The sequence below is a fragment of the Chiloscyllium plagiosum genome, unplaced genomic scaffold (assembly GCF_037043375.1).
Source record: "Chiloscyllium plagiosum isolate Xiang-an unplaced genomic scaffold, Cpla_swu_hap1 HiC_scaffold_7, whole genome shotgun sequence".
NCBI classification, from domain to species: domain Eukaryota; kingdom Metazoa; phylum Chordata; class Chondrichthyes; order Orectolobiformes; family Hemiscylliidae; genus Chiloscyllium; species Chiloscyllium plagiosum.
In genome coordinates this window covers 47,510,193-47,798,550 of record NW_028270145.1, presented here as the reverse complement: position 1 = coordinate 47,798,550, position 288,358 = coordinate 47,510,193, and the positions used below count along the sequence as shown (strand labels likewise).

The window sequence follows — 288,358 nt, the reverse complement described above, 5'->3', positions numbered from 1 at the left end:
GCTATTTTTTTTAGTTCACACATGGGATGTGGGCCTCACTGGCTGTGGAAGCATTTATTACCAATCACTAGTTGAGAAGGTAATGATGAGCTGCCTTATTGAATTGTTGCAGTTCATGTGTTTAGGTAGAACCACAATGCTGTTGGGTATGAAATTCCAGGATTTTCACCCAACAAGATTGAAGGAACAGTGACATATTTCCAAGTCAGGATAGTGAGTGTCTTGAAGGGGAACTTGCAAGCTCCCATGTTTCTGCTACCCTTGTCCTTCCAAATGGAAGTGGTTGTGAGGTTGCAACTTGCTGTTTAAGGAGCCTTAGCGAATTTCTGCAGTTCATCTAGTATATGGCTCTTACTACTGCTCCTGAGGATCAGTAGTAAAGGGAATGAATGTTTTTAGAAGCAGTGCCAATCAAGCAGGCTGCTTTGATCTGGATAGTGTCCAGCTATTTGATTGTTCTTGCAGCTGCACGCATCCAGACAATTGGGGAATATTCCATCGAATGCCTGACCTGTACACTAGATAGTGGACATGCTCTGGAGAGTCAGAAAGTGAATTAAGCATTGCAGGATTCCTAGCCTCCAACCTGCTTTTGTAAATGCTGTATTTATATGGCTGATCTTGTTCAGTTTCTGATCATTGGCAACCTCCAGAATGATGATAATCGGGGTTTCAGTGATGGTAACAATATTGACCAGCTCTTATTGGAGATGGTCATTGATTGGCATTTTAGAGGTATGAATGTCATTGGATCTTGTCCAGGTTTTGCTGCATTTGGACATGGACTGTGTCAGTACCTGCGGATTCATGAATGATGCAGAACATGGTGCAATCATTGGCGAGCTTCCTCAATTCTGACCTTACGGTGAAGGAAAGATCATTGATGAAGCACTTGAAGATGGTTGGGTCTAGGACACTAGCCTGATGAACTCCTGCAGGGATGTCTTTGAGTTGAAATGACTGACCTCCAACAACCACAACTATCTTCCTACATGCCAAGCATGACTCCAGCCAAAGGAGAGTATTCCCCAATTTCCATTGATTCCAGTTTTGCTAGGGCTCCTTGAAACCACACATGGTCAATTGCAGCCTTTATGTTAAGTACTGTCACCCTCTAGAATTCAGCTCTTTTATCCATTTTTTGAACCAAGACTGTAATGAGGTCAGGAGCTGAGTGGCCCTGGCGAAACCCAAACTGGGTGTCACTGAGCAGGTTATTGCTGGGCAGGTGGTGCTTGATAGCACTGTTGGTAACACCATCCATCACTTTACTGATGATCGAGAGTAGACTGATGGGGTGGTTATTGATCGGGTTGTCCTGCTTTTTGTGGACAGGACATAATTTGAGTAAATTCTCCACATTGTCAGATAGAAGCCAATGCTGTCTGGCAGGGTCTGCAATGAGAGATTTGTCCTTCGTTTAAAAAATTGAGGATATGGTGGGTATAGAAATATTACAGATGATTCCATTGAGATTCATAGAGATTTGACAGAACAGATGCAAATAAGTTGTTTTCCTTGGTTACAAAGTTTAAGACCAGAGCCACGCTTCCATAAAATGGGATTGAAGATGTAAGAGCTGAAAATGTGTTGCTGGAAAAGCACAGCAGATCAGGCAGCATCCAGAGAGCAGGAGAATCGACGTTTTGGGCATGAGCCCTTCCTGAAGAAGGGCTCATGCCCGAAACGTCAATTCTCCTGCTCCTTGGATGCTGCCTGAACTGCTGCACTTTTCCAGCAACACATTTTCAGCTCTGATCGCCAGCATCTGCAGTCCTCACTTTCTCCTGAAGATGTAAGACTAAAATTTGGAGAAATTTATTCACTAAGTGGGTTGTAAACCTTTAAAATTCTCCACAGCAGGTAACCCTACCTGTTTAAGTCTTAAGTATAACTGAGAATGACAGATTTTTGGTAATGAAGGTAATCAAGGGACAAGGCTTTAGGCTTGGAAAATGGAGTTGGAGTAGAAGATCAGCCACAAGCTTATTGCATGATGAAGAAGGTTCAAAGGGGTACATGTTCTGCTTTTATTTCTGATGTTCTTACTTTCTCAAAGTCAAAAAGATTCAATAATCAGGATCAGATTTTAAATGTTCTAAAGTAATACTAGGAACAAATGGACCTTGAAACCCTTACAGAATGTCTCAGGATACATGGTCTCCATCGCTGGTACATAGCACCTTCTGGTGCTATTTTAGTATAATTTTCCTTTTTCTGTCATATTGAGTCTCTCAATATATCCTGGAATTGTCATTGTTGAAAAGTGATTACAGAATGGAATGATCCAGTGTTATTTTTGTCTCCATAAATGAATCTTGTCATTTGCATAAAGTAAAATACTGTAGATAAGTGTCTGTACAAAGCAAATCTGTACAGTTTCGAAGACAGTTAGTTACATGACTTGTTTCCTTGATGCACATTAGATATAGGATCATATAGTATCCAAAACCCTATGCTAAATGATTGCATTGATATCATGCAATTGATTGAAGCTTGGCATATGTGGGTTAACATTGTTTCTCTTACTGAGCCACGATTGTATCATCTGCCCCACCAAATGCCTAAATGGCATTGTGGGCATACTCACCAAATACCACTTCAGTCTGTCTTTTCATTTACCTGATACATTCTCCTTTTCTGAATACCTTATTCTGCCTCAAAACAAATTTCTCTACAACACTCCCTTCCTAAAGCTTTGCCAAGCCCCACACAAGTTTCTCATGTGAATTCTCAATTCTTCTCTGCTTTAACCTCAGCACTGTAACTTGTCATCCTTGTTGATTTTAACTTGTGCCTACTTACCTTACCCCCTGTCCTCTGAGTTCACTCCCTTCTTGATCTGCTTCTCGAACTCTCCACTCACCAATATTCACACCATCTTTTTGATGCTGTCATCTCACACAATTTGCAATCTCCGTTATCTACATTTCATACAAACAGCCATCACTCATCAACTCTTTGTATTCCTTAGCATCCATATGTTCCTACCCATTTCTGCATTCAGTCTTGAAAAACTGTCCTCCAAGTCACACTAGCACATTCGAACTCCCAGCTATCCTTGACCCATTATTTACCTTAATAATTCTGCAGCTGTCAATCACTACCTTATCTCCATTTCTGTTACAATTTCTCCCAGTAAGTCCTCTACTTTCTTTCTCACTCTGACCATTTGCCTGGTAATGTCCTCAGCTGGGCTCAGTTTATTCATAGGATGTAGACTTAAATGTAAATTGTGCATATAATTTAGTCTATCACCAGTAGATCTGGTTGGACTAATTCAAGCATTTTGGAATCCTGCTCTACTTTGCCAAAACTGGTGAGGATCATTTGGGAATGCAAAGACAATGCACAGCTCCTTTTTTGAATATGCAACATCCCCCTATTAAACCATCTTTCCTGTACTTAACAGCTTGATTTTCAATGACAAGTTTGATAAGATTATGGACTTCCTGATCATTGTCTGTTCCAATGCCTATATTACATTCCTATGTTCTTATCACTGAGAAAACGATCACTCATGGTAAATGTAGTATGTGGCCAGCTAAGGAAAGCTAATTGCTGCTTAAATACATTATTCATCTGTTCTAATTATGATATTCTGAGACATTCTACTCGAATGGTTGGTGGAAGGTTTTTAACTGCATTCACTTTTCAACTAATTTACTCATAATTTTGGGCAGAATTAGAACTGCATAATTATTTTATTTTTGTGTTCCACTAACTGTGAAGCTTCTCATTTATTTCTCAAACTTCCTTGAATTATCTCTCTCAACTGATTACTGAGAAAATGTATTATGTCTAAAGTTAGACTATAATAACACAGTAATATTTGACCCATGGTAACAGCCCAGGCTAAATATATCTTAATATTATATGAAATATTTTCAGACAGAAGAAATTTGACTTGTAAATATATATATCTATATATATTATTGCTGTTCGTTATATGTTACCCACCACATCAAAGTTGGTTCTGGGAATCCTGTAACTTCTATTTCCAAGGTCACAGGAGAACCTTCTACCACATTGACATTAGACAAGAGCTTGGAGAAGTTGGGTGTGTTGCCAGACAAGTGGCACATGGCTCTGGTTCTTGATGTATGTCTGATTTCCTCATGGATGACAGTATCTATTGGATGCCCTGGATCATGCACTAACTGATCTATTCTGAGGGGTACTGTTAGTGGTTCAGGTGAAGCATGTGAATTGTTTTTACAAGAACTCAATTCTTTTCTAAGACAGCTCCTATTATGGTCATGCAGCAACTCCTGCCCCTCAGTCACACTTTCATGCAAATTATAAGTCTGTAGCTGAGTCTCATGCACTTCACAGAAGGAATCAGAGGCTGATGAATTAGTTACCATTTGGGATTTTAAGATATGTGAAAGGGTGCTCGAAACAATACCAGGTGCAGGAATTGTCAGTGGACTGTGGATACAAGAGAAAGACTCGGATCGGTATTTTGTGCAGGGCTCAGTGCTGTGGTTGGGATGAGATGCAAAACTGCCTTCTAATCCACTATAAACTTGTGGTCTTGAGTGATTTACTCCACTAGCAGTGCCAACAGGTGCGAGTGTATCAGGATTGTCAATCATTCTACTATAGCTTGCTTGCATTTGTGGCTGGCCGCTCAAAGATCCAGCATATAGGCTGCGGGAACTTAATCTGGACATTTTATCCACTTCTGTTTCAGAATGGAGCATGTTCGATTCAGGCGTCTCAGGAAGTGGAGGCAAGGAAACGTCATCAGGAGACATGCACTCGTATTCTTCTACAGACAGGTTTTCATCGACTAAAAGTTCATTTTGCAGATCTCCATCTGTCACTGTGCTGCCTTCAGCGGAAGGATGGATTAGCTCAGTAGCTTCTTGTGAATATGGATCTTCTGGAACTGAATCAGAGATTCGAGTTTTCAGTAATTCACTCGCGTTGGTATTTAAACGTTCCTTAAAAAAAACAAAAACAAATTGTATTAAAATTTGTTATGCCACACTTTCCTGTAATGCTACCATTTCTGCTGTGCCACTAGGCAGCACCTTGATAACTTCTCCAATACTATATTGTTTCATTATTCTGCCTGCAGATTTTACCATTGAATTTTTGAATAATTAAAGGCAGGAGTTCACAAAACTCTCATGTGAGAACCAAATAGCAGGGGAAATATGGTCATTTTATGCTTACTGTTAATTTCAGTGGCCTAAGGATAAATAAAAACAAGAAATTGGCTAACAGGTTATTATACTAACTTCAGAATGCATCCAGTTACAAGCAAATATCTTTTTTAAGACACCAGCTTGAGGACATTAAATTACAAAACCTTCAATGTTATACTAAAGCCCATGAGATTAAAGGAGCAGTGGTGGCATAAATGTTAAGTTGGCTATCGGATCAAATCCGATAATAGTGGTGCATATTTGTTTTTCAGACTAGATGGTAGCATTTAATGATCTAGCTTCGTATTCAGAGAATGACTTCAAAGTTTACACACAACATAAAATTCAATAAAGAAGTGAACATTGATAAGGATAGTATTTTGACTTCAGGAGGGCATAGAATAACTCCTCAACTAGGCAGGCACATGCCAGATTAAATTTAGCGCAGTGAAGTCATGTTGGTAGTGAGAATGAGAAGAGGCTAAATATAGTAAATGATACACTGTTAAGGACAGTACAAGAATACAGATACTTAGGTGAGATGAGGAGAATTGTGTTATTGTCTAGAAAGCAGTGTTTAAATGGATGCAAACAGACAAGAGTACACTTCAAAACAAATCTGAACGAATACTTGAAATGAAAAATTGTAGAATCTAAGTGAAAGAGAAGATGAGTGAGATTTTCAAAGAGTGGGAGATGTATGATGGGCTGAATGGCCTTCTGCAATATTAAGATTCCTCAAGTTTAATGTAATATTTCCCTGACAATGAGCTGAGAAGTAGGGGAGGGGGTTTAATGGAGCAGGGAGCAGTGAAGCAGAGATCCTATTGGTCTTCTCACTGCCTCCAAATAAAGCTGGGGTAGGACGTTTGCAGGAAGCCTTGCTGACTGGAAGCTGACTGACTCTCTTTAATGACTGTTTAAGTGTGCCATTCCACTTTTTTCAGCAGCGGGTAGGGGCCACAACATGTGGCAAATCCTGGCCGGTATACCTTTGGCAGTATCCTATAACCAAAAGAGGGACTGGGAAAAAAAAGTCCCCTGCTCTCTATACAACAAACCACTTCTTCCTCCTTAGAAGGCCTCCTCTAAATGACCCCAGCAATTCTGTCCCACACTTCAATCTCTGGCTGCAGTGATGATTCACATTCTCCGAGAGAAGTTTTATTTTTGATAGCAGTCTCCGAATGGCTATGGTTAGAACTCTTCACTGTTCAGTCATAAAGTCATACAATTGTACACCTTTGGTCCAACTTGTCTACACTGACCAGATATCCCAATGTGACCTAGTCCCATTTGCCAGCATTTGACCCATGTCCCTCCAAACCCTTCCTATTCATATACCCATCCAGATGCGTTTTAAATGTTGCAATTGTACCAGCCTTCACCACTTCCTCTAGCAGTTCATTCTATGCATGCTCCATCTCTGCATAAAAAAGTTACCCCTTCTTTGAGGAGGTGACCAAGCATGTGGATGCGGGTAGAGCAGTGGATGTAGTATACATGGATTTTAGTAAGGCATTTGATAAGGTTCCCCATGGTAGGCTTATGCAAGGACTGCACAAAACACTATATAGGACAAACAGGAAGACAGCTAACTATCCGCATCCACGAACATCAACTAGCCACGAAACGACACGACCAGCTATCCCTAGTAGCCACACACGCAGACGACAAACAACATGAATTTGACTGGGACAACACTACCATTATAGGGCAAGTGAAACAAAGAACAGCCAGGGAATTCCTAGAAGCATGGCACTCATCCACAAACTCCATCAACAAACACATCGACCTGGACCCAATATACTGGCCACTACAGCGGACAGCTGAAACTGACAACCGGAAGCGGCAGGGACAGGCCACTATAAATGCTGGAGGAAACACCACAGAAGCACTTCACAGGAGGCTCCCAAGCACTGAGGATGTCACCTAGACAGGGGACGAAATGTTTGCAACAAAAACTTCCAGCTCGGCGAACAGAACCACAGCAACGAGCACCCAAGCTACAAATCTTCTCACAAACTTTATGCGGAGAGTCAGGAGGCATGGGATAGTGGGAAATTTGGCCAGTTGGATAGAAAACTGGCTAACCGGTCGAAGTCAGAGAGTGGTGGTAGATGGTAAATATTCAGCCTGGAGCCCAGTTACAAGTGGAGTTCCGCAGGGATCAGTTCTGGGTCTTCTGCTGTTTGTAATTTTTATTACTGACTTGGAAGAGGGAGTCGAAGGGTGGGTCAGTAAATTTGCAGATGATACGAAGATTGGTGGAGTTGTGGATAGTGAGGAGGGCTGTTTTCGGCTGCAAAGGGACTTAGATATGATGCAGAGCTGGGCTGAGGAGTGGCAGATGGAGTTCAACCCTGCCAAGTGTGAGGTTGTCCATTTTGGAAGGTCAAATAAGAATGCGGAATACAGGGTTAACGGTAGGGTTCTTAGTAAGGTGGAGGAGCAGAGGGATCTTGGGGTCTATGTTCATAGATCTTTGAAAGTTGCCACTCAGGTGGATAGAGCTTGTAAGAAGGCCCATGGTGTATTAGGGTTCATTAGCAGAGGGATTGAATTCAAGAGTCGTGAAGTGATGTTACAGCTGTACAGGACTTTGGTTAGGCCACATTTGGAGTACTGTGTGCAGTTCTGGTCGCCTCACTTTAGGAAAGATGTGGAAGCTTTGGAGAGGGTGCAGAGAAGATTTACCAGGATGTTGCCTGGAATGGAGAATAGGTCGTACGAGGATAGGTTGAGCGTGCTAGGCCTTTTCTCATTGGAACGGAGAAGGATGAGGGGTGACTTGATAGAGGTGTATAAGATGATCAGGGGAATAGATAGAGTAGACAATCAGAAACTTTTTCCCCGGGTACAACAGAGTGTTACCAGGGGACATAAATTTAAGGTGAAGGGTGGAAGGTATAGGGGAGATGTCAGGGGTAGGTTCTTTACCCAGAGAGTGGTGGGGGCATGGAATGCGCTGCCTGTGGGAGTGGCAGAGTCAGAATCATTGGCGAACTTTAAGTGGCAATTGGATAGGTACATGGATGGGTGCTTAGGCTAGGACAAATGTTCGGCACAACATCGTGGGCCGAAGGGCCTGTTCTGTGCTGTATTGTTGTATGTTCTATGTTCTTAGGTCTTTTTTAATCTTTTCCTTCTCACCATAAGCCTATGCTTTCTAGCTTTGACTTCTCTGCCCTGGATATTCAACCTATCTATGCCCCTCAAGATTTTATAAAACTCTATAAAGTCATCCCTCAGCCTCTGATCCTCCAGGGAAAAATGCCCAGACTATTCAGCCTCTCCTTTGAGCTCAAATCCTCCAATTCCCGACAACATCCTTGTAAATCGTTTCTGAACCTTTTCAAGTTTAACAACATTTCTCCTGTAGCAGGGACACCAGAACTGAACGCAATATTCTAAGAGTAACCTTACCAATGTACAGTAAGATACTGTCCATCTGCAACATGATGTCCCAACTTGCATACTCAATGCACTGATCAATGAAGGCAAGTGTGTCAAATGTGTTCTTCACCATCCTGTCTACCTGTGACTCCACTCTCAAGGATCTATGCACGCATCAGCACCCCTCCATCTCTTTGTTCGGTAACACTCCCAGGGCCCGACCAGTAAGTGTAAAAGTCCTGACCTAGTTTACCTTTCCAAAATGCAACACTTCATATTTATCTAAATTAAACTCCATTTGTCGTTCCTCAGCCCATTGGCCCATCTGATCAAGGTCCTGTGGTAATCTGAGATAACCTTCTTCACTGTCCACTACACCACCAATTTTGGGACACCATTGGTCACAAACCTCCAGTCTGAAAAATAACCTTTCACCTCCACCCTCTGTTTCCTACCTTCACCTGATTCTAGGGGCCCGAGTTCGAATCCTGTCATGGTAGTTTGTGAAATTTGAATGTAATAAAAATCTGGAATTAAAAGCCGAATGATGACCATGAATCCATTGTTGTTGTTGGGAAAAGCCCATCTGATTCTCAAACTGCTGTCCTTACCTAGTCTGGCTCCATGTGACTCCAGACCCACAGCATTGTGCTTGATTCTTAACTGCCCACTGGCCAAATAGGGATGGGATACCAATGCTGGCCTAGCCAGTGATGCCCTCATTCCATGAATCAATTTTAAAAAAAAAGATTAAAACTTTCCCAACTGTCAATCTCATGAAGTAACTCTTCCCATCATACTGGTGAAGTACACACAGCATAGAAAGTGAGAGCTTTTGAGAAAGAAGAGGGAGTTTGTGCTTAAAAAGACTCTGAACTGTGCTTTAAATTACTTCAATTGCTTTCCTGTTGATCTACAGGGATTCCCAAGTCTTGGCACCTGCTTCAGGAAAAGCTGGAAAGCAGCATGACCTCAGGATCCCAATGTCATTTTCTGAGACATGCACATCTTGGAAACTGCCTGCACTTAGCTGCGAAATATCTGCCCCACCTCTCTTAATCCATTTGTTCCCCAAACCCTCATCTGTGTTGTCACTATCTCTTGACTTTCCAACATTCTTCTGGCTGGCCTAGCCATTTTCCACTCTTCTGCCTGTATTTAATTTCATGCTAAGACCCTTTTGCGCAGTTCCCTGAACTACATTGGTTCTATATCTGATGATTCCCTGATTTTAAAATTATCAACATTACTTTCAAATCTCTACATGTCCTTGCTCCACTCTATCTCTGTAATCCCCCCACTAGCCATGGCATTCCTTTGAGATCTTTGCACTTCTCCACGTTTGGCATGTTACATGCCCTCCAATTTAATTGTTGCACCGCGGAGGGAAATGCCATCAGCTTCCAAGATCCTCAGCTCTGGATTTCACTCTTTAAATCTCTGTACCTTGGACCCTTTGAGACTCTATCCAAAACCTACATCTTTTACCACCATTTTTTAAATTGCCACTATCAAATAACTCCTTACGTAGCTGAAGGTTAATCTTTTGATTAAGAATAAGCTTTGAAACATGTTGACATGTTTTATATTAAAGGTATTTTACATTTTTCAACATAAGAATATACAACTGTCAGAAGCCTGAACAATTCAAAGGTTCCAAGGAACTGTCTGTATGACAATGAAATAAAAGAGGAGTGGTTCACTCAGCATTCTGGATGGCTAGCAGATGGTTCAGATACAGTTCAGTCTGGGTTTGTTTTCTATTGCAGTTGAGACAGACTTTAGACCTGACTCCTTGACCTGCCCTAGAGAATGAAGACAAAAATAACATTTCCAAAGATACAGCTCAGGATAAGGCATCAGCAGACAATAAGCTGAGAACCTTTATTCAGGCAGAGCCCATATGAACCTACAAAATAAACAGAGTAAATACATTTTGAACTAATTAATCATTTATTTGCCCGCTTGAATTTTTAAATGAAATGTATTCAATTTGTTTAGGTGATCCAGTATTTATCTATGCAGTAACATTATGAATTCAAGAATATACCTACATGATTGTATGACAATGGGTAATTTTGCGGTTCTGTCTGACTATCCGATGTTCCCCTGTTTTCCGTTTCATCCATTTGTTCATCTGCAGAAGAAATTGGAATTGATATTTCTGAATCGTCCCCAAGAGCAGTCGGGAGAAGTCTTGCCTCTTTCGATGTGTTTTGTATGAGGTGAAGGGCAAAAACTCTTCTCTCAGAATCAGTGGAATATGTTGATGGAAATATCGAATTTGATTGTGACAGCTTGGTTCTAAATGGCTGGGACAAGGTGGTGGTATAACACTGAATGTATCTCTCTCTTTCACTGCAGCTCTTCACATTATCTTTTGTTGCTTGGGTGTCTTCTGCGGGTAATCCTACAACTTGATTATGATTTGAGACACTTATAGAGGATTGATTTAGCTTTTTGGTTTCTTTTGAAACTTCAGGTGAGTCCACAGTAGGTTTCAATGATGCCATAGTGACTTTTCCTTGCTCTTGGTTTTCCATCGTTTGCATGTTTGCATCTACAGGTGATGATTGAAAATCATTGGTTTCCACCTAGCAGTGGTTGAAAAAACATTACAGTGAAGATCTTTTAACTTCAACGTGTATAGAGTTTCATTAAAATAAGTTAATTGCACATGTTTTATTTATTGATATTGTACATTTTGAAACATAAACACATTATTTGCCCCTCAGGTTTTAAAATTGCTTCTAACTGATAGCTTTAAAGAAGTAATAGGCAGAGATATAGGTGGAAAAAGTGAATAAGGCCCAAAAACAGGTATGTGGATCACAATGTGAGAATAACCCAAATCCTTTAATTTCAATACAGGCAACATATTACCTGCATGCTGTCAGCTAATTTACAAGATGATTCACGCTGGACACTACCATTTAAAACCAGCAACTGCTACTCAAATTTGCACCACCTCATAGGAAAACGTATTCTGGCTGCAGCAGGTGTTGGAAATGGTTTGGGAAACTGCCTCAAGGATGAATGTGTTTCAATATTGGAAAGGGAAAACTCCAATATTCTCTGGCATTGCATTGGAGACCTTGGTGTAGGAGATAGTCAGGAGGGAGACCCTCCATCCATGAAGGGTCAAAAGAATTTCCAGGCAAATAGGAAGAGATAGTCACTGTTGTCAATATATGTCCACAAACTTGGATACAATGATGCAAGAAATTCAAAGAATGGTCAAGGTGAATTGGTCAAGGTGGTCAAGGTGATTGAATGGTCAAGGTGATTGAATGCAAATCAGAAGGTCACATCATTACAAATGAACCAATGACTTCACACTCTGTTCAATTCCCCTCCCCTCTCTACACTGCCCGACTGACATTTTTCATCAATCATACTTCACTTTCATTGTTACAAGTATCACTCATAATACACATGTTAGAAGCCTTTCATTAGTTTTGTTTCATTCTGTTATCAATTTTGAGTCATGAGCTAGAAATGACTGATGAACAGGATGGTTTGTGTTAAAAGAAATAAACAGACCACTCAAGTCTTGTCTGTTTGTGAGGCCAAGCCTGGAGGTTAATTGCAGACTGAGCTTTGATTATAAGGTTCTAATAGACATAGTAAGCCCCTCCATGCAGAATCTGCATGAGGTCAACCACTGACTGTGAGTGGCCTGCAATTAGGGGAGAAAGAAAACTTCACACAGGTGCAACATCTCCGGAGGGTGAGGTTACACAAGTCCTTATGAGAACTCAAAACGCAGCACCTCGCATTTATCTGAATTAAACTCCATCTGCCACTTCTCAGCCCATTGGCCCATCTGGTCAAGATCCTGTTATAATCTGAGGTAACCCTCTTCGCTGACCACTACACCTCCAATTTTGGTGTCATCTGCAAACTTACTAACTGTACCTCTTATGCTCACATCCAAATCATTTATGTAAATGACAAAAAGTGGAGGGCCCAGCACCGATCCTTGTGGCACTCCACTGGTCACAGGCCTCCACTCTAACAAACAACCCTCCACCACCACCCTCTGTCATCTACCTTTGAGCCAGTTCTGTATCCAAATGGCTAATTCTCCCTGTATTCCGTGAGATCTAACCTTGCTAATCAATCTCCCATGGGGAACCTTGTCGAACGCCTTATTGAAGTCCATATAGATCACATTTACCGCTCCACCCTCATCAATCCTCTTTGTTACTTCGTCAAAAAACTCAATCAAGTTTGTGAGACATGATTTCCCATGCACAAAGCCATGTTGATTATCCCTAATCAGTCCTTGCCTTTCCAAATACATGTACATCCTGTACCTCAGGATTCCCTCCAACAACTTGCCCACCACCGACATCAGGCTCACTGGTCTATAGTTCCCTGGTTTGTCCTTACCACCCTTCTTAAACAGTGGCACCACATTAGCCAACCTCCAGTCTTCCACCGTCTCACCTGTTACTATCGATGATACAAATATGTCAGCAAGAGGCCCTTCTCTAGCTTCCCACAGAGTTCTCGGGTACACCTGATCCTTAATGTATTTGTAAAAACTCTATGGATTCTCCTTAATTCTATTTGCCAAAGCTATCTCATGTCCTCGTTTTGTCCTCCTGATTTCCCTCTCTAGTATACTCCTACTGCCTTTATACTCTTCTAAGGATTCACTCAATCTGTCCTGTCTATACCTTACATATGCTTCCTTCTTTTTCTTAACCAAACCCTCAATTTCTTTAATCATCCAGTATTCCCTATGCCTACCAGCCTTTCCTTTCACCCTGACAGGAATATACTTTTTCTGGATTCTCGTTATCTCATTTCTGAAGGCTTCCCATTTTCCAGCCGTCCCTTTACCTGCGAACATCTGCCCCCAATCAGCTTTCAAAATTTCGAAATTAAAATAGCTTTCTGCCAAAGCATGGAATGCGTAGTGTCAGCTGGCCAGAAGCAATGTTTTCTTAGTGGCTGATGAAATATATGAAAGCCACTCATCTTTTGATTGAATTTGCTCCTTCCCAGCAAGTTTCACTGCTGGATTGAAAGTGGGAGGCAATCCTGCTATGGTGGGTAGCAGGACATCAGGCAGCAGATCAGAACATCAGGATGGTAGCTGCTCCCAAGAACTGCTCCCTCAGTCAGACAGACAGCATCAATGCAGCTGCAGCATCACCACTTCTAACAGTAGCCATTGCTGAGCTCAAAGGAGGTGATACCTCAAAGGATATGTGCCAGGGCCCAGGAGAGAGGGCTGCAGATGATGCTGATCATCAGAGCCTGTGCCTGCAGATGGTCTGGCCCCACTGGCTGAGTGGCCTGTCAATTGCAAAGGTCATTCAGTCTGTAGATCATATTGATTGACAAACTAATCGGCAAATGGTTGTCGTGAACAACAGCAATCATTGATTGAGTTGGATGTGCCAGATTTCCCAATCCCTTTTTTCTCTTTCGTCTCCAGTGATTATAAGTGAACCATTTTGTTAATCCCATTGGAGGCTGCAGAAAGTGAGGTAAAATAAAATCCATACCCAAGAACATCGACTTTCTATCTCAGTAGCATGTGCTTGTCTGACCTGGGTGAGCCAATCTGTCCCACAATCCCTTCAACTTCCTCCCACCCCAAAAGTAGTACTTTCATGCAAGAAGTTGAAAAGTTTTGCACCTGAGTATTTGGCTTGAAGGAAGCAAGGATAGATAGCCGTTGAAGAGAAAACAGTCAAAGATTGTGGTGAATTACTCCACATTGTACCACAAGTTGGTTCAGTCAGGTTAACAAATAGTAAATGGTTGTGACTGTTGGAGTTATGTGCCTGCAGAAGGAGCATTATAACCTTCTCAGATGTGTGAAGAGGTGGTACAGCATGGCAATCCAGAAACAAAGCTCTCAAAAGTGAAGTCGAGGGTGCATGATCACACCATACTCATGCCGAAAGAACAACTTTCTCTGAAGGCCCAATGCAATGATAGGATATCGAATATGAAATCACAGATGACCGGAGAAAGTTGAAAGCTTGGACTACTAGCCCTCAACATCCTAAACAAGATTTGCGATGTGTCTTAGCATATGCGCGATATTAACCATGAGACAGACCCCAGGAGTGTACAATGGTGTGTTTACAGAGTTAGGAGGTCTTCCTGGAGGATATCACCATGAATTAGATGAAAGTGAAAGCTTAATTCAGCATCTGCTGAGGAAAGTTAGAGCTGCCCTTATAACTCGCCTAAAAAGCAAGATACAAGAACTACAAAGAAAAGTGAGTAATAGAGAAAGTGACAACTCTTACAGAATGGATTAGAAGCAGGGTAGCAATGAAACAATCTGGAAAGCTGATAGTATGCATTGACGGAAATGATCTAAACAAAGCTTTAAAGAGAGCTTACTACACTAAGCCCACCACTGAAGAGCTGTGTCACAACTTGAAATGTTAAATATTTTCATGAGCTGAGATGTGAAGAATTGTTATTGGCAAGTGAAGCTGGATGAAAGCAGTAGTTTTCTCATTGCATTCTTGATGCCATTTAGGAAATACAGATGGTTGCAAAGGCCAGTGCCATTTCCACACCTCCACAGGAGTGTCAACATAGAAAGCATGAAATAGTGATCTTTCTGGAAGGGAAGCTCTCATGGATGATCTACGAGATTGACTCAGCAGATGAACTCAAAAAAATTGCAATTAAAGATACCCAAAATCAGGTTCATCACACAGATTCTGCAAAGGTAGATGTGACAGCAATGCAATGACCAATAGATGTAAAAGCAGTGCAATGATTTGGCAACTAGATAGTAAATAGAACATAGAACATAGAACATAGAAGAATACAGCGCAGTACAGGCCCTTCGGCCCTCGATGTTGCGCCGATCCAAGCCCACCTAACCTACATTAGCCCACTATCCTCCATATGCCTATCCAATGCCCGCTTAAATGCCCATAATGTGGGAGAGTCCACCACTGCTACTGGCAGGGCATTCCATGAACTCACGACTCGCTGAGTAAAGAACCTACCCCTAACATCTGTCCTATACCTACCCCCCCTTAATTTAAAGCTATGCTCCCTTGTAATAGCTGACTCCATACGTGGAAAAAATTCTCACTGTCGACCCTATCTAAACCCCTAATCATCTTGTACACCTCTATCAAGTCACCCCTAAACCTTCTTTTCTCCAATGAAAACAACCCCAAGTGCCTCAGCCTTTCCTCATACGATCTTTCTACCACACCAGGCATCATCCTGGTAAACCTCCTCTGCACCCGTTCCAGTGCCTCCACATCCTTCCTATAGTATGGCGACCAAAACTGCACACAATACTCCAGATGCGGCCGCACCAGAGTCTTATACAACTGCAACATGACCTCAGTACTCCGGAACTCAATTCCTCTACCAATAAAAGCCAGTACGCCATATGCCTTCTTCACCGCACTATTTACCTGGGTGGCAACTTTCAAAGATCTGTGTACAGATACTTGCCCAGTTTGTGGACAATTATGCTAATTCACTGCCAAGGACATTGCAGTGGTATTGAGGCACAAGACAAGAAGCAGCATTCACTAGAATCAAGCAATAGCGACTGGCAATGGCAGTACTGAACAATGATGTAACCATTGAAGTTACCCTGCAGTGTAATGCAAGTGAGACACACTAGGAGCAACCCAATACAGCAAGGATAACTGGTTCCATTTCTGTTCACAGCATTAATATAAATTGAACAGCCACTGTGTTCAGATTGAAAACAAGTTTCTGCCCATGGTAGCTGTTTGTGAATATTTTAATTAATACCCACTTGAAAGATACAAAATAACAGTAAAGTCTGACCACAAGCTATTTCAAAGCATTTTCCTTAAGCTGCTGCTGTCTACTCTAAAGTATCTGTAGCAAATGTTTGACATTTTCCTGCAACCTTGCAGATGTGTTGCCCTCCAGGTTCCCAAATGATTCACCCAAGTGGCCTAATAGGAGCTGCTTCTCAATTCTGCAGGAAATTTGACATTTCAGTTGCCACATGTGAAGAACGTGCAGTGAAACCTGGAGGCCTCCCAGCTGATTCTGTGGGGTGGGGGATCCCTCATTTGTGGACATGTTTTGGCCTGTGAGGCAATGTGCTACTTGTGCCACACCATTTCTTGTACAGAAAAGGCATTTTTTCTCACATTGTGACACAATAAGTGACCATTTTCCTCGATAGTCAATTTATGATTTTCTTTCTGGTAAGTTTATAAATATTTACCTGTTTTTCCTGCTGAGAATTTCTTGCTTCACCTGATTTACTTGCATTTTCTGCTGGATTTTCTGAAGCTTCAGCCTGTTTAACATCAACATGCAGTATGTCAGCTCTGTGCAAGTTATGTTAAAAATGTTTGTGAAAGGAACTCAGTTATCATTTGCAGGATATTTCCTTTGAATTGGTTCAGTTCTGGTAAAGACAGTGTTTTTGCTATTCAGTGTGTCAACATCCTAATGTCAAACAGATGTAGGGATTTATTTTGAAATGGAGTGAATTACTTTAAGAATTTAACAGTTTTTGGAGGGCATGTGAAAGGCATTATTATAACAGCAACATAGAGACATGCTTAATAGTGAACTTGTTTTAGTCTGTAATAATCTTTTAAAAATCCAGCATTTCCTTTGATGGACTTTACTTATATCCTTGAGTTTGAGTGTTTGAATGTGGTTTTATATTTTGTTTTCCGAATTACGCTGAATCAGAAATTGTGCCACCTTCATAAAATTGGTATCACAGTGTGGTATATAAAAATTAACCAAAAGTGTTGCGAAATAGAGTTAATTTCTGCTGGGATGAAAATGTGCGCAAAAATAATCTGCACAAATACATGTATAAAAGAAATTATACCTCATAAATATCAGTAATGCTATCCAACCTGATTTCCTTATTGTATTGATATAAGCACAACTTTTAGCTAAACCAATGTCAATATTAACTGCAAAAGTAAGACAGTTTTTGTGCTTACCTTTTCGTGAAGTTTTGATTCAAGCTCTCTTAACCCATTGCAAAGTTCCTTTATTGATTCAAGAATCTCATTGTACTTTGTTACCATTTTCTTCACAAATTTATTTGCTTCTTCAGGACCTTTAGTTATGAACATAGACATGAAACTAGGGTGGCCTTTCAGATTAAAGTAAGAGATATCTAACTCAATGTTCAATACACATCCCCCAATTGCAGGCGGTTCTGATTTTCAATGTCTTTTACATCAGACAGGGTATTTGTTTAATGTTTGAATTGCAGATGGTAAATTACCAATATTTTCCCATATAAAACAAACTGTAAGTCAGAAAAAATACATTTTAAAAAGATGTTTTTGAAGCACAAAGTAAATGAAGACAGGAGTCTAAAGTGTTTCTGAAAGATGGACAGATCAACGTTCATAGAAAACTACAAGTTTCATATTGTCTGCACAACTCTTGAAATCTCTGTTTGGCAAAGAACATCATTGGAAAAATAGTAACCATCTGTGTAATCATTGTTGGCAAAGTGCTTATTTGTGAAATATATTTTATCCTTAAAATGCTAGTTGGTTACCAAGGCTAATTGTACAAAATTCTAAATGTTGAAAAGTCCAAAAATGTGCAAGTCAGGTGAATTGTCCATGTTAAAATCCCCATAGTGTTAGGTGCATTAGTCAGAGGGAAATGGGTCTGGGTGGGTTATTCTTCGGAGGGTCGGTGTGGACCTGTTGGGCCGAAGAGCCTGTTTCCACACTGCAGGGAATTTAATCGCTCAAAGCTTTGCATGCATATTTTTGAAGAAGCAATAAATACACATGTGGATATGCAATAAATCTCTACATTTAAAAATTATAAACATCAAAGAGTTATAACGTTATCATCTTGTTAATGTTTCTTTAAGGTCACCTTTTATTCTTTGAAATTCTAAACAATATAGGCCCACCTACTCATCACTCCTTATAAGACAGTCCCTCTATAACTGGTATCAACCGAGTGAACCTTCTTTAGATTAGATTACTTACAGTGTGGAAACAGGCCCATCGGCCCAACAAGTCCACACCGACCCTCCAAAGAGCAACCCACCCAGACCCATTCCCCTACATTTACTCCTTCACCTAACACCATGGGCAATTTAGCATGGCCAATTCACCTAACCTGCACATCTTTGGACTGTGGGAGGAAACTCACATAGACAATGTGCAAACTCCACACAGACAATTGCCTGAGGTGGGAATTGAACCCAGGTCTCTGGCGCTGTGAGGCAGCAGTGCTAACCACTGTGCCACCGTGCCGCTCTTTGGACTGTCTCTGATGCCAGTATATTTTTCCTTAGATAAGGGGCCCAAAACTGTTCACAGTACTTCAGCTGTGCCCTCACTAGTGTCTTGTATAGCTTTACTAAAACCTCCCTATTTTTATATTCCATTCCCTTTGCAATAAAGGCCAACAATCCATTTGCCTTCCCCTATTATTTGAATTTACATGCTAGCTCTTTGTGATTAATGGATGAGGACTCCCAAATTCCTCTGTGCTACAGCTTTCTACAGTTTTTTTGCCATTTAAACAATGTTCAGCTCCTCTACTCTTCCTGCCAAAGTGCATAATCTCACATTTCCTAAATTATATTCCATGTGCCAAGTGTTTGTCCACTTCTTTAACCCGTCTTTATCCCTCTGCAGACTCCTTGTTTCAAACTCACCACTGGCTTTCCCATCTATTTTTGTGCTATCTGCAAACTTTACTGTTATACATTCACTTCCGTCATCCAAGTAATTAATGTATATATTGTAAATAATTATGGCCCCAACATGAATCCCTGTGGAATTTCACTAGTTACAAACTGCCATCCCGAAATTGTCCCCTTTCTTCCAATTCTCTGTCTTATATTGGTTAGCATAGGGTCAGAGAGTGTGGAAACAGACTCTTTGGTCTAACTAGTGCACGCCTACAATGTTTGCAAACAAAACCAATCCCACCTGCCTGCATTTGGCCCAAATGCCTCCAAACCTTTCCTATTCATGTACTAATCCAAATGACTTTTAAATGTTGTAAATGTACCTGCATGCACCACTTCCTCTGGCAGTTCATCTCACATACTAACCATTCTCTGTGTAAAGCCATTGCCCCTCATTCCTTTATGCAAGTTAATATACTACTTCCAACACCATGGGCTTTTATCTTATTAAGTAGCCTAATGTATGCACCTTATCAAACGTCTTCTGAAAATCCAAACTGCTTTCCATTTAAAATCTGAACCTTTTTACAATTATTTTCCCACATCCATTACATTTAATGATGTTTCTGCTTTATATCAATGACAATGTTGAAAAGCTTACAGTGGTTTCAATCTGCCACTCACTTTTATCAGCAATCGATAGGGAGAAAATAAGTCCTACTAACATGTTTAAGTGGGAAAATATGATAATGCATTTAGCATTGCTGAAATTTTCTTTGACTTTTGGCGCTTACCTCTTGCAAACAATATCATAGAAAGGATAGATAAAATAATCATTCATCAGACAACTAAAAAAAAGCAGGCAGAACTGAGAATAATAGTTACATTACAACCTTTGATATAAGCCGATTAATTTTTTAAATTAACACTGACAATATTTAATTGCATACAGCTTAAACATGCTGTCTTTGTTAGTAATTAATAGATGATTGAATTTACTTGTAAAATATAATTGGTTTTCAATGAGATTTACTCATTCATTATATCTTAAAAATAAAAAAATGTTTCCCACAGCTGTGGCTGGGTGTAATGAAGCATCAGGGTACGGCGACGAATGGAAGGAAGTCAGCATTCATCACAGAGTTCACCCAATTTTATATCCTTATCATTCACATGTAAAGGCACCTCAGGATCACCACCCACCTCTTCTTACACATCAGAACTCAATTTCCTTCTATGGATAAAAACTGGGAAACCTCCTCAATTCATTTAAAATATCTCTTCATTCTCCAGCACTTTTTTCCAATCAGAAAAGTACTCACCACACTCATTTTATAATCCCCACTAAAACCATTATTTTCTCTCAAATTGGCTGCTCCTCTGCTCAATTAAAGTTTAGCAGACTTGAAAGAATCTGGTGCGAAACAAGATTCACCATTTACTGTCAGATGTGGCTGGACCTCAAAAAGCGTGACTGAATCCTCTGTCATCTATAAACAATACTCCATATTCCAGATCAATCGGAATGCAAAGAAAGCCCCACATTTCTTTCTCTACCACAAACTCTACCTCCACCCTCACCTCGAACAATAAGAGCGAGATGCTCACGGACTCTTCTGTTACTGACATTGAGAAGATCCAATCAGCTGCTTCTGTCAGTCCCTTCCAACAGTCCAAACTTCGTCTAAGATTCCCAGGCTTAATTCTCATGGTGCAGTGGTAGTGTCCCTACTTCAGAGCTAGGAGGCACAGGTTCAAGTCCCACCTGCTCCAGGGGTGTGTAATAGCATCTCTGAACAGGTTAATGAGAAAATATTCCCCTAAGGACCAAATAATACTCATTTTTCTATGTGACTATTATTTCTAGGTTCGTGTATAGATTTGTAGCACGGGTGTTGGATGCCGTGGTTGTGGGTATGTTTGCCGAACCGGTAAGTTGATTTGCAGATGTTTCGTCCCCCGTATAGGAGACTTCTTCAGTGCTTTGGAGCCTTCTGTGAAGTGCTGCTGTACTGTGTCTTCTGGAATTTAAATTTGATTCCGGTACTGCAGCTTCTCATTGTTTTTAGAAGTTTCCCCATCACCAAAGTTAAACTGACCGGTCTGTTACAGCTGAGCTGATCTTTACAACACTGTTTCAAAAGATGACATAACTTCTGCAATGCTGCAATCCTCCTGAATCCAGAGAAGATTTAAAGATAATGCCAGTGCCTCTGCAATCTCCACTTTCCCTTCCTTTGTATCCTTAAATGCATCACATCTGGTTCCACTGCTTCTTCAACTTTAAGTATCGGCAGCTTATCCAGTGTCAAATCCCTATTAATTTTAAGTCCTTCTAATAACTGACTACCCCAACTCAAACCTTCCATTCCTCTCAAAATGTCCCTGGAAGTGTTATCACCTCCCAAAGCCATGCAAATTCTTCCCAGAATTTCCTGTTTGAATCCCTCTGAAGACGGAGTCTCCCCGCCAAGGTACTGAAATAGCTTTCTGGTACCACAAATGACATCCAATGTAACATGACAAAGGTAAACATTCTCTTTTCATCTTTCTTGATCTGTCTGCAGCCATAGGCACAGTTGACCATTCTGTTAGAGAAGTCATGATAATTCCTTTTGGAACACTGGGACTAACAGAGTTCAGATGATTTCCTATACTAGCATATGTTGAACCTCCTGATGTCCACAGAAAAACATTCTCCTCAAAGCATACCACCAACTGACAGCTAACAACGTACTTTCATTGACACAGGACCTCAAAAATGTCCCATTTACTTGTCTGATCTCCCAGCTGACTGGCACTTTCCAAACTGAAGATAGTCACACTTCTCGATGGCACAAATCCTGATTGACTGCAAACTTCACCAATTGATGAGTGGCTGGAGTACTGAAGTCCCAGTCTCGTCCACCAACATTGTCTCTGGCAGCCCCAAAGGATCTATTCTTGGCCCCTTCCCATCTTTTAATACAACAACGTCATTGGAAAGTAATCTGACATTCTGCATGAATAGAGTAATACTTTCCCACACCTTTCTCAACTCTCTTACTGTGGAAAAATGATCTGACTGTTTATCCTGCATCCAGTACTGGATGAGCAGATGGTTCATCCAATTAAATATCAGGATGTTTGAAGCCATTGTTTTCTATCTCCACTCCAACCTTCGTCCTCCAGCTAGTGACTCCATTCCTCTCGCTGGCAGCAGGCTGAGATTAAGCCAGAAACATAGTGTCATATTTACTCCTGAAATAAGTTTCTGACCTCACATTCACGTCATCACTAAGATCACTTATTTCCACTCTATAACATTGCACATTTTGCCTGAGCTTGTCAGCCACTGAGCCCCTCATTACTGCCTTTACTGTTTCTGGACTTGACTATTCCAATGCACTCCTGACTGGTCTGCTACATTCTACTATCTGCACACCTACAATCATTCAGGTTTCTGCCCCTCCCTACCTATGACTTAACTTACAGCATGTCCCATACTTCTGTATTCCCTGACCTATATTGATACCTGTCCAAGCAAAGCCATTGTCTTAAAATTCTCATCCTTACTTTTGAATCTCTACATGACCTGCCACCTCCTCATCTTTGTAATCTCCCTTTGTCAAATAGTCTTCTGAGATATCTGCACACATCTAATTTTGCCTCTTGTGCATTGCCAATTTTAGTTTTTGCAATGTTGCTGGCTGTGCCTAGAGTTTTTGGCCTACAAGGTCTGGACTTTCAATCCTACAATTTGCTGCTTTTTTTTGTTCTTGCTTTCTTCCCTGAACCTAGCTCTGTGACCAAGCTTTTGATTACCCGATTTAAGACCTGATATGGTTCTGCATCATATTTTGCTTTATAATGCCCCTGTGAGGTATCTTGGAATGTTCTGTTACGTTAATGGTGCTTGTTGCTGTATTCATTGGTACTGAAGTTATTACAAGAATTCCATGAATAATAAAAGTGGCAATGCCTGGATTAGTTAGTTGTCATGGAAAAATATTCAACAAATAGTCTGAAAGCCTGAACGTTTGTTTGGTCTATTTTAAGGACCATTTTTGACATGAACTTAGGCTATTCCCTCCAGTTCATTCTTTATATGTGACCAGAGCTCATGACCTTTCTCTTAATTTCCATTGGTTAACAAAGAGGCCAACAGCTGCTTTATCTATTTGCATTCTGTAAATATACACAAAGAAGTAATTGGGTGATTTCTGTCAGTAGCTGGAGTCAAGGCATACTGTTGGGGTATAGTAGAAAAAGAATAGGCTCAGGAACACTGTTAACATCAGGTAAAGGGAGACTTCCTCTATGTCTAATGATTCTCGATGAGACTCAATTGTCTTCAGAGTGTGCAAAATGGTGTTACCCTACATTAACATTGCTTAGCTTGCTGAATGCAAGTAATGTTTTAAAATAGAATAATATTTATTCTAACCGTATAGTTGCATTGCCAATTCTGTGATTTGCTGGATTCTCTTCTCTTGTTCTGGTACGGTAGGCCACATAAACTTTTCAAACTGCTTGTAAAGAATTCCCACTGCTTCCTTTGTCTTGCACTCAGCAGAATACTTCCCAACTCGAACAACTGTACCACTTGCATCCTCACACCAAAATTGACTCTGAAATGCGAGCAAACAATTCAATATATTTCATAATACACGCATATAAACACATTTCTAAAAATGCCACATCACTTGTCAACAATTTTAAGTGCAGAAAACATGTTCAATCTCACAAAGCTGGAGCACAAAAAGACCATTCAATAAATCCTTTCCTTCCCCAGACTTTGAATAATTTTCAATCGGAAATTCTTTCTCACTTCTCTATTTTGTCTCTGGAGGAATCTTAAATGCTGTACTTTTTTAGATGCCATATATATATAGTATATAGTGAGAGGCTATGGTACTTTAACAAAATTTTTCATATATAATTTGAGTATACTGGAAATTATTTTAAAAATTAAATAGAGTTAAGATGCACTCGATGAATAGTCAACAATCACATGGGGGATTCCAGCACTTCGGTGCAAGGACAAGACTGAAGCATTTTGCTTGGATTTTAGCCTGAAATGCTGGGTGGATGATTCATCTTTACCTTCTCTGGAGGTATCCACATCATAAACATCAGACTTCAGCCAATTTGATTCACTTCACAGATATTAAGGAACTGCTGAAGACATTGGGTGTTATACAGGCTGTGGGCCCTGACAACATTCCTGCAAAAGTACTTAAGAATTGTGTTCCACATCCAGACACAGCCACAGCCACGTTATTTCAGTATGACTACAGCAATGGCATTGACCTGGCAATGTGGAAAATTGCCCAGGTATGTCCTGTACACAAAAATCCAGGACAAATCCGGTTTCCAGCTGATCAGTCTACTCTTGATCATCAGCAAAGCAGCAGAAACCATAATCTGTAGAGTTATCAACAGCACCTTATCAGAAATAACCTGCTCACTGACAGTCAGTTAGGTTCTGCATTGATCACTGAGCTTCTGATCTCATTATACCCTTGGTCCAAGCATGGACAAAAGAGCTCAATGACAGAGGTAAGATGAGAGTGACTGTTGTTGCTATCAGGGCAACAGTTGACCTAGTATGGTACCTAGGAGTCAAAGAAAAACTGAAATAAATGGGAAAAAACAAATAATTGTGGATGCTGTAAATCAGAAACAAAAACAGAAGGTGCTGGAAAAGCTCAGCAGGCTGGCAGGATCTGTGGAGAGATATCAGATTTAACGTTTCAGGTCAAGTGACTCCTCAGAACTGAGATGCTGCCAGACCTGCTGAGCTTTTCCAGAAATTTCTGTTTTTGTTTCTAAAATAAATGGGAATTGGGAGGAAAACTCTTAGCTGGCTGGTGCAAGCCCCAGAATAAAGGGAGATGACTGCAGTTGTTGGAGCTCAATCATCTTAGATCTCAGGAATTTCTAATAGAGTTGCTTTGGGTACATATTCTTTAATCAACCCTTTAAGATATGTAGTATTACACCTCAAGAGCAGGTGGATCTTGATACTAGGCCTTCTGGTCAAGAGATAGGGATATTATCACTGCACCAAAGGAGCCCTTAGTACTTTTGGGTAGTAACACATTTCCACCACTTTTGGGTAGTATCCCATGTCTAATCATCTATGGTTGCTTTGTCAATAATTATCAGATTAAAATATGATCCAGAAGTAGGGATGTTCAATGATGATTACACAGTGTTCTGCAGAATGCACAACTCCTCAGATACTGAAGCAGTTCATCTTTACATACATCAAATATTAGACAACATCCAGGCATGAGCTCTCAGTAGGAAGTAACATTTACACTCCACAACTGCCAGGCAGCAATCATATCAAACAAGAGGGAATCTAAGCATTGTCCCTTAATCTCCAATTGCATATCCTAATTGAATACTCCACTATTAACAACCTGAGCATTACCATTGACTGTACTGGCCCAGCCATATAAATACTGTAGCAAAAGACTAGGTGTTATAACATGGCTGTGAACCTTTCTGCTAATTAAACCAAACACCCAGAAAGAGCTCACCTCACCTTGTAATTTGTTAAAGTATGAGTGATAGAGAACTCACAAATCCCAATATTTAAAGAAAAATAATTCCAATTTATTCCTTAACTCTAAAGTGAACATTAAACAACAACTATTCACAACTCTAAGACTCCTTTCTCTTAAATGCTTGTTATCTACCTCCAACTCTATAACAATATACTGTTCCAATAAAAAAATCCTGTATTAAAATTACATCAGCTTAATTGTAAAACCACACAGTGGCTGTCATCTCCGGTGTTGGCCTTCTTTTGGTTGCAGATCTCCCTGGGTCACCTTCTGTCTTTTACTGCAAAGATGTTTCAAATGAAAAACATACCTTTGATCGAGAGTGTTCTGAAGACAGTCTCTCTCGATGGCAGTTTACTCTGTGTCTGACTTTCAAACTGCCTGCCTCTTTTATCGCCCCAACATTGGATCATCTCATTGGTCCGATGTTGGCAAAACAATAAATTCAAAATTGATTGGGTTTTGGTATCCTGGGGCATAATTTTAACTGGTTGGTTAAATTTGAATTGTCAAACTAGCAACCAACTCAGCAATCTGTTTCACAGCCAAATGTTACATATTTTCAAATTTCTATTACACTCAGAGACTGCTAGTTAGTCGTATGACAGGTGCTTGTAAGCTCTCAGTACAAAACAACATTCACTCTCTCTTAAAGGTACAGTACACACCCTCAACTTCATAACACTATGTTAAAAGTTAGGAATTCTGCAGTGAGTGATTCACTTCCCGACTCCTCACTACCTGCCCACCAAGTCAGGCTCTGCACCTGCCTGAATGGCTGCAGCTCCAACTGCAGTCAAGAACCTTGACACCATCTTGGACAAAGCAACCTGCTTGATTGATGTCCTATCACCTTTCATACTCATCCCTTCCCTACCAATGTGTAGCTATAGCAGTTTGTTACACATATGGGATGTACTGCATTAACTCACCGAGGCTCCTCAAACAGTACTTTCCAAACCTGTCACCTGTACCAACAAGGACAACACCCACAGATGCATGGGATCACAATCACCTGCAAGTTTCTGTCCAAAACACACATCCACTTGTCTTTGATCAACATTGCTATTTATTCACTGTAACTGGGTCAAATTCCTGCAACTCAATTCCTAACATCATTGTGGGTGTTCTCACAGCAAATGGACTGCAGCAGATCAAGAAAGCAGTGCATCACTACCTTGGCAAAGGCAATTATGGATCAGCAATAAGTATTGGCTTAGCCAGCAACACTCACTTACCAAAAGGCTTCAGGCAAGAGTGTTCACTTTTACTATTAAAAACAGATATTTGTCAGATATTTGAAATGATTGATAAGATCAATGGGAAAAGGGAAAAGTCTGAAAAGCAGAAAGCAAGTGTGGAGTAAGCAACAGGATATTCAAACTTGAACATTATCATTTCTATGCAGTTGCTCCTAAGACAAAAATGTTAAATTAGGTCTAACTCCACAGAAGTACTATAATATCTACCTCTTCCATAGCCTGTTGTAATTGCATCGTCATGTCCAAGCTTTGTTTGTATTCCTCCACTGTCCTGTCAAGCTCATTCACTTGTTTCTGTACTTCATTCAAGGATTCTTCAAGTACATTTATTTCCATTCTTGGGATATGCTTTTCCAGTGCAGCAGTGCCTTTTGTCACATACTGAATCATTTTCTTTTTGAATATCTTTTAATACAGAAAACACAACGTAGATCAGATACCTGTAGCAAAGAGTAAGGTACACTAAATGTCTTCAGGTCGGTGATTAAAATCTAACAAAAATCATTTCAAGCATTACCTCAAATCTTTCAGTATATATTTCAACTTGCTGGATTTGATTTCTGACAGCTTTCAGATTGCGGAATTTTTCATTTTTCTTTAGATAATTAAATTTCAAGTTATTAAACTTCTTCTTGAGTTCTTTGTAGGATTCCTTTAACTAAAAATATATATTTTGCAGGATTATTATACATTCATCATCAACTTTAAACTGAACTTCATAGCAATGATTAAACCTTATTAATATGTGATCATAAAGGAACTGGTTTTCATTTCTCATAATATTACTAGAGGGATTATATTATTTCATTAAATGTACAAGACAGTGCACTTGTCATTACATACGTGAATCATTATAGAATAGAAATAATAAATATTGGAACATTAATTTTCAATTATAATGCAAATATACACTTATTTTAATTGCATCTGGGAGGGAAGGAATTTTACAGCTTTTAGATGTCAAATCCTGAAGTAAATCAACAGAGTTATGGGCAAACTAAAAGAAATTACAGCTTGTTTTCTACCTAGAAGACAAATGTAGTTGCCTAGTCATAGCCAAAGAAATTTGTCACACTATATGAATGATGGCAATGTCAGCTGTTGGGGATAGTCACACCAACCATAACAGCATTGTGCTTGGAGGATTAATGACAACACCCTACAGAAAATCACCAAGAAATTAAGAGGTAAAGAAAGTTGTGTATTATAATATTACACCAGTAGCTCAATTAAAACTTTGTCACAGACATATAGGTAGAGATTATTATTTATTGCATATATTTTTGGGAATACAACTGGTGCACATAGCATATCAATTTTTCAGTAAGTCAGCCTGTGCAAGGCTTTGGGCTCAATGTAAATGTGTAAGGGCAATTTTCTAGACAGTCTTGAGGAGCTTTAGCCAATGATCCCTCTACTTCAGTAGCATCTGTGGAAGTAAACTCTAGGTACATTTGTAAAGATTTTCTCTGTGGATTGAGGGAGAATGGGATTACTTCCGGACTCTGCAGTTCTGATGATGGCCCAACAGTCACTTTGTCAATTCTGACATTTTTCCCTCACTTTTGGAAGGCACAGAGTCTGAAAATTATTTTTATTGCAGGGTGAACTGCCTGTGGGAGGCAACTGCTCCAAAACCTCATTCTGAATGTGCAATACAATCCCCAGTCCACTATCTTGGACAGCGTCGGTCTCTCTGTTCAGATACGTGTTGTTGCACAGCACAGAGTCGAATTAGCCCAGTTTAATTTTTACTTGAATATTGAAAGTCTATGACCTTAAAATTATGTTATGGGACTACAGGATATGAACAATTAGAATATTTTTATAAAATTGTTGTGTCCATTACTTTAGAAAAGGGAACAGTAATCTGTTTAAATATAATGGACAAAGTTACAACATTTTGCCAAGGCCCATAATATTGATGTTATATCTGTCATTGTTATTCACACACTTTGGACAAGTAAAACAATGCTTGGTAATCATTGCAAAGCTGGTAACTATCAAACTGTAAGGTTACAATTCTGGCATTTTCTTACTTTTAAATTACTTATTCACTCAATGTTTTAGTCCCATCAGTTAGTCTGCCCGTTGGTATCTCTAGATGATACATTCCCTTAAGAGGTTAGTAGGCAACTCGTTCTCAACACCATTCTAATAATGGCATAAGAACGAAATGTAGGAATTCCTGAATTGCATGCTCATTCTTTCTAAGAGGATGCATGGAATGTGGTTTCGAACACCACTCCCAATCACCACCCACACCCCTTCCTCAATCATTATTACAATGAATTTGACACCAAGAACTTGAAGGAGTGAGGGCTGCAGTCATCTGACCTTGCTGGATTACTTTGTATCAAATCTATTTTTATACTTCTTCCATATGAATACATTTAGAATGACAGCAGATGCAGAGTTGTGTATCAAACATTGAGATTTCGCATCATAATTTATTTTAAATCAGTTTTAAAAAAATCAGTTTTCAATGACTTTCACATTTGAACGAAAACAAAACCACCATTTACAAATTTGAAAAGATTTTTTAAATTGCTATTTGTAAAGCATTGAGGTTAGGGTAAGAAGGAGTAATTATTTACTTTATATATCACTATATCTCTTGGTTAAGACCAGAAAATAAGTGACAGTATTGGAATACAATTTATAGAAATACGCAGTTATTGGTATGGGAATAATACCAGTATAATTCAAACGCATGTCAAAGAGAAACAACTGTTCTTTCCTCCGTATCTTTTTATAGGTCTACAGTCACTTGCTACTTTTACACTTCACAGCATCTCTCCTAATGCAGCTGCTAAGCTTACTAATTTATTTTACAAGATATTTTACAAGATCTCATTTGGATAAACATGTAGGGTGCAATTTACACGACCTCAGTGGAGTGTTTGAAGGAGGACGGCATACAAAATCAAGTGGATGGAGAACCCTTACATTCCCATCCACCTGACCTACCTTTTATTTTACTGACCCACCTCTTATATTACCTCCCTTCGGCTATTGAGGCTGTTCCATGACTAATTCATTCCACTTCCACTCTGTTGTGTGTGGCTGGGGAAAGCAGAAGCAAAACAGCCAGCCAGGTACATTTCATAGCATAGAGATAGCCCTAAGGAAGTAGAGTATCTCTTTTGGGGGATCTGCTGGGCCCAGTGGGGCACTTTTTTTGCTCCCCTATCCCCAAATGATACATCCCTCTCCCTACAACCACTCCCACCGCACCCCCCTCCCAGTCTCTAAAACCCAAGCCCATACACACTTGTTTGGATCTCTGATCCCTCCTCAGTCAAAATGTCCGAATGTACCTTAAAGATTGGTAGCCATGCTTTTCCTACAATGTGTAGTACAAGCAGCAGCAACTAGTGGCTTCTTGGACTATAGAGTTGTCGCAGTTCTCAAGGATGGCAATTCCTGCTCTTAAGGCAATCATGCAGAGCAGCCAAATTTAAATTTGGTGCCACGTTAGCCATTTTTGTGACTGTGGGATTTGAGAGGATCTATTCGCTTGAGAGCTGCTGATATAATGTGTGTTACCCTTTCTGATTCAGATATATTTGCATGGTCACAGGTTTAATGAGTTGCATTTGCTGATTCAGTTTCAATGACATTCTGAGTTTGATAGTTTGTTAATATAGCTTTCATAAACAAAACTGTGGTATGAACAGGGCTCCTGCTACTACCTGCTGAAATTTACAACACTGAAAGCATCTTCAAAATCTACTTTTGTTTGTACCACATCACGATCGTTATATTGATGGATTTTCCAAGGAGAGGCAATTGATGCAGAAAGCAATTTTGCACCTTCTTTACACAAGAAGGGCTCCACATTTTTACAAGAAGCTTCTGAATCAGGGTTTCTTCAGAAATGCAGAACTGCACTTCCATTCTGACAGATCCCTGGTAGTACAGAACAGACAGGGGAAGGCGAACCACACCCCGTTTTCACAGTAGGCAGCTGTTGCATCCATCCATAAATGGGATAGGTCGGTGTGTCAACTCCTTAGACTGAAAATGCAAAGATATGCATCGCAGTCCAATGAAATGCAAGTTTTACAATGATTAAAAGATAAACTAACATTAAAGTAATGATTGTCACAATGACACTTGTTCTGTGAATCTAATAATTTAATTGTTGTTACTGCGATTATAGACTTTTGGTATTGAAATCAACATTTTAGTATTTCTTTTAGTATGCATCTTCACTAAGGACTGAGGGTCCGGTCTCACTGTGATTTGGTGCTATGTTTCTACATATTCCACAACACAATTTCCTAGCCCCATTAAACTTCATGCACTTCTAAATTACACTATAATTTAAAACTGCAAATTCCCATTTCTTTGTCTAAAGCACATATAAGTACTCAAGTTGAATGCTGGCAAATCTTTAAATGCACAACTAAAGACTTCTAAGTTTTTGTAAAAGATCATCTAACTTGATCATATTTTGTCATTTATTCATACTGAACCTGAATCTAAAATATAATATTTTTGTGGTAACAATTGATAGTATGTGAATGAAAATTCAAAATATACTGGAATGACAATATTCAGAGAACTAGACAACAAAATACGAATGGCTGAACAATATCTCATGCTTGTACTAAATTAAATATTAATTTGTTTGGCCTGGATCAGATCTCTATATGAGAAAGTTCATTCAACACATGTTGCTTGTTCATTCTTAAGAACATTACAAACAAGAGATGGATGCCTGGAAGGGCTTGATCTGATATGTTTCAAGAAGATCACTCCTCATTCGTCTAACCGCCAATGGATATAAGCCTAAGGTGCTCATTTGTTTCATAGATACACCTGATTCTACCCTATAGTTACATTAGGTGAAGAGTAATCTATCTTGTTTATTTGTTCATGTCCATGCACTCATGTGAGTGTTCCACAGAGAGTTTTATGTGATGTGCAACTCTGTGGTGTCACTGCAAGGTTGTTTCAAGGTCTTGAAGCTCTTACACAAAATGCCAGTTACAGGTTATGAACCTAACACTGACTGATTATCACAACAGTCCAAAGATGTGCAGGTTAGGTTATTGGTCACGCTAAATTGCCCCATAGTAGCCAGAGATGTGCAGGCCAGGTGGATTAGGCATGGGAAATGCTGGGTTACGGGATGGAGTTGGGGGCTAGGTCTGGGTGGGATGCTCTTCAGAGGGTCGATGCAGACTCAATAGGCCGAATGGCCTCTTTTTGCACTGTAGGGATTTCCACGACTCTACGACTCTCCATTTCCTACGTCAAGAAAAATCCTACAGTTTCCTCACTCCTAGCATCTTAATACTTTTCAAATTATTTCTCCCTTTCACATGGAAGTCAAAACTAACAATAAAAATAAGAATTTAAATTCATTTGGCTCTTTTAATGTAAAGAAACATCCCAAGGTCCTTCAAATAAGAATTATAAAACAAGATTCAGCCACATAAAAGGTAAGTCAGTTTGTGTGGATCTTTTAGAGCATATAAACAGTGAAACACACAGTCACTGAGTTGGTACTGAGTTTCTTTGACATTGAACTAATTTTTCCAAGTTTATTCTGCTTTTATTGCAACACTTGCTGGGAAATGTGAACTTCTACTCCCAACAAATTAATTTTAGCTTGAAAACACAGATAACTAAAATTTCCTACATGTTGCTTTAGTTCTTCCAGATATTTAAGGAAATTCTTGTCTTGTTGGGGTTTGCTGATTATGGAAATGGGACGATGAAGAAAACGGGATGTCACTGAGTTAAAGTTCCAGTCAGAAGATGGACCTGATACTGCTCAGTCTTCTGCTCCATAGCATTATCATGTACAATGCGACAGTAAATACTTCCAATATTTACTAAGAGGTCAGGCCTCACCTTATATCAATACATGAAGATCCCCTACAGGAGAGTGATCAAACATGGTGACAGCAATGAACACACTAGTCTCAGGAAGTGTTTGTTCAGAAAAACCTAACGAATCATGAGGCAATGTTGAATTACAAAGCAAGAAGATTCTCAGAAGATTTCACAAAAAGAACAAATTGGTGACTTTTTTGAAGTGAGATGAAGCATTTGAACACTTATCCAAAGTGCAATGAAGTAGTTAAAGACTTAGCAAGGTGAGATGCAGCAAAATATACGCTGAAAGTGCAGCACAATCAGCCCAGCCAAACAGTCCCCATCTCTTCTACAGCCCTCAGATGCTTTCAAAGGCATACATATGGGAGTTGAAGACACACTTTGCAGGTAGGGTCTCCACCTGCTGCTGACAGTAAGGTACCCATAAAGTCTCAAAAACAGAAAGTACTAGAAAAGCTCAACAGGTCTGGCAGCATCTGTGAAGAGGAATCAAAGTTAATATTTTGGGTCCATTGACCCTTCCTCAGAACTCTGAGCTTTTCCAGCAACTTCTGTTTTTGTTTCTGATAGACAGTAGTTCTTTTGGTTTTTATTTATCCAATTTGTCTCAGTAGGTTTTCAGTCTTAGTGGTGTTTAATCCTTATTTGAGCCCAAAGAGGAACTTGACTATTGAATATGTCCAATCCAATCAGAGGTGTCATCAGCCAGGGAAATTGACAGATTCCTTTATTAATGCTTTATACAGATATGCCATTGGACATTGTTCTATATTGCATAAACTCATTTGTCAATGTAAAGGCAAAAATATAGATTTGTTCTAATAAAATCTCAATGTTAGAGCAAACCACCCAGCATACTATGCAGGCTAAGTGAAAAGCACATCATGTGGATTCACACTAATACAATTTCAAGGCTTAATCTGAGCCAATGGGTTGGCCAGGCTGAAAGATGTCCACATCGTCCAATGGAAATCCCACCAACAATTGAAGGAGAGGCCGGAAACCAGATTTTGACGGTGGTATGATGGTGGAAACAAGCTTTAGAAGTGACAGGACTGTTCAATGGGAGAGTCAAATGTTCGCTGTGTGACAGATTTAATAACTATCAGCAACTTTGAAAAGTAAGGTTGTCTTTTCAGAATAATTTGAGAGATCACCCCCACAATGTGGGAACTTGCAGCAGGTTGAACAGTAAGAAGTACTTTCTAGATCACATTGAGGTTCATGACCAAATCAAGGTTCTTGGCCAGTTGCTTTAAATGTTAATATTTTTAATACCAAATTATTCCTTGATTCAGGTTTAATCATAACTGTACTGTCTCCCAGCATAAAGTAGCTTTACACGAGATCTTCGATGAGATCGAGACTCTTGGAGGTGTTAGCCTCCAGCTCTAAGCTGGACCGAAGTGACACTTACTTAAATCGGTTAAAATCACACAACACCAGGTGAGAGTCCAACAGGTTTAATTGGAAGCACACTAGCTTTCGGAGCGACGCTCCTTCATCAGGTGGAAGTCCACTACCACCTGATGAAGGAGCGTCGCTCCAAAAGCTAGTGTGCTTCCAATTAAACCTGTTGGACTATAACCTGGTGTTGTGTGATTTTTAACTTTGGACACCCCAGTCCAACACCAGCATCTCCAAATCTTAAATCGGTAAAGTAGTTTGAGAGCTTTAAGAGGTTTTCAGGAACCAAACCAAACGCTTGCTAAGTCATTAGGTTTTTATGTAATTGGATCTTTTGTTTCTCAATTATTTAATAATTTACAGGGATAGAAAATACGTTAGATGATACTAAAATAAGCAGAATATAGGTTGCAATGAAGAAACAAGAAATTTATAATTTTTTTATGGATAACTTAGATGAATGGGCCAAAATTTGGTAGATTAATTTTCATGCAGATAAGTCTGAGGTTATCCATTTTGGTCAGAGCAATAGAAAGGCAATGTATTATCTAAATGGATAGAACATTTAAAGTGCTTTGGCGCATGGGAACCCTGGTGTCCTTGTGCATGAATCACAAAACAAAACAGGACGCAAATAAAACAGGTAATAAGGAAGGTAAATTGAATTTTTACATTCATTTCTAAAGGAATAGAATATAAAAGCAGGGAAGTATTGCTGCAACTGTACAAGATATTAGTGAGACCACACCTGGAGTACTGCATAGAATGTTGGTCTCCTTGCTGGAGGAGGGTTTGTAGTTGCATTGGAGGCAGTTTAGAGGAGGCTCAATTAATTGACTCCAAAGATGAAGAGTTTATCTTATGAAGAGAGATTGAGCAGTTTAGGCCCATACTTTGAGTTTAGAAGAATGAATGGATATCTAACTGAGGTATATAAGATGCTAATGGGGATAGACAAAGCAGACATAAAAAAGATATTTCATCAAATTAGGCAATCTAGAATGAGAGGATATTGTTTTAGGATAAACACCAGCAGATTTAAAACAGAGATGAGGAAAAATTACTTTTCTCATAGGGTTGAGAATCTGCAGAATTCACTACCCCAGAATGTGTCGAGACTGTGATTCTGAAAAAGCACAGCAGGTCAGGCAGCATCCGAGGAGCAGGAGAATCGATGTTTCGGACATAAGCGCTTCATTAGGAATGAGGCTTGTGGGGCTGAGAGATAAATGGGAGGCGGGTGGGGGGTGGGAGGGAGAGGGGGGGAAGGAAGCTGAGAAAGCGATAGGTAGATGAAGATGAGGGAGAAGGTGATATGTCGAAGAGGAGGGTGGACCGGATAGGTGGGAAAGGTGATGGATGGGTCTAGAGGGCAATGCCGAGTTGAGGCTTGGGACTGGGATAATGTGGGTGGGAGGGAAATGAGGAAACTGTTGAAATCCACATTGATCCCGTGTGGTTGCAGGGTCCAAGGTGGAATATGAGGCGTTCTTCCTCCAGACATCAGATGGTAAGGGTTTGGTGATGGAGGAGGCCCAGGACCTGCATGTTCTTGATGGAGTGGGAGGCAGAATGAAGTGTTTAGCTATGGGGTAGTGGGATTGATTGGTGTGGGTGTCTCAGAGATGTTCTCTGAAAAGATCCGCAAGCAGGCCTCCTATCTCCCCGATGTAGAGGAGACTACATCGGGTGCAATGGATACAGTTGATAACATTGGTGGAGGTACAGGTAAATTTCTGTCAGATGTGGAAGGACCCTTTGGGGCTTGGATGGAGGTGAGGGGAAGTGGTGTGGGCGCAGGTTTTGCACTTCCTACAGTGGCAGGGGAAGGTGCAGGGGTGGGCTGTGAGTTGGTGAGGGGTGGGGCATGGACCTGACAAGGGAGTTGTGGAGGGAATGATCTCTTCGGAATGCTGATAGGGGTGAGTCGGAAATATGTCTCTGGTGGTGGGGTCCGTTTGTAGGTGGCGGAAGTGGCAGAGGATGATGCGATGTATGCGTAAGCTGGTGGGATGGAAGGTGAGAAACGTCGATTCTCCTGCTCCGAGCTTGGATGCTGCCTGAGCTGTTGTGCTTTCCAGCACCACACTCAACTCTGATCTCCAGTATCTGCATTCCTCACTTTCTCCTATCCCAGAATGTGTGGATGTTGAGACTTGTAGTAAATTTAAGGAGGAGGTAGACAGAGTTTTAACTAGTAATGGGTTGAAGAAATATAGAGCATGGATAGGAAAGTGGAGTTGACACCAAGATCAGATTAGCCACGGTCGTACCAAATGGTGGAACACGCTTGAGGGGCTGAATTGCCTCCTCTTGCTATTAGTTCTTATACGAGTGTCACTGATAAGGCCAACATTTATTGTCCATCCTTCATTGGCCTTATACTAAATGGCTTGTTAAGCCTTTTCACTGAGCAGTGCAGAGTCAACTCATTGCAGTATATTGTGATGTCAAATGTATGCTGATCTTGGGAAGGATGGTAAATTTTCTTCCCTAAAGAATATTAGTGAACCAGACGGTTCATGTTTATCATTACTGAGGCTAGCTTTTAAATTCCAGATTTTATGACTTGGTGTCACGTTTTTAGAACCCATGTTCTCAGAAAATTAGCTTGGACCTCTGGAGTTATGGTGCTGTGATATTATCACTGCACGCCGTCTCTCTCTATTTGGTGTAGTGCTCTCCATATCAGCAAGATGCTTTTGGGTGTTTGATGATTTCAGCCAATAACCTATAATCCATTCAGTTATGAACTGCCATGCTCAGGTGGTTGTTACATTCAATTATGAGGCTATTTTTTAGCCTGTTCAGAAAGATGTGTCTTTTACCCGTGGGCGGCATGGTGTCACAGGGGTTAGCACTGCTGCCTCACAGCGCCTGAGACCCGGGTTCAATTCCCGCCTCAGGCGACTGACTGTGTGGAGTTTGCACGTTCTCCCCGTGTCTGCGTGGGTTTCCTCCGGGTGCTCCGGTTTCCTCCCACAGTCCAAAGATGTGCAGGGTCAGGTGAATTGGCCATGCTAAATTGCCCGTAGTGTTAGGTAAGGGGTAAATGTAGGGGTATGGGTGGGTTTCGCTTCGGCGGGTCAGTGTGGACTTGTTGGGCCGAAGGGCCTGTTTCCACACTGTAATGTAATCTAATCTAAAGACTGGATGGTATTTTGGAAGATGTCCCACTGAAGCGCTATTGAAGTTCTATGTCAAGATGACTGGATGATCTTTGGAGGAATTTTCTCAGCTTTTCCAAGAATTTGGTCAGTAGTGCAAACTCTCACGAATTGGGTTAGTTAAGTCATTTCCAGAAGGAGAGTCTGCAGTAACCTCTTATCACCCCACTACCTCTCCCCTATCCCACCACCAGCACAGCAGACTTCGATGGCCTGAAAGGCCCACTTCTTCTTAGAGATCTATGTCATATTTTCCTAACCCTAACCATGATGCAGTGTGTCAAGATTCCTCTGACACTTTTCTTGATTAGAGAAAGCTGAATCCTTTAACTAATGAAGTGAGGCTAGTTTGAATGATTAGCAATGCTAATGAGAAAGCACTACATCATGAAGTAGTGATGGAAGTTCAAGTACTTTCAGCTTTATGAGGTATCACACTGAGTTTGTATAAGAGTACCAGGTACAGAAAGCTCTACATGAGCAAAGATGTTTTTCAGCATGAGAATAATACTCTAGTCTCATATGAGAGCTGAGAAAACTCTGCCTAGAGACACTCTCAGATGTGACAAGAGGCAATTCATACATTCGTTAGGTCATTATTTTGCTGAGCACACTTTGTGACAGTTCCAGTTGCAATCCCAACAGCACTGACTGCGAATCTTTCAGTCAAAAGCAGCAATGTCTGAAGAATTTTCATTGATTCTTCACACTCCTTGAGCGCATTCTTTGAAGAAATGAAATCCATTGCCTTCCTAGTCGCTCACTCATCTCTTTGTCAAAGAATTGAAAATATGGGGCAGGAATCTCAAGATATTGCTTTCCTGCTATTGTAATTGAACAATGGTAATCTTCAGCTCTTCTTCAAAGCTGTAATTTTGTCATTCAGTGGTCTTTTACCGTCAGATCTTCTTTTCACAATAGGTATTGTGAAAGTGATAAAAGTGTCTGTTGGAATTTGGGGTCCCCTTCAAAACTGAATTGTTTTAGTATTCCATACTGTTTCCTATTTCCTCATTTAATTGTGTTTCTGTAGTATTCTATGAACACAAAGTAAATCTCTCGTATATGAAAACAAGGAGAAAGTGAGGACTGCAGATGCTGGAGATCAGAGCTGAAAATGTGTTGCTGGAAAAGCGCAGCAGGTCAGGCAGCATCCAAGGATAGGAGAATCGACGTTTCGGGCATTATGCGTCAATTCTCCTGCTCCTTGGATGCTGCCTGACCTGCTGCGCTTTTCCAGCAACACATTTTCAGTATATGAAAACAAGGAAAGGTCACAAGAATACTCAGTCATAAAGTTCAACTGAATTGATGTCCAAAATCCATCGAGTGCCACACTGCTCCCTCATTAATGCGGTCTTTGGGAGAATGGCACGGTTATTATTATCACAAGAATAAAGATGGCTACCATAAAATCTGTGAACTAAAGCCTGCAAAATATCAGGAACGAGTACCCCACCATTTCAAATCATAAGGGACAATTCTCCAGGACAGTTTCTGGATTAGTACAACATTCTCATTCATCATTGGTCATTTATTTCTTTGTCAAAATAAATAATGTGTCATTTTTAAACTGCTGCTTCTTAACAAACTCAATAAATCAAGTGAATATTGCTTACAAATGGTCAACTGGTGATATTAGTTAACTGTAATCATGAGCCCCTACAAAATTAATGTTGGTGTCCTGTCAAGCAGAAATTGTACCCTCTTGATGTGTATCCCTCTGTCTTCAGCTTGACACACATTCTGGCTGACATCAGTGTTCTCAGTGCTATGTTCATTGGAATATTGTTATGATTCCTATTCTCTTCAGTTCAGCACCTGACAGCATGATTCCAGGCCAACTTTCCTTCAATTGTTCTCCTGTATCAGTCTGAATGAACAATTCAAGGAGAAATTGTGAGATCTCCTCAATATTTATATCTGGAAAAGTGGCCTTTGGGTAAGATGGTGGTGTGGTAAACATGTTTAGTTTTAACGAGAATATCTTTAGTTAAATTTTCAGTCCCTGATGTTACGGGAGTGATTTTGGTTACAAACTGGAAGATGTGGCATAGTGGGAAGATGTAATGATACAGTTTGTTGTTGATTATGTAATAAGCCTCCCAGGTAAGCAGTAATGTCACTCTAATGCCAGTGTCTTAAATTTTCAGTGGAATATTGAATTCTGGACAGCTTATAATGTCCTGCTCAGTAGCTTCAACATCAGGGGTAGTTGGTTTAGCTCAGTTGGCTGGATGGCTGGTTTGCGAAGCAATGTGATCCCGACAACATGGATTCAATCCTCACAATGGCTAAAGTTACCATGAAGAACTCTCCTTCTCAATCCCCCTTGCCTGAGGTGTAGTGGCTCTCAGGTTAAATCACCACCAGTCATCTCTTTCTAATGAGAAAGCAGCCCTACAATCTGGTAGGACTATGGCAACTTGACTTGAGTATTAACATCAGGTATAGTTCAACAAGAAACATGGCTGTGTTTGCTGATACCAGCCCATGTACATTACACACTGCTTTAAGTTGGACATTCACATATAAATAGTCTTGGGAGGGTCAGAGGCACACCAATACACAGACAGGAAGTAGGTAGAGAATGCAGCTTGGTACTCAGGAGAGAAATGGGATGTGATCTGGGAGAGTGGGAATGTTGTAAACGAGAACCAGTTGCCATGGGCCAAATAAAGCTGTGCATCCAAGGCATGTACTCGCAATCTCTCTGGCTCCACAGAAAGGTAAACTTCAAATAAAAACTTCTTTTGTTGGTAACAGTTCTCAGCAGTCTTTTTAAGAACGAATGGATAAGCCTTGTTAGGAACCGAAACAATGAATGTTTTAGTGCCAATGAATTTCTTTAAAAGAAGCTTAATCAGGTATTAAGCTTCTACGTTCATATATCAAGGGGGTCTAATTTTAGCTTCAAGTGGCCATCAAGAATATTTGGATGGTCTAGTGCTCGTACAGGCACAATTCATATATGACATGTTGGTCCTTAAACTGCTTCCTTTTGCCTGCTTTCCACCCAGAATATGAGCTCTGCAAGAACCAATACCCCCACTTTAATGTTAGAATGATAAAGATACCCTTTTAAAATCAGTCTTTAAACAGTACCATGAATTTCCTTTCTCAAGGCTTTCCATATAACTTTAAAAACAGTCATCAGCTGACAGAACAATGCAAATATCAGTTATATGGAAAGAAGAGCAGTCCAAGATGCTTAACTTTAGTGACAGAAGTTTGCAGGTTTAAGTAAAGTGAAAATTCGTCAGGTTTGGCAATCTGCAAACTCCTCATCCATCACAATGATGTCTTAAACCAACTGATTTTATTTTTCAAAACTCCGTTTTTTGTACTAACCTCATTTATTTCTTCTTTCATGGTACAATAATGCAAATTTGTTTCCAGTTTTTCTCCATATTGATCTGCCTTTGCACTCCACTGTGCACTCTCACTCTCTAAAGCTTTCACTTTGTGCTGCAGGGAATCCACTGAAGCCTCAATGAATCTCTACTCAAAAGAAAATGATCAAAGGTAAGCCACCTAGAGTTAAGATACCCTTATATGTGTCAAAATGGAAAATTTTCTGTACAATCTAAAATTAACTCACAGAATGCTGAGTAATGGAGATGATATCCATTGCTAATGTGAGGGACAATTTATACAAATGGCTCACATGTGACTGTTTTTCTCGATGGTGACTAAGTTGCATCTTTGCTTCTCTGCTACTGTCGGATATTGTTAACAGTTCTGGATATCCCAGCTCTCCGACCTTCATCATGTCCTCAAGCTGAAATTTTTAAGTGATAACAAAAATCACTACATAAACAACTTATACATAAAACACCACCTGTAATGTAATAAAAGATACCAAAGGTAATTCACTGGAGCAGTTCGAGAAAAAAAGTAAAGTCACATAAGGAAATGTTTGTGCAAAGCCTTGGTCAGCGAGGTAGGTTGTAATATCTTAAACCCAAGGAACCCAAGGTAGGGAGGCAGAGGGATGTATGGAAGGAATTACAGCATGAGCAGGTGAAAGTACAGTCTCCAATAATGCAGTAACAAAACTATGGGATGCTCAACAGGTTAGAATTAGAGGACTGTTAATGTGTCGGAGGAATACTTGTCTGGAGAAAATTGCAGTAATAATGAGGGGAGAGACCATCGATAGATTTGAAATTAAGTATGAGAATATTAAAAGGTGAGTTTTGCTTAATTGGGAACCACTGTAGGTTAATGAGCACAAGATGAATGAATAGACTTTATTGAATTGGGATTTGGGCAGCAGAGCTTTGGGTAATATCAAATCTATGGAGAATATGAGAGACTAACCGAGAAAGCAAGAAATATTAGTAATAACAATTTGGAAATATAACTAATCTAATTATTATGATGTTATTACTTGGATCGAAGACTGACATTTGATATTTAACAAGGTGATGGGTGGAGAGAGAGAGAGAAAGGTGAGGTTGGGGCCTCCCATGGACCATAAATGAAATAACATAATTTTGCTGCCAATAGCTCAAAGAGTGAGACCTGATGATTTTCATACTTTAGCATCACCCCCTGCCCAAAGTAGAACCAATTTGACACAGACAGGAAAAGCTCCTTAATTCAGAATCAATAAGATTTTTATAAGGGAGATGGAAAGATGAGGAAATCCTGGGATGCATGAAAAGATCATCTCAAACTTCAGTGATGCCTCCCACGACAGTTTTGTGAAAGCTGTCGGTGAACAGCTGCAAGTATTTTTGTCAGAAGACTGGGGAAGAGGCTCTCAGTCATAACCAAGAAGACATGGCTAGAAATGGCAGAAACAGGGTGACCGATGAGTTGGTGACAAGGCCTGGATTATAGTGCAGAAGGTTACTGAATGACTAGATGTGGTCTCCAATAGTTAATGATGTTAGAAGTTGGCATCTGTGAATCTTGTATTGAATGAAAAGTGTCCATTGAAATCAGAGGCCATGAATAGGGCTGCATCAAGCGCCAGTGTTAGCACTCAGTCAACCTGTATCCAAGACCCATGCTCAGATCCATGGATGAATCCTGCATTATGATGGCTGTCGAGAGTGTAGTGCTGGAAAAGCACAGCAGGTCAGGCAGCATCTGAGGAGCAGGAGAATTGATGTTTCGGGCAAAAGCAATTCATTATGTCCTGCATTATGATGGCTGAATGGCCCCCTCACCTTGGCACACGATACATTTACAGTGGCTTAGAGTGAACAGCACATAGGCAGCACAAGACAGCAGTGGCATTTTCTATGTTTCTGCTTGCAGGACAAATATTCTTGGAATGTCAGGGTACATCAACAACCAACTGTTATCAACGTAGTGAAACTAATTGAGGAGGAGGAGGCCATGCGGCCTGAGTCTCTGCAGGACAGCATGTCACAGAATGAAGCAGGTGTAAAGAATGCAGTTTTCCAAAAGACTTTGATCCATTGCTCTGACCTGCACCACCACTGCATGCCCCTCATTAATGAGAGGCTGGTTGAAGAACCAAATACTTCACTTTAATATTCCCACTCAGTCTAGCAGCAAATGAGGGATAGGCCAGTGATACAGCCACATCAGAAAGCTCAGAGGATGGAACAACAATGGAAGACACGGTCACATCATTTCTGTGCGTTCTTCACCAATACAGATAGGCACACAGATATCAATGGGCTCTGTTACGTGTTTAGACTGGTAGGCACAATTTATTCTAGATGGCTAGTGGAGTCAGTGGTATCCACACCCTTTGGAGAAATGTAGGAGATGCTCAATGATGCTCCTTTCCTTACAGATGGTAAGGCTCAGGTGCCATTTGCAAGGTAGCAGAAACCCGAGGTGATGCATGAAAAGTGTGAAGACCTGGTTCCAGTTCCAGAGGCAATGTAATCCCCATACAAAAGCAATGGAGGAGTTCATCCATGACATGTGTGACTCCACATTTCTGGCATGTGAAAATGATGATCCTCCTCCTCCTCCTCCTATAGGGATGTGGCTCACTTGGTGTTTTTCTCCGGGTCCAATGCTACTTCCCATAGAATGTCAGGTTGTACAGTGCTCAGTAGCTGACATTCATGGAGGAATACCTCTGAGGCTTCCACATCTACTGAGGCATTGGTAGCAGGCCTATATAATCATGAGACAGCAGTTATATATGGCTTCTGCCTGTGTGTGGGGTTGCATACTGAGCTCAGATGTCACGACTTTACTAATTAGCCCGTATCCCCAGGATCCAGGCATAAAGATGTTCAGGTGGTTTGAAGAGCTGAGGCAGTTCAGTTGGGATTAATTAAGGACATGGGTGCTGTAGCAGCTTTCTGGAAACCTTGCACACGTATGCTGAAATCACTGTGGTCACACACAACCAGGCTATCAAGTAAAAATACTTATTATTCGCAAAGGCTACAGTGAGGACGGAAACTTGAAGCTATGTTGAGTGTAATCAATGGACTCCTGCACTTGGGAAAATCCAGACGTGGCCCTGAACTGGACTGTCTTCTCAGCCTGATTACCATAGTATATTGATCAGTCCAAATCTCATGGTATCCATGACCCTCATTTATGCAGATGAGATGCTGACTTAGAGATGATTTCTGGGTCAATCTCTTGGCATAGAATTTGACAGCCAATCTTGTCTGAAAAGCAAAAGGACCTGGGTATCTGCCATTCCCCGGTAGTCTCAATTCTTCGTCCGCTGTTCCCCACAGTTCCACTAGGACTTCATTGAAAAAGTGCAGTCTGTGCAGACACTGGTGCTCAAATATTCCAAGGTAGCCCAAGCCTTGCTCTTCCTATTGAACTGGGTAGCACCTTCTGCTGCCAGGCTGCTCTGGTTGCCCAGTCACCCAGCTCCAGTGGCCTTCTCTGGCTGCAGGAGTTCCTCTGCCTACTACACAGCTGCATCCTGTAGCTGTGTCCCTAACTATAGACTACTGTCCTCCTCACTGGGTGAGCCCAAACCTGAAAATGCTTCACCTATGGCCAGATGAAATCTCAGTTGCATTGAGGCTCTGACTGCCCTTTGTCCTGCTCCAAGTGGCTTAGGTCTTGGGAGATACTCTTCCAGCCTCGGCGAACCACCTCGGTATTGCCCTCTGCCAAGTCACCAGCCATGACACATTCTGGCTTGTATAAGGATACGTGTTGCAGACAAGATCACAGACCTGGCATTTTTCCTTCTGAATTTGCTGGTTGGGTTTTCATCTTATTGCTTTTGGTGACCCTCCATCACTCCCTGCTTCCTGTGTGCTCCTGGAAGGATTGTAAATTTTACCTGGTAAAATCAAGCTTTATTTATAAGTGCCTTGCTGCCTCCATTCAATCTGTCATCAATCCACTGCCTTTGTCTTGCTTTTGGCAGAAATGGCCATGGGCCGGAATAGATCAGGTGCCTGACTGCCATAAGGTGGAATTTTAACCATGGCAATGATGGAACTGAAAGTGGCTGCCATTTCTGCTTTCTTTCTTCTTCCTGATATCCACAAGATTCCAATTAAAGTTTAAAGTGTCAGCAATGTGTATGAGAGACTAATATGGAGAGATCTCACAATAACTTTACATGGTGAAACAAAACAGCAATTCTGAGGAGATTTGACAGGCTGGATGTTGAAAGGCTGGTTCCTCTTTTGGGAGAATCTACAACGGTCATAATTTAAGAATAAAGGGTTGCAGGGAAGAGGAATCATATTTTGTCTCAGAGGATTGTGTCTCTTTAGAATTATCTTCCTCAAACGTAGATAGATTCTTGATTATCAAAGGGATGAAAGATCATCTGGAATATGCAGGCATTTAAAATTAAAATCAGATCTTATTAAATGGTGAAGCAGACTCTGATGGGTGGCTCTGAGACACAGCCATGATTTTCCTGCCAACTGAACTGTGTGTCGCATAAGGCCAATTGAGAACACAAAGGTGGAATCAGTGCTTCTCAAATGTAAATTTCATTTGGAAATATTTTAGATTGTTTTCACTTTAATCACCTGTGCATCACCATTATTTGGTGAGACCAGTTTAGACAGAGAGCTCAGTCTACTGACGCATCTCCTATTTGGCACACATTGGTGATTATAAGGAAATTAGGGGCATTTTGTATTGTGGAAGCATTCACATTCACTCTTTACTGAATGTTCATGTTGGTGTTTTACTGGCTACTCTGTACAATATGGCTGAACTTGCACACTCAGGTGGTTCTCTCTTCTTTGCATTATAAAAGATATTGTCAAAGATGACTCTCAGGTGAATTTTTGAAATGCTAGTGGTGGGACATGGAGTATTAAGAGTTTCAAAGTAGTGAGTTGCTTTGATTAGGCAGGATGGGAAATTTTGATCTCTCAATGAATGGTTGCGGTGCAGGGAGAAAATCAGCAGTGTGTCTGCCGCATGCCAAGTATTGTACCATCTTATAACGGGTTTATACTTGTAATACATTTGCCATGAATAATCATTAACATGAAGTAGCTTTCAATTTTTCAGGACAAGTATAGCAGATGCTCTCCATAGGCTTGGGAATGTAATACCCTCTTATGTAGAGTCATCTGTCATAAATCAGATCATGCAGGAATGGTTGTCTGGATTATGTTCCACAGGAAACATTGCAAAGCTCCTTTAGTTCAGTAGGCCAGATGGGAATGCACCCTTCACTGGCATGAGTGCAACAAAATGCTAGCAGCTAACAGCAATAACGTGGATGGAAAATCTGTGGCATCACTAGATCCTGTACAAATGACAACAGGCACTGTTTTAAAATAAGACCAAAGCAACTCCAGCAAAAGGCATATTGTCACTGTTGCAGTTTTTTGCAGATACATATTCTGCATTCAATAGACGTTGCCACTGCCTTGAACAGTCAAAGATCTGTGGCACTTTTTCTACCACAGATGGTCTGGACTTAGCAGTCTTTGGTGAAATGTCAATCCTTAACTGCTAACCTGGAAGAAAGCCTTGCTGCCAATCTCATTGTGCAATGATTGTGGAGCTGTTTAATGGGGTTGTCAGCACAGAGCAGTAGTGATGATGTCAAGCACTCCAAGTAGTCAATTGTATCAAAGAGTTTTCACAAATAGCTGGCCAGGAAATGGATTGCACTGGAATGAGCTCACTTAAAAAAAAACCATCCAGGAATATAAAGACTAAGACATCGATAGGGGGTAAATGTAAAGACTGAAATATCAGAAAAAAACTAAGTTTTTTTTCAAAATTTGCTTTTAAAAATGCAATAATAATCTTAATAGTAATGTTTAATAATATGCCACAAAATTATATATAGTGCACAGCTGCAGCTGTTACTCAAATTGCCAATAAAAACCCAGTTAAACAGGAGTTGAACAGGAGTTGGGTAAGTGGGAGTGGGGAGTTGGTAACAGTGCAGCCTATGCCAAAGCAGTTCATGACAGATCACAGCTTTGGAATTTCTGTTTTAACCCGTGCTTGTGCTCGGAGCTGGACATGCAAGGATCCAGAGGCTGGGTGCTGCCTGCTAACTGCCACAAAACCCTGTAAAATCCAACTCCCAATAAAGTAGAATCATCTTCCTATTTTTCAAAGGTCTGTCAATATATTTTCCTGCAGAAGGTTTCAGAGGTGTAAATGTAATGGTAGCAGAACTTTTGCAAATTTTCAGAACAAAATATAGACAGTAAAATGAACTTGTAGTTTTGTACAAAGATTTGCAAATCCAAAAAATGAGCCTCGTTGAACAGTAACAATTTGCATTTTTGCTTTAGTGTAATAAAACACCCTCAAGTGTTTTTGCAAAAGCATTAACTAACAAACTTTAACATCAAGGCAATGAAGGAGATATTAGAGCAAATGACCAAGAATTTGATAACAACGCAAATTTTATGAAGCATTTTAAAGGAGGGAGAAACAGATTAAGAAGGAGAAGGTGAAATATCCAAAACTTTGGCCTTGAACAACTGAAAGTACAATTAAAAATTGGGATTGAGACTATCGGGATAAAAGGACCCAGTAGCATTGTTGGAATGAAAGACATTAGAAAGTGTAGGGAGAGCTGAGGCCAAGGAAGAATTGCAAAAGAATGGGAATTTTAAAATTGGATACTGCCACTTGGGGCAAATTGGGATACCGACAATAAAGTTATGGAGTGTGGAACTTGGGAGGGTGGCTAAGATATTGTTGGAAAAGTCATTTTTAGGGGAAACAAAATATGCTGTTGTCAGTGATGAGATTGTTAAGTGGCCAAAATATGAATAAAATTTTACTGACCTACTCTGAACTACAATGTCAAGCTGTCCTTGCCTAATCCAAGGACTTAAAGCATTGTATTCAGACTTTAAATGTCGACTAAATAAGCATCTGATCTCAGTATGGCCTGCTCTCTTTTGAGTAATGACAGTGTCTTAACATGCCATTAGTCATAAATATATTGCACATTCTATATTTTATAAGCTTTACGTTTTGCTCTTCCTCATGGAACTGTGGCAAGCTTAGTTACCCCAAATTAGAAATGCTGTGTCACCAGAAGAAAGCATGTGCTCATTCTCATGGGCCTGGATGTTGCACACAGTGGCAAAGCAACAGCAGTTGCCACTAACTTCTTAAGAAACCCATAAAGATATAGCCAGCTGGATTACATGGATTCAGCAGTGTTTGCTGTTACTTTGAACTGAGGCGATCTCCGGAGGATCACCAACAATTGTGTCATCAAACAGGGTAATCACATGAAAGAATACACATGAACATACAAATTAGGAGCAGAAGTAAACCATTCCCATGTTTTTACTCCTCCTTACAATAATTTACTTTCTGATACATTTCTCAAATGGAAAGATATAGCTCCATAGTTCTCTTTATCCTATGATTGTGAGCATTATTTCACTAACATTTTAATGCAACTATACTAATCTGAAAGAAAAGAATGAAACATTCAGAACATAAAAGTTAAATTAGAAATGTGGTGACATTTTAGAATAGAATATATTATATGAAAGCTATATTATATGAAAGGTGTAATCAATTGCTAACATTTGAGTTCATTAAAATTAGACCTGGGATAAAATAACAGAAACAAAAAGTACACATACACCTTTAACAAGGGCATGTTAAATTTTTAAAAGTTTGAACACATACCTCTTCAATGGTCTTATGAAATTTAACTGTCTTAAGAAAAATCGTTTCATATTCCTTTATTTTATCCTTAACTTGTTGATGAAGATTTTGTAACTCCGTGACTTTTTCATCTCTTTCCTTTAGGGAAACACCTTTCAATGCCAAAAGCTCAGCTATTGCTATTCTGTATTCCACCTCAGCATTCAACTGCTAGAGATAAAAAAATAAAAATAGCAAATCAGAATTAATAATTCATGCCAACTTGCAGTGAATTACCACATTACAGCCCAAAACTAACCTTTGATGATAATTTCATAATGTTTTAAGTTTTGATCTTATGCTTTTAGGCATTATGTTGAAACTGTGTTTCACTAAATACACATAACATCACTTACAATTTATGTGAGATGTACATGGTGACATCAGATCAAAATTTTACTTTAGTATTCATTCAAAATGAGTCAAAAATTAATGACAAAACCTGAAAATAAATGATAAATACACCCAAATATATGAAAATACTTCTGTCTTCACTACTAACCATTTGGAATAATCTCTAAAATCGATTACAAGATATTTGTGGAAGAGGAAGATAATTCAATCCATCTTAGTTTATCCTCCATAAAAGGCCGTAAAACTCCCCATTGCAGCATCCACCTGGTGCTTCAACAATTTCAGAGTTTTCACCTCCATCATTCGATAAAAGGATTAATTCCATGAATTGATCATACACTTTATGAAGAAAAACTTGCTGAAGCCGATTTAAAATTGCTTTCAGCTAGTGTCAAGAAATGTTAAACCATGACCCTGGTTGTCCTTTTGGGTAGCCATAAAAAAAAATCCACCTTCCACTATGAAGAACAGCAGCAAATCTTCGAGGTATCGTAGTTAATATATTTCCATTTATCCCTCAAACACTGTCACTAAAACAGGTTCTTTGCTCATTTATATCATTGCAGTTTCTGACATCTGTGGTCAGGTGAGCCATGACTTCCAGGTTTGTTACAGAAATATTAGTATTTTTTCATAAGCATGGTTAAAAGCTCAAAATGTAGAAGCGAAGTTTAAAGCCAGTGGAATCTGCAATTTGTAAACTGCGGAGCTGGAGTGGACATTGGACAATCAACTTCCCACTGAAACCAGACAGGCCTGGAACTACCTGGCCAGGTGCTAATGACCACTTGGTTTCAGAATAACCTGCTATTTACACCCCCAGTAAAGCTGCTTTGTTAGAAAGACGTTACGCAGATTTAGTGACACTCAACTCAGCAGGAGGCCAAAGGCAACGATGGCACTTGATAATTGAAGGTCCATAACCACGTTCTGTGACCTCCATTAGATCTTCCTGCTCCAACTTGAATCTTCAATGACGATGATTAAATTGGGGATAAATGGGGCATACTGGAGTGTCAGCTCACTCTGCTCTTGCACCTTCTTCAACAGAGTCTCCAGAGAGAACCTTCGACTGGTAATGAAGCTGCATGGCATCTCCAGCTCCTTGTACCTCGTGGCAAACATCATCAGAAAGACCAGAGCCAAAGAGACCACCTTGGTGAGATGACCCAAAGACCAGAACCAGCCCTAGATGAGAGGGGAAGCCCAAACCAACAACTGCAGATTTTGAAACATCAGCCAACCCTCATAGACAGAGGAACAACCTATCCCAGGCTTATTGAACAGGTATTTCCAGTCCTTTCAGACAAGCAGTTCAAACAAAGTGGTAGAGACATGTGGATAGGATGTAGAAAGTCCTCAGAAATGCGTGTCGGAAGTACATAGCTAGTGTAGATTTAAGACTTTTTACTGAAGAATCCTGTGATTGATAGAGTTTAATTAAAGTATAATAGTAGAGTCTGATAAATGTAGGAATAAATTACTGCAGATGCTGGAATCTTGCTATGATGAAGAGTCATCTAGACTCAAAACGTTAACTCCCCATGGGTGCTGCCTAACCCACTATGATTTCCAGCATATTTTTGTTTTCAGAGTCTGATAAATGCAGCTTTTCCTGAATAAAGTTTTCAATAAAGTTGTGTTAGCCCTTCCCTTGACTCTTATCCCCTCTGTCTGTCTCTCTCCCAAGTTAAAAGGATAACTGCAAACTGACCAAGGTTAGCAAGGGTACATTTACCCACATTACACGGCACAACACATCTTTCTTCATATTTCAGACCTCTTACACTGGGGGTGAGAATTTACTGTCAGCAGCACTTTCCCCATGAGTCAAGAGTGTGGTACCGAAAAAGCACAGCAGGTCAGGCAGCATCCGAGGAGCAGGAGAATCGATCTTTCGGGCAAAAGCCCTTCATCAGGAATGAGGGCACTTTCTCCATGCCTCTCTGCTGTGCTTTGGCATTGTAACCATTCTTTATATATGAGCTTAGACACTATTCTGGTTATCCAAATTGTGAAAGATTGTGTAAACTTTAGATTACATTAGATTACATTACAGTGTGGAAACAGGCCCTTCGGCCCAACAAGTCCACACCGACCCGCCGAAGCGCAACCCACCCATACCCCTACATTTACCCTTTACCTAACACTACGGGCAATTTAGCATGGCCAGTTCACCTGACCTGCACATCTTTGGACTGTGAGAGGAAACCGGAGCACCCGGAGGAAACCCACGCAGACACGGGGAGAATGTGCAAATTCCACACAGTCAGTCGCCTGAGGCGGGAATTGAACCCGGGTCTCTGGCGCTGTGAGGCAGCAGTGCTAACCACTGTGCCACCGTGCCGCCCACTTAGATTACTTACAGTGTGGAAACAGGCCCTTCGGCCCAACAAGTCCACAACTTGCCCCAATCAAATGTACACTGACATGAATTTCCAATTAGGAATGAGACTTTGCATGATTTTCCTCATCATAGTGTCACAAAGATCTGCTATTTGCAATGTTAATTTGTAATTTCATCCACTTGCTCACATACAGAACTTTTTTAAAAAAGATACTTCTACTAAACAAAAGATGCTGAATCAATGCAATTTGGAGATGGCAATGGCAAGTCCACAGAGAGCCTAACAAGGAAATGGCACTCCTGGAGGTGTGAACAACTCCTTTCTATATCATCAAGATGGAGGATAGATCATTCAAGTGTATTGTCTGGGGAAATTAAAAAAGCTAATCACCCCAACAATGAAAAAATGGCTGATGCAAGGGACAAGTCAGTCCTCCTTATTCCTCCAAATGTCAAAATAGCATGGAGTGAGGTCATGTGATGCAATGTTTGACATGAACATTTGAATTTGGAATATCAGAGAGAAGTCAGAAATTACTGGAGTGTGCACCTTTTTGTCTGAAATGTTTCACAAAGTTTAGAGCCCTGTTTATAGCTTGAAAAACCAGCCAGAAAGTCTCCTTGCTGCAAACAGAGAATTTTAAAGGAAGATTTAACCTCGACATCAGTCTCCAAGAGAAATCAGTCTTTCTTGTGGAAATTGTCGTGTTCAGTTGAAAAATCAAATACCTGCACAATGAGAAATTCTTTTTGTTTTAAATTGATCTTACTTCTGTTATGCTCAATATTCATTACACAGCCAAGTTTAACATTCAACACTCTATCATGTTGTGTTTCTTTTTTGCATGCTTGGGGAAAGCCTCTATGTGATTAATGCAATATTGGATGTATTTATACATTTTAACATTTTATAATAATTTTACTTTAGTGAGCTTTGGCATGAAAATAACTCCTTATATTTTTCATTCAAGAATATCTGTATGGCTTATTTTTTTTCTGCACAGAATTAAGTCCATACTTGATAAACTGGTAAACAATCATCCTTTTAAAAATTCAAAACCCTTTTGCGGTCAAATGAAGAGTGGGAAAAGAAGAAAAACAGGAAAATTAGGAAACCCTTCCTTGTTTGATAGTAACACTACTGTGGACATAAAGTCAAATGCACCACATCTAACAACTCAATTAACTTGGCACAGACAGATCGCTGAATCTATAACCTTCCTGATTTGTCTGAGAGTGGTTTTCTGCGCTTTCAGGATTGTCATGCTCATTAGTTTTGCAATTATTAAAATTGTAGAGCTCCTTACCTGCAATTGAGGTTTTGCTTTATTGAAATTATCTTGCAGGTCCACAATAGCCCCAAGATTGCAACCCAGGTCAATTCTAAACTGTGGAGTAAGGTCTTTTTCCAGCATCTTCAAACAGTGAATTGTCTGAACAAAAGAACTCAGATTGGTCTTTCATTTTTGTTAGCATTTAGTTTCTAAAAGTCACGAGCAATTGAACAATACTTTAATTTCTATAAATCTATATCAAAATACATTTATACTTGCATATGGAACGATTAATAAGTTTCCAGAGGACAGTAAGAAACAATAAAGGCAATGAGGCAAAAATCAAGTAGAATGAAGAAGCTGGCCAAGACTGTTCCTTCCCAGGACCATAAACTAATTTATTAGCATGTAGGTGGAGGACTGAGAGCCTAAATTACCATCTGGTTTTGGAATGTAGTGGGATTGCATATAGCAATAGCAAGCCGTTCTTCCAGTACAGCGTTTGTGTACTCCTGAATTGTGTTTTGCTTAGGTTGTCAGCTCATGTTCAAGTATGGTTGCTGTTGGTTCTAGCATATCCTTCTACATTATTCATTGATTCCAAAGTTGGTGTTGGAAGAGTGAGCAATATGCTGGGAGTTTACAGGTTGTGATGCAACACAATTCTGGTGTTGTCCACAGTATCCCATGAATATTGGGATTTGAACTATCAGATCTGTTCTTATTTTATTCCCATTTAGTTCTAGGCTAGTGCAACCCAAGATTATGGAGGATGTACACAGTGTTAACAAAAGACTGAAAATACTGAAATGATTACTCCCAGCAATATTGTCATGGACTGATGCATTTACAATGGATAGATTGATGAGGATGAGGTCAGAAGGTTATTCCCCAATATTGATGAGCCTCAATGGTTTTAAAAGGTAAATATGAATATATATTCATTAAAGCATAGTTGAGTCAAACCGACAAATAAAATCTAATTATTTACCCTTGACTTTTAATAACATTACTGCCTCTGAATGCCCTACTGTTAACCTCCTGAAGGAAGGCTACTGACCAGCAATTTAACTGCAGCTGCCACATCAATACTGTGGCTGGGAAATCTACAGCAAATAATTCATGTCCGGCTTCCTCAAAGCCTGCCCACCATATACCTGCATAAACCAGGAATGTGATGAGCTCCTCTTTACTTGCCCTAATGAATGCAACTCCAACAGCACTTAAGAATGTCTACAGCAGCCAGGAAAAAGGAGCCTTCTTGTTTCGTCACCCATTCTCTATCTTAAACATCCAGACATCACCTCTGATTCATACATCAGCAGCGTATAATGGCCAGCAGTGTGCATCAACGGCAACATGGATTATAGTAACTTATCAAGGCTTCTTCAACAGCACTTTGTAAACTCTCAATGGCAATCACTTAGAAGGACAAGGGAAGGAACAGCACAACCTCAACAATTTCCCTCTTACTCAAACACCATCTTGACATTCCTTCAGTGTTTCTAGTCACTCTCAGTATGCAAACACCAAGTGCCCCTACGTACTAACATTCTACCTGCTGCAGTGTTGTAAAGGATCAGTCTGGCCTTGGTGCTGCAGAATGCTCCAAGTAGTTGGACCATTCTGTATCACCTGTCCCTCATGGAAAAATTAGCAAACAAAAATGCCTTTGACCATCAGTCCATGAGGAACAGCACATAGCATTCTTGAGCCCCTGTGGGAAAAGGAGAGGGTAGATGCCATTGCACCTTTCCTGAGCAGACTGCCAAAGTCATTTGGCAGAATGCCTCATCTCCGGAACTTTTCAACACAAACCAAGACGTAGCCTGGGTGTGGTGCTGAGAAGGGCATAGCTTGTCTTCATGCATGTGCGGCCTCTGTGTGCCAAAGCACGCTGCCTTCGAAGCGATGTGCTGGTGAAGGGACTGTCACACATCTCCTCCTGGAATGTGCTTTTGCCAAGGAGGTTTGGAGGAAGATGCAGTAGTTCTTTTCGAGGTTCATCCCAAGCAGCTCCATGATGCAGGACTCTGTGTTCTTCAGGCTGTGTCCCAGGATGCAAACGGAGACATTGACTGCAGCTGGAAGCCCATCAATTCAGTGAAAGACACTCTTTGATCTGCCCAAAACTTGTTGATTGTCCAGTGTGAAGAATTGACTATGACCATGTGTTGCAGACTGGCCCATTCCAACATCAAGGACTGTGTGCTGAGGGAAACACTAAAGCTTTGGGCAGCTGCCACTAAGGCGCAGTGGGGAAGACCATCGTCCAGGGTATCTCTGCCAAAGTATAACAAGGGCTGGTTCAGCTGTCAGACACTCTTTGTGCCTCCAAATTCAGCCTGGCGCAGCTGGCAGTGAGAGTGGGAGCAGGCAGTGAGAGTGGGAGCAGGCAGTGAGAGTGGGAGTTGGCAGTGAGAGTGGGAGCTGGCAGTGTGGGAGCTGGCAGTGAGAGTGGGAGCTGGCAGTGAGAGTGGGAGCTGGAAGTGAGAGTGGGAGCAGGCAGTGAGAGTGGGAGCTGGCAGTGAGTGGGAGCAGGCAGTGAGAGTGGGAGCTGGCAGTGAGAGTGGGAGCTGGCAGTGAGTGGGAGCTGGCAGTGAGAGTGGGAGCAGGCAGTGAGTGGGAGCTGGCAGTGAGAGTGGGAGCAGGCAGTGAGAGTGGGAGCTGGCAGTGAGTGGGAGCTGGCAGTGAGTTGGGAGCTGGCAGTGAGAGTGGGAGCAGGCAGTGAGAGTGGGAGCAGGCAGTGAGATTGGGAGCAGGCAGTGAGAGTGGGAGCAGGCAGTGAGAGTGGGAGCAGGCAGTGAGAGTGGGAGCAGGCAATGAGTGGGAGCTGGCAGTGAGAGTGGGAGCAGGCAGTGAGAGTGGGAGCAGGCAGGGGAGGCTGGGGTGAGAGCGGTAACAGGCTGCACGGGGAGGCCGGGGTGAGAGTGGTAACAGGCCACTCGGGGAGGCTGAGATGAGAGCGGTAACAGGCCGTACGGGGAGGCCGGGATGAGAGCGGTAACAGGCCGTACGGGGAGGCCGGGATGAGAGCGGTAACAGGCCGTACGGGGAGGCCGGGATGAGAGCGGTAACAGGTCGTACGGGGAGGCCGGGATGAGAGCGGTAACAGGCCGTACGGGGAGGCCGGGATGAGAGCGGTAACAGGCCGTACGGGGAGGCCGGGATGAGAGCAGTAACAGGCCGACAGGGGGAGGCCGGGGTGGGAGGGATAACAGGCTGCAGGGGGAGGCTGGGGTGAGAGAGGTAACAGGCCGCACGGGGAGGCCGGGGTGAGAGCGGTAACAGGCCGCACGGGGAGGCCGGGGTGAGAGAGGTAACAGGCTGCACGGGGGGGCTGGGGTGGGAGCAGTAACAGGCTGCAGCGGGAGGCTAGGGTGAGAGAGGTAACAGACTGTAGGGGGAGGCTGGTGTGAGAGATTTAACAGGCTGCAGGGGGAGGCCGGGGTGAGAGCAGTAACAGCCTGCGGGGGAGGCCGGGTTGGGAGCGGTAACAGGCTGCGGGGGGAGGCTGGAGTGAGAACAGGAGCAGGTTGCAAGGAATCAGGAAGAACCTGGGGCAGCAGCAGCAGGAGTGAGGTCAGGCATGAAGCAAGGAAGGTTGAGTCCTTGTGAGGAGTGCGAGTCCAGCATGGCCAGGCGCAAATACACAAAGGAGTAAAGGAATTGGATGTAGGTTTGCTCGCTGAGCTGGAAGGTTCATTTCCCGATGTTTCGTTACCCTACAAGGTAACATCTTCAGTGGGCCTCAGGTGAAGCAATGCTGAAAATTCCTGCTTTCTCTTTATATGTTTGGGTTTCTTTGGTTTGGTGATGTCATTTCCTGTGGTGAAGTCACTTCCTGTTCCTTTTTTCAGGGGATGGTAGATGGGGTCTAACTCTATGTGTTTTTTGATAGAGTTCCAGTTGGAATGCAATGCTTCTAGGAGTTCTTGTGCTGTCTTTGTTTGGCTTGTCCTACCATGGATGTGTTGGCCCAGTCAAAGTCATGTCCTTCCTCATCCATATGTGAGGATACTAGTGAGAGGGTTAGGTCTTTTTGTGGCTAGTTGGTGTTCATGTATCCTGCTGGTTAGTTTTCTGCCTATTTGTCCAATGTAGCATTTGTTACAGTCCTTGCACGGTATTTTGTAAATGACATTAGTTTTGCTCATTTCAAGTTCATTAGCTGCTCTTTTAGTGTGTTGGTGGGTTTGTGGGCTACCATGATTCTCAAAACTTGCTAGGAGTAAAGAAATATAATTTTATTGCAGTTCCACTATATTTCCAGAGATAATGCATTTTCAGACACTAATAAACATCCCAATGTAAAAATAATTGAAGAAAGCTATTTCTTGCAAATGAGCAAAAGTTTAGTAAGTAATGTTTGCGGCATTTCAATTATGATTTATTCAACTATATCTTACCTTTTTAAATTGTTCTTTGAATTTCTTCCATTGTTTTTTGACAGACTGTATCTGATTTAACTCAAGTTGGTAATTTGTCCACTGATCTGTGAGAGCAAGTTTTCTCTTATTTAGTTGATCAATCGTATTTTCAATGACATTTACTGATTGTTGCAAATTTAAATTCAAGCTTTCATTTCTCTGAAAAAGCAACAAACGAAATTTCAGTAAGAAACTATTGCATTCAATTACAACAGTACTTTCACAAGTAATGCCTCAGCATGCATCAATAGGGACAGTATGTACTTACAAGCAGCTTAAATACATAGACTTTGTGACAAAGCTAATAAAAACAGCATAAATAATTTACTTTAATTTAAAGCATGGTATCAGAATGCTAAGAATTGCAAATCATGAATTCAAGCCTTCCTGTTTTGAGCTACTTCAATAAATCAAACCAGTCCAAGCTTTATTCAGTAGGATTTTCTAACAATAGAATGAAAGCTTTGAACTGACAAGATTTATCCTCACCACGCAGCAAGAGTACAATCTTCTCCTGTTATTCTTAAACTGAATACACTGAAGAGTCTATGCCTAAATGCAGCAAGACCTGAATGAGATATAGGTTCGGGCTGACAAGTTACAACTGCACCACACAAGTGTCAGGAAATGATGAGATCAAATAAAAGAGAATCGAAACATTGCCCCTTTATATTCAATAGCATTACCCACACTATCAATATGCTCTGGGTTACCACTGACCAGAGATTGAACTGGACCAGCCATAAAATACTGTGGCTAGAACAGCAACTCAGAAGCAATGAATCCTACAGCGAATAACTCACCTCCTGACTCCCAAAACCTGTTCACCATTTAGAAGGCAGAAGATGAAATATCCAGCACTTGCTTTGATAAGTGTAGTTCTAACAACACTCAACAAGCTTTACACCACTTGGGACAAAGCAGCATATTTGATTTGCATTACAATCATAAACATGCATTCCCTCCAACACCAGCATTCAGTGGCAGTAGCTTGCACCATCGACAAGATGCACTACACAAACTCAGCAAGGGTCCTGAGACAGCACTTTCCAAACCCACAAACACTTCCATCTAGAAGGACAAGGGCAGCAGATACATGGGAACACCACAAACTTGCAAGTTCCAAGTCTTTCACCACCTTGACTTGGAAATATACGACTTCTCCGTCATTGTTGCTGTGTCAAAATCCTGGAACTCCCTCCCTAATGGCATTGTGGCTTTACTTACAACAAAATTAGTCCAGTGCTTCAAGACAGCAGCTCACCACCACCTTCTGAAGGGTAAGTAGGGATGGGCAATAAATGCTGGCCCAGCTGGAAATGCCCACATCCTACAGCTGTCTACATTCAACATGAAATAATTGTATAAAAACCAAATTGCATTTTATTCTAATGCTTAAATATGTTAGAGATACATATTTTGAGTCAGTGGAGCCAATTTCATTATTAGATTTAAGTAAATTCTAACTGGGAGTGCACAACTTGACCCCACACTTGAAACTCAACTTCAAATAAAAACTCTACATTCTGTTATAAGTATACCGCACCATTAATGGTAATGTCAGTGCCCAAATCTGATTCTGTCCTTTGACCTTGTCATTTTAATTCACTATCTTTCCCTGGTGCTTACATTTCTGTCCTAGTCTTCCTGCACTGTTACAGTGAAGCTTGAGGAATGCCATATCGTCATTCAATTAGACATTGCAGTCTTTGGAATTCAACATTGAATCCAACAATGTTAGGAGAAAGTGAGGGCTGCAGATGCTGGAGATCAGAGCTGAAAATGTGTTGCTGGAAAAGTGCAGCAGGTCAGGCAGCATCCAAGGAACAGGAGAATTGACGGTTCGGGCATAAGCCTTCTTTCCTGAAGAAGGGCTTATGCCCGAAACGTCGATTCTCCTGTTCCTTGGATGCTGCCTGACCTGCTGCACTTTTCCAGCAACACATTTTCAGCTCCAACAATGTCAGGCCATGAACTCTGTCTCCATTTTTATCCTTTTTTTTGCCAAATGTGTGTATGGTTTTCAATGTTTTTGCTTTCAGACAGCGCTGGTCCCTATTTCTCAAGAATCGCAGAATTGTTATGATGCATGAGGCCAATCCGCCCATCATGCCTGCACCAGCTCATCAAACTAGCTACATTACCTATTTCCAATCTCCTGCTTTTCCCCCATAGCCTTGCACACTATTTCTCTCTAAATAATCATCTTATGCCCTCTTGAATGCATCAAATTAATCTTAGAATCCTCTAACATATGGATACATTTCCAGGTACTGCATTCGAAACTCTTAAGTACTTGCTGAGTCAGAAGTCACAGGACACCAGATTGTAGTCCAACAAGTTTATTTGAAATCACAAACTTTTAGAATGTAGACCCTTTGTCAGGTGACATTCGTAATAAACCTGGTGTCGTGTGACCACTAACTTTGTCCCAGCCTGGTCCAACATCGGCACCTCCACATCATACTTGCAGAGTGGAAAAGTCTTTCTCACATCATCCTTGCTTCATTTGCTTCTTTTTCATCATTGTTTTTGTTCCTTACACGAGTGGGTCTTTAACATCTACTTTGGAACAATGCTTTATTTTTCTGCCACAACCATTACCACTCCCTTTGCCAGTTGTTTCATGACATCTTTGTTATTTATTCTCTCCTTTCTACTCTCTCCTCAACCTTCCACTTCGTTCTATCCAATCGCTTATCTGAAACAGCATCATATCACTCATGTCATTCCACATGAAATATTAACCATTTCCCTCTCCACAGATATTGCCAGAGTATTCTTTTATTACTTTGGCATACCATATTTAATGCAGTAGCATGGAAGCAACATTTTAAGAAGATACCATAATGATCATTCAAACATATAAATAAACTACAGGAAGATCAGTCCACAACTCCAATGTGTGAGGTTTGTAAAGCAGAGCCCAGTACTGGCAGCTGACACTCTGCACTTCGGATGCCTTGCTAATTATGAAACTGTCTTCCCTCTGTCAAGTCAGCTACTCTGTTTCCAATACAGTAAGGTAAAAGAATAGCTTGTTCTTTGCAGGTAGTCTCTAAGGAGGCTATGTCAAATAAATCTGTCAGGCTTTGCTTTCAACTTCAAAAGGAGAAAGCTATGAATAGCGAGCCTGCTGGTGCTTTTATGGATATTCAAACACAAAACACTCAATACGGCATTCAGATTTCAGTCACACTAAACAACTGAATCAATAAAATTTTATTGAAAACCTCAAGAACAAGTTGAATATTTGCCTACTTAGCAGTCCCAAATATTAGATTGACAGCTCTAAGTGGAGACTGGTGTAAAAGGACCAGAGGATGCCTGGTATAACGACAACTTTGCCTGTTAGACATAAAGAATCAGGTGCATAACCGAACCAAGAGGAAGCAGATAATGGAAGAGAAAAAAGTGGGGAGATGATGTAATTAAACAAATGGATTGTCAAACAAACGTCTGTAACTGTATAAGTTAGCTAATCAAATATTTTACCCTGCATCATTCCCCTTGCAAGCTCGTATCTAATAAAGATCACTTGTTTTGAACAGGACATGCAAATCTCAAGGTGCTTTCAGGTACTGGGCTGAACCCTCACCCTTACAAGTGTTGACAGAATGAGATATTTCATCTTGGGACCACAGTGTGAGGAGACTAGTCAACGAATGAGCCTGTTTGCTTTATCACCCATACTTATGGAAGGCTTACCTCACAGTCATGGGACCGGCAATCCAAGCGGGTAGCAAGTAACTAACATCTGGAGACTTGCGTGCTGAGTGATAAAAGCATGTGCCAGGGTAAAGAGTTGTAGACAGGGTCAGAAGCATTGTACAATAGATAGATAAGAATAAGGAGGTTATTGACACAGAACATAGAGCTGTCAGGGTACATCTGGAACATTGCACGATAGGTCAGCCAAAATCACCGAGTGGATAGATCCATGCTGTTGTGTGACTGAGGTCAGAATCATCAAAGGGCAGAGGCCAGGGATAATGTCTGGCCATTAGGACAGCATTAAGAAACTCGAGGTAGTGATGAGTTGAAACACAGAGAGATGTCTGTTGCCAATATCTTTATTTGGGAACCAGATAGATCAACCAAAATGCCTAGTTAATGTTTTGAGTCCAGTGGTTCATCATCAGAACTAATGTGTCACCGGACTTAAAATGTTAACTCTGCTTTCTCTCCAGAGATATTCCCAGTTCTGCTGAGATTCTCCAGCAATTTCTGTTTTTGTTTCAGATCTCCAGCATTCGCAGTTCTTTATTTTATAAGGCAAAATTTGAGTTGACAATAAAGAGGAAATTGATAGATAAGATGAAGAACAAAAATTGGAATCCTGGAGAGTCACCAGTGCAGCAAAAGATCAAATGGGATACCCAGCAAATGGGCAAGGTAAATAGGGGGGTGGTTATAATTAATACTTCATAACACAAGTCCAGAAACAATAGAAGATAGAATCAATGGCTAAAACACACTTGGCCCAGAGTCAGGGAAAACTTAGATTCATAGAAATTATACTGAAAACAACAAATGCTGGAGGTCCCAGTAGGTCAGACAAAATCCATGGAGAGAGAGCAAGCTAACGTTTCAAGTCTAGCTGACTCTTCATTATTATGTTTGAAGCATTGCAGGGCTCTAGAATTCTGCTGTGTGTGTGCTTGTGAGTAAGAGAGAGTCCATGTTGGTGTTATAGTCACTTTGTGTTCAGATTTGATGATCAGTATAAAGTCCTGCGAAATGTGTCTGAACAATTTAGTTGTTTTAAATTGCTGAAAGTTAAAAGAAGCAGCTATGAAAAGAAATGGGGGTTTAAGTTATTGGAATTTCGAAGCTGGGTACAAGTTGCATGGTTTCAGCTAGGCTGATCAGTAAGCCAGAACAGTGGACAAAGGTGTCTACAAGTAAAGACAGGCAACTGAAATCAGTTGAGGCTGTGGGCCCATTAATCTGAAGGTGAACAACAGGAAGTGTAGCCAATTGCAATGACACTTGCAAAAATTAAGGAAAGAGAAGGAAAATAGCAATACTATAGTTGACAAAGAGTCTTCTATAGAAGGAAAGGGATAAATGAGGGGTAGAACGGCATAAACATACAGAGAAGACAGGTCACTGGGCTGGGAAAGTGAAGTTCCTGAAGACTTTGTATGGATATATCAAGGAAAGGGGAAAAGATAGGGGAAGACAAGATTTGGTTGAAGCAGAAGCTTAGTGAAGCTAAGGCAGGGAGAGAGAAACATAATAGGTTGGCCACTAGGTTTTGTAGTCAGAGCCCAACTGCGGACCATGCGTTATGTAGCAGGATCAGTGGTAGCTTCAAAAGGTAAGGGATCATTTGTGCTTTGCTACCAACTCGGAGAAAGGGCTCTGTACCCAGCACAGATGACAGGGTTTCTGGACTGCTGGAAAAGAAATTTGTTGTCCCGTTCACTCCTGAGGAACTGAAAAGGCTAGTCTCAGAGATGGCGAAACCGACACAAGGGCAAGAGCCTAATGATCACTCATCAGATGGATTAAAAAATAATAAAACTCCACAGTTTTAATGAGATAGAAAGGAGTTGTTGCTGGCTACCCTAACCTTGAGGTCTTACTCAGTTCCCACCAGAAAAAGAGAAGCTAAGGCTTGAAATACCTGGGATGAAGTAAGGATGCATGCATCATGAGGTATACACCACAGAAAAGTAAACAGATATCTACTTCTGAGCACTCGCAAAAGACTGATTGTGACAGACTGCTGTTGAATCTATAACAATGTGCTGAAACAAATTCTTTGTTCTATTCTGGACTGAGAGAAAGAGAGACACACTCCCATAGACTGGGCAAGCAGCTCTTCCAACAGTGTGTTTGCAAGGTAGTATCTGTGTCACACCATGTGGTGTGTCGTAGGTGGCTTTAAAGCAGTTTGTTGTTTAGAGTGTCATAACGTATTTCATTGGTTTTCTTCCTTTAAAAGCATGCATGACTCTGTTTTATGTGGAATAAACAGATTTATTTTTTATGTGCATGATATCTGTGTGCTTGTATTTCATGACTTTGCAAGATGGATTGGAAGGGATTAAAGGATGGTTAGGTTAAAACCAGGGTTAGCATTTTGCTAATACCACTAATATGCGGACAAGGATAGTACACCCTGGTCTTCATCTTTCACCCCGCTAATCTGTGGATACAATGCATTATCCTCCGCAATTTCCACCACCTACAGTCAGACACCACCACCAGAGACATATTTCCCTCCCAACTCCTATCTGCATTCCACTGCGACCATTCCCTCCATGACTCCCTTGTTAGGTCCACGACACCCCCCCCCACCTGCCCCCAACCAACCCACCCTCTACTACCGGCACCTTCCCTTGCCACTGCAAGAGGTGTAAAACCTGTGCTCACACCTCCCCTCTCTCCTCCACGCAAAGCCCCAAAGGATCTTTTCACCTCTGGCAGAGATTTTCCTGCACATCTAAACACCTGATCTACTGTGTCCATTGCTCTTGATGTAGTCTCCTCGACTCACATGATGCCAACTCACATAACGTTTCTGTTGCTCAGAAGGGAAAGGGTAAGAGGAGCAGAGCATTAGTCACTGGGGACTCCATAGTTAGGGGGACAGATAGGAGGCTCTGTGGGAACGAGAGAGACTCACGGTTGGTGTGTTGCCTCCCAGGTGCCAGGGTTCGTGATGTCTCTGATTGGGTTTTCAGGATCCTTGAGGGGGATGGGGAGCAGATCCAAGTCGTGGTCCACATAGGCACCAATGATATAGGTAGGAAGAGAGATGGGGATTTAAAGCAGAAATCCAGTGAGCTAGGATGGAAGCTTAGAGCTAGAACAAACAGAGTTGTTATCTCTGGTTTGTTGCCTGTGGCACGTGCTAGCAAGGTGAGGAATAGGGAGAGAGAGGAGTTGAACAAGTGGCTACAGGGATGGTGCAGGAGGGAGGGTTTTGGATTCCTGGATAATTGGAGCTCATTCTGGGGTAGTTGGGACCACTACAAACAGGTCTTCACCTGAACCAAAGGGATACCAATATCCTGGGGGGTGAAACTTGATAATGCTCTTCGGGTGGGTTTAAACTAATTCAGCAGGGGATGGGAACCTTAACTGTAGTTCCAGTATACAGGAGGGTGAGAGTAATGAGGTCAGAAATGAGATTTCAAGGTTACAAGGGGGCACCAGCAAGCAAGAAGTTGGCTTAAAGTGTGCCTACTTCAATGCCAGGACCATCTGGAATAAGGTGGGTGAACTTGCAGCATGGGTTGGTACCTGGGACTTCGATGTTGTGGCCATTTTAGAGATATGGGTAGAGCAGGAACAGGAATGGTTGTTGCAGGTTCCAGGATTTAAATGTTTCAGTAAGAACAGAGAAGATAGTAACAGAGGAGGTGGTGTGGCATTGTTAATCAAGGGCAGTATTTCAGCAGCAGAAAGGATGTTTGAGGACTCATCTACTGAGGTAATATGGACTGGGATTAGAAACAAGAAAGGAGAGGTTATCCTTTGGGAGTTTTCTATCAGCCTCCAAATAGTTCCAGAGATGTAGAGGAAAGGATAGCGAAGATGATTCTCAATAGGAGCAAGGGTGACAGGATAGTTGTTGTGGGGGTTTTAACTTTCCAAACATTGACTGGGAATACTATAGTTCAAGTACTTCAGATGGGTCAGCTTTTGACCAATGTGTGCAGGAGGGTTTCCTGACACAGCATATAGACAGGCCAACAAGGGATGAGGCCACATTGGATTTGGTACTGGGTGATGAGCCTGGCCAGGTGTTAGATTTGGAGATAGCTGAGCACTTTGGTGAAAATGACCATGATTCGGTTATGTTGATTTTAGTAATGGCAAGGGATAGGTATATACCGCAGGGCAAGAGCTATAGCTGGGGGAAAGGCAATTATGATGCAATTAGGCAAGATTTAGGCTGCTTAGAATGAGGCAGGAAACTGCAGGGGACAGGCACAGCTGAAATTTGGAGCTTATTCAAGGAACAGTTACTGCAGGTCCTTGATAAGTATGCACCTGTCAGACAGAAAGTTGTTGAGCGCTGGAACTGTGGTTTACGAAGCAAGTTGAACCTCTTGTCAAGAGGAAGAAGAAGGCTTATGTTAGGAGGAGATGTGATGTCTCAGTTAGGGTACTTGAGAGTTACAAGTTAGCAAGGAAAGACCTAAAGAGAGAGCTGAGAAGAGCCAAGAGAGGACATGAGAAGTCATTGGCACACAGGATCAAGGAAAACTCTAAGGTTTTCTATAAGTATATCAGGAATAAAAGAATGACTAGAGTAAGATTAGGGCCAATCAAGGATAGTAGTGAGAAGTTGTGCATGGAGTCAGAGGAGATAGAGAAAGGTCTAAATGAATATTTTTCATCAGTATTCACACTAAAAAACGACAATGTTATGGAGGAGAATACGGAGATAGAGGCTAACAGATTAGATGGGTTTGAGGTTCACAAGGAAAAGGTGTTAGCAAACCTGGAAAGTTTGAAAATAGAAATGTCTCCTGGGCTGGATGGGATTAGGTAGTGAGGAGATTGCAGAGCCTTTGGTTTTGATCTTTATGTCATCATTGTCTACAGGAATAGTACCGGAAGACTGGAGGATAACAGATATTGTCCCCTTGTTCAAGAAGGGGAGTAAAGACAACCCTGGGAATTATAGACCAGTGAGCCTTCAGTTGTGGGTAAAGTGTTGGAAAACATTATCAGAGATAGGATTTATAATCATCTAGAAAGGAATAAGTTGATTAGGGATAGTCAATACGGTTTTGTAAAGGGTAGGTCGTGCCTCACAAATTTTACTGAGTTTTTGGAGAAGGTGACCAAACAGGTGGATGAGGGTAAAGTGGTTGATGTGGTGGATATGGATTTCAGGAAGGCATTTGATAAGGTTCCCCATGGTAGGCTATTGCACAAAATACGGAGTATGGGATTGAGAGTGATTTAGTGGTTTGGATCAGTAATTGGCGAGCTGAAAGAAGACAGAGGGCATTGGTTGATGGGAAATGTTCATCCTGGAGTTTAGTTACTAGTGATCTGTTTTGCATCCACTGCTGTTTGGTATTTTTATAATTGACCTGGATGAGTGTGTAAAAGGATGGGTTAGTAAATTTGAGGATGACACTAAGGTCGGTAGAGTTGTGGACAGTGCCGAGGGATGTTGTAGGTTACAGGGGGACATAAATAAGCTGCAGAGCTGGGCTGAGAAGTGGCAAATGGAGTCTAATGTGAAAAAGTATGAGGTGATTCACATTGGAAGGAGTAACAGGAATTCAGATTATGAGGCTAATGATAATATTCTTGTTAGTGTAGTTGAGCAGAGAGATCGCGGTGTCTAGGGACATAGATCCTTGAAAGTTGCCACCCAGGTTGATAGAGTTGTTAAGAAGGCATACGGTGTGTTAGCTTTTATTGGTAGAGGGATTGAGTTTCAGAACCATGAGATCATGCTGCAGCTGTACAAAACTCTGGCGTGGCCACACTTGGAGTATTGCGTATTGTTCTGGTCACCGCATTGTGGCAGCTTTGGAAGGGGTTCAGAGGAGATTTGCTAGGATGTTGCCTGGTACAGAGGGAAGGTCTTATGAGGAAAGGCTGAGGGACTTAATTCAGACATATAAGATAATCAGAGGTTTAGATAGGTTGGACAGTGAGAGCCTTTTTCCTCTGATGGTGATGGCTAGCATGAGGGGGGACATAGCTTTAAATTGAGAGTTGATAGATATAGGACAGATGTCAGAGGTAGTTTCTTTACTCAGAGAGTAGTAGGGGTGTGGAACGTGTTGCTTGCAACAGCACTTTAAGGGCATTTAAATGGTCTTTGGACAAACGTATGGACAAGAATGGAATAGTGTAGGTTGGATGTGCTTCAGATTGGTTACATAGGTCGAGGGTCGAAGGGCCTGTACTGCACAGTAATGTTTTATGTTCTCTGACTGAAATTTTGCCTGTTAGTTGCACAGAAGCACATGAATAACCTAACCAAGAGGTGGCAGATCAGGGAAAAGAGTAAAGTGGGAGATGATTTAATTAAAGGAATAACTTGTCAAATAAACCACAGTGAGTGTACAAATTGGCTGCTCAATTAGTTTAAACAAGGTGTTGTAGAACTGTACAATAATTTCTGACTTCTTTTTGCACACTGCTATCTGAAAAAGGTCTCTCATTTTGAACAAGAAATCTGATTCTCGGGGAGTTTTTGGTTACTGGATCAAGACCTCATCCTTACATTATCCATATGGTTTGATTAGAATGCTTGCCCCTACAATACAGCAACTGCAAACTAAAATATCAAGGTAGGGATTGTGAACCAAAAGCATGAAAAGGCCAGAGAGATGTGGCTGCAAAGGGATCAAGGTTAGGAGCTAAATATCCAAGGCTATGCATCCTATTGAAAGGACAGGCAGACGGGGAAGAGGTTGGCCTTTCAGTAAGAAGTGAAATTAAAATTGATAGCCAGAAATGATATAGAGGTGGAAGGCATAGAATCTGTGTGGGTGTAGTTAATGAACCTCATAGGAAAAAAGGCACTGATTGAAGTTATGTACAGGCCTTCTAGCAGATGTGGGGAAGAAAATCAATCAGGAGCCAGAAAAGGCATGTAAGAGAGAGACTAATACAATAACCATGGGGGACTTCAATATACAGGTGGATGGTAAAATCAGGTTACCAACAGATCTCACTAAAAGCGTGAAATGTCTATAAGATCGTTGTTTTGAGCCAGGTTGTGGTAGAGACCACTTATGAACAGGCAATTCTGGACTTAGTGATGTGTAATGAGGTAGATTTGATTAGGGAGCTTAAGTTGAAGAAACCCCTGTGGAAGTGAGTATAATATGATAGAACGCACCCTACAGTTTGGAGAAGGTGGAATCAGATGTAACAGTTTACAATTGAGTAAAAATAAGTAGAAAGACATGAGGGGAGAGCTGGCCAGACTTGACTGGAAGGGAAGCCTACTAGAGAAGATGGTGGAGCAGCAGTGGCAGGAGTTTCTGGGGGTAATTTAGGAGGCACAGCAGAAATTCATCCTAAGCTAGAAGAAACTTACTAAGGGGAAGTTAGAGACATCATTGAAGCAAAAGAAAAAATACACAATGTGGTGAATATCAGTGGCAAGCTAGAAGATTAGGAAGCCTTTAAAAATAGCAAAGGATAATTTTAAAAGTATATAAAGCAGGAGAGGATGAAATAGGTTCACTAGTATTACCAAAACAAATTGCAAGAGTTCTTTTAGATACATATTAGGTAAGAGAGAGGCACAGGTAGACATTGGACCACTGGAAAATGAAGGTGGAGAAGTTGTAAAGGGAACAAAGAAATGGCAGAGGAACTGAATAGATACTTTGCATCAGTCTTCCCATTGGAAGACACCAGTAACATATCAGAAATTCAAGAGAGTCAGGAGACAAGAGGTGAGTGTAGTAGCTATTACTCAGGAGAAGGTGCTGGAAAAGGTGAAAGGTCTGAAGAGGGATCATCATCCGGACTGGATGGACTACACCCCAGAGTTCTGAAGGAGATAGCTGGCAAGATTGATAGAGGCATTGGTGATAATCTTTTAGGAATCACTGGAGTCAGGGAGGATCTCTGAGGATTGGAAAATGGCGAACATAAAATTCCTGTTTAAGAAGGAAAGGAGGCAGAAGACAGGAAACTATAGGCCATGTAGCCTTACCTGGGTTGCTAAGATTTGAGAGTCCATTCTGAAGGATGAGATTGAGGAGTACTTGGAAGTGCATGGGAAAACAGGGCTGAGTCAGCATGACATCATGAAGGGAAGGCCAGGTCTGATAAATCTGTTTGAATTCTTTGAGGTAATAGACAATAGACAATAGGTGCAGGAGTAGGCCATTCTGCCCTTTGAGCCTGCACCACCATTCAATATGATCATGGCTGATCATCCTTAATCAGTATCCTGTTCCTGCCTTATCTCCATAACCCTTGATTCCACTATCCTTTAGAGCTCTATCCAACTCTTTCTTAAATGAATCCAGAGACTGGGCCTCCACTGCCCTCTGGGGCAGAGCATTTCACACTGCCACCACTCTCTGGGTGGAGAAGTTTCTCCTCATCTCTGTCCTAAATGGTCTACCCCGTATTTTTAAGATGTGTCCTCTGGTATGGCACTCACCCATAAGTAGCAAGTTAAACAAAAAAGAGCCAGACGTGACTGGTTTTGATTTCCAGAAAGCCTTTGACAAAGTGCCACATCGAAGCTGCTAATCAAAATAAGAATTCATGGTGTTCGGAGCAAGGTCTGGGCATGGACAGAGGACTGGCTGATTGGCAGAAGGCAGAGAGTGGTGAGAAAAGGATTTTTTTAAGGATGGTAATCAGTGACTAGTGGAGTTCTACAGATGTCAGTGTTGGGACTTCAACTATTCACACTAGATATTAATGATCTGGACGAAGGAACTGAGGGCACTGTTACTAAGTTTGCAAATGACACAAAGACAGATGGAGAAACAGGTAGTATTGAGGAGTCAGGAACTCTGCAGAAGGATTTGGACAGTTAGGAGAATGGGCAATGAATGTGGATAAAAAAATGGGTAAAGACTCGGGGTGTGGACTAGATGGAGTTCAGAAGGATGAGGGAGGATCTGATTGAAATTTAGAATACTGAGAGGCCTGGACAGAATGGACGTGGAGAAGATGTTTCCACAAGTAGGACAGCCCAGGGTCTGAGGGACAGCCTCAGAATGTAGGGCAGACCCTTTAGGAGGAATTTCTTCAGCCAGAGGCTGGAGAATCTGTGGAACTCATTGCTGCAGAAGGCTGTGGAGGCCAAGTCACTGAGCGTATTTAGGACAGAGATAGATAGGTTCTCGATTAGTAAGGGGATCAAGGATTATGGCGGGGGGCGGGGGAGGCAAAGGAATGTGGTTGAGAGTCATGATGAAATGGCAAAACGGACTCGATGGGTTGAATGTTCTAGTTCTGCTCCTATATCTTATGATCCTATGGATGATATTTAATGGAGTCAAAAGGAATCTTACTTGCCTACTGCAGAGCCAATTATTAGGGAAGTAAATTCCATTCAGGCACTTAGCAGGACAATGTCGGCCTTCTAAAGGGTCAAGGAGCTTGGAGACAAAATACCACTTGCCAAAAACTGCTGCCCAGTCAGAACTCAGTAATTCCATTGCAATGCAGTGCCACTTGGCAGCAATGGTTGCTGCGAGTAGAATTTCCAGCTGAGGTCTCCTAACATGGATGATTGATAACAGGGGTGGAGGGGTAATGGGGTGTGGAATTTCAGAATGGCTGCAATGCGAAGAAGGTTGCATTTGGTGGATCTCCCTTCTGAAACCAGGCACTGTGCCTTTGAACAAAGGGTCCCCTTGAGACCCAATAAGCAATCTGTATGAATTCTCCCTACATGCTGAGTCACCTCTGCCGCTGCTGGATTAACATCACTGGCAGTGAGATAAGATCTTTAAGTGTATAGTAATGGTTCACTTCACAGCCTCAATTAACAAAGTGAAGAGCAGGCCATCCACAGACCTTCTCTCTACAGATTTGATCAGGCTTGATTTGGGAAGAGGTCTTCACCCGCCACACTTCCCTTGATTAACTGCCCCATGCTGCCAAACCCATGACTGGGGCAAAAGAGTATCAATCAACCCTGCACTATGAGAGATTTATGGAAACAGTTTATCCTGCTTATATTTGTTTGGTGTAGGCATCTGGTCAAAGTAATATTTAAACTGACTGACATATTCAAAATGCTTCTTCTTGAAAGAAATTAAATGTTTTTCATGAGGTTCTTCAGGGCAAAATTTGTCATTTATCGGAGAATGATCTTGTTGAATATATTCTGATTCTCTTATCCTTGAAAAAATACTTTCTTTATTGAATCACGAGATGTAGGCCAGCGTTTATTGCCCATCCCTAACTGACAATTAGCAGGTGGTGGTGAGTTGTATTCTTGAATTACTGCAGTCCGCAGTACTATTTCGAAAGTAAATTCCAGGATACAGTAACAGTGAAGGTTCAAAAAATTTAGCTCTAGGACATAAAACCTACATAAATATGTCAGGTGACTTATGTGACACAAAACTACAGTGACAGGACCAAAATTTGGAAAATTGCACTTGAGAATGTACAGAAATAACAATTACAGCAAAATGTTAAGAACTCAAGCCCAACTAGGTAGGTGATGAAGCACAAACAACTTTGAATTCTACATTTGATAAATGTATTGAGAAACATGTATTTAAATAGTTTAATTGAATTTTTTAAAAAACTGACCATATTTACTGTGCTCTTAAAGTTGAACCCCAGATCTTGGAGGGAAAGAAAACTCATTAGGACCAACTGCCATTTGGAATCAGCAAGCTCCAACAATGACCTGACATTTTCTTCATTATCCTTCGTTAATTGAGACTGGAAACAATCTTCTAAACTTCGCATAGATGCTTCAACCTGATTCATGTCAAACGTGATGTAGAGATTAGTTTCAAAACAAACCCATGGCATATAATTTAGTCTTTCAACATAGTGAGTAGTTTGGTGGGGAACTTAAATATTTCAAGTAGCGAACAAATTATAAACTAAATTATTGATTAGAAAAAAACAAGTACAGTGTACACTGAAAACATTACTGTTTGAAAGTTTATAAAACCCGACATCAAAAACAAAGTTATAAGAACACCAGGATTCACAAGATTACAATTTTAATACTGGAGGATTAAATGGAGGGAGATAGGTGGAGAAAGATTGTGTTTCTAAAAAGGGCCAGGAGACTTTAAGGATCAACCTTTGAATGTAACCATGGAGCCTGGGATGTCAATTCCCAGTTTCTGGTCTGAGGAGCAATGGCAGAAAAAAACATAATGGCTTTGTAAACCAATTCACCAACATCTCACATTGCTCAACTCCCATCAGTCATCCAGCAGCACTCCATCACTGTCAGGACTCTAGGCCTAAAATAGAGATACTCTACCTCACCCACAAACATCCAACAATGTCGTGTGCACATCTAATTCCTTTTGCTTCCACATAGCTCAAATTATTCATCCACCACAGACTTTGGTTATAGCAACAGATTTTATCCAACCCATAATATGTACAATTGCTAGTGAAAATCTTTAGAAAAAATAAAAAAAAATGTAAAAATATTAAGAGTTATTTAAACAGTAGATAATGTCAAATGTACAAACCAAATAACATGCCTTCCCTATCAGTATTCAGTTCAGTGAAAATGACAAAGCATGCAGTGTAGTGACGATATTATCTGAGTAGTCAAATAAATCCGTAAAAAGATAAATAGGCAAAGTCTTTTCCCTGGGGTGGGAGAGTCCAGAACTAGAGGACATTGGTTTAGAGTGAGAGGGGAAAGATATAAAAGAGACCGAAAAGGCAACTTTTTCACTCAGAGGGTGGTACGTGTATGGAATGAGCTGTCAGAGGATGTGGTGGAGGCTGGTACAATTGCAACATTTAGAAGGCATTTGGATGGGTTTGGAGGGATATGGGCCGGGTGCTGGCACCTGGGACTAGATTGGGTTGGGATATCTGGTCGGCATGGACGGGTTGGACCAAAGGGTCTGTTTCCATGCTGTACATCTCTACGATTCTATGACTCAATAACTGCTCAACTGAGCACATTGATTACCAATATTCAAAAAAAACCAATCACATATGAGCTATGATCAATGCAATAATCTGTCACTGCTATATAGTCATCATAATTCTTCTATCTTGTAAGTTGCATATAGTCTTGCAGCAAACAAGACTCTGTTAAAAGCTAAAGTTCATCTTAAAGAATTACCATAATGTCTAATTGTAGTAAATGATCTTTAAACCCAAGGACTACTGGTCTCACAGTCTATAACCTAGTGAACGTTTTTCAAAATGATCAATAAAATGATATTATTGTTATAAATTAGATTTCTAAGTTTTAAAACTTTGAAAATTATAAAGCAGTGTGAGATTTTAACAACGTAAAATGCCTTGCTAATCTCAGAACTAGAAAGCATTTGTTAATTTGAGAAATTAGAGCTTTGCAGCATTCTGAACAGCAAAAAAGTTTATTAAAATTTCATCAATAGCATGATTTTTAAAAAGAAGTATCCACCTCTTCAGCTTCTTTTAGAAATGTCCTATAAGATTGCAAGTGTTCAATCCGTATATTCAGGTTCCGACACAATGTTTTCCATTCGGCATTCAGGATAAAAAACCTCTCCGAAAATAATTTTACTTCTGGGACATCAAACAGTTCTACCTGTTTGATGATGTCTGTAATGTGTGCTAATTCATTCTCTACCTCCTGAAACACAAAATATAATTTCAGTAAGTTGTATAACATAAACAAACAGGGAAAACAATATGTGATAGGCCAAATATAAAAGGAGGAAACAGTGGAAATATTCAGCAAACCTGGCAGATCTGTGGGAGAGAAACAGAGTTAACATTTCAGGCTGATGACCTTTCATCAGAACTGAAAGAGTTACAAATATAACATTTTAAAGCAAGAAAAGATGCACAGGAAGTGAGCGGAAAGGAAAGAAAACAAAAGAAAAATATCTGTAATAAGGCAAACTGTGGCAGGCGTTAAATCGCAAAAGGGATGCTGGTGAAAAGCAGTGATGTAGCCATAGGCCCGGAGGAACACAGGGCTGCTCTCTCAGAGACAAACAACTGGTTTAACCCAAAGTCACCACGTTTCAGGCAAGGGGCAAGTTGAGGAGGTGACACCCTCATGGTATGGGAATGGTACCAGCCCTGTTAGCGTTACTGTGCATCACACACCAGCCATCCAACCGACTGAGCTAACTGAGCCCAAGTGCAAGGCAAAGAGGAATGGTAATGGGATAAGAGAAGTTGTGTGTAGAGGAAGTATGAACAGCAATAGCAACATATGCCATTTAGGAATGAAACAATAAAACACAGGATAAAATGGGGACAGAGGTTACAATCTGAATTTCAATTCATTGGAGTACAGAAGGCATTAGTTTACCTAACTGATGAATTAGGTGGTTTTTTGAGCTTCAACAGAACAGTGTAGAAGGACAAGGGCAGAGAGTGGGAAAAGAACTGAAAATTAAACTGACTGGGAACTCAGCATCACACTTGGATCTGTGCGGAACTGTTAGTAATTATTCTGCTTTCTCATTATTCATAATCTGGAAACATCTTTTGTTTCTTTATTTATCCCATTACCAAATGCTTTTGCTTTGGACTGACACAAATTCATCATTATTTTTCCCTGCTTTTCACCTCATCATAGATTTTTTGCTTTGTTCTTTGTTTCTTCTGTCTTTTTCCTTGCCTCTGTACTTACTTTAAACATGTTGAATCTCTCTTTGTTGTTCCCCCAATTCTGATGAAAAGATCATTGACCTGATACTTTGGACAGAATTTAATTTTCCTTCCATGAGTGTGCTGGAAGGCAGAGAGGGAACAGAGCAGTAAGGTACAGGGTGAAGAGCTCTCCACCTTCTCGATCCTCCGTCCAATCAGTCAGGGCTGGGAAACCTGAGAATGGCCCTCCTGCCTGAAGCCCAGTTGAGGCCTTGAAGTGACCACTTAAAGGTTAGTTAAGAGCCTCATGATGCTGTCGCTGGACGAATGCCAGTGAATATGTGGGTAATGCAGCGGGTGGGGGGCATGTGTGGTTGTGCAGGTGTTTGGAAGGTCGTTCCCTCACTACTGAGTGTCCTGTTCACCAAAAGTACCTGATATTGGAAAGGAAGATCCTGAGGAAAGATATCCCACTGCTCTTTACGTTGAGCCCCCTCACCTACCTTGCTCGGCCCTTCATGACTGGCACCAGAAATCCAGCCCCATTCACTTGCACTTCAGGGTTCTGGTTACAATTATTTATCCTCAGACATCTCCAATTAAGACAGTGATCACAGATCCCAGAAAGTTGGTGGCATTTGATTGGTTACCCGCTCTCGGAGGCTGAACACTTGAGCAGCAGCAGCAGCAGTTACCAGCACCAATACTCAATAGAGCCAACTATGAGAAATTAAATTGCCTTCAAGTAAAACAAACAGGGAAAAAATGCGGGAGAAAGACATGCTGGTGACTCTGAAGACAAATAGATACTATTGTTTGCTCATGTCAACAAACTTTGTGGCAACGCTCAACACAGAAGAGAGTACTTCAGAAAACAATACAGAAAGCATTTCAGACCTGACAAAAGACATGCAGGAACAGCAGGTATCTGCAGTTCCAAGGCAGAGATGTAGATTTATCATGAATCATGGTCTGTAAGAGCTGACCCATTTCTGAGTTAAACTGATGAGCCAACCAGACATGAAGGATTGTGTGAGTTCAAGGCAAAAAGTTCAAGAGAAAATGACACAATTCAGACTGTCAGAAAGACTATCCATGTCAATTGTCTTCTCCCCAAAAACCTATCATTCTTCCAAGTTCAAACAGGACGTGTAGAGGGAGAATAGTGAAACCTCCATGATTTCGGAATTTGTCAAATCAAAGAACTAGAGGAAAATGGGGTGATTTAATTGTAAATAACAAGAGTGGTATCAACTTTAAGTTTGATAAATTTGGAGTAGATGTGGTAGATGGGTCTGAAAGAATTGAGTGCAGTTACACTCACTGTGATGATGACAAGGACTTGGTCAGAATAAAGAACAAGCTGAGCTGAGGATAGTGTGATTCTTGCTAGACCAGAAAAGGTGGATGTTTGAATTCACATTAGACCAGTTCAGCTTGAAGGAATTGTCTCTCTCTTTCTTACATATACACACACATACACACGCATGCATGTATTTTAAAAACAGACAAAATAAGGTTCTGAGACTGCACAGATCATTAAACTGGAATCATCTTCAAAACCAAGAACAACATGATCTAATGGAGGAAAAGTATTCTCTCCAGCATCAATAATATTTTAAAAGAAATACATGAGTAGATATATAATTACTAAATAGTAAAAGAAAACCATCAACAAGTTGTTGATGATATTTCCCAAAATTATACAGTTTTACATTTCTGATTGTGAAGAATCAGGAGGTACAATACCTTTTACTGTTAGAATGTAGTTCAATATTCTGCAGTAAATTTATTATTTTACGTTACAAAACCAAGACATAAAGTTGAAAAAAAACAATAAACTTCACCTAGAAGACATATGCAACTTTATAAAATGGACATCTGCCAATATAAATTACCTTAAACTGATCAGCCATTTCTAGATATTTATTCAGAATGTCTTCAATTTCAGAGAGAGAGGAACCTGGTTCTAATGTACTGGAAAGGCGTGATCTGTATGCTTGGAGACATCCTGAGACCTTGAGAAATTGCACATTTAAAGTCAAATCTAGCTTCTGCGAATCTGCCCAAAAAACAACCCGACATAGTAATTTATTTTATGAAACAAATAATTTATTCTATAAAGTTAAAGCAGTTACTTTAAAAGATAGTAAAAGGTGAAATTGATCTTAAAAGTATTGTTATGTTAGATTAATTTATTTGTTATAATTTTTCTGTTCAGTTTTTTCACATTATTTAACTTAGTCATCTCTTTTGAAAATATTAGACAAAGTTTTAATTGCTCTTGCTTTATGTCTGACTTTCACTTTCACATGCCAATGGCCTTTTAGATTAGATTAGATTAGATTACTTACAGTGTGGAAACAGGTCCTTCGGCCAAACAAGTCCACACCGACCCGCCAAAGCGCAACCCACCCAGACCCATTCCCCTACATTTACCCCTTCACCTAACACTATGGGCAATTTAGCATGGCCAATTCACCTAACCTGCACATTTTTGAACACCGGAGGAAACCGGAGCACCCGGGGGAAACCCACACAGACACGGGAAGAATGTGCAAACTCCACACAGTCAGTCGCCTGAGGCGGGAATTGAACCTGGGTCTCTGGCGCTGTGAGGCAGCAGTGCTAACCACTGCACCACCGTGCTGCCCCTAAAATACATAGTTCTGCTCAAGTAATAATTTTGTTCCAATATACTGCAATCATCTAAAATAAAGTTTTCAGTTTACAAACCTGGAAAAAGATGTTCTATATTTGACTATCAAGGATCCTTCCTGTTGAAAAAAAACTTCTGTCTAGCTCTTTGGATTATTTCTAAGACAACTAAATGGTCGCTTACACTACTGTTTCAGGTTCTTGTAACAAATTAATGTGAAGGTTCAGTATGAATTAGCTTTTAAAAGCTGAGGAGAAGTGCGTGAAAAGAAAATTATTAAATTAATAACCAATTAATTTTATTAAACATGTATTAAGAAACACACTATTTAACAATACGCAAAGCTCTTCAATCATGTCACCTAACAAAATGGTTTTAGCAAAATGGTACAAATCAATTGGATTAGATTATTTTATACCTTTTCAAATTGATCATCAAAGGATGTGGTCAATTGCTGTTTCTTTAAAGCTAGCTCTTTATGAGCAAAGCATTGTCCAGTCAAATGATCTACTCTCTGTTGAATGTAGCCAATCATCTCCTGAATTCCAGTGGCTCTGAAATTAAATATACAGAGACAGCTGCTGATATAGTTCCAGCTCTAGTGAAGGGACTTACCGAGTGCTAAATTAATCCAGAAGAGACACAATAAAAATAGGCAGGAGTCAGTAACCTATACCACTTCCACAAAAAGCAAGTCATTCTTCTGACCTTGCAGATTTCAGCATTTGAAAACTCCTCACATTCCAACATGTGCAAGGAGTTACCTCTCAGATATTTTAAAGTTTCCTTTGAATTATCTCAAATGTTCATACATATTTTGCACTAATAATTCACTGCATTAGATTTTGCTTCATTTTAGCTTACAAAACAAAAAGGGGAAAAAAAACATATCTAAAATTCTGCATTTCCTATGCTTATGTCTGTACTTTAGTTTTTAAAAGTAATGTTTTCTCTAAATTTTAAGAAAAATGTGTAAGTGTTGGTTCACAGATGGTTATAGCATAGGAGGAGACCATTCGGCCAGTCATGTCTGTGCTGGCTATCTGAAGGAGCAATTAACTGAGTGCCACTCCACTCTGCATTCCTTCTTAGATAGTAATCCAATTCCCTCAAGTGCTTCAATTGAATCTCCCTTCACCATGTTTTCAGGCAGTACATTCTAGATTTTGCTGCCTGAAAAGGTTTTTCATATGCCAATGATCACATCTTGGTTTGGTTACAAAGCAGTTCTAGTCCAACCATCCATGGATAATTTATACTTAGATACCTGAAGCCTTCCCGTTTTTATGAAAAATCAGGATTTGTAGTCTTCTGAAGTCAGGTGAAAATATTAATTTTTATCTGTCGTTTTCAAATGACATATAAAAAGTATTGTAGGCAAAATTAAAGAAAAGCCTCTGTAAGTAGGCAAGGGGATCATGATGCACAATTATTTATTAAAATATAACCTGCTCATTCACCTAACAGTGTTCCACAGCAAGAGGCCCTAAAGTTCATGTGAGGCTATTAAACTGAGCTAACCTGCATTACTGAAAGTGATCTTGCATCCTTTAAAGTGGAGGTGCAAACCAGTGACAGCAGAGCTGGAAGGGGCAAGGAAAGGCATTGACAGCAGGAAGAGCATCATGTAGTAGTATTACTGGCAAAACATAGTGTTGATTCTCAGATGTTGCACTTGGTGTTGCACCAGATGTTACCTTGGTTCAGATGGTTGACAGAAGGAGAGAAGATTTGTATCTACAGGGGAAAGGTGGCCCTCCAAACTGTCAGAAGGTATTGAGACGAGATCACTTCATGTTTGTCCTCATCAACTTAGCACAACGATAATCCTAAAACTCACATTGCACATCTTGAGCACACCACCAACCTCAACAGCCACATCACACCATGTTCACTGACAACAGCTGCATCTTTCGTGTACAAGAAGATACTGCATAACAGTAAATAGTACCCATGATGTGGAGATGCAGGTGTTGGACTGGGGTGGACAAAATTAAAAATCACACAACGCCAGGTTATAATCAGACAGGTTTATTTGTAAGCACAATCTTTCAGAGCGCTGCTCCTTCATCAGGCAGCGAGTAAACAGTACCATCTAACTGGTGCAGAAGCTTGTCCTTATTCCCAAGGAGGAGGTGGTGCTCACCATTCTTTGAGCCACTATAACTGAGGGTAGCACAGAGGTTCAAATTAATTAAGGTAACGGTGTCCATCTACTTAATCCACATTGTCACATTCCACTTCCCTCTCATCCCACTTTCTTTTTTGATGTACTGGCTGCAAATGGTGTACAGTAACTATGCATCTATTCCTCCCCCAACCTCCCTTCTCCTCACTGCAAACTAACTTTGTGCCGATCTCTTTTCAGACACCAAAAAGCTGCAACTCTTTGGCCCAGTCAGCAAAGGAACAGCAAGACATGAAAGAGTAGGAAGACATCGAAGAAGAAGCATAGTCACTCATTTCACATCCAGCCACCTTCTCAGATTTGAACACTGCATTTTATTTCAGTTGGCAGGTTGGAGGCAATATTTGCTTGTTATGGGCGAATAGGTATTGGGTGTGAAGCAGTCTGTAATCTGGATCAGGGGCAAATGCAGCATAAATGCTAGTTCTGCAAAACGTCAGCTATGAAAGGATACAACAATACAAATTAGGAGCAGGACAGGATCATTCAACTGCTCGGGCCGATAGCTTCAGATGTGGCCTCGATGATATGATGCAGTATTTCTGTCTCAATCACAAAACCAAGCAGTAAATCCCAGGCACCCACATCTTCTGGGTAAAAAGGTTTTTCTAATTACCCATCTAATCCTTTTACTAATCACCCCAAATTTATGTCCTTCAATAGTATGGTCAAGATGTACCATGTGAGATTTATGATTATAGTAGTACCAGGTGGATGAGGACAAAGTGAAGTTATCTAGTCTCGATCTCAAGCCTGCTCTGCCATTTGATAAGATCCTAACTGATAAGAGTAGTAGTAGTACTAGAGTTTTGCCAATGCTCTAAAGAACTGTAGGTAAATGTCCCTACTTAAATTTTCTATTTCCCAAGCAATAAACAACATCATTCCATTCACCTTCCTAAACATTTTCAGCACCTGCTGACTAACTTTGTGTAATCTGGTACACCCAGATCCCTCGTACCTGGGAACTCTGCAATTTCTCTTGACATTTCAACTTGCAGTGCCTTAGAGCCAGGAGGCCTGAGTTCAAGTCTCACCTGCTCCAGGGGTCTGTAATAACATCTCTGAACAAGCTGATTTAAAAAAAAATCTGCATTCAGTTCCTTCATCCATGCCATTAGTACAGGTTATGTGTAGTTGCGGCCTCAGTACTGTGTCAGTATCAAGCTGGTGAAGCTACCACACAGAACTACTTACATGCCAAAACAGCAGAATCTGCATCAGACCGACAGAGTTAAGTGCCTTTAAATGGCAAAATTGATTCACTCCATGTGCTGTCTCAAAATGGCAAGCACTAGATATGCAAAGGCTATGGACCCCAATAACATTCTGGCAGTATGCTGAAGCCTTGTTCTCCACAACTAGGTGTGGCCCTAGCACAGCAATTCCAGTATATCTACAACACTGGCACCTACCTAGCAATGTGCACGTTTGTCCAGGTATTCTATCGACAAGAAGACAAATCTAATCCAGTGGATTACTTCCTGTCAGTCTCATCAACAATGTGATAGGAGGGGTGACAACAGTGCTTTGAAGTAGCACTTGGTCAGCAATGCTCAGTTTGGTTTCTGCCAGGGCAACTCAGCACCTGACCTCATTAGAACTTTGATGGAACATGGGCAAAAAAGAGTTTAATTCTAAAGCTCAGGTGAATACGACCACCCTTTTGCTGCAGGCAGCTGTTGACAGTGTGTAACATTAAGGAGTCCAAGTGAGTTGGCAAATAGTTGGCATATATATGAAAATATGAGTTTTGATAGGAAGAATAGAGAAGTAGCATATTAGTTAAACATAGAGAGATTGCAGAGCTCTGAGATACAGGGGGATCTGAGTGTACTACACAGTACAAAGTTAGTATAAGGTGCTGCTAGTGTTTAGGAAGGCAAATGGAATGATGTTGTTTATGGCTTGGGGCATAAAATTGAAGTCAATGTGAATCAGCAGGATATCTTTCCAATGGTTAGACCTATACCTAGTTATAAATTTCAAAGTCAAGCATAGCTGGAGGGCAAAAACAAGATAGAGAGCCAGATAATGATTGCGCTCAGAAGAGGGGAATAATTTGATGAGGGGAAAACAGAAGGTGAAGAAGGTATCGGAGAGCTTTGGGGCTATGTATCCTCTTAATTTTAAGATCTATGTACAAACACTGGAGGTTTTCCTTGGATAACAAAAATTAATAACTCATATCCACAGAAATAATGGGCCAGAAAGTTGTGCAGTGATTGAGTTATAAAAATAATTGTGCAATAGCTATGCCATTTAAACTGATGTTGCCGGAATCACGTTATTGTTAATACAGGTAAGGGAAGTTTGCATTCTGTAAATAAAAATTAAATGTAAATTAAAGAAACACGTGTAATAGTAGAACCGCCTGTATTCATTTTCAGTTGCATTAATTAAAACAACTCCAGATCCCCATGCTTGTGTACATGAAGAAATACTATTTAATGAAATTTGTTTTATTGCTGCATTTAAAAACGATGCATAGTTTCCCTGTTCCATGGCAAAGTTTAGGCTTGGTGCCATGCAAATAGGTTGAAACTGAAACACTTCTAAAAGCCAACACATCTCGACTTATAACCAAGCTCAAATTGCCAATTGCACCAAAGTGAAGGCTCTTCCACTCAATATTTTATTTAAGCACCATTGCTACGATTCATTGGGATGGCTTGCTGGAAATCGAGCCCCACTATTCCTGGACTCTTCACAAAAGTGAAATATTTCATCAAGTATGCAAATTTCCCCAATTTATCTTACTTTCAGACCCAGATTGACAGAAAGCACAGACCAGGTTTCTGGACTGAACAAGAATGACTAATTGTTTCAAGTCACTAGATTCTAACTACAGATAAACAGTTATAAACTGTCAACGTATACCATAACTGATTAAGACTGTAATCCCCTTCCAGGTACCCTCTTATACACACATGCAGACAGACATGCTGGGAAAATAGGCTATTATGCAGAGGAGATAAACTAGAAAGACAGTTCACTTGTCTTTGTTCCAGGTTCTGTCATTAAAAATAATCCTTATGAAGCTTCTGCTCTCTAGCACATTGCTTCAGCCGTCTTCCTCTATATTTTTAGTAAGAAATACAAGGTGGCTTGTTCGCTTACGTAAAGTCCCAGAGTTCTCAGTTAAAAGTCACAGCTTGCAACAACTGTTACAGAAAAGATAAACTGGTTTTCCTTCGGCTTACTGTGTGTTTTAACTGTAGAGAATAGAAACACTATTCTCAAGCTGGGGAAAAACTGAACACTTCTCTCTCACTGTGATTTGTACCCAGTTCCAATTTGTTCTTTACCTGATAACCAATCACATGGTTGTTGGCAGGAAAGAAAATTCTGTCATTGATAACTGATCACTAATCCATAGACCAATCAATTTCTTGTTGCCAATAAAAGCTGCATCTGCAAGTCCCCCTTGACTCCAAATCATTTGCAACTTTAACTTTAATTATTGCTTGTTCAAATTGTTGTTTACATGATGAACCTTATTGGAGCCACATCTCCCAAATACAGACTTGTAAATAATATTGAACCTCAACCTATTAGCAAGATAGAGAAACTACAAGAGCAAAGCAACAACTTTCAGTATGGAACTGGGCATTAGAATTTGCTAAAGTAAGATAGCCATGTCAGACAGACAGTCATAGAGTCATAGAGATGTACAACACAGAAACAGACCCTTTGGTCCAACCCGTCCATGCCCACCAGATATCCCAACCCAATCTAGTCCCACTTGCCAGCACCTGGCCCATAGCCCTCCAAACCCTTCCTATTCATATACCCATCCAGATGCCTTTTAAATGTTGCAATTGTACCAGCCTCCAACACATCCTCTGGCAGCTCATTCCATACACGTACCACTCTCTACATCAAAAGGTTGCTCCTTAGGTCTCTTTTATATCTTTCCCCTCTCACCCTAAACCTATGGCCTCTAGTTCTGGACTCTCCCACTCCAGGGAAAAGACGTTGTCTATTTATCCTATCCATGCCACTCATGATTTTATAAACCTCTATACGGTCACCCTCAGCCTCTGACATACCAGGGAAAACAACCCCACCCTATTCAATCTCCCCCCTATAGCTCAAACCCTCCAACCCTGGCAACATCCTTTTAAATCTTTTCTGAACCCTTTCAAGTTTCACAACATCTTTCCGATAGGAAGGAGACCAGAATTGCACGCAATATTCCAACATTGGCCTAACCAATGTCCTGTATAGCTGCAACATGACCTCCCAACTCCTGTACTCAATACTCTGACCAATAAAGGAAAGCATACCAAACACTTTCTTCACTATCCTATCTACCTGTGACTCCACTCTCAAGGAGCTATGAACCTGCACTCCAAGGTCTCTTTGTTCAGCCACACTCCGAGGACCTTACCATTAAGTGTATCTTGCTGCAGAAAGCTGGATTTGTTTTTTGAATGAGATGGCTGAAAGATAAAACTAGACAACGTTGCCCACCAACCCACCCAAGTAATCCTTGCAGACAAAATTACCAGAACCAGCTCAAAATGAACATTATTTCAAACTCAATTTTAGCATCAAATTTCTGGACTCTGAATGTACAAACCAATTGGAGTCTGTCTTCCTCTGTTCTTATCTGACTTGTTCCAGAAGACTTCAGCTCTAAAAAACATTTTTTAATTGCATGACTGCTTCATCAGCCCTCTCTGGTCTCAATTTGTGCCAATGTGCTCCTCCAGGAACATTTCATTTCTACTGGCTAGCTCATTGTGAGCAGAATGAAGGCTCGATGGTTGACACTGCCATCTCACAGTGCCAGAGACTTGGGTTCAATTCTGGCTTTGGGCAATTGTCTGCGTGAAGTTTACACATTCTCCTGTGTCTGTGTGGGTTTCCGCCCACAGCCCAAAGATGTGGAGGTTAGGTGGATTGGCCATGCTAGTGTCTAGGAATGTTCAGACTGGGTGGATTAGATTGGGACGTGGGAAATGTGATTCCAGGGATCGGGTAGTGGGTGGTGGGATGGTCTTGGAGGGTCGGTGTGGACTTGATAGGCCAAATGGCCTGCTTCTGCATTGTAGGGATTCAATGACATCTCATTTTCAGGACTGCACTACACTTCCCAAAAAATATATTTTAAAAACAACTCTGTCATTTCTGTCTAGCTTTTCAAATCACAAAAACAAAAGGATTTTACAATATTGCATGCTCAGATTTAATTAATTAGATAGGAGAAACATTTCCCAACAATTGCATAAGCACTAATCTCACCTGGATAAAAATTAGATGGTGAGTAACATGATAAAAAGCAGAACATTGCATGAAGCATGAAAATTATAAATATGAAAATCAAATTAATCAACAGCTCACACCTCCCATTTCTTCTCCAGCCCTTCAAGATGTCTGTACATCTGCTATGTTAGCCATTCAACTAGTGACAGCCATGTCTTTAGCTGCTGAGTCATGAGCTCTGGAACTCTGTGGCTCTACATCTCAGTCTTCTTTTGGGATACACCGCAAAAACCATATTTGTGACTTTCACTCACATGCCCTCCTATCACAAGTAGCTTAGTACCAAACATTGTTTGCTAATTCTCTAGTAAAGAACCTGCAAACATTTTACTAACTTAAAAGCAAGTTATTAAAATTGCCGTGCATCTGTAAACAATTGTCACTCAGTTTCACAAGGTGGTATTTCTGTGCATTCTTTGAGCAATATTCACTGGTGTGTAGTTCCTACCTTTGGGCATTAATTTTACTCAAGAGCAGTTGTCCCATTAGTAGAGCATCTGAAGTTGCATCTTTGATTGCCTGGTACACAGAAGCATGTTCTTTAGAGAGTTCTGACAAGCACAGAGACTTTAAATTAAGGTGTTTCAGATGACTTTCTAATCCTCCCAGTACATCAAAGCCCTGTCAACAAAAACATAATATTACTCAACCATCTTGTAATTTAGATCATGTTAAACCTGCAACAAACATTATAAACCAGAAGCACTCAATGCGTGTTGAAAATCACAGCATGTTGCTTGATAGTTACATATTTGCTGTGGGATTAGATCGTTTTGTTAAGCTTTACATTAATTCAAAAACTTTAGTTCTTGCAGCACAGTGGTAGTGCCCCTATCTCTGAATCAGAAACTGCAAGTTCAAATCTCACCTGCTCCAGAGGTGTGGAAGTACACTTTTGAACAGGTTGATTAAAAACATCTAGCCATTTCACAATGATTAAAATTGAGACCACTAGGAAAGCCTTTAATATTGAACAATCATTTGGTACATTAGCTGCACTTAAGGTTTCTAATTGATTAAAGCTATTCTGATCCACACTGTGTCCACACCCACAACTTCCTCAGGAAGTTCATTCCACATGCGAACCACTCTCTGTGTAAATAATTTGCCCCTCATGCCTTTTTTAAATATCTCTCCTTTCACTTTAAAAATGTGACCCCTAATCTTGAAATCAGCCATCCCAGAGAAAGGACACCTACCATTAACCCTATCTATACCCTCATGTGTTTATAAATCTGTATCATATCACCTTTTAATCTCCTATAATCCAGTAAAATAAAGTCTCAGCCTATCCAACTTTGATTTGCTTCCCCCCCCCTCCCCCAATGGAGAAGCTTGAGCTTGTTTATTTATTAAGGAGGTGATTTGAAGGTGAATAATCAAATATTATACAAGATGATAAATGATATGGGAAAGCTCAACTCCGGAATTCTGTTTTAAGCCCTGTAAGTCTACAGTAAAAGACAATAAATTGAAAACAATAAAACAAAACTTTAGGATGGATATCAGAAAAGCAATCTCCAAGCAGACAGCAATTAATGTTTACGATCAACTTTCAAATAGAGCCGTACAGAAAATAACCTTTGAATTGGTTATATATAATTATCTGCAACTGTCAGCTCTTTCAGTGGATGGACTATAATTGGCTGAGTGGTTGCTCTCATCTGCAAGTATCATGTAATCTTGTAAATTAGGTAATGTGAAGGATTAATTTTGCATTAAAAATCACACATTGTTCCAAGTCAAAATGTTTTTGGATGCATTATTACGCTGCTGCAAACCACAGTAAACATATCTGTAAACTGACTAACTATTCTGAAAATCCACAAGATGGCAGTACAGAAACAATATCCTTATTTCCTTATTTAATTTTGCAGGAGACTATTTAACCTATTGCATGTGTTCCTGCAAGAGAAGCAGAGCTAGTTCAATATGCCACCTTTTCATCAAAGTTCTGGAAATACTTCCTCTTTAGTTAATGTTTCAATTTCCTTTCAAAAGCCTCAATTGAAACCTCCTTCACTACACTCTCAGGAAGCAGAATCCAGATCTCAACTACTCACTGAGTAAAAAGGTTTTCCTCATTTGCTGTTGCTTCTTTTAGCAATTATCTTAAATTGGTGTCCTTTACTTCTGGACCCAAGCATCATTGGTAATATAGTTTCTTCCCATTTACTCTGTCAAAATCTGAACACATTTATCAAAAGTTGTCTTAATCATTTCCTCACCAACAACATAACAACTTTTTCAATCTATCCAACTAATGAATTACTTCATTGCTAGAACCATTTTCTTGAAACTTTCCTGCACACTATTTAATATCTTCACATACCTCCTGTAGCATGGTGCCCAGAACTGATGATGTTTCTACCAATGATGTTTCATACAAGCTTATCAAAACAGCACTTTGAATTCTATACCCCCATTTTAAAGTCCAAGATCTTTTTTGTTTTGTTAATTGCTTTCCAAATCTGTGCAGCCATTTCTAATGATTTTCACACATACAAGTAATTTTGCTCCCAACACGCACACACACACACATAACTTGGAACCTTTGTCCCAACCTCTTTAACATAGTATCCCTTATTCAGTCTTCCCTCCCCATGCTTTTCTTACAAATCCTGCCATATCTCACCGTACTAGATTCCGTCTGTCTCTTGACTATCCAATTCAGCCGCCTATCTACGTCCTCTTGAAGTTTGTTGCTATCCTACTCAGCTCACAATGCTTCTAAATTTGTACTACGGTACACTTAACCTCCTGTTTCTCAAAGCACATGTGCCTAAGACTTATTCTCTTTCTCAGGCAGCTACCGCAATATACTTGTAAGAAATGAGTCATTTGTTATAGTTTTCATGTTTATCAATGTGTAGAATTCTAGTTTTTGGATATACAGAAAATTGGTTCCACTTTTGACATCCTGCATAAAGACTGAATTGTTCCCAGCTCAGGCACACCATAGGTCCAAGTGTTCTTTAATGCTCACAGCAACACCTGAGCCAGACTCCACTTGCCAAACATCCTTTTTCCCTTTTTGTATCCAGTATAATTTGTTGTTCCCATTGAAATTTGCTATTCTTGCTTCCATCCTGATGAATGCATGAAGAAAAGCCTCAATAGCACATTTATTTTTTCAGCAATATTCATATTCTTTCATTACAAACTATTGTTCCAGTGGATAATAAAATACCATCAACCATCCATGTGAATGTGTCAACCATCATAATGCTGACTTATGGTCATTTATTTAAATTTGTAATTTGGTCCACATTCACATGAAAATGTCCAGGTTTTCTAGGGGATGATAAAAAGAACTCGAGCAACGCAGCTATATTGGGAGGTCCAGACAGTAGTATAGTTCTAATGAGGAATGTGGAAGTTGACATGGGATCCAGATCAGGCAGGTTTCTCTATTTCACTTAATTTAAATTTTAAATTCCAACCAATAATGTGTGCAAATACAACTTACTCTGCACCACTCCCACTTAATGATTCACTGTGTTTTTGGATTCATATTTGTCTACAAAAGATCCAAAAATGAATATTTGCAAAAATTAAATGTTTCTTCTGAGAAGAAAAATATGTAACTCAACATTTAGACTGATAAGGGCTTAAAGCTCTGCTTTGAAGCAGTGTCCAGTCATTGTGAGTTTTAGGAGACACAGGGAAGCAGATATGTCTGTTGAACCTGTATAAAAAATGGGAAATACTCCACACTCGTTCTGAACAGATGAAACCTCATGTAAGATGCAGGTATGGGGAATATGAAATAGCAGGTCGCAATTCAGTACAACATTTGAAGAGTTCATGGAAATTTTGTATTACTTTTTGCACAAAGCTGAAAGGAACAACATACTAACTTATTGTGCTCAAATTCTCTCAACCCACCCAGCAATGTTACATTAGTCGTGCCTATAATCTCAGATGCATAATCTTTGTTTTCCAGGTCACTATGAAGGAGGAAGTAACAGCTATTACTGCATGCCTCTTTCAATTCTAAGGCAGGAATCATAGCCGCACCAAAAACCATAGATTAAGAAAATATATACGTGCAGGAGGATAAGAATTTCAGTATATAATATATATATGTAATAATTTGCAGTAAAATTTCAACACAGATGTGGCTCAGGAACTAACCTTATTTGCACTGTCAAAAAATTCATGGGCCTCTTGGAGCAATAATTCTCGTTCCTTCATGTGGAGCCAGAACTTCTCACATATCAGCTTCAGTTTCTGATTTTGAGCTGCCATCTGTTCTTTATCTGTAAAGTCTTCGATCAGCAAAATCTCATCAGCTTCAGCTTTTAACTTTTCAGCTACAGACATGAATTCCTATAATAAAACGTTTAAGGTTCTAATTATTAAGTTCTCATAGAACTTCAAATCTGAATGACCATAGAACCAAGTGAGATTTTGAAGAGAGAAAGTGAGGTTGGCAGATGCTGGGGATCAGAGTTGAGAGTGTGTTGCTGGAAAAGCACAGCAGGTCCGGCAGCATCCCGGGAGCAGGAGAATCAACATTACGGGCCACAGCCCTTCATCAGGAGTCGCTCTGGCCCGAAATGTCGATTCTCCTTCTCCTCAGATGCTGCCTGACCTGCTATGCTTTTCCAGCAACACACTTTCAACTGAGATTTTATAAACTCTAATACAGGCAGATATAAGTGAGAACCAGTTAAATTGTATGTTATTTAAAGTGTACAGAGTAAACTTGTATTTAATCCAAAAAGCAGCTTTATAAAGGATTGTCTCAAATACTTTTCAGATGATGTGTGAAGTGCACCTTGAAGAACTTCATCACATAAATAAAGTGTGACATATTTTCAAATGCCTTGAATGAAATATGCTTTCTTTTTGAACAGCTATCATTTCATTAATTTTATAAATCATGGGGCTAATACATAGCAATGTTAAGCATTAGGATCCTATTTTCATATTTACAATGTAACACCATGTATACACCTTGAATTCTACTTATCAATGGTATGCATTCAAAATCAGATCTCAAGGGAAAGACTATTAATTAATATGAAAGCACACTGATATGTCTAGCTGAATTCTGTGTTTAAAATCACACACATAAAAATGAAATAGCAGCAGAAGTAGATGATTTGGTCTCTCAAGCCAGCTTGGCCTTTCAAAACTATAATGACTGCTCTGGTTAGGTTTTAGTTTCCACCTTCCTATCTATCCTGATAATCCTTGATCTCATTGAATATTTTTAGGACAGATTGCCTAAAAAAGAAGCTATCACCCAGCCTCCATAAACTTGAAGCAAAGATCTCCAAAACTGTAAGACTCTCAGAAAAATATGTTCCTCATTTCTGTGCTGGAATTGGGTGAGGAGGGGACTCTCATTTTAAAAGATTTCCATTTATTCTAGACTGACCCATAAAAAGAAACACCCTTTCCATGTCCCCTTATCAAATCCATTCAGGATCTTATGTAGTTCACTCAAGACACTTCCCAGTCTTCTAAACTCCTATCGAAGCAAGTCAAGCCTTTTAAATCTATCCTCATCAGACAAGCTGATCACTCCAAGTATCAATCCAGTAAACCTCCCCTGAAATGTCTCCACTACATTTATATCCTTTTGTAAATAAAGGAGGTCAAAATTGTACCCAGTATTCGAGAAGTGGTCTCACCAATGTCCTGTATGACTCAAGCATGACATCATTACTTTCATAAAATAGAGCAGTGCAGAAGCTGGAAATTTGAAACAAAAACAGAAATTGCTGAAGAAACACAACTGGTCAGGCAAATCTATGGAGAGAGAAATGTTAATTTTGTTTCTCCCCCTCATCATTAGCTTTATGTTCAGTTCCTCTATTTCAAGGATAGTATCCCATTAGCCATCTTGATTGTGTTGTATCTTGAAACTACCTTTTGTGACTCATTCACAAAGTCCCTCTGCACCTCAGACATGCACAGTCATTCTCCACTTAAGTTATAGTCTCAATTTGCCAATTATCAGCCAGAGTGTACTAATGGTGGTGGCAAGGATGAGGCTTTGCATTCTACAGAGACATATTCTTGGTCAAATGAAAACATCAGATTAGGAAAAAGGGAGAAATATTTTAGAAAAGTCAGCAGCAAATAGGCTCATACAGTTAGATGGTAAAAAAGCAAAATTAATGGACTTTAGATATGCATAGTAGTTGGGACAAAATAAATGAATTAATGGCACGAATATGGGTGTGAACTTACACCAATTATGAAGATATGGTTACAATATCAAAGCTGAGAACTAAACATTCAGGGCTAAGTGACTTCTCAAAAAGACAAGAAGGTAGGGAAAGATGCTGGGGTTAGGCAGCTTAACTTGTACGAGATGGAATAATAACAAATCACCTTGGATCGGGTAATGCAGAATCCATATGGGTGGAAGTATGAAATAATAAGGGGAAGAAGATACTAGCAGGAGTGGTCTATAAAGCCACTGCATTCTGTTTCTTCTGTTCATCACAGACATTTTGAATTGAATACACTTTGAAATACAGTCTTTTCCCAGCAGTGATTGGTGTGTAGTTATCCTAGTTAAATAGATCTATTGCTATTTCCTAAATCTGTGTTTAGCTGTGGAGAAACTGCTGGATCTACTTCATAACCCTTTCATGTTGACTGAAGTTGGGAAAGGAATAATTGAAGCTATTGTGTCTGATGCAATGTATTAGTTATAGCCTGTTTCTTGTTTCTTTCCTCAGATTCTTTCAGTTGCTCGTAGCAGTTTTCACAGCTCTTATCATTTCTTGTTTCTCTTTGACAGTGGCTGTGCTCCTCCTCAGCACTTCAGAACTCGACCTCAGTTCCGTTTCTGATACCATGTTCAGGAGGCAGCAGACCAGTCTTTACCATATCTGTATTGAAGGGCTTGCAAAATGGCTGCCTCCAGTGTATAAAACCCATGGTAGAAATCACATGACTATGGCATACCACAAATGGGGCATTTGTGCATGATTGCATTTCAATCCAAGCTTGATGTATTAAGCATTTTATTTTAAACTCTATTTTGTGATCAGCTCCATTTTGACCATTATGCAAAAACAAGATTGAAAAATAAATCATTTAAAAGTAGAAAGTTAAAGTCACCATAGTCTTACCAGACTATAGGGCTGTGCTTTCATGAGAGAGAGATGAGTGGTGGTGGTTTAACCTGAGGGTCACCATGCCTCAGGCGAGGGAAAGAGGTTGAAAAGCAGAGTCCTTCATAGTAACCTCAGCCAGTGCGGGAACTGAACCCACACCATTGGCATCACACCAGTTCTCTCGCCAACTGAGTTAACCAACCTTCATTTACAAATAAATCATATGAAAAACCTAACTTTTTTTTTAGGAGCTTGTTTCAACAGGGTTCCAAAATCACTGTTCAATAAAATATTACTAGAATACATATCCTATAATATCTTTACCAATTCTCTTTTGTAACTGAGGCTAAGAAGTTATACAGTCAAGAGTGTGGTGTTGCAAAAGCACAGCAGGTCAGGCAGCATCCGAAGAGCAGGAGAATCGATGCTTCAGGCATAAGCCTTTCATCAGGAATTCATACAACCTTATAGAAGTCATACAACCTTATTTTTCAATAACACTTCTCATCAAGGAGATGCTATGGATTGGATCTTGTTACACTTACCTGGGCTTTACATTCAACATTATGGTGCTCCTGAAGTAGCCATTCATTTTCAGTTAGAGATGAACCTAAGTTTTCATTCTGTACATATGTCTCACCATCATGCTGGAACCATTGCATCACCTTCATCAAAGACAGAGTGGTATACTGTTAAAACTCACAGTATAATGTATAGAACAACTTCGGGCAACTGGACTATTTTTATTCTCAACACTTCTATCAATTCCTGGACAGAAGCATGCAAGCATTGGAGTACCAAACAAAGCTATCAACTTATTGAATTATGTTGTTCCTTTTGCAGGTACATAAAAGATTTTTGATGGTGATACATTGGAATAAAAATATTAACCACATTCAGCTGATAGGCGATGTTCAGTACATTAATGTTCCCAGTTTCAAAGAGAAAATAACAGAACAAACTGAAAAATCGTACCCTATTTGGCATTATTTAAATTTTTGCCTGTAATTGTATTCTAGTTAACTTTGTAAGTTCCTTTCATGCTAAGACTACAAGAAGACTCAACAGTAGGTTAAACCAATAATTGGGTAAAAACAATGACTGCAAATGCTGGAAACCAGATTCTAGATTAGAGTGATGCTGGAAAAGCATAGCAGGTCAGGCAGCATCCGAGGAGCAGGAAAATCGACATTTCGGGCAAAAGTCCTTCATCAGGAATACAGGCAGAATGCCCACAGGGTGGAGAGATAAATGAGAGGAGGGTGGGGGTGGGGAGAAAGTAGCATAGAGTACAATAGGTGATTTGGGGTGGAGATGGAGGTGATAGGTCAGGGAGGAGGGTGGAGTGGATAGGTGGAAAGAAATATAGGCAGGTAGGACAAGTCATGGGGACAATGCTGAGCTGGAGGTTTGGAACTGGGGTGAGGTGGAGGAAGGGGAAAATGAGGAAACTGGTGAAATCCACATTGATGCCCTGGGGTTGAAGTGTTCCGAAGCGGAAGATGAGGCGTTTTTCCTCCAGGTGTCTGGTGGTGAGGGAGCGGTGGTGAAGGAGGCCCAGGACCTCCATGTCCTCGGCAGAGTGGGAGGGGGAGTTGGGCCACAGAGCGGTGTGGTTGAGTGGTGCGGGTGTCCCAGAGATGTTCCCTAAAGCGCTCAGCTAGAAGGCGTCCAGTCTCCCCAGTGTAGAGGAGACTGCATCGGGAGCAAAGGATACAATAAATGATATTGGTGGATGTGCAGGTAAAACATTGATGGATGTGGAAGGCTCCTTTGGGGCCTTGGATGGAGGTGAGGGAGGAGGTGTAGGTGCAGGTTTTGCAATTCCTGTGATGACTGGGGAAGGTGCCAGGACGAGAGGGTGGGTTTTTGGGGGGCGTGGACCTGACCAGATAGTCACGGAGGGAATGGTCTTTGTGGAAGGCAGAAAGGGGTGGGGAGGGAAATATATCCCTGGTGGTGGGGTCCGTTTGGAGGTGGCGTCGGATTATTTGGTTTATGTGAAGGTTGGTAGGGTGGAAGGTGAGCACCAGGAGGGTTCTGTCCTTGTTACGGTTGGAGGGGTGGGGTCTGAGGGCGGAGGTGCAGGATGTGGACGAGATGTGTTGGAGGGCATCTTTAACCACGTGGGAAGGGAAATTGTGGTCTCTAAAGAAGGAGGCCATCTTGTGTGTTTTGTGATGGAACTGGTCCTCCTGGGAGCAGATACGGCGGAAGCGGAGGAATTGGGAATACGGATGGCATTTTTGCAGGAGGTGGGGTGGGAAGAGGTGTAATCCAGGTAGCTGTCGGTCGTCATTAATGGAGATGAAGAGGTCCAGGAAGGGGAGGGATGTGTCAGAGATGGTCCAGGTAAATTTAAGGTCAGGGTGGAATGTGTTGGTGAAGTTGATGAATTGCTCAACCTCCTCCCGGGAGCACGAGGTGGCGCCAATGCAGTCATCAATGTAGCGGTGGAAGAAGTGGGGAGTGGTGCTAGTGTAACTACAGAAGATGGACTGTTCTATGTAGCCAACAAAGAGACAGGCATAGCTGGGGCCCATACCGGTTCCCATGGCTACCCGTTTGGTCTGGAGGAAGTGGGAGGATTCGAAGGAGAAATTGTTAAGGATAAGGACCAGTTCAGCCAAATGAATGAGTGTGTCGGTGGAAGGGTACTGTTGGGGACGTCGGGAGAGGAAAAAACGGAGGGCTTGGAGGCCCTGGTCATGGCAGATGGAGGTGTAGAGGATTGGATACCAATAGTGAAGATGAGGCGTTGGGGGCTGGGGAAACAGAAGTCTTGGAGGAGGTGAGAGCATGGGTGGTGTCTCGAATGTATGTGGGGAGTTCCTGGACTAGGGGGGATAGGACAGTGTCGAGGTAGGTGGAGATGAGTTCAGTGGGGCAGGAGCATGCTGAGACAATGGGTCAGCCACGGTGGTCAGGCTTGTGGATCTTGGGAAGGAGGTAGAACCTGGCAGTGCGGGGTTCCCGGACTATGAGGTCAGAAGCTGTGGGTGGGAGATCTCCTGAGGTGATGAGGTTCTGTATTGTCTGGGAGATGACAGTTTGGTGATGGGGGCTGGGGTCATGGTCAAGGGGGCGGTAGGAGGAGGTGTCTTCGAGTTGGCATTTGGCTTCAGTGGTGTAGAGGTCAGTGCGCCAAACTACCACTGCACCCCCTTTATCTGCTGGTTTGATAGTGAGGTTGGGATTGGAGCAGAGGGATTGGAGGGCTGCGCGTTGTGAGGGTGAGAGGTTGGAGTGGGGGAGGGGGGTCGACAGGTTGAGGCGGTTAATGTCCCGGCGGCAGTTGGAAATGAAGAGGTCGAGGGCGGGTAATAGGCCAGCGCGGGGTGTCCAGGTGGATGCAGAGTGTTGGAGGTGGGCAAAGGGGTCCTCGGAAGGTGGGCGGGAGTCCTGATTGTGAAAGTAAGCTCGGAGGCGGCGGAAAAAGTTTTTGACGTCACGGCGTGTATTAAATTCATTGATGTGTGGACGGAGGGGGATGAAGGTGAGTCCTTTGCTGAGGACTGATCGATCGTCCTCAGTGAGGGGGAGGTCTGGAGGGATGGTGAAAACTCGGCAGGGCTGGGAGCTGGGACTCAGTGTGTGTGTGGAGCTGGCAGTTGGGGCGGAGCCTGTAACTGGAGTGGGTGTGGTGGTGGAGGGAATGGGGGTGGAGTCATGAGCAGGGGTGGTGTTCCCCTCAGGGTTCTGGGGGGCGGGGATGGTGACAGTGGGATCTGTGGGGGGCATGTCAGCAGAATGCAGGTGAATGGCGTTGGTGGGGGTGGAAGTGGTGGCAGACACAGCAGTGGTGGGGGGGGCAGAAGTCACTGAGCGTGTGACATCAACGATAATGTGAGGGGCGGAAGTAAGATCACGTATGGTGCATGAGGAATTGTGAGGGACGGAAGTGGCTGTGGAAGCGGCCATGATGGGGGTGGAAGTGATGTCATTGATCACCGTGGGGATGGTAGCTGCACCAACCGCATGGCTAATGGCGTCCGAGCAGTTTTAGAGGCCGGGGGAAATCTTCTGGAATGTTTGAGGCGTGCTGGTTATGGAGGTGGGTAGATAAAAGTTTGTTGTACTTACAGTGTACTCTTTGCTACCTTCCCCCACCCTCTTCCCTGATCTATCACCTCCATCCCCACCCCCATTTACCTATTGTACTCTATGCTACTTTTTCCCCACCCCCACCCTCCTCTCATTTATCTCTCCACCCTGCAGGCACTCTGCTTCTATTCCTGATGAAGTTCTTTTGTCCGAAACGTCGATTTTCCGGCTCCTCGGATGCTGCCTGAACTGCTATGCTTTTCCGGCACCACTCTAATCTACACCAATAATTGGCAGATGTTAAACTAAAACTGAACAACAGTCATTCCAAATTTATGAAAGCTTAAAAGTGATGTTCTTATTTTCTGTATTTTCTCAACTACAAACTAAAGTTAGATTAGCATATTTAAATTTATTTTTGAAGCAGTCATAAACTTTCGGAACTGCATTGAAACCTACAAGATGATATAATGAAAGTTTTCTCACTGTTGGCAACCAAAACCTAATGTGAATCTTTTGGCTGAAATCTTTCAAGGTCCAGAGCAGGAACATCTGGACTTCAATTTGTGTTTGCATAATGTGATATAAACTGTCTGATTTATATATACTTTTAATACTATCTATATTAAGTTTGAGCTTTGATTTTGTGTTTAATGACATAGATGTTTTCTGCTTGTCTGAGGTTAGTAATTATTCAGTAGCCATGGTGATTTCTTTTAAAACAGTTTGAAATAGCAACTTTGGCAGATTAAAGGGTTTTTGTTAATTTTGGGATGTTATGTGACTTAGAAAGATAAATAATGGGCTGTAAGTTCAGTTTGAAATTCCGAGACTGCATTTTTTTAAGCTTTGGGGAATACTCGTAGCTTAGAGAGATTCTAAAGAGTTTTACTTTGTTTTGGGCAGTTCTGTGAAATCATAAGATGAAGATGCTTGTATACAACAGCGCTCCTGAGAAGGAGAGAATATAATAAGATTAGATTTATAGTACCAAACCAGATGGGTTGGGATAAAACTCTGAAGAGATTACATGAAATTGAGTATGTTTAACCTTGGGTATTTGGTAGCTCCAATAAGAAGTTATCAGTGTTTCCAGTCTAGGAGTTAAAGTCACAGTTCATTAAGCCTACCAAGGTTCTAGGAAAGCATTGCACAAAGGTGCTTTTAGTTTTGTACAAGGCATGTTTTGTTTTGGACCTTATAAAGGGATTGTGATTATACTTTCACTGTGTTTAAATATCTTGGACTTGAGTGAAGTAAATATTTTGGTTTATTCCATTTTATCTTTTGGTTAATAAACTTCTGTTTTATTGTTAAGACAAAATCTGCAACATTGTGTGTTTATGTTTCAGTGAGAAGCCACATTATTAAAACCAAACCCAAACCAAAACAAAACAAGATCTATGTAACCAAGTTTCAGTCTGGGATCTGACTTGTCCAGTAATAAAATCAGCTGAGATCAGGATAGTGAGGATCCTGCCAAAATCCTGGTGTATGTACGCACACTGTAATTGCCTGGGTAATTTTAAACTTCTGATTGGTTGATTTACACTGTCTCGGGACCTTGCACAAATAATCTCCAACAATGGGTTCAGGTGAGATATGCAATACTTACCTTGGAAATATTATGCTGTTACTACTTAGTCTAACTTAGTCACTGGTCAGTGTTACTGAACCAAACACCACAAACAATCATCCCATCACCTCCGCAATCTAAGCAAGCTCCCAGTGCAACCCTCTCTTCCACCACTACCTCCTGACAATTACCGTCTGACCTGAAATTAATACTCCTTGAACTCACACACTACACCTGTCTGACCAACCAAACTGACTATACACTCACTGAATGACTCACCCAGCCATTCACTCCTCACCTATTCACGTACCAACTCACTCATTCACATTCACTCACTCACACCCCCTCAGTGAATCATTCATTCACGCCCGCACATATCCATTCCCTAAGGCAAACTTATGCATGAAAGGACTAGAGACCCTTACAAACCTACCTTAATATGACTGCTAGTAAAGGGGCATGTCCAGTCGGTCATTCAATTCTGCTGTGCTCGCTGGGCTTACCCTGGAGAGGCTGCACCACTCCATTTCTGCTTCAGTCAGGATTGGAGGTTCCACTATAAAGGGGCAGATCCACCAGGGTACAGAAAATATTGTGGTCAGTGCCAATGCACCCAGTATTGCTGCTAACCAGAAGATCTCGGTCAACGTTTGTTCTTAGCACTGTGACAAGATTTCAATCCAGTTCTCACTGAAGTTGTGATGGCAGAATTTTAATAAATTCATTCTCAGGACATGAATATGGATAGTGTTTTCGCTGATATTGTGATATCCATTTGTATTACAAAGGAATGAAGACTATTCTTGATCACTATCTTAATTTTGACAGTGTTGTGCATTCTTCAAAAGCAAATAGTCATAGGTAGCATGTGTTTAATCAAATATTTTCTTCTATGAGAAAATAGCTCTATTGCTTGGGTATGCATCATTATTTCAAGGCCAATATTTGCATGGTAATAAGACACATTCGGTCCATACCTTGTCTACCTGCTGGTCCCATTCATAGATCTGTAAAATTCGCTCCAGGTCCAGCCTTTGACGATGTGATTGCTCCTCCAACTGTCTCCTCCTGTCCTGTAGCAGTTCCATTAGACTCTCAATTTTTACACAGCTGCTGTGAGCCCCATGAGTTAGCTCAGAATGTACATTCGGTCCTGGGATTTTGAACTCTTTGATTACAAGAAGGAGTTCTTGACTTTTGTTAAGAAGAACCATTGAGCTTGTTAAAAGGACTGAAACAAAAGTCAACTGTTCAGAATCAATTCAAGTTCCACATATAGTAGCAGATTTAGACCATAAGACATAGAAGCAGAAGTAGGCTAGTCTGCTCTGATTATCCTCATCTCCACGTTCCTGTCTTTTTCCCCATTTCTCTAGATTCCTCATTGATTAAAAATCTGTCTGCCTTTGCCTTCAAGACAATTAATGACACAGCTCTACAGCTTTCTGAAATAAAGTTTTAGACAGATTCACTGACCTCTAAGAGAAGAGAAGAAGTTTCTCCTTATTTCTGTCCTAAACAGAAGTTAAGCCCTGTGGTCCCATTCTCTCCCACAATGTGAAACATCTATCCTGTCAAGCCCCTGAAGGAGCTTGACTGTTTCAATAAGGTTGTCTCTCATTCTTGTAAACTGTAATGAGTACAAGTCAAATCTCTCCTCATAAAAGGATCATTCCATACCAAAGTCAACATTGTAAACCTTCTCTGCATTGCTGCTGTTGCCAGTACATCTTTTTTTAGATAAGGGAACCAAAACTGTTCATTGTATTCGAGGTGTGATGTAACTAGTGCCTTCAATCATTTTAGCAGGATTTCCCTACATTGACTCTCCACTCATTTTGAAGTAAAGGCCAACATTCCATTTGTCTTCTCTATTATCTGTTGAACTTGTAAACTAGCTTTTTGCGATTAAGCATGAGGACTCCAAAAATTCCTCTCTGCTGCAGTCTTTCTCCATTTCAATAATATTCAGCTCCTCTATTCTTCCTGCCAAGGTGGATAATACCTCATTTTCCACTATATATCCTACTTCCTCAATTTTTGCCCACTTGCTTAAACTATCTATATCTTTCTGCAGACTCTTTGCATAATCCTCCTACCTTTTCTTACATCATGAGTAAGTTTTTCTGTAATACATTCACTATCATCATACATTTCATTTATATATATGATGCAATTACAAATAATTTTGTGGCCCAGCACTGAGCCCTGTGGCACTCCATTGGTTACAGGCCGAAATTGCTGCCCTTATCCCACCTCTCTGTTTTCTATTAATTAGTCCATCCATTATTCCTGCTCATACATTATCTCCAACAACATGGCATTTTTCTCATTAAGCATGTGTTATCAAATCCAAAATGTTTTACATCTTCTATTTCATTTTATCGATTCTGTTTGTTAACTCTTCAAAGAACTTTAATAAAATTGTCAGGTAGTATTTTTCTTTCATTAAGCCATGTCAATTCTGTTTGCTTAAATTATGTGTTTCTAAATGCTCTGCGACTATACCCTTTATTATAAACTCCATCATTTTCTCAATGACAGATGTTAAGCTACCTGGCCTACAGTTGGCTTTTTTTTTTGTTTCTTTTCCTTTACAAAGAATATATTTCCTCAGAGCGCTCATTTTAACTAATGATTGCTTGGAAAAGATTTCAAGCAAGTTTTGAGACATATTGATTTGACCTTCTTTTGATCAGGAATTCCTCACTTTCCAAAATTGCTTATTTCTTATCTTTCTCTATTCTGTCAAGTAATTTACATTTACCACTTTAAAGGATTTTCCTCTAATTTTCCCTTAATGGGGGAATGACGTAGATCGAATCACATTCTCAACGACCATTAGCCTTTATCTCTAAGTCACCAAGACATACTTCTATGGTAGAACTGACATGCTTTTGCCCTCCTCTCCAATACTTACAGGTAAAATGCTTCAAATACTTCAACTGCAACAAAACTAATTCATTGTGATTAAGCAATATAATCAATGCTGGCATTTGAAATGGTGAATATTTGGTGCCAGGTCCAATAATCTTTGACTGTGCAACTCAGTCTCTGCTCTCTACGTTTGTCACTTTTTTCTCTAGCTCAGTACTAAAGCTGGCGAGTCAAAAACAGGCCGCAACCATAGCTAAACCCTTACTGCTTGGCTTATTACCAATCACACATTACAAATGATTATTACATATATGTCATGAAGACATCAAAATAATTTGGCATAAATTGACTTCCAATGTTTAAACAGACGGAGCTGACAGTCTCGAAATTCTTACCTAGCCTTCTCAAATAAACTGGTTTGGCCTCAACTGGAATGTTTCATTCAGTTCTCGGCTCCACACTTTCATAAAGATGTGAAAGTGTTTGAGTGCAGAAAAGATTAATTATTAAGTTGTAGGAATAAGCAACTTCAGTTTCATAGATAGACTGAAGAAGGTGAGGCTGTTCAGTTTAGAGAAGAGACGGAAATTTAATAGAGGCGTTCAAAATCATGAGGGGCCTGGACAGAGTAGACAGGGAGAAACTCTTCCCAGTGGAAGGATCAGGAACCAGATGGTATAGATTTAAGATATTTGGCAAAAGTAGCAAAGGAGACATAACCAGAACCTTTTCATGCAATGAGTGCTTATGGTCTGGAGTACACTGCCTGAATGTGCTGCATGCAGGTTCATTTGAGGCATCAAGAGGGAATCAGTTAATTATTTGAAATGAAAGAATCCCCAGGGCTAAAAGGTGAAGTTAAGGGTTTTACACACTTCAAAGTGCAAAGCAGACTCACTATGCCAATTGAACTCACATTCTGCAACAATTTGGTGATTCTGTAGAAAGCATAGTTCCCACAAAGATTTTCTGCTGACTTGTTCACTGCTCCTTTACTTGGGAAAGGAATGATGCTGGCTGCACTAATTACACAGCTGCATACCACCCACTCAAAAGCTGCAATCAAATTAAAGTGTAATTTGAATTTTAATCTATTGCTAAACTACTGCCTACACCATTGAATCCAGACACATTTATTCATTTTCTCTGTGTGATCAAATAAATATAGCAGAGAAAATGTCAGTAAGTAGGTTACTCTAGATCACACCATCAGTCAATGCCCAATTGGTTTTGACTCAGAGTTGGCCTGAAGCAATGCTACATATTTTGCAAAGCTGAACAAATGAAAAGACTGGAAATTGTAAGGTTCAAGGTCACATTTACATATGTTAGACAAATTGAAAATGGCAATGACCAAGGTAAGGTGGAATAATTTTATTAGACCATAAGATCAAAAAACATAGGAGCGGAAGTAAGGCCATTTGGCCCCTCAAGTCCACTCCGCCATTCAATCATGGCTGATGGGCATTTCAACACCACTTACCCGTACTCTCCCCGTTGCCCTTAATTCCTTGTGAGATTAAGAATTTATCAATCTCTGCCTTGAAGACATCTAATGTCCCAGCCTCTACTGTGCTCCATGGCAATGAATTCCACAGGCCCACCACTCTCTGGCTGAAAAAATGTCTCCTCATTTCCATTCTCAGTTGACCCCCTCTAATTCTAAGGCTGTGCCCACGGGTCCTAGTATCCCCACCTGACGGAAATAAATTCCCAGCATCCACCCTTTCTAAGCCATGCATTATCTTGTAAGTTTCTATTAGATAAGAGGTACAGTTAGTAAGTTTGCAGATGACACCAAAATTGGAGGTGTAGTGGACAGCAAAGAGGAAGTGGTGGAGACTGGCACAATTGCAACATTTAAGAGGCATTTGGATGGGTATATGAATAGAAAGGGTTTGGAGGGATATGGGCCAGGTGCTGGCAGATGGGACTAGATTGGTTTGGGCTATCTGGTCGGCATGGATGGGTTGGACCAAATGGTCTGTTTCCGTGCTGTACATCTCTTTGACTCTATCTCCTCTCAAACTTCTAAACTCTAATGAATACAATCCCAAGATCCTCAGCCATTCATCATATGTTAGGCCTATCATTCCAGGGATCATCTGTGTGAATCTCCGCTGGACAGGCTCCAGTGTCAGTATGTCCTTCCTGAGGTGTGGGGCCCAAACATGGACACAGTATTCTAAATGGGGCCTAACTAGAGCTTTATAAAGTCTCAGTAGCACATCGCTGCTTTTACATTCAAATCCTCTTGAGATTGAATAGAGGAAAAGCAACAATAAAGTTGCACAGTGTAAATCGGGTGTGAAAGTTCCAAATAGACTTTGAAATTAAGTGAAGTGAGATCCTCTTCTTCAAGGAGTCAGGGCTTTGCTCTGGTGTCAACTTATGGGCTGAATCTGGATTTGAAAATGCAATTACATTGTAATATTGATTTGAAATAAAATCATTTTGCACCAATACCACAGCTGTACTGTAAATATTAATAGGTTTTGTGACTCATCTCTATTTAGGACACTGCCCAAATTTTACTGTTAAAAATAACACAAAGTACATTGTTTCAGAAATCAGGATAAAAGAAGTAATTTCCTATTTGAGTTCCCACTTACAAATACTCATAATACATTTCATTAAGGTACTTGCCTTTCTTAAGGTCTTGATGCTGATGAAGGAGTTGCTTCAAGGATTCCATATCCTCAAATATTTGGGCACTGCTCAGAAACTCTTCAGCTTCATCAATTTTTATAGCAAACTAAAAAAAATACTTTTTAAGAATAGAATCAAATTTACAACTGCTATGTCAATTAAAAGACAATGCGGCGCTATCAAAATTCACTGTAATCTCTCTAAGTCCAACATTAAAGTGTTGTATTTTGTGATCACTTTTCCTTTGTTAATTACTAACCTCTAAAGCTTGATCAAAGAACTCAGATGCCATTTTTAAAAGTCTCTTTCGATTTTCAAGCAATTGGTTGAGAGTTGTCCAATTAACTCCCAGAGTTCTTCCCATCGCATCATACAGCTGGTTTTGGTTTTTATTGGCCTCTGCTGTTGTGTCAGCTTCAAGCAGCAAATCCCTAACACCACCTTCATGTGCCTATTACAGAGAGAGAGAGAGAGAGAGAAAGAAAGAAAGCAAGAATAACATTTCTGTACACAGTTGGCTGGCTTTTTTAAACAAGACCAGAACCCCATAATTAATTCTCACTTGATAGTTCGCTAAATATGGAAACAATTAAATATCTTACTTTTTCCCTAATGAGTTCTGCTGATTAAATTAAAGATGTACACAAAATAATAGAATAGCAGATGACTGGGGCAGCTGATTCAGACAGATTCATCTGAGCTTCACTCTGTGAAGGTGGCTGGTGTTCATCAAAGGTAATGCTGCTTCACTGCTCATTTCAACTGTGCTTTAATTCAGCTTCAAGAATGATGGCAGAGAGGAGGAAGAAGGGAGGATCGGAAACAAAGTGAGGGCACAGAGGGAGTGCAGTCAGGTTGTAAAGGAATAGGGAGGATGAAAGAAAAGTAGAAGAAAGAACAGGAACGTGGGCAACATAGGCACCAACTGAATATGAGAAAAATATAATGGAGAAAGTCTTGAGAATTCAGTGTCGACCCGCCAAGATGCATATTGTTGCTTGTGAGTAGCTGAAAAGAATAAGAAAGCCCTAAAAGAGACAAAAGTTGAATAACTGAAGAAAAACTTGCTCTAAAAGAGGGAATCTATCATGAACGAACCTGTGGAACTGCAGGTGGCAGAGGAAATTTGAGCATTAATGAGGAAGGAGGTTGTGCTGAGAGAGTAGAAGCAGCTGGGGTTAAATTAAGAAACAGAACCAAAAAGGTAACAATCACTGGATTATTACCTGAGCCATGAGCAAACTGACACAGTGTCAGCAAGTTTAAGAGGTAAACAGAAATAAAAACAGAAGTTGCTGGAAAACCTCAGCAGGTCTAGCAGCATCTGTGCAGATAAATCAAAGTAACATTTTGGGTCTAGTGACCCTTCCTCAGGCAATTTTAGCATGGCCAATTCACCTAACCTTTGGACAGTGGGAGGAAACTGGAGCAACTGGAAGAAACCCACATTCTACAGGAAATACTCGAGAATACTCCACATGCTCCAAGTATAATCCTCCAAATTGAAATGGAAATCTGAAACAAAAACAGAAATTGCTGGAGAAAGGCAGCAGGTCTGCGGCATCTGTGGAGAGAAAACAGAGTTAACACAGTACTTTCTGAACAAGGGCCACTGGATTCAAAACATTGATGCAAACTGTGGAAAATGGATTTCAATTCAACATGAGCAATTTTTGAGCTAAAAGGGTTCGAGCAGACTGTTTTCTAAATCATGAAAAAACTACAAGCAAATGCAAGAAGGCAGGTCCAGGATAAAGCCTGAGCTTCTTGAGTGTTATTGGATCCAGACTAGTGCAAGTATTCCATCACGCATTTGACTTGTGCCTTGTAGATAGTGGACAGGCTTTGGGGAGTTAGAAAGTGAGTTACGCACTTGAGGACTCCTAGTCTCTGACTTGTTTCATAGCCACTGTATTTATATGAATAGTCCAGTTTATTTTCTGGTCAAGGGTAACTTCTAGGATGTTGATAGTGTGGATTCAGTGACCTCAACAGCATTGGATATTAAAGGACAATTGTTTGATTTTCTCTCATTGGAGAAGGTCATTGTCTGGCACTTGTTTGGTGGAAATGCTATTTGCCACTTGTCAGCACAATCCCAGATACTGTTCCTGTTGTCTTGCACTTAGACATGGGCCACTTCAGTACCTAAGGAGGTTGCAAATGTGCAATGTTCAGCACAATCACCATCAGTGAACATCCCAGTTTTGACCTTATGATGGAGGGAAAGTTATTGGTAAATCAATGGTTGGGCCTAGGACACTACCCTGGGGAATGCCTGCAGAGATATTCTGGAACTGAATTGATCAACTTCCAGCAACCACAACCATCTTCCTTTGTCCCAGGTATGAAAGCAGGGTGCTTTCCCCGATTGTCATTGATTCAAGTTTGCAAAATACAAATGCAATCAAATATCAAAGGCAGACATTCGCACCTCACTTCTGGATATCAGGTCTTCTGTACATATTTAAACCGAGACTGTCATGAGCTCAGGAGCTGAGCAGTAATAGTGAAACCCAAACTGAGCATCAGTCAGCAGGTTATTGCTAAGCAAAGGCTGTTTGACAGCACTGTTGGTGACATCTTCTAACACTTTACTATTATCAAGAGTAGACAGATGGGGCAGTAATTGGCTGGTTGGATTTGTCCTGCTTTTTATGTATAGGACATACCTGGGCAATTTTCCACATGGTTGGATAGGTGCCAGTGTTGTAGATGAATTGGAACAATCTGGCTCAGGTCTGAAGCACACGTCTTCAGTATTTTTGCCAGAATGTTGTCAGGGATCACAGCCTTCACATATACCAGTGTTCTCAGAATTCAAATCTTCACATTAACTTTCATTGTAGGCCCACATTTCTGCCAGGATCAACCCACTTACTCATTATAGGACTTGGTGTTTAGAGAACACAAATTCATTTCAAATGGTTGTATTTCACCCGGAATTATGTTATGAACAATTGCTATTTTATTTGTCTTCATTTGTTTGGATAAGCATTGTTCAACAAAACATTTATGAATATCAAAACTGACTTTTACCTCAAACATTATAAATATCAATATGGAAACACATTATTGATGATTTATTATATACACAATATAGCAACAAGATCCAATTCTGTAGAATGCGTTGTGATGTGTATGTTCATTCAGAAATGCCCGCACATTACGCCTTGTTGCCAAAGCAATCGTTTGGACTGCATTCATGCTGTACACACTGATACTGCCTATGAAGATTTCAGTGATGAGACCATTTTGCAATATTTTAGACAGTACTTCAGGAAGGATCAATGCAGACATCAACGGAGATATTTGTTGGAGAATTGACAGAAGAGAAGAGACAGATCCCTATTTCATGACAGTAAATGCCATATTTAGCTAAGGAAGACCATAAGACTTTAAGATAAAGAGGCAGAATTAGACCATTAGGCCCACTGAGTTTGTTCTGCCATTCAATCATGGCTGATGTGTTTCTCAATCCCATTCTCCTGCCTTCTCCCTGTAACCCTTTGTCCCATTTCTAATCAAGAACCTATCTATCCCTGTCTTAAATACACTCAATGGCTTACCTGCCAGAGCCATCTGCAGCAATGAGTTCCACAAATTCCTCCTCATCTCAGTTCTCATCATCGCTTCAATCTGAGACTGTGCCCTCAGGCCCTAGTCACTCCTGCTCGTGGAGATACCTTCTCCACATTCATTCAAGTCTTTCAGTGAATTAACCTGTCATTGGGTGAATATGTTAATAGGTGAATAGATCAGTGGGTAAACGGAAGACTGCGTTGGTGAGTTGAATGAATGTGTAGATCTTTATAAATTCATTTATTGGATGTAGACATCACTGGCTAGGCCAAAATTAATAGCCTGCTCTTGAAGTTGCTCTTGAGGTGGTGTGTTCCATGTGTTGTATAGGGAATCCAGGATTTTGACCCATTGACTCTGAAGGAATACCAATATATTTCCAAGTCAGGATGGTGAGTGACTTTAGGGAAACTTGTAGGTGGTGCTGTTTTCATGTTGCCTTTGTACTTCTACATCAAAAGTTTGGAAGGTGCTGTCCAAGCAGCCTTGGCGAATTTCTAGAGTTTCCTTCTTCACTCATGGGACATGGATGTTGCTGGCTAGCATTTTTATTACCTGTCTCTAGTTGTCATTGAGAAGGTGGTAGTGAGCTGCCTTCTTGAAATGATGCATTACATATATTGTAGGTAGATGCACAATGCCCTTAGGGAGGGAATTCCAGGACTTTGACTCTCCTTCGAATCCTCCCACTTCCTCCAGACCAAAGGGGTAGCCATGGGCACCCGTATGGGGCCCAGCTATGCCTATCTCTTTGTTGGCCAAGTAGAACAGTTCACCTTCTGTAGTTACACCGGCACCACTCCCCGCCTCTTCCTCCGCTACATTGATGACTGCATTGGCGCCACCTCGTGCTCCCGGGAGGAGGTTGAGCAATTCATCAACTTCACCAACACATTCCACCCTGACCTTAAATTTACTTGGACCATCTCTGGCACCTCCCTCCCCTTCCTGGACCTCTCCATCTCCATTAATGACGACCGACTTGACACTGATATTTTTTACAAACCCACCGATTCCCACAGCTACCTGGATTACACCTCTTCCCATTCTACCTCCTGCAAAAATGCCATCCCTTATTCCCAATTCCTGCGCTTCCACCCTATCTGCTCCCAGGAGGACCAGGTCCACCACAGAACACACCAGATGGCCTCCTACTTTAGAGACTTCAATTTCCCTTCCTACGTGGTTAAAGATGCCCTCCAACGCATCTTGTCCACATCCCGCACCTCCGCCCTCAAACCCCAACCCTCCAACCGTAACAATGACAGAATGCCCCTGGTGCTCACCTTCCACCCTACCAACCTTCGAATAAACTAAATCATCCAACGACATTTCCGCCACCCCAAAAAGACCCCACCACCAGGGATATATTTCCCTCCCCACCCCTTTCTGCCTTCCGCAAAGACCATTCCCTCCGTGACTACCTGGTCAGGTCCACACCCCCCAACAAACCACTCTCCCATTCTGGCACCTTCCCCTGCCACTGCAGGAATTGCAAAACCTGCGCCCACACCTCCTCCTCACCTCCATCCAAGGCCCCAAAGGAGCCTTCCACATCCATCAAAGTTTTACCTGCACATCCACTAATATCATTTATTGTATCCTTTGCTTCCGATGCAGTCTCCTCTACATTGGGGAGACTGGGCGCCTCCTCGCAGAGAGCTTTAGGGAACATCTCTGGGACACTCGCACCAATCAACCACACCGCCCTGTGGCCCAACATTTCAACTCCCCTCCCACTCTGCCGAGGACATGGAGGTCCTGGGCCTCTTTCACTGCCGGTCTCTCACCACCCGACGCCTGGAGGAAGAAAGCCTCACCTTCCGCCTCGGAACACTTCAACCCCAGGGCATCAATGTGGACTTCACCAGTTTCCTCATTTCCCCTTTCCCACCTCAACCCAGTTCCAAACTTGCAGCTCAGCACTGTCCCCCTGACCTGTCCTACCTGCCTATCTTCCTTTCCACCTATCCACTCCATCCTCCTCTCTGACAAATCACCTTCATCCCCTCCCCCACTCACCCATTGTACTCTGTGCTACTTTCTTCCCACCCCCACCCTCCTCTCACTTATCTCTCCACCCTTCAGGCTTTCTGTCTCTGTTCCTGATGAAGGGCTTTTGCCCGAAACGTCGATTTTCTTGCTCCTCGGATGCTGCCTGAACTGCTGTGCTTTTCCAGCACCACTCTAATCCAGAATCTGGTTTCCAGCATCTGCAGTCATTGTTTTTACCTCAGATACATAAATGTCTGCTACTTAGTTTCAGGGGTAGACGGAATGTGTGTCTATATGTGTGTGTGTACGTTTGTACGTATGTGCGTACATACTTGGGGGGTTGTTGTTGGATTGGACCAGGAGATCAGTCAGGTGGTTGTGGGAATGGTCAAGTCAGCTCAGTGAGTGTGGGAATTTGATTGTGGTGCTCCGTTTAGCTACATTAGCTTGTTATTGAGCTAGACCAGGTATTAAAATGTTTGACATTTCCAGGGTAAGCATTCAGCCAGGCTCCACAGACCTGCCCCAAGCTTCTAACAAAGGCCTCAGGAACGAAAGACTTGGAAAAGGATCCTAAGTAGCACAAATCAACCATCGGAAGTTTAAACTTCCCAGGTAATTTCAATGCCTGTGAAGGTGTCCACGTGCATTTCCTAACTTGTCCCATCCCTGACTATCCAGAGAATGAAAAATTTGGGCTAATCTCTCAAACAAATTAGTCAGCTTGCAACAATCAAAACTGAAGTAAAAGTTGATGGTTTAGGTTAACTATGTGTATAGGGGATAGTTCTTGCTTATGAGTGCTTTATGAGGAAAGAGCGAATCTGAGAGCTTGGCAAGTGGGAGTTCAGTAAAGGGGTGTGAAAACAAGGTATTCATTTCCTTTTGCTTTTCGACCTTCTTGTCCCATATGAACTGGTTCTTGCCCTATTACACTGAAAGGAGTAAGCCATTTGGTAATGGGTTTAGGTCTATTCCAATCTAAAGGTTTAAAATAGCATACAAGTTAGTGGTAATGTTAATAAAATATATTTAAAAAGTGACAAATAAATGAATAATATAACTAAATAATGGGCAGCATGGTGGCTCAGTGGTTAGCACTGCTGCCTCACAGTGCTAGGGACCCAGGTCATATTCCAGCCTCGGGCAACTGTCTGTGTGGAGTTTGCACATCCTCCCTGTGTTTGCGTGGGTTTCCTCCAGGGCTGAGATTTCCTCCCACAGTCCAAAAATGTACAGGTTAGATGAATTGGCCATGTTAAATTGCCCCTAGGGGAATGCGTTCTTTAGGTGCATTAGTTAGGGGAAATGTCAAGTAATAGAGTAGGAGAATGGGTCTGTGTGGGATACTCTTTGGAGGGTCAGTGTGGACTTGTTGGGCCAAATGGCCTGTTTCCACACTGTAGGCAATCTATGATTCTATGATAATTAATTCCAACTCATTGAGGATGGCAAGATGCCAACTCATTGAGGATGCATCTTGGCTGCAGCAAGTGGGAACTCTAGAATACCATTGTATCCAAGGCAAACATGTCTTCAGTACGCATTTGTAGCTCAAGAAAGTTTGGCTCAGAGTCATTGAGTTGGAGGTTGACCTGCAGACTCTGTGATACGTGAAGGAAAGGGTAAATTACTTGGATGTGTTGTACTAGGATGTAATCACATCATCTAGGAGAGGGTATTTTGATTTGATCACTGGTTGGGACAGAAGGGTGTGACTGTGAGTGAGGCAGGTAAGGGATTCAAGAAGGCAATAATGTTAGCCTCTGCTATTGACCAATAGGTTTGAGGTCCTCTCAGTTTGTCTGAATAAGAGCAGGGACTGCAGGTGAATGAACAAACTGATTATGGTGCTGCGGTGAGGTAAAGATTGAAATAGAGTGAGCAGCAAGGAATGTAGTGGTCATAGAGAATACTATAGAGAGGGGGACAAACCCCATTCTCAATAATCTAGACAGCAGTGTTGCCTGTCTGGTGCCAGTGTTTGGGATATTTGCTCAGGGCTGTAGAGGAACTTGCAGAGGGAGGGAGAGTATCCAGTTGTCATGGTCCATGTACCAGCATTCATACACAGAGCAAAGAAGAGGCCCTGAATAGAGAGTATGAGGCTCTAGGCCCTAAATTATAAAGCAGAAGTTCGCAGGTTATAATATCTGGATTATTACCTGAGCCTCATGCAAATTGGCATAGTGGACAAAGAACAACAGAGATAAGTGATGGCTCAAAAACTGTGTTGGGAGAAGTGGGCTCTGGTTTGTGGAGAACAGGCACCATTGCTGTGTAAAGTGCAGGCTATACTATCAGGATCACCTACACCTGAACTGAAATGTGACTGGTGTCCTTGCAAACTGCATAACAAGGACACCGAGAGGATTTTAAACTAAATAATCAAGGCAAGGGATCAAATATGGAAAGATATAGGCCGAAAGTAATAATATGGGAAATGAGTGTAGAAATAGACAGTAGAAAATAACCTAAGAATGCACCAACAAACAAGGCATATTGTCACAAAGTTAACAAAACGACAAAAGTAAAGACTCTGAATTTTACTACAAACAGTTCAAGTGTCATTTCTGATGAGTTTCAAGGAAGGTTTGTCTCTGCAATCCCTAGCAAGTTCTTTGCACAATCTTCCCAGACTGACCTCACTACCTATGCACAATACCCCTACAACATACTGCTTGTTAAACTTTCCCTCTCACTATTGGCAGCAGTACTGGTCATTACCACTACCTCCTGAAATTTCTGGTGCTGGTACCATTTTTAAAGCCTATACATCAAGTGCTGGCAATCCACAGCTGGCTCCAGACAAACTGGACAAAGGGAAATGAACACCCTGTTTGTCAACAGGAATCTGGAGTTCCTGGTGGATAGAGTGGTCCTTGGGATCGTGGCCCATGGAACATGCCCCAAGCAGTAGGTGATTGACGTCCAAGATGGAGGGCTAGAGGAGCAAGTGGAGTCACTAAGCAACAACTTTGACTTTTGCTGCAGGATTTGTCAGCATCTAGATTCTATTGACAGGCAGGAGAATGAGAAACTGCATACCAATGAGATGCGAATGAGGATGCTAATGCATGCAAATAGGCCTCTTGACAGTCATTAGCGAGCATCTCATCTCACCGTTCAACACTTGGTTGGAAAATGAAAAGCTTTACTCTCAAAGTCAGGAATCTCCTTACTGCTGACATCATGTGATTTTCCCAATATTCCCAACACTGCTCACATTATTCAGGGGCTGGGCAAATTTTGCCCTCCGTATCTGAATGGATGTAGGTTTCATAGCAAGGTAAACAAATTGATAGCATACACTGAAGTAAATATATATGATCTGATAGCCATTATAGATATATGGCTGGAGGATGACAGGTATTGAGTCCTGAATATTGAGCAGTATCTGACATTCAATAAGAATAGGAAGCTAAAGTGGAGGGGTACCACTACTAATCAAGGATAACTCATTAGTGGGATTGGTCTATAGATTCTGAACAGTAACCAAAATGCAAGACCAAGATACCATAAAGAACTAATTGGTGCGTCTGAGAGGAATGACAAAAATCATGAGTAGCTTTAATCTGGAAAAATCTCAACTGGAAAAATCAGATTGGCAATGTATGATGAGTTTAGAGAATGTTTATTGAGTAGTTTCTTAGAGTAGCATGTCTAGAACTGACCATAGAGCAAGATTAGAGTAGTGCTGGAAAAGCACAGCAGGTCAGGCAGCAGCCGAGGAGCAGGAAAATCAACATTTCGGGCAAAAGCCCTTGATCAGGAATCTATAGAGCAGGCTATTTTGGTACTTGTATTTGTGCAGTGTTGATTGATTAATAATCTCAAAGTAAAGGTCCCTTTAGATAGCAATAACCACAAAATGACTAAATTTTACACCCAGTTTAAAGGAAGAAGGGTTCTGAAGAAGGGTTATTGGCCCCGAAATGCTAACACTGCTTTCCCTCCACAGATGCTATCAGACCTCTTGAGTTCTCCTAGCAATTTCCAGCAAGCAGTTCTTTAGTTTTTTTTATAAAGGGAGAAGACTGGGTCCAAGACTAGTACTTATAACTTAAATAAGGGTGATTATACAAGCATGAAAGCTCAGCTAGCTGAAGTGATCTTATATACTGGCTCAGAGATAAATCAATAGAAATGCAGTGACAGACATTTAAGGAGATTTTTCAGAATACTCAGAGTAAGTATATTCCTCCTATAAAGCAAAATTCTAAAGGAAGGGCCCAAGAATATGGTTAACTGAAGACGCTAGGAAAACGTCAAGCTTAAGGAAAACATATATAAATCGTAAATGTGAGTAGATGATTGGTCAGAAGGCAAAAGATAATTAAAAGTTTAATCAGGTAGAAGAAATAGTATGAGAGGAAGCTATTACAGATAGCCTTCTGGTATTTTAAAAAAAGGAAAAGACAAGGTAAATTGCATGTTGGAGTCTTTCTCTGCAGAATGAGAATGGTGGGTTAACAATAGATAATGAGAAAATGACAGATGAAATGAATAAATATTTTGCCTCCATCTTCACTAAGGAGGATACAAAAATTATTACAGCAATAGCTTTATAACTCGTGAGGTAGGAGACAGGAACCTGGAGAATTCATAATCAAACAATAGAGAAGTGGTACAAAATAAAACTGCAGGCTGATAAAGCTCTCAATCCAGGTGGACTTTATCCTAGAAAATAGGTAGCTAATGAAGTAGTAGATGCCTTGGTGTTAATCTTCCAAAATTCCCGAAATTCAGGAAATGCTTTAATCAGATTAGAATATCACAAACATAACCTCTGTATTCAAAGAGAGAAAGACAGAAAACAGGAAACAATAGAGCAGCTTGACATTTGTCATGGGGAAAGTTAGAATTGATTAGTAAAGCATTTGTATCTGGACAGTATGGATGAGATAAGGAAATTGATGGTGTGCTAACTAAATTTACAGATGACACAAAGAAAGGTAGGAAATTACGTTATGAAGATGACATAAGAACTGGGATGCAGGCTGATATAGTTAGGATAAGTGAGTGGGCAAAGATCTGGCAGATGGAGTAGAAGATGGGAATAAGTGAAGTCGTTCTCTTTGGCAGGATGAATAAAAAAGTAGAATGTTACTTAAATAGAACCAATGCACAATTCCATGGTGCAGAAGGATCTTAGTGTTAGTGGAAGTGAAGCCATTGAATATTTCTAAGGCATAGGCTCTTGAATAAGAACAGAAAGTGCAGGAAAATCTCAGCAGGATTGACGGCATCTTAGGAGACAGAGACAGAGTTAATGTTTTGAGTTAAGAAGGATGATTCTTGTTAGGCAAGGGAATCAAAGGCTATCGATAGTAGGTGGAAATGGCATTTGATCATGTGCACTCTCATCTGAGTCAGATGGTTGTTGGTTCAAACCCTACTTGAAGTAAGTACATTGTCCCAGTGAGAATTGTGATACTGAGGGAGTACTGCCCTGTTGAAGATATCATCTTTGTCTGACAAAATAAACCAGGGCCTTACTGTACTCTGAAGCAGACAAAGAAAACTCTGGATTTACAAACATATAAGATAGGAGCTGTACGTCCATAATAGCTGTAATAGATCATTCAGTCCCATGAACCTGCTCCATTCGTTCAATAATATCATGGCTGATCTGTTTGTATTTTGAATTGAAGATTCCCCAGCAATGCCTTAAATTTTTAACTTCTCTGTAGTATCCCAGCCAATATTAAGCCTTTATCCAACATCAATTTACAGCGGAGTATTTAGTATATTTTGGATCTTGTGCATTTTTCCTACATCACAACAGCGACCATATTTCAAAGTTATTCAATTAGCTATAAATCATTTTGATCTCACTGAGGTCTGGATAGGTGCTTATGATCGATTCAGCTTTGTTCTTTCTTTGGATAGAAAATTAGCTGATGGGAAGAAAAGGGTTAAAATAAATGGGCGTTTCTTATGTCAGATAAGGATTGAAAATTCTAAATCTCAAAATCAATGGGAATTATTCTGTTGTTAGTATATAGAAATGATTTGTGCCTGGGTTAATGGAGGATAATGAAGTGGCGCTGGGGTTATGGATGAATGAAAGGAAAGAATCAAAACACTGAAGCAGATAATGGTCGACATTTTGCGGGAAGTGGCCTTCAAAGCTGTTTACCACTAACCTCAAATAAATCTTCTTACAACAATCTAGACATCCTTGTGGTGCAGCCTTCCCTTTTCCCAAAGGAATTTTAAAGTCTGATCCCAAATCAAGTGAATCTCCATCATTCAGTAGCAGTGGTGTCCATGAGAAGGGTAAGCAGTGAACATTGGAGTATGTTAGCAAAGCAGGAAGTTAAAAGCACTTCATCTTTTCACATTAAAAGTTCAGAAAGGAAAATAAAAGATGATTAACCTAACATGGACGCTAAAATAGTGATAAGCAAACTTTAAAATAAAATCCAGTGGAGCAGTGAAGTGTAAAATGAGTTTTAATCTGGAGTTTTCAGATTATGAAGAGGAGAAATTGTAATTCTTCTGGTTGGGATTTAAAAGAAGAAGGATTATCCATTGAAAACAATTCCAGGAGAAAGGAAGAAAGTTAAAAATGTAGGACCTCAAAGATATATTGCTTTCTGCAGTATTTATGGAAAAAAACAGACGTTCCGTGGTAGCAGAAAGAAGAGATTCACTGAGTTCCAAGTTTTAAAATAGTCCACAACTGCATGCAGGTGTTAAATCAAAGGAAGTATTAACAACAGGTAGAATAAGATAAAAATGCCTGAAGCAGATCTATTAGAGCAGAAACAAAATTGGAAGAGCAATAATAGGTGAATAAATCTCAGAAACAGATGAAGTGGAGCCAGTGAAAGTCTCAATTTAAGATTTCCAGAAGGCATTTTATAAGGAGCCACATCAGAGGTTATTGTGGAAAATAAAAACACATGGTTAGGGTGTAACATATTGGCATGATAGAAGATTGCCTGGCCAACTGGGAAACAGAGTGTAGGAATAAACAGGTCTTTTTCTGGCTGACAGGATGTCACACAAGACATATGCCACAGCGATCAGTGCAGGGGGCACAATTCATCACAATTTACATAAATGAGTTAGATGACAGGATCAAAATCCTGGAGACCGTTACTGAACAAAGAGCCATTGGAGTACAGGTTCATTTTTCATTGAAAGTGGAGTCGCAGGTAGATAGGATACTGAAGAAAGTGTTTGGTATGCTTTCCTTTTTGGCCAGAGTACAGGAGTTGGGAGGTCATGTTGCAGCTATACAGGACATCGGTTAGGTCACTTTGGAATATTATGTGCAATTCTGGACTCTCTCCTATTGGAAGGATGTTGTGAAACTTGAAAGGGTTCAGAAAAGATTTACAAGGATGTTGCCAGGGTTGAAGGATTTGAGCTACAGGGAAAGGCTGAATAGACTGGGGCTGTTTTCCCAGGAGCGTCAGAGGCTAAGGGGTGACCTTATAAAGGTTTATAAAATCCCAATGAGGTGCATGGGTAGGGTGAATAGTCAAAGTCTTTTCCCTGAGGTCAGAGAATCCAGAACTAGAGGGCATAGGTTTAGGGTGAAAGGGGAAAAATTTAAAAGGGACCTAAGGGGCAACTTTTCACGCAGAGGGTGTTGCGTATATGGAATGAGCTGCCAGAGGCAGTGGTGAGGCTGATACAACTACAACATTTAAAAGGCATCTGGATAGGTATATGAATAGGAAGGGTTTAGAGGGATTTGGGCTAATGCTGGCAAATGGAAGTAGATTAGGTTAGGATATTCTGTCGACATGGATGGGATGGACCGAAGGGTCTGTTTCTGTGCTGTACATTTCTATGATTCTATGTATTGAGCTAAATTTGCTAATATAAGTAGGAAAGGGATTTGTAAAAGAGGACATAAGGAGCCTACAAAGCCATATAGCTAAGTTAAGTGAATGGTCAGAATTCTGGCAAATGGAGTACAATGTGGAAAAATTTGAAATTGACAATTTTTCCAAAAAGAATAAAAAAGATGCATGTTATCTAAATAGTGGAAATTTGCAGAGAGATCAGAATGTCCTAGTGCATTAATCACAGAAAGTTATTGTGGAGGTACAGCAAGTAATCAGGAAAGCTAACAGAATATTATGTTTTATTGCAAAGGGAAATAAATGCAAGAGAAGGGAGGAGATGTTTCAGTTATACAAGGCATTAGTGAGACTGCATCTGGAGTTCAGTGTACAGAATGGTCCGAGGGAGATTAATCATTGATTTAAATATGACACAAACTGCCTCACAGATAACAGCCAACATTGAACGCTAAGAGACGAGACTAACATCTCAGTGGAAGTGCTGGACAAGGCGTTATCAGCATGCTTGTAGCCCAAAAGGTTTCTTTCATTGGCTAAATGAATGCCACATAAGCTGAACTTCATAACCAAAACAGAAATGTTAGATGAGGGGACAAGAAAGCCTCTTACAGCAAGACTACCAATTTCATAGCTCAGTCCAGTTTGTCAGTCAGAGGGTTGTCAATATGCTAGTAAGAAAAGTTGGAAGAGAGTGTGGTCACTGTCGTTCTATGTCTGCCTTGTACTGGGAAAAAATGTCATTGGCACAAAGTCCGCCAGCCTGTAATGCCAAATGCCACAAGAAAGCTCAGTTCAAGAGGTTTTGAAGATGTGTTATTTGTAGAGGAGGTGGTAGATCCACAAGAATAAAGCCGGTATACAGCTATCATGGCTAAAGGCAGGAAAATAAATTTTAAACTGAACAAAGGTACAAGACTTCTGAGACCACACAGTGGCTGAAGCCTGAATTTCTCCATCCATATTCCATCAACTTCATAGGATATTCTACCAAAGATGTGAGGATAGGTGCATGCTACCTTTCAATTTAATGAGACCAGCAATGCCATTTCTAATCAGCATTGTTCTTTATTTGGGAGAAAAGTTTATGTAACTTTGCATCTGCTTTATTTGCTTCTGACCGAAGAAAATCAATTTGAAGCAATATGCTGTGTATCAGTTTTCATTGAATAGTGGAGGGTAGGAGAAACTCTTGCTCAACGAAGTGATTAACAAATTTATGGCAAAGTTGACTGAAACTCACAAGAGGTCAGCTTCTGAGCCCGTTACACTCAATGGAAGTTGGAGCTTCTTGAGAATGGGAATATAAGAACTTCATAGAAGTTCCACGAATGCTTGGTAATGGCATACAGCCAATTGATGAACATTACACCGACCATTTTAAGCCATGAAGAAGTAAGATGCTTAGAATCTGGTAATATGGAAAAGAAGAATCATATGCTTTCATTCTTGGGAGGTGAGAAAAATTGGAATGGAATAGGAATACTAGTACAGAGAAGATACAAGAGAACAGTTCAAGGCATTTAGTCATTCTTAGACAGAGTGATCATGATTGAAAGAAAGTCTTTTGACTTGGTTGTCTTACAAGTTAATGCTCCAAATCAAGATGACATGGAACCCCAGTTGGAGGGATTTGATGGCGGCATCCTGAAGTGTCATGATTAAGTTAAATGCTCTGATGTAGTAAATGTAATGGGCAACTTAAATGCTAAAGTTGGTGAAGGACCATCAAGGACACATGTTAGATAATATGGTCATGGACCAAGAAATTAAAGAGAAAAATTGCTACAAATTTGACAAGAAAATGATCGGATTGCAGCAAACTTTCCTTAACAATTGAAAAGACTGTGCACTTGATCGAGGCGGTGTGTTTATAAATAAAATAAATTACATGATTGTGAAACAATGTTTTTGAAACAGTATAACGGAAAGCTATATGTAACCTGTTGTGGATATTAATTGAGATCATTGGGTCTTTGCAGCAATGACATTGAAACTGAAAATACCAAGAAAATTGCAGAAAAAATATTTAAGGAAATAGAAGTTCTGAAAGAAGAAACAGAAACATTTTTTTAGCAAATGTTTGAGTCAGAGGACTGCGTTAATTTTAATTAGTGGAGTAAATCAGAAGTTTTCCCAAGTTTCTCTGTGAAAAATACTGTAAGACAAGAAACAGAAATAGAATGCTAGGGTTGAAGGAAGAAATAAGGAATAATGTAGAACTACAAAGTGCTACCACACTGTATGAACTCCAGAAGACTTATCATAATTAGAAATAGATGACAGCAGCAGAAGCTGGGCCTTACTGCAAATACCTTATTGACACAACTGAGTGGCATGCTACCGCTTCATGGCTCAGCAAGTAAAAGCAAAGGCACTCTCTATATGTCTTCAACTAAACTGGATGGATTTTTAGGCAATCACTAGGGAACTCTTTCTGCTCCAAGAAGTTGAAGTGGATGCAAAGCACTTCTGCAGAAAATCACTGATCTGTTTCACAACAAGATTTGTCTGAAACATGTACAAGGGGGATCTAGCTCCACGGAAGATGACAATCACACAGGACTGTCAAGCAACAGAGGAATTCACCCATTAGAAATGGTGCAACAGAAAAAAATGAACATGCTGTAGTACAGCAGGATGTAAATGCTATATTTTATCTAACTGTCTTCAAAATAGTCTTTGTTCTGCTTTTCATTTTTTCGATTCATTACATATGTACTTTGCAAGGGTTTTCACAGAGAAAGAGACATGAAGTCTCCTGAAAGTAATTAAGATCCAAGGTCTGATGGGATTGTGGGACTCAATAAATTGATATTAGTGAAAAAGTAGAATTGGAAAAACTTAATGGGACTGAAATTTCACAAAACCCTAGGACCCAATGATGGTCACCTGAGGGTGTTGAAAGAGATGGTTACAGAGATAATGTATGTAATAGACATCATTTTTCAAAATTTTATTAATGTTGCAAAGATGTCTGCTAATGCAAACGTAACCCTCCTGTTTAAGAAAGGAGGGAGAGAGTCAACATGGAATTGAGGATCTGTGAGCCTTATGTCAGAAGTAAGAATACTGAAATTTATTATAAAGGATATGGTTACTATACAATAAATTTACAAAATAATTGTCTGAAGTAATTTATGAAGGGAAAATCATGTTTGACAACTGTTAAGACTTTTTGGGGGAATGTTACTAGTAGATCATTAAGACGGATATCAGTAGATGTGTTGAATTTGAATTATTATAAGCCTTTTGATAAAATCTGAAGAAAGCAGTTTAGCAAACACAATTAAAGCTCATAATATGGGGGGTGGGGGGGAGGTGCAATATACCAGCATAAGTTGAGCATTCGTTCACAGTCAGAAACTCCACAGTGTAGAATAAATGGATTACTCTCAGGTTGGCAGGCTGTGACCAGTGGGGTAGCACAAGGATCAGTGCTTGGGCCCCAGCTGGTCATGATAAAACAAAGAATAAAGAACAACACAGCACAAGAACAGGCCCTTCGCCCCTCCAAGCCTGCATCACCACATTTTGCCCTTCCATCTAAAACTGCCTTCACTTATAGGATCCGTATCCCTCTATTCCCTTCCTATTCATGTGTTTGTCCAAGTGTTTCTTGAAAGGTGCTATTGTGTCTAATCCCACCATCTCCTCTGGGAACGCGTTCCAGACACTCACCACCCTTTGCGTGAAAATCATGCCGCGCACATCTCTTTTACACTGTTCCCCCCCCCCCCTCCCAACCTTGCACCTTGAATATGTGTCCCCTAGTAATTGACCCACCACTCTGGGAAACAGCCTCATACTTTCTGCTCTATCCATGCCATTCACAATCTTATAAACTTCTATCAGGTCACCCTTCAACTTCCTGCATTCCAGTAAAAACAAACCCAGTCTATCCAACCTTTCCTCATAGCTAAAATCCCCCATATTTGGCAACATCCTGCTAAACCTTTTCTGTACCCTCTCCAAAGCATCCTTCTGGTAGTGTGGTGACCCAGAACTGTATGCAATATTCCAAGTGTGGCCAACTAAAGTTCTATAAAGCTTTTTCACTATCTGCAACTCCAACAATGTTTGTACCATCCACAAACTTACTAATTAGACTGGCCATGTTTTCCTCCAAATTATTTATGTAGACCACAGACAGCAGACGTCCCAGCACTAACCCCTGTAGAAAACCACTATTCACAGACTTCCATTCCGAAAAATATCCTTCCACCGCTACCCTCTGTCTCCTATGACTAAGCCAGTTCTGCATCCATCTTGCCAACTCACCCCTTATACTATGTAATTTCACTTTTGTACCAGTCTGCCATGAGGGACTTTTTTAGAGGCTTTACTGAAGTCCATATAACCATCTAACTGCTTTTCCTTCATCTTTGTCTCCTCCTCAAAAAACTCAATCAAGTTAGTGAGGCATGGCCTCCCCTGCACAAAATAATGCTATCACTAATAAATCCATTCACTTCTAAATGTGTATAGATTGCAACTCTGAGAATCTTTTCCAATAATATCCCTACCAGGAATGTGAGACTCAGAGATCTGTAATTTCCAAGATTATTCCCTCCTACCCTCCTTAAACAATGGGACAACTCTGGCTATCTTCCAGTCCTCTGGGACCTCACCTGTGGCCAAAAAGATGATACAAAGATGTCTGTCAATGCTCCAGTAATTTGTTCTCTTGCCTCCCTCAATATTCTGGGATAGATACCATCAGGACCCAGGGACTTATCTACTTTAATAGCTTTTAAGACAGACAAGACCTCTTTCTTTATAATAGAAACTTGGTTTAGAAACTTGACACTCCCCTGACATCATCCTCACAAATTCCTTTTCTTTGGTAATTACTGACACGAAGTATTTGTTTAGGACCTCAATACCTCTTCTGGTTCCACACAGATTCCGTCCTTTGTCCTTGAGTGGGCCAACCCTTTCCCTGGCTTTCCTCTTGCTTTTATGTATAGTGACAATGCTGTTCCTTTAACAAGGTTATGCTGTCCCTGGCTTTTTTTTTCAGAGAGGTTGTAAAAGCAGCAATTCCAAAAAATCTGGGTTTAACTACGTAAGAATGCTTTCAAGTTTTAAAAAAGACACTTGTCCAAGAAAGGGGAGTGACCAGTTCTCTCAGTTCAGCTTTTCTCTGGTTTGGTTTGGTTTTTAGCAGTCTGGCTGTTCACTGGAAGCAGTCAGTCAGTTTTGAGGCTGCTGGTCCAACAAACAGCTACATGGAAGAAGGTGTTCCATACTGAATCTGTCTGTCATCTCTCTCTCTCTCTCCCTCTCTCTCTCCTGTAAGACCCTGTGTTTGATTTTACCTTTTGTGCCGAGGGCTTTTTATGGGGATTGTTGCAAATCATTGAAACAGCATCATTGAGTTGGGATAATTTGTTGAGTTTTCGGGAAGGTTGTTATTCTATATTCTGTTCTCTTTTGTTTGTGTTTCATTTGGTAATCTTGCAAATAAAATTTTGTTTTGTTCAAAACTGAGTGGTTGAGCCAGCTGCATCCCTCCTGGAATATCCACCTTACACCTGCTTAAAACAGCTAGCAAAGTTAGGGTCCGGGCTACTTGCTCTAGATGTGTAAAATAACATCTCTAAATAGATGGATTTGAAAATATCTTCAGTCCCTAAAAATAAATGAACACCGCCAGAAATTGTGGTGTTGAATAAGGCAGTGAATGTTTGTAAGATGCATCCAATAAATTAGTGCTTTATTAAGCATTAAAGATTGGCTCCAATTCTATTCTTCATCACCTTTTCCAAAAATAACAGGGAGTACTTAAAGTCAGAGTACTTCATCACTTGAATTTGAAATTGTCTCTGTTATTCTTCATTATTTTTGAATTTCACTAGTTTTATAGGTATGAGGTCTAATTTTAACATCCATTCCCCATCCTCCAGTATTTTCCTCATAACTTGGAAAGTTACAAGGGAGTAAATGATAAGAGGGTTTAAAGATGAGAAAAGAGAGAAGGATAACAAGATTGTTAGTTGAGAATAAAGTAGTAAGAAGGAGGAATGTTGGTTACTTCTTGATGAAAGGAGGAAGGGGTCTAAATTCTAGCAAAGGTACATGAGAAACTTTTTGTCAGAGAAGCAAAAAATAGCTTTTAGAGTAAGCAGTATGCGTTTATTTTGCAAGGGTCACTGAATAGTCTTTAAGCAAAACCAAAACAGCAGAATCAGAACCATCAAAAAGTGAATACACTGTTAGCTCAATGTAATTCTCAGCACCATTTAATTGGGATAGATTTCTTATACAAGAGGAAACAAGATGACTTTTCTTTATTTAAGCCTTTTACCAAGATCATTTCACAGTCCTATGCTGTTTGCATTTGATCCTCTTGAAAGCAGGGCCACTGTTGTTTGATTGTTTTTATGCAAACCTTTAAAGTAGATGTTGAAAACAGGTAGGCATCAGGGAAAAGGAGTTCTCACAATGCCCATAAGTTCCTAAGGAGGGACCCAATCTATTCAATTTTCACCTTTTACTCATTCTCTTCTCTATCTCTCCACTAGTTTCAAAACTCGTCCCGTGGAGGGCAAAAGAGCAGAGATAAGGAGATTGTCAATGCCTTTTTAGTTTCAGTCAGTCCCACGTTGTGAATGGTTCCATTCTGGAGTCCATTCCAAACTGAATGTATGCAATTTGGAACACAATGCAGGACAATATAAAGGAGCTTTTATAAGTACTGGAAATGTTTGGATGTCAGGTCTTTAAAATCATATCCCTGTATGAGATTGCATTCATGTGAGATTTGTAAATTGGACATTTATAAATCAGAGATCCTCTGTGTAGTGTTTTCTCCTTTAGGAGTGTACAAAGGCATACATTCATTGTAGTGCCATTAGATTCAGTCAATCCCATTTATCCAGCAAGAACTGCAGTGGACATGAAGAAAGATGCATGACATTGCACAGAATTTGATGCTTTCAATAAATGCACATGTCAGGTTGTGAGTGAAAACAAGCTTCCAGACGAAGGTGTAGGATATAAAAGATTTCTGGATTCTGCAAGGTACCTATGCTATGTTCTTAGAGCTCTTCTAAACATTGATGTAAAGTGATTTTAAACAGTTAATCACAGAATTGTTAGAGCACAGAGGAGGCCTTCAGCCCATTATGCCTGCACAGTTATGTTACCTAAATGACAGCCTCTTGGTTTGTCCCCCTTTTTCTCCATACCATTTCTATCCAAATACCATCCAAAGTCCTCCTGAATGCTTCAATCAAACCTGCCTCCATCATACTTCCATACCCTAACTACACGCTGTGTAAAAGCTTTTCATATATCTCTTTAAAGCAAATTACAATTGCTGAGTACAGTGCATTTTTGGATGTGACTTCTCACTTAAACTTTATCCTGACTGAAATGCTCAGAGGTCTGAAAATATTGGACTCGATATATTAACTCTGGTTCTTTCTCCAAAGATGCTACCAGATCTGCCGGGTTTCTCCATCATTTTCTGTTTTTAGTTCAGATTTCCAGTGCTCTACTTATGCAGAAATGCACAAATGGCAAGGCCCCCCTTCTTTCATGATCATCTCACATGCCTCAAGAAAACATCATTTCTTATGAAATTGCATTAAACAAAACTTCACTGCAAGTCCTAATAAAGTTGACGGTTTGGCACCCATACATCTTTCAATGTTTCAAAAGCCAATTGCCATATCTTTGTATGCCTGGGACCTGAAAACACTGCAACTATATAAGAGCCTATGCAAACTGGAATTTATCCATCCATTTCAGCCCCTGGTAAACTTCCAACTGTAACCAGCATCACGGTTGAGATTGCTTCTAAAATCACTTAACTTAACAGATTTTGAACAATTCCCAAGTGAGCAGAAAACCTGTCTCCCTGCACTTCCACTCAGAATTGCATCAGACTGGGAGGTTGCTAGAACAATTATACCTCAAGGTTCAACAGGAACATCTTTAAAAACTAAATGCTGCTATCTTTCACTGGTGACCTCTGAGGATACTGAAGAATCTGACATCTGCTTGTGGGTCAGTGACTAATTTCATTAAGTGGTATCGTAACAGGCTTTAGGTTCTGCATTTACATGTCCATGTGGCATGGTGCCTGTTTGGGCATTTACTTGGCCACCCATAAATAGGGCCACAAATTTAGCAGGGGCAACATGATCACATTAAAAGTGTCGTCTGGTTGGGTCATTCTGCCAATGAGAAGTTTTTTTCTATTTACTGTGTCTAGACCTCTCAGGATTTAGATTACATTCGTACGCTTTGCTCATACACAGAAAAAAGACACAATTCCTACCAACTAAGGCTGAACCAATTATAGTTACCTTCTACCAGAAATACCAAGTAAATCATCCATCACAGCTTTCTCCTGACCACGTGAATATCACAGATACCAGTCTTCAGCCAACTTGCTTCACTCCGAGTGATGGTAAGAAATGACTGAAGGAACTGTACACTGCAAAGGTAATGCTGTGAAAATGTGAGCTCCAGAGCTTGCTACATTCCTAGCCAAGCTAATCCAGTGCAGCTACAACATGGGTATCCACAAGACAATGTGAACATTTGCCCAGACATGTCCTGCCCACAAAAAACAGGTGAAATTCAGTTTGGTGCAAGAGCAGGTCAAAGGTTGAGAATTCCCAGGTGAGTAAAACACCTCCTGACCACCCAAAACCTGCACAGTCTGCAAGGCACAAGTTTGAGCTGTAATGGAATACGTTCCACTTGCCTGGATAAATGCAGCTACAGAAACACAAACTCGACATCACCTAGGCCAAAACAACATGTCCAATTAGGGCCTCATTCACCCAAGTTAAACATTCATTCCTGTACGACCTATGCTTTGTGGCAGCTGTGTGTACTATGTATGTGTGATGCATTTTAGTGGTAAATCATCAAAGCCACTTTGATGGTGACTTCCCAACTCTTAAACACTACCTTCTAGAAGGGTAAAGGCAGTGGAAATCTGGGAACACAACCACCAGCAACTTTCTTCTATGCCACACTCCTATGACATGGAGCAATATATCCTTCACTGTCATTGAGTCAAGTTCCAGGGACCTCCTTCCGAACAGGATTGTGGATGAACCTGCATCAAATGTATTGAAGTGATTCAAGAAGGTGCCTCATCACCATCTTAAGGCAATAGGGTTGGGTAACAATGGGCTTTGCCAGCAATGTCTACATGTCACGGAAGGATTTTAAGTAAGTATTGATTTGCAACACCAATAATCTGTGCAATTGTTTGTCTCAGCTGCACAGGCTGCATTGGCCGGTGAACACATCTGTAATAATTTGCAACCATATTCAGTGAAAGTATTATCCAGTCTTTCGTGATACATTCCACATTAACAATCTGGTGTGCTTCTTCCTCCCGACTATCGACACATTCTCTCTTTTGATCTTTAATCCCATGCCAGTGTTTAGAATAGAGGAATTTCACTGACATGTCAGTATCCCAGCTCCATCCCATCTCTGGGCCATTTTCCAAAGGCAGGACTGGAACATTATCTGCACGTTGCTGTTATCAATGGATCCATTCAAGGGCCTATCAGGGTCTGTCGATGGAAGCTGACCAAGATTTTCCAGTCAGCACCCATGTCCCCCACAGACACCAGAGGGTAACATTCAAGCTTGGGTTGATTTGCAGCATGCAAAATTCATACTACTCATGCCAAGCCATGACCATCGCCAATTAGCGAAAGTCTAGCCATTTTCCTCTGGTGTGCACCATGATTGTCAACACTGAAACCCTACCAAAATGTTGAGGTCACTATTCAATAGAAATATAACATGCTATACAAATGCTCTGGCCAAACTGCTAGTAAGAGACTGGATTTTCTGTGGTGAGTAACTCATCTGCTGACTCGCTACAGCACATCGGGAATGAGATTGAATATTTGAATAGATGAATATGATTCTAAAACACACAAGAACAAATTGGCAACAAACATCCACCACTTTATAGAAGAATTTCCTCTATCGCTGGTGCACTGTAGCTGCAGCATGTACCATCTTCATGATGCACTGCAGCAACTCACCATTTCTTCCAACAGCAGTTTCAAACCTCTCAAACTCTATCACTGGAGAGCAGGTGCTTTGTAACATCACCACCTGCAAGTTCCTGTAAAAGCCACACTTCAGCCTGACTTGGAAGTACTTCAGTCTCCTGTTGAGCCTGTATTTGGCCACCTGTTATTGTTGTAATTTAGCTTCAGTCTTTTTCTGGCCAGAAAATAACTCAACTGCCCTTCAACTTCCTGAATAGGAGTCATTCCAATCCTGCAACTACACTCCCTGTATACTTGCTGCAATTGTAATACCTCAATCCATGTACTCCAATACTCTACTCCATAACATATGACAGAATTTAATGACCCCACTCACCAGCAAATTTGAAAGGAAAGGTAGATTTAGTCAGGAAGGGGAAAGAAACCCAATGGTATCTCACCTCCACCCAGTTAGATCTGTTGTGGGAATGCACGTGGATGATATGTCTCAGTTTTGAAAACACTTAAAAACCCAGCGTTGACAGCCCTCTTCGGCAAATAATTCCACAATCCACACCCTCTGAAAGAAGTAATTCCTTCTCATCTCTATCTTAAATGAGTGACCCCTTAATCTGAGATTGTACGGTCTGGTCTTGGACTCTCACACTAGGGGAAACAACATTTCAAATTGACTCTGTCAAGTCTCCCAAGTCTACCCTCTCTAAACTAGAGGCAATCAACTGCATGTATCTTTACTTGCACCAAATTCCATTCACATTCCATCTCTGTGTTCACAGACCAACAATGACACCCAGTCAAAGAAAATGCTGGTCCTAAAATTACATATCCATCAGTTAATTACCTTTTATGGCATAGAATTGTGATATTTAGTCAAACCAGTTCATGATCATTTTTCTGCTCCACTCATGTCTCCTGCAACTTTTGATCTAAATCTATCATAAACCACTGCTCCATTTTCCCTCACAGACTTGTCTAGTTTCACTTCATTTATGTTTATTCACTTCAACCAATCAACCACATATTCAACAATAATACAGGTTTACCAATTCATCTCCCTCCTTGAGTTTCTAAATATATTAATTCTGATAAAATAAAGACAGCTTGTCCTTGAAGCTTTTTTTTGTAAAAACTGAAACACATTATCAGAAACACAACGTTCAGTTAAAATTTTGTGAGCAGCCTTTATGAATGTATACAAGACGTTTGCTTTGCCGAATAGTGGGTTGTAAGGCCCTTTTGAAGCTGTCACATTATTGCTTTCAAATTGCTCCATGCCTTACTGCTCCCCATCACTGTAATCTCCAACAGCTCAACAAGTTTCCGAGATCTTTGGCCTCTTGAACTTTCTCAATTTTAAATGTTCCTCTTTCGTGGCCATTCATTAAGCTGCCAATGCACAAAGCTTTAGAATGTAGTCCCCACACCTCTCCACCTTGCTTTGTTTTCTTTTTAGGCATGCCTTAATACCTACTTCTCTGACTGATTAGGTCATAGGTCCCCATATCTCCTGTGTGACTTGTCTGAAATGGGTAGTTCTATTGTGCGATGGTTGCATTCTTGTGCAACCCCACATTATAGAAAAATCACGGATTAGAAACAGCGCTTAATGTGTTGCTGATGGAATCGCTTTACAGCCAACACATGCTTTAAAAGTTTATGCTTTAAAAACACTGACCCCAATTTGTCAATCAAGTTACAGTGAATTTGTGTTAACGCAACTTGCATTACAGCAGAACAACCTGTATTTTATTTCATAATCTCCTGCAAAACATCATTGTCCATATATTTTGTTAGGTGTGTGGTACACTAAGTTATTCTGTCATCTACGGATCAGAATTTTAGAATTGTCTCCTCAAGACTGGAGGTTGGCTAACGTGGTGCCACTGTTTAAGAAAGGTGGTAAGGATAAGTCAGGGAACTATAGACTAGTGAGCCTGACGTCGGTGGTGGGCAAGTTGTTGGAGGGAGTCCTGAGGGACAGGATGTACATGTATTTGGAAAGGCAAGGACTGATTCAGGATAGTCATCAAGGGTTTGTGTGTGGGAAATCATGTCTCACAAATGTGACTGAATTTTTTGAAGAAGTAACAAAGAGAATTGATGAGGGCAGAGCGGTAGATGTGATCTATATGGACTTCAGAAAGGCGTTCGACAAGGTTCCCAATGGGAGGCTGGTTAGCAAGGTTAGATCTCACGGAATACAGGGGAACTTGCCATTTGGATAGGGTTGTTTTTCAGACTGGAGGCCTGTGACCAGTGCAGTGCCACAAGGATCGGTGTTGGGTCCACTACTTTTTATCATATATATAAATGATTTGGATGTGAGCATAAGAGATATAGTTAGTAAGTTTTCAGGTGACATCAAAATTAGAGGTATAGTGGACAGCGAAGAGGGTTACCTCAGATTACAACGGGATCTTGATCACATGGGCCGAGAAGTGAAAGACGGAGTTTAATTTAGATAAATGTGAGGTGCTGCATTTTGGGAAAGCAAATCTTAGCAGGACTTATACACTTAATGGTAAAGTCCTCAGGAGTGTTGCTGAACAAAGAGACCTTGGAGTACACGTTCATAGCTCCTTGAAAGTGGTGTTGCAGGTAGATATGATAGTGAAGAAGGCATTTGGTATGCTTTCCTTTATTAGTCAGAGTATTGAGTACAGGAGTTGGGAGATCATGTTGCAGTCGTACAGGACATTGGTTAGGCCACTGTTGGAATATTGCGTGCAATTCTGGTCTCCGTCCTATTAGAAAGATATTGTGAAGCTTGAAAGGGTTCAGAAAAGATTTACAAGGATGTTGTCAGGGTTGGAGCATTTGAGCTACAGAGAGAGGCTCAGCAGGCTGGGGATGTTTTCCCTGGAGCGTCGGAGGCTGAGGAGTGACCTTATAGAGGTTTATAAAATCATGAGGGGCATGGATAGGATAAATAGGCAAAGTCTTTCCCCTGGGGTGGGGGAGTCCAGAACTAGAGGGCATAGGTTTTGGGTGAGAGAGAAAAGATATAAAAGAGACCTAAAGGGCAACTTTTTCACTCAGACGGTGGTATGTGTATGGAATGAGCTGCCAGAGGAAGTAGTGGAGGTGCTGGCAAGTGGGACTAGATTGGGTTGGGATACCTTGTTGGCATGGTCGGGTTGGACCTAAGGGTCTGTTTCCGTGCTGTACATCTCTATGACTATGACTCTAATAGGTAGTCTTTTGGGATATCTTCATCACTTAACTACAGCAGCTCTCGAAAAGGTGATTTTGAGTTACTTTCAAGTGTAATTAAGTCTAGTTAATAAATGCTGGCTTACATATCACATCAATGAAAAAAACAGTGAAATGAAGAACAACAACCACTTTGCACTTCTAAGTCAACCAAGAATCTCCCAGTAGGGATCAGAAAAAGACCAAGATATAAATGCATTAAGTCTCAATATTATTTGGGAAATCCAGCATCAATTTAAGAAAGTTGGAATCCTTCCTGCTCCTTCCAAAGCCTATTAAGCCTAAATGGAGAACCCCAAAAAAGGGACACCTTACATGTAATACAAATATCTGTTTGCCCCACGCAAACTACCAATCTTCCAAGCTCCAGCATTATAACTTCTGGTGAAATGATCCCCAGGGAGCTGATTACAGTCTTCCAATTACCCCCATCATCTCCATGTCCTCCTCAAAAGTTCTAGCACCAGACATCTCAACAGTCCAGCCCACTGTAACATTTGTGCCCTCTTTCCAAAGTTTTAAACTTTTTCTCATTTTCGCAATGTCCATAAGAGGGTATAATGTTCTGTGTCTTCAGTTTGTAACTTCTGTAATATCAGTCTATGCTGGTAGACTGATCGAATCTACAGTTAGGTCAGCCTTGGTAGCATGAAGTAATTGCTCCTAATTAACGATAAGCTGGGTACTAATGTCTTCTTACCTTCAGTTTAGCAAGAAGGATCTCATGTTCAGTCAATATTTTCCTGGTTTCATCTGCATTGCTGCCAATTTCAAGCAGATTTGGTATTGATTCAACCAACTGAAGCTCAACACATGTCCCTGACTGAAATACAAGAAATGATACGGGTGGTCAGAATTATCACAACATATAACCATTGTAATTTATTGGTATGTTGTACATAGAAGTAACATTTTAAAAAATTAGCACTTCCAAAAGACTTCAAATTTAGAATCTTAAATTCAGAATTTTACACTGGTGTCGAACTGAAGGCTGGGAAGCAAAGCACAGGCCAAATTTATCAAACCTAAAGTTGTGTCATTACAAATTAGCAAAACTATAGCATATTTCATTTCAGAAAAAGCAAACTTGCCTTCAGTACAGCTACAACAATTCTTGAGTCTCCTGTCTGGACAGCTACAGTACTAATTGTTGTTGCTGAAGGTCTACTTCCAGAATCACTTACAATGGACATGTTCTCCTACTTCCTAAATCATACAGCTGTTGGATTAACCCTGCGGACTGAAATTTTAAGTGAATCAAAAGTTAGGCTGTTAAATAACTGATAAAAGAAAAGCAATAAAACTGCAGTGCTCACTACTGAACATGCGTTCAGGAAAAGGACCCAACTGACACTGGCTCAATATTCACAGCAAAGAACAGCTAGTTAAAAATAGATTGAAGCAGCATGTGTTGTATCATTGCTTTAGTAAGCTGACACACCCCTATTTTGACAGCACCAATCTGCCTGTGTTGCTCTGTTATCAGCAGAGAAACTACTGGATTCAGTCCTCACACAAGTTAACATGACCTTGGAAGATCAAATGGAAACAGTCACAATTTGAAGAACATTATTTTGTTCACCCACAAAAGCTGTAAGCAAAAACCTTAATTAAACTGTTTTCAGCTTTATTTTGTAACACATGAATCTTAAGAGAGCTATGGTAAAGTTTGAATATGCTTGTGTTATGATTTAAACTGATTCAATGTTGCAATTTCCATTCTGAGAATTAAAAAGACAGTATAAGAAAGTACATCCAAATCCAAAGTTGCAATTTACACCTCACATGGTTACATTCACATTGGTTTTGCCCAATAGCAACTTTACTGACAGACAGAATGCTACTTTTATACTTGGTAACTTGAATTAAAGATAAAGCTTTGCAGGGAAAAGTGTCACAGCTGGAATTATTTAGCTATAAAGACTGACAAAAGCAAGTTTCACTTCAGAGTGGTCATGATCAAGTTGTTATGATGTTGCAGATCAATGATTAAAGACTATAGGAAAAGGACTACCATTTTTATAAATCAATAAAACACTTCAAGAGCAAACATTGCAGATTAAGCTGAATTTTTTTTCAATGTTTCTTTGCTACAAAATTATATGCTGGATCAAAAATAATTGAGTTTGGGCATTTCAACACAAGTTAACTGTTTAAAAATTAGCATTGGACCTCTGTACAAATTGCCCACAATTCAATACTTATTGCAATCAATTCGCAATTTCAGTTCAGTAGGAAATAAGAATGGTTATGAGCAGTGAAATAGGGAGATTACAGTTGATACCAACATAAGGAACCCCACAGGCTGTAAATGATATGCACTATGCTTCTGGATACTTACACAGTAGAGACTGTATTGCATTTTGCAAATGGTCCATTCTACTGGAATTGCACGTTGTTGGTGAAGTGAGTGAATTACGAAGTTGGCGAATATGCTTCATTTTGATAATTTGATACATGCATTGAAGGGAAACTACAGGATTTGGGTTGCCTGTACATGCTGAGCTTGCAAGGGGTATGGGAGCTGCAGTCGTAAAACTTTCAGCTCTACAACATGGCCAAGAAATGGAGTAGGGAGAGAAAGTTTTGTGAAAACAGATGGGAAGAAGGTTGTACCTCAAGCCTCCACCTCACGTAGGATCAATGCCTGTGCTCACACGGATTCGACAAGGAGATGATCACACAACTGAGCCACCTCCTGCCTGGCGGCCTGCTGCCTCAATTCAGGGAGAGCTGCCAATAGCCATAACGGTGGCAGATTATCCCAGGCAGGAGTGGATAACATAGAAACCATATCTGTACACGCTATACATCTCTGTCAATAAAAGAGAAACAGGAATAAATGGGCACATGATTTGCTCAGTAGAATATTTCCCAATGTTCCAGAGAGACATTAACTGCATGCAAGTGGCTCAAAATTCATGTCAGTCTGCAGCATCCTGTACAAACTTACCATCATGAGAACACCACTTGACATGCAAAGGAAACCTGAGGAGGAAGCAGCAAGAATTATGTGGCTTGAAATAAAAAGAGAATGTGGCTCAACCCCTATATTTCAGACCAACTGTCTGAGTGTGTATGTTCAGGCTTGACATTCCTTGCAACATCTCCTAACAGGAAACTCTATTAATGCTTCCCCTCTTCCAAGATCCTGAAATAAATTCACCAGCAATGACCTTCCTGTAAAATGTGTATCTAACAAACATCCATTATAAATTCAACCTCACACAATCTCTTTGTGGCTACTTCACAGCTGCCTTTGGCTAGCATAGTACTCAACTGTAGAATCACTGGTGGATTCCAACTAGACTTTCAAGACGCCCTCCAACAGTTCTTGGCCTACAATGCCTGACTTCAAACTGCCCTGTCTCAGCATGTGAAGAGCAGTTTTGCATGACCTGCTGAGAGACAGCAGCAAGCAGAGTACCAGAGGAGATGTGGTGGAAACACAAATGCTGATATCCTGAGAGAAGGCATCAGTTTCATGATCCCACTGCGACTCCCAAAGGAGGGAGTCCCACAAGCCCTGCAAATCTGCTGGTGCTCAGATTCTATGTGCCCATAAAAATATAAGAACATATGAATTTGGAACAGAACTAGATACTACAGCCCTTCAAACCTGCTTCCCCCATTCAATATAATCGTCAGCCTTCATTTCTCTTTAATGCCTGCTCCCAACATTTCGTGATTCTCCATGACCAAAACTCTGTTGACCTCAGCCTAAAACAATAGTCAATAACTAAGCATCAACAACCCATGAGATGGAGATTTCTCTTAATCCTTGTTCTTATCCTAAATCTATGAACCCATACTTTAGATTCTCCAGCGAGGATAAACATCATCTCAGTGTCTACCCTGTCAACTTCCTTCAGAATCTTGCCTGTTCAATGAGATTCCCTCTAATTCTTTTAAAACTCCAAACAGAATAGTTGCAATTTACTCAGTCTCTTGGTGGGCAACATTCTCCTCCCAAGTACCAGTCTAGTGAACTACACTGTACCACCTTCAATGCAAGTATAAAGCTCCTTAAATATACAGCCCAAAACTGTACATTGTACATTGACTGGTATGATCTTACCAGTTCTCTATAAATGGAGCAAGATAATTTTTGTACTCCAACCGTCTTAGAATAAAAGGTCAACATGCAGTTCATCTTCCCAATTGCGTGCTGTGTTTGCATGCTAACCTTCTGTGTTCTTTGTGTGAGTAGACCCAAGTCCTCTTGAAAATGAACCTTCATAAGACTCAAACCTTCTAAAATATATTGTTTTTCTATTATAATCAAAGTCAGTCGCTTTAACATTACACTCCACCTCTGCAAGAGTAGGAATGTTGGATTATCTCATGGGACATTAGTATAGGTTTGATGGATTAAATGAACTCCTTCTGTGGTACAAATGACTCTGCCACTTTGTTGTCTATTTGCTTAACTTGACTATATACTGAATCATGCAGATGCTGGAGCTCAGAGTCATGAGTGTGGTGCTGGAAAAGCACAGCAGGTCAGGCAACATCCAAGGAGCAGGAAAATTGACGTTTTGGGCATAAGCTCTGTTTTTGGCCAAGTTCCTATTACATCAAGTTTCTGAAGGGCTTTTCATGAAGAGGCCTAGTGGGTTTTGTCACCACATCTTAGAAAACTTGCTTATTAGCTATCTACCAAATTCATGGTGTCTTTCTTGAACAATTCTAGTCCCAATTTGACCTGCTCCATGCTTTTAACAATTCGCCATTGCAAGATATCCCAGAATTGACTGGCATTCCTGGTCAGTGTCATGTTAAAAAGGTAGTTCTGCACCCTAACAAGCACTGTCAGTCCAGATTTGCACTGCTAATCTGTTTTTTGTCATGACTGGAACCAGGTGGATCATGTTGACTATGTGATCCTTGATCAGGGATGTTAACCTGGGCTAATCAGGAAAGCCTTGACTGACAAATATAACCAAGGGACTATGGACCATGTATACATTGGCTGTGGGCACTTGCACACCCTTTTTGATTTTCTTAAAAACCTTCTGCTCTGTTTTTGATTGCACTTCAGTCCTGTGCTTCTGATCTTTGGGCACCTGGTGCGGATGGGGGGAGGGCAGGTCTGAGGATCGCTTCGTGTGTCTGTTCCTAGGCCTGGCCAAACTGGCCACAAACAGGTCCAGGCAGCGGGCCATGGAGGGTGTCATTAGGGCTGACTGCCTGCCCTTCTTCTGTGGGTACGTCAGAGCCCAGGTGTCCCTGGGGAGAAGGAGCATGCAGTGTCCAGCAACACCCTCGGGATTTTCAGGGAAAAGTGGGCACCAAAGGGAGTAGAGAGTATTATTTCCCCTTCCATCTCTATTTTGATTAACCCCTTCTCTCCACTTCATGTTTGGTCATGTTGCATTGCCCTCTGAGAAGTTTCTCTTCTTCCTGGTGGTGGAAGTTGAATAAAGATTTGTACACCTATTGTCTTTCACTGTGTCTCACACCTGCACACACACAACATGGGTGCTGGGGAAAAAATAAGCACTATCGCAGTTAGGCGGTATTATGGGGGTATTTAAAAAAGTATAACCAGGAAATTTAGCATCTCCTCAGCTTAGGGGATTGACTCTGGATGTAGGTTTGCCCACTGAGCTGGAAGGTTCATTTCCAGATGTTTTGTCACCCTATTAGGTAACATCTTCAGTGGACCGCCAGGTGAAGTACTGTTGATAATTCCTGCTTTCTATTTCTACGTCTGGGTTTCCTTGGGTTGGTGACATCATTTTCTGTGGTGATTTCATTTCCTGTGGTGATGTAATTTCCTGTTCTTTTTCTCAGGGGGGAGGATGGGGTCTAACTTGATGTGTTTGTTGATGGAGTTCCGGTTGGAATGCCATCCTTCTAGGAATTCTCATGCGTGTCTCTGTTTGGCTTGTCCTAGAATGGATATGTTGTCTGAGTTGAAGTGGTGACCTTCCTCCTCTGTATATGAGGATACTAATGAGAGAGGGTCATGTCTTTTTGTGGCTAGTTGGTGTTCATGTATTCTGGTGGCTAGTTTTCTGCTTGTTTGTCCAATGTAATGTTTATTACAGTCCTTGCACGGCATTTTGTAAATGACATTAGTTTTGCTTGTTGTCTGTATAGGGTCTTTCAAGTTCATTAACTTTGTTTTAGTGTGTTGGTGCATTTGTGGGCTACCATGATGCCAAGTGGTCTGAGTAGTCTGGCAATTATTTCCGAGATGTCTTTGATGTAGGGGAGAGTGACTAGGATTTCTGGATGCGTTTTGTCTGCTTGTTTGGATTTGTTGCTGAGAAATCATGCAGACTGTGTTCATTGGGTACCCGTTCTTTTTGAATAAACTGTAAGGGTATTATTGATGGTCTTGAAGATTTCCTCTAATTTGTTTCATTTAGTGGCGGCAAAGGTGTCATCCACGTAGCGGACCCAAAGTTTGGTTTGGAAGGTTGGCAGTGCTGTTTGTTCGAGTCTCTGCATTATTCTCTTTGCTAAGATCCCATGGGTGTTCCATTGGTTTGTCTGTAGGTTTTTATGTTGAAGGTGAAGTGGGTGGTAAGGCATAGGTTCACTAGCTTCAAGCCGTCCAGGGAAAGATGGGCACCGTAGGGAGTGAAGTGTTTTACCTCCTCCTCCAATTCAATTTTGATTTAATCCCTACCCTCCCCTTCACTTTTTTGATCACACAGCATTGCCCTTTGATGTGAAGGACACTGCTTGTCACTGGCCACCCTGGTGTTTCCTTTCTTCCTGGTGGTGGAAATTGAATAAAGATTTGTACACCTGTTGTCTTTCACTGTGTCTCACACCTACACACACACACAACATGGGTGCTGAGGCAAATATAAGCACTATTGCAGTTAGGCAGTGGTGTGGGGGAAATAAGAAAAAAGAGAAAAACTTTTAAAAAAACAGGAGAAGAAATAAGCACTACTGCTGTATGGCACTAGCGTGGGGAGGGGATTTTATAAAAAAAACCTAGGAGATTAGAATTTCCTCAATTGAAGAAAAGAAGAAAAATAAGAAAAAAATTTCACTGGGAATTAGAATTTCCTCAGTTTAGGGCATTGACTCTGTGCTGGCTGGACCTGCTGCCCATCTCTGTGTTTTGAGGAGGAGAGTTTTTTTCTTATCCCCCTTTTCCAGGGGAGGTATTTGTTCTTTTTAGTTTTCTTTATTTTATTTCTTTTGTGTATTGTTTCTCCTTAAAGAAAAGAAATACAATCAGGGGATTCCTTTGCTGAGAAGGGCATTGCTTGTCAATGACCACTTGGGTGTTTCCTTTCTTCCTGGTGGTGGAACATTAGTAAAGATTTACGCACTCGTTATTCTTCACTGTGTCCTACACCTGCACACACACAACATGGGTGCTGGGGAAAATAAGCACTACCGCAGTTAGGCGGTAGTGTGGGGGTTTATTAAAAGAAAAAAAGAAAATCTACTCAGTTCAGGGACTGACTCTGACCTAGCTGTCACACAGCAGGTTTGTTGCTGCGGTGAAAGGTTCTCTTGGTCTGAGACATTGCCTTCCTTTGTTTTGTGTTTTTGGATTTTTGGTTTGCTTCTCTGAAAGAAAAAGACATAAACAGGGGATTTCTTTTTCTTCTTTTTTTCCCTATTTTGAGACCACATGACCATAAGATCCAGAAGCAGAATTAGGCCATTTAGCCCATTGAGTCTGCTCTGCCATTTGATTACGGTTAATATGTTTCTCACCCCGATTCTCCTGTTTTCTCCCTCGATCTTCTTACTCATCAATAACTGATGTGTGACTGTCTGAAGTAGAATCAAATACTTGGCCTCCACAGGTCTTCTGTGGCAATGGATTCCACAGATTCTCCACCCTCATCTCCGCTCGAAAAACTTATTCCTTCATTCTGTGCCCTTGGGTCATAGTCTCTTATGCTAGTGGAAACATCTTCTCCACATCCACACTGTCAAGGCCTCTCAGAATTCTGTAAGTTTCAATCAAATCTCTCCCCTTTCCTTATAGACTCAATTGAGTACAGACCCAGAGTCTGCAACTGCTCATCATATGACAAGCCCTTCATCTCTGAGATCATTCTTGTGAAACTCCTCTAGACTTCCACAGTACCAGCACATCCTTGCTTACATACACAAACCTGCTCACAATATTCCAAATGTGGTCTGGTCAGAGCCTTACGCAGCTTCAGCAGTACATGTCTGCTCTTGTATTCTAGTCCTCTTGAAATGAATGCTATTTGACCTTTCTAACTGCCAACTGAACCTATATGTTCACTTAAGAGAATCCTGAGCTGGGACTCCTAAGTCCCTTTGTGCTACAGATTTCCAAAGCCTTTCCCCATTTAGAAAATAGTGTACGCCTGTATTCTTCCAACCAAAGTGCACAAGCTCACACTTTCCCATATTGTAATCTATCTGCCACTTCTTTGCCCACTCTCCTACCTTGTCGAAGTCTTTCTGCAGCCTCTCTGCTTCCTCAGAAACTTCTGAACTATTCCTAAAATCTGTGGTTTTTATCAGGATCGCTGAAAAAATTCAGATATTTGGCTTCACTGATTTTTAAACAAGTATTAAAGCAACTTTGTCACATCTTTGTAATAAAACTTGATTAAGTGTCAAATGCATAAGATTACAAAAATAGCTGGGACTGTGTATGTTGTACTTTATCAGAAACATGTTCCATTTTTGTCATCACAGCTACTACAGATCTGCCAATTGCATATCACTCACACCACTTTATCTTCCAGCACTTGTGTGAGGTTTAGGACTGCATGACAGCAATTGCATACCTTTTTAGTTATTTGAATGTTTTGTCAGTTTCTTCAAAAAAATTGTGTACACCTATTGATAGTGATATTATTTTACTGTACATTAAAATTATGGCTCGATTCTAAATTCAAAATGACCTGCGTAACAAGAAATATCAGAGAATAGATCAAGTGGCAGCACCAGAGTGGTAATCTTTACCACATCAGTAATCTTAGTGAAATTAATTTAAAATATAATGGTTTAGAACTCCAATCCAGACTGGAGTATATTTGAACTCCAGTCAGAACTTCTAACACAAAGAATTTAGAATATAACTGGTGAAAACTTAGTCAAAGCAGTAGTGTTTAGTGATCACCCTTTGAAAGACTTGAAAGCAAAAGTAACATGTTGCATTGGTGAAAATGCAGTGGGAGGAAGACAACTGACTGGAGTTACAGAATAGAGGCATTGGGGAAAGTATGGGAACATGAGTAGCCAGAGAGGAGAGAAAACACAGAAGGGAATAAAAGGCTAGTTGGGAATGGGTTAATAGATGCACAGTAAGTTATTTGACCACATTAATGGAGTTCACAAACAATAAAGGGTCATTGTGGGCATTGGAGTAGAATTTGAGTTTAAAAGAAACGCAAATTCTGGAACCAGCATTCACATCAAAATGGTAAGTATAGTTGGCGTGATGATTGGGGAAAAATAAGGAAAAACAGAAAGGGAAGGAAGATAAAGGTACAGTGAAAGATAGAAAGGAGGAAGAGGCAAAATGTACGATGTATGAATAAAGATAAAGAGACAAACTTGAAACTAAAATTAGACTATAAGTTTTTTGAAGAAGTAACAAAGAAGATTGATGAACGCAATGTGGTGGATGTGATCTATCTGGACTTCAGTAAGTCGATCAACAAGGTTCCTCATAGCAGACTGGTTAGCAAGATTAGATCACATGGAATACAGAGACAACTAGCCATTTGGATACAAAACTAGCTCAAAGGTAGAAGACAGAGGGTAGTGGTGGTGGGTTGCTTTTCAGATTGGAGGCCTGTGAACAATGGAGTACTACAAGGATCAGTACTGGATCCACTACTTTTCGTCATCTGTATAAATGATTTGAATGTGAACACAGGAGGTATTGTTAGTAAATTTGCAGATGACAACAAAAGTAGAGGTGTAGTGGACAGCGAAGAAGGTTCCCTAAAGTGAGTTTTTTGAAGAAGTAACAAAGAGGATTGATGAGGGCAGAATGTGGATGTGATCTATATGGACTTCAGTAAGGCATTTGACAAAGTTCTCCATAGGAGACTGGTTAACAAGATTAGGTCTCATGGAATACAGGGAGAACTAGCCATTTGGATGCAGAACTGGCTCAAAGGTAGAAGACAGAGGGTAGTGGTGGTGGAGGGTTGGTTTTCAGACTGGAGGCCTGTGATCAGTGAAGTACCACAAGATCGGTGTTGGATCCACTACTTTTCATCAATTATATAAATGATTTGGATGTGAACATAAGAGATATAGTTAGTAAGTTTGCAGATGATACCAAAATTGGAGGTATAGTGGTAAGCAAAAAAATGGTTATCTCAGATTACAACGGGATCTTGATGAGGTTGGCCAATGGGCTGAGGAGTGGCAGATAGAGTTTAATTTAGATAAATGCGAGGTGCTGCATTTTGGGAAAGCAAATCTTAGCAGGACTTGTACACTTCATGGTAATGTCCTAGGGAGTGTTGCTGACCAAAGAGACCTTGGAGTGCAAGTTCATAGCTCCTTGAAAGTAGAGTTCCAGGTAAATAGGATAGTGAAGAGGCGTTTGGTAGGTTTTCCTTTATTAGTCAGAGTATTGAGTACAGGAGTTGGGAGGTCATGTTGCGGCTGTACAGGACCTTGGTTGGGCCACTGTTGGAATATTGTGTGCAATTCTGTTCTCCTTCCTATCGAAAGGATGTTGTGAAAGTTGAAAGGGTTCAGAAAATATTTACAAGGATTAGATTAGATTAGATTAGATTAGATTCCCTACAGTGTGGAAACAGGCCCTTCGACCCAACAAGCCCACACCAACCATCCAAAGAATAACCCACCTAAACCCATTTCCTTCTAACTGATGTACCTAACACTACGGGCAATTTAGCATGGCCAATTCACCTCACCTGCACATCTTTGGACTGTGGGAGGAAACTGAAGCACCCGGAGGAAACCCACGCAGACACGGGGAGAATGTCCAACTCCACACAGACAGTTGCCCAAGGCTGGAATCGAACCCTGGGACATTGCCAGGGTTGGAGGATTTGAGGTGTAGGGAGAGGCTAAATAGGCTGGGGCTGCTTTCCATGGAGAATCGGAGGCTGAGGGGTGATGTTATAGCGGTTTATAAAATCATGAGGAGCATGGCTAGGATAAATAGACAAAGTCTTTTCCCTGGGGTGGGGAAGTCCAGAACTAGAGGGCATACGTTTAAGGTGAGAGGGGAAAGATATAAACAGCACCTAGGGGCAACTTTTTCATGCAAAGGGTGGTACATGTATGGAATGAGCTGCTAGAGGAAGTGGTGGAGGCTGGTACAGTTACAGCATTTAAAAGGCCTCTGGATGGGTATATGAATAGGAAGGGTTTGGAGGGATATGGGCCAAGAGCAGGCAAATAGGACTAGATTAGGGTAGGATATCTGGTCGACATGGACAAGTTGGACCAAAGCACCTGTCTCCGTGCTGTACATCTCTATGATTCTATGACTCTATAACCGGATCTTGGTCAGATGGGCAAATGGGCTGAGGAGTGGCAGATGCAGTTTAATTTAGATAAATGCGAGGTGCTCCATTTTGGAAAGGCAAATCAGAGCAGGACTTATGCACTTCAAGGTAAGGTCCTAGGGAGTGTTGCTGACCAAAGAGACCTTGGAGTGCAGGTTCATAGCTCCTTAAAAGTAGAGTCACAGTTGGATAGGATAATGAAGAAGTCTTTTGGTATGTTTTCCTTTATTGGTCAGTGCTTTGATTATTGGAGTTGAGAGGTCATGTTGTGGCTGGACAGGACATTGTTTGGGCCACTATTGGAATACTGCATGCAATTCTGGTCTCCCTGCTATCGGAAGGATGTTTTGAAAATTGAAAGGATTCAGTAAAGATTTACAAGGATGTTGCCGGGTTTGGATGATTTGAGCTATAGGGAGAGACTGAATAGACTTGGTCTATTTTCCCTGGAGCAAAGAGTTTCCTTATAGAGGTTTCTAACATCATGAGGGGCATGGATAGGGCAAATAGACAAGGTCTTTCCCCTAGGGTGGGGGAGTTCAGAACTAGAGAGCATAGATTTATGGTGAGAGGGGAAAGATTTAAAAAGAACTGAAAGGGCTATGTTTTCACACAGAGGGTGGTGCGTATACGGAGCGAGCTGCCAGGTGAAGTGATGGAGGCTGATACAATTACCACATTTGAAAGGCATCTGGATGGGTATATGAATAGAAAGGGTTTAGAGGGATATGGGCCAAGTGCTGGCAAATGGGACTAGAGTTATTTAGGAGATCTGACCAGCATGGATGAGTTGTACCGAAGAGTTTGTTTCTGTTCTGTATATCTCTATCGGTCTGGGTGGGTTGCTCTTTGAGGGTCGGTGTGGACTTGTTGGGCCGAAGGGCCTGTTTCCATACTGTAAGTAATCTAATCAGTGAACCCTCTGTAGAATGTGGTGAGGATGGGAGTGGACTATGGGCTTTTCTCAGCCTGTGCCGAAAGTAAAGATGCTGCTGGGCTTTCTTGGCTATGAAGGCAACGGTGTCACAGGCACAGCAAGGTAAACATACTGGGCACTTCTAGAGTCCCTGAGATAAATCCCCAGAGGCAATAGCTGGTACCCCTCCTCCCAGTGGAAGGTGTAACTGAAAGCAGCTCAAAGTGCCTCAATCCCTTTCACCTGGCGATTGATTGCATTGACAGCTAGAGCAATGGAGTGCAGGTTTGAGCAGATAACCAGCTGCCACTGTGTGTTCTGTTGGGCCTTGGTCTGCAGGATGGCTGCCACACCAGACCGCGGAAGCAGCTAAGTGCTTGCATGCTGGGGTGACTACAGTAGGCATAACGTCACAGCTTATTCTATCTTTCACTCCAGTCTATGGACAGCCTATGGTACCTCTGCCTGATGCTGCCCTGCAGTCTCTGCACTTGCAACATTTGCTCATTACTGAGTACAGGGGCTCATCATCCACATGGAGTCGAGTAAACTTCTGGCCTTCTTCAGTCCTCTGAGTGTCAGAAACCCCAGACAACGCTTTCTCACTGGCTGCGGATTGGTGCCAGTGGAGTGCTGGTCAGATTGTGAGCCTGAGCTTATTCTAGGCCCAGCAAGTGAATGCCTGTTCTGGTGTAGGGTGCAGATATTACTATGCTAGTGTATTCTGTAAGGTTGCAGAGAGATCCTCCTCAGAAGTACTGGTGGTAGCAGGGTGTGTGTGGAGGGGTTGGGTGAGGTTCCTCTTCTGCTGTTCACTAATACCTGCTCAGATGCCATTAGCGATGTGGCTAGTGCAGCTACCATCCCCACGGTCATGGGGACAGTGCTGAGTTGGAAGGTTGGAACTGGGGTGAGGTGGGGGAAGGGGAAATGAGGAAACTGGTGAAATCCACATTGATGCCATGGGGTTGAAGTGTTCTGAGGCGGAAGATGAGGCGTTCTTCCTCCAGGTGTCTGGTGGTGAGGCAGCGGCTGTAAAGGAGGCCCAGGACCTGCATGTCCTCGGCAGAATGGGAGGGGGAGTTGAAATGTTGGGCCACAGGGTGGTGTGGTTGATTGGTGCGGAGGTCCCAGAGATGTTCCCTAAAGCGCTCTACTAGGAGGCGTCCAGTCTCCCCAATGTAGAGGAGACTGCATCGGGAGCAACGGATGCAATAAATAATATTGGTGGATGTGCAGGTAAAACTTTGATGGATGTGGAAGGCTCTTTGGGGCCTTGGATGGAGGTGAGGGAGGAGGTGTGGGCGCAGGTTTTGCAATTCCTGCAACTGGCGCTGAGACATTAAACACCTCAACCTGTCTACCCCCCTCCCCCACTCCAGCCTCTCACCCTCACAACGTGCAGCCCTCCAGTCCCTCTGCTCCAATTCCAACCTCACCATCAAACCAGCAGATAAAGGGGGTGCAGTGGTAGTTTGGCGCACTGACCTCTACACTGCTGAAGCCAGACATCAACTCGAAGACACCTCCTCCTAACGCCTCCTCGACCATCACCAAACTATCATCTCCCAGACCATACAGAACCTCATCACCTCAGGAGATCTCCCACCAACAGCTTCCAACCTCATAATCTGGGAACCCCACACCACCCGATTCTACCTCCTTCCCAAGATCCACAAGCCTGACCACCCTGGCCGACCCATTGTCTCAGTGTGCTCCTGCCCCACCAAACTCATCTCCACCTACCTCAACACTGTCCTATCCCCCTAGTCCAGGAACTCCCCACAACCATTCGAGACACCACCCATGCCCTCCACCTCCTCCAAGACTTCCGTTTCCCTGGCCCCCAACGCCTCATCTTCACCATGGATATCCAATCCCTGTACACCTCCATCCGCCATGGCCAGGGCCTCCAAGCCCTCCGTTTCTTCCTCTCCTGAAGTCCCCAACAGTACCCTTCCACCAACACTCTCATTCGTTTGGCTGAACTGGTTCTCACCCCTAACAATTTCTCCTGCGAATCCTCCCATTTCCTCCAGACCAAAGGGGTAGCCATGGACACCCATATGGGCCCCAACTATGCCTGTCTCTTTGTCGGCTATGTAAACAGTCCATCTTCTGGAGTTACACCGGCACCACTCCCCATCTCTTCCTTCGCCAAATTGATGACTGCATTGGCGCCACCTCGTGCTCCCATGAGGAAGTTGAGCAATTCAACAACTTCACCAACACATTCCACCCCGACCTTAAATTCACCTGGACCATCTCTGACACCTTCCTCCCCTTCCTGAACCTCTCCATCTCCATTTATGATGACCGACTTGACACTGACATTTTTTACAAACCCACCGACTCCCACAGCTACCTGGATTACACCTCTTCCCACCCCACTTCCTGCAAAAATGGCATCCCATATTCCCAATTCCTCTGCCTGCGCCGTATCTGCTCCCAGCAGGACCAGTTCCACCACAGAACACACCAGATGGCCTCCTTTTTTAGAGACCGCAATTTCCCTTCCCACATGGTTAAAGATGCCCTCCAATGCATCTCGTCCACATCCCACACCTCCGCCCTCAAACTCCACCTCTCCAACAGTAACAACGACAGAACCCCCCCTGTGCTCACCTTCCACCCTACCAACCTTCACATAAACACATCATCCGAAGACATTTCCGTCACCTCCAAACGGACCCTACCACTAGGGATAGATTTCCCTCCCCACGCATTTCCGCTTTCCGCAAGGACCGTTCCCTCCGTGACTACGTGGTCAGGTCCACGCCCCTCAACAACCCATGCGCCCATCCTGGCACCTTCCCCTGCCACTGCAGGAACTGCAAAATCTGTGCCCACACCTCCTCCCTCACCTCCATCCAAGGCCCCAAAGGAACCTTTCACATCCATCAAAGTTTTACCTGCACATCCACCAATATCATTTATTGTATCTGTTGCTCCCAATGCGGTCTCCTCTACATTGGGTAGACTGGACGCCTCCTAGCAGAGCGCTTTAGGACACCCGCACCAATCAACCCATCGCCCTGTGGCCCAACATTTCAACTCCCCTTCCCACTCTGTCGAGGACTCCTCTGTGATCTATCACCTCCATCCCCACCCCCATTCACCCTTTTGTACTCTATGCTACTTTCTCCCCACCCCCACCCCCCCTCTCATTTATCTCTCCACTCTGCAGGCACCCTGCCTCTATTCCTGATGAAGGGCTTTTGCCCAAAACGTCGATTTTCCTGCTCCTTGGATGCTGCCTGACCTGCTGTGTTTTTCCAGCACCACTCTAATCTTTTACATGATTGCCCTATCAGACATGCATCTGCATTGGCACAGTTAGATGAAGCGATGCCCCATGAGCGCGAAACTGCAGTGATCACACAGTGCTTACTCTTGTGGAGGGCAGGTAATCATTCATCCTTCTCCTGCACTAGATCTTGTGTTTTGTGTGTGTGTGTGTGGAACCCATGGTTGCTGATGTGTGAGCCTCCTGCTGCTACCACTGACGAACAGAACCCCTCTTCTTTCCTGTTTGGCTGGATGTGAACCTCGAGTGTAGCATTGCTGAACCGTGTGGTCAATTTTATGTTTGGGACGAGACATCTCTGGAGGGAATGGGAGTAACAAATGCGGGTTGAGGGACGCTGCAAACGTTCAGTGAGTAAAGGGCTGTCCAGGTGACATTTAAATATGACTTCTGGAAATTCAGACATTTAAATATGACTTCTGGTGGTCTTGGCAGGGCTGAGAATTTCATAGCCCTTAAGGATTGGTGTTGCAGTTACACAACACCCACATGCATACTGTGATGTAAACTGCAAGATTTATATATATGTTTAATATTATTTGTGGCACGTTTAAGTTCTTGGAATCTGGGTTAATGACAGGCATGGATTTTTCTGTAGGATAAAATTAATAATTAACAGCGGGATATAGATGTAGATAGATTGCAGATTTGGGTAGAGAAACGACAGATAAAGTTTAATTCGGACAAATGCTAGGTGATGCATTTCAGAAGATCAAATTCAGGTGTGAATTATACAATAAATGGCAGAACCCTTCGGAGCATTGACATTCAGAGGGTGTATAGGTCCACAGATCCCTGAAAGTGGCAACATAGGTGGGGGTAAGGTGGGCAAGAAGGCATGCAGTACACTTGCCTACATCGGCCAGGGCATCGACTATAAAAGTTGGCAAGTTATGTTTCAGCCGTACAAAACTTTAGTTATTTAGTCCATTTGGAATATTGCATGCAGTTCTGGTCACCATGCTACCAGAAGGGTGTGGATGTTTTGGAGAAGGTGCAGGGAAAGTTTACCAGGATGTTGCATGGTCTGGAGGGTTTTAGTTATGAGGAGAGGTTGGATAAACTTGGATTGCTTTCACTGGACAGATGGAAGCTGAGGAGTGACCTGATAGAGGTCTACAAAATTATGAGAGGTATAGATAGGGTGGATAGTCAGGAGCTTTTTCCCAAGTTGGAAAGGTCAATTACAAAAGAGCTCCTACAGATTCAAGGCGAGAAAGTTTAGTAGAGTAGTGCAGAGCAAATGTTTCACACAGAGGGTGGTGGGTGCCCAGAACACACAGCCAGTGGATGTGGTAGAAGTTAGCGACGTTTAGGGTGTATCTTGATAGATAGATGAATGGGAGGTGAACAGATGGATAGATATCACATATGGGCAATAAGTGGTGAGTCTAAATAAGGATTAGGAATCGGTGCATGCTTGGTGGGCCAAAGGGCCTGTTCCTGTGCTATATTACATTGCATTGTATGAGTATTTCTGTAGCCATCGTGGTTTCCCTTAAGAGGTTTTGAGGCCTAGGCTAAGAAATAAACATTTTTTGTGTCCATTGGTAGGGTTTTTTTATTTAGTGATGGGATGAGGGCATCACTAGCTAGGCCAGTATTTATTGCAAATCCCAGAGGGCAGTTAAGAGTCAATCATATTGCTGTGGGTCTGGAGTTACATGTAGCCCAGACCAGGTAAGGATGGCAGTTTCCTTCCCTAAAGGTCAATGAACTGGATGGGTGTTTCCAACAGTCGACAATTGATTCATGGTCATCATTAGACTCTCAATTCCAGATGTTTATCGAATTCATATTGCACCATCTGTCATGGTGGGTTTTGAGCACGGCTCCCCAGAATATATCCTAAGTCTTTCCAGAGATAATATCACTAGGTCATTGTTTCCCCAATTTTAAAACTGAAGAATGTGTTGCCATTATATAAAAGCTGTAGTGTTTCTTTTCAATTTATATACAAATTATATACATTTCTTTTGTTCATAAACTTCTGATTTGTTGTTAAAGCAAAATCGGTAGCATTGTGCACTTACATTTCAGTGAGAGACGACTTAATTAAAATCAAAACTAATAAAAAGTATGATCTATCAACAACAACTGCAGTTATCTATCCAGCTTGATCTATCAAACCAGGATCCAGTCAGGGCTCGGACCTATTCAGTAATAACCATCAGCTGAGATCATATGAATAGTGTAATGAGCTGAGGAAGTGTGCAAGAAAATATGACCCACCACTGAGTTGAGGTGATGACCACTAACATGTCTGACAGCAGGTTTATACTACATAACTGAAGATTCTACCAATTGTTTGGTCCTGCAGTCATCAAATGCACTGTATAAATTTGCATTCATTTAAGAGAATTCAAATCATGTTAAAATAAAAGAAGACATTCCTGACTGATCATTCAGGATTTTTTTTAAATTAGCCTTCAGTAATTTTTTATTGCTATCTGCTTTCTTCACCTGTCATTCATACATTCTTGCCTTATGCTGCATTGATTTGCTGCTTTTTGGACGGGGTTGGGGTGGGGGGCGGTTCTGGGGACGGGGTCTCGCGCACTGTGCTACTGCTGCAGTCTCCTGAACGGGGAGCAGACTTTTAAAAATGTCGAGATCTGGAGGAAAGGCATTTAATCGATTAACCGAATAATCAATGATCCGAACGAAATGGTGCCCGCCCATCACGTTCGGATAATCGAGGTTCCCCTACATAGTGTAGAAATAGTTAAATGCGAGGTTGAAAGAGACCAATAAGCATAGAAATAGACATGTGGTTGATCAGGATTCAGCACAACAAAACAGCAATTAAGAAAGCATGGTGAAATAAGTAGTATATAAGTCAGAACAGCTATGTTAGAACTATAGGACACTTCAATCAGATCACATCTGATGCCCAGGTTTGATTACGAAAATGCAAGTAAAACATTCAAGCCTTGAAAGTAGCTCCAAGAAAATCTTAAACTTCAGACCACTAGTTATGGGACAAATGTGGGAGTTCAGGGAGCTACATATATAAGAAAGAAGATAATGAATGACAAGGAAATGACAATGCTGGAACAATGGATGTCGTGTACATGGATTTTAGCGAGGCATTTGATAAGGTTTCCCACGGTAGGCTCATTCAGAAAGGAAGGAGGCGTGGGACACAGAAAAATCTGGCTGTCTGGAAACAGAATTGGCTGGGCCATAGGAGACAGAGTGTGGTAGCAAATGTAGAGTATTCAGCCTGGAGCTCAGTGATCGGTGGTGATCCGCAGGGATCAGTTCTGGGACCTCTGCTCTTTGTGATTTTTATAAATGACTTGGATGAAGTGGAAGGATGGGTTAGTACGTTTGCTGATGACACGAAGGTTGGTGGAGTTGTGGATAGTGATGAAGGATGTTGTAGGTTGCAACAAGACATTGATAAGATGCAGAGCTGGGTTCATAAGTGGTAGATGGATTTTAAGGAGAAAGTGAGGACAACAGATCAGAGTTGAAAATGTGTTGCTGGAAAAGCACAGGTCAGGCAGCATCCAAGGAGCAGGAGAATCGACATTTCGGGCATGAGCCCTTCTTCAGGAACGATGAAAGTGTGTCCAGCAGGCTAAGATAAAAGGTAGGAAGGAGGGACTCGGGGGAGGGGTGTTGGCAATGTTATAGGTGGAAGGAGGTCAAGGTGAGAGTGATAGGCCGGAGTGGGGGTGGGGGCGGAGAGGTCAGGAAGAAGATTGCAGGTTAGGAAGGCGGTGCTGAGTTAGAGGATTTGACTGAGGCAAGATGGGGGAGGGGAAATGAGGAAACTGGAGAAATCTGAGTTCATCCCTTGTGGTTGGAGGGTTCTTAGGTGGAAGATGAGGCGCTCTTCCTCCAGCTGTCATGTTGCTATGGTCTGGCGATGGAGGAGTCCAAGGACCTGCATGTCCTTGGTGGAGTGGGAGGGGGAGTTGAAATGTTGGAGCCACGGGGTGGTTAGGTTGGTTGGTCCGGGTGTCCCAGAGGTGTTCTCTGAAACGTTCCGCAAGTAGGCGGCCTGTCTCCCCAATATAGGAGGCCACATCGGGTGCAGCGGATGCAATAAATGATGTGTGTGGAGGTGCAGGTGAATTTGTGGCGGATATGGAAGGATCCCTTGGGGCCCTGGAGGGAAGTGAGGGGGGAGGTGTGGGCGCAAGTTTTGTATTTCTTGCGGTTGCAGGGGAAGATGCCGGGAGTGGACGTTGGGTTGGTGGGGGGTGTGGACCTGACGAGGGAGTCAAGGAGGGAGTGGTCTTTTCGGAACGCTGATAGGGGAGGGGAGGGAAATATATCCTTGGTGGTGGGGTCCGTTTGAAGGTGGCGGAAATGATGACGGATGATACGATGTATATGGAGGTTGGTGGGGTGGTAGGTGAGGACCAGTGGGGTTCTGTCCTGGTGGCGATTGGAGGGGTGGGGCTCAAGGGCAGAGGAGCGGGAAGTGGAGGAGATGCGGTGGAGGGCATCGTTGATCACGTCTGGGGGGAAATTGCGGTCTTTGAAGGAGGAGGCCATCTGGGTTGTACGGTATTGGAACTGGTCCTCCTGGGAGCAGATGCAGCGGAGACGAAGGAATTGGGAATATATGGATGGGAGTAGATGGATTTCAACCTGGAAAAGTGTGAATGATTCATTTTGGAAGGTCAAATTTGAATGAAGAATACAGGGTTAAAGCCAGTGTGAAGGAACAGAGGGATTTTGGGGTTCATGTCTGTAGATTCCTCAAAGTTTCCACCCATGTTGATAGAGTTGTTAAGAAGGCATACGGTGTGTTGGCTTTCGTTAGCAGGGGAATTGAGTTTAAGAGTCGCGAGATTATGCTGCAGCTGCATAGACCTCTAGTTAGACCACATTTGGAACACTGTGTTTAGGTCTGGTCGCCTCATTATAGGAAGGATGTGGAAACTTTAAAGAGGGTGCGGAGGAGATTTACCAGGGATGCTGCCTGGACTGGAGGGCATGTCTTCTGAAGTAAGGTTTATGGGAGCCAGGGCTTTTCTCATTGGAGAAAAGAAGGATGAGAGGTGACTTGATAGAGGTACAAGATGATGAGATGCATAGATAGTGGATAGTCTGAGACTTCTTCCCGGCACGGAAATGGCTATTATGAGGGGGCATAATTTTAAGCGATTGGAGGAAGATTCAGGGGATATGTTAGAGGTGGGTTCTTTACACAGAGAGTGGTGGGTGTGTGGAATGCACTGCTAGCGATGGTAGTAGATTTGGATACATTAGGGACATTTAAGCGACTCTTGGATAGGCATGTGAAAGATAGTACAATTCAGGGTATGTAATTTAGTTTGATCTTCAAGGAGGATAAAAGTTTGGCACAACATCGAGGGCCGAAGGGCCTGTACTGTGCTATACTGTTGTGTATATATATATATATATATATATACACACACACACACACACACACACACACAACAGTATAGCACAGTATATACTCAACTCTGATCTCCATGATTCTGCAGTCCTCACTTTCTCCTAGGTTCTAGTGGGAGCCAGTTACATGCCATTTGCTTTGAGTGGGTAGGGAGGAAGTGGTGGTAAGCAGGGGAAGTGTCCCTTCTTGGAAGGATAAGCAAATTTGGCAAAATGGCTTTTCTAACGTGCATCCATTTTGTGAAAGAGAAACATGTAAACACTCCTGTATATCTTAACAAAGGTGATTTATTGATTCTATACATGAAGATTTCTTCTTACTATACATCTGGTTGTTTGATTCATACAAAAAATGTTGCAGGTTTTCACAGTTACCAATGAGATTTTTGAATCTATGTGTTGCTTTCTATTTTTAAATGTTAATTTGTGAGACCGTGAGAAAAATAAAACAAAAATGACATGGAAATAACAAAATAAAATACTTTAGTAAACTACACATTTCAGTCTTTAGGATGCAAATATTTATTTGGCATATTCAGTACCGTTCAGATTTAGAGCAGCTGTCTGCATTCCAGGAAGGCTCCAGAAAACATTCTGTGACACTTCAGTAAGGAGCAATGCAGTACTGATAATAACTATTTTCATTACACTCTGGAATGTCAGTATGGACATGCAATAAACAAAGATAAGGAAAGGTCAAAAACTACAGTGAGACAATTTTCCTGCAATGTTATTTATATCAGGTTCATGATGCATCTGAACAAATGGATCTAGCTCTGTGCAACAGAAAGTGAAGAAGGAATGTATCGAAAGAAAAAAAGAAACAATTAGAATGAAGGGATGGTGTTATGTTTTGCATACAGGATGAGAAAAAAGCCACCAGGTCCATTAGTTTGTTACATCCTTTGACTGATGTCAGATACATACACCAATTATGCATATCCTGGAGGAGGCAAAGAAAAGCAAAACTGGCAATTATTCATAAGATTTCGATTACAAAATTCTTCCTAATTTCACAGGAGCAATTTAGCTATGTTCTTGAGACATTGCAGATTCTCACATTATTTACATGAATAATTTACTCTTATGCCATCATTTTTTTTCTTTCAAATATATCACTAATGTATTCTTGAGGACTGAACAGAGTTAGTCTCACCTTGTCTGCAATTGAGCATTTCCTGTGAAAGGAGTAGCTTTGACTATCACTCTCTGCTTCCTCAACTTGTACAGGAGAGCTCCTCATTCCATCAATTCCAGCACCTCAAAATATCACTTTTACATTGTTCCTTTATTTAAGAACCATGTCAGTTTAACAATGGGATGTTGTAATTATAGTAAAGACTCTTGTGATTTATCAAAGCTGAATAACATCCATAATTTCCAAAACTTTTAAAAGTAAGAAAAACCAGCCTGAAATCTCAGAACGACCCTCACGTGTCAATGTAAAAAAGGCCAGTAATTATTGTGAAATCTTGTATGAACAGACCAAGACAGATTTTTAGTCAGAACAGGAATCAAGGGTTATGAGGGTGTGGCAGGAAAGTGGAGTTAAGCATTATCAGACCAGTCATGATCTCACTGAAAGGCAGAGGAGACTTAATGGGCATAATGGGTTACTTCTGTCCTATGTCTAATGATCTTATGGTTGAAAATAGATTTTCTATTGAAGAAAATAGTCAAAAGATCTATAATGACCATGAATCATAAGTGTGACTTCTGTAACTTCCCAGAGAAAGCTTCAAAAGGCTATAATGCATTTGTCCTCCTTTACCAGCATCTTTGGGGTTTACATGCAGTACAGGCAGCTCAGACCATACAAGTTGCATAAGGGTAATAGAACAGAACAAAGAATACAATGTTACAGCTGCAGAGAAGGTGCACAACGAGGAAGGTCAACATTAAATTTGAAATTTGAGGGGTTCATCCAGAAGTCTAATAACAGAAGAAGCTGTTCTTGAACCTAATGGTAAGGATGCTTAAGCTTCTTGTCTGATGGAAGAGTTAAAAGAGATTATAACGGGGGTGGGAGACATAATTACGAATTTTCAAAGAAATCAGAACAATTTCGCATCCATGGCAGTGGCAAAAGTGTACAACAATGTGGAAGCCCAAATTCTTGATGAAGCTTACATGCAAAGTGATCTGGCACAGCAGATACAAATAGCAATCAATCGTTCTTATGAATGAAATGACACTTGGAATGACACTGGATACCCTTCAATTCTCTATACCAAAACAATACAAGTTAAGATGCTTTTAGAAGTTCTCTAAAGTACTCTTGGTTAGTATGCCATCTATAAGCTTTTTTTTTAAAAAAGGGATTGTTCACAAGATGTGGGTGTCAAAGGTTAGGCCTGCATTTGTTGCGCATCCCTAATTGCCCTTTGGGTGGTGGTAGCTAGCTGCCTTTTTGATCCACTGCAGTCCATTTGGTGTAGGTACACTCATAGGAGGGAGTCATAAGGATTTTAGCCCATCAATGGTGAAGAATCAGCTCAATAGTTCCAAATCAAGAGTGTATGTGGCTTGGACGGAAACTCTCAGGTGGTGGTGTTACCGTGCATCTGTTGCCTTTGTTTTTCTATGTGCTTCAAGTCAACATTTGGAAGATGGTGTTAAAATTAGTGGACTGTTGCAGTGCATCTTGTAGATGGTACAGAGAACTGCCACTGTGCATTGGTGCAGATGGAGTGAACGTTGAAGGTGTTACACAGAGTGCCAATCAAGTGGGCTGCTTTGTTGTGGATGGTGTTGAGCTTGAAGAGTTGTTGGAGCTGCACTCATCCAACTAAGTTCAATTTCTGATGGACGTTGATAATAAGGGATTCAGTGATGGCAATGTCATTGAATGTCAAGGAGCAATGGCTGGATTCTCTCTTGTTAATTGCTGCGACTATCTTCAAGACTAAATGTTGTCCAGGTCTTGCTGCATTTCAACACAATCTGTTCCAGTACCTGAGGAGTTGCGAATGATGTTGAATATTGTGCAATAATCAGTGAACATCCTCACTTTTGGCATCCCACAATAAAGGTCTGGATGATATTTGTCTTTAACTGCTTGATGTACCTGCACATTAAATTTTATGTTCTATGTAAGATTACAACAAAACTTCGTTAAGTATTTAAAGTTTCACCTTTTAAAATGTTCTGCTTTTCTTTAGTAACAAAGTGAATAACTTCCCACTTGACATGATACTCCATCATTACCTACTCACTTAACCTGTATATAAAACTTTACAGACACTTTACATCTTCCTTGCAGATTAACCTTCGATACATTACTTTCTGTCTCTTTGTAAATTACATGTAAATTCTAACAAAAGGATGGAGAGAGAAGATAGATAAAGGTGAAGAGCAGGAACCAGACTTCAATAAAAAATGATTGAGGATGAGAACAAAGCCAACATTTGAAAGAAAGAGATCAAAGAGACAAGAAAAGAGCACAATATCATCAAGTAAAGCAGTCTGGCATTGCTGTAACTATTAACGTTCAAAAAATGTTATCCAGTCTTGGTCCTTATCTTTCAAACCATTTCATAATTTATAAAAATTGCAGTTAAAATTATAGTAGTCTGTATTTTTTACGGTTGAGCTGACTAACGTAGTCTAAGACCCAGTGTTCGATGCATTTTAGCTCTATCCATTCAGATGTACAGACTATTCTGAATTGCAACACTATTGAAATTTTGAAAAAACTCAATAAAGTCTTGATACTAATATTGTGATAAAACAATAACTCATGGTTATGTTGTGCCTTTAATGTCCTTTCCCTGAAAATGAAGCGTTCATTCAACAAAGCTTAAGAATGGGCTTGATGAAGTGAAACAGAATGATATCATTCATCATATACATCAGCAAATACTTTAGTCCAGTTTACATTCATAGTAGTTTGCTGGTGTCAGCCAGTGTAGCTGCTTCACTTGGGCAGGCTTGCTGGCCCAGTCAGGGTGCACCTCCAAAACTAAGCGTTAAAAAAAAACATACTATACATGACAAACCTCTCATGAACTGGTCAATCTGGAGACATCTGCAATATCAATTCAGGCTTTCAAAGGTATTGGATAATTACTGAAGACCAAACAAAAACCTTGCAGAACTATGGGAACAATCTGGGGAGTGAGACTAGTTGATTTGCTCTTGTGAAGACTTGTCAAGGACATAATGGGCCAAAACAGCCTCCTCATATGCTGCAACCATTCTACGATTCTATCAGGAGTCTGGTGCTAACGTTTGGAGAGCTATTCCAGGGATTAGTCAAGTAAATGCTTGACAGAACAATACTTATAGAATTATTCTAATCACTCAACCTTTAAGACACCCTCCTCATCATCTATGTTATGTCCCATCAACAGATGAGATATGCTAAAGGAGAAAATGGCTCCTAGTCCTTAACATAGACCGAGAACCAATATTTGCTCTAAACTACATGACCACATAGCAACCTATAAATCACTATGCAGGAAGTCTGTCCTTTAAACTACAGTATGAAGGTGTGTAAAAATAAATGAAAGGGGCCATATACTTAAAGTGATCGTCTACACACTCCAAAAAGAACAATTTGGAGGAACATTGATCAGTATCCATGTATGTAAATTAAGTGAGGTGATGAACTTGGGTAGGACATACAAGGCAAGGGAATGCATAATGAACGGTAGGACCCTTTTGGAAGCATCAATGATAAGACGACTTTGGTGTCCATGTCCACCAGTTCCCCAAGGTAACATGGCTCGCAGATAAATAGGTTAAGGTGGCACTTGGAAAACTCATATTTCTTCGCCAGGACAAAGGATTTAAGTGCAGAGAACTTTATGCTGGAACTGTACAAAACTTTGGTTAGGCTGCAGCTAGAGTATTGTGTCCATCTCTGGAATCCACATTAGTGGAAGGATGTGATTGAACTGGAGAAGTGCAGAGGAAATTTATCAGGATGTTGCCTGGGCTGGCATGTTTTGGTTATGAAGAAAGATTAAATAGACTGAGACTGTTTGCTTTGGAGCAGAGGAGACTGAGGTGGTGATGCTAGTGGGGAAGAGACATGATTGAGATGCATACAATTATGAGATGTATAGTATTAAGCTAAGGGGCAATGAGGCTCAGAAGGCATGTTGGGACAAATCCTTTCAAACAGAGGATGCTGGGAATCTGGAACTCACTGCCTGTAAAAGGTGATAGAAGCAGAAATTCTCATAAAATTCAAGTAGTATTTAGATGTGCACTTGCGATACCATAGCATAGAAAGCAAGGGAACAAGTGCTGGAAAATAGGATTAGAACATTAGGTACTTGTTTTTGACTGGAGCAGACTCAATCTGCCGAGTCACCTTTTTCTGTGCTGTAGGCCTTGGCTTTGAGTTCTCATATTAATGAGTGTGCAAAAATTGTTTGTAATACTTGCAAGTGCATGAACAAAATGTATTGTTGGTTATTCACATATGACTTCAGAGTCATTGGCTATGATTTCAGCAATTATCGTCATAGAGTAACACAGATTGGAAACAGACTCTTCAGTACGACTTGCCAAGCAGACATCCCAATTTGCAAGTATTTGGCCCACATCCCTTTAAACACTTCCAATTCATATACCCATCCAGATGCCTTCTACCATTTCCTCTGGCAGATTGTTCCATATATGCAGCACCCTCTACGTGAAAAAGTTACCCCTCAGGTCTTTTAAATCTTTTCCCTCTTACCTCAAACCTATGCCACCTAGTTTAGCAGTCCTCCACCCGAGGAAAAAGACCTTGTCTACTCACCCCAACTATGCCTCTCGCGATTTTATAAACCCCTATAAGGTCACCCTTCCGCTTCCAACATTCCAGGGAAAAAAGCCTATTCAGCCTCTCCCTACAGCTCAAACCTTCCAGTTGTGGCAACATGCTTGTAAATCTTTTCTGCGCCCTTTCAAGTTTAACATCCTTCCTATAGAAAGGCGACAAGACCAGAATTGTAACCAGTATTATAAAAGTGGCCTCATTACTGTCCTGTACAGCCACAACATGACTTCCCAACTCCTATAATCAACATAATGAAAATGAAGGCAAGCATGGTAAATGCCTTTTTGACCACCCTGTCTACCTGAAACTCTACTTTCGAGGAACTATGCACCTGCACCCAGATATTCACATCCATATTGTAGAAATGAAATCATAATATCTGTTTTCAGCTTCATACCTTAGATGTATGCCTATACTTTTCTGATTTATTCTTACCTCCATTAGGCCTTTTACCTTCCTATCATTAGACCAAAGCTTGATATCACTTCTTGATTAACCAGCATATTCTTTTAAACCCCGCAGTGCGGTTAAGCACCATAGCTCCTTCCAAACACATTGCTAACAGACACTGCGGATGTACCTGTACCTCATGGAGAAGGTAACTCATCACCAAGTTCTCAAGGGCAATAAAACACTTCAGCCAGTGACATCACCTTCTGCAAATGAATGAAAAAGTCTTAGCTCTTGAGTTTTCAATTAATTTTTTTTCATACCAGCTTAAAGGAAACAAATGTCCATGATACTTTGTATACATATTGCATTTTATTTTGCAAGGATGAGAACCATTACTTTCCAATGCAAAATTGCAACTTGAAATGTTCGGCTGTCAAAACAAATAGATGTTTATCTGTATTTTAAAGCTCCTTATCATCAAATATCATTTAATATGTAATTACTGTAATATGTAAAACAGATTAGGTATTGAAAAACAAAAATTATAGCAAAGGCATTGAAGTATACATTTCATATTGGCACAAATTAAAGCAGCAACTTAAAAAATTTAAAACATTAACTGCAAGGGAAATATTTTTATCATCTACGAACAGATATAATAAAAGCCTAAAAGTACCACTGCATCTGTCTAAGAACAGTAAAAAGGACTGCTTAGTCCATGGACATTCTAAAATATTTTGTAGCACCATTGAGCTTTTGTACCAACCACTAAACTTAACAGTTGACAGGACTGAAAAGCTTTGGGGTAAGAATTCAATTCAGTGCAATGCTTTCAATTCCAATATTACTTTATTCTCAGATCTTAATGTCATTGCAGCAATGTTAATTAGTCAATATGGCTTCTACAGTCAAAGCTGACAATGGCCTGTATTCAAATGCAAGCTGTGCAGAATACACATGGAATGGAGTCCATTTCTCTCACTTGCAGAATGTGTTGCTGCAATAATTCTACACATATAATGCACAGGTGGGATATCAGGCTTACTTTCCAAAGTATAACTGCACATGTTGGAGACAAAAATTGTTTCAAGGTCCATTATCAAAATTTCACAGTTTATGCACACTTGGAATGCAAACCCATTTTCCAATGTGAAGTAGTTCCATCATATGCAAAACAAATTTCTAGTATCTGAATTGTATGCTGAGGAGATTATTCCAGTCTTGCTTTTGGCCATACACTAAAAGAGCTGATCCATTAACTGTCCTTTGGAATGTGTTCTGGCGACTGTGGCTTCTTTTGGCTAACCAATCGCATCTTTTCTCGGATATGTTCTGCTGTAGAGGCCATATCACTTGGACTTCCAAAGTACTGCTCAGATCTGAAAAACATTGATAATATATTTAAGTATGGAGAGGTAGGATAATTGAAATGTAAAATAATCTTAGCAGCTGAAATAAACTTTGATGAACTTCTGCATGGAATTCTGAACGTTTGGTATCCTGTTTGCCCAAGATGTTCAATGGATGTGGTTGCCATTTTATTGCTAATTCCTATTTGTTCTGAGTCAACCACATTGCTGTGGGTCTCGAGTCACACGTAGCCAAATGGAGTAAGAATGGCAGATTTTCTTCTCTGAAGGACATTACATGTTTTTACAACAATGATTACTTGGTCATCATTAGGCCAGCATTTTAAATCCAGGTTTTTATTGAATTCAAATTGCACGAAATGCTATATTGGGATTCAAACCCATGGCATCAGAACATTAGCATAGGCCTGTGGATTATCAGCCCAGTGTCCATACCAGGCCACTACTTCCCTTAATTTGAAGAAGATTGCAAGGGTGTTCACCCTCTTCAAGAACTAAAGAAATGGTGGAGATTTGTTTAATTTTATCATCTCCAAATTACCTGTAAAAGAAACTCTGTGGGATTACATAACTCTTACATAACTTATTGTGCTGCCGATTTTATAACTGAACTAGGATCTAGCTTAACTGTGCACGTTTGATGTTTAGTTTAAATCTACAGGATCTATTTCGGTGGCAAATAATTCTTTAGGCATTTAGATAGGTAATGCCAGAGCAAATGTTACTTCTCTTATGCAACCTTGTATAATAAAGCTAATCACAAATTTATTGGGAAGTTAGACAAGCCATTGGTTAATAAACAATATGAGATACAAATAAGTCACATTTCACTTTTAAATTACATACTGATCACGATATAGTGAGGAAAGTGTATAATATTTCATGACCTCTGAGTTCACAATGAAGATGGCTAATGTGGAAAACTAGAATAATTTACTTCATAAATTTGCTGCAAAGTGTCAGCAGCAAGTACTCAAATACATGTACAGCACAGATAACGCCAAAAAAAAGTCTACTTGCACAAATTATATCCTTTAATTTAAACTTCAGAAAAACTGGTTTTCTAATTTTCACATCTGTTGCCATTAGTTTGAGTGACATTATAAACAAGTCATTCATTTGTGACTCTATTGCACTATGGATCTACACAAGTTAGAAACTGCATGAAGGCTGCCAACTCATTTCACACTGGACCACTCAAACTTGTCTGAAGAATTTCAAACTATCGTGTCTGAATTTTACTAGAAGGTTGGCATTGCATTAGGGTCCAAATCCAGATGCATGGTGGGCATGATACTGGATCTTACCAGCAGCATCCAATGAACAGCTGATGGGTGGAGGGTTGGAAATGCCCAATAACAGCTGTTGGATCAGAACAGGTCCCAGAAAGTGAAATACAATCACTATATCTAAGATTGACAGCTGCAATTAAAACACTACTGAAACAGACACGAAACAAAGGATGCTTTCAAGAAATGACTGCAGAAAGGGGAAAAGTAGTTCCCGAGTTTAATGCTTCTCCAGCTGGGAAAGACACAAAGAGAAGTGTCTTTGCCAGTCAATGTGAATAACTTAAGTGAATTTCACAAGAAAGGCATGGTTGAAGGTATGGAAAATCCGCATTTCAAATCTGGACAGTGGCTTAAGTTACGATGGAGCATTCAAAAAGCTTGAGAGCTTTGCAATCTTACGTTCAGTGAGATGATCACACTATCACTTTTTCATGCTTCTGTCACCTCTAAACATTTCTTCATCATGCATCTCATGGAACATTAATTTCTTGACTTGTTGAAAATTCAGCCTTTCCCCCTGTGTCATGTCCCACATTCAACATGATTTGCCCATCACTTTTGATGAAGTACATTTGCTCCCTGCTTTTGACTATAGCGAATTTAAAATATTCTTCTTCAAATTGCCATGAATGATTTGTGATAGCTAGAGCTCAAAGGACACCTTGCACAGATATATATATATCAATAATATAAATCTTACCCATCAGGATAAATCACAGGCACTGTTAATCTATCTAATAATGATTTTCCAGTGACTTCAACTTCATCAAATCTTTCTAGAAACTCCTTCCAGGCTTCAGTCTGCTCCTCTAGTTGTGAATTATCTTTTAATATCTGAAGAAACAATGATAATAAATTATGAAACATAACACATGTGACATAACCATGGACTGAATAAAGTTCCAGTCAGTTCTAATTAAGTAGCATACATATGCAGCTATAAAGTATATGTCAGAATATTAAATTATATCAAATTGCCCAAATGTGAGACATTTGGAGGTGCAAGTTTGACTGAAATACGAAATGCGGCTTATAGAGCACTGCAGTATACTTTTGTGAGAATTATTTGACTTGCATCTACTTGCTAAAATACAAACCTTGAAGCAAAGTATAATCTTTAAAATTAAATATATTTATCATGGGTATATACATGGGAAGTCAGAACTACACACAATTCACCAAAAGTACATTAAAACTAAGCAGAGAAAATTTTACTGGCTAATAACTGTAAAGTGCATAAAAATTATGCATTCTGTGAAATGAAAACTTTCTTGATGTAAAAGTACATTTCATGAAGAAATATAAACACTTTGGAAAATAGTTTAATCTCAAAAACAAACATTTTAGCTTGAATAATTAACATTAGAAAGCTACACTTTCTGAAGCATGAATAAATAAAATTATTTTAATTACACATCAATTAGAAGTACACTTCTCTTCTTCCCACTCTGCAGAATGAGGAGACTCTTTTAGTAAATACTCAATGGAGACAGCAACTAAATGCACAAATGAGCCACCAGCAGCCCCTAAAGAAATTAATTCCATTCATACCAATGTAATGGAGTGAACATGCTGTGCTACAACACTTACTTGCATTAGTTTCTACAAAATGATCAAATCCAGTGGAACTGATCTGGAATTATTTAACCATACCTTCAGAAAATGGTTAGCAGACATTTATTCAGAAGCAAGTGCTTCCAGTTCTTAATAGTTGCAATTAGATTGAAGTTTCTCTTTCACACAACAGAAACACATGGACAAAGTGTTTTCACAATAGCTGAGGAGGCAATGTTTGTGTGACATGATACTGACTCATACATCAAGAAACTTCCTATCACAAATTCAGATCCATATGGAGTTAACCTTGATGCAAATCAGGCACAACAACTGACCTCAGTCCCTCAGGTCAGGAAGGTAAAAGAAAAACCATCTAGGCTTCCTATTCCTTATTGGCACCCAGACACATTCTCTGTAAAAAGTGCAGAGAGAAATGTCAGAGATTGACAGAATCAGGCTTGATTACTTGGTCGTGCCACGTAAATTTACTTACTAGCCAAGCCTATAAATGAAAGGTAAATGAGTCACTACATTCAGGAGGGCAGTAAAGAAAAGTACTTCTGAGGTGCTACTGTGTATCTAAATACTTCTTGACCAAAAACAAAATAAAACACAAGCCTTTTCAGCAGCCAAGTTAAATGCACAAGCCAAATTCAGTCTGTGAATCCGTTCTTCTGATGTCACTGTAAACTGTTTCCAGACTCTGTTCAATCTTGGTAGTGTCTCGCCTGATGACCTTGTGGTGCACCGTAGAGACTGGCACAGCACTACTGTGGCCTGCAGCAACTGTCTTCCATAATCGTAGGTGCTCTAGGTAATCATTAGATAAGATTAAAGAGAAAAGATGTAACTTGACGCATATTTTTCATCCTATTGGCAGTAATCTATCTCATTTCAGCAAAACTCAATGATTGTTTGGGTAATAATACATCACTAAAAATGATTTGGAGATGCCGATGTTGGACTAGGGTGTACAAAGTTTAAAATCACACAACACCAGGTTACAGTCCAACAGGTTTAATTGGGAGCACTAGCTTTCAGACCACTGTTCCTTCAACCACCTGATGAAGGAGCAGCGCTCCGAAAGCAAGTGCTTCCAATTAAACCTGTTGGACTATAACCTGGTATTGTGTGATTTTGAACAAAATCACTAAAAACGTTAAACTTCTCTAAACAGACATTGATTAAGCAATGCAGGATACTTTAAGTTATCAGCATACCTAGCTTCATTGAATAATTCATGCGGTCAATTATCAAGAAGCAACCTTCTGCCTCCCATAATTTTGTACAGTGTGCCACTGTATTTAGCTAGGTTGGGAGCTGTAACAGGAATTATAAATGGGCAGGTAAAGTTAATATTAGTGCCAAAGTCTTTGGGAGTTTGCAAATATATTTTTAAATAGGGCTCAGGATATTTCACTGATCTTTTAGCACTTTCTGACATCAGCAAAACTTGGCAATTTCCCCTCTTCTCAACGTCCAAAATATTCCTCCACGTCATAACAATTTTCATATATTTATACCAATCTGGTGTACTGTATTTGCACACATTATGGATAAAACTTATCTGCACTCTGCTTTGTTGAATTTTACAATTTTGTTCACAACCAATACCTGGTTCTTCATGACTAGCCATCTCAACTCTTGCTCCCATTATATGATCTTTCTCTGTACTAATATTTCATGTTTCATCAATGTCTTAATGTTTCATTAAGTTCAACATAAAATTCAGGAACTGTGTCAGCCTAGGCTCGGCAGAAGCACTTTCATTCTCAACCTAAAAAGGTTGAAGAAACTTCACTCCCTCTTAGGATTGCAGCATATTATTTAGGTTGAGATCAATGTCCCCATTATGCTGAACTCATCTGTAGTTGTGCCTTATGTTGGAAGATATCATGAAGGCTTTATTTCAGGTTAAGTACCACATTTATCCACCCATGCAAACAATAATTAATGTAACACACATTGAAAATTAACTGACCATTACATAACAATAGAATTTGACCAATAATAATAGTTGAGACTTTAATGCAGTATTGAAGAAGTTTTGCATTGTTAAAGGTATTGTTTCTCAGAAGAGATATTAATTTCCATTCCTTTGCAAGCTCAGATGAATTCTTCCATGCAGCTGGTACTTTGAAGCTTTACTTTTGCTCTTTTCCATGCCGTTTCACAACCTACTTAGCTATTTCCACACACTTTTGTTATTGTAATCTCATTTCACTACCTGGTGGATTGATTTTCATACAACATCTGTAAATTTTCACCAGTCTTTAATAACAAAATCAATATGCCAAAAATGAGCAATCCTTTGTTGCAGGACATCACAGCTCCCCCCACACACAATGCTCCCTGAGGAAGGAATGTTGAATTTAGAGAATGTCAAAATGTTGCCCCAAGAGTTGGAATTGGATGTTGATAATATATGCCATATAATGTTTCATTTTGAAGCTGGAGAACTGTAGCTCTCCCTTAATGTTATGCATTCTTCAAACATCCTTTTATCTGCACCATGCGTGGTTTACTCACATACAAATTCATCCCGGATCTAATTGTTCATTTGCCAGAGGCAGTATATGTGTGACTATTGAGTAATTCATCCCATATGAATAATGAAAGAACAAAATACCCTAATGAGATATTTATGAATTCTACTCATAGACATTGAAGGGAAAAATCTTGTTCCTGACTAAATACACTCATGCTCAGCAACTATGTGAAATAATTCTCTCTTGGAACGTGTAATCATAATTTATGGAAATACTTTGTAATTCCGAGCTTTAATCTTTTTTTCCCTTGAATTCTAATATTCCCTTTCTTATAAGCTTGGAATCATTTGGCTCTATCTGATGACTGAGAGTAAATATCAAGATGACCACTTGCAAAATTAATCCTCTTTATTTTTGCGGTGTCTTGCTGTCATTGATGGTAGCAATGTTCAAGCAGGTCACATGAAATGCAAAGGCAACTAGAGAGACAATTAAGGCCTCTAATTTCAGAGTCAGTAAATGGGTGAAAAGGAAGACAAGAAACAGAATTTACCGAACAACCCCAAGAAGAAAAACAATGAACAACATTTCACTTGAGGAACTTTTAACAACCAAAGTGAAGCCAATGTAAATTAAACAAAAGAACTGCAGATGCTGGAAATCAGAAACAAAAACAGAAAGGGTGGGAAAAGTGGCAGTTCTGAAGAAAGGTCACTGAACCCGAAACATTTATTCTCGGAATGGATGTTGCCAGATTTGCGGCCATTGTATCTTAGAAATTATGCACTAAATGGTAGATACGATAAAGTTAAATTTTGTGGATTTATAGACACAGTTTATTTAACTTGTACGGCACTAATTTTAGACTCAAAGTGAGTGCATCATTGGTATAACGTCAAGCCTCATATATGAGAATGTTGCCGAGACTGGAAAGTTTGAACTATAGGGAGAGACTGAATAGCCTAGGGCAATTTTTCCTTGAGCACTGGAGACCTTATAGAATTTTGAAATCATGACAGGCATGGATAGGGCAAACAGCCTCAGCCTTTTTCCCAGGGTAGGGAAGTCCAAAATTAGAGGGCATAGGTTTAAGGTGAGAGAGATAAAATTGAAAAAGGACCTTAGGGGTTACTTTTTCATGCAGACGGTGATGCATGTCTGGAACAAACAGTCAGAGAAAGTGGTGAAGGGGAGTACAATTACAACATTTAAAAAGCATCTAGATGGGTATATGAATAGGAAGGGTTTGGATGCATGTGGGCCAAATGCTGGCAAATGGGACTAGGTCAGATTGGGATGTCTGACCGACACGGATGAGTTGGACTGAAGAGTCTGTTTCCGTGCTATGTGACTCTACGACTCTTAAGATTTCCAACTCTCAGTTTCCATCTTATTCTGACAAAAGTTATACCTAAAACATTAACTTCTCAGTTCTCAGCAGATGCTAAGTAAGCAGATACTGACAAGTATTTCTAATAATTTTTTTTATTTGTTGATATTCTTCTTCTGGCCTCTTCACTTTGTTCAGTTCTACAAAAATATCTTCTAGTTTTTGGTTCTGATGAAGGATCTACGTCAGAACGTTTAACAGGTTCTCCTTTATCACATACTGATCTTTCAACATTTTCCTGTTTTACACTCACTACAATTGTGATGATGAAGAAATATTGCCCACAATCAAAGCAGAAGTGTGACTTGGAAAACAAAACTTGGCAAAATTCAAGGAATTTCAAGCAGATGTTTGGAAATTCATTGCTCCAGCAGAGCAAGTTTTATAGGATTAATATTGAGCAATAAAGGGTAAATATTTTTATTACCCTGACTGTCCTAGATGTAATTCTACTACACACTACCTGTCATATTGGATCCTTTAATGTTTGTTTCTTATCTGAAAATAGAGTATTATTTTTTGTTATTTTGTTTCAGGTGATCTAAGCATCTACAGTTTACAAAACCTCCCATAATTCTGGGGATAGCTGTATTTTGATCATATTAAGGATCTGTGAATTCAGAGGCCTGAAACTAATAACCCAAGGGAGGAATTGAAATCTGAATGGCAGTTTGAGAGTTTGAATTCACGTTACAAAAGCTGCAAATAAAGAACTGACATCAGTGCAAATAAAACCCAACCAGCTGACTAATATTGCTTTCAGAATGAAACTTGTCATCCTTACCTGGTGGGCCAATATATGGCTCTAATTCCACACGTGTTTAGTTGATTCTTAGCAAGCCATCCAGGTTCAGAAGCTGTTTTACAGCTGCCTTGTCTGAGCAAATAGGGATGGACAATAAATCCAAGCCTTGCCAGCAATGAACACGTTCCAGAAACGGCCTTTTATTTTAAAAAGAAAATATCTGAAACAGTCCTCATCTATGAACATGTAAATGTTTTCTTTACCTCCTCACTTTGAACCTGTTAGTATTTGTTGTTATATTTATGAACTGAGGAGGATGATGTTTCACTTCGAAAGGACATAGGCACACTGGTGGAACGTATGAACAAGTAACAGACTAGACGATATCCACACACATGTGACGTGTTTCATTTTGGTAGCAAGCACACAGAGATACAATATAAAATAAACAATAAAATTCTAAAGGTAGTGCAAGCACAGAGGGGACCCAGAGGCATAAATAATTAAAAAGGGAGAATAGCAGGTTGAGAGCATGGTTAATACAGCACACAAGTCTTTGGTTATTTAAATATGGTCATGGAGTTGAAAAGCAAGGAAGCTATGATAAAACTATACAAAACACTAATTCAGCTTCACCTAGAAAGATGTATCCAGTTCTGGGCATCACGCTTTAGGATATGAAAATATCAAAGAGGGTGAGCAAAGATTCTGATGTGAGAAACTTCATTTACTTGGAGAGATCAAGGAAGCTGGGATAGTTCTTCTTGATAAAGAATAGAGGTGTCCATGAGAGGTCTGGACAGAGTAGATATAGAAAATCTTTTTCCATAGATAGAAGGATTGAGAGCCAGAGGAAACTGACTTAAGGTACTTGGCAAAGGAAGTAACAGCAATACGAGAAAAAACTTTTTATATTACACAGCAAATGGTGAGGTTTCAGATTTCAATGTCTGAAAGTATAGTGAAGGCAAATTCAATCATAGCTTTCGAAACAGATCTAAATAATTATCTGGGGGCGGGGGGAGGAACAATCAGGACTCCAGAATCCAGGGAAAACGTGATCTCCTCTTGCAGTGAATTGGCATGAGATTGACAGCCGATACACCATAACTATATCCATGGTTAAATAGTTCAACAAATGAAACAAATGTATTTTAGAAATATTATTTCACCATATGTTATGACACTGCCCTCTTCAGTTGTAAAAATGGAAACAATTACAAATTTCCTACAGGAGAATGTAACAGAATCATGCTGTGATTGCAATTTTCCCTCCCCGGAAGTGAAGAGAAGGGCAAATGATTGAGCACATTGACCATGGAGAGATATTCGACCTATTCTTGTCATCTCAGCTATTAGGAGTTGGGTGAAGAGGGACCTTCTCAGTTTGTTAGCAAGTAAGGCCTTAACTACCCAAGTAACAATCAGTTCAGAGTTTCAATCCAGCACTGAACAGGTTTTGCCGACAGGCGAGAAAAATGGTCCGTTTCAGACATCATAGCAACCTGCCTGCTGGGTTTTGGGGTGGGGCGGGTGAGAGGGTAGCTGGCTCAATTTATCTCAAACCTAAAAAGAAAATGCTGGAAAATCTCAGCAGGTCTGGGAGTATCTGAAAAGAGAGAAAAGAGCTGACGTTTCAAGTCTAACTGACCTTTTGTCAAAGCTGGGGTTATCTCAATCTGGGGTTAGGAAAGGCAGGGGCAAGGTTAAAGCAATGATGCTGAAAGTCATCCCAGGTGTTGCTTTAGACCCTCTGACCCACCTCGACTAGCGAGACCCGAAAGAAAAAGACCTATGAGCAAATGAACTTAAACATTTGATTTAAAGGAACATCAGGGCACTCAATCCCTCAGGCCTGCTCTGCCATTCAATAGGATTGTGGTTGATTTGATATTTCAACTTTCTTGCCTACCCATGATAACATTTCACCCCCTTGTTTATCAAGAATCTACCTATGTGTTAAAAATATTAAAAGGCTCTATTTGTTTATTTGAAGAAGAGGGTCCAAAGACAAATAATTGTTTGTGAGAAAAATGGGCGACCTCTTATTTTTAAAACAGTGACTCCACTGGATGTAGGTTTGCTCGCTGAGCTGGAAGGTTCATTTCCAGATGTTTCGTCACCCTACTAGGTAACATCTTCAGTGGACCTCCAGATGAAGCACTATTGATAATTCTTGCTTTCTATTTATATGTTTGGGTTTCTTTGGGTTAGTGATGTCACCTCCTGTGCTTTGCTCAGAGGCCCACTGAAGATGTTACCTAGTAGGGTGACGAAATGTCAGGAAATGAACCTTCCAGCTCAGCGAGCAAACTTACATCCAGTGGAGTCACTGTTTTAAAAATAAGAGGTCCCCATTTTTCTCACAAACAATTATTTGTTTTTGGACTCTTTTCCTCAAATAAACAAATAGAGCCTTTTAATATTTTTAACACATAGGTAGATTCTTGATAAACAAGGGGGTGAAATGTTATCATGGGTAGGCAAGAAAGTTGAAATAGCAAATCAGCCACATCTACAACCCCAACCTGAGCTACAAATCTTCGCTAAGTGACTCCAATTCTAGATTCTCCCACAAGAGGAAACAACCTTTCCATGTGTCCCCTTGTCAAGACTACTCACGATCCTGTATGTTTCAATCAAGTCATCTCTTGCTTTTCTCAATTCCAATAGATACAAGTTTAACCTACTGAACATTTCCTCTGAAGACAACTCGTCCATTCTAGATTTTAGTCCAGCAAATTTTCTCTGAATTGCCTCCAACACATTTACCTTCTTCCTTAAATAAAGAGACCAATACTATGCAGAGTAATCTATTTGTTCTCCCACCAATGCCTGGCATAATTGAAGCATAATCCCCTTACTTTTGTATTCAATTCAATTCACCTTGTAATAAATGAAAACATACTGAGCTTTACAAAAAAAAATCTGACCACCAAGCCAGCTGCCAGCTGGGGAGGTAATTGCTAAGATGTTTCCCGAGTTGAGTTTTACTACCCGCAGAGAGAGAGAGAGAGAGAGAGAGACAGCGACAGAGAGAAAGGTGGGGGGGGGGTGTGAGAGAGAAGGGGAGAGAACGGTGGGGCGGGGGGAGATGGGGGAGGAAGGCCTGTTTCATTCAGAGCAGGAAGCCTAATAGTACAGATGATTTAATGGTCTTATTAACTATATAAAGCAGTCAAGTCTGGCCAGAATTGCTGAGATGCTTAGAAATCAGTGAGAAGACAGCTCTAGAAATAGAAGGCAGTGGAAGTGCCAGACAGGAACACATCCCCTACAAGTTAGTAAAGATATGTGCGATATATGAGCTGAGTTAACAGCTTGTTATAAAGGGTCCTGGAGAAAGACATTAGCTAAACAAAATATTGAGTGAAGGTGCAGAATCTTGCCCAAAGGAAACAGATTCTCACCATGTCAACTGAGCAAGAAACTTTAGCATGGATACAGAGGTGACTCTCAATGTCTGAATGTATGTAAGATTATTACTAGGGAAATTTTTTTTTACTGATATTTGTATCTAGTATAATACTGTTTGTGGCCTTCTTTCATGCAATAAGCTTGCATGTTCTTCTGCTAAGGTACAATGGCAGCCTTGTATATGTTCAATGTACACAACTGGGTAGCCAAATGCTGGATGAACGGCATCTATATATTTGCTGATGATACTGTGGACTCCACGTTCATGTCTTGTTGCCGCAAGAAGCTGCCAACATCATCAAAGACCCACCCGACCAATGCTCTCCTTCAATCTCTTTTGTCAGATAGAAAATACAGAAGCTTGAACATGTACCAGCAGGTTCAAGAACAGCTTCTTCCCTGCCATTATTAGACTGATGAATGGATTCTCTAACTTCAAATAATGCTGACCTTGTTAAAGTTGACCTTGCCTCAACCTGTATGCCTCACTCTGTCCAAGTTTTTTTATACCCTGTGATGTCCCTGTACTGCTCACAAACAAAGCTTTTCACTGTACTTAGGTGCATGTGACAAGAAATCAAATCAGTGACTGAACACTACAATAAACAAAAAAGAAAAATAAAACTTATGGATTATCAAGCCAGATTTTACACTATGATCTGACTTATCCAGTGTTATCATAAGCTGGGATCACAACAACAGCCAGATCACTCTGCATTTTGGAGCTTTATGATCCCTCATCCTTTAGATAACATACTTCGCTTTATATTCTTCCTGTCAAAATTGATAATTTCACATATTCCCATATTATACTCAGTTATCCTATCTAAATCCCATTGTAGCCTCCTGACATCTTCACAAATTACATTCCTACCCATCTTTGCATCATCAGCTAATTTAGCAACAAACCTGCAGTTCCTTCATCCAAAGCTATTTATATGAAATGCAAACAACTGAGGGCCCAGTGCAGATTCTTACACTTGTTACACCTTGCCAATTATCTCCATGACTACTGTTTCCTGTTAACTAGCCAATTTTACTTATATCTATGTCAATATGTTACTCCTAAAACTATAACTTTTATAGCCTGCAAAATCTTTGATTATTTGATATGGACCTTATTTAAGTGTCTTCTGGAAATCTAAGTACAGAATATCCGCCAGTTCTTCTTCATCCATTGCACAAATTACTTCTTCAAAGAATTCCAGTAAATTAGTTATAATGATTTTCATTTGATGCCATCTGATTATTTGAACTTCTAAGTGCATGCTATTAATGTCTTTAATAATAACTTCTAACATCTTTCCCAGGACAGATATTAAGCTTGCAATTTTCTGTTTTCTGTCTCTGTCCCATTCTAAATAAAGGAGCTACATTTGCTATTTTCAAACCTAATGTTTCCCAGATTTGGGGAATATTACGTTAGAAAATTAAAAGTCAACACATCAATTATTTGACTCGATGCTTCTAGGATGAGGTTCATCAAGACCCAGGATTTGTCAGCCCATGGCCCAAGCAATTTATGTAGTACCACTTCCCTCATGATAGTAGTTTTCTTCCCATCCATTTTCTTATTTACAGCTATTTCTGGAATGTTTGTTGTATCCTCTAACTTGAAGATTAATGTACAATTACCTATCGCTATCTAGTAATCCTCAGGCTTAGGCTATGCTCAGGGGACATGTGTTCAAATGTTAACATGCAGCTGGTCAAATTACAATTCAATTAATAAATCTGGAATTAAAAGCTAGTCTCAGAGATGGTGTCATGAAACGATCACTGATTTTTGTAAAAACCATCTGACTCATTCATCCACTTTAGGGGAGGAAACCAATTGTCTTTATCTGATGTCACATACTTGTGACTCCAGACCAACAGTAATGTGATTGATTCTTGACTGCCCTCTGAGATGGACATTGCAAACAACCAATGCTGTCCTTGCCATGATGCCCATAGATCATGAAAGGGAACAAAAGAAATTTGTTTAATTCATCAGCCATTCATTTCTCAGGCTCTCCTCTTAAAGGACCAACATTCACTTTGTTCACTGTTTTGATCCTTTAAATATAAATATAAAATTGTTCTTTTTTTCCAGTTGCCTTTTTTCAAATTCTAATTTTTCCCTAATTATTAAACATTTTTAGTCATTCTTTATTTTGTTTTTAATAAATTGTCTAACCTGCTGACAGTGCCACCAAACTTCAAACAATTGTACACCAAGTTGGATACGATCTTTGATTTTTTAAATTAACCATGGAAGGTGGGTCCACCCTTGGAATTTTTCTTCCTTGGAATGTATCTGTGTAACCTGAAATATTCACTTAAATGTCTGCCACTGCATTTCTACTGACCTATCCTTTAATCCACCCTCTTGCCATTAAATCCTATGAAATTAAGCCTCCAGCAATGATCTCTATGACCCAGGAACTGCTGGTCTCCAATTCGCTGATGACTCCTGTCAAGGTGCGACTTCAGCTTCAAAGTGAGTGATTTACCAAGTAGCTCACCAGTCAACTAGCCGACTGCAGCTTGAATTGGTGTGCTCTCATTGATGGGGACAGAGAGTCATTTGTTACTGAGCGCATCAGTCCCTATACTTACGTACTGTAGAATTAAATCTCAACCACAATGTGATAGCTGGTAGACATAGAACAGGTAGTTTGATAGATAGTGGATAATTAAGTATTGCAAAATTATTCTTGGCATACAGTGCAATTATGCAACGTAACATGTTACCTATATAAAGAACAATATTCCACTTGAATAGCTGAATAACAAAACGTGCTAAACAACAGAAATAACAGAAACAAGGACATATACAGTGTCTTTACTGTAGAAAAACATTCCACAGTACTTCCTGGACACAAAGTGAAAAAAAGATTTATGAGATATGACAGCAATGTTGGTCAGAGAAGTTGTGCTTAAGGAAGGTTTAAAGAAAGAGATAGACAGAAGGTGATGTTTAGTGAGGGACCTCCAGAATGAGAGATCCAGACACAAAGATATTCACTCCATAATAAGAGAGAGTCCGAAAAATGCTGGGGAAGGGAATTTTTCAAAACCCATCGTTACGAGCAACCTTTCAGTCAATGCTTCTAACTTTTCTTTCAACTCATTGTCCAATTTTTCTTTAAGCCTTCTCAAGTGTTTTGGAGATTTTTCTATGATAAGGCACTGCATTCGTGAAAGTTGTTTTTGTTGACAGCAATAGTTAATTAGCTCAAATTGTGTCACAGTCAAATACCTAGAATTTGCTTCCTTTGTAAATATATAGTAGCTATAATATTAAGTACATCAACATACCTGGGCAACATCAATAAATTTGCGGTGCTTTTCCAGGAGAACTTTGGCTTCCTGTGCATCATCTCCTAATCTAATATGAGTTTTCAGGAGGGCATCCAATAGTTCACTTAGCCATTCAACTGCCTTTTACATATGAAGGAAAAAAAAATTAATTGAAATACAAGTGCATTATATTCTACATTTGAGTTCGAAATCTTTTAAGTTTGCAGAAATATGCATCTTTGTTATTTTAAGTTCTGAATTTAAATAATTCAGTGACTTACCTGTGCTGCATCTTCTTCACATTTGAAAAGTTGCACCATCTGAAGCATTTTCAGTCTCCGGACATCCACCATATCTTCACATCTGCAAAATCCAGAAGCATGGAAAGGAAAATTAACAGTCAATGATCAATTAATGAGGATCCTGTCTTTGTTTCGCAGTCCAAACAATAAACTCCAATCTAATTTTTCTTTGGGAGTTAACTTAAACTTCTAAAACAAAGCAGTTCTTATGCATAAACCTCACTGAGGAAAATTCTATATGGGGAGCACAACAAATACCCAGTAATTTAGATTACATGAAATAATTAATAACCTGAATTTTAAAATGGGTACACGATTATAAAAAACCTTGAAATAACTAGTATAAGCAAGTTGCAAGAAATGTTTATGTGATATCCTGAGAACATAATTAATTCAGCAATTAAAGAATACAATATAGTTTTAGGAAATATAATTCCACCACCACTGATTTAAAGCTTGGTATAATTAATGAAATCATTTAATCAAATCGTTTACTCTTCATTTCAGAAATTAGTTTAGCAGTGCAATATGTCTATCAACACCCACCAAACTCCCCAATGATATCCACCCTTCATTCTTCTGTAGTCTCTGCACGAGAAATCCCTCATCATATATAGGAATAGGTGTGGGTCTCACAGTTCAAGCAAATACATTGCTTTCTATGAATCATAGTTGATCTAAATCTCAGGTTTTGTTTTATTTATTCAGAAATGTAGCTGCTGCCGGTTAGACCAGCATTTATTCCTCATCCCTAATTATTCTTGAAAAGGTGGTGGTAAGCTGCCTTCTTGAAATGCTACAGTCCAGGTGGTGGGTGTACAGCCACAGTTTTGTTAGGAAGAGAGCTCCCAAAGTTTGACCCAGTAACAGTGAAGGAATGATGATATAGGTTCAAATCAACATGACATGTGACTTTGAGGTTACTTGCATGGTGCTCCCATGTATCTGCTATCTTTGCCATTTTAAGTAGTAAAGGTCATTGCTATGGAAGGTACTATCTAAAGCACACATGTAAAAAGATGAAGTGTGTCTTGCTGGTGTTATATTCTGCTGGCATATTGGGCTGAATTCTACTGGATATTAGCTACATGTTAATTTTGGGGAGCTTTATAGAGGGCTTTCTCAAGCTATTCTCCAGAGCTCAGCTCATTAGCTACACACTACACCTCTATGCCACCCTGCTCATTCTATCTTCTGCTCCTCAATGGCAGAAGTACTCAACATTGCCGGGACCTCTCAGGATTTCTGGTACCAGCACCATTTTAAAGCTTAACTGTGCCCAGATCAAAGGAGCTAGCCCTCACAAAGCGAGGAGAACCAAAAAAGGTAAAGACTTTCCTAGGGACACGGGTGGCATGGTTGACACTCCACTGCAAATATGTCATCATCTGTCTAATCCACTGTCATTTTAACTGCAGCTATAAGAATAGCTACTCAGGTTACCCAGAGTCCTTGGCAACATCTCATCTCAGAAGGCTGTAAAAGAGTACTATTCTTTCTCTAATGCACAGTGTAGCCTAATATCTTCTCTTTGTTCAATAGGGGAGCATCATACACTAAAAATCCTTCAAATAATTGAGAATATTCATTTTTCGAACGCAAAGAACAAGACTAAACAAAAGTTGCATTTGCTTTTGGCAACTGCTTGCCTTTTGATCACCAAGTTTATAATGAGTGCTCACTGCATCCAGCTCACATCTATTGGACCCGGGTACCAATTACATCCTGATTAGTTTGTCGCACCTTTGCTGCACAACTCTATAATACAGGTGGTGACATTCTTCATGTTTAATATCCTTATCTTTCTCCTTAGAAGACTGCTATTGCTCTCCCAGCTCTTAAGTGTCCAACACATCCCCTATGGTTTGCTCCAGTTGTGTCAAGCGCATCATGATAGGATTATACAGCATATGCTGTTTGAATTGTAGGGCAGGAACCCTCACTTCTCAACCAATTGAAGCATAAGAACCTCATTTTCAGCAGACTTATCTAATGTACCATGACGGCTCTGGTTGAAGAATGGGCTGCACTGTTCTTAACTCAGCCTCAATCACGAGCTTTTGTAACAAAGTTATCATCCAAGCTTCTCGAGGGAAAATCTGTGGGCATGGAGGATTCTGTTGAGACTCGTTGCAACTTTATAGAGCATTGGTTAGGCACAGATGAAATACCGTGTGTAGTTCTGGTCGCCACACTAATCAGAATGATGCGATTGCACTGGAGAAGGTGCAGGGAAGATTCATGAGGATGGTGCCTAGGATGAAAGCTTCATGAGAAGAGACTGGACAAGCTGGATTTGTTTTCCTTGGACCAGAGGAGGCTGAGAGGTGAAGTGATTGATGTGTACAAACTTTGAGAGGCACAGATAGGGTGGATCATGAGAGTTGTTTCTCTATGGCAGACATGTCTAAAACCAGGGTGAATACCTTTTTAGGTGAGGAGTAAGTGATGTAGAGGGGTTCGAAGGAAAACATTATTCACTCAGAGGCTGGCAGAAACATGAAATTTGCTGCCTGAGGGGATGGTGGATGCAGGTACTTTTGCAATTTTTAAGAAGCTTCGGGATGAGCATTTAAAATGCAGGTCGTAATAGGACCAAGTGTAGGTAAATGGGATTCGTGTGGTTTTGTGTTTGTTGGCCAGCATAGATATGGTGGGCCGAAAGGCCTGCTTCCATGCTGTTTAACTCTATGATTCTGAGGACGGCCATGGGATGCTTCCACATGGTCATCTGACATTGTGCAAATGCAGTAGAAGATTGTAAGTGTTGTATGATTACTGATACCTTACTTCCCCTCCTTCAACTCGCATATCACCCAAGAAATGCATAGAAGAGCATGTTAGTGAATACTTACAATTCAAAGTTAAAGGAAAACAGCTCCTTTTGCAGTCCATGGGATCTTGGATTGCCTTTGTGAATTGAGCCCCACAGGTGCCGCTTTTAAGCTTGCCTATGATAATTTCTGCCTCACAGAAATAACTATAATCAATCTGAAATGACCACTGACATGGTCAAAATTGCTTGCGACCAGTACTTGTATCCCACATGGCATGCATCTCACATACAAGGTGCTATGATTACAGTTGACTTCAAGCTCTGCAGTGCAAGTGCCTGGTTAATCCAATTACCTCTTGAATGGATTCACTTTGCTTACAAGTAAAGCCAGTGTGCTCAGATAGAATAAAACACTTACTCCGCTCAGCTGGATGTGGTCATAGCCATTTTCTAATACTATTGTGGATTTATAATCGACGTGAGCATGCAAGGCAATACAGGTTGTTCTTGGCACAGTGGCATCCTCGACCAATTGGCCCCTTCAAACCGCCATGTTCCTTTCTTCCTTGGGCCCTGAACAAGCCCATCAGTACACAACCTGCATACGTTCTCAGACACCTCTTTCTTTAAAACTTCACCTTCTAACATTATCCACTGAGGTCTGACCCTAAAGTTTAGTCATGCCAATGATTGGCAGGGGCACAGTGCAGCACAATCTCAGATTTATAGTGACCATGTCCCCCCCGCCACAGCAACCACCATCAATACCCCTTCACAATTATTGTCCCCTCTGCATCTCAGCATATTGCCTGAAATCCCCAGAACATATTTTTCCAACTTCCGTGCCTCAGCAGTAGCCCCTAATAATCCCCTTCGATTTTCATCGACGTGACCCCTATGACAAATCATAGCCTGTCCAACATTTCTCCTGAGCTGTGAGAAGGCTTTACATACATTGATCGGCATGCCAACAGGTTAACCTCTGGCTTCAGAAGGGCTATGCACTGAAAAAGAGACAGCATTGCTCTGACCAAAATAGACGGACAGCCCTGACTGATGAGTGACAAGGTCTCTGACTGATCTGTGAATTTTCCAATTCTGAATGACGGGACAAACAATGAAAGGCAAGGCAAAGTAGAAATGATGAGTTCATCCAAGTGGGTGCAAAGTGAGTGAGTGCTGAGATAGCAAGTGAGGGATCCTGATATGCATGCTGGTTTAATTCATGAAATTCATGAAAAATTAATAATTTTGGAATTAAAATCTGAAATCTTTCCAAGAATAGATTATTTTGCCCCTTGAGCCTGCTTGGTCATGGCTTATTTTCCATTTCAACATAATTTTCCCATGCTATCCATATCACTAATTTCTCCAAATCTATCACCTTGAATATATTCAATGTTTGAGTCTCCAGACTCAAACAGAATGCTCTGGGGTATAGCATTTCAAATATTCATCACTGTTTGAATAAAGAAATTCCTCTTTACTTCAGTCCTAAATGTTCTAACTTTTATTCTAATACTGTGTGTCCCAGATCTAGACTTCCTCGCCAGTGAAACATCCCTGTACATACTCTTATCAAGTCCTTTAAGAGTTTTGTATGCTTCAATGAGATCACCACTTATACTTAGAAACTTTGGAGAATTAAAGCTCAGTTTTCTCAATCTTTCCTCATAAGACAATCCAGCTATTCTAGAGATTAATTTGATGAGCTTACTGCATTCCTTATACGGACACTACATCCTTCCTAGTTAAGGAGACCACAGCAGTACAGAATACTTCAGGTGCAGTCTCACCAAGGCCCTATATAATTGCAATGACTTTTTTTACTCAAGTACTCTTGCAAAAAAGGCCAATTTAGGAAATCTTAGGACTGGTGACAAAAAGCTTGATTAAAGAGAAAGGTCTTAAAAAGAGAGAGTAAGAAAGGCAGTTATTCGGTGAGGGAACCCCAGAGCTCAAGGCTAAAAGTTACATCTGCTTGCATCTTTCACCACCCTTACTCCCCTAGCCCTTTTGGACATACATCCTACCGTATTAATCCAGAGAAACCTTTGCCCCCATATTACTTATAAGTGCACTTTCAAGCAGCCAACTACCTGATTTTTGACCCTTCCATAATACTCCCAAAGGTGTCAACTTGCTCAACTAGTCTTTGATATCCTTGTTCACAGTTAGATCTCCAGTCTCTTCAAATATGGCCATTTCCACGAATATGTTCTCCATCTTCGCTCTCTCAAGCTGATGACTAGTGGTGTTCCACAGGGGTCAATGTTGGGATCACAGCCAGTCACAATATACATAAAAATCTGAACAAAGGAACTGAAGGCATCGTTGCTAAGTTTGAAGATGACATAAAGATAGGTGAAGGAACGGATAGCATTGAGGAGGCGGGGAGGCTACAGAAGGACATGGACAGACTAGGCATGTGGGCAAAGAAGTGACACATGAAATACAATGTGAGAACGCCTGAGGATGTGCATGTCGATGGGAAGAAGAGATGTAGACTATTTTCCAAATGGATACAAGCTTTGAAAATCTCAAGCACAAAGGGACTTCGGAAAACTCTTTCAGGGTCCTCTTAAGATTAACATTCAGGTTCAGTTGACAGTTAGGAATACAAATACAATATTAGCATTCATTTCAAGAGGTTAGAATACAAGAGCAGGATTGTACCACTTAGGCTGTATAAGGCACTGGTCAGAAACGAAATCAGAGATTGCTGAAGAACTGAAACATTAACTTGGTTTTGTCTCCACATGCTGAGTTTTTCTAACAATTTCTGATTTTGTTTCTGATTTCCAGCATCCACAGTTCTTTGTTTTTTTTTGTGTAGGAATTAGGTTTTATTTTCACATGTACTCAAGTACAGGGATCCAGGAGCACAAATGAAAAATGTACAAAGTCACCACTCCTGGCACTATCTTAGGCACAAGGTACCTAAGTACAAGATCTTAGATGCAAGTACAAAAATAAAAAAAAGTTAAAAGTACAACATTATAGTTCTTCTCAGTATAAAGTAGTAAATAAAGAAATAAAGTTAAGTTGAAAATTACAGTCCTCCTTTAACTATGGGCCTGTAGTCGCTCCACACTGGGCTTTCCCCTCAAGGGCCTCTACTCCCCACGAGGGCTCAATCTCTCCCATGCTAGGCTCAACCTCCTCCAGCACTGGGAGATCCATGCACCAATCGCCACCCAGGCTCACATGTTGCACCCACCTTCCCCGCAGACTTCTAGACTCCTGCTCTAGTGCCTCTGTTCAGGCACTAGTCAGATTGCATTTGGAATACTGGGAGCAGTCTGGGCCTTGTAGATAAGGAAGACCTTGGAGGCAGTCCAGAGGAAGCTCACAAGAATTATCCCAGGGATGAAGGGCTTGTCACATTATGAGTGGTTGAAGACTCAGGTGTTCAATAGATTAGATTACTTACAGTGTGGAAACAGGCCCTTCGGCCCAACAAGTCCACACCGACCCGCCGAAGCGCAACCCACCCATACCCCTACATTTACCCCTTACCTAACACTACGGGCAATTTAGCATGGCCAATTCACCTGACCTGCACATCTTTGGACTGTGGGAGGAAACCGGAGCACCCGGAGGAAACCCACGCAGACACGGGGAGAACGTGCAAACTCCACACAGTCAGTCGCCTGAGTTTAGAAGGATGCAGGGGGGGATTGGACTGAAATTTGCAGAATACTGAGACGCTTGATTTGAGAGGATGTCAACAAGTTGTTGGGAGAGATTAAGACTAGAATGCATAGCCTCAGAGTGAAGGGACAACTCTTTAGAAATAAGATGAGGAAGAATTTCTTCAGCAACACAGAGTGGCGAATCTGCAGAACTAATTGTCACAGAAGGCTGTGGAGACAAAGTTTATTCAGTATATTTAGGATAGGGATAGATAGGTTCTTGACTACCAAGGGGATCAAAAGGTCTGGATAAAAGGCAGGAGAATGGGGTTGAGAAACATAACAGCCATGATCAAATGGCAGAGCAGACTCCAATGGGCCAAATGGCCTAATTCTGTTCCTAGATGGTATAGTTTTAAATATCTTTCATAAAACTTATCTTTTTTGACCAACATGTGGTCACCTCCAAAATATCCTTCGGTGAAAGTTCATGATAAATTAGCATAATTTGGAATATTGGGTCCTAAAGTGGATAGAACCATATCTACCTTCAAGTTTGATTTGTACTTCTATATTGTGTTAAGGAGGAGAAAACTTTGTTTTAGTGTTATTTCAGATTTTGTGAACTGAATGCAGTGATGGACTAGTTGAAGTTTATTTACATGTATTTAAATGAAGCTTTAAAAATTCTCAAAATGAGTAACTTCTGCTTTAGAAGAGAAGAACAAAACAGAACAAAAATGGCCAACATCCAAGTGCCATATGACACAGGAAGACAGAGATAGAACCTATTTTCCTTTTAGAAGGTGAGAATTATCTAGAAGATTAGAGAGTCTGCAGAGAAAAGTGGTCAGTCAGAGAGGAAAAGCCTTTTAACATCAGCAGTACAGTCTCTAAAACAATCAGAAGAAGGGAAGTCCTGAATGGCTTACATGTTAGTAACAGGAAATCTCCAAAAAAAACAGAAGGCTTAACATTATCAAAGAGAAGACATCCTACAAGAGAGTGTTGAATGTACAAGTTGAGAGAACATATGCTAGGGACTAAGTGAGTTGTGTTCGTAGTTTGTTTAAGTTTCTTATGAAGAGTTGTTAAGTAAAGAAGATAACATCGAGTGAATATGCAAGTATGCTGGAAACTGACCAGTACAGCTCTGACCATTGAATAAAAGAACTTCAAAAGTACAGAGTAACCCATTTCTGAGATTAGAGCATATTTAAGGTTGTTTTGATGCTAAACGTGTTGAATCTCAATTTCTGACATTTGTATTAAGGCTGTTTCTTATGTAATGCAAGGTAGACTTTTTTTTATTTTGTGTAATAAACTTTTATGCTCTTTTCTTAAATGTACATTAGCAGTCTCTTGCAACAGTAAAACTTTTAGTCTAAAAAGCTAGGGATACTCACTCTGGGATGTCTGATTTAAGCAGCATTATTAGTTGGGATATTATGTTGTATGTTCATTTTAAATGTAAACAGCTATGAAAAACAATGAAAGCAGTTTCTAAATTAACAGCATTTTTATAAACATAATTTACTTTGTATTTGAAGCACCTTTAATGTTGCTGAGACATGACAACAAAGCAAAAATCCAATTCTTTTAAACTTTCTTGGAAAAGGTATTTCTCATGTGATCTTCAACACAAAATGTTAACAATTCAAAAGGATAATGATTATACTTTTGACATGTTATCTTAATATCATGGAAACAGTTGGTTTTCTTTTTAAGCTGTTTGGATCGAATTAACAATCCTAGTTCACTGTAACTTCACAAGTTATCATTGCCACAAATTTTAATTTTTACCTTTGTTTCCGAAGTTGCATATCTTCCATAAGTCCTTGAATATGTTCTATATTGTCTTTATTTTCAATGGAAACATCTTTTCCAAATGTCCATGGAGCCTGGGATGTCATTTGGTCTAAAAGACCTTGACCTTTTTCCTGTAAATTCTGTAAAGCAGTATCTATAAAACAAAAATTATTGAAGATCAATTTTCATTTATTTTATTTATTTTTAAAATTTTTTTTCACTGTTCTGCACCTCTTATTTCTTGATTGTCTCTCTTTTTCTCGCTCCCCACTCTCTCATCACTTTTTTCCTCTCCTCTTCCTCTTTTGCTCCCCTTCTCCCCTGTTTTCCATTTACCTCTGCTTCACCCATCCCCCAGATTTTGTCTCACAGCACTGGCTTCAGCCTTGGTCATTCAAGGCTCCTAATCTCCCTATAATCTCTCTATGCACTGTCATTATCACCTCTTTATTGCTACCTTTGCTTCTGGAGCCATGACTCACCTTCTCCCAGCCTAGTATAAATACCTCCCTATTTCTCCCCCATTGTTTAGCTTTGACAAAGGGTCAGTTAGACTCAAATCGTCAGCTCTTTTCTCTCCTTATAGATGCTGCCAGACCTGCTGAGATTTTCCAGCATTTTCTCTTTTGGTTGAAGATCAGTTTCCCTGCCATTATTGCAATGCAGTACAAGAATCAACTGGAAGGTAAAAGCAATAAGCTCTGACTCTATAGCAGAACTCTCATTTCAGAGTAAATAATAGTGTAAAATGGGCACCATAAAATCAGCAGCTCATTAAGACATCATGTTGGATTTTCCTTTTCATTTACTTCCATGTAGAAGAACATTGGGTGGATTGTATAATGGGTAACTAAATGGGTTGCCCATTTTATGCCATAAGTTAAAACGATTCCCAAGGATTATGCATAAATTGGAATGATAAATGGAATTTAATGTTTATTATTGCAGTTCACAAAAGTGGACAACTGGCTGCAATTTTCTAGCTAAACATTTATTCAAACAGGATCCCTCATATCCAGTTGTGGCACAAACTCTATTATAGACACTATTCCACCTGTTTCATTGTCAGTCTGATCTCAGTTCTGGTATCTTAACTGACCCCAAACAAAACTTCTGATCCTCATTTAAACAACGTCGCATTTAACTCCTCTCACTTTCTTCGGATTAAAGGTGTGGCCATGGGTGCTGCCTGGGCCCTAGCTACTCCTGTCTCTTGTGGGGTTCATGGAACATTTCCTTTTCCAATCCCACTCTGGCCCCCACCCACAACTCTTTCTCTATGCATCAATGATATCTTCAATGCTTCCAATTTCACCTGTTCCATCTCTGATTCCTCCCTTCTCTTCCTTGACTTCTTTGTTTTCATTTCTGTGGAGAGGCTGGCCACTAATAACCACTATAAACCCACCAACTCCCACAGTTATCTTGACTATACATCCTTACACAACATAAACCACAACAACGCGACGGTCGGAGGAGGAGCGTCTTATCTTCCGACTGGGAACCCTCCAACCACAGGGGATGAACTTGGACTTCACCAGTTTCTTCATCCCCCCTCCCCCCACCTTGTCTCAGCCGAATCCCTCCAGCCCGGCACCGCCTTCCTGACCTGCAGTCTTCTTCTTGACCTCTCCGCCTCCACCCTACTCCGACCTATCACCCTCACCTTGACCTCTTTCCACCTATCACATTTCCAACGCCCCTCCTCCAAGTCCCTCCTCCCTACCTTTTATCTTCTCCTGCTGAACACTCTCTGCTCATTCCTGAAGAAGGGCATGTGCCCGAAACGTCGAATCTTCTGTTCCCTAGATGCTGCCTGACCTGCTGTGCTGTTCCAGCAATAAAGTTTCAGCTATACATCCTTACACCCTGCTTCCTGAAAAGTTGCAATTCCATTCTCCCAGTTTTCCATCTACATGCATCTGTTCTGATGATGCAAACTTCTGCAGGGGAGAAAAGCAGGATGCTGGAAGGAACACAGCAAGCCATGCAGCATCAGGAGGTGGAGAAGTCAGCTTTTGAGGTGTAACCGTTCTTCAGTCCTGAAGAACGGTTACACCCGAAACGTTGATGTCTCCACCTCCTGCCTGTTTTTCTGCCTTGGATTCCAGCATCTACACTTTTTTGTCTTTAGCTTCTGCAGGGGAGCCTCAGATATGTCCACCTTTTTCCTCAACCAAGCATTCCCCACCACTGTGGTTGGCAGGACTCTCCGGCATGTCTATCCCATTCCCCACACTTCTGCCCTCACCCCTACTCTTCTCTCCCACAATATTGATAGGGTACCCCAGTCCTCACTTTCCGCTCTACTAGCATCTGCACCAAAGGATGAAAGCTGCCATTTCCATCACCTCCAGCAGGATGCCAAGAGCAAACATATATTCTTCTCTTCCCTTTCATCAGCCTTCTGCAGAAACCATTTCTTCCAGAGACCTTGGTTCATCCCTCCTCCACTTCCAACACCACCCCACACCCCCGCAGCATCTTCCCATGTAACATCTGCCTCTTTACATCATCCCTGCTCACTATCCAAGGCCCCAAAAATACCTTCCAGGTGAAGCAACAATTTACTTACACTTCACCCTGACTACTGTATTTGTTGCTCACAACGTGGTCTCCTCTACATTGAGGAGACGAAATACAGACTGAGCAACCACTTTGCGGAGTATCCATGTTCTGTCTGCAACAATGACCCTGAGCTTGCTGTTGCCTTCTCTTCAACAGACTACCATGTATCCATGCCAATACTTTTGTCTCAGGCTTACTACAGTGCTCCAGCAAGGCTTATATATAAGCAAGCTAGAAGAACAGCATCTTATTTTTTGCTTTGGCACCCTCCAACTTTCGGGACTCAGTATCAAGTTCAAAAATTTTAGAGGAAAGTGTTCAGGGTTCTATGCCTTTTACCCAGCCCCACACTCCAGGCCCTTCCATTACATGGATGCTTTCAGCACAGCCAGCAGATTTTCAACTACTTTTGGTCCCCATTATCAGATTTACTTTCTCCCAAGCTTACCATTATCCATCTCTGGCACAGGTAGCATGATGACTCAGTGGTTAGCTCTGCTGCCTCATAGGGCCAGAGATCTGGGTTCAATTCCATCCTCGGGCAACTGTCTATGTGGAGTTTGCACATTCCCCCCATCTGTGTGTGGGTTTCCTCCCACAGTCCAAAGATGTGCAGGTTAGCTTGATTGGTTATGTTAAATTGCCTGTCATGTTTAGGGATGTGCAGACGAGGTGTATTAGCTATGGGAAATGCAGGGTTACAGGGATAGGTTAAGGGGGTGGTTTGGGTAGGATGCTGTTTGGAGAGTTGGTGTGGAGTCAATAGGCTGAATAGTTTACTTTCACACTGTCAGGGATTCTATATCTCTTTTTCTGCATAACTGTCTTTCTCTCTCTCTCTCTCTCTCTGAGATCCATCTCCACCTATCCACTTACTCCTCCCTCCCCCCCTTGTCTTCAGCATACTTTCCTAGCTATCGGTTCTGAAGAAGGGTCACTGCACCCTGAATGTTAATTCTACTTTCTCTTTACAGATGCTGTCAGATCTGCAAATTTCTCCAGCAATTTCTGTTTCTGCTCCTGATTACTTAACCTCTCAGTCACAAAGACTCCCATTCTCATTTGCATAACAAGGACTACTCCATCATGCCTTAACCATCTGTTGCTGCTGAAACTCTCATTCAACTTGATCATTTCAAATCAAATTACTCCAACATTCAGCTGACCAGTTTCCATTCTTCAACACATCCAAAATTCTATTATCCATATCCTATCTCATATCTAGATCACCTCACATATTTCCACTGTCCACATTACCCTTTAATGCCACCTGAGGTTCAACATCTCAAAATAAAGGCATCAACTTCACATTTATATCCTTCCATAGCATGTCCATTTTCTTAACCACCTTTTCTGAATAATGTAGCTGCTCTGGCTTATTATGCTTCCACCTCTCCCTTTCACCTACCCTTGGCAGCCACACTTTCAGCCAACTAGACCCCTTTTCTAAACTTCACTGTCTCTCTAATTCCCTTCTTCAACACACAACTGATAAGCCTTTCTTCACTCCTTCAGAGATGTTCATCTTTGTTTCATTATCCATGCCTTGCTTCCACATGTGTTCACAGTAGGGAGTGGGGAACTGAAATAGCAAACAGAGCTGTTAATGGCTAAAAGTCAGAGAGAAATCATTTATGTGAGATTCATCAAAGACTCCTGTTACCCTTCCTCATATCCCTGAATTCCAAATCTCTTCTCCCTAATGCTCCCAGACTCTTGCAACCACATTTGAATCTTTGGATTCCAATATAAAATGTAATGAGAATTTTGGTTACTTCACTCTTGAATGGAAACTTTAAAAATCACTAATGCATTACAAAAATTCCCCATTTCATTGAATATAATATACAAATAGGTTTCCTTATAAATTATTCTGAATCATACAATATTGACATATCTAAAATGCAAAATATTGTTTAAAACCCTTTGTTCAATTTACAGTGGTGGATATATCTTCATATATGTTAAAACTGTAACATAACCAAAAAAAACACGCAAATTTCCTTCATAATTTAAATAAAGCCCTACAATTTTAATTTAAATATCAATGTGACTGAATAAGTGGGGATAGCTGGAATTCAAGTACTAATCCTGTATGATGACTTCTTCATAATCTTTTCAATTAATTCGTATCACCTACTCAGCATTAACCACAAAAGATGGAAGGAATAAACTAAAATAATTATTTTGTACTAACGTTCTATCAAAAAATGGTTTAAAAATTGTTTCATAAAAAGATTTTCAGTGTTATGTTTATGCAGATAGAATGTTGAGTTTACCAATATAAATTACAAATGTAAATTTAAATGTAGGAGAAAGTGAGGACTGCAGATCCTGGAGATCAGAGCTGAAAATGTGTTGCTGGAAAAGCGCAGCAGGTCAGGCAGCATCCAAGGAGCAGGAGAATTGAAGTTTCAGGCATGAGCCCTTCTTCAGTACTTTCTGAAGAAGGGCTCATGCCCGAAACGTCAATTCTCCTGCTTCTTAAATTTAAATGTAGCTTGGTGTGAGACACATGAATATCACTTCAGTTAAGAATTTGCTCAATCTCAACTTCAAACACTTTAATACTTGGTATCCACCTCTTGCCATTCCTCACTTGCCTCTTACTTTCCTAACTATTTACTTTCATGTAAAAATGTGATTTTCAAAAACTAAACCATGTTCCATATATATTTTCATTAATGGAACATATTTAAAGTTTATAAAAGCATCTTCGGGTGTGGATAATATTGTCCTCCTGAAATTCCAGTTACAGCTCCTAACAATCTTTATTTTTACTCATATCATTACTTTATTACCTTGATTATTGTAAACACAAAACCAAAGAGGGTTCAGCAGACTCCTCTCACAATTTAATGCTGCCATGATCAATGCTGGTCTGCTGGACGTTCATATCATCATTCATTTACATGCACAATAATACATGTTTCTCCCACTTACCAACACTCTTTAGCTTCTCTTCTAGAAGTTTCAATGTTTGTTGAATGGCAGTTCCATCAGCTGGTGCCACATCCGCACAAAGCATCCCAAGCAATCCATCCAGCTGCTGGGACAACTGTGAAAGATCCATTCACAAGATTCAACTTTTCAAGTCTGCACAAATATATAGTATTAATTGTTCACAATTTCTATTAATTTGAATTTTAAAATAAATGGTTCAATATTTGAAAAAGAATTATTGAAGTAAAATGGATTGTAACAACTAAAGAAATTCTTATGGATTATCTTTACAGACCAAATGTTGTAATAGTAACAATACTGCTACATGGGCATTTCAGGAATACAAGCCTGGCGACTTTGCAGTAGCAAGTGAAGAGTCAGATGTGGCAACAATCACAGACACCATGAATTCAAAGTTCATGTAACAGTAACTTGAGTGAACGAACACTCTTCCACTAGTTTCTTTTGGAGTTAAGTGACATGGTGTTGGAAATGCTTGGATGCTTCCTTTTATGATTCTGCAAATGTTGTTGGATTCTCCAACATGAAATCTTCCAATCATTAGTACTTTATATACAGTTATGTAAAATACAAGCACTAGTGTTTCAAATAGCGTTGAAGTGGTTTTATCATATGACCACCCTTTTCTAATTAACAACTTGTTATATAGAACATTTAAGGTAATAAAATGCACCAAAGCACTTCATAGAAGCATTATAAGACAAAATACGATACTTAGCAATATTAAGTCAGATAACCAAAGGCTGGGAGAGGAAGAGATAGGTTTTAAGGAATGAATTAAGGAGGCAAGAGAAACAATGAGGTGGAGAGAAGAACTCCAGAGTTTATGGCACTGACCACTGAAGGCACAACCAATACTAGAGAAATTAAAATTAAAGATGCAAAAGAGAGCAAAACTGGATGAGCACAGATAGCTTAGAGATTGAGCAGGAAAGGATGTTTAGTTGGTCAATTTTCTTTTAGAATTAGGGTTGAGGAAACTAGGGAAGAAAACAAGTTGAGGGTTATGTCAGGGTGAAACCTTAGATGTAGTTTGGGCTGATTAGCTAGTGGAAAGGAGGGATGTGGCAGAGACAGCTGGGCAGTTTGTCTGAATTTTAGTGACACGTATGAGTTCTTGGCACTTGTTGGAAGTGAGGGTGGGGGAAACTGGGAAGAGAAGTTTAACATGACAGCTTACTGTATTTTAAAAAAAGCAGGCTTATCTTTGCATCCAGGATATTCCTGGAAAAAGGTGATAGTGGAGCCCCAACAGAGGTTCACATGGTCTAGCCACAACTGAATGGTTAATTCAGCTATCCACAAAATCCTTTCAAGTTTTTGTTTCTTGGATTTAAAGAATTGAAGATGAGGGCTATATAAAGGAGAATTACCCAGGTAAGAGAGAATGTGGTATGATAGCTCGCTTACCTATCCAGAGAAAGGGAAATTTATGTATTTCATTTAAAGCTTATATTTTCCTTTGTTCAAACTCAGACAAGTACACTTCTGCTACAAGTATAATTGTTCAGCTGTGTCCTTGATGTTACTATATAGCAATATGACATTTCTATTACATCGCAGTTAACCTGCTGCTTTTTGTCCATTTGTGTTTAGTAAACAACATCATATTTATTAGAATTAATCATACTTCTTTCAATGATAAATCAAGAGATCAAAAAACACTTACTTAACAGTTTCTGAAATGTGAAAGCTGGTTTTATTAAAAAATAACTTACATCCTGAGCAATACCATGGAATTCAAGGGCTGTCTGCAGCACATTTTGTCTGAATTCTAGTTGGCTGGCCTGGCGATAGCAAACATCACTAAGTTGCTGTTGAAGGGCTTTTAATTCAAGCAAATCCTCCTCATCTCCGGCATTCAACAGTGCTGCAATCTGCTGGTTAAGTTCCACATATACCGCAAACCATTCCTGCAAATAAGGCAAGAAATAAAAGTACAATAAGAAACATAGATCCTAAATTCAGAAATTCTCTTCATTCTGAACCACAATCATTTAATATAATATACTATAGGTATTGGCTATGCATAGTCCAAAGATAGAAATGTTGCATAAATTCAAGTTTGATATCACAGTAAAGCAAATTCAGGTGGCCTGCAGAATTACATACCTTTAGCTGATGATTCATAAAAGAACTATTCTGTCAATTCTCCTTAATCATTACACGTTTTGCAGACAACTTGAACAAAATGATAGAATTATAAATTAATGCAGCACAGGAGGCACTTAGCCCATTCAATCTGTGCTACCTCTTTCAAAACACAATCCAATTGTCCCAATTTAATTCTCTTTGACCATTTCCCTGCTTTTTTTCTCGAAGATCCAATTTATCCGATTTTCTTTTTAAGTCTACTTTTGAATCTGTAACCACTGCCAACCTATCAGACAGTGCATTTCAAACATTTGTTGAGCTCAAAATTATTCCTCAAATCAAGTTCAAGTTCTTTTATCAAGCACCTTATATCAGAGTTGTGACAAACAATGGTTAGCATTTTCTATTTTTGAATTAAAGTATGGCGCAGATGTCAGTGCGTGTGGAACATCCTGCTACCAGAGAAAGGCAGGATATCAGGCACTTAAGTGGTCACCTAGTGGGGCTTTCACATACACATCATTTTCTGGAACAGCAATGTGCCTTGCCGCCAAAATTGTAGGCCAGTAATAGGCCAGTAGCCAGTGCAAGTAGCAGTGCCACTTCAGAGGCTGAGGTTGCTGGCTCCAAAGCAACCCAGAAGTCCTACAGAAGGCAACTTCAGTTCTTTTCAAAGATGGAAGAAAATTACAGAATCTAGGTTTTGGCAAGAAGAGGCAAGGCCAGGGAATGGCTGCAGAAGTCAACTCTGCCCTCACGGTCTGATCACTCCCAGATTGGGACACATTGAGATGCATCTCCAACTCAGCAGGCCAAATGAAAGTCTAAAGAGACCCTTATGTGGATTGTTAATTAACCACTCAAGAACTAATTACATCCAAGATATTGAAAGAAAGAGTCAATGGAAATTGCAATTGGGCCATAAATTTGCAGTGTTATTAGACTTGGGGGCTGGTGCTAGGGGACTGGAGAACTGCAAAAAAGGTTGTCAGGATAAACCTAGCTGTTACAGACCAGTTAGTTTAACTCTGCTAATGGCGATGTTTCAAGAACAATAACTGGGTTTAGAAAAGGCACACGGTCAAATGTGAGTTAATTAGGTATTGTAAACTCTGTGAAGCACAATAAAGAATTTCAAAAGGACTTTGCCAAGTTGGTAGACTGGACAGATAGGTGAAGTTCAATTTGGAGAAGTGAGACATTCTGGCAGAAAAAATATGGCGGGAATATAGATTAAAATGTACAAGTCTAACATGTGTACAAGGACAGGAGAAACCAGATAGTAAATGGGCATAAGTTATGAAAGGTAGTAGGACAGATGCTGAGTAGCTAATAAAGCAAACTGTATTCTGCACTTTACTAATAATGTCATTGAGTACAAAAGCTGGGAGGTTATGATGAAGCTGTACAAAACACAAGTTAGATATCAGCTGAGGTACTGTCTATAGTTCCGCCCGGAAATGTGGTGAAGAAAAAGTCATTCACAACATTCAAGAAGGCATTCGATGTTTACTTAAACAGAACTAATAAAAAAAAGGGTCACGGGAAAAGTGCAGAAAAATGGCAGTCATGATGATCATTTAAGAACAAACGCCAACAACAATTCTGTGAAAAGATTCAACAGGTATTTAGAGTAAGAATGGGGATTAATAGTAGGTAATAAAGGAAATGACAGATGAAATAAACAAATATTTTGCTTCTGAATTCCATACACAGGATTTTAAAAAGTCAGCAATAACTGTTAATCAAGAGAAGAAAGAGAAAGAGGAAATTTGGTGAAATTAGAAATCACTGGGGAAGCAGAACTGAGCAACCTGATGGAATTGACAAGTCCCAGGTACTGATGGAGTTTATCGTCAGGCCTTAAGGAGAGGTGGCTAGAAGATGTGTTAATGTCAACTTTTATGAAATTTGCTCGACTCTAAGTTTTCAGTTGACTGTAAAATGGCAAATATAACTCCTCTATTCAAGAAATTATACAACAGAAAACAGAAACCTATAGGCCAATTAGCTTGACATCTGTCATGGCAAGGTGTTACAATTGTTAGAAAGGTATTAGAATCATTAAGGAAGTAATAGCTGGGCACTTGGAAAAAACTGAGCGATAAGGAAGAGTTGGCATGGTTCCCTATAGGGGGAATCATGTTTAACTAATTTATTGGAGTTCTTGAAGGAGCAACATGCATTTGGATGTAGGAGAGCCTGTAGACACAATGTGCTTAGATTTCTAGAAAACATTTACCAAGGTGCCACAGTAAAGTCTACTGCACAAGGTAGGAGCTCATAGTGTAGGGGACAATGTTTTAGTATGGAAAGAAGGCGGTATGGCTGGTAGCAAACAGGTATGCGCACACTTTTTCTGGTTGGCAGGATATGACCAGCAGAGTCCCTTAGTGGTCTGTGCTAAGGCCTCAGTTTTCTACAATGTATAATAATGACTTAATATGAGAGGAGCAAAGACATGATAGCTAAATTTACAGATGAAATAAAGATAGGTAGGAAAGTATGTTGTGACAGACTTAAGATGAGTGAGCAAAAATCAGGCGGAGTACATTGTGGGAAAATGTGAACTTGTTCACTTTGGCAGGAAGAATAAAAAGCAGAGTATTACTTAAATGTTGAAAAACTGCTGAATTCTGTGGTACAAAGGGAATTAGTAGCCCTGGTGTATGAGTCTCAATGTTAGTATGCATGTACAGAAAGTAACTAATGTGGCTAATGATATCCTTTACTTCAAGAGAAACTAAACAAATATTAAAATATGGTTGTTACGTTTTAGTTATATAGGGCAAGAGTGACATGGCATCTTGCGAGCTATGTACAGTTTTAGTCTCATTATTAAAGGAAAGACATTGGGAGGTGGTTCAGAGGAGGCGTATTGACTGGAATGAGCAAGTTGTCTTATGAGGAGTTAAGATAAGACTCTACATGCTTCAATTGGAATGCAGAGTTAGGTGATTTGATTGAAGGTTACAAGATCCTGAACTGCCTTGATAAGGTGGATATGGAAAGTAAGCCCAGAACTAGGGGGCAAAGTTTAAAATTAGAGGTTGCCATTTTGGGACAGATATGAGTTTTCTACTGACATAGATAAGGAAACCTCCTGCAATTAGCTACTCACCTCTGTTTATGAATCAGTACCACTCCATGTTAAATAGCAGTTAGAGGAAACACTGAGTGTACTCTGTCTTCACATTGAGGATATACTCCATCATGTTATGTGGCACAATCATTGGGCTAAATGGGGTAGCTTTCAAACAGATCTAGCAACTCAAAACTAGGCAACCATGAGGTGCTGTCATCATCAGCAGCAGCAGAATTGTATTCAACTACAAACTCTAAGCCTATGGTCTGGTATATTCCATCAAATACCTTCCTCCAAAAAAAAAAGCCAGCGGGCTTAATAAATCAAAATTGTTTCAATGAAGAGTACTGCTGGATATGTCAGGAGCAGCACCAGGAATACCTAAAAATGAAGCAATCTGGGTGAAACTCTGAGCTTCTGAATGTCCTGCCATTCAATGAGTATTCTCTTGTCTTGTTACTTCTTCCAAGTGCATTACCTCACATCTACCAGTGTTAACTTTCATCTGGTACTGATTTGCCCATCTGACCGATCCATGCAAATTCTCCTTTAACCCAAGATCTTCTTCCTCACTGTCAACCATCTGGCCAATCTTTGTGCATCCACAAACTTACTATTCATAACCCATTTTCTCATCTACATTGTATAAAGAGATTAGGAATTCAACAGTGAGTGACTCAACACTAATTTGTCCAAAGCCACGGTGGCACAGTGGTTAGCACTGCTACCTCACAGTGCCAGAGACCCGGGTTCAATTCCCAACTCAGGCAACTGTCTGTGTGGAGTTTGCACATTCTCCCCGTGTCTGCGTGGGTTTCCTCCGGGTGCTCCGGTTTCCTCCCACAGTCCAAAAATGTGCAGGTTAGGTGAATTGGCCATGCTAAATTGTCCGTAGTGTTAGGTGAAGGGGTAAATGTAGGGGAATGGGTCTGGGTGGGTTGCTCTTCGAAGAGTCGGTGTGGACTTGTTCAGCTGAAGGGCCTGTTTCCACACTGTAAATAAGTAATCTAAATCTATCTGTCACCTACACGGCACAAGTCAGGAGTGCGATAGAATACTTCTCACTTGCTTGGATGTGTGCAGCTCCATCAATACTTGGTACCATCCAGGACAAAGCAGCCTGCTTGATATGTAACATCTAGATGTTGCAGTGCAGTCACTCTTGTAGTATATTCAAAATTTATAGTCTCTATCACCTAGATGGACTTGAACAACAGGAACATAAATACACTATCACTTACAAAATTCCCCTCCAAAGCACAGACCATGCTGATTTGAAACTATATTGCCATTCCTCCACTATTAGTGATCAAAACCCTGGAACTTTCCCAAACAGCTTCACAGGTGTAACCACATAATCTAAACTTTAAGGTTCTGGGTCACTACTACCTTCTCAGATTAGGGATGAACAACAAATTGTTGGTCTTGCCACCAATGCTCAAGACTTATAAGCATTCCCTAGAGTAAGCATAACCTAACATTCGATACTTTCTCAACCTATAATTTTCAGAAGTATATTAATCACATAATTTAACTTGATCCATCTTTAGTTAGTGGATAAACGGTGTGTTTTGCAGTAAGGACCAAATGATGTATTTTATATAATTTGGTTTTAAATTCTCACTGTCTTCTGAGAGATATTTCACGTGCCAGCAAACTGAAGTAATGGTTATAAATCCTAATAAAATAAATTGGCTCATTGAACTCTCTAGCATTCTTAAACCTACTAACCTGTATGTGGTTCAATATAAATTGTTGGACCTGCTCCTATATTTTTAAGGAAATCAAAATGGCCAGAATTTTAAAAAGCCTGCTTCAGCGTATAAATGAAACAATATTGCCTTTGAGAAGGGGGTTTTCCCGAGGCAAAAGGGAGCATTGTCTGAACATCAAGTTACAAGGAATGCAGAGACAGCCTTGATAAGGAAATATTCAAGGATGAACAATTTGAAGATTTGTAACAAACACAGAGGTGTAAAAAGTAAACTTTGAATCATCATTAAACTACAGCAAATAATTAATTCCAGTTTCATTAATGAAAGGATGTTGTCCCAGTAGGCAAACATCATTAGTTAAGTATCATGCAGCCATGAAAACAACAACTAAAGTTATCTCACAGTAATTAGCCGTTTCTTTGAAATTACTTACAATAGTCAGTTCTATAATGCAATGGTTATGTTCTTGTGCAACCTTGCTTTATAGAAAAATTAAGCTGTAGAAACAGCACATAAAGTGTTGGCGCTGTAATCGTATTACAGCCAACACATATTTTAGAAATTCACAGTGTAGAAACAGCGTTTCCAATTCATCGATCGTGTTACAGCGAATTCACATTAACGAAAGGGGCGTTATAATAGAACGACCCATATTAAGAAATAGGTTCTAGTTAAAGGTTCTTCAAATAATCACAGAGATAGATTTCAAAGCAATTACAGAATAAAAGCATTAGGAGAAGACATTAGGGGCATACCTTGTCTTATTAGCTAAAGAGTGCTAACAGTGGGAGTAATTATAAAACTTTATAACAGAATTAATATTATGACTTACTTTTTATAATAAGAGGAGTGATATAATTTGATAAAGAAACCAAATGGAATACAATAAACAACAGAATTTGAGCAGTCCTTAGAGATAAGCAAATCAGGTCCATGTCCAAAGAAGAACAGCCAGTAACTTTGGAATGCAGATTAATAAATTACATTGAAAGATCCCACAGCCTAGAGATTACAATGGCAGTTAGACATCATGAAAACCAGGAGAACCGAGGGCTATCTATTGGAGTGTCCATCGTTGATCAGATGTTTCACAGCATTGGTTGTATGGAGAAAGGGGACGGCGCAGTAACAACATTGTGCGTGTTCATTTTAGCCCAAAATACATAAAAATACTGTTTTTCAATGTTAAAAACCAGAGTGCATCATTGATCTCTCTTCTAATCTGAACTGTAGATTATGGGAACAATTGTGTTCTCACGTTGAGGTCAGATTCAGGGACGACCTTGGGATGTCTCCATGCATTATCCGGTTTTGCTTGAATAAAAGTCTGCCTAGCCTGAATCAGAGTCTTAAGAAGGGCTCATGCCCGAAACGTCGATTCTCCTGCTCCTTGGATGCTGCCTGACCTGCTGCGCTTTTCCAGCAACACATTTTCAGCTCTGATCTCCAGCATCTGAGGTCCTCACTTCCTCCTGAGTCTTTGTCCCTGATCGGGGTTACGCTTCTACATAAACCATTTTTAAAAAACTTACACTGTGCTGGCTTTCGATTTCCTCATGTTTTTGCTGCAAAGCTTGGGAAGCTCGAATCGAATCACCTATTCCCCATTGAGTCCTTAGTTGCTCTGACCCAGGTCCTTCCAGCCAGTTCACAACCTGAAGTGAGAAATTAAATCTGGTAACTGAATTGAATGGCAAATCGTCATCAAGACTGTTCCTGGAAATGACTCAAATGTGAAATAGAACAATGCAAATAAAACCATCTGTGGTTCAACCACATTGGGAATGGAGACTTGAAAAGGAATATATATTTTCACAGTTTAGACATAAGCTAATTAGTAAATAATTTACATTTAAAAACTGAAGTGTAGTGAAATGTCTGGTGACATCAATGCACAGTGTCCTGGAGAGTCAGCATGCCAGCTTTAACCCACAATTCTTTAAAATGTTGTTCAATTTAGGTGGCTATTTGGTTGTAAGCGACACAGTTCTCGAAAACACAGAAAGAGATGAACAAAACAATATGAACACTCCACATTCTTTGCTCCTGTGTACTGTCTTGAAGTGCAACATGAAGGACAGTGTCACTCAGGGAAGATGCTTGAATCATAAATGATAAACAATAACAAGAATAATTGTTTACCAAATGATACGTGCACTAATAAATCAACAATTTCCAGTTCCACCAACAGTCTTTCAAAAGTAACGCTATCTCCTAAACCACTAAGTTCAGAACATTCTTTCCAAATAAAGCTTGCTCTTGAAAGATTTATTTAACACATAAAATGTTTCATTCCTTGAATAGCAAGTCTAAAATGTTTATTAATTATGAATTACTGAATTATTTTTCAGGTTGAGCCATTAATTAACCTGCAGGTCAGCTCATCTGGGGGAATGACAGTTTGCAAACTACTCAGCCCTTTCAAGTCTGTCATTTTGTACTTGCAAAGTAAAAACTAATAATAAGTCAACTCCCGCGATATTAAGGGATTGTTGTCAACTGTCACCAATAATAAAGTTAAAGGAAAACAATTACAACACAGCAGTTCCAAGTGTTGAAATATATGAATATTTTACCTCCAGATTCAATTGTTCAATGTTCTCCAACTTCCTTTCCAATACTTAACCATCTGTGATTAATTTCTTCAAAATCTCTGGCAGCCACATTTTAGCCTGCACCGTGCCCCACTTGAGGACTTGCTCGCAGCAATCTACATGGCCACAGTTTGGAATTCTCACCCTCCGTGCCAGATCTCTCAATTAGTTTATCCATTTCCATTTCTGAAACTTCATACAGTGCTACAATCTATTCTTCCTCAAACTATCTGTCCCTCTGATTCTAGCTTCTTCTATAATTGTTTGATTTGTGCACGCCCACTGACTTTACCTCACCATGAGCTGCTACACCTTCAATTTCCTGGACCCACTGATGTGGAATACACCCCCAAAATAGCTCAGTCTTTCCCTCGTCCTGGAAGTAACTGCTTTTAAGTGATCTGCTGGGTGAAGATGCTACATAATACTCTCAGTATCTCAAATAAAAACAGAAACTGCTGGTCACACTCAGCAGGAATTTCTTACAGATTTCTGTCAGGTGGAACCATCTGTGGAGAGAGAAACAGAGTTAACGTTTCAAGTCCAATATGACTCTTCTTCAGAACTAAACTCTTCATATCCCCTTCATGGGTTAGTTGCTAATTTTGTTTTCATATCACTGAAGTGCGTTGGGGCAATTATGTAGACTAAAAGTAGAAAAAGCAAGGTATTTTGCAATGGTAGGATTGCAAAACCTCTGAGTGTTTATCCAACACCCCACAGTCATTATACTACATTGGTGATAGGGTAGACATTTGGGGGGTCGTTAGTGCTTGGGTATTTGTTTCAACACTTATTCTGAGAAACTTTGATTTGTAAAAGACTTTCAGCTAGTGATCCAAATGCTGTGAATCTGAAGTGGATGTCAATAATAAGAAACCATACATTACCCTAGGATTCCAAGAAGCCAGGGAGGAGTTTTCAGAGCCTTTGGCTTTGATCTTTATGTCATCATTGTCTACAGGAATAGTACCAGAAGACTGGAAGATAGCAAATGTTGTTCCCTTCTTCAAGAAGGGGAGTAGAGATAATCTTGGTAATGATAGGCCTGTGAGCCTTACTTCGGTTGTGGGTAAAGAGATGGGATTTATCATCACCTTGAAAGGAATAAGTTGATTAGGGATCGTCAACATGATTTTATGAAGGGTAGGTTGTGCCTCACAAACCTTGAGTTCTTTAAGAAGGTGACCAAACAGGTGGATAAGAGTAAAACAGTTGATGTGGTGTACATGGATTTCAGTAAGGCGTTTGATAAGGTTCCCCACAATAGGCAATTGCACAGAATGCGAAGACATGGGTTGAGGGCGATTTAGCGGTTTGGATCAGAAATTGGCTAGCTGAAAGAAGACAGAGGGCCTGTACTGCGCTGTAATGTTCTATGTTTTAAAAGAAATTGCTGGAAAAACACAGCAGGTCTGGCAGCAACTGTGGAGAGAGAAAACAAAGTGAATGCTTTGGGTCCAGTGACCGTTCTTCAGAACTGTTGAGTTTTTCCAGCAATTTCGAATTTCGTTTCTGATTTCTAGCATCCTCAGTTCTTTGTATTTTTTTAAACTACATATGAACCTGTATTATTGTCCAAAAGATAAACAACCAAAACAAGACAAATATAGATTTCTTACTATCAACTAATAGAATAGGTGCCTCTTTCAGACTTCTCTCATCACTTCTATAGTTTCTCATTTTCTTCACCACCTAATCAACAACACCAAACAATCCTTAAAGACTGAATCGCTTATTGTGGATCTTAACTCCAGTTTAAAAACTGCCAAAAGGGAATGATCTTGGATGATTTTCTCAGAAGTTTTAATTTTTGTAATAAGATGTCGTAGGTTCAAGTACAAACTATCATAATGACATCAGAGATACATTCTCTTATTAAGATCATTGACTATATGGCTAATGGCACAAGTGAAGAACAAGTTAAAGAGAACAGGTGCTAGAATTGAACTTTCTTGCACTCAGTTTGCATTCTCAATGGGAGCTGATGATTCATCATTTAAAAGGACCTGACCTTTCATTCGATCATAGAACAGCTGCATGATCTTGTCAATCTTTTTAAATTAAACTCATGAAAAGTGTAATGTATTTTGAGTTTTATAAGTAGAAGCTTGGATTTGAAAGTATGAAATAATAATACAAAACATTAACTGCACAAATTAAAGCATTACGTGCAGTTTTGGGCCTTTATTATGGCTGTGTCAGCTGTGGTTCAGTTGGCAGTGCTCTTTCTTGACCCAAAGTCAGGAGCTTTTGGGTTCAGATCTCACTCAAGACTTGAACACGAAAATTGAGGTAGACGGTCAAACACTGATTGGAAATAGTTCTGCACTGTCTTTTTCATATGAGACATTAAATCAAGGCTCTGCATGTTCTCTCAGATGGGTGCTAAAGATTCCTTGAGACTGTTTTGAACTGCAAGAAATTTATTTCTGATTGCTTAACCAATACTTAGCTCTTCTTCAATATCATAAGAGCAGATCATTTAGTCATTAGTACAATGCTGTTTGTGGGAGTTTGCGGTGTGTGAATTGGCTGTCACATTTCTTATAACATTGACCATACTTAGACACAATTAAGCAGTTTGCAAGTGTTTTAGGACATCCTGAGGTTATGAAAAGAACTATACAAATGTAAGGTTTGCACCTTCTTTCTGAAAGGACATTAAAACCACTGACATGGTACAGCATGGAGCTACTCATGACCTCAAGGGTTGGGAAACCATATCGATAAAGAGAGAGGAGATATTACAGCAGCAATTGTGATGCACAACTAATGAACAAGTTATCAGTTCAGCAGAGTGATGACAGAAGAGAAACCTTTTTATATAAAAGTGCTATTAGAGAATGGAATACCGAGCCTGAGTAAATGTTTGAGAACAAAATCATTAAATCCTTTTAAAGAAAATTGGACAAATATATGAAGTAGAGGTAATCAAACAACACAAACACAAGATCTTCGCTGAAAGAACAAAGCGAGCGGTTTTTTTATGAAGTATTTTTATACAGCAGATGATGACCCTACTGGATTTTGTCATGGAAAAACAATCTAGCTTTTAAAAGAGAAATGGATAAAATTAATAAGATTATGGGAAATGGAAAGGAATTGGAACAAAGTGAATAGCTCTTTCACGGGATATTCATCCAAATGACAATAGACAATAGGTGCAGGAGCAGGCCATTCTGCCCTTCGAGCCTGCACCACCATTCAATATGATCATGGCTGATCATCCTTGATCAGTATCTTGTTCTTGCCTCATCTCCATAACCCTTGATTCCACTATCCTTGAGAGCTCTATCCAACTCTTTCTTAAATTAATCCAGAGACTAGGCCTCCACTTCCCTCTGGGGCAGAGCATTCCACACAGCTACCACTCTCTGGGTGGAGATGTTTCTCCTCATCTCTGTCCTAAATGATCTACCCCATATTTTTAAGCTGTGTCCTCTGGTTCGGCACTCACCCATCAGCGGAAACAGGTTTCCTGCCTCCAGAGTGTCCAATCCTTTAATAATCTTATATGTCTCAATCTGATCCCCTCTCAGTCTTCTAAACTCAAGGGTATACAAGCCCAGTCGCTCCAGTCTTTCAGTATAAGGTAGTCCCACCATTCCAGGAATTGACCTCGTGAACCTACGCTGCACTCCCTCAATAGCCAGAATGTCTTTCCTCAAATTTGGAGACCAGAACTGCACACAGTACTCCAGGTGTGGTCTCACCAGGGCCCTGTTCAGCTGCAGAAGGACCTCTTTGCTTCTATACTCAATCCCTCTTGTTATGAAGGCCAGCATGCTATTAGCTTTCTTCACTACCTGCTGTACCTGCATGCTTGCCTTCATTGACTAGTGTACAAGAACACCCAGATCTCTTTGTACTGCCCCTTTACCTAAATTGATTACATTTAGGTAGTAATCTGCCTTCCTGTTCTTGCCACCAAAGTGGATAACCACACATTTATCCACATTAAACTGCATTTGACCACTCACCTAACCTGACCAGGTCATCCTGTAATCTCCTAACATCCTCCTCACATTTCACCCTGCCACCCAGCTTTGTATCATCAGCAAATTTGCTAATGTTATTACTAATACCAATCTTCTATATCATTAACATATATTATAAAAAGCTGCGGTCCCAGCACTGATCCCTGCGGTACCCCACTGGTCACTGCCTGCCATTCCGAAATGGAGCCGTTTATCACTACTCTTTGTTTCCTATCAGCCAACCAATTTTCAATCCAAGTTAGTACTTTGCCCCCAATACCATGCGCCCTAATTTTACTCACTAACCTCCTATGTGGGACTTTATCAAAAGCTTTCTGAAAGTCCAGGTACACTACATCTACTGGATCTCCCTTGTCCATCTTCAGAGTTACATCCTCAAAAAATTCCAGAAGATTAGTCAAGCATGATTTCCACTTCATAAATCCATGCTGACTCTAACCTATCCTGTTACTACTATCCAATTGTGTCATAATTTCATCCTTTATGATAGACTCCAGCATCTTTCCCACCACTAAGGTTAACTAACTGGTCTATAATTTCCTGCTTTCTCTCTCCCACCTTTCTTAAAAAGCGGTACAACAGTAGCGACCCTCCAATCCGCAGGAACTGATCCCGAATCTATCGAACTCTGGAAAATAATCACCAACGCATCCACAATTTCTCGAGCCACCTCCTTCAGTACCCTGGGATGTAGACCATCAGGCCCCGGGGACTTATCAATCTTCAGACCTAACAGTCTCTCCAACACCAATTCCTGGCAAATCATAAATTCCCTTAAGTTCAGGTCCTTCAGCCAATGTTACCTCAGGGAGATTGCTTGTGTCTTCCCCAGTGAACACAGATCTGAAGTACCAATTCAATTCTTCTGCCATTTCTTTGTTCCCTGTAATATATTCCCCTGTTTCTGTCTTCAAGGGCCCAATTTTAGTCTTAACCATTTTTTTGCCTTTCACATACCTACAAAAGCTTTTACTATCCTCCTTTATATTTTTGGCCAGTTTACCTTCATACCTCATTTCTTCTCTGTGTATTTCCTTCTTAGTAATCCTCTGTTGTTCTTTACAAACTGCCCAGTCCTCCGTTTTCCCACTCATCTTTGCTATGTTATACTTTTTCTCTTTTAACTTTATATGTTTTTTAACATTCCTTGTCAGCCACAGCCATCCATGCCTCCTCCTAGGATCTTTCTTCCTTTTTGGAATGAACTGATCCTGCATCTTCTGCATTATACACAGAAATATCCACCATTGTTCCTCCACTGTCATCCCTGCTAAGGTATTGCACCATCGAACTTTGGCCAGCTCCTCCCTCATAGCTCCATAGTTCCCTTTATTCAACAGAAACATTGTCACTTCCGATTGTATCCTCTCCCTCTCAAATTGCAGATTGAAGCTTGCTGTATTATGATCACTACTTCCCAAAGGCTCCTTCACTTTGAGGTCCCTGATCAATTCTGGTTCGTTGCACAATACCAAATCCAGAATTGCCTTCTCCCTGGTAGGCTCCAGCACCAGCTGTTCTAAGAATCCATAAATATTTGTGTGCTATAACGTTTATGATGCACACCAAGCCCCATTCACCCATTAACACTGTGCTCACTGGCCTTCATTGGTTCCATATCCAGCAATGTCTTGATTTCAAAAATTCCATCCTTGCATTCAAGTTCTTCCAATGTCCCTCTCTGCCAGACTGCCAGTCTTACAATCCACCATGATATCTGCTGTCCTCCAAATTTGGCCTTTCATGCAGGCTGGACCTTCACAATACTACCACCATTGACTGTGCCTTCCATATCACTAGACACTGTCAACACTGGCCACCCACATTTTTGTTATTTACAAGCCTGGAAAAGGATTGATTATAGACTATTCTGCGATGCGCAAACGTCATATTCAAACTCTTTACCCTGAGTCTACAAATGGAAATTTTGTTTCAGAGCTCACTACATAGCAATCAGCAATGGGATAAAAGGAATAATTACTTGTATAGTGTCTTTTTCAACCTCAGGTCATTCCAAAGAGTTTCAGACCCAATCAAGTTATTTTTTTTAAGTCGGTGTTGTAATATATGAAAATCTGCAATGAGTTCTCATACAAGAGAATCACACAAATACCTCCCAATCAGATTAACAAGTAGATAATTAAGTTTTTAGCTACATTGGCTTCAGAATAAGTTTTCCAGTACTTGCCTGCTCTTCTTCCATTGTCAAGGAATTTTATTTCTATACAACCAAAAAGCTTTGGTTTGACATCTTTTTTGAAAGATGACATCTTCAATACTGCAATATACTTTCTGATTACGAATATATCAATCCATATTATGTGCCCAAGTCTTTAAATTGGGGTTTCAAACGACACGCTTCTAACTCAGAGGCATGACTGACATACTCTTGTCAATTGCTTTCTTCGGTAACTCAGGGAACGCAAGACCAATTTCAAAATCTTAACTGTTGTCTTAGGTAAATAGTAGGTGAGCCAAAATGGTCTGCAAACTCCTCGACTGTAGGACTCAATTTTGCAAGCAGTGAACAGAGTAGTCTGAAGATTAAACCAGTGCATTTTGTAGAAATGTCATGACATTTAGAACTATTGCTCACCTGCATAACTTTTTGCTGTATCTCCTCTAGTTGCGTACGTTTACTACGCTGTCTGCAGACTTCTTGGTATCTAGTATATTGCTCTCGTAGAGAATCCAGTAGTTTCACGACTTTGGGCTGAGCTAACAATTCGTCATCCATTGGGGACCATGACATACCTCCTTCTAATCCATTAAAGCGGCGCTGTTGCAATTCTGATAGGAGTTCATGACCTTGAGAGTAATACCAGAAAACATTTAAATACAGATTCTCAATTCAATATTTAAAATACATGCTACTAGTGTATGTATCTCTTACTTCAAAACCAAAAGATGCAATTTTTGAAACACATCAATGTTAAAAGGCATTTATTTGCTCAAACGGAGAAGTTGGGCCAGCTACTACAGCAGATGGGAGGTTAGGAATTCTGCAGGAAGTAACTAGCAGGCTCCTGCTTCCTAAAAGCCTCTCCATAATCTCCAAGGGACAAATCAAGCACATAATGGAATGCCCTCCACTTGCTTGTATGGGCACAGTTCCAAAAACACTCATGAAGCTCTATGTCATCCAGGACAAAACAGCTTGTTTGACAAGCAACACTATCCACCACCTTCAACATGTGGCAGCAATAGGCACCATCTCCAAGACACCGTGGGAAACATCAAGTTTCCTTTGACAGTATATTTCAAACTTGTAATAAAGGGCAGCAGATGCATGGGAACACCACCACCTGTAAGTTACCTCTGAGCTGCACACCATTCTGACTTGGAACTGTGTCATCACTCCTTTGCTGTCACTGCTTCAAAATCCTGATACATTCTTCATAACAGCATGCTGCGTTTACCTCTCCACATGGATTGCACGAGTTCAAAACAGCGGTTCACCAATGCCATGTTAAAGGTAATTAGGGATGGACAATAAATGCTGGCCTGTCAGTGATGCCCATGTTCCACAAAACAAAAATTTAAAAAGTATTTTCTCTGGGATTTTCTCTTGTAAGAAGGTAGGAGTATACTTAAAAGGGAAATCAGGAGGGCAAAACAGGGACATGAGATAGCTTTGGCAAATAGAATTAAGGAGAATCCAAAGGGTTTTTACCAATATATTAAGAACAAAAGGGTAATTAGGGAGAGAACAGGGCCCCTCAAAGATCAGCAAGGCAGCCTTTGTGTGGAGCCGCAGAAAATGAGGGAAATACTAAATGAATATTTTGCATCAGTATTTACTGTGGAAAAGGATATGGAAGATATAGACTGTAGGGAAATAGATGGTGACATCTTGCAAAATGTCCAGATTACAGAGGAGGAAGTGCTAGATGTCTTGAAACAGTTAAAAGTGGATAAATCCCAAGGACCTGATCAGGTGGACCCGAGAACTCTGTGGGAAGCTAGAGAAGTGATTGCTGAGCCTCTTGCTGAGATATTTGTATCATCGATAGTCACAGGTGAGGTACATGTATTTGGAAAGGCAAGGATTGATTCGGGATAGTCAACATGGCTTTGTACGTGGGAAATCATGCCTCACAAACTTGATTGAGTTTTTTGAAGAGGTAACAAAGAAGATTGTTGAGGGCAGAACAGATCTATATGGACTTCAGTTAGGCGTTCGACAAGGTTCCCATTGGGAGACTGATTAGCAAGGTTAGATCTCATGGAATACAGGGAGAACTAGTCATTTGGATACAGAACTGGCTCAAAGGTAGAAGACAGAGGATGGTGGTGGTGGGTTGTTTTTCAGACTGGAGGCCTGTGACCAGTGGAGTGCCACAAGGATCGGTGCTGGGCCCTCCACTTTTTGTCATTTACATAAATGATTTGGATGCGAGCAGAAGAGGTACAGTTAGTAAGTTTGCAGATGACACCAAAATTGGAGGTGTAGTGGACAGCGAAGAGGGTTACCTCAGATTACCACAGGATCTGGACCAGATAGGCCAATGGGCTGAGAAGTGGCAGATGGAGTTTAATTCAGATAAATGCGAGGTGCTGCATTTTGGGAAAGCAAATCTTAGCATGACTTGTACACTTAATGGGAAGGTCCTAGGGAGTGTTGCTGAACAGAGACCTTGGAGTGCAGCTTCATAGCTCCTTGAAAGTGGAGTCGCAGGTAGATAGGATAGTGAAGGCGGCGTTTGGTATGCTTTCCATTATTGGTCAGAGTATTGAGTACAGGAGTCGGGAGGTCATGTTGCGGCTGTACAGGACATTGGTTAGGTCACTGTTGGAATATTGTGTGCAATTCTGGTCTCCTTCCTATCGGAAAGATGTTGTGAAACTTGAAAGGGTTCAGAAAAGATTTACAAGGATGTTGCCAGGGTTGGAGGATCTGAGCTACACGGAGAGGCTGAACAGGGTGGGGCTGTTTTCCCTGGAGCATCGGAGGCTGAGGGGTGACCTTATAGAGGTTTACAAAATTATGAGGGGCATGGATAGGATAAATAGGCAAAGTCATTTCCCTGGGGCCGGGGAGTCCAGAAAAGAAGGCATGGGTTTACGGTGAGAGGGGAAAGATATAAAAGAAGGGGCAACGTTTTCACGCAGAGGGTGGTACGTATATGGAATGAGCTGCCAGAGGATGTGGTGGAGGCTGGTACAATTGCAACATTTAAGAAGCATTTGGATGGGAATATGAATAGGAAGGGTTTGGAGCGATATGGGCCGGGTGCTGGCAGGTGGAACTAGATTGGGTTGGGATATCTGTTCGGCATGGACAGGTTGGACCAAAGGGTCTGTTTCCATGCTGTACATCTCTAATACTCTAAGTACATTAACTATTGTTTCCTGTGCATAACTCAGACACTACAACAAATCCCTTAGTGAAGAAGTCTTGATATTGTGTAACTTCTTATTAGTAAGATAACAGAGACTGACCTAAGAAAGCTAACAGAAGTTATGACCAACATAAAGAGCACTTTTTTTGCCTTTCAGCATTCTCACAATTTGCACAGCATATTAATTAACACCACCAATTAGGTATCATTTGAATTTAATGTGTATATTGCACCACAAAAATGCCGTTAAATAAATCAGAAATTTACAGGTGTCAATCAAGAAGTCAGTCCACCCTCCCAACACTTAACCAGATTTGACAAATTAGAGTGCAAAGAAAAGTGATAATGCCTGTCTGAATCACAAAACAAAGAAGCACATATAAATGAGCCTCATATAAAATCTAACACAAAAATTTGAGAGCTACCATGGTTGAATCCCTCATGATCAATATCCTGGGGATTACTATTGATCAGAAATGTAAATGGACCAGAAATGTAAGTATTAGAACGACAAAAACTGGGGCAGACGCTGGTAATTCTGCAGCAAATAATTTACCACATGACTCCCCAAAAGCCTGTCCATCATCTACAAAACAATTCAGGATGAGTGCCACTCCAGCAAAGCTTAAGGAAATCAACACCATTCAGGACAAAGCAGCCTGCTTCATCAGCAACCCATCCCCACCTTGAAACATTTACACCCTCACGTGGTGGCAGCCATATCTGCCAAAAGATACACTGCAGCAACTCATTGAGGCTTCGTCAACAGCACCTTCCAAATACAGACATTTAATGACATACAAGGTGCAACAAAAACAAAAACTCAAAAGCAAAATACTGTGGATTCTGGAAAGCTGAGAGAAGAACAATAATACTGAAATAACCCAGCAAGCCAGGCAGCAGCTATGGGACAAAACAATCCAATAAGACATCACAAGTTGAATCCTTAATAAACTATAATGAAAGTATTTATTTTCTATTGATGACAGCTACAAAATATGACTGCTGGTCAGAACCAAAAATGGGAGAATGGGAACTAACATTGCTACACCATTAGAACAGGTGCACTAATACGCCCATTTTGTCCAATTTTCACCTATTCAGAAGCTAAACTCCTAAAAAACTGTTTATTTGCCATGAAAATGGGCATGTCCTAAAATATGAACACCATAATTGAATTGATAGTTATGTTCACTGATGCTTGTACATGAATAAAATCTTTTGTTAAAACATTGGGAAAGTTCAATGTCCAACATTATCCGAATGACAACATACATAGAAAACACATCGATGAGCAGAAGTAAGCAAAATCCAGTAAGTGAAATTATTTTTTTTAAAAGTGGCGTTGATACTTAAGTTGCTACCCAATGTGTAAACAACACGAAACAGATGCAGAAATACAAATTGGATTAGATTTCTACAGAGCTGATCTAAAATGTGCATTGCAAAATTTCGGAATTTCTGTGGCAATTAACATGTTTTAAACACTTAACATTTATTAAGAAAAGGTACCTGTTTGTAAAACTGTTTCTGGATCCACGGAAGGAAGAAAATTGTATTCCACAGGCCTACCAATGTAAACAAAGTGTTAAACTTTCTAGATGCCAAACAAGGTGTAAAATAAAAATCGCAAATAAGCAATCCCAGAAAATAAAGTTACTGAATTGCTAAATGTTTTAAAAGAGTTGATATGGAACAACAAAATAGGTTGCCTTGCCCTTTGATAAGCACTATACAACCCCATCTGGTGGCACTAACAGATATTGCATAATTTCTTAGGTCCAATAGTTTATTATATAATTAACTGTCCCAAGCCAATTACAGTCAGAGTCATAGAGATGCACAGAACAGACTCCTCGGTCCAACTTGTCCATGCCAACCCGATATCCTAACATAATCTAGTCTCATTTACCACCATGTGGCTCATATCCCTCTAAACCCTTCCTATTCATACACCCATCCAGATGCCTTTCAAATGTTGTAATTGTACCAGCTTCCACCACTTCCTCTGGCATCTCATTCCATACACGCACCAGCCTCGGCATAAAAACATTGCCTCTTAGGACCCTTTGGAATTTTTCTTCTCTCATCTTAAACCTATGCCCTTGAGTTCTGGAGTTTCCCCAACTCAATGAAAAGACCTTGTCTATTTACCCTATCCATGCCCCTCATGATCTTACAAACCTCTGCAAAGTCACCCCTTAGCCTCTGAAAGCCTCTCCCTATAGCTCAAATCCTGCAACCCTGGCAACATCCTTGTAAATTTTTTCTGACCCCTTTCAGGTTTTACAACATCCTTCAAATAGGGGGGAGACCAGAATTGCACACAATATCCTCGTAGTGGCCTAACCAATGTCCTGTACAGCCGCAACATGACCTTCCAACTCCTATACCCAATGCTCTGACCAACAAAGGAAAGCATACCAAACACCTTCTTCACTATCCTATCTACTTGCCACTCTACTTTCAAGGAACAATGAACCTGAACTCCAAGGTCTCTTTGTTCTGCAACACTCCCTGGGACCTGCTCTGATTTGTTCTTCCAAAATGCAGCACCTCACATTTATTTAAATTAAACTTTATCTGCCACTCCTCAGCTCATTTGCCCATCTAATCAAAATCCCATTGGGCTCAGAGGTAACCTTCTTCGCTGAGCACTACAACTCCAATTTTGGTGTTATCTGCAAACTTACTAACTATACTTCCGATGTCCACATCCAATAATTTATATAAATGACAAAAAGCAGTGGACCCAGTGCTGATCCTTGTAGCACACCACTGGTCACAGGCCTTCTGTCTGAAAAGCAACCTTCTACCACTACCCTTTGTCTTCTACCATCAAGTCAGTTCTGTATCCGAATGGCTACTTCTCCTGTATTCCATGAGATCCAACTTTGCTAACCACTCTTCCACGAGGAACCTTGTCAAACATCTTACTGAAGTTCATATAAATCATGTCCACCACATTGCCCTCATCAATCTCTTCGCAACTTCTTCAAAAAATTCAATCAAGTTCTTGAGACATGATTTCCCACACACAAGGCCATGTTGACTATCCCTAATCAGTCCACACCTTTTCAAATGTACGTAAATCCTGTCCCTCAGAATTCCCTCCAACAACTTGCCCACCACTGATGTCAGGCTCACCGATCTGTAATTCCTTGGTTTGTCCTTACCACCTTTCTTAAATAGTGGTACCACATTAGCCAACCTCCAGTCTTCCACCACCTCATTTGTGACTATCAATGATACAAATATCTCAGCAATCCCTTCCCTACCTTCCCACAGAGTTCTAGGGTACACCTGACCAGGTCCTGGGGATTTATCCACTTTTATGTGCTTCCAAGACATCCATCACTATTTTAAAACTAATAGAATTATGGTCGTTGGCTGCAAAGTGCTCCCCACTGATACCTCAGTCACCTGCCCTGCCTTATTCCCAAGGTTAGGTCAAGTTTTACAGCTTCTCAAGTAGGTGCATCCGTATACCTGAATCAGAAAATGTTATCATAAGTAAAGTATATAGCTGAGACACACATGATGATATTTGGTCCGTAATCAAAAGCTTGGTCAAAAGATTTCAGGAAGAAAAGTTCTAAGATGAAAAGTGAGACTGAGAGGTAGAGAAGCCTCTAGACTATGGGGGTTGAAGCAATCGAAGGTATGGCCACCATTGATACAACAATAACGATTAGATGCCGTCACTGTATTTTCCATGCAGAAGATAATTTTGTATGCATTCTTGTTCATTAAATTTTTTCTAAATAAATAATTAATAAAAACATTACTGTATTACAGAAATCTAATTTTAATTAAAATGATCTTTAAACTTCATGTAATAGAATAAGTACCTAGTGGGCCCATGACAAGTACATTTTCTTGTCCCGATATTAGCTCCTGTTCAAAGCTCATCGGAGATGTGCACAAGTTGATTCAAGAGCTAATTTGTCCTGTGTCTGATAAGATTATAGCCAATTCCCTAAATTTCAGCATCGAGTAGTAATACTGACCGACACAGGGGCGATCCTCATTGTTCAATGGATTCTCTAATTTCACCAAAAATTTTCAACAGCAGATTTCATGAAAGGTGGCCATCTCCGTTAAAACCTCCTTGGGCTTCATTGGACGATGATGAAGGCCATATAAGGATAAATGGCCAAGGAGAGAAAGGGTAAAGTGACTTTAAACTATGTGATTAGAAATTAGGTGGAGATCACAGCTAAGTAGCTGCAGAAATGTGGCAAAAGTGAGGGTGGGGATGGGGTTCAAAGGCTAGTTATTGGTATATGCAAGTGCAATTGTAAGTGAACTGGAGGATAAATCTTTCCAGAGGCAGATGCAGAAAGAAGTGATATGAATGATAAGCGACACAAAGCAGTTGTCAGAGATTGCCTTATCTGGGAATGAAATTGCAGGAATATCATGACCCCATAAATAGCAAGGTTAAGAAGATGGCTGGGAGTTTGAAGAGAGAAATTTAGGATAAATAAGAGGGCAAAGGAGAGAATGTAATGATTAGAGATGAAGAATAAAATCACTGAGGATGACAAGTGATTTGGAGCAGAAGCTCAAGGAGGAAAGTAATGAATAAATCTCTGTTGGAGTTTTTTTGTACTTGTGAGGCAGTTGCAGGAAACAATGATTCTGAACAAAGATGAGCAGATTAGAATATGATGAGATGCTCAAAGGAGGAAAAGGTGTCAGAGAAATAGGGGGTCAAGTCAAATTGTGAGCTTATGGCATGTGCCACACTGCCATTGTTCTGGATGGGGTGAATGGTGGAAAATATAACTAGGCAGGGAGGCTAAATCAAGAGAGTAGGTATCATCATCTCTGCAAGGTTTCTGTTAAGACCATGATCTGACAGAACAATCCACTATAAATTTCATGGATGGCAAAGGTATTATTCAAAAGTGAATATACATTCTGAAAGATAGATGTGTAGAGAGGTGGTGAGAGTTAATTTAATGGCAGAGTCCACAGAGTCAGCAGTGGCTAAGTTAAATAGGACAAAGATAGACAAGCCGATGAAATGGGAATAAAGTCAATGAGAAAATGGGATGGAGTAATTGCAGTTGCTACTGATAATGAGCTAGCACTGAGTATGTTGGTGCCTTCTTCGGTGAATGCACAGGAAGGTGCAAAAGGAAGCTATAGTTTTCTTTAACAGGGAGTCAAGCCTGGGATAAAAGCAAAATAACTGTGGATGTGGGAAAACAGAAACAGACACAGAGAATGCTGCAGAAACTCAGCAGGTCCGGCAGTATGTGTGAAAAGAGAAAGAGAGTTAACATTTTGAGTCAGTATGACTGTTCTGAAGAATATAAAATCATAGTTATAGAGTCATAGAGATGTACAGCATGGAAACAGACCCTTCGGTCCAACTCGTCCATGCCGACCAGATATCCCAACCCAATCTAGTCCAACCTGCCAGCACCCGGCCCATATCCCTCCAAACCCTTCCTATTCATATACCCATCCAAATGCCTCTTAAAAGTTGCAATTGTACCAGTCTCCACCACATACTCTGGCAGCTCATTCCATACATGTACCACCCTCTGCGTGAAAAAGTTGCCCCTTAGGTCTCTTTTATATCTTTCCCCTCTCAACCTAAATCTATGCCCTCGAGTTCTGGACTCCCCGATCCCAGGGAAAAGACTTTGTCTATTTATCCTATCCATGCCCCTCATGATTTTGTAAACCTCTATAAGGTCACCCCTCAGCCTCCGACGCTCCAGGGAAAACAGCCTCAGCCTGTTCAGCCTCTCCCTATTGCTCAGACCTTCCAACCCTGGCAATATCCTTGTAAATTCATTTCTGAACTCTTTCAAGTTTCACAACATCTTTCCGATAGGAAGGAGTCCAGAACTGCACGCAATATTCCAACAGTGGCTAACCAATGTCCTTTACAGCCGCAACATGACCTCCCAACTCCTGTACTCAATACTCTGACCAATAATGGAAAGCATACCAAACACCTTCTTCACTATCCTATCCACCTGTGACTCCACTTTCAAAGAGCTATGAACCTGCACTCCAAGATCTCTTTGTTCAGCAACACTCCCTCGGACCTTACCATTAAGTGTATAAGTCATGCTAAGATTTGCTTTCCCAAAATGTAGCACCTCGCATTTATCTGAATTAAACTCCAACTGCCACTTCTCAGCCCATTGGCTCATCTGGTCAAGATCCCGTTGTAATCTGAGGTAACCCTCTTCGCTGTCCACTACACCTCCAATTTTGGTGTCACCTGCAAACTTACTGACTGTACCTCTTATGCTCGCATCCAAATCATTTATGTAAATGACAAAAAGTAGAGGACCCAGCACCGATCCTTGTGGCACTCCACTGGTCACAGGCCTCCAGTCTGAAAAACAATCCTCCACCACCACCTTCTGTCTTCTACCTTTGAGCCAGTTCTGTATCCAAATGGCTTGTTCTCCCTTTATTCCATGAGATCTAACCTTGCTAATCAGTCTCCCATGGGGAAGAAACCTTGTCGAACGCCTTACTGAAGTCCATATAGATCACATCTACTGCTCTGCCCTCATCAATCTTCTTTGTTACTTCTTCAAAAACTCAATCAAGTTTGTGAGAACATGATTTCACATGCTCAAAGCCATGCTGACTATCCCTAATCAGTCCTTGCCTTTCCAAATACATGTACATCCTGGCCCTCAGGGTTCCCTCCACAACTTGTCCACCACTGAGGTCAGGGTCACTGGTCTATTGTTCCCTGGCTTGACTTTACCGCCCTTCTTAAACAGTGGCACCACGTTTGCCAACCTCCAGTCTTCCAGCACCTCACCTGCGACTATCGATGATACAAATATCTCAGCAAGAGTCCCAGCAATCACTTCTCTAGCTTCCCACAGAGTTCTCGGGTACACCTGATCAGGTCCTGGGGATTTATCCACTTTTAACCGTTTCAAGACATCCAGCACTTCCTCCTCTGTAATCTGGACATTTTGCAAGATGTCACCATCTATTTCCCTACAGTCTATATCTGCCATATCCTTTTCCACAGTAAATACTTGCCTGATTTCCCTCTTAAGTATACTCCTACTTCCTTTATACTCTTCTAAGGATTCACTCAATCTATCCTGTCTATACCTGACATATGCTTCCTTCTTTTTCTTAACCAAACCCTCAATTTCTTTAGTCATCCACCATTCCCTATACCTACCAGCCTTCCCTTTCACCCTGACAGGAATATACTTTCTCTGGAATCTTGTTATCTCATTTCTGAAGGCTTCCCATTTTCCAGCCGTCCCTTTCCCTGCGAACATCTGCCTCCAATCAGCTTTCGAACGTTCTTGCCTGATACTGTCAAAATTGGCCTTTCTCCAATTTAGAACTTCAACTTTTAGATTTGGTCTATCCTTTTCCATTACTATTTTAAAACGAATAGAATTATGGTCGCTGGCCCCAAAGTGCTCCCCCACTGACACCTCACTCACCTGCCCTGCCTTATTTCCCAAGAGAAGGTCAAGTTTTGCACCTTCCCCAGTAGGTACATCCACATACTGAGTCAGAAAATTGTCTTGTACACACTTAAGAAATTCCTCTCCATCTAAACCTTTAACATTACGGCAGTCCCAGTCGATGTTTGGAAAGTTAAAATCCCCGACCATAACTACCCTAATATTCTTACAGATAGCAGCGATCTCCTTACAAGTTTGTTTCTCAATTTCCCTCTGACTATTAGGGGGTCTATAATACAATCCCAATAAGGTGATCATCCCTTTCTTATTTCTCAGTTCCACCCAAATAACATCCCTGGATGTATTTCTGGGAATATCCTCCCTAAGTACAGCTGTAATGCTATCCCTTATCAAAAGTGCCACTCCCCCTCCTCTCTTGCCTCCCTTTCTATCCTTCCTGTAGCATTTGTATCCTGGAACATTAAGCTGCCAGTCCTGCACATCCCTCAGCCATGTTTCTGTAATTGCTATGATATCCCAGTCCCATGTTCCTAACCATGCCCCGAGTTCATCTGCCTTCCCTGTTAGGCCCCTTGCATTGAAATAAATGCAGTTTAATTTATTAGTCCTAACTTGTCCCTGCCTGCCCTGACTGTTTGATTCACTTCTGTTCTCAAGTGTACCAGTCTCAGATTGATCTCTTTCCTCACTATCTCCCTGGATCCCACCACCCCCACCTTACTAGTTTAAATCCTCCCAAACAGTTCTAGCAAATTTCCCTGCCAGGATATTAGTCCCCTTCCAGTTTTGGTGCAATCTGTCCTTCTTGTACAGGTCACTTCTACCCCAAAAGAGATTCCAATGATCAAAAAATGTGAATCCTTCTCCCATACACCAGCTCCTCAGCCATGCATTCATCTGCTCTATCCTTGTCAAAGTTCTTGTCAAATGAAACCACAAATTATCATATGCACATTTTATTCCTACCTTTCTTTCTCCTGCTGATTACCCCGCTCAGATCCATTATTAATTAGAGCCAGTTCATCAAGCAATGACGTTGATTCCTTCGTGAATTTTTCAAAGACCTGTATTAAACATGAAAACAATTTTACCCTCAAATATTCAGTTTTAAAATATTTCACTTAAACAGATATTCAAGCTAAAACGAGCTTGCACAAAATGGATGCAGAATATCATTTGGATTTATGAATGAAAATCAGGTTAACAAGATGCTACTTACATTCATTCAAAGAATTGAAGCAAAAATCTGAATAATTCTTCTGAGTCACCAAAATCAGACTAAAACTAAACATTCCTTGATCATTGCAGTGGAAAGGAAAAAAGATGCAGCTGTGGTGGTCAACGTACAGACTGACAACATCACTAAGACTGAAAAACAGGTTCTGCACAGGGAGTGAGAAGAGCTAGGCACTACATTAAAAAACAGAATCTCAAAGACTGAAATCTCTGAATTATTAACTGAGTCACATGAAATAAATAAAATTATTTTTAAAAATTGCTCAAAGACTGGACTGGGAGAAGTAGGTTAAAAACCGAAAGAACTACAGATGCTGGAAATCAGAAACAAAACAGAAATTGCTGGAAAAGCTCAGTAGCTCTGGCAGCATCTGTGGAGAAAAATCAAGAGTTAATGTTTTGGGTCCAGCGACCCTTCTTCAGATCTGGGGAAACAGGTTTCTCTTCATGAGGCAGATGCAGCAATACCAGAGAAAGTGAAAGCTGTACCGTTGGGACGGTGAACCTGAACTGAGCTGGGACCAGTGTTCTTGAGTACTATTAACTAGAGAAGTAGAGAGGGCTTTAAACTCAATAGAGGAGGGAGGGATTATGTGGAGGAAAATTGAATAAACTAAAGGGAAATGACAAAGCAATTAATTAATTTAGCAACGAAGGTCATGGTTATCAGAGAATGGGAGGAAGGGACAGTGATTGCAAGCTTAATAGTCAGCCATGAGATAGGGTGAAAATTAATGAAACCTCATTTTAAAAAACTGAATTAAGGGCTCTGTATTTGAATGCCTGCACAATTCACAACAATCAGATGAATTGTTTGTTCAAATAAAAATTGACAACCAAGACTGGATAGCTGTGGCAGAGACACAATGGAAATTTAAGTTAATAAATAACACTTATTGGTTTATTATACCTTTAAATTTGATTTAATCAACAAAGTGAAACACCTGAAACATTCACGTTACAGCTGATCGGTAGTTCATCAACATTTTGCAAACATTTACAACATGTAGCACAAGACGCAAAAGGCACAAACATACTTTTTTTCTTGGCAGATGCCAGACCTCAAGCTATGAGGCAATCTCTGCAATGTATACATCGAACTATAAGCATGTTGAGTCAGCAATCTGCAATAAGACAAGGTCCCTTGGTAATTCTTCCATTGCAGAATAACAGCATTTTTGATTGCATTGGGAAGTTACATGAATGAGAAAGGCTGGAACTACATACATTTTCAGAATTCCCCAAAGAAATGACAATGAATGCAACCAATTCATTGAGCTATTAAATTTATCAAGGGAGAATTTCAAGAGAAAAATAAAACAGTCTCGGCAGAAAAAAGTGAAGCAATCTAAAACACATCTTGAAAGGTAAGAAAAGATTCACATTGCTCTTTAAACCAAAGTTGAATTTGATAAAAGCTCTCACTCTGGACATATGATGCATTGTGTAACAGTCTTTCAAAGGAAATAAATTCAGACATGAATATTGGGCAGATCATTGATCTTTAATGCTGTTGGGATTTGTTTATATTATAAGAAGACATAAGCACAAGTTTGGAAACTGGGAGAACTGATATCATTGAGGTGACAAAAGACTAAGGTGCCTCCTTGTGAAAATCCATTGACCCCAGAATTTATTTTTATTCCTTCATGGGATGTGGGAATTGCAGGCAAGGCCATCATTTATTTATCTCCAATTGCACTGGAAGATGTTGGTGACCTTCTTGATCTGTTGCAGTCCTTGGGGTGTAGGGGCAACCATAGCACTGTTTGAGAAAGGGAATTGCAGAAATTTCACTCAGCAACAGTGAAAGAATGGCTGTATAGTTGCAAGTCAGTATTGTTTGCCCACTTGTAGGTGGCTAAGCTCCTATACATCTGCTGCCTTTGTTCTTCTAGGTGGTAAAGGTCACAGGTTTGAAAGTTGTGGTCCAAGAAGGCTTGATGAGCTAATGCAGTGCCTCTTGTAGATGGTACATGCTGATACCAGTGTGTGCTTGGTGAAGGGTGTGAATGTTGAAGGTGGTGGACAGGGTACCAGTCAAGTGAGCTGCTTTACCTGGTATGGTGTTGACCTTACTCTGTTGTTGTTGGAGATGCACGTACCGAACCAAGTGGGAGGCATTCAATCACATGCCTAACTTGTGCCTTGTAAATGATGGACAGGAAATGGGGAGACAGGAGCTGAGTACTTGCTGCAGAATTCCCAGCTTTTGACCTGCTTTTGAGCTACAGTATTTGTATGACTGGATCAGTTCAGTTTCTGGTCAATGTTAATGTCCAGGATGTTGATAGTGTAGGATTTGGTGATGATAAATGCATCGGAGGGGTATGGTTAAAATATCTCATTGGAGGTGATCATTGTTTGCTACTTGCGTGGTGCAAATGTTGCTTCCCACTTTCATCCCAAGCCTGGATGTTGTCCAGGTCTTATTTAATATGGATATGGACTGCTTTGATTTCTGAAATGTCATGAATGATTCTGAATATTGTGCAATCATCAGTGAACACATCCACTTCTGGCCTTATGTTGGAGGGAATGTCACTGATGAAGAACCTAAGAATGCTTGGATCTAGAACACTACCCTGAAGAACTACTGAAGTGATGTCCTTGGGTTGAGATGACTAACCTTACCAACAACAACCATCTACCTTCATGCTAGATGCGACTCCAACCAGTTTTGATCTTCCCCAACCCCTCACCGATTCCCAGTGAATCTAGATTTCTGAGGTCTCTTGATGCCACATTTGGTCAAATATTACCTTGATGTCAATGGCAGTGACACTCTGTTCAGCTTCCAAAACTAGAGTCAGAACGGATCATGAGAAATCTCTCTGCTGGTTGGAGTATTACTTGCACAAAGGAAGATGGTTATGGCTGTTTGAGGTCAATCATCTCATTTCCAGAATTACTCTGAACGCTGTCCAGAGATTAGTGTCTGAGGTCCAATGATCTTTTGCTGCTTCATCATTGCCCTTCCTTTATAAAATAAGATACTTGCTGATGATTGCACAATTCATCACCTTTTGCAACGACTCAGATTCTGAAGCAGTTCATGTCTAAATGCAGCGACACCTGAACAAAATCCAGTTTTGGGCTGACAAGTGGCAACTAATAATCACACAAAACTCAGGCAATGACCAATCCCAAGAAGAAATATGACCTAACAATCATATCTCAACATTCAATGGCATTGCTATCAATGAATCCTCCATTACCATGGGGTTACCATCAATACTCCCTTCAAGCTGTGTGGCCACGTGGCATTGTTCCTGCTTCCAGGAGCTACTGATGCATGTGGACTTGCATGTCAGCACAGCAGCAAGTACAGTTACAGAGAACATTGGTTACTATTGACCAGAAACTAAGCTGGACCAGCCATATACAAGTGTATACAAGATGCCAGGAATTCTGCAGTGAGAACTCAATTTCTACCTTCTTAATGCTGGTTTGCCAGCTACAAGGCACAAGTCAGATATTAATGGAATACTCTCCATTTGCTCTTATAAATAAAGTTCCAGCACCATTCAAGTAGGTTGACAACATTCATAACTAAGTGGCACTACACTCACAAATATCCAAACTCTCCAACACCAACACTAATTAACAGCATTGCGTATCATGTACAAATGCACTGCAGAATTGCACCTAGGCTACATAGACAGCAACTTCTGAACCCACAACCACTACCATCTAGAAAACATAAAGGCAGCAGATCGATGGGAGCACAACCAACTGCAAGTTTCCCCTCCAGCACCCCACTGTCCTGACTCTGAAATATATAGCCATTCTTCAGTGTCACTGGGTCAAAAATTCTATAACTGCCTCCTTAACAGCATTGTTGGAGTGCCTACAGCAAATGAATGGCATTGGTTCGAGAAGACAGGTACCACCCCCCCCCCCCCCAATCTTCTCAAGAGCAACTGGAAATGGTCAATAAATGCTGACTAGTTATCAATGCCCACATCCCATTGAGGAATTTAATAAACTTTTACTGTATTAAGAATTAATTGAAAGATTTTCAATATTGAATAGTTTATTTTCCCTAAATTTTCCAGTTCCAGAAAACAGCTATATCAGCGATGCACATAAATATTTATTCAATGTCAACATGGCTCCTGACGTTTAACTACAGTTAGCATGGAAGCAGGAAGATAAAGAACATAGAACATTACAGTGCAGTATAGGCCCTTCGGCCCACAATATTGCGCCGACCTGTGAAACCAATCTGAAGCTCATCTAACCTACATTATTCCATTTTCATCCAAATGTTTATCGAATGACCATTTAAATGACGTTAATGTTGGTGAGTCCACTACTGCTGCAGACAATGCATTCTATGCCCCTAATTCTCTCTGTGTAAAGCAACTACCTCTGACATCTGTCCTATATCTATCACCCCTCAATTTAAAGCTATGTCCCCTTGTGCTAGCTATCACCATCCGAGAAAAAAGGCTCTCACTGTCCACCCTATCTAACCCTCGAATTATCTTATATCTCAGTTAAGTCACCTCTCAACCTTCTTCTAACAAAAACAGCCTCAAGTCCTTCAGCCTTTCCTCACAAGACTTTCCCTCCATATCAGGCAACATCCTATTAAATCTCCTCTGAACCCTTTCCAAAGCTTCCATATTCTTCCTATAATGTGGTGACCAGAACTGTACACAATACCCCAAGTGCGGTCGCATCAGAGTTTTGTACAGCTGCAGCATGACCTCATGACTCCGAAACTCAATTCCTCTACCAATAAAAGCTAACACACTATATGCCTTCTTAACAACCCTATCAACTAGGGTGTCAACTTTTATGGATCTATGTACATGGACACAGAGATCTCTCTGTACATCTACACTACCAAGAATCTTACCATTAGCCGAGTACTCCATATTCCTGTTTCTCCTTCCAAAGTGAATCATCTCACACTTTTCCTCATTAAACTCCATTTGCCACCTCTCAGCGCAGCTCTGCATCTTATCTATGTTCCCCTGTAACCTACAACAGCCTTCTGCACTATGCACAACTCTACTGACCTTAGTGTCACACTTCTACACCTTCGTCAAGGTCACTTATAAAAATGACAAACAGCAGTGGACCTAAAACAGATCCTTGTGATATAACACTAGTAACTGAACTCCAGGATGAACATTTCCAATCAACCAACACCCTCTGTCTTCTTTCAGCTAGCCAAGGGTTACCTCAGATTACAACAGGATCTGGACCAGATGGGCCAATGGGCTGAGAAATAGCAGATGGAGTTTAATTCAGATAAATGCAAGGTGCTACATTTTGGGAAAGCAAATCTTAGCAGGACTTATTCACTTAATGGGAAGGTCCTAGGGAATGTTGCTGAACAAAGAGACCTTGGAGTGCAGGTTCATAGCTCCTTGAAAGTGGAGTCACAGTTAGATAGGATAGTGAAGGCGGCGTTTGGTATGCTTTCCTTTATTGGTCAGAATACTGAGTACAGGAGTCGGGAGGTCATGTTGTGGCTGTACAGGACATTGGTTAGGCCACTGTTGGAATATTGCGTGCAGTTCTGGTCTCCTTCCTATCGGAAAGATGTTGTGAAACTTGAAAGGGTTCAGAAAAGATTCACAAGGATGTTGCCAGGGTTGGAGCATTTGAGCCATAGGGAGAGCCTGACAGGCTGGGGCTGTTTTCCCTGGACCTTATAGAGGATTACAAAGTTACGAGGGGCATGGATAGGATAAATAGGCAAAATCTTTTCCTGGGGTCGGGGAGTCCAGAACCAGAGGGCATAGGTTTAGGGTGAGAGGGGAAAGATATAAAAGAGACCTAAGGGGCAACCTTTTCACGCAGAGGGTGGTACGTGCTGGAATGAGCTGCCAGAGGATGTGGTGGAAGCTGGTACAATTGCAACATTTAAAAGGCATCTGGATGGGTATAGGAGTAGGAAGGGTTTGGAGGGATACGGGCCGGGTGCTGGCAGGAGGGACTAGATTGGATTGGGATATCTGGTTGGCATGGATGGGTTGGACCGAAGGGTCTGTTTCCATGCTGTACATCTCTATGACTCTATAATCCCATGCCTCCATATTTTGCGCAATAGCCTACCGTAGGGAACCTTATCAAATGCCTTAATGAAATCCATATACACCACAACAATTGCTTTACCCTCATCCACCTGTTTAGTCACCTTCTCAAAGATCTCAATAAGGTTTGTGAGGCACGACCTATCCTTCACAAAACCACGTTGACTATCCCTCATCAACTTATTCCTTTCTAGATGATTATAAGTCCTATCTCTTATAACCTTTTCCAACACTTTACCAACAACTGAAGTAAGGCTCACAGGTCTATAATTACCACAGTTGTCATTACTTCCCTTCCTGAATAAGGGAACAATGTTTGCTATCCTCCAGTCTTCTGGCACTATTCCTGAAGACAATGACGACCTAAAGATCAAAGCCACAGGTTCTGCAATCTCCTCCCTGGCTTCCCAGATAAATCCCATCCGATCCAGGGGACTTATCTATTTTCACAATTGCAGAACTGCTAACACCTCCTCCTTGTGAACCTCAATCCCATCTAGTCTAGTAGCCTGTCTCAGCATTCTCCTCGACAACATTGTCTTTTTCTAGTGTGAATTCTAACAAAAAATATTCATTAAGTGCTTCCCCTATCTCCTCTGACTCCATGCACAACTATCCACTACTATCCTTGATTGGCCCTATTCTTACTCTAGTCATTCTTTTATTCCTAAAATACCTACAGAAAACCTAAGGGTTTTCCTTGATCCTATCCACCAATGACTTCTCATGTCGCCTCCTGGCTCTTCTTAGCTCTCGCTTTAGGTCTTTCCTGGCTAACTTGTAACTCTCAAGCGCCCTAACTGAGCCTTCACGTCTCAGCCTAACATTAAGCATTCTTTTTCCTCTTGACAAGCGATTCAACTTCTCTAGTGAACCATGACTCCCTTGCTCGACAACTTCCTCCCTGCCTGACAGGTACATACTTATCAGGGACACGCAGTAGCTGTTCCTTGAATAAGCTCCACATTTCAATTATGCCCATCCCCTGCAGTTTCCATCCCAATCCTATGCATCCTAAATCTTGCCTATTCGCATCATAATTGCCTTTCCCCCAGCGATACCTTGTGCCCTGCGGTATATACCTATCCTGAAATGCTGGCTGGGGGTACAAGTGGCGTAAATGGGCACTGTTGGTATAGGTATTACAAAGGGGTGAGAAACAGGGTACAGATTAGCATGTCATCATAAAGTCGAGGGCCATAGACACAGGGGTACATAGCTGCACAGGTGTCATAAGGGATGGGCAGAATGCTATAAGGTGGTATAAAGAGTTTAAGAAGCCAGGGGCAATGGGTGAGCAGCATAGGGATATAAGATTGCGTGCATGAGGGAATGAGGAGTGTGCTTGTGGGTATGTGTGGCCAGGGAGCACAAGGAATGTAAGTGTACTTTTGCTTTTTTTCCTCATTAAATGACAGTAGAGTGTGTTGTCAGCCCGAAAGGAATACTCAAACCTTTTATCTAGGCGTTCTTCCCTCGTGTGAGAGGCAAAAAGCAGGAAATCAACTCAGACTTAAACAAACCTTTCATTCAATATAAAACATATATTCGTTTTAACATTTACTTCTTCCATCATCTAACTTAACTGCAACATGAACTGACTTCATTTAACTTCACGTTACCTTACACTTTAACTTAACCCACATTTAACCCTAACTCCTACTTTAACTCTATAAGTTCGGCTCGATTCAAATAATACCCTAATTCAACGGAAGTGCCCAATTTTGCTCTCAGCATCCACCTTGTCTCATGGTTCTTTGTCTTCTCTGAAGATAATTTCAGGTTGCATATTTCTCAACTTTTGGCGTCAAAGACTACTCCCGATAAATCCTTTGCTAACTTTTCCACAAAATGCAATCCTTCTAGAAACTTGTCTGGCACTTTAGCCAATGAATTGATCAAACCCTGATCACATTGTTTGATCCCATCCAATGGAGCTTTACTAGTTTAAAAAGCTCCCAGATGTTAAACAGACACATTCTATGCGCCATATAAGGTTGTATGGCGCCAGTTTATCTAGCAGACCACATGGCACCTGCCTTATTTGGTCAACACAGAAAACTGCAAGTCACAATTTACAGATAGGTCACAATGTGTACTGTTTATAGTTTTAACCGAGGTCAGAGTTTAAACTAGTTTGACCACCATTCTCAGTCTGCTTGATTGTAGCTCTTAACCATTTCTGCTGTTAGCCACCTGAGCACAAGTGCCAGTTTATGGAGATTTGCCTTGAATCCAAACAACAACTTGCTTCAGGGTCACCTGGCCCAACGCCCAGGGAACCTCAGCATCTGGGGTTGAAAATATGACTTTACAAGTCAGTTTTGCCCAAGTCAGGTTTGTGGAACCAGGAAACATTTTGTCTCAGGAGCAAGATCAGATTCTTAAACTCTAAATTAAACCTCTTATCTGAAATTTCCTTCGACACTCACTTGACTTCAATTTTGGAGATGTAAGTCAGATAATTATCACACATTGGAAGATTAAAAACTTGATCCAAATACTGTTCAAAGACTTACATAAGGGTTTATATTACTGCCCCAACTGTCCTAACATTGCATACTTGCAGTTCAATACAAGTGTCACTCGTGTCTTAAGCATAGATAGTTTGGGTCAGAACTCTCATAGTTCTAAAGTTCTTGAAGATCATAAACACCCGTACAAGAATCTCCTCTCCAGTGTTATTACCTTAGCTTAACAGTTCTCAAAAAGAAACTATTGCTGGTCTCTTATGCGATTGATTACATAATCAATTAATAGAATCAAGTTACCTTTCACAAGAAATCATCTCCCAGAGAAATCTATTCGTTAAAGAAGTCATCATCACAACAAAAGCATATGGACCATCACACCTTTTATACATAAGCAGAAATTTGAATTAACCTGGGAATACATTCCTTCATCAGCACTTGTTCAAAATCATAGGACTCCCTCCCTAACAGCCTTCAACAGACAGGTGGCAGCAATTTAAAAACTGACTCGCCATTACATTTTCAAGGGCTGATTTTAAAGTGGTAAATTGAATTGCCCACCGTGTTTTGTGACAGTTCACAATTAAATTTGCTATTGTCAAAGAAGTCATCTGAAAAATGATGTTCAACCACCAATAGGTGATGGTTAAAGAAGCAGGCACATTGCAGATTTTGTTTCTCATTTTCGGAAAATTTATGAGATACATTACAGTCTCTTAAGTAATCATTTCAAAAGAACAGTCATTATTTATCTTAACATACTTGTACTGTGTACATTTTGTAATTTTAGAATACCTGTAGCTTTACAATACTAACCAATCGTTTATTCAGCCAGTCTATGTGATCATACAAAAGTGAACCTCCAAATTCTTCTGTTAATTGACACGGTTCTATATAGCGGGTCAGCTTGTTGGCAGACACCAAAATTACCTGTTGAGAATAGAAATAAAATTAGCTAAGGAAACATTTGGAGCCCTCCCACTCTATAAAAGCCTAAATAGATTCCTATACTGTATAGTGGATAGTGGGTAATCCATTCAAAACTCTAACCTGTTTTTCATTGAGTCATTCGTAAAATATTCTTTAATCTATAGACTCCCATGAGTACACTGTCCTCAAATCCATATAACTGAATGATACCAAACCTCAAAAAATTGAATCTCGGTTTTAACATAAACTGATTTAAGTTAACTTGATCCAAATTTATGCTATAGAATTTGCTATACACCCTCCACTGTTAGTCTCAGCAATTTTCAACTTCAAGTTTATGTTAAGATACAAGAATCTCAAAATAAAAACTCCCAACTCCAGGTCATAAAAATAAATCTAATTTAAATGCAACCTTAGAAGCATTCTGGAAAAAAAGAAGCACCAAGCAAATTCGCTCCAGCCTCCCTCGCTCCCTCCCATTTATCTCTCAGCCCACTTGGGTCTCTCAGCCCACTTGGGACTCCTCCCCACACATTCCTGATGAAGGGCTTATGCCTGAAACGTCGACTCTCCTGTTCCTCAGATGCTGCCTGACCTGCTGTGCTTTTCCAGCACCATACGTTTTGACGGAAATAATATCCTGTGTTGACCCAATTAGAAGGTAAGCCTCTCAATCTTCAGCAATAAAATTGAAAAATGCACAACTACATTAGTGCAACCATACACCTAAAGAGAGAGAGAGATTAAGAGTACTGAAGTCTTTTATATAAAGTGTTAAGACCGTCTTTCTTGATGATTATTATGCTGGTCAACATTTCAGCTGTCAGTTCACATCGACCTGACAACTGAGAAGCACTGCAAAATTATGTGCAACCTTCCAAGACTGATTTGTTATTCTTAACAATGAATCCCAACATTATAAGCATAAGCATAAAACTGTAATAAAAATATTTTGAAAAATACACTGTATCTATAATCAAGAATGTTCATTATTAAGCAGAAATGTCAAGATGGGTCTTAAATGAAATTATAAAGTCACAAAATTGAAGGAATATACCAACAAAAAAAATTCAGAATCGCATTGTTTAAACTTTTCGAAAGCTTGGAAACTGCCACCCACATCAGGCTTTACATGCAAAAATGTCAAATGCCCACTTCTGATAAAAGTGAAAAGCAAATGGGGGGAGGCAGTGCTTCAATAATGGATTATTTTGCTAATTAACAAACCCATGATGTAGTGCTCTGATATAGTGCGTGTTCCAAATCTATTTGGTTCCATCAGAATTTGTGTCAGCTTTAGTTAACTGAACAGGCTGTAGAGTGTGAAGCACATACAATGGCAACAATGGATGAAACTTTCACAGATTGACACGATCACAAAACAAGAAGTACCAGGACATCATTGCATAAGTTCCTCAGGATAGTGTTCTCAACCCAACCATCTCCAGCTACTCCAACAATGACCTTCCCTCCATCATAAGGTCAGAGGTGGGAATATTCACTCATGATTGCACAGTGATCAGCACCATTCGCAGGCTCCTTTGATACTGAAGCAGTCCATATCCAAATGCAGCAAGACCTGAACAACATTTGGGCTCGGGCTAAAATGTGGCTAGAAACATGCATGCCACACAAACGCCAGGCAATGATTTTCTCCAATGAGAGACACAATCTAACCACTGCCCCTTGACATTCAAGGAGATTACCATCATCGAAACCCCCACCAAAATCCTGGGGATTACAACTGACCAGAAACTGAACTAGTCTAGCTGCATAAATACAGTTGTTACAAGAACAGGTCAAAGGCTAGGATTGTTCCAGCGAGTAACTCATTCCCTGAATTTGAAAAATCCTGTCCAACATCCACGTGATACTTCAGGGGTGTGATGGAATACTCACCACTTGCCAGGATGGGTGCAGTTCCAAAAACTCTCAGGAAGCTTGACAACATCCAGGACAAAGCGACATATTTGATAGGCACCACATCCACAAACATCCACTCCCTTCATCTCCAGTGCTCAGTTACAACAATGTTTACCGACTACAAGGTGCATTGTAGTAATTCACCAAAGATTCTCAGACAGCACCTCTGAATTCATGACCACCTCAATTTAAAAGGGCAATGACAGCAGAAGGTCCTCTCCAAGCCACTCATCATCCTAAATTGGAAATATATCACTGTTCTTTCAGTGCTGTTTATTTCAAATCCTGGAAATCCTTGCCTCATGGCATTATGGGTCTACCTACAGCACATGGATTGCAGCAGTTCAAGAAGGCAGCTCCCCACCACCACCTTCTCAAGGGCAACTAGGGACAGGCAATAAAATTTAGCACCCACATCCCATGAGTGATTAAAAGGAAGAGTCTTCCCTTTTTTTAACAGCCATTTAGATGTTGCTTCTATACCCACCTACCCATTGGAATCATGTCTGCACAGAGGACACTGTCAATGAATGCATCATTTTTCATATGGACAATATCTTGATCCATGGTTCAACAGAAACATAGCCAGAGAGCAAGAGAAGTGCTCATAATCTTACAGAATGTAGGATTAACACTAAATGGCATGTGAATATGCTCAAAACTTACAATAAAGGTTTGTAGGGCACATTTTGCAAGTAATAGGCATCACAGTTGACCCACAGAAAACAAAAGTTAAAGAAAATTTTCCACGTTCTAGGAATATTATAGAATTACAGAAACTCATGGGAATGGTGAACAAATGGCAAATTTTCGACTTCTGGCACAGATGAACAAACTTGTAAGGAAATTCCTTACGCAGGATCAAGCATGGCATTGGAATCATCTTTTGTGAAAATCATTTAAGGAAATAAAATGAAAGTTAATTTCTTCTGAGATCTTGGGCTCTCTATGGCCCAAATGTTCTGATGGTCAGCCTTTCAATACTCCAGCATAGATGGAGTATGGTGCAGTTGTTTATGATGGGTATCCTGCAGAATGTCCATCCTAACAATTGAATTGTGTAGGTGCCTAACTAGACCTTTGAATTTCAAAATATGCCACCTAACTGCTGTCAAAAGGGGGTATTATCTGTCTTCCCCCAACAGTTTATGCTACGAAAGAACATCAAGATGGAAGTAAGGCTCTGTATTTCTGAAGAAGCCTTGATTAGAATATCCTAAATAATGCAGTCCTTCCTCCTTTTGTTCAAAAGAAGTGCCGGATGACAATCTGAGTGAGATTGCCATTTCTTGGAAAATCCAGCACTATTAGCTAAGAGGTAAACTGTTGTGGCAGTGGATACACCAGCTCAAAATTCTGGGGAGTACAAACACGGTTTCAGAATTATAAAAACAGCATCAGAAAACCAGTCTATAATGCACCATGCATCAACTAAACAAAGCATAGATAAAGAATCCCTTTTGATGTTAAAGGAAGCAACAAACTACTATTGACGCATTACCAAGAATACCTAATGATCAGTCACAAAAAGCAGACACTAATTTGGAGAAGCTGAAGCTTTTATATCTCAAACCATTGAATACTTACCTGCAAAAGCAGAGAAGCTACAAAAAAATCAGTCAAGTACAGATATGAGATGAGAAATGAGTGCAGGTCTGCACTCTGTCTTGATTGATGTTCTCAATAATCCCAATCAGACAGTATTTTGAGAATCATTGCTGAACTCATCAATGGTGAGAGACTGGTTGTACCACAAGTCACTCGCCTTCGTATCTTCCAGAGGTTTCAAGGACATCTCGGTATCACTAAGTTTCAGATTATGGTACGGCACTCAATATGGTGGCCAAGTATATTGTGCCCATTTGGAAAAATTGCTCTCCAATTGTATCACCTATGCCATAACAAATAAGAGCAGAAGGAACCACTTCTAGTCTCGCTCTTTCAGTCTAGGCCCTGAAAATGCCTTGGCATGGATTTGATTGATTGATTTGATTTATTGTCACATGTACCTAAGTACAGTGAAAAGCTTTATTTACAGGACGTACAGGCAGATCATAGTAAGCAAGGTCATACAGACCATAGAGTGAAAAAAAACTTGGACAGAGTAAGGCATACAGGTTACACAATCCGCTAGACAAGATCATATTAACAAAATCAGCATTATTTGAAGTTAGAGAGTCCATTCATCAGTCTAATAACAGCAGGGAAGAAGCTGTGCCTAAACATGCAGGTACGTGTGTTCTGGCTTCTGTGTCTTCTGCCTGACGGACGAGACTGTAGGAGGTCATCACCGGGTGGGATGGGTCTTTGATGATGTTGGCAGCCTTTCCGCAGCAACGATGCGTGTAAATGGAGTCCATGGATGGGAGGTTGGCTTCTATGATGGTCTGGGCTATGCACACAACCTTCTGTACTTTCTTACAGTCCTGGGGAGAGCAGTTGCCATACCAGGCCATTATGCAACCAAACAGTATGCTTTCTATGGTGAATCGGTAAATGTTGATAAGGGCCGCTGTGGACATGCCAAATTTCCTGAGCCACCTGAGGAAGAGGAGGCAATGTTGTGACTTCTTGACCATTCATCTAAGTGGGAAGTCCAGGACAGGTTATCAGTTATCATCAATCCTAGGAATTTGACACTTTTAACCTTTTTTTTAGATTAGATTACATTACAGTGTGGAAACAGGCCCTTCAGCCCAACAAGTCCACACCGACCCGCCGAAGCGAAATCCACCCATATCCCTACATTTACCCCTTACCTAACATTGCGGGCAATTTAGCATGGCCAATTCACCTGACCTGCACATCTTTGGACTGTGGGAGGAAACCGGAGCACCCGGAGGAAACCCACGCAGACACGGGGAGAACGTGCAAACTCCACACAGTCAGTCGCCTGAGGCGGGAATTGAACTGGATCTCCGGCGCTGTGAGGCAGCAGTGCTAACCACTGTGCCACCATGCCGCCTAGTAACCTCCACTCCATTCATGTAGATGGGAGCATGTCCACCTCCTTTCTTTCTGAAGTCAATGATCAGTTCTTTAGTTTTGCCAACATTGAAAGAGAGATTGTTATCATTGCACCATGTTACCAAGTCCTCTCTCTCCTTCCTGTATTCTGACTCATCGCTGTTTAATATCCATTCTACTACAGTGGTGTCATCAGCAAACTTGTAGGTTGCATTTGCTTGGAAATTGACAACACTGTCATGGGTGTGTACAGGGTATACAACAGGGGGACTGAGAATGCATCCTTTAGGGCTCCAGCATTGAGTGTTATCGTGAAGGAAGTGTAGTTGACTGATTGTGGTCTTTGGGTCAGGAAGCTGAGGATCCAGTTGTAGAGGGTGGAGCCAATACCAAGGTCTCGGAGTTTTGAGATCAGTCTGGAAGGGATAATGGTGTTGAAGATGGAGCTGTAGTCAGGAGCAGGAATTTGTCGTAGGTGTCCTTGCTGTGTAGATTTTCCAGGAATTAGTGCAGGGTTAGGGAAATGGCATCCACTGTGAACCTTTTAAGTTGGTAGGCAAATTGCAGGGGATAGTGGCAGGATTGGATAGTAGAGTTGATGTGGACCTAGACCACAACAGCCTCGCGAAGCACTTCATGATCAGGGAGGTCAAAGCCACTGGGCAGTTGTCATTAAGGCACGTTGCATGTACTTTCTCAGGTACTGGGATGATGGTGGTCTTCTAGAAGCAGGTAGGGATTTTAACTTGTAAGAGGGAGAGATTTGTTTGAATTCAAAGAAAAGCTTTTCCTCCAAGTGGATTATTACTCCCATTGAAAAACAGTGCTTACACAGGCTCATTTCTGAAGCTATGATATTCTCTGTTAAGGAAGACATTCTCAATACTTGGTATCCTAGACACAGTCATCTCAGATAACAAACTACAGCTTACAAATTTATTTCAAGTCCTTTCCCAAGTTATACAGCTTTGTTCATGTCACAAGCTCCCCAACATAACCCTCAGACCAATGAAGAGGCCGATGGGGGCACACGCAACCAAAAACAGGAAAGATTTCATACTGTTATGCCACACTTCCAAGTCTTTGCAAAACAGTCTGGCTCCATGTGAACTCCAGATTAGCCGAAGACTCAAGATCCAACTCCCCTCTCTCACACTTGCACTGACAACAAGTATCAACACAGAGGACCAAAAAGTATAGAAAATGGAGAAGGATATCAAGCATGCCATAAAGCCCACAGTTTGAAACAATGCCAAAGAGCCCACAAATTGCCTGATTTAGCAGCAAGGGAAATGGTCTGAGTCAAGGACCAACAATGAGCCAGCATTGTCATTAAGAAGATGCAGCAACCAAGATCATACTTGGTTAAAAGAACATTTTTAAATTCAAATACCATGTTTCAATATCAGTCTGTACAAAACCACTGACAGGATGTGCTAATAACTTTGATACCTGGCAGCAGAACAATGCTACAGAACGTCTTCTTAGTGAACTGAGAAACAATGACTTTCAGGCAATGGGAATGAAGTAAGAAAATATACATTCTCAACAAATTCAAAGAGAAATCCATATCAGATTAGGACGAATGATAAACCAACATAAAGGTTGTGCCTCTATACAGATACTTTTAGAAGGATGTGTGCATGTTATAAATGCACCTAAAGGTATAGAGAGAGTGTGGAAGAAAAGGGGAGAAAGCAGAGAAAAAGGTTAACCGCTGAGCATGTACACAGCGAGCTATGTCATTTATGATATCACAAGTGGATTTCACACATTCTCCCCATGCCTGCTTTGATTTCCACCAGGTTCTCCAGTTTCCTCCCACAGTCCAAAGATGTGCAGGTCAGATGGATTGGCTATACAAAATTGTAATGTTCAGAGGTGTGCAAGCTGGGTGGATTATCCATGTAAATGTGGGGTTACAGGGATAAGATAGGGGTCTGGGTCTGTGTGAGATGCTCTTCAGAGGGTCAGTGCAGACTCAATGGGCTGAATGGCCTCTTTCCACACTGTAGGCATTCTATGACCGTATAATGATGTGACTAATGAAGGGATAATAGCATAGACCTCATGCAGAACTGGAATACATATAGTTAGCATGGTGAATGTAAACATTTGGTATCTAAATTGGAGCATGCACTCAAAATATTGCCCAGACTCCCATTCAAAAACAGACAGTTCACAAGCTTCATAAAATTGTGAAGTATAAAATAGACCATTTTGTCTATTTCAATCTAGTCACCCTCATTACTGTAATCAACGCAATTTCAAGGCCAACTAGCAAAACTATCAGTGTGCATTTTCTGGAATTTGCAGATTAGCTAACTGTTAAGTAGTTAAACATGGAGGCCCAGAAGTAGCTCTCAGTGAATCTACTCCACTCCTGGAGATGCACAGTTGTAGACGTCTAAAATGCAATGATATTTAATCACTAAACTGACAAGAACTTGCAGTCTTATGCTCTTTGTCTAACTGTAAAAAGTCTTGTTTATTGACTGAGGTGTAACTAGATTTTAACAGCATAAATTCATAATGCTTTCTAAAACAGCCTCAATGGTTCTGAAAAAGTAATTTTATGTTTGTTAAATATAATTTTCTTTAAAACAATAAGAAATCTCATGTGGTATGCAAATAATTATTCTTCTGACAATTTATTTCAATTTCTAACTGAAGCCTATGTATAAAAAGAATCTTCAGTTATTATCTCACTATGATACTTAAAAAGTAAAATGAAGGAATTTAGTTGTTCTTACTTCCTGTTTCCTTGCTGAAAAAACACTTTAATACGGTTGGTTGCTTATCCTGCTTGATATACTATTGCTGAACACCTGATGATTCCCTTGGCTTAGAGTCATATTTAAAGTAACATCTGGAAAGGGAAATTTGGCGTTATAGAGATCACCAGATTTTCCAGCTCTATTCAAGGTCAACAGTAAAAACTGGTGCTTCACAGCTGTTTACGAAATTTAGCCCATTGTGTAAAAGCACAATAAACCTATAATGATTCTTCAGTATTTAATCCACTTCAGTGTTGAAATAAAAAAAACATTAAAATGCCCAACAGTAAGAAACAAAAAGCTTGATTAAACTCATTCTTCCAAATCTGAAAATTAGAATTCTTTTAAATTAACGAAAAATGTGAAACCACGAACCGATATCAACCCTTTTTAAAGAAACAATCCTGTACGTACAAACCATGAAAACCTCCTTAACAACAATATCACTACTCAATAAACAATGACAATTACTTAATCAAATTAATTAAGCTTTTCACACCAGCTCCAACAATAGGTCATTTGTACAATGCCATTTTCAGGAAGGCAGAAAGATGATATTATAATCTACTTTCTGAAAACATTTGATGGAGATTTTCCACAAGTGTGATGGCTTTAATCTGTAAATACAATGAACACTAACACTGAAGACTTCCTAATTTCAGATACTGATTACTACTCAGAGAAATTGGTTTTGACTTTTACATTTAATGGAAGTAAAGTAACATTGGAAACAGTAAATCAGGTTAAAAATTACAAGAAGACAATACCCATGATGGGAGAACACAGTGTTCACATACCTCAAATCCAAGTCTATCTTTCTCCTTCCAGAAGCAGAAATGAGTCACTTTCTTGTCCCAGAATTCATCTGGTTTCACCACACAAACTAAGGACACCTCAGCAGGAATCACATTCTAGGTAACAAAAGAAAATCTGTGTCACCATTTTTACATTTTTCCCCAAACGTTTGCGATACTGGGAATATTATTTTAGACTTAATATCTGTAAAAAGAATTAACATATGATTAAGGTAATTCAGTTCACAACTGCCACATCTTCATTTCTTCAATACATGCATTGACAACAGAGACACAAGAGGGAACTACTAAGCACTTATCAGGAGACCTGGGTTCCACTCCCATTTGCTTCAGAGGTATATAACAGCTTGAACAGTTAATTAATAAGTAATTCAAAGTTAATTAGGGTTCTTGTGGCACAGTGGTAGTGCTTCTACCCGAGTCCAAAGGTCCCACCCATCCTAGAGGTGTCTCTGAACAGGTTGATTGAAAAATAATTTATTGTGTCTGTTGGTTGGTAGTACTTTTACTTCTGAGTTGAAAGGTAGTGGGCTTAGTTGAGGCAGACAAATCTAAGTAAATATTTCATGAAGTACTCAGGTGATGCAGTGGTAGTGTTCCTACTTCTGAGCCAGAAGGGGAAGGTTTCAAGTTCCAGGTAAGAAATAAAAAGGGAAAGGCGACACCTGTGAGAGTAGGCCACATGCTCCCTGACAGTACAGTGGGTCTGACAATAAAACAGGAGATAATGAGGGCATATAACAAAGGCAGTACATTAATTATCAGCAACTTTAGTCTTCATGTAGATTGGAATAGTCAGATTAGCAGAGCAAGCCATGAGAAACAATTCATACAGTGGTCTTATGTTCCATTTAGGACAGTTTCTTAGATCAATATGTTGTGGATCCAACCAGGCTATTTTGAATCTGATAATGTGTAATAAATGTGTTTAATAAATTGTCTCAGAATAAAAGATTCCTTCGGAAATAGTGATTAAAATGTGGTAGAATTTAGTGCGCAGGCTCAGAGTGAGAAACTTGGGTTAGAAACTGTGCTAAACTGAAATAAGGGTAATTACAAGGGAACGATGGCAGAGTTGATGGGAGTGATTGAGAAAAGGGATTTAGCAGAAAAGATGATTGATGAATAATGACCATGACAGATTTTTAAAAACATCGTTCATGACCCACAACAAAGATATATCCCAGTAAGGAATAAGGATTCTAGGCAGGGAATAAACTGATTGCAGTTATCCGATGACATGAAGATGGCCAGAGTAAACCTGCCTACCATAAGACCAGAAGGCCATATGACACAGGAGTGAACCCGATGGGCCGAATGACCTACATCTGCTTTCAACTCTCAGGACCTTATGCTAGGCAGTTTTACTGCAGCCATCTTCATGTCACTGGAACATATTAAATCAGTGCAATGCCTTATCTAACGGTTATCATCAGAAACCAAAAGCCCCTGTCTGTAGCAGTCTAAATTCAGACGCCAGGGCTCCAGGGCTAGTTTGTAGAATAAGTGAATAACCTTTGGTGACATTGTTACAAATGAATATTGAAGACTCTCAAATCGCAGGTTTTAGATGACGAATTTCCTCAAAAAAATCCTAAAGACTGAATATAGGAATGATTTATAATCTTTGAACACGCATCTTCTCAGGCAAGTACATAACTCTGGGTCACATAGCTCAATAACAATTGGCAATTTTATCCTTCATTTCTTCTGGAAGGTAATAGATTCCGAGTCACTATTTTATGCCTTGTTAATCATTGCATAGGACATCTTTGTTAACATTTATCCAATTACTCAGTACAAAAAAAAAGGGCTTGCAGTGGTAGCAGGGGCAACTTCGGAGGTGACGACTTTCCACACTTTTCACTATACTCCTGTTCGTGAGTACACATGATAATGACACCTAATTCTAATTCATAGGAGTGAAAATGCAAGTCACACATGGGGTGTGATTATGGAGGTTCTGCCAGAAGATCATGATGTAAGATTTTAGATTAGGACTCATGTCTGGATCTTGTATTCTCTCCTTAGTCAATGGTTCTCCTTGTGGTTGTAAAATCAAAGAAAAAAAAGTTCTACTTCTGCACTGTTCATTACAATCCTTCTCTTGTTCATTGTTGACTTGTGTATGTGCATGGATGTCAGTGAGGGCAGATTAAACCTCAACTATAACATTGGCTCAGTTCTCCTGTAATATTCATGTTCAAGGAGAAAGTGAGGACTGCAGATGCTGGAGATCAGAGCTGAAAATGTGTTGCTGGAAAAGCGCAGCAGGTCAGGCAGCATCCAAGGAACAGGAGAATCGACGTTTCGGGCATAAGCCGTACTTCAGGAATCATGTTCAAGCCTTATACATGAATGACAACCAATTGGTCTGCTCAAAATAGTACCTCGACATACAAATATCTCCAGAGTGAGACAAATTTGATAACAAGTAATGTGCTTTGAAACAGTGGAAATAATGCAGCTTATTTTAACATACTGCTCCTTTTCTGCCTTACAATGACATGTAATCAGATGTAATATTATTCCCTAGATTTACCAGAATAAATTGACATTAATGCTTCCTGGTATGATTTTACTGTAGCTGATCAACAATGCAATACATCTTCTATAGTGACATGTGCAGTGCATAAACACTTACAGTAGATTTAAATGGCTGTTTATTTTTGCCCTGGCACATATTTGAAACATTAAGAATGTCATGTTGCAATTGCAGCAGAATGTTGGAATTGATCAAGTCATCGGTTTCAAAGTAAAGTGATACGTTCATGGAATCTCACAGTAAATAAAACCGCCATTTGTCACATTGTGCTGGTCCAATTTAATCTCATACTCAAGTTCTTCTCCACTATGACGATATTATGGCTTTAATAGGTGTATTTTGTCCTTTTTTTTGAAATGAAGAAAGGTTGAGACAGAGGTGCAGAGTGGTCAGCTCAAAGCCAGTAAATAGTTTTGAGGTCTTGGGGATTTTTCTTTTTAAACGTTAGAACAATAGAAGCAGCCTGAATAGGTGGGTGCAAGCTTCCACAGAACCAGGATTTTCAGTTTTAGCTTGCTGCAATTGCTGGAGTATTGAATCTGGATGTGGAAGTTCTTATTCTTCTCACTATTACAGTTAAAAGCTGCAGTTCTCCTCCTGCTGTTAGAATTGCATGCGAGACAATCTATTTTGATGGATTTGTCTTTGCCAAGGTGATGTTTATGGGAGGTTACTATACTGAAACTGTTAATTAGTTGCAGTTAACATATGTATTATTTTGTTAAGCATTCCAATCGAGTTATAATTAAGTAAATTTTTATATTTTAATTTTGTCTGTACAGTGTGACCTTGATTATCCGGCATTCAATTATTCAAATTTCGGATTATCTGGTAAGATCGCAAGGTCCCAATGCTTGGCTAAACTATGTTAGCCGGCATTCGATTATCTGAACATTCAATTATCTGACAAAATAATCCCTGCCCATGTTGTTCAGATAATCAAGATTCCTCTGCATTTTAACTGTAGTGTAAAGTGTGTTTTGCTTAAAGTTGAGTTGTTTGACCAATCGAATTGCATTTTGAACACCACGCCTTACACTTACTTTTAACATCAGACAAAGTTAGGATTGAGACTATCTTCTTAATATATTTTGAGGGGATTTAGTCTGATCCATAACACCAAAGAACTGAAAATAAACTCAACCTTCTTCCCTGGAACGTTGGAGGCGGAGGGGTGACCTTAGAGGTTTACAAAATTATGAGGGGCATGGATATGGTAAATAGGCAAAGTCTTTTCCCTGGGGTCGGGGAGTCCAGAACTAGAGGGCATAGGTTTAGGGTGAGAGGAGAAAGATATAAAACAGACCTAAGGGGCAACATTTTCATGCAGAGGGTGGTACATGTATGGAATGAGCTGCCAGAGGAAGTGGTGGAGGCTGGTACAATTGCAACATTTAAGAGGCATTTGGATGGGTATATGAATAGGAAGGGTTTGGAGGGATATGGGCCGGGTGCTGGCAGGTGGGACTAGATTGGATTGGGATATCTAGTTGGCATGGATGGGTTGAACAGAAGGGTCTGTTTCCATCCTGTACATCTCTATGACTATAACGTTTCAAGTTGCACATTCTTGATATAAACTGCACTCATATAAAGTATTTTCTCCACATTTTCCAATAATTTCTTGTAACGTATTAAATCTACAATCCAGCCATTTGCCAGCAACACTCCAACTGATTTTTCTTCCGCCCACATGGACTTCCAAGGTCCTTGAATGCAACAGATGTTATACAGCTGCATGACAATTAATGTGTTCCAGCAGAGCAGTCAGGCAGGCAGGAGGGAACGTTACTTGCCAGGGGAAACTGTTCCACCCTGCTTGCTCTATCAAAACTCATCACCTTGAATATCTCAATTAGTCCTGCTCAAGAAGGACAACTCAGCTTCTCCAAACTGCCCATGCAACTAGTATTATCCTGGTTACTCTCCTTCGTATCTCGTCCCAGATCTTGAGATCCTCTGAAAACCTGAATTGAGTGTATTAGATTAGATTAGATTAGATTACTTACAGTGTGGAAACAGGCCCTTCGGCCCAACAAGTCCACACCGACCCGCCGAAGCGCAACCCACCCATACCCCTACATTTACCCCTTACCTAACACTACGGGCAATTTAGCATGGCCAATTCACCTGACCTGCACATCTTTGGACTGTGGGAGGAAACCGGAGCACCCGGGGGAAACCCACGCAGACACGGGGAGAACGTGCAAACTCCACACAGTAAGTTGCCTAAGGCGGGAATTGAACCCGGGTCTCAGGCGCTGTGAGGCAGCAGTGCTAACCTCTGTACCACCGTGCCGCCCACAAACATGCAACAGATGTTATACAGCGGAGGTTGAACGAAAATTTTGTAAAGCTTTAGCCTTCTTTCTTTTTACATGATTTTTAAAAAAATTATTCACAAATAAAGGACATTGGAACGGCCAACATTTATTGCCCAAAGGATTTCATGTAGGATATTCCAGGATTTTAAATCACCAGTGAAGGAACAGCAATATATTTCCAAGTCAGATGGAGCATGGCTTTGAAACAACTCGTATTTTTCCTTAATTCCCACATGTGAAATCATTGGAAAGACCAGCATTTACTGTCTGTCCCTAATAACCTTGAACTGAGTACTTGTTTGGCCATTTCAGAGAGCATTTAAGAGTCACAAGTAGGCCAAATAGACGTGGTGCTGGAGCAGTGGACAACAATGATAGCTCATAACGAGATTTACTCAACTGCCACTGGGACAATTACAACCATCCAAAAATCTCAATAGAATTGAACTTGATACCAGTTCTTGAGGTTACGGAAAATTCCTTAAAGTAATACAGATTCTTCCATTGATAGGGGCACTCTTTGAAGTCACTCCACAACTGCAACTCAATTATAACCCAATTTCAAATTAAAAAAAAAATCAGTGATGGACCTAGTCTTGAGAGCAAAAAGAAAGCAGTGTTTTGAAGAATTTGGTTCAGAGGAATGTGGGAGAACAAGGTAAACAATTGTACTGGAATATCAAAAGCACCAAAAAGGGATCTAGCAGGGAGTACCGGCACAAGATTGACAGTGAGGAAAGAGGAAAATAGCAGATGCAAATACTGAGGTCTGAGGTTTATAGAAACTTACAGAATACTGAATGGCCTGGACAGAGTGGATATTTGGAAGAGGTTTCCACTGGTTGGAGAGACCAGAACCCGAGGGCACAGCCTTGGAATAAAGAAAGGCCTTTTAGAACAGAGAAACTGCTTCACCCAGAGAGTGGTGAATCTATAGAATTCACTGCCATAGAAGGCTGTGGAGGCCAGGTTATTGAGTATATTTATGACGGAGATAGATAGGTTCTTGATTGTCAAGGGAATCAAGGGTTACAGAAAAAAAGCAGGAGAACGGGGCTGAGAAACTTATCAACCGTGATTGAATGGCACAGCAACTCCGATGGGCTGAATGGCCTAATTTCGGCTCCTACATCTTATAGTCATATGATTTGCAAGTGCTGCTTCAGGGTAGCATCAGTTGAATTGGAATTCTACATTTTTACAGTACAAGCTGTTCTGCTATAGTGCAGTAGTTGCGTTCTCGTGTGACCTCATGTCATCGAAAATCGTGCAACAGAAATAACAGCCTTTGGGAAAAACAGGGTTGGGTAGAACTACCAAAAATAAAAACCAAAACAAAAATAGTAATTAGCTGAACATAAACAATAGAATGGTCTAAGTAAATGTTAAAATCATACATTTTAATGAATTAGTACAATAACTTTAAGGGGTTTCTGAGTTTGCTAAGTTACAGTACTGTACTAAGACGGGGCTGAGGATCATCATCAGCATCATCATTATTTTCAGGTGCAGTTCTGGGTGCAGGGTTACGAAGACAGAAAATACTTAATCCACAAGTGGATGGACTCATTGCTCTCAAACAGTTTCTTGGGGGAGGTTGGCTTAAAAAAAAGGCATTTCGTTTTTGCTGCTTTGCATCTTTCTTCTTTCATGAAGAAGCTGCTCATAAGGTGTTAGATAAGACTTTATATCACAAACTGCTATCCTGCTGTGTTCTGCATTGTAGTCATTATCTTCTAAGAGCTGCAACTGCTTCTCAACTTCCTTCAGGATAGAAGACAAAAGAGAAGTGGAAAGTTCTCATGGTGCTGCATCCTGGACTTCTTCATCTTGAGCTTGAATTTCCCCCACAGAAACAAGTTGTTGTAGATCCGTCTCCACTTCTTCAAATCTAATTTGCTTTGCTACAGCAACACAATGTTTTCTGATTGCTGAAAGCTCCTCTGGCGGTTCAACACCTTTAAAATCATGAAGAAAATCTGGGAGAAGCTTCTGCCAAATTGCAGGCAAGCAGTCCTTACTGACATCGCCCCAGGCCTCCACAATGATGTCAACGGCATTCTTAATGTTAAAGCTCTTCCAAAATTGAAGAACACTGTCCTCATTATCGCCCTCAGTAGCTGCAATCAGCTTCCTGAATGTGCATTTTAAATAATAAGCTTTAAAAGCTGCTATTGCACCCTGGTGAATGAGAGAGGTTGTGTTCAAAAGGTAGAAATAGCACTTTGATGTTTTCAGAAAGCTCACCAGTGGTGAGAGGATGGCTTGTGATGCATTGTCCAGAATGAGGAGAATCGTGAAATGCAAATCTTTTCTCCTGCAATAATTTCTAAAAACATCCTCAAAAACATCAACAAAAAAGGTCAGAAAAAGTTTTCCCTGTCATCCAACCTCTTTTGCATGACCTGAAGAAAACACTTAGAGTGGATTTAAGGTACCCAGGGATGGAACTGCATAATAGCCAATGGGAGGTCGTATTTTAAAAAAAAATTGTTCCCAAATTCACCAATCATATTACAGCCAAATCGCATTGACGAAACATGTGTTATAGGAGAACGATCTGTATTAGGAGAGTTGGACTGGAATGTGCTGTTTATATTTAGAAGCACTGCAAAGGAAAACCTGGAAGAAAAATTTCAAGATCTGGAGATACCAGGGTGTGATGAAAGCAAGATGTCAGGAAGTGAACCTGGAAGGAATAAAGGAAGAAACAGAAAATAAGAAGTTTAGGATGAATCCCAAATCTTGCAGTAATACAGTAGAATAGATTTTCATCAGTGGTTAAGGACACTTAGATGCAGCAAAAAAAAATAGGATGGAGAAAAGTCACAGAGCATGAAGTAGGATCACAGTTGGCAAGAGGAGGAAATCCACTGGCATTCAGAATAGGAGAAGCAGCAATTGGCACAGGTCAGGAAATTAATGGCACTTATAAGGAAAGCAGCCAGATGCAGCAATGAAATGGAGAAAAAGACCCAGGTGTTCAGATTAGGTGAGGGCAAAAAGTGTTAGATGAAAAATAGTTATGCTAAGAGAGGTGAGGGGGAGCAAAAGAAATATAGGGTATATCGCAGGGACTAAAGGAGTAAAAGTGAATCCTTCTGCTGTTTTTTTCAGAAAACTTAATTATCAACCAATAAAACGCTGTTTTCTATAAATGCTATCCTTTAAGTCATAAATTACTTTTCTTAGGAAGGAGAACTTCATTATGTTTAGATAGACTTCAGATACTTAGTGTGGAAATAAGCCCTTTGGCCCAACAAGTCCACATCGACCCTCCGAAGAGCAATCCACCCAGACCCATTCCCCTACATTTACCCAACACTACGGGCAATTTAGCATGGCCAATTCACCTGACCTGCATATGTTTGTGACTGTGGGAGGAAACTGGAGCACCCGGAGGAAACCCACGCAGACACGGGGAGAATGTGCAAACTCTACACACAGCTGCCAGAGACAGGAATTGAACCTGGGTCTCTGGCGCTGTGAGGCAGCAGTGCTAACCACTGTGCCGCCGTTTAGCCTCAAGAAAAACGTTAAAGTTTATTTTTTGATGTTAGGTTGTCATTCTAACTGAAGTGATGCCAAGAGTTAGCAACATTTGTACTAAGCATTTCTGATTCATTGAGTTGCAAGTTAATGCAATAAAATTAAGTTTATTGCGCTACTGTAAATTTTTACTTGTCCTAAACTACACAATTATTTTAAACATCAGTTAGAATGTTTATTATTTTTGCTACCCAGAAGCCAGAAACTATGATGTGATTTGCACCAATTCAGACATATAATAATATCAAAGATTTGGGTTCAAATCCTTAATATGCTCATTCGTAGGTACAGTAGAAACTCGATTATCCGAACAAGGTGGGCGGGCACTATTTCATTTGGATAATCGATTATTCGGAAAATCGATTAAATGCCTTTCCTCTGGGGCTTGGAGTTATAAAGTCTGCTCCCCGTCCAGGAGACTGCAGCAGCACACAGCATGTGAGACTCCGCCTCCCTCTCGTCACCGGCCTCCGCCCCCAACCCAGTCCAACTCTGCCCCGCCCCCAACCCCACATGGTCCAACCCCGCTCACAAGCTGGTCCAACCCTGCCAACCCTGCCCACCCCCCACCCAACGCCCAGCACAAAGCGCGTGAGCCCATGGCCACCCCGACCTTTCCATCCCCAGCCCCTCTCTGGGGCATCCGGACTGCACACCAAGAAGGCTGCTGCTGCCTCTGTGGGCTAAGTCTCCAAATAGCGCACGTGCGCGCGCACACACACACAACTTTTTACTGCAAATTTTTGACAGGTTCCATGTTTGCCCTGTACGGGACAATGTTGGAAAGATTACTCCTGGGAAGGTGGGCGGGGTGGGGTTAGGGTACACCCCTGTATAGAACTCCAGGGAAAGTGTGGGGAGAGTGAGAGGGCGGGAGTCAGTCATTTGGAGACGGCACCTGTTTAATCACTGTAAACAAAAGACACGATCACTGCTAGAAACATGTCTTTGATGTAATGTTTCTATTGGGACCTCGGGATTTCCTTTGGATAATCCGATTTTCAGATAATTGGTATTCGGATAATCGAGTTTCCTCTGTATTGACAACATAAGATGAGAACACGAGAACAACTGTTCATTCATAGAAGTGGCCTTTGTTGCTCTGCTTAAATCTGATGGAGCCCAAGAGCATAAAACATTTTGTAGCAAAACAGACTGCCTGGCCTGAAAGACTGATCATATCTTCCTACAAAAACAATTTACTTCACAGAGACCATCAATTTAATCCACTGGATTTACCACCATGTGGTTAATTTTCTTGGCACTATAATTCAGATGACTAATGAAGCATGGCTACTTATGTGCACAAAATGAACTTGTGGTTACCGCAATTTTACTAATTCCCTCACTGCAACAGACAATGGATCTGACAAATTTAAACAGAATTCTGTAACTTCATAAACACTAAAGTTTCACTTGGTTCTAAATCTGCATAAAATTGAATGTTAAAAAGTAATTGGGAGGTGGAATTTTGGCAAATAGTTGCAGATACTAAGTAGCCAAGGACTCATGCTACTCAAAGTTTCCCAGCAGTAAGGGACAAGAGCCAAATATGTAAGTCTTGGCCCAATATATTAGCACTTCACTCCAAAAGCAAGTAAGTCTCTCTTCTGTTTATATAACTCTATTAAAAGAGAGGAAGCATTTATATGAATTTCACATTGTAATCTAATTTGTATGTTTTCAATAAGCTGAAAAGAGTAAAATACAATTTAAAATGTGTTAGGTTAAAATAAAAGTTCAGTCTTTATAAAACTTTCCACAATTTGTCAAATATTCAGATGTCCAATTTTTTTGCACTGCTTTCTTCAGAAGATGCTCTTCAGGAGCTATTAGAACTTGACGGAAATGGCAAGATGTCCTCTGTACCATTGCTTATATATTAATGGAAATGAATAAAACTAGAAAAGATTTGAATTGAGTTACATGCATACCTATTAGTTGTGAGGAAACTTTACCTGCAGCATCAGTACAACTGTCTTCACTACATTCCATTGAGATTTCCGGCCATCCACAATAACAGTAAAACCTCTGGCTTTACACTTATCGCTGCAAAAAGCAAAACATCAACTTGAACACTGAAGTCAAACAGAAAAATATCAATATTTGTAGGACTAGAAATAAAAACCATAGGTTATATTCTGAAAGGTTTGCAAGGGTTTCAATATATCTTTTAATTAACCTGTAACATGTGTAACAATTACAAAAATTTCTTGCAAAGACCAATTCTGGAAATTGTTCAAAAACTGCCCTAGAAGAACGCATACACATAAATAAAATTCAAAGAACAAGGCCTGAGTTTTAAACGTACAGAAATAAAAAAGGCTTTCAACTCAACAAGCAATTAGGTACTAGATGCAGCCCATTGACCAATAATAAAATTTAAGGTTCCAAGTTAGTCCTAACAAATCATCTTTATGATCTACCCTTTGCATTTATCTTAAAATGAATTCAACTATTTTACAGGTACAAGTTCTTTATGAGATTTTACCAAATTCTTCAAGCTCATTGAGGTCAGAGATCCAGATTTTTACAGCTCAAAATCATTGTAAAGAAGCACAGAAAACAACTCAACTTGCTGGTAAAATTAACGAGCAACTTCCTCTTACCAATTTATAATTCTATGGTGTTCATCAATAGACAGATGTCTTGGATTACTTCACAGTGCTGTGCAGAGATGAAAAGTGATGGGAGTACAAAGGAATGAGGACAGAACTGGCTGGAGTGGACTGGAAGGGGTTTAGCAGCAAAGACCAGTCAGAAACAATGACAAATGTTTAAGAAAATCATTCATGGCTCATTAAAAAGACATACTTTAGTGAGGGAGTAAGATTCTAGGAAGGGGATAGCCAAATATGGTTATCCAGGTTAGTTAATGGTAGCATCAGATTAAAAAAAAATACGATGTGGCAAAGATTAGTCAGAAACTAGAGGATTGGGAAGTTTTAAAAACAAACAAAAGATAACCAAAAAATAATAAAAAGGAGGGAGAAAATAAACTTTGAGGATAAATTTGCAAGTAATATCAACATTGACTGCAAAAGCCTTTTTAAATCCAGGAAAAAGAAGAGAGTTGTCAAAGAGAACTTCGAAAATAAAGCTAGGAAAGGGCATAGGAGTTGAATAAATGCTTTGCATGAATCTTCACAGACAAAGACATTAATAGCATTCTAACAATACTAAATAATCAAGGGACAAAGTTTCGGGAAACAAATGGAGCTAAAGACCAAAATGTCCCCTGGAACTGGAACTGATGGACTGCATCCTAAAATATTAAAGGATATAATTACAGAAAGATTGGATCATTTCAAAACGTGGACAGTAAAATAAAGTAAATGAACCTTGCTATCACTGGCTTCACAACATAATGAAATTAGAAAATTCAATGACCCTCCAAAATTACCCAATTGCTCCTAAATATTCTTTATGAATAACAGATGTCAGAACCAAGTTTATAGCTTAAATTAAAAAAACAATTTATTATTAATACAGTAACTTTAGCAAAACTAAATTATGAAGTATAATCTAATTATGATCTATGATTTAAACCCAATCTTCTTTGATCATAACCCCCAACTCACACACAGACTAGACAAAAAGAGGTGCCATAACATTTCTTATGTCATTTAGTGTCCAATTTCACTTCATAATGCTCCTTAGCACATATTAGAATATTTAATTATATTTGAGGCATAAAATATTTCAGTGAGGTGGGAGTCAAATATCATCTTAAAGAAAGAAAGATGAGTAGCAAGATGAGTTTCATTGTTCAGTTTCAGGGTCGCTGGTTTCAGTTTCAGCAACACCTTATAGCAAATAGTCAGAGAGAATAAATGACTGACTCTACGCCTGAGTTACTTTGCTGCAAAGATAGAGGCAGATCCTGCTTCTTTTAGTCTGGAAACCTTCTGCTCTCACACATATCAGCTGTTCACTTGTCCAGGATCAAATCAGAACACTATCATCAGGTTGATGAACTCTGGTATCTACAACTGGTCACAACTGCACTAACCAATCAGCAATCTGTTGCCTACTGAATCTCACTCTGCACATACATGCCGATGCATGCCATCTTATCTCTCTTCTTCCCAAAGCAACAGTGTAAATGCAATTCACAATGAGTTCCAGTAACCTGTCTTCAGAAGTATACAATTCCTTCTCCAGTCCTTGGTTTTAAAACAATCTTTTTCCCATTTCCCACAAGAATCTTACTATACAAACCTGAACAAAAACAAACAAGAAAAACGTATACTTGTTATGATCCACTAGGGAGACTGCACAATAGATCAAGTCCCATTGTTCCCCAAATTATCACAAGTAGTTAAAAGTTTAGAGAAAGCAGCCAAAGTTCCCAATTTACCAGACAACAAACTCAGGTTAAAAGAAGACACTCACCAGGTTTCTGTACGTGACATGAAAATAATGCTATTACAAACTGATTGCCTTTAACCAATGTAGACTAGCATATATGAATTGGAACTTACAACTCTCTATAATTTAAACTTCACACTTTTTAAATTCCCTCCTTCACAAGCAGATACACAGAGACAGACAAGACATGCATATTAAGGTGGAAAGAGGAAAAGAAAATCTGGGAACTGGTTCACTCATGCCAGTCTGGACCTCAGGAGTTGAAGGGATATTTTCTTTTGGTTTCTTCCAATTCCTTTCAGTTCTTTGCTGTTGACTAGTTACTTGCACACCATAAGACCATGAGACATTGAGCAGAATTAGGACATTTGCCACTGTCAGTCTGCACTGCCATTCACTCATATCTGATATGTTTCTCAACTCCATTCTCCTGCCTTCTCCCTATAACCCTCGATCCCATTACCAACATGAACCTGTCAAGTCTCAATGACTTGACCTCACAGCCCCCCATGACAATGAGTTCCACAGATAAACCATGCTCTGAAGAAATTCCTCCCCATTTCAGTTCTAAAGGGAGTCTTTAGATGCTGAACCTTTGCCCTCAAGTCCTAGTCTCTCCTGCCAGTGGAAGGATAGAATCATAGAATCCCTACAGTGTGGAAACAGGCCATTTGGCCCAACATGTCCACAGCAACCCTCTTCATGTCCACTCTATCCAGGCCTCTGAGTATTCTTAATTTTCAATCAATCATTGCCTCTCATTCTTCTAAACTCCATCGTGTGCAGATCCAAAGTCCTCAACCGCTCCTCATATGACATACATTTATCCCCAAGATAATTCTTGCAAACTTCCTCTGGAACCTCTCCAACACAGCACATTCTTCCTTACAAGTGGGGCCAAAAACTGCTCACAATATTCTAAGCCTTACACAGCCTTAATAATAATTTTTTGCTTTTGTATTTTAGCCCTCTAGAATTGAATGGTAACTTTGCATTTGCTTTCTTAATTGCCAACAGAACCTGAAGAAACTTGTGAACTAGGTCTCCCACGTCCCTTTTGTGCTTCAGATTTCCTGTTTAAAAACAGTTTCAACCTCTATACTTCCTACCAAAGTTCACAGCCTCACATTTTCCCACATTGTATCCATCAATGCCTCTGCAATCTCCTCAGCCATCTTCTTTAGAAATGTAGGAAAGTCCCCAGATGGATGAACACAATTCTGCAGAGCTGGGCACAGTTAAAAAGGTTCACATGAGGTTCTGCATTTTGACGAGCAACAACAGATATGCTTCCACATGTTAACGTTTCCTGATAGAATGCTCAGTCAAGAATCTAGCCAACACTTGTGCGATCATAACTCAAGGCTCAAGTCCACAAATTCCTCCATTGTGTGGATGTGGCTTACTTCATGGACAACTGTATGCAACACTTCAAGTGCACACAAGAACTACATACAGGGATTCACAGGATGCATGCCACATTGAGTAAGCTTGACCAGTTGGCAGCACTATTGTATCAAAGTGATATTTGCCAGTTGTACCAAAGCTGGATTCCCTCCCAGTTATCTGAAGCACCAGCCAAGAGCTGTGGCTGTCTTGGAAGATGATAGCTACATTACTTATCAGCAGTCTTCCCCTGGATCAGAAAGGCCTGGGTTCAAGTTCTACCTGTTCCAGAGGGGTATAACAACATTTCTGAACAGGTTGATTAGAAAAATAGGTTCATAAAAAAAAAAATTCTGACCAGCTTAATTACAACAAATTCATAGCTTTATAGCTTGGAGACACAATTCTAACATGAAGTGAGATGAGAGGTCAACAGACAGGGGCTAATGATGAAAGAAATTTGGGATCAGGATAATTGCATATTTCTTTCATTAACACACAATTTTCCACAATATTTTATGCCACACATTTGCTTTAGTTGCCAATTGTGTGTGTCTCTGGACATAAACACAGAAGTATATTTGAAGTAAAAATTGAGTTTTCTTTGTAACAAAGAATTCAAAAGTCTGCTTGCAATTTAGTTTGAAATTTCAATAGCAAAAACCCATGTACGATTGACAAATATGCAAGAAAGGTTAACAGGATGAATAAGGATAAAATATTGGGTCTCTGCTGAATAACTATCATCAGCCCTTGATTAAACACAAGCAAACCATTTATCACAAGAAAGTTCCCACAGTTCAATTCATTTCACAGTGCTCATACTGTGAAACTTGCGATAATTTAAAAAATGCATTTCACGAGACATGTGACTTATCACAAAATAATCTCCACGCTCACCTGACTAAGCAAACTTATTTGCAATTAGTGACACAAATATGTAGATTAAACAAAAATTTGTACAAACATAATAGCATTTTCTTTTAAACACAGCTAGAATACATGAAAGAAAAATCACCTTGGAATGCTGAGCAAGTAATCCAAAGTGACACTTAGCTCATCCATGTTTGTTTGCTCTGAACATAATGGGATTGTCAGGATAAGGCCACTTCTTCTGTCTTTGCCACCTAAAAAAGGAAATAAGTTTTGCCAGCAAATTACGATTGTAAATCAATCAAAAAAACATATTATAACAATGGAACAAAAAGTTTTCGAAGCAAGTATTATAGGTAATTAGGTGAGTTAAGGGTGCAATATGTGGTTGTTTGCGGTTCTGGTCACCAACTCTTCTGGAGTAGGCACAGAGAAGATTCGCCAAGATATTGCCAGGATGGAGCAGTTTAACTATGAAGAGAGGCTGGATAAGCTCAGGCTGTTTTCTTTGGCACAAAGAAGGCTGATAGGGCCCAAGGAATATAAGATTATTAGCAGCACAGAGGACAGAAAGCAGGTGTCCCTCTTAGGTGAAGGCTCAATATCAAAGGGGGTCACAATTTTAAGGTGAAAGGCAGGTTTAGATGGGGTTTAAGAAAAGCTTTTTTCACCAGAGCATGGTGGGAATCTGGAATGCACTGCCTGGTCTGGTGGGAATCTGGAAAGCCAGGAAACCTCACAACCTTTTTAAAAGTACTGGATAAGATCTTGAAATGTCATAGTCGCTATAAGTCAAGCGCTGGAAAGCATAAGACCACAAGAAACAGGAACTGGAGTGAGCCTGCACCACCATTCAGTAGAATCACAGCTGATCTGATATTCATGTCCACACGTATTCTCTTTTTGTTTCTAAACTTATCACTTTATCTTGAAGATTAGTATCTCCCATATAGAAATACTTCCACTGGGAATGGAGTTGCTCTAAATTTATCCCATTTTATCAAATTATTAACAAATTCTCCACCAGAACAAACAGAAATATTTTCAATCAGCACACGGTAGCATAGTCTATCAATGTGTAATCAACTTAGTGCCTTTAGTGTAATGAAATGTTCCAGGATGCTTCACATAAGCATTACTGCGAGCTTGCCAATTGAATACAAAACCTTACAGCAGGGGACAGAAGGTGGTCGTAGAGGGTTGTTTTTGGACTGGAGGCCTGTGACCAGCAGGATTGCACAGAGATTGGTACTGGGTTCACATTGGATTGTCATTTATATAAATAATTTTGATGAGAATACAGGAGGCATGGTTAGCAAGTATGCAGATGACACCAAAATTAATGGTACTGTATAGCTGACAAGTGAAGAAGGTTATTTGAGATTAGAAAGAGATCTTTATCAACTGTGTCAACGGGCTGAAGAGTGGCAGATGGAGTTTAACTTGGATTAATGCAAGGTATTGCATTGTGATACAACAAACAAGGGCAGGACTTATACAACTAATGGTAGGGGTCTTGGTAGTGTTGTAGAACAAAGAGTCCTAGGGGTTCAGGTATTTAATTCTTTGAAGCTTGCATCACAGGGTGGTTAAGAAGATATTTAGCACGCTTGCCTTCTTGCTCAGACCTTTCAATATTGAGTTGGGACGTCATATTGAAGTTGTACAAGACATTGGTGAGACTCTTCTGGAGTACTGTGTGCAGTTCTGGTCACCCTGTTAATGGAAGGATGTTATCAAACTGGAGAGGGTTCAGTAAAGGTTTACCAGGATGTTGCCAGGAAAGGAGGGTTTGAGTTTAAAAAGAAGTGAATAGGCTGGTACTTGTTTCACTGGAGCATAGGAGGTTGAGGGGCGATCTTATAGAGATTTATAAAATCATGAAGGGCATAGATAAGGTGAACAGCAAAGGTCTTGGCCCCAAGGTGGGGGAGTTCAAAACTAGGGGACATGTTTTAAGGTTAGAAGAGAAAGATTGAAAAAAGATGGACAACATTTTTGCACAGAGAGTGGTTCATATATGAAATGAACTGCCGAAGGAAGTGGTGGATGCAGGTACAGTTGCAATGTTTAAAAGACACTTGGATAAGTACACGAATAGGAAAGATTTGGAGGGATTTCAGCCAAATGCAGGCAGCTGTTACTAGTTCAATTTGGGAACTCGGTCGACATGGCACTGACCTAGGCATCTGAAATAAGTGTAAACACAGTCATGTCGACACTGTGATGTGTTCCTTCCTAATTTGTGGGCTTGTGCCAAAATTGAGACAGTTATCCCAAAGACTAGTTAAGCATCAGCCTGTCACAGTCATACTCTCAGAATCATAACTTGCATACAATGTCTCAGACACTACCACTGCCATTTCAAAAACATAGGCATATCCTGTCCCATTGGCTGGTCAGACTCATTAGAAATAATACTCAGGTATGCAAATGTTTACATGGAAAATTGGTCCGAGGCACAAAAAGCAGGAAAAATCCAAAAGGGTCAAACCATCAGCCAATCAGCCTACTCTCCATTGTCAGCAGAGGGATGGAAGGGATCCATCAACATATCAGGTTGAACATACAAAAGGAATAATCTGCTGATGTTTAATTTAGATTCCACCAAGGGTACTTAGCTCCTGACCTCATTGTAGCCTTGGTCCAAAAGTTGACAAAAAAAATGCTGAGAATCAGTGAGTGACTGCCTTGGGAATCAAAAAGGTGCATGTAACCACATGTGGCATCAAGAGGCCTCAGCAAAACTTGAGTCAATGGGAATCAGGGTAAAAGCTTCTACTGGACAGTCACACTGCACAAAGGAAGGTGGCAATGTTTGTTGGAGGTCCAGCATGTCAGCCCGAGGCCATCACTGCAGGAATTCCTCAAAGTAGGTCCAACCATCTTCAACTGCTTTATCACTGACCTTCTTTCCATCATAAGGTCAGATGTGTCGATGGTCAATGATAATTGCACGACGTTCAGCATCTCTGCTGTACTTCAGATAGAAAAAGGTTCATAGGTACCAGGACCCGGGCAACTGCAGGCTCGGGTTACAGGAAGTAAGAGTTTACACAGCACAGAAAAGGGCTTTTTAAACCATCATGTCTGGGCTGGTTATCAACCATCTATCTATTCTAATCACATTTTCCACCACTTGGCCCACAACCTAGTATGCTATGGCATTTCAAGCACACAGAGACATTGAGTAATACAGCATGGAAACAGATCATTTGGACCAACTTTCCCACGCCGAACATAATCCCAAAGTAAACTAGTCCCACCTGCCTGCTCCTGGCCCATATCCTTCAAAACCTTTCCTATCCATGTACCAATCCAAATGTCTTTTAAACGCTGTAATTGTACCCACACCCACCACTTCCTCAGGATGTTCATACCACACATGAACCATCTTGATAAGTGAAGTAAAAAGAGGTAAAAACAATGACTGCAGATGCTGGAAACCAGATTCTGGATTAGTGGTACTGGAAGAGCACAGCAGTTCAGGCAGCATCCAAGGAGCAGCGAAATCGACGTTTTGGGCAAAAGCCCTTCATCAGGAATAAAGGCAGAGAGCCTGATGCGTGGAGAGATAAGCTAGAGGAGGGTGGGGGTGGGGAGAAAGTAGCATAGAGTACAATAGGTGAGTGGGGAAGGTGATGAAGTTGTCCAACCTGCCTATCTCCTTTTCCACTTATCCACTCCACCCTCTCCTCCCTGACCTATCACCTTCATCCCCTCCCCCACTCACCTATTGTACGCTATGCTACTTTCTCCCCACCCCCACCCTCCTCTAGCTTATCTCTCCACGCTGCAGGCTCTCTGCCTTTATTCCTGATGAAGGGCTTTTGCCCGAAAAGTCGATTTCGTTGCTCCTTGGATGCTAACTGAACTGCTGGGCTCTTTCAGCACCACTAATTGATAAGTGAAGTGTCCAGATAAGGTTGATAAGTGACAAGTCACTGTGCCACACAAGTACTAGTCAATGATTGTCTCCAATGAGAGAATCTAACTATCACTCCTCGACATTCAATGATATAGAGTCATAGAGATGTACAGCATGGAAATAGACCATTCGGTCCAACCCATCCATGCCGACCAGATATCCCAACCCAATCTAGTCCCACCTGCCAGCACCCGGCCCATTTCCATCCAAACCCTTCTTATTCATATACCCATCTAAATGCCTCTTAAAAGTTGCAATTGTACCAGCCTCCACCACATCCTCTGGCAGCTCATTCCATGCACGTACCACCCTCTGCGTGAAAAAGTTGCCCCTCAGGTCTCTTTTATATCTTTCCCCTCTCACCCTAACCCTATGCCCTCTAGTTCTGGACTCCCCGACCCCAGGGAAAAGACTTTGCCTATTTACCTTATCCATGCCCCTCATAATTTTGTAAATCTCTATAAAGGCCACCCCTCAGCCTCCGACACTCCAGGGAAAACAGCCCCAGCCTGTTCAGCCTCTCTCTCTATAGCTCAAATCCTCCAACCCTGGCAACATCCTTGTAAATCATTTCTGAACCCTTTCACGATTCACAACATCTTCCCGATAGGAAGGAGACCAGAACTGCACGCAATATTCCAACAGTGGCATAATGTCCTGTATAGCTGCAACATGACCTCCCGACTCCTGTACTCAATAATCTGCCCAATAAACGAAAGCATACCAAACGCCGCCTTCACTACCTTATCTACCTGTGACTCCACTTTCAAGGAGCTATGAACCTGCACTCCAAGGTCTCTTTGTTCAGCAACACTCCCTAGGACCTTACCATTAAGACTATAAGTCCTGCTAATATTTGCTTTCCCAAAATGCAGCACCTCACATTTATCTGAATTAAACTCCATCTGCCACTTCTCAGAACATTGGCCCATCTGGTCCAGATCCTGTTGTAATCTGAGGTAACCCTCTCGCTATCCATGACACCTCCAATATTTGTATCATCTGAAAACTTACTAATTGTACCTCTTATGCTCGCATCCAAATCATTTATGTAAATGACAAAAAGTAGAGGACACAGCACTGATACTTGTGGCACTCCACTGGTCACAGGCCTCCAGTCTGAAAAACAACCCTCCACCACCACCCTCTGTCTTCTACCTTTGAGCCAGTTCTGTATCCAAATGGCTAGTTCTCCCTGTATTCCGTGAGATCTAACATTGCTAACCAGTCTCCCATGGGGAAGGAACCTTGTCGAACGCCTTACTGAAGTCCATATAGAACACATCTACTGCTCTGCCCTCATCAATCTTCTTTGTTACTTCTTCAAAAAACTCAACCAAGTTTGTGAGACATGATTTCCCACGCACAAAGCCATGTTGACCATCCCTAATCAGTCCTTGCCTTTCCAAATACATGTACATCCTGTCCCTCAGGATTCCCTCCAACAACTTGCCCATCACCGTGGTCAGGCTCACTAGTCTATAATTCCCTGGCTTGTCCTTACCGCCCTTCTTAAAGAGTTGCACCACGTTTGCCAACTTCCAGTCTTCCGGCACCTTACCTGTGACTATTGATGATACAAATATCTCAGCAAGAAGCCCAGCAATCACTTCTCTAGCTTCCCACAGAGTTCCCGGGTACACCTGATCAGGTCCTGGGGATTTATCCACCTTTACCCGTTTCAAGACATCCAGCACTTCCTCCTCTGTAATCTGGACATTTTGCAAGATGTCACCATCTATTTCCCTACAGTCTATATTTTCCAGATCCTTTTCCACAGTAAATACTGATGCAAAATACTCATTTAGTATCAATAAATCTACCACTAATATTATTCTGAAGTTTACGATTGATTAGAAACAGAACTTGATCAGTCATATACATTCTGTGGCTACAAGAGCAGGTCAAAAGCTGAGAATACTATGGTAACTCACCTCCTGTGCCCGTCCACCATCTACAAAGCAGAAGCCTGAAGAATGTTAGATCTCACTCCTCCTGCCGAGATGAATGCAGTCCAATAATGCTCAAGAGGCTTGACACCATCGAAGACAAAGTAGCTCACTTAATTAGCAGCACATCCACTACCATCAACATGCATTCCCTTCACCACTGATGCATAATGACAACGGTGTGGACCATCTGCAAGATATTCTGCAATAGTTCAGCAATGCTGCTAAAATGCAGCTACCAACCTGCGACCTATACCATCTAAAAGGGCATAAGCAGCAGATACCGTCAGAACACAGATACCTGCAAGTTCCCCTCCAAGCTGCATACCATTCTGACTTGAAACTATATCAAGTTTGACCCCATCTACCACCCGAGAAAAGGAAAAGGAAGTGACTTCACCACAGGAAATAACATCACCAAACCAAAGAAACCCAGATATATAAATAGAAAGCAGGAATTTTCAGCATTGCTTCGCCTGAGGACCACTGAAGAGGTTACCTAGTAGGGTAACGAAACGTCTGGAAATGAACCTTCCAGTTCAGTGAGCAAACCTACATTCAGAAACCAAAATGACAGGAAATTCACCCAGTGAATTTTATGCCCAACAAAACCTGCAATTGACCAGCAGGGGTCCATAAAATTCTGCTTTTGAATATCACAGGACCAGAGGGCACAAAAGAAGTACGCCATTCGGCTCACCAAGTTTGCTCCACCATTCAATGAGATTGTGGTTGATTGTATTATCCTCATCTGCATTTTCCTACCTGTTCCCTATAATCTTCAACTCCATTCCTGATTAAAACCACATTCAACTCAGCCTTGAATATACATAACAACCCAATTTCTCCAGCTTTTTCTGCTAAGGAATTCCATAGATTCATTATGCTCAGAAGAAATTCCACCTCATCCAAATTAAGTGGATAACCCCTTGAGATTATGTCCTCCCACCTCGGGAGTCGTACCTCCATTTTGACAGAGTGGCGAGGAGAGTAGTTGAGGTTAAGCGAGGGCTGCCGGGAAGGTAAGGACTTAATTTATATTTGGGCAGTGGCTAAACCAGAGATACTATACGTGTAGTATCTCCCTCCTGCCCCCCTCCTCTAACCGGAAGAAAAAGACTCTGTAAGGTAGGGTTTTTATTTTTTTATCTTTCCTTTTCATATATTTAAGCGCCTCGTTTGGTTTTAGTTAGTTCATATAAAGTTAAGCTTACAATGGCAGGGGACCTCAGACCTATAGCATGTGCCTTTTGCTTGATGTGGGAGCTCAGAAATGTGTCTGACGTTCCTGACTCTTACACTTGCAAGAAGTGTGTCCAGCTGCAGCTCTTGTTTGACCGCATGATGGCTTTGGAGCTGCAGCTGGACTCACTGTACAGCATCCGCGATGCTGAGGAGGTCGTGGATAGCTCGTTTCGTGAACTGGTCACACCGCAAGTTAGAATTGCTGAGTGAGACAATGAATGGATGATCAAAACACAGAAAAAGAAAAGGAAGGCAGTGCAGGTGTCCCCTGCGGTCATCTCCCTCCAAAACAGGTATACCGTTTTGGATACTGTGGGGGGAGATGGCTCACCAGGAGAGAGCAGCAGTTGTCAAGATCATGGTGGGCACTGCTGTTCAGAAGAGCATGAAAAAGACTCGTAGAGCCATAGTCATAGGAGATTCTATTGTACGGGGAGTAGATAGGTGGTTCTGTGGCCGAAAACAGGACTCACTGATGGTGTGTTGCCTCCCAGGTGCTCGGGTCAGGGATATCACCGATCGGCTGCAAAGCATTCTAAAAGGGGAAGGTGAATAGCCAGTTGTCTTAGTGCATATAGGCACCAATGATCTAAGTAGAAAATGAGAGGAGGTCCTGAAAGAAGAATTCAGGGAGCTAGGAGAGAAGTTAAAGAGGAGGACCTCAAAGGTAGTGATCTTGGGATTACTACCATTGCCACGTGCTAGCCAGCGTAGAAATGAAAAAATAGGCAAGATGAACACGTAGCTTGAGGGGTGGTGTAGGAGGGAGGGATTCAGATTTGTTGGACATTGGGACCGGTTCTGGGGAAGGTGGGACTATTACAAAATGGACGGTCTACATCTAAACCAGACCAGAACCAATGTCCTTAGGGGAGTTTTGCTACTGCTGTTGGGAGGTTTTAAACTAATGTGGCAGGGGACTGGGAATCACAAGATAAAACAAGTAGGCAGCAAGGTGGAGACTGGTGACTGTAAAAATCATGAAGATAGCATTAATAAAGGAAAGAGTAGGCAGAGAGCAGAGGAACGCAAAAGAAGTAGTGGCCTGAAATGCATCTACTTTAATCTAAGGAGTATAGTGTGTAAGAAAGATGAATTTAGGGCTTGGATTGGTGCCTGGGAGTATGACGTTATTGCAATCACAGAGACTTGGTTGAAGGAAGGGCATGATGATTGGCAACTAAATGTTCCAGGCTATAGACGCTTCAGACAGGACAAGGAGGGAAGTAAAAGGGGGGTAGAGTTACACAGTATTGTAGCTATGGTCTCACAAGTGCTTTGCAGTTTTAACAAGGTTGCTCTACTTTTATATTCCATTCCCTTTGAAGTAAAGGACAACATTCCATTTGCCTTTCTTATTAACAGCTAAATTTGGACACTAACTTCTTGTGATTTACATACGAGCCCCAAAACCCTGTGTGCTGCAGTCTTTATTTCATTTAATAACATTCAGCTCCTCTATTCGTCTGAAGTGCACAACCTCACATTTTCCAACATTATTTTCCACCTGACAAGGTTTAGTCCACTCACTTAACCTATCTATATACCTCGGTAGATCATCTGTGTCATCTTCACTATTTGCCTTCCCACCTATTTGTATTGCCTGCAAACTTCCCACAGGTATATTCACGTACCTCAACCATACACATATACACATAAAGTCATGACCCGAGCACTGATCCCTCTGGTACTCCACGAATTTAAGGTTGCCATCTTGAACATTCCCCCTTTTACTCCAATTATAGAGTTATAGAATCATAAAATCACTACAGTGTGAAAGCAGTCTGTGTGGTCCATCAAGTCCACACTGACTCTCCAAACAGCATCCCACCCAGACCCCATCCCTGTATTCTTGCATTTCCCACGGCTAAATCACCTCACCTGCACATCCCTAGAAACTATTGGCAATTTAGCATGGCCAATCCACCTAACCTACACATCGTTGGACTACGGGAGGAAACCAGAGCACTTGGAGTAAACCCACACATTCATAGGAAGAATGTGCAAAATCCACACAGATGGTTACCAAGGGTAGAATTAAGCCCAAGGTCCTTCACACTGAGGCAGCAGTGCTAACCACCAAACCACCATGTCGCCCCCATGTGTCATAGAGTCATACAGCAAAGAAAAAGACGCTTCAATTCAACCAGTTACTCTATCCATGCTAACGTACTTACCCCAAGACCACGGGTTCTTATTTTATTCAGTAGGCTCGTGTGTGGCAGAGAGAGAACATTTACTACATTAGTTAACAGGAGGGACAAAACAGAATGTTGTGTCATCAGCATTTTGTGAAAATAGGATCAAGGGAATAGGGCATGAGGAGACAAGAGTAAAATGACAGAAAGATAATAAAAAACAAAATCAGGGTTAGGATAGGGAACAGCATTAAATAAAGTTAGGCAGGTCAGCTAGTGGAAGAAAGGGATGTGGCAAACACAGCTGATTATCATTACAGTTGAAAAAATCCAAAGTTGTCCAAGAGTTCCTTGCACTGGTTGCTGCAGGTGAGTGTGCAGTAAATAGGACAGAGGTGTTTTCAGAAGAGAAAAGGGAAGAAAGTTATCTGTGTGGCACCATTAGTTACAGGTTGCCATCCTGACACTGCACCACCCCGCCCTAATCCTAACTCTCTGTCTTCTATTAGATAGTATTATTAGCACGAATAGAGGATTGGCTATCTCTAACACCACAGATAGCTTTCTTCTTAAGTAGCCTAATGCGTGGTACCTTATCAAACAAACACCATCCAAAAATTCAAATATGTTACATTCACGGATTCTCTTTTATTTGATCTGTTTATTACCTGAAAGAATTCTAGTAAATTTATCAGGCATGATTTTGCCTTTGTGAGCCATGCTGACTTTGCTTGATCATATTACACATTTTTAAATACTCTTCCAGTAGATCCTTTATAATAGTTGTAACACGTTCCTAACAACCAAAGCTGGCCTTTTGTTCCCTATTTAAATAAGGGTATTACACTGACAGATTGTAGAAAGAGAAATGGAAAATCAAGGATTCCTAGAAGATTACTACCAGTGCATCCATGATCTTTACAGCTACGTCCTTTAATAACCTAGAATGCATCCAATGAACTTGGGGAACCAAACAATCAGTCTTTAGCCTCATTAATTTCCTGAGTACTTTTCCTAATACTTGGAATGGTGTCAGTGTCTTCTACTGAGGCAAAGTAGTTATTCAATCCCACTGCTATTTCCTGGTTCCCAATTATTATTTTGTCAGCTTCATTCTCTAAGAGGGCCATTTTCAATTTAGCTTCCCTCCTCCTTTTTATGTATTTAGAGATGCTCTTGCTGTCGGTTACTAATATTAAAAACACAAGACAGTTACCTTCCTTCAACACAGCAAGTAAGCAATTATTTGTTTGCATATTCAACTAAAGCACCTTCACATTGCAATGAATTGGTATTCTCTTGCCACTAACTCCATTCCCCAGCAACCAATTCCTTTACAATCTATGCTCACTGCACCTCCCTTCTAAAATCTTCTTTAAGGCCCTCCTTAAAAATCACATCCCTGTCATTGCCTGAAACTCCTTTTTTGCTCGAGTTCCTGGAAAGTTAACAGAAAGAGTCGTTAGAAGTTTGGTAGAGGTTAAAATTATTAAGGGTATTTGCTTGGCACAAGAATAAAAGGAACTCAGAGAAAAATAAGAGATCTCAAAGCATAAAAAGAATGCAAAACTGGAAAAAGGGACAGGAGAAGAACAGATAAATCTAAGACTTCAATCCAAGGAAGTGGATATCTACAAGAGCACAATATAGGACCTTAGTAATGTGCTGATAAAAAACTGCTCTTAAATTATCTTCTAAGCTGTGGCTGGTACTTCCACACTCTAAAGGAATGAAATTTAAACAGTGACATAGTAGGGTGTAGAAATGGGAAATTGAAACATAAGTGGGCCTTGGTGACTGGATGATAATAAATTAGAGATCGGCTTCAGCAATCACGTAAAAAAGGACCAGACAATATGGCTGCTCTTTCATTACAGATAGATGACTGATGGTGGTTTAGCCTGAGTGTCATCATGCTTCAGGCAAGGGGAAAGAGGTTGAGAAGGACTGTTCTTCATAGTAACCTCAGCCGTGTGGGAATTCAACCCACCCTTATGCCATCACTCTGCAATGCAAACCAGTCATCCAGTCAACTGAGCTAACTGGCACACGGAAATCATATAGGAAGCATGCGAAGCAACCTTTACCTAGCAAAACACAGTTTTCTGATCTTACTCCACACAGAGAACTGTATCAAGGATTCAATGACCCAGTCTGATGACTTCATCAGCAATAGTGGATCTGTCCTTTCAACACTAAAATGAAGCTGAAATAAAATTAACACCAAATTGTAACCAAAACCAGCTCCAGTAGGAGAGAGATTATAAACTTCATTTTCAATGCCATTCAACTTTTCTATACAGATTCAGATCTAACTTTATTCTGCAAAAAGTAAACAAGAGACAAGTACTTCATACATCTGGGAACATTAAATCAGATTACATTTTAAAGTAATGTTGAGTCAAATCAAAATTAAAATCTTTTATACAGGAGATTTATAAACAAAAATGTAATCTGTACACTGCAAAAACAACTTTACTCAGATTACATTTTGGCCTTGTGAAAAACAAATCAACAATCAAGACTGTTGCTTGCAGTTTGCTGATTATCAAGAGATTTCCTACAAAAACCACAGAAGACTTGGTGATAACCGCACTTTTTCAAAGTCAGTGCAAAATAATAAAAGGGCATTCCAATTCATCATGTTTGACAGGTTTAAAGTTGTCCTATCAAATTAATTTATAGACAAGAATGTTCATGTTAACCTGCAAAATCTAAAGTTAGGGATAGAAAATACATAAAGACTGAGAAAGGTATGTCTATTCCTAATAATCATGTTATCAACAATGACAATCCTGAAAAGACAACCAACTGTTATCACCTCTCGAGGTTAGCAGTGTGCTTATTTAGACTTTGCTTAGAATCCAAAAACTTAGGCATTTATTAAAATGATTAAGCCCTGAGGTTCACAGATTAATTCAAAATAGGACAAACATTCATTATTACAATATCTTAAATGGCTAGTTACGTTAAATACATTAAAAACAGAGTGTATGCAAATGCTTTACTTTAAACTGAACTTGTTGCTCAAATTTCCTTCCACACCCATTTGACTTTCACTCCCAAACTTCAAATAAGAATCAGGAGCTCCTCCTCCAACCAACACTCCAATTTAAGTCAAGCAAAAGTAGCATTTTAAGTACAGTCACCTCAGATTAGAAGTCTCCTAACATCCTTAAATACCAGAGTCATGGATCTAGATCTCTCTCTCTCTCACTCACTCTCCCACACTCTCTCCCCGTCCTCAGTTTGGCTATTTCAGAGATTGAAGTGACTGTCAGGAATTCTTCAGCTAACAAGCAGTTTAATCTCTTTTAGTCAGTACACCATATTTTAAATGAAATCTGCTGCAAAGCGATGTTCCCTGTTCTGCAATGAGATTGGTATGGTCCAAAACACACGCCCAAAAAATTAGCTTATTGACCACCCTTTTTTCATCTCAAGCAACTTGATCTCAAGATCATTCACTGAAAAGCTATGGTTAATCAGAAATACATCTTCAACAGGAACCATCATTTTAACATTTCATCTCTCTCAGAAGACAAATGAATCGAACATAAAAGATGATAAGTGTTACTGTAGTTATGGACATCCTCAGCATTCTTTTTAAGGCTGCATTTGGTAACAACAGTACACATGCATACAAGTTTCGGGAGGACACAGCCCAGGGGAAAGATCAGGTTACAGAAAGAGAGGGGAAAAATATTGGGAATGGGGATCAGAGGGAGATCAAAATCCATGTTGGAATGGGAGTGGGGCAATAGTTAAGGGAGGGACAGAATGCCAGGGGAGTGCAGAAGAAAAGAGGAAAAAGATGGGGAAAGAGGGCTTTCTGGCCCCTTGGCACCCCTTTCATGCCCCCACCATGTCCCCAGGCTTCTAGACCCTCTTCCTTCATTACTCCTGGAGATTCTCACTCTTCCCCAGTCTGCATCCCCTGTCCCAATTTCCCAGTGCAGTTGCAGTACTGTATTTGCATACAATGTCACATGTAAATTCTGTGACAATTTACTATGCTTGAACTTGTGCGCATGCATTTTCCCTAAGCAGTCCCCATGCACAGTTGCAGGTATTATCAAATATTCTCTTTTTAAAATTCATTCATGGATGTGGGTGTTATTGGCTTAGTCAGCATTTGTTGTCAGTTTCAAACTGCCCTCAAGAAGGCGTTAGTTCTTAAGACTTTTGGAATTGTGTGTACAGTTTTGGCCTCCTTACTTAAGGGAGGATGCAAGTCCATTGGAATCAGTTCAGAGAAAGTTCACTCAGCCGATTCTTAGGACGACAGGATTGTCTTATGAGGAAAAGGTTGGTTGGGTTACACTTGGATCCTATTGAGTTCAGGAAATTGAGTGACTATCATCTTGAAACATGAAAAATTCAAAGGCAACTTGACACAGTGGATGCAGGGAGGATGTTTCTTCTTGACAGAAAGTCTGGGAAGGTGGTGTGATTATGTTCAAGTCACTGAATATATTCAAGGCAGAATTATATAAATATTTAATTGACAAGGGTATGGAGGCAGGCAGGAAAGTTGTATTAAGGCCACAATCAAATCAGTCACAATCTTATAAAGTGATAAGACAAGCTCAAAGAACCAAATGGTCTACTCCTAAACCCATTCTTAAGATTTTATGAAAGGTTCTACAGAGCTTTTGTCTATCTGTTCTTCGCTGTTAAAGCTGTTAATATTATATTAATAGGTAATCATAAAAAAAATTACAGAAAGTGAGATATCATGATGCTATGTCATTTCAGTCTCATTTATCTTCCACTACCAACCAGAAATGGTCACACAAAAAAGTGGGTTAGTGCTGTAATTATATTTTCATTTGGGGAAAAAAAAATCAGACATCATCAGCTTCAAATTTTGGGCTGTTGAACAAACTGCCTACTTGGAATTTGTAATTGTAACTCATATAGTGGACACAACTAGACTGATTAAAACATAGAACATTACAGCGCAGTACAGGCCCTTTGGCCCTCAATGTTGCGCCGACCTGTCATACCAATCTGAAGCCCATCTAACCTACACTATTCCATGTATGTCCATATGCTTGTCCAATGACAACTTAAATGTACTTAAAGTCGGCGAACCTACTACCTTTGCAGGCAAAGCATTCCATACCCTTACTACTCTGAGTAAAGAAACTACCTCTGACATCTGTCCTCTATCTATCACCCCTCAATTTAAAGCTATACCCCCCCCCGCTCGCCGTCACCATACTTGGAAAAAGGCTCTCCCTGTCCATCCTATCTAACCCTCTGCTTATCTTATATGTCTCTAGTAAGTCACCTCTCAACCTTCTCTCTAACGAAAACAGCCTCAAGTCCCTCAGCCTTTCCTCGTAAGACCTTCCCTCCATACCAGGCAACATCCTAGTAAATCTCCTCTGCACCCTTTCCAAAGCTTCCACATCCTTCTTATAATGCAGTGACCAGAACTGTATACAATACTCCAAGTGCGGCCGCACCAGAGTTTTGTACAGCTGCAGCATAACCACATGGTTCTGGAACTCGATCCCTCTATTAATAAAAGCTAAAACACTGTGTGCCTTCTTAACAACCCTGTCAACCTGGGGGGTGGCAATTTTCAAGGATCTGTGTACATGGACACTGAGAGATCTCTGCTCATCTTCACTACCAAGAAATTTTACCACTAGCCCAGTACGTTGCATTCTGGTTACTCTGGCCAAAGTGAATCACCTCACACTTGTCCACATTAAACTCCATTTGCCACCTCTCAGCCCAGCTGTGCAGCTTATCTGTGTCTCTCTGTAACCTACAACATCCTTCGTCACTATCCACAACTCCACCGACCTTAGTGTCATCTGCAAATTTACTAAACCACCCTTCTATGCCCTCATCCAGGTAGTTTATACAAAATGACGATCAGCAGTGGATCCAACACTGACCCTTGCAGTACACCACTAGTAACTGGACTCCAGGATGAACATTTCCCATCAACCACCACCCTCTGTCTTCTTTCAGCAAGCCAACTACTGATCCAAACTGCTATCTCCCACAATCCCATTCCTCCGCATTTTGTACAATAGCCTACTGTGGGGAGCCTTATCGAACGCCTTGCTAATATCCATATACACCACATCAACCGGTTTACTGTCATCTACCTGTTTGGTCACCTTCTCAAAGAACTCAATAAAGTTTGTGAGGCACAACCTACCCTTCACAAAACCGTGCTGACTATCCCTAATCAAATTATTCTTTTCTAGATGATTATAAATCCTATCTCTTATAACCTTTTCCAACAACTGAAGTAAGACTCACTGGTCTATAATTACCAGGGTTGTCTCTACTCCCCTTCTTGAACAGGGGAACCACATTTGCTATCCTCAAGTCTTCTGGCACTATTCCTGAAGACAATGACGATTTAAAGATCAATGCCAAAGGCTTGGCAATCTTGTCCCTAGCTTCCCAGAGGATCCTAGGCTAAATCCCATCTGGCCCAGGGGAATTATCTATTTTCACACTCTGCAGGATTTCTAATAACTCTTCCTTGTGAACCTCAATCCCACCTAGTCTAGTAGCCTGTATCTCAGTATTCTCCTCGCCAACACTGTCATTTTCTAGAGTGAATACTTCGAAAAATATTCATTTAGTGCTTCCCCTATCTCCTCTGACTCCATAAACAATTCCCACTACTATCCTTGACTAGCCCCAATCTTACTCTCATCATTCTTTTATTCCTTAAATGCCTATAGAAAGCCTTAGGGTTTACCCTGATCCTATCCGCCAACAACTTCTAATGTCTCCTCCTGGCTCTTCTGAGCTCTCTGTAGGTCTTTCCTAGCTACTTTGTAACCCTCAAGGACCCTAACTGAGCCTTCACATCTCATCCTAACATAAGCCTTCTTCTTCCTCTTGACCAGACATTCCACTTCCTTCGTAAACCACGGCTCCCGCGCTCTACAGCTTCCTCCCTGCCTGACAGGTACATACTTATCTCAGACACACAGGAGCTTTTCCTTGAATAAGCTCCACATTTCTAATGTACCCATCCCCTGCAGTTTCCTTCCCCATTCTATGCTTCCTAAATCTTGCCTAATCGCATCGTAATTGCCTTTCCCCAGCTGTAATCTTGCCCAGTGGTATACACCTATCCCTTTCTATCACTAGAGTAAACATAACAGAATTGTGATCGCTATCACCAAAGTGCTCACCTACTTCCAAGTCTAACACCTGGCCAGGCTCATTACCCAGTACCAAATCTAATGTGGCTTCGCCCCTTGTTGGCCTGTCTACATGGACTAATCTTCCTCCAATGATAGCAACAAAACTTTTCATACCTACGATAATTTTAAGAAGAAAATGCTGATCAATAAAGACATTAACAACATACAAATTTCACAATTTCTTTATAACCCTAGCCTGTTGTATACCCAATATTAATAATTTTCAAACTACAAAGACAAAACACCATAGTGGCAATCAGAAAGTAACATCATTTGAAACAATCAACTTATAGGTTAGCAAATTCATTATGACAATACAAAGCAATCTTTCTTGAAACTCTACTCAATATGTCAACTCTCAAGTAACACACATGATACTGTACCTGAGAGAAAGGCTAGCCTTTTCTTCAGTATGGGCAACATGCTTGTGGCCTCCATAGTTTCAGAACTAGAAAAGAGTCAGGAGTCTGTAATTCTGCAACATAAAACATGGAGTCAGCACCATATCAAAAATATTAAATTTATAAAGTTAGATCTGGAGCATAAACCTTAGATTAGCCAACTAACTTTGACAGATTGGAGCACAACTAAATCTGGTTATGTTACCATCACATTAGATTAGATTACATTACAGTGTGGAAACAGGCCCTTCGGCCCAACAAGTCCACACCGACCCGCCGAAGCGCAACCCACCCATACCCCTACATTTACCCCTTACCTAACACTACGGGCAATTTAGCATGGCCAATTCACCTGACCCTGCACATCTTTTGGACTGTGGGAGGAAACCGGAGCACCCGGAGGAAACCCACGCAGACACGGGGAGAACGTGCAAACTCCACACAGTCAGTCGCCTGAGGCGGGAATTGAACCCGGGTCTCAGGCGCTGTGAGGCAGCAGTGCTAACCACTGTGCCACCGTGCCGCCCACAAATTGGTTAAAAAAAAATTCTGACCTTTTCAGGAACATTAAAATAACTATGCAAGACTCATCTTGGAATGAAGCCCTTTTAGGTTATTTTAAGCTTAATAGAGGCTGAATATCACATAATTCTTGTTAACTCTTGTTGCTTGTAGGCCATCTCGCTAACTACACATAACTACTGTGCAAATCTATTCACACCAGATAAGAGGTACCAGGAATTGCTCCTCAGCAGTGAAGTAGCATAATTTTCCATAAAGTGTAACCATATTGCTTCAATTTTTCTGATGACAGATTGAACACATACAATATCAAATTGAATTTTCTGCCAATTGGAAGGACGTCTGAAGGTACCCAATTCAACAAAACCAAACCTGGTTTTTATGGGTATCCTATTTCTGGGTGGATGAGCTCAATACGTCCATCACTACAAGTAGTTCAGTAGCATGACTACTGACAAGCTAAACTAGTCCCAAAGGAAATAGCTGCTAGACAGAGTCTGAGACAGGTGGCAAAGGAACCAACACTTAATCTCATCCTCACCGACCTGCTTGTCATAAGGCCATAAGGTATAGGAGGTCATTCGGCCCAATGTGTCTGTTCCATCATTCGATCATGGCAGATATGTTTCTCAAGGCTGTTCTCCAGCTTTCTCCCTGTAATCTTCGATCCTCTTGCCAAACAAGAAACTATATTTCTCGGTCTTAAATCTACTCCACCACTTGGCCTCCACAGCCATCACCCTCTGGCTGAAAAGGTTTCTCCTCCCCTCCCTTCACTGTGCGCTCAGTTCTTAGTCCACTCTATCCAGACCGCTCACTATTTTGTTCACTTTAATCAGATCCCCTCTCATCCTTCAAAATACTGAGAACAGACCCAATGTCCTCAACTGATCGTCATATGGCAAGCTCTTCATCCTTATCATTCTCCTCTGGACCCTCTCCAACACTAGTGCCTTCTTTCTTAGATATGGGGCCAAAAACTGCTCTCAAAATTCCAAATTCTGACCAGAGCTTTATACCAGCTCAGTAGTATATTTCTGCTCTTGTATTTTAGCTCTCTTGAAATGAATGCTAACTTTACATTTGCCTTCCTAACTGCCAACTTAACCTGCATGTTAACATTAAAAGACTTCTGAACTAGAACTCAAGTTCATTTGGGCTTCAGGTTTTTAGAAAACAGTCTATGCCTTCCTTCTTCCTCACACTGCATTCCATCTCCCACTTCTGGGCCTACTTTCCTAGCTTGTCCAAGACCATCTGCAGCCTCCCTGCCACCTCAACACTATCTGCCCCTGTCTTTGTGACACCTGCATACTTTGAAAGAATGTCCTCAGTTCCTTTGCCCAGATTGCTAATGTATAATATGAATAGCTGTGGTCTCAATATTGAGCCCTGCTGAACTTCATTAGTCACAGGCTACTATCCTGAAAAAGACCCCTTTATCCCTCCTCGCTGCCTTCTGCCAGTTAGCCATACCTCGAGAGGACTGTAGGAGAAAGTGAGGACTGCAGATGCTGGAGACCAGAGTTGAAAAATGTGGAGCTGGAAAAACACAGCAGGCCAGGCAGCATCCGAGGAGCAACAGAATCGATGTTTCGGGGATAAGCCTTCCTGAAGAAGGGCTTATGCCCGAAACGTTGATTCTCCTGCTCCTCGGATGCTGCCTGGCCTGCTGTGTTTTTCCAGCACCACATTTTTCAACTCGAGAGGCCTGTGACTAGTGGAGTACCACAAGGATCTGTGCTCATCCACTACTTTTCCTCATTTATATAAATTATTTGGATGTGAACATAAGCAGTATAGTTAGTAAGAGTGCAGATGACAGCAAAAGTGTAAGTGTAGTGGACAGTGAAAAAGGTTACCTCAGAGTACAATGGGATCTTGATCAGATGGGCCAATGAGCTGAAGAGTGGCAGATGGAGTTTAATTTAGATAAATGCGAGGTACTGCATTTTGGAAAAGGAAATCAGAGCAGGATTTATACACTTGATGGTAAGTTATGAGGGAATGTTGCTGAACAAAGACCTTGGAGTGCAGGTTCTAGCTCCTTGAAAGTAGAGTCGCAGGTAGATAGGATAGTGAGGAAAACATTTGGTATGCTTTCCTTTATTGGTCAGAGTACTGAGTATAGGAGTTGGGAGATCATATTGTGGCTGTACAGGACATTGGTTAGACCACTTTTGGAATACTGCGTGCAATTCTGGTCTCCTTCCGATCAGAAGGATGTTGTGAAACTTGAAAGGGTTCAGAAAAGATTTATAAGGATGGAGGATTTGAACTATAGGGAGAGCCTGAAAAGGCTAGGGCTGTTTTCCCTGGAGCATCGGAGGCTGAGGGGTGACCTTATAAAAGTTTATAAAATCATGAGGGGCATGAATAGGATAAAGAGACACAGTCATCCCTGGGGTGGGAGAGTCCAGAACAAGAGGGCATAGCTTTAGAGTGAGAGGGGAAAGATATAAAAGAGACCTACGGGGCAACTTTTTTCATGCAGAGGGTGGCGCATGTATGGAATGAGCTGCCTGAGGAAGTGGTGGAGGCTGGTACAATTGCAGCTAGGTGGGTATAATAATCAGGAAGGATTTAAAGGGATATGGGGCATTTGCTGGCAAATACGACTAGATTAGATTGGGATGTCTGGTCAGCATGAACAGGTTGGACCAAAGGGTCTGTTTCAATGCTGTACATCTCCATGACTCTATTACCTTGCCCCTAACACCATGGACTGCTAAATACAATTTAGCAGCATCCTGTATGACACCTTGTCAAAGGCCTCTGGAATTCCAAATAGATCACATCCACTGGCTGTCCTATTATACTACTTACTTGTTACCATCTTGAAGAATTCCAACAGATTTGTCAGACATAACCTCCTCTTGACGAAGCCATGCTGACTGAACTCTATTTTACCACGCATTCTCATTCTTAATAGTGCACTCGAAAATCTTACCAACAAAGAGGTCAGGCTAACCCATCTATAATTTTTGTCTTCTGCCTCCTTCCCCTCTTAAACAGGAGGGTTACATTAGCCATTTTCAAGTTCTCTGGGACCCTCCCTGACTCCAATGAATCCTGAAAAGATTACCATCAATGCCTCTACAATCTCAACTATCACTTTCAGAGCTCTGAGGTGTAGTTCTTCCGGTCCAAGTGATTGATCCACCTTCAGACCATTCAACTTTCCCAGCAGCTTACCCTTAGTGTTGGCCACTATACTCACCTCTGCCCCGACTCACTTGAAGCGTGGGATGCTAATGGTGTCTTCCACCATGAAGAGTGATGCAAAGAATCTATTCAGTTTCTCTGCCATTTCTTTGTTTCCCATAACTACTTCTCCAGCCTCATTTTCCAGTAGTCCAATGCCAACTCTTGCCTCTCTTACCTTTAAAATTTCTAAAGCTACTCTTGCAATCTTCTTTTATAATATTGTCTGCTGCAGATGCATTTGCCAATGACAGTACCTGTAGGAGAGACTGTCACACTGTTCTTGCACAGACTATCTTCCCGTGTATTATGTAACTCTATCACAACATCAAATTACATCCTACACCCCACACCAACATTGTTAGTGCAATCTCAATCAAAGGTGGAAATTAGAAAGCTTCCCTATCTGATCTAGAGTCAAGCAAGGTTACTCAATCTCTATGGCCTTGTATGTCTGTTGTATAGAACCTTTTGCCAAGTCCATCAGGAAGGATATGAGTCTGAGAGGGGTGACTCTTCCAGGCAATGGAGGCTTCCCTGTATATGAATTACTTTGCTCTTTACTGCTGTCAGTGCACGGACTTCGGAGCATCTGTGACCTGTTCGAATTGGTCTCGCATGTCAAGGTAAATCAAGGTAAGAATAAGGCCTTTGGGAACTGGGTAAACCAATCCTTTATTCCCCCCTCAACATCAGGATAGGTTATTTGAAGGTGCTGGGAACATGGTTGAGGGGGCCAGGGCATGCGCAAAAACTTGGGAGGAGCATATTGCTAAGGTCAGGCACAAACTGGATTTATGGGAGCACTGCTCCCTCCCCATGGCAGATAAAAACCTCGTCATCAGGTGTGAAGTACCATCCATGTTCCTGCTGACTCATGGACTTTCTGACTCAGAGGTAGGGACATTACCACTGTGCCGCAAACACCCTCTCTTTTGGCCAAACAGAGTACACCTACTCGAAGTACAACTTATGTTTCTCTCATTCCTTTACTTGTTCCAACCCCATTCCTTTTATAGACAGAGAGGACTAGTTGTTCTATCAGACATTCTCTCCCAGTCTTCAACCTAGTCAAAGAATATCCTTGCCTCCTTGTTTCACCTATCAGTTTGTGAAAAGCTTACATAGATAACATTTCAGAACTATAACACTTCAACTGTTTCTTTCCCTGTACAGTTGCTGAGACAACATGCTGAAATCTTTGCCCTCACAGCATTACTGTCCAAGCTACAATATTGCTCAAGTAAAGGGAAGACACTCCGACTGCTGACAGCAGCAGCAGACAAAACTGTACTAGAGAACGAACCTATGACACACATGAATTTCTAACAACCATTTTTCTCTGTGAAGCTGAAATATACATTTCCTGTATCTTTCATTTTTTAAAATTGGACTTAACTAGTAAAATGTCATTTTGTTTTGAATTCATTTTCAGGATCTGAGTATCACTGGTAAGCCTGATATTAATTGTCCAACTTTAGCAACACAGTGACCAGCTAAGTCAACAGTGAGGGCATTTACAAAATACCTAAGTTACTTGGACCATGTGAACAACTGACTTTCTTCCGTTTAAAAGGCATGAGCGAAGCAGTTAGGTTAATATAATATAATATAATATAATATAATATAATATAATATAATATAATACAATACAATACAATATAACAATTTTGCCAACAGCTTTTAATTTCTAGATTTTAAATATGAATCCAAATTCTCAAATTGCCAGTGAGATCTGAATGTTTATCTAAATTATGAACTCTTCTTATGAACGTTTTCCCTGGAGCCTTGGAGGCTGAGGTATGATCTTATAGAGGTTTACAAAATTATGAGGGGCATGGATAGGATAAATAGACAAAGTCTTTTCCCTGGGGTCGGGGAGACCAGAACTAAAGGGCATACATAGGTTTAGGGTGAGAGGGGAATGATATAAAAGAGATCAAAGGGGCAACTTTTTCATGCAGGGGGTGGTTCATGTATGGAAAGAGCTGCTAGAGGAAGTGGTGGAGGCTGGTACAATTGCAACATTTAAGAGGCATTTGGATGGGTATACGAATAGGAAGGGTTTGGAGGGATATGGGCCGGGTGCTGGCAGGTGGGACTAGATTGGGTTGGGAAAACTGATCGGCATGGACAGGTTGAACCGAAGGGTCTGTTTCCATGCTGTACATCTCTATGACTCTATAAATACATAAGTGATCAAAATAAATTCCTGTGTCTCTTCATATCAATATATTCAAGGACTCCTATTGAGTTGTGCAGTGAAATAATACCACAGTTAGCTATTGTTCAAAATGTAAAGTGGATGACTCACTGGAAATTTGTTAACACTGCAAGAAGACATCAAATCTGTGATAATAAAACATTTGGCTTCACTGTTCCCTGAAAACAAACCAGCTAAAATTTGAGAAAGCCCACACATTCTGGATAGAATTGAAGCTTTGCTATGAATGCTATTGTTTCCACCTTTTTGAAATACTTAATAACTTGGTGTCCCACTGGCAAAAACTTACTGATCAGCGTTGCAAATACTCACACAAGTTTTAGAGAATGTAAAGTCACTGGAAGAAATATTTGCATCCTCATGATTGGGGTGACCAGCACATCAGTGCAAAGGTTAAGGTTGCAGTATTTGCAACAATCTTCAGCCAGAAGCACCAAGTGGATTATCCACATACGCCTGCTTCAGAGATTTTTGGTTACCAGCCATTAGCCAATTCCATTTATTCCCCATGATATCAAGAAAATGGCTGGAGGCACTGGATAATAGAAAAATTATTGGCCCACATAACATTCCAGAAATAGTACCGAAGGTTAGAGCCCTTGCTAAACTTTCACTATTTTATTTCATTCTTTTTATCAATTTTGGTTTGCTGCTGTGGACAGGGAACTGTGAGTTAAAGATAACATGATCTAAATCCACAGTACAAAAGTTAAAAGGAAAACAGACCAAACAAGCTTTGTTAATGAATGAGGTCAGGTCTGGAACTTAAGTGCTGGTTGGTTCCTGATCAAAAGGTTCTGCAAATGCTTCGTTACCATAGAAGAGCAGAATTTGGCTATTAATGAGGACAGTGCCTGGGAACTGACTCCAGAAAGCATGGAAAAAGCTTATGCTCAAGCAGATGGCAAATGTTGAACGTTGAACTGGAGGAGACTATTAGTCAGTCCAGGAGTGGTCAGAGTTTGAATTGGGTTTTGGGCAGTGACTTCTGTGAGAAAGAATCTGGTTGTTGGTGCTACAGCATGAAGATTTGAAAGTTCCTTGCCTAACATCCAATGAGCAGCTCTTGGAATCTGACAGAAAAGAAAACTCATCCATAAATATTACTGCCTTTGTCTCAGTGCACTGTGAAGACTACCTGATCAACATCTTCAGAGATGAAACTTTATTGCTGGAACAGCACAGCAGGTCAGGCAGCATCCAGGGAACAGGAGATTCGACGTTTCGGGCACAGGCCCTTCTTCAGGAATGAGCAGAGAGTGTTCAGCAGGAGAAGATAAAAGGTAGGGAGGAGGGACTTGGAGGAGGGGCGTTGGAAATGTGATAGGTGGAAAGAGGTCAAGGTGAGGGTGATAGGTCGGAGTAGGATGGAGGCGGAGAGGTCAAGAAGAAGACTGCAGGTCAGGAAGGCGGTGCCGGGCTGGAGGGATCCGGCTGAGACAAGGTGGGGGGAGGGGGATGAAGAAACTGGTGAAGTCCAAGTTCATCCCCTGCGGTTAGAGGGTTCCCAGTCGGAGATAAGACGCTCCTCCTCCGACCGTCGGGTTGTTGTGGTTTGGCGGTGGATGAGTCCAATGACCTGCATATCCTCGGTGGAGTGGGAGGGGGAGTTGAAATGCTGTGCTACAGGTTGGTTGGGTTGGTTCGTCCGGGTGGCCCAGAGGTGCTCTCTGAATCGCTCCGCAAGTAGGCGGCCTGTCTCCCCAATATAGAGGAGGCCACACCGGCTGCAGCGGATGCAGTAGATGAGGTGGGTGGAGGTGCAGGTGAATCTGTGGCGGATATGGAAGTTTCCTTTGGGGCCTTGGAGAGAAGTGAGGGGGGAGGTGTGGGCGCAAGTGTTGCACCTCCTGCGGTTGCAAGGGAAGGTGCCGGGAGTGGAGGTTGGGTCGGTGGGGGGTGTGGATCTGACAAGGGAGTCGCGGAGGGAGTGGTCTCTATGGAAGCTGATAGGGGAGGGGAGGGAAATATATCCTTGGTGCTGGGGTCTGTTTGGAGGTGGCGGAAGTGACGGCGGATGATGCGCTGTACATGGAGATTGGTGGGGTGGTAGGTGAGGACCAGTGGGGTTCTGTCCTGGTGGCGGTTGGAGGGGCGGGGCTCAAGGGCGGAGGAGCGGGAAGTGGAGGAGATGCGGTGGAGGGCACCGTCGACCACGTCGGGGGGGAAATTGCGGTCCTTGAAGAAGGAGGCCATCTGTGTTGTACGTATTTTGAACTGGTCCTCCTGGGAGCAGATGCGGCGGAGACGAAGGAATTGGGAGAATGGGATGGCGTTTTTACAGGGGGCAGGATGGGAGGAGGTGTAGTCCAGGTAGCTGTGGGAGTCGGTTGGTTTGTAGTAGATGTCCGTGTTGATTCGGTCGCCTGAGATAGAAACAGAAAGGTCTAGGAAGGGGAGGGAGGAGTCCGAGACTGTCCAGGTGAATTTGAGGTTGGGGTGGAAGGTGTTAGTGTAGTGGATGAACTGTTCAACCTCCTCGTGGGAGCACGAGGTAGCGCCGATACAGTCATCAATGTAGCGAAGGAAAAGATGGGGGATGGGGCCAGTGTAGTTGCGGAAGATGGATTGTTCCACATACCCTACGAAGAGGCAGGCATAGCTGGGGCCCATGCGGGTGCCCATGGCTACTCCTTTTGTTTGGAGAAAGTGGGAGGATTGGAAAGAAAAGTTGTTCAGGGTGAGGACCAGTTCGGTCAGTCGAAGGAGGGTGTCGGTGGAAGGACACACCCGCATGGGCCCCAGCTATGCCTGCCTCTTCGTAGGGTATGTGGAACAATCCATCTTCCGCAACTACACTGGCCCCACACCCCATCTTTTCCTTCGCTACATTGATGACTGTATCGGCGCTACCTCGTGCTCCCACGAGGAGGTTGAACAGTTCATCCACTACACTAACACCTTCCACCCCAACCTCAAATTCACCTGGACAGTCTCGGACTCCTCCCTCCCCTTCCTAGACCTTTCTGTTTCTATCTCAGGCGACCGAATCAACACGGACATCTACTACAAACCAACCGACTCCCACAGCTACCTGGACTACACCTCCTCCCATCCTGCCCCTTGTAAAAACGCCATCCCATTCTCCCAATTCCTTCGTCTCCGCCGCATCTGCTCCCAGGAGGACCAGTTCAAAATACGTACAACACAGATGGCCTCCTTCTTCAAGGACCGCAATTTCCCCCCCGACGTGGTCGACGGTGCCCTCCACCGCATCTCCTCCACTTCCCGCTCCTCCGCCCTTGAGCCCCGCCCCTCCAACCGCCACCAGGACAGAACCCCACTGGTCCTCACCTACCACCCCACCAATCTCCATGTACAGCGCATCATCCGCCGTCACTTCCGCCACCTCCAAACAGACCCCAGCACCAAGGATATATTTCCCTCCCCTCCCCTATCAGCTTTCCGTAGAGACTACTCCCTCCGCAACTCCCTTGTCAGATCCACACCCCCCACCGACCCAACCTCCACTCCCGGCACCTTCCCTTGCAACCGCAGGAGGTGCAACACTTGCGCCCACACCTCCCCCCTCACTTCTCTCCAAGGCCCCAAAGGAAACTTCCATATCCGCCACAGATTCACCTGCACCTCCACCCACATCGACTACTGCATCCGCTGCAGCCGGTGTGGCCTCCTCTATATTGGGGAGACAGGCCGCCTACTTGCGGAGCGATTCAGAGAGCACCTCTGGGCCACCCGGACGAACCAACCCAACCAACCTGTAGCACAGCATTTCAACTCCCCCTCCCACTCCACCGAGGATATGCAGGTCATTGGACTCATCCACCGCCAAACCACAACAACCCGACGGTCGGAGGAGGAGCGTCTTATCTTCCGACTGGGAACCCTCCAACCGCAGGGGATGAACTTGGACTTCACCAGTTTCTTCATCCCCCCTCCCCCCACCTTGTCTCAGCCGGATCCCTCCAGCCCGGCACCGCCTTCCTGACCTGCAGTCTTCTTCTTGACCTCTCCGCCTCCATCCTACTCCGACCTATCACCCTCACCTTGACCTCTTTCCACCTATCACATTTCCAACGCCCCTCCTCCAAGTCCCTCCTCCCTACCTTTTATCTTCTCCTGCTGAACACTCTCTGCTCATTCCTGAAGAAGGGCCTGTGCCCGAAACGTCGAATCTCCTGTTCTCTGGATACTGCCTGACCTGCTGTGCTGTTCCAGCAATAAAGTTTCAACTTTGATCTCCAGCATCTGCAGACCTCACTTTCTCCTCCAACATCTTCAGAGAATCAACCAAGAAATGATCATGTATGCTGGTGAAATGACTGTGAATCGTGAAAAGTTTTGTTACTTTCTTTTGTTTATCCCTTAAACAGTGGCTGTTTGTCTGATTTTAATATGACTGGGGTTGAAAACAAAGGTAATTAAGCTTAAAGCACAAACCAAATAGATTACTTTATTGTTTAATTTTTGTTCTGCTGCGTTTACTGTTGTGGTCAAACAACCACAGGCCCAAAATGGAGCATTGTTAATTGACCAACAGCTGGAAGAAAATCAGCCAATGGAAAATTGGCCAAACTAAACTAAACAGCAGCTATGAGCTGGAAAAACCAGGATCAAAAAGGTTACAAGGGTTCAAGGAGAACCAGTTACAACCAGCCCTTGTGTTGCGTATTGAAGAAGGATCGATCAGATATTCTGACAGCTTGACTGCCTAAGCAAGTGTATTTTACACATGGCAACAGTGACGGATATTGGCAAAACATCCATTTGAATCTAACTCATGACCCCATTGGCCAAAGGCCACAGAACATTTTGGAAGGGCTGGTACAAATGGGGAATAAAAACACGCCTGGAAGACAGCCCAGCAGGGAAGAATTTCACTGAAGACCATTCAGCAACACAAGATGATCCAGGAGAAAATCCGCCCTTCACCTGCAAAATTAACTTTCGTGGAATACAGCAAACTGTCCATCGGAAAGACAAGGGATCCCAACTGCCCAACTAAAATATGTGGGTCACTGCAGGCAATATCCTTTCTCAGACAGATAAAGATTTTTAGTTAAGCTACAAAGTTCGATATTAAGAATTGATTATTTGGCAACTCTGGGATTGGTTATTCAAAAGGTCTGGTTCAAAACCATGGAGGTCAATTTTGAAGATCTTTGAAGGTTTTATTTTTACTGCATTGCAAATACAGAGGTACAAAGGCTGATTTGGCTCAATTGGCCATTCCACGCCCTAACATTCTAACGATGTATAGTCCAGAACTTGCTGTACCTCCGGCCAAGCTATTCCATTATAACTATAACATGTACCTGACAACAGAAACAAGGTACTGAGTGGATAATTAGCCATGGTCTTACTGAATGATAAAGGATTGAATGGCCTACTCATTCCTGAAGAAGGGCCTGTGCCCGAAACGTCGAATCTCCTGTTCCCTGGATACTGCCTGACCTGCTGTGCTGTTCCAGCAATAAAGTTTCAACTTTGATCTCCAGCATCTGCAGACCTCACTTTCTCCTACTCCTATTCATGTTCAGCCAGGGCAATTCAGCTCCTGATTACCTAATTACAGCCTTGGTTCAAACATAGATAAAAGAGCTGAATACCAGAGGTGAAGTGAGAGCAACTGCCCTAGGCGTCAAGATGCTTTTCGCCAACTATATCATCAAGGATCCCTAGCAACACTGAGTCAATGGGAATCCAGGGAAAAACTCTCCATTAGGTGGAGTGATATGTAGCACAATTGGTTCTGATATAACGTGATAATTTTGATCTCGTGTTATGAGGAAATCACGTAATAGCAGCGCCATTTAAACTAATTGAGTTGGAATCATGTTATAGCCAATACAGGTAAGGAAAGTTCACCTACTAGAAATAACGGTCTAAATTCTTCAATCACATTAAAGCCAATTCGCGTTGAAGAAATATTCATTGCAGCAGAACCAATTGTACAAAGGAAAATTATTGTGGTTGCTTGAGATCAGTCATCTCAACTCAGAGACATCTCTGATGGAGTTCCTCAATACTGCCTAGGCCAAACCATCTTCAGCTGACCTTCCCTCCCTCACATCTGATATTATGATGATGTTCGCCAATGATTGTGCATAAACAGCCCCATTTGCAACTCCTCAGGTACTGAAGTGGTTCATGTCCAAAGGCAGAAAGACTTGGACAATATCCAGGTTTAGGTTAATAAGTGGCAAGTAACATTCATGCCACACATGTTAAGACAATGACCATTTCCAACAATAGGGAATCCAGTCATCTCCTCTTGACATTCAATGGCATTACCATTACTGAATCCCTATGAGTAACCTGCCATTGACCAGAAACTAAATTGGGCTAACCATATAAATAGTGTCTACCAAAGCAGATTGGAGACCAGGAATCCTACAGCGAGTTATCTATACTTTGATTTGCCACAGCCTTTCCACCATCTACAAGGCACAAGTCAAATGTTTAGTGAAGACTCCCCACTTTCCTGGGGGAGTGCAACTCCAAACACACTCCAGACACGGGACAACATTCAGGGCAAAGCAGCCTGCTTGATTGGCACCACATCCATGAACATTTGGTCCCTCGACCACCAATGCTTCGTAGCAACAGTGCATATCATCTACAAGGTTCACTGCAGGAATTCACCAAAAATCCTTAGATAGCACCATCCAAACTCATGACCATAACCAACAACTAGAAAGATAATGGCAACAATTACATAGGAGAACCTGCCCCTGCACGTTTCCCTCAGAGTCATTCACAATCCCAACTTAAATACATTGGCATTCCTTCACAAATTGCTGGGTCAAAATTCTGGAACTCCAGTCCCAAAAGTATTGTGGATCTACCTACACCACATGAACTGCAGCAGTTCAAGATGACAGCTCACCATCACCTTTTCAAAGATAATTAGGGATAGGCAATAAATAATAGCCCAACCAGCAACACTCACATTCCCAAATTAATTTAAAAATGAACTCAATTAGGGCAGATACAAATGAAAATAAAGCAATACAGAATCAAAATTTAAATACAGGTAGTTCTGGGATAACATACATTTCACCAGCACGATTTGGCTATAATATCGCTGAAGAATTAAGGAATGGTATTTTCAAGAGTGCTTAGGGCGATTCCAGCAGGGATCGGTCCGTGCCGTACTGTGCATGCACTGATTTCAGCTGCCAACAGAGCAGCTTTCTGTGAAAGGCATTGCACAGAGGGCAGTTTTCTTACGTGTTTTAAATGCACTGTGTTAAATTGACTTTTGTTTCATTAATAAATATGATTTGTTCCTTCATTCAGGCTGTGCTATACCCTACATTAGACTTTTGAATTATTTTTGAGCGACGGTGAGTGATAATTTTTGCTGGTCTGCCCCTCACCCCACTTTTCACACAGGCTCCATTATTTCTATTAAGCAAGTCCACTGGAATACAACTACGGCATTACAGGAGAACTACCTGTAAGAACTATCTAAGTAGATTGCCAACCCCTTCTTGTGGACTATTTTGTACCAAATATTCTTTAGCATTGAAAGTAATGTTACTACTTACTTCAAGGGTCTCTATTACCAAATACATGGTTCATTGGTCTCTCAAAATTTAATAGAACTTCATATCCTAAAAAAGAAAACAATAGTAAAACTGGGAAATGGGTAAAAGTTATACATTTTGAAACAAAGATAAGGATTATAAAGTCAATATACTGGGCTCACATCAGAGAAAGTTGGCAAGCAAATGGTTGGAATATATTACATTACAGAATATAATAGGAGCAGTAATATTTTTGGCAAGAGGAAGTTTACGAATGGTACAGCACAGGATACCAGTAAGGAAGGTTTGAGGTCCAAGGTTGCTTTAGTACCGAAAAAGTTTCAGAAAAGATGGTAGGAGAGAAACCGAAAAAAGTAGCAGATTCAGACTTCTTATTGAATTTCTTTTGATGGATCAGTGTGACGTATTAAACAAGAGACTGAGGATGCCTTTCATTTTAAGAAGTATCATACGACATGCATCTACCACAATAGTCTTATTATCTATCACAATAGATTTCTGAAATTAATTTGCAACATGATTAAAAAATGGATTGCACATCTTGAAAGCATATTTTGTTCTTTATACAGTCCATCTCTCACAAACTTCAATGTTCTGAGAGTGTAGAAAGAGACTCTCCAGAAAGAAATAAAATGAATTTGCCTGTTGCGTTATAACTGGTATACCACAAGAATGCAATATAAATTGAATGAGTGCAAGAATAAATAACTATTGAAGTTATTCAGCCATTTAATCCAATCACATCTTCTACTTCAACTATCATGCCTGCTCCCCATATCTCATTATTCACGAAAACACCAAAAATTGATCTCAGCCTTAAATATACTAAACACTGGAACCACAACCCTCTGAAAAAAAATTCTGAAGATTCAAAGCACTAAGTGAAGAAATTTCTACACGTCTCAGTCTTAATTGATTGAACCCTTATTAAACTTCTTAGGGTTATGCTCTTATGCTCTACATTCCCCATGCAGCCAGTAAAATCAGCCTCAGCTTTTTGAATTGGTCCTTCTGGCCTCTTTATTGCTCTTGACCTTTTCATTGAGAATTGCTGGTGTGACATAAGCCATCTTGTATGAGTCTAATGAAAATTCATCATGAATATTCAACTTTCATCATTTGACAATATCTGGGAATTTCACAGATTAAAAATGGTTTTAAAAGACGTTATTAACTTAAAATGTCTGTCATGATCATCTGACAAGCCCAAACAAAGCACATGGAATATACAAAACCAGCTGAATGGGAATTACCATTTTAATCAAGAGGCACCAATACTCCGTGAGTATCCTAGAAATTTGCATGGCTTGATTTACTCTCACATTCATAAAACCTTGACGTATTGAGAAACGAAAAGTTATCTGCACCTATCCAGCTTGGAATGAAACATTGATTCACGTTCCATAATTCATAAAGAAATAGTATATTAACAACAGCCTTAGGTGAACAAGTGTGAAAACAATTGATAGTAACTAGAATACTAAAGGCCCTTCATTCTCTCTCTCTCAGCTTCAGAAAGCGATGCAAAAGAAGGACTCTTCTAAGCAAGATGAAATGGATAGAAGACATAAAACATAGGAGTGGAAGTAAGGCCATTTGGCCCATCAATTCCACTCTGCCATTCAATCATGGCTGATGAGAATTTCAACTCCACTTACCTGCACTCTCCCCGTAGTCCTTAATTCCTTGCTAGATCAAAGATTTATCAAACTCTGTCTTGAAGACATTTGACATCCCGGGCTCCACTACGCTCCGTGGCAATGAATTCCACAGACCCACCACTCTCTGGCTGAAGAAATGCATCATCATTCCCATTCTAAATTGACCCCATCTAATTCTAACGCTATGCCCATGGGTCCTAGTTTCCCCGCCTAACGGAAACAACTTCCCAGCGTCCACCCTTCCTAAGCCATGCATTATCTTGTAAGTTCCTATCAAATCTCCCCATAACTTTCTGAACTCTAATAAATACAATTCCAGGATCCTCAGCCGTTCATCCTATGTTAGGTCTACCATTCCACGGATCATCCGTGTGAATCTCCGCTGTATATGCTCCAGTGCCAGTATGTCCTTCCTGAGGTGAACTACCCAAAATTGGACTCAGTATTCTGAAAATGAATGGAGTTGGGCACAGGAGTCAGCAGCAAAGGTGGCTTGAACATTGAGCACTTCAATGATTGGGAAGTCTGGAAAAGAGAGTGACAAGTGATACCCAAGTGACAGGTCTTTAAAATTGTAGAGCAAAATGCATATGAGCTAAGCAGACTGAATGTCCATACGTCTCCTTTATACTGCCAGAGCAAGTGGACAATTGCATCACAAAGATGACAAAAACTCTTATACATGGTGCAGCATTAAGATTAGATTACTTACAGTGTGGAAACAGGCCCTTCGGCCCAACAAGTCCACACCGACCCGCCGAAGCGTAACCCACCCATACCCCTACATTTACCCCTTTACCTAACACTACGGGCAATTTAGCATGGCCAATTCACCTGACTTGCACATCTTTGGACTGTGGGAGGAAACCGGAGCCCCCGGAGGAAACCCACGCAGACACGGGGAGAACGTGCAAACTCCACACAGTCAGTCGCCTGAGTCGGGAATTGAACCCGGGTCTCTGGCGCTGCGAGGCAGCAGTGCTAACCACTGTGCCACCGTGCCGCCCATTGAGGACGACAGCATCAGTAAAGAACACAATGACATCGAGCTGAAATAGGTGAGAAAGGGTAGCAAAGTTTTGACTCTCTACACGCTGTCGAAAAAAGTGCATAATTCCGGACAGATGAGTCAAAATGGTGACAGGGTACCACAACAACACACACTGATCACAAAGCAGACACAGCCGGAGACTGCAAGGGTGCCATCGTACCAGCTACGGGGAATAACGGAAAAAGTTTTATCCAAGGCAAGGTCATTTGATCACTCAATCTACAGGTAAAGGGCATACAGATCACCACTGGTTAATGATCATTGTGTCTCTACAACCACTGATCTGTTAGGTTGGTGGTGCTGAGACTATAACTGGTATAGTCGAAGTTCACATGACCACCTTTGTATTTCTCACAAGGTTAATTGCAGCGAGGGAACAATATGTTGCAGCCCAGTCATGGTTAAACACTGGAGAGATTTTCCTCATCCAAAGCTTGGACATGGCTCATCGATGCAGGTGGGTTCATCACGGTTGGGCCTCATCAATTTTTTTTCTACTCTGCAGACCTTGAAGTTCCACATGCAGTGGCGCATCATCACATAAGACAAACAAAAAAATGTGGGGCAAAAGAGCAATCCATTTAATTCTTCAAACTTAAGTTTGTAATTCAGTGAGCTCATGGATGATATTGTACTTCAATACAACTCTCCCATACATTCTCTGTATCCACTGATATTTTAATATGTAAAAATCTATCAATTGCATACATGAACAAAATCAAGGACAAAGCTTCCACAATGAATTCCAAAAGATTCACCCCCCATTTGAGCTACAGGGAGAGGCTGAATAGGCCAGAGCTGTTTTCCCTGGAGTGTTGGAGACTGAGGGGTGGCCTTACAGAGGTTTATAAGATCATGAGGGGTATGGTTAGGGTAAACAGATGAGGTATTTTCCATGTTGTGGGGAGAGTCCAGAACTAGATGGCATAGCTTTAGGGTGAGGGGGGAAAAATTTAAAAGGGACCTAAGGGACAACTGTTTCATGCAGAGGGTGCTGCATGTATGGAATGATCTGCCAGAGGTAGTGGTGGAGGCTGGTACAATGACAACATTTAAAAGGCATCTGGATGTGTATATGAATAGGAAGGATTTAGAGGGATATGGGCCAATTGCTGCCAAATGGGACTAGATTAGATTAGCGTATCTGGTCAGCATGGACAAGTTGGACAAAAGGGTCTGTTTCCGTGCTGTACATCTCCATGACTCTGGGTAAAGAAACTCCTCAGCTCTTCCTAGAAAGGTTGCCAGTATGGACTAAATTGGTCGATGGGCCTCCTTCCATACTATAAAAACTCAGTCTCTATTAATGGCCTGCCCTTAGTGATCAACCTTATTCCCTGGTTTTAGGCACACAACCAGGGAAACACCCTTCCTGGATCTAGCTTGTGAACCCCTGTAAGAACTTTGTATGTCTGATTACCTCTCATTCTTTTAACCTCTAAACAATACAGGCCAGTCTATTAATCTGACAGAACAATTCCTCCATCTCAGGAATTAGTTTGGTGAACCTTCATTGTAATCCATCTGACCAAATATATATTTTGTTAGTTAAGACCAACAAAATTGCACATAATACTCTGGGTGTGGTCTCATAAAAAGTTCTATTTCATTGTGGTGAGGGGAGAGTGACAGCTCTCGGTGCTCTACTCAGTTGAATGTGGCCTTGATGCCAAGGAGTCCCAGCAAAACTGGAAGTAATGGGTATTGGGGGCCAACTCTCCACTGGTTGGAGTCATACCTGGAGCATAGGAAGATGGTTGTAGTTGTTGGAAGTCAGTCATCTCAGTTCAAGACATCACTTCAGGGGTTTCTCAGGGTAGTGCCCTAGGTCCAACCATCTTCAGCTGCTTCATCAATAACTTTCCCTTCATCACAAGGTCAAAAGAGGGGATTTTGCCAATGATTGCACAATGTTCAGCACCATTCCCAGTTCCTCAGTTACCAAAGCAGTCCATTTTCAAATGCTACAAGATCTAGACAATATCTAGTCTTGGACTGATAAGTGGCTAGTAACTTCCATGCCACACAAGTGCCAGGTGATGACGATGTCCAATAAGAGACAAACCAAACACTGCCTCTTGACAGTCAATGGTATTACCATCACTGAATCCCCCAGTATCAACTTCCTGAGGGTGACAATTGACCAGAAACTCAACTGGATTCATAAAAACTCCCCTGGATTTGTAAAATCTTCCCACATAAGCAGTGGCTTCAAGAGCAGGACAGAGACTAGGAAAAATACAGCAAGTAATTCACCTCCTGACTCCCCAAAGCCTAACATCTACAAAGCACAATTCGGAAGGGTTTTGGATTACTCCCCACTTGCCTCAAAGTGTACAGCTTCAACCACATTTAAAAGGCATTTGGATGGGTATATGAATAGGAAGGGTTTGAGGGATATGAGCCGGGTGCTGGTAGGTGGGACTAGATTGGGTTGGGATATCTGGTCAGCATGGACAGATTGGAACAAAGGGTCTGTTTCTGTGCTGTTCATCTCTATGACTCTATGACAAGACAGCCCACTTGATTGGTACCACACCACTCCCTCTACAACACACTCAGGAACAGCATATAAAATATAGATAATTTTAATATAAGATATTAAAATTCAAGGATTCTTAAATAGGATCTGTCCCAAAGCCATGAAGACTTCCATCTAGAAGGACAAGAGTAGCAGATACATGGGAACCCACAAGTTCTCTTACATGCCTCTCACCATTCTGACTTGGAAATATATCATCGTTCCTTCAATGACAGTGGGTAAAAATCGCAGAATTCCTTCCCCTGTGGCATTGTGGGTTAACTGACAGCATGTGGAATGCAGCAGATCAAGAAGGCAATTTACCACCACCTTCTCAAGGGCAACTTAGGGATGGGCAATAAATACTGGCCACCGAGTAACAGCCACGTTCCATGAATGAATGAAACAAAGTAAGAAAGCTTTCTAAAGGGAATTTGAGCATGCGAGTAAATACCAATTTAACATTTGCTTCCATGCTGGAGAAGGATGTGATAAGAATCTATTACAAGTAGCTCTCTTTGAGGGCAAATAAACTCAGTAGTGTTCCTTTGGGCAGAGGTACTGAGCCTGGAGTGTCATAAACAGGGAGCATTTTTCTGGATAATTAGGGGCACATGAATTCCTCAATACTCCAATTCCTCAATCCCTGAGCCCTAGAAAATAAGGATTGGAGATCTACAAATCTTACACCATTATGCAAAGAAGTGGAAGCATTAAAGTGAAAGTCAACATATAGTCTAAGTTAAAAGATACAACGTTCCCAGATTACTGATGAACTCAAAGTATCAGTTGGACAAGTCTCAAGATACCCTAAGACAGATTGTCTGAGACACTCATGGCAGAATTCAAATGTTCATTGAGAAAGACTGCAATGTAAGGTTTTGCAGTATATGTTGGTAGACGTTTGTTCAGTAAATATACACACATTTAAATATATTGCACACAAGGCATTTTCTACAAAAAATAATGTAGCTACAATATCACAGAGCTATGCCTAAGACTACCAGCAATTTGTACTGCAGAACAGTCATTTAATTAATGGTTTTTCCAAGCACAATACAGATTATATCTTACAGCAACTATTTTCCAAGTCTATCTAGACTAGCTAAAGAAGTACGTATTAAGAAGAAAATTTGCAAATCAATTTTAACAAAGGGATAGCCAAAACAATTAAAGACGGCTACCAACATCTTTTTGATTTTCTTGTTATTGATGTATGTCTAAATTCAGCCGTGACACCAACTTTTTTGTATTCCCCAAATAAAATATGCCTGACATCATTGATTTGATGGTGCAACCTTGCTCTGCACCGGAGAATTGCTGCTACACAAACTATCTGCTGACAAAGACAGGCTGTAATCAATGATTTTGAGAATAAGGAATGTCACTAGAGAAACACTTAAGTGATTTGGTGCATTAACTGAATCAAATCCAAATTATTTTCAAAAGGTGCACTGCTAATACTTTGGTCCTTTACAATCACAATTTCAAACGTAGTTTCTGTGTATTAGCTCTAAGTGAGTAAACATCTTAAATGCAATAGTTTCATACATCATATATTATTTTGAAAATTAGATATGTATTAAATATATTGACGCAATCCTTCTTATATGCATACAAAATGAAAAGGGTTACCTAAATAAGCAATCAAGTGTTCAACATGTCCAAAACTTTTGCAGCACTTCAAAAATAAACAAACAGTCATATCATCTTCCCTAACAGGTGTTAGATTTGTTGGAACACGTCAACTCTTGTCCTTTAGGACAATAATAATTAATTTAATGTCAGAATTAATTCCATCAAGCAAACTCACTAACTTATCATTTTCAAGAATAGTCATAAAATTCAATCTATAGAATAATGATAAAAATATCTGAAAATTATGATAGTGTGTTAAAATAAAGTTTGCACTTGGAATGAAATGGACCCATTAAGTTTTTTTTGTGTTTAAGATTTAGTAAGTATCTCAGGTGTTCCATCCTGTTTTGTGAATGTCTGGTCCATAATTTCTCATATTTATAATAGAACTTCAATTTTTGGAATTAAAGTTTGAATTAGCAATAAATAAAAGCACCAGATTGAGAAACTGATTAATACAATTTAACCAAGACTAGGTTTGTTACATTTGAAAAGGTAGTCTATAATTATACAGTAGGTTAGAACTGGAAGTGGGGACAGTTGAACAATGAGGTTCAACTGTTTTACCCATCAATTTCCCATGTCAAGTAAGAAATAAATAAAGGATTTTATTGTTAATTTATGGTTTAGCACAAATGCCATTCATTCCTAGTTTTTTTCTGTCCTGAACCCAACTCGCACCCAGTGAAGAATCCAACCATAAATTTTTAGATAAATAAATCTTTTACCAATGGAGCAAAGTGTCAATAACAAGGTTTCAACGACAAAAATCAAAAAGGAAGACGACTAAATCTAAATAGTGTCCATAGCGGAGGTAATGCACCCAGTTTCCACTGTGTGGACTTGTTTGGCTGAATAGCCTGTTTCCACATTGTAGGGATTCTATGATTGTTTGATTCTAAACATGGCTGAACTTTTAAGATTCTTTAATACGAAAGATTTTTTTAGGTGGGTATAGTGAAATAAAAAGTAGACCACAGCATCATCATAAACTACATCATTATGTTAATAATGCTTCAGTTAATTCTTATATACAATAAAGCTGGTTTGTCTCAAAACATTATATCCTTGGCCTAGTTCTGTCAGTTAGTTGCATTACATTCAGACTTTATTATGACTTGCTTGTCACTGTTATGCTCAAATGAAAATGAAAATTAAAACAAACAAATCCTGAAATTTTTTAATTTGAGGAAATAACAAGACAAAGACTGCCCAGGACAAGAAAGAATAGGAAAAATAACTGATGTTTATATCAGACACTCAGTCTCAATGTCTGAAAGTACCTTACAGCAAATGCAACAGTGACTATTTAAATGTGGTAAACAGTAGCTAATTTGTACATGCAGGCTTCCACAATGCTGCAATGAAATATATCTCAATTGTTGGACCATCTGAGACAGCATACATGACCATGTTTCAAATTTCTTATCTGATACATCAACATTTCCCTCATACTGCACAGAAATGTCAACCTAGGATACGTGCATCATAAGTGGGACTTGAACTCACTTAGATTCAGAAATGAGAATGCTGTCACTGAGCTACATTTCACATGGACTAACCAAATCAAGTTTTATCTTTTACAGAAGAAATGTTGCTAGAAGTCCCTGCTCTTCAAGTTGTTCCAAACGTTCTAGTACATCACAGAGTGAAACAGCAGGGAAAAAGACCCTTTAGTCTAACAAGTCCATGCCGACCAAGTTTCCCAAAGCAGACTAGTCCCACTTGCCTTCCTTTGGCCCATATCCTCGGAACCCTTCCTATTCATGTACCTTTCCAAGTATCTTCTAAATGTTGAAACTCTAATGTTTTTTCTGGTAGCTTGCCCCATATATGAACCACTCTTGATGTAAAAATGTTGCTCCTCAGGTCAGTTTTAAATCTTACTCCTCTCACCTTAAAAATATGCCCCCTAATTTTGAATGACCCCACCTTAGGGAAAAGACCTTTGCTATTCACCTCATCCACGATCTTATTAACATCTATAAGGTCATCGCTTAGCCTCCTGCACTTGAGTGAATAGCCTATCCAGCTTCTCTTATAATTCAAACCCTCCAGTCCTGGAAACATCCAGATAAATCTAAACCCTCTCCAATTTAATGATATCCTTCCTATGACAGGACGACCGGAACTGTACACAGTACTCCGTAAGTGGCCTCACCAACATCTTTTACAACCTCAATATGACGTCCCAATTCCTATACTCAATAGTCTAAGCAATGAAAGCAAGCGTGCTGAATATCTTCTTAACCACCCTGTCTACCTGTGATGCAACTTTCAAAGAACTATGTACCTGAACCCCTAGGTCTCTCTGTTCTCGAACACTACCTAGGGACGTCCCAATAACTGTAGAAGTCCTACCCTGGTTTGTGTTACCTCGCACTTATCCAAACTAAATTTCATTTGCCACTTCTCAGCTCACTGGCCCAATTAATCAAGATTCCTTTGTAATCTAAGATAACCTTATTCATTGTTGACTGTACCACTAATTTTGGTGTCACTGCAAACTTATAAGCATGCTTCCTAAATTCTCATCTAAATTGTTTATATAAATTATAAATAAAAGTGGACCCAGCAATGAACCTTGCAGAACACCCCGAGTCACAGGCCTCTAGTCAGACAAACAACCCTCATCACCACCCTCCGTATAAAGCAGACAAATGTCTCAATTAAAGCAACAGCTAAATATTTGCATAATAACATACAATTTCTCTATTTTTAAGTGTTAAATAATATGTAAAATCCCATGCAGTGAATCCAAAACCTATAGCTTTCTGACTCAGACTAGTATTCTGACCAAATGAACCAAGTCTATGTGACTAAAACATCTTGTGTACCATCTCTAACTAACCAAATATGTCAGATATTTGATGGGAACAATGAAGGAATAAGCTATGAGTGGGGCAGGGTTTTGCTCTCGCTGTTCCAAATAACCCTGCAAACTACTGCTCCAACATGTAGCTGACTAAGCAGTACAAAATATTGCATTCCATGATGACCAGTGTGCTTTCAGTGGGCTGAATCCCGTCCCCAACCTATTAGGGATTTACAAATTGCTTATCTTTGGGATTTTGACAAGTGACCTGTTTAAACGTAGAAAGCATTTTCTTTGGCCACAACATGCACGTTCCACACCCACGATGGAGATCATCTATGCAGATTGCTCCGTTTAGTCTTTCAAGCATAGTGCCTGAAATATCAGACATCCAGTTGACAACAAAAACCTTTCAAACCACAGCAGCCCATGTTATTAATTTATCTACTTTCTACCGCTGTATTTATCTTGAAGCGGAGGGCAGCGGCACGGGTACTTCAAGAGCAGCATATACCGTTAATTATTTGTGCTTCATTCCCAACCCACAGGAAGTACTCAGCCCGTCTTTTTTTTTGAAAATGGCTGGAGTGCAACGAACGCTACACTCTCTACGGGGCAGTGCTTTGAAACCACCAAAGTGCAGTGGAAAACGAAGATTGCAAGTTCGTTCCTTTTTCAAAAAAAAATCACAAACAAAACCGCTGCTGAGAATGTTTCCTTTTTTTTTAAAGAAATGAGGGATTTGGGAAGAAACCACGAGCTGGCAGTGGGCGCTGCCAGTGAACAAAGCTCGGTCCAGCCCACCTCGGGCCTACCTTTCCCCTCAATCCTCGCAAAGCCTTCAGCCCAGTAACCGCCACAATCGGGATCTCCTCTCTCCCGATGTGTGTGTGTGTCCCTGTCTCTCTCTCTCTCTCTCACACACACAAAGACAGACCAGGTTTCCAGCCCCAGCTTATCCAGCACGACCACCGTTCACACACAGACTGAGCCCGCCCGGGGCAGACATAACTAACTCCTTTTGTTGCCTGGGGAGACTGCCTGGTCTCGGGCCACGCGCACAGGTGAGACAAGCTGGCACGAGCCTCCGCTCACCTGAGGACAATGGGCTGCCCGCTGCTGCTCCTCGTCGCAGACGCCGCTCCTCTCCCCCCCTCCGCCCTGTGCCCCCTTCCTTCCTTCCTTCCTTCCCTGCCGCTGACTCCGCCGCCGACCAATTAACCATGGACCGATCTCAGCAGGAGCGGCACTCTCACTGCACAAGGCATTTCAAGCAAAGATGCTCGCCGGCGCGTCTAACATACATTAACGTCTGATACGAAATAAATCGTGGCACGCACAACGGATAGCCCCACTTGCACCACAAAGCACAAGTTCTCACCACCCCAGCCAGCCAGCGCAGTACCTTCCAATGAGATCAATGAACAGCTGGAAATTTCACCTCATCACAACGTGTACTGTACGGGGATCAAACCACAGCAGAAGTATATCAAATACATTTAGTTTTCACGGCTTGGTCATATTTTCTCAAAATTCTCCCCTTTACTTTTAAATATGGTTGTCAGCCCCAGATAGCATACTTGACATTGCCCGATTAATTTTATAGAGCTATTAAAATCATTTTTAACCGCGTTACCGACCCAAGAAATCAGCTAACCATTCATTATTTTTGCTGTGTATAACATCGGTCATGATGTAAATACTCGGTGACCATGATATAAGATCGGTCTCAAAGTGCTTTATTCCAGAAAATAAACAATTTTGACGAAATTGTATTACAATTTATCAATTCACTTGAAACTGTTTGATGTGTGTTAGTGATATTTCGGAGATTACTTGTTTAATGTCACTGAAGGAGAAATGTTTCACCATTTTCTACTCATCTCTCCCAA

At 40.8% G+C, this 288,358-nt stretch overlaps 2 protein-coding genes and 1 long non-coding RNA gene across 6 annotated transcripts in view; 1 reads left to right on the top strand and 2 right to left on the bottom strand.

The window, feature by feature from the left end:
• Positions 1-130,490, bottom strand: part of ccdc141 (coiled-coil domain containing 141) — a 133,243-nt gene extending 2,753 nt beyond the window's left edge. Inside the window, exons 1-24 of one of the 2 annotated variants that reach the window (XM_087988984.1) lie at positions 130,216-130,490; positions 129,829-129,947; positions 102,771-102,962; positions 102,509-102,617; positions 97,963-98,216; positions 91,911-92,030; positions 88,418-88,612; positions 84,729-84,901; positions 77,240-77,375; positions 76,061-76,180; positions 72,997-73,188; positions 71,169-71,342; positions 56,907-57,086; positions 52,531-52,656; positions 48,505-48,693; positions 41,033-41,212; positions 40,783-40,932; positions 27,522-27,662; positions 27,212-27,409; positions 23,612-23,795; positions 17,513-17,631; positions 16,771-16,845; positions 10,607-11,146; positions 3,961-4,949 (exon numbers count right to left, since the gene is read on the bottom strand). In XM_087988984.1, coding sequence (XP_087845110.1) covers positions 3,961-4,949; positions 10,607-11,146; positions 16,771-16,845; positions 17,513-17,631; positions 23,612-23,795; positions 27,212-27,409; positions 27,522-27,662; positions 40,783-40,932; positions 41,033-41,212; positions 48,505-48,693; positions 52,531-52,656; positions 56,907-57,086; positions 71,169-71,342; positions 72,997-73,188; positions 76,061-76,180; positions 77,240-77,375; positions 84,729-84,901; positions 88,418-88,612; positions 91,911-92,030; positions 97,963-98,216; positions 102,509-102,617; positions 102,771-102,962; positions 129,829-129,947; positions 130,216-130,321 — 4,961 coding nt within the window. In that variant the 5' untranslated portion in view covers positions 130,322-130,490. The remainder of the gene's footprint in view (positions 1-3,960; positions 4,950-10,606; positions 11,147-16,770; positions 16,846-17,512; positions 17,632-23,611; positions 23,796-27,211; positions 27,410-27,521; positions 27,663-40,782; positions 40,933-41,032; positions 41,213-48,504; positions 48,694-52,530; positions 52,657-56,906; positions 57,087-71,168; positions 71,343-72,996; positions 73,189-76,060; positions 76,181-77,239; positions 77,376-84,728; positions 84,902-88,417; positions 88,613-91,910; positions 92,031-97,962; positions 98,217-102,508; positions 102,618-102,770; positions 102,963-129,828; positions 129,948-130,215) is intronic. The other variant, XM_087988983.1, reaches the window with a different exon arrangement.
• On the top strand, positions 40,904-52,033 carry LOC122551508 (uncharacterized). The gene is made up of 3 exons (XR_006312119.2): positions 40,904-40,956; positions 49,927-50,163; positions 51,418-52,033. It is a non-coding gene; the product is annotated as an uncharacterized LOC122551508 (long non-coding RNA).
• Positions 130,491-156,716: 26,226 nt separating the features above from the next.
• Positions 156,717-287,687, bottom strand: sestd1 (SEC14 and spectrin domains 1). Of its 3 annotated transcripts, none has more exons than XM_043693496.2 (19): positions 287,562-287,644; positions 276,781-276,846; positions 263,299-263,390; positions 246,608-246,716; positions 241,791-241,881; positions 231,397-231,510; positions 222,819-222,932; positions 213,209-213,306; positions 206,310-206,365; positions 202,052-202,263; positions 194,393-194,515; positions 187,685-187,879; positions 185,946-186,060; positions 180,429-180,588; positions 172,194-172,275; positions 171,931-172,053; positions 161,205-161,396; positions 159,730-159,863; positions 156,717-157,746 (listed from the first exon to the last, which is right to left on the bottom strand). In XM_043693496.2, exons 3-19 carry the CDS (start codon positions 263,351-263,353, stop codon positions 157,623-157,625), a joined length of 2,097 nt encoding a protein of 698 aa, XP_043549431.1. In that variant the 5' UTR covers positions 263,354-263,390; positions 276,781-276,846; positions 287,562-287,644; the 3' UTR covers positions 156,717-157,622. The 3 variants fall into 3 exon arrangements, with proteins under 3 accessions (XP_043549431.1, XP_043549435.1, XP_043549437.1); XM_043693500.2 differs by lacking the exon at positions 287,562-287,644 and adding an exon at positions 287,282-287,424; XM_043693502.2 differs by lacking the exon at positions 276,781-276,846 and having other exon boundaries at positions 287,562-287,687.
• Positions 287,688-288,358: the final 671 nt, after the last annotated feature.

What these genes read in the sequence shown, in the direction of transcription:
- sestd1 (XM_043693502.2), bottom strand. Translation starts at nt 263,353, where the DNA reads ATGGAGGCCACAAGCATGTTGCCCATACTGAAGAAAAGGCTAGCCTTT. An exon ending in AAATCGAAAGCCAGCACAGT is followed by an intron (nt 187,880 to 194,392) that starts GTAAGTTTTTTA and finishes CCTTATTTGCAG; the next exon opens with GAATGGTTTGCGGTATATGT. An exon ending in AATTTATTGATGTTGCCCAG is followed by an intron (nt 161,397 to 171,930) that starts GTATGTTGATGT and finishes ATGATTACCTAG; the next exon opens with AGCACCTACGATTATGGAAG.